The sequence below is a fragment of the Artemia sp. Qi Xiang Cuo genome, chromosome 9 (genome assembly GCF_049724085.1).
Source record: "Artemia sp. Qi Xiang Cuo chromosome 9, ASM4972408v1, whole genome shotgun sequence".
Taxonomy (NCBI): Eukaryota; Metazoa; Arthropoda; class Branchiopoda; order Anostraca; family Artemiidae; genus Artemia; species Artemia sp. Qi Xiang Cuo.
The window spans coordinates 8,888,597-9,105,861 of record NC_142802.1 but is presented as its reverse complement, the minus strand read 5'-3'; the positions used below and the strand labels follow the sequence as shown (position 1 = coordinate 9,105,861).

At 34.2% G+C, this 217,265-nt stretch overlaps 2 protein-coding genes across 4 annotated transcripts in view; one reads left to right on the top strand and one right to left on the bottom strand.

Moving 5' to 3' along the window:
• Moca-cyp (nuclear cyclophilin protein Moca-cyp) overlaps positions 1-77,638 on the top strand; it is a 100,988-nt gene extending 23,350 nt beyond the window's left edge. The window contains exons 2-13 of one of the 3 annotated variants that reach the window (XM_089094273.1): positions 7,145-7,306; positions 9,458-9,590; positions 20,046-20,133; positions 26,636-26,665; positions 31,315-31,466; positions 36,314-36,479; positions 49,284-49,569; positions 52,423-52,518; positions 56,636-56,787; positions 65,102-65,452; positions 69,049-70,038; positions 77,421-77,638. In XM_089094273.1, the coding sequence (XP_088950399.1) occupies positions 7,148-7,306; positions 9,458-9,590; positions 20,046-20,133; positions 26,636-26,665; positions 31,315-31,466; positions 36,314-36,479; positions 49,284-49,569; positions 52,423-52,518; positions 56,636-56,787; positions 65,102-65,452; positions 69,049-70,038; positions 77,421-77,541 (2,724 nt within the window). In that variant the 5' untranslated portion in view covers positions 7,145-7,147 and the 3' untranslated portion in view covers positions 77,542-77,638. Of the gene's footprint in view, positions 1-7,143; positions 7,307-9,457; positions 9,591-20,045; positions 20,134-26,552; positions 26,666-31,314; positions 31,467-36,313; positions 36,480-49,283; positions 49,570-52,422; positions 52,519-56,635; positions 56,788-65,101; positions 65,453-69,048; positions 70,039-77,420 lie in introns of those variants that run through there. The other 2 variants (XM_089094274.1, XM_089094276.1) reach the window with 2 other exon arrangements.
• A 17,289-nt stretch (positions 77,639-94,927) lies between these two features.
• On the bottom strand, positions 94,928-206,876 carry barr (non-SMC condensin I complex subunit H). The gene is made up of 13 exons (XM_089093873.1): positions 206,751-206,876; positions 204,090-204,275; positions 162,917-163,009; positions 158,999-159,190; positions 151,866-152,031; positions 148,890-148,988; positions 146,855-147,052; positions 139,670-139,867; positions 138,259-138,466; positions 136,510-136,648; positions 130,971-131,108; positions 104,646-104,741; positions 94,928-96,755 (listed from the first exon to the last, which is right to left on the bottom strand). Exons 1-13 carry the CDS (start codon positions 206,874-206,876, stop codon positions 96,528-96,530), a joined length of 2,067 nt encoding a protein of 688 aa, XP_088949999.1. The 3' UTR covers positions 94,928-96,527.
• Positions 206,877-217,265: the final 10,389 nt, after the last annotated feature.

Below are 217,265 nucleotides of genomic sequence, written 5' to 3'. Positions count from 1 at the left end.
TGAGAGGCAAATGTTTCAATGGCTGAGGCATGGGTAAATGGCAGGAGTTTGAATGACCAACAAATAGGTACTATTTGAAAGATAAAAATGGCTTTAAACTATTGTTTTGCCTGTTATTTCAAGCAAATTTATGGTCCTATGTCAATTTTAAATTCTTGGTCAACCTTCTTAAGACCATAGGTAGGTCTGCCTTGTTTGCCTCTTTTTTAAATTCTTGATCAGCATGCCTAAGACTCTATGCCTTTCCAAAATCTAACCTGACAAGTATGTGTCCAATAAGAGAGTCATTCAAACTCCTGCCATTTACCCATGCCTCAGCCTCTCAATTACTTTTGAAACATTTGCCTCTCAATTACTTGGACTTTCTGGTCTTGGCTTTTCTCTGTCTACAATTACCCAGCCCAGTCTTGATGCAACCTATTGCCCAAAATACTTGATAACTTCAATTGAAGTTATCAAGTTTTTTGGGCAATAGGTTGCATCAAGAATGGGCGGGGGAATGGTAGACAAAGAAAAAACACGACCAGATAGTGATATCTAAGCAACCAGGGAAACCAGCTTTGTCTTTGTATAAAAACTTTCTAAGCACATTAGCCTACAGCTAGGTTCCCTGTTAGTTACATTCTGTCCGAGAATAGGCAGGTGGCCGACTACTGGGTGTCTTACCCTAGTTAAGTTGTTGAAAAGTGGTTGAAAAGCCTATCACTAGTTTATAAACAATTTTTTCAAGAGTAACATATTCCAAAAATACTTATTTATAACAATTCTAACCTCATTTATTAGGCAACTCAAATATAAAACATTTTCCTACTGTTTCAAAGTTATTGAATGCTATCAACAAAATAGCCTAGTGCTAAATTTTGCTATTCAAATCTTTGCCATCAACAATTCATGGTATATTCCAATTCAAGGTAGATACTTGCACATTAGGAAGGTAGGCTATTTGAATTTGCAATAGGCCTAGAAGCAATTATTGTATTTGTTAAGAGCATAAAAAAAGGCATCGAGTGGTATGTTCACTTTATTTGTATATTAATAATATGAACTGCAAAAAAATTTACCAAAATCATATCAAAACTAAGATAAGCCTGCATAATTCAAACAGCCTATCCAGAGAAACAGGTCAGTTTTCTTTAGTAGCCTATATATTTGCCTTTATGGTAATATATGGATCATTTATCAGTTTTCACTTGATACAGGAAAATTGGCTCCAACTTTGCCCCCACCAGGATTTTGACAAAATTAGGATATGCCAATGTACTTACCTACTTCATAATATGCAGAATAGTCATATTTAAAACAGTTTGCATGCATCCTTGCAATCCTTTAACCCCAACCCTCTCTACTGTGCAAATATATAGCCCAAAATATGTGTTTTTTATACATAGGCCTGCTGCCTAGTGTTTTCCAGTTTTTGTTAAATCACAGTTGATTCAACTTACAGGTGCACAGGTTGAGGTAAATTTTTTGCAGTTCATATTATTGACTTACTAATAAAGTAAAAATACCACTTGATGCTTTTTTTTATGCTCTTTCCAAATATAATAATAATTTTTGTTGGAAATGAATTTTACCCCACCCCTATATATACCAATTCAGGGTATATATTTGCACATTAGGGGTGGGAGTGGGGTAAATTTGATTTCTGATGTAAGTTTAAACTTAAATAGTTTAAAACTAACCCCTTACCACTACCTCTATATATTAAATACTTATTAAAAATATGCATTCATCATAGTTTTCTCACTCAAAATAAGCAAATCATAACCAATCCAGGAAGGGAAACCTGTCTGTTAGTTCTTACACAGTGTAATTGTTGAGTGTGTTTGGTTTAACAGACAAATACCAAAAATGATTATAAAACAATACAGGTCAAGAAGAGGAAACTATCAGATGGCTAATACAAAACAACATAGTTTACATATAAAGAACCTTAGCCAAACTTATATGGAAAAAAATTCTAGCCAACTAGGTGGTTAATATGACTGACAGTGTATTTGTAAAATGTTTAGATTAGCCAACCAGTTGGCTACTAGACCTCACTTATATATACACTTCAATCTGATTATGCAAGTAGTCAGCTATCAATAAAGTTCTATATACACTGTAGAATTTGCTAACTAGCTGGCTTTTAGGGTTTTAGACACACTGAAGCTTGTAAAAGTGCATAAAAGTACATTGTAATAGTAGTAGCAGCAGTCTATGTTTAACATTCTTAGTAATCTGGTTAGTTTAACATGCCCCAAAAATTTCAATTTAACACTGTAAGCCATTTGAGAAATATTGCTGGTATGCCCTTTTGACAACCTCCATGTATATATGGCATTTTCAATTAGTTCAACATCCTCCTCAGCATTTTCTTAGAGTTTGACCTTAATACCCTTAGTTTTTTTGAAAACAGAGGATCAAACACGTCCCCCTATCTTAACAACAATACATATATTTCAACAGGGTTTCAATTATAAATAAAGCTAGGGTAATACCCCCAGTACTTGAATAGTGCTTAATTCCCAACAAATTATTTGGTTAAAATTCATCTTTCATATATTTGGAGAGTAGGTTCCAAATCTTTGATAAAATATAGATATTGTAGGATAGCTAGGATTGGCTGACTATTGGGACTAGGCTAGTTTGGATTGGCTGACAACAAGGTAGTTTTTTAGCATTTAAACATATGCTACCCTTACATCCTGATCTATTTAAATACAACTATTCTGCTTCATAACAGTTCCCTTAGGTTGAACTTACCCATTATAGAATTTGTGTATGGTTTAGATATTTTATTCTAACTTTAGGATCTTACACCCAAGATTGGTTCAGCATTAGACTCAAGCTTATAGTGTGTGTCCATGATTAGGCATTAAGATTGTTAGCATTGCATATGGTTAAGATATTCAAGTTGACTACATACTTATTAAACAAATCCAATAGAGAAACAGTCCACTTTCTAGGCATTATAGTAGAGATGTTACAGTGGTTTAGATGTTGAAATAGTGATTAACTTTCCAGCTACACACAATCACACTACTAAAGCTTAAGAAGTAAACACTGATATTAAGTAGACATGCTAAAAAATTTCCAAAATTCACAGTTTTTGTATGAAAAGTCTTTATATCTAATATTTATTTTCCTAAAACTAGATCAAACATTTTTTGGTAACAAACTGTATGTAAGGAGTGATTCCACTCAATAGTAGCCAAAACTTAATAATAAAAATTTTATACTTACAGGATCCTCAGTGCCTTTAGGGAAACATTCCTGTTATGGCTGTCAGTTGGTTTGTCAAGTCTTGTTTCTCTGATACTTGGCTTTTTGAAATTCTGCAATTTAAACCATGTGTAAGGGTCTTCCCAGAATGTAAGGCAAGCAGCCTCAGCACAACATCAACTTTGGAAAAGTATGTATAGATGGTAGTTTTAACAGTTTTAAGTCACTAAAGTCAGATGTTTTAAGAGTTGTGTGTGTACATTTGTTCTTCCCAGAATCAGTCGAGATCATTACTGAGTGTACTTTGGGTGTTTGCTTACACAATACTTTTTTGGAGATTGTTCCGGTTGTCTGCAGCTCTTACACTCCAGAAATTGGCTCTTGATTTTTTTGGGCATGGGATTTGAACACTTTTACCAAGTGACCTCATGTAGTCTTGGTTTTGGGGAGCTGAAAGTAACTTTCAAAGCTGAGTTTTTCCAGCTTGTTTTTCATTTTGTACATCTGGATTTGGTCTCCTCTTTTTCTTTTTTTACTTGAGTGTTGGAAGTTGAAGTTTCTGTAACCTCTCTTCATAACTCATCTCTTTGAAGCCTGGAAGAAGCTTGGTGGCTTGTCTTTGAACTTTTTCTATCTCGACTGTCTCTTTTATAATGAGACCCCCGTATGACATTACTGTACTCAATAGTAGGTCTTACTAACCCTTTGTACAGCTTTACAAAGGTCTGCTAGCCAAAATGCTGGGAGCTCTGCTTAATGAGAACAGTGATTTGAGAGTCCTTTGAAGCTATTTTATTTGTGTGGTTATGAAACTTAAGCTGAGAGTCAATAATAATTTCAAGGTCTCTTTCTTACTCCACTGTCTCTAATGGTACCCTTGCACCTGTTCTACTTTTTATAGTCAACTGTGGAGCTGTTTCTTTTCTCTTGCTGATCTGTATGTCTTCTGTTTTGCTTGTGTTGAAGTTTAGCCCAAGGTTTTTCAGGTTTTCTGTCAGTTTATTGATATCTTCTTGAATGATGACTTTGTCTATGTGTGATGCCATTTTTCTGTACAGTTTAGTGTCATCTGCAAAAGTTTTGGTAGAGCTTAAGATACTGCTGTTAATTTTGTTGATAAATAGTATGAACAGGAGGGGCCCAAGAAGACTACCTTGAATGACTCCGCTTGTCACTCTGGCTGGTTCAGAAAGGGTCTCACTGACCCTGACTCTTTGCATTTGGTTTTTCAGGTAAGACTCAACTCAGTTTAGTAGTTGTGGCTGGAGACCAAAATCCTGTAGCTGTTCAACAAGATGTGGATGGGAGATGCTCTCAAATGCTTTTTCAACATCAAATAATACTACCAGGATACTGTGGCCTTCTTCCAGAGCTTGGGTCCATTTGTTCATCGTGTCTAATAGTTGTGTCGTACAACTTTTGTTTGGAAGGAACCTGTACTGATCTTGGTTTTGCAGTTTGTTCTCTAAAAAATGGTGCAGTATGCGGTCTCTGATACACCCTTCCATTAGTTTACAGACCAGTGACGTGAGACATACTGGTTTGCAATTTTCTGCATTTACCCTTTCCCCTTTCTTATGGATGGGTACAATAATTGCTTTCAATTCAATTTATTAAATACTACAACAAATACATAAATACACTTAAGCACTAGAGGTCCCAAGAAGCATAGCTTGTAGAGGACCTCGTATCAATCACAAAATCCACACAAAACAAATCAGGGGAAGTAAAAAAAAAAAAAACTATATCTCAAAAATATAAACACAATGCGAGAAAAATCAACAAAAACAAACAACTGCTACACAATAACCTTTGACTTAATTTTATCTGAACTGAAAATGTCCTGTAATATATTAGAAATCCAAACCATTAATAATATTATTAAACAGCGGGGTTTGAATCAAATTCAACATAATGAGAGAGGAGAAAAGAAAAAAAAACTATATAAAGTAAAGCGGAATAAATATATAAAGCAAAATGAATAAAAAAAAAAAAAAAACGAAAATACTTCAAGCCTTAGAGAATATTTTTCTGAAAAGGGAAGAAGAGTTTTTGATAAGAGAAAGTTCACTGGGAATAGAGTTCCAAAGAGCAATTGCTCTATAAATTAGTGACCTCTGAGCTGCTGATTTTTGGCAGCTCCCCTTCGTCTATAGATCTCTGGACAATCTCCAGCAGTAGCTCAACAATGTACTCAGTATGTCCCTTTAGCCATACTGCCTCAATTGCATCTGGGCTTTTTGACTTGTCTGTCTGAATTTTCTTAAGTTGGTTTATTACTTCCTCTTTGGTGAGTCTAATTTCAGGGGTTAGTCTCTCCTCTGTGACATCTGGGTCGTCTTGTTTTGGTTTAAAAACTGAGTTGATGAAGGACATGAAGGCATTTGCCTTTTCTGACTGTGTTGTGGCCTTTGATCCGTCTTTGTTGACCTGGGTTGGTATTTGTCTCCTCAATGTGAGTCTGGAGTTAACATGTTTCCAGAACTTTTTAGGAGCTGTTTTTGCTTCACTTGCAATCTTTTTCTCTTGTTCTCTTTCAGCATATCTTGTTGCATTGGGGAGTTTGTTTCTGGCTCTGTTGTACTGCACCTTAATGCTTTGTCCAAGTCTAGAGATTCCAGTTTTGTGATATTCTTAAATTTTCAACTCTTAATGTTCATCAGCTGTTTCAGCTTAGGGTTAATATGTGGTAGTGTTCATGGCTGACAGATTTCCTTTGTTTTGGTTGAGCTTTTGGCACTACAAATCACGATGTCTTGGAATAGTTCAAATTTCTGATCATAGTTCTCTCCCGTCTGCAAGCAAGTCCAATCCACTTGGCTAACTGTTTCTTTAAGTCTTTCCTCTTCAATTATACTAGGAAACACAAATTTTATAACAATTAATAGATCAAAATAGTTGGCTTTTTATGCTGATTCTAAATATATAATATTGATTAAGTTTAATATTCCCCACCAGAAGCTACAAGCATGTGGAAATTTACCTGATTTTCAAAAAAAGGGGGGCACCAAAAAGGTCAGGCATTCTTCATCAAAAGCACACCTTCAGATTCAGCATATAAGGGAACCCTTCTGGACAAGTTTCAAGCTCCTATCTACAAAAATGTGGAATTCTGTATATGTTGCCAGAAGATACATCACAGATGTTTTTTTCCAGAGATGATAATTATCCAATAATTAGCACAATTTTTAAAAGTAGAAACACTGTATGTAGCAAAAATAAATTTCTTTATATTTTTTTTTTGTGGGGCTGTTTGAAAATTTTTGTTTCCTAGAATAATTGAAGAGGAATGACTTCTATGCCTTAAAGACCTGATTCTAAACTATTATGGTGAGTATATTAGCAAATGTGTCATATAACAAATAAATGAACTAAAACCGAGGGGGAGAGAGAAAACAAAAGAAAGCAATAAAAACTACCCCTCTTAAAGAAAAAGAAATTAATTAATTGTCTTGTGGTTTCTTTTGTATATTGTTCATCTTTCATTTAGGGAACAGTACTATTCAAATTTGGAGAACAGTACCAAAACAGTTTTTGTTCTTTCATAAACAATAGTAAATGAAAAAAAATATAATATAAGTTGTATTTCAAAGATAGGCTGTTTTTTTAATTGGAAAATTGCTGAAAACCTGGCTTCTACCCACCATATTGTCACATCCAGTTTCTTCTCAATATGTTTGATATTTTTCTATTACAGAGAATGGGAGATTCAGAAATCTCATTTTCTTCATTCTTATCAAACACCCCAAATCCATTCCAAAGATAGACTCCCACTCCTTGTATGGTCTCAATTCCATGGGGGCAAGGAGAGGGGCATTGCTCACTTTAAAAGCCCGGGACATCAATAATACTGCAGGATATACAGTACGGTAAGCTTGATGAATGATATACAATAACATATTTTTAAAATGTATTTGCTGATACTATTTTATTTTAGAGAATGGGAACTACAAAAACGTATCTACCTCGATGTTTCTTTGATGTTGAAATTGGGGGTGTGCCAGTTGGAAGGGTTACTTTGGAACTGTTTGCTGATAAGTGTCCATTGACTACTGAAAACTTCAGGGCTCTATGTACAGGAGAAGCTGGCATTGGAAAGGTAATCAATCTCTATGTCAATATTATCTATTGTGCTGGTATTCATTCCCCAGATTTATGTTTTGATTCTTATTTTGACTACTACTACTAACAACTCACTGGAGCACCAAACCACTTGAGGCAAATACAGCTATGCCTCCTCTTCCTTCATCTCAATCTATTCAAAGCCTCCCTCCCTTAGCTGTAATTATAACTAGAGCCTAATGATTATTGAATAATTTTCATTATCTTAAACTGACTGTGGAAAAAAAGGCTCTTGGCCAGACAAAAACAAATTGCTGTGGGGTGGCAATATTGGGTTTTCATTCCCCTTAAAAATAACCATTAATTTAACTTTAGCAGACATGAGGGTCGTTTGAGGACATTAAAATTACAAGAGAGCTTCTAAGTCTTAAATCTAAGCCTCTCTCCACTTATAAACCACTTCTATAAGTTTTAGCTTCTACTTTACTTTGTTTTATAAGTTTTTCATATCGGTGTCTGATATCTGCAAGTGTTGGATATGGTCCAGATGGTTTTATTTGTATTATATAAGGGTTAACTGTAATGTAAAATGCCAGTAGCGTAAACTTTTTTGACCAAATTTATTTTAAAAAGAAGCTGATGACCAAAAAGCTTGAAAATGAATTTGCTTTTGGTATTTCCCTTTTTTTTAGAACCTGTATTGTGTATCCCCCCTTAAGATGGGGGTCCCAAACTTAGCTGGTCTAATCTCTTTTTCAAGAAAAAACATCATTTAGCACCCCCTGGATATTAAGACTCTTTAAATTCTAATTATAATTAAATAGACATTTATAAAGGAAGGCGTAACTTAGAAACATTGATGTTTGAAATAATGAGACTCAAATCGAATCAATAAATGTTTACACAGTTGGGCGGATTCTTCATTTTTTTTTTTTTTTTTCATCAAGACAGTAGTGAATAATTCAATAAGTCTACATATATACAATGCAATTTTCACATTCATTGACATGGTCAAAACAAATACAATTTTCACAATGCTTACACGGTTTAGAAAATAAGAAAGACAAAAATTAAAATAACATACATCTGTATATAAAATTAGGCATCTAAGTTATAAAGGCGAATAGACAATTTATTGGACTCAGAATAGAAAGGTAATACAAAAAAAAAATTAAAGATAAATAACAAAAAATCAAAATCACTGAGAAGGATCAACTTGGTGGACTTTTACTAATTCAATAATCTTTGGCATCACCCTTAAATCACTATAATCACTATAAATCACTATAGTAATTTTTTAGCAGCACCCTTAATTACTATAAATCACTATAGCAATTTTTTAGCAGCACCCTTAAATCACTACATATAGTAATTTTTTAGAAGCACCCTTAAACCACTATAATCACTATAAATCACTTTAGTAATTTTTAGCAGCACCCTTAAATCACTAAATCACTATAATTCACTAGTAATTTTTTAACAATACCCTTAATTCACTATAAATACTCCACTTATAGCTATTACAACTTTCATGATCACTCTGATGCCTAGTTGGGAATAGCTGCCATTGATCCAGCACTGAACAGATTTAATTGCCTCTCCATTTTACTGCCCCTAATACTGTCACAATTTCCAAAATATTTTTTTGTTTTTTATAATTTTTATGGTTCAAACCATTTCTTTCATTTCTTCACTGTACAATAAGAGGGGAATGGTGAAGTGGGGGGAATCCCTGCGAGGGATTGTGCTTCTACCTTACTGTTACTCAAATAGTTTCTACCAAGTTGACCCTCTCTGCTATATGCTGCAGCATGCTGTTGTTTCATGAAATTTGTACAACTGTGGTACATACCTTGAAATTAAAAAAAAAGAAGCTGAATTATAGCACCCCCTCCTAAATAGTTAATTGTTCCTTTCAAAGTATAAAACTACTAGAATATGCTAGTAACCCCACCCTCCCCACAAATAAGCTTTTGGTTGCAGACTCCTATGGCTTTTGGGAGTGGTAATCACCCTTCTTGACATACACTGCCCTATTTCTAAACAATGAGCTTGCATTCATATAACCATAACTGGACAAATTTACCCTCCTATGAAAAACACATTTGATACATTTTTCGGTCCCATAAACATGTTTTATTTTATTTTGAGTTAAGCTTCTTATGTTTTTTTTTCGTTTTTTTTTTAGAGTACTGGTAAGCCATTGCACTACAAAAATGTCATCTTTCATCGAGTGGTTAAAGAATTCATGATTCAAGGGGGCGATTTCTCAGCTGGCAATGGAACTGGAGGTGAATCCATTTATGGTGGAACATTTGAAGGTAATGTAAAAACTGAAAGTTAAAAAAGAAGTTCTCCTTTTGCAGCCAGAGATTATAATTAGGGAACTCAGGAATTTTGGAACTTTAAAATAGCTTTTTTGTACATAAAAAACTCTAAGACAATCCAAAGAAGGAAAAGTTAAAAAAAACTGCCTCAAATGCACTATGTCAAACTTGTTTTTAATTTTGAACGTATTCCTTTGTTTTTTAAATTGCCTACAATTTTTTTTGTCATTAGGATGGGTTAGCATAAGAACAGTATCCAAGCTTTTTGTTCAGGGGGAGGGCTAAAAAAAAATAAATTAAAAACGCATGAAAAATTTGAGGACAAACGTTTCGAGGGGGGATTCAATCCCCCTAAACCCTCCCTTGGACACGGCCTTGGTTAGTATTGCTGACTTTTCAAAATGCTCTTCTCCAAGACAGATTAAGTGTAAAGGTTTTATTAAACGGGGTTAGATTTTGGTGGTTTCAAGTGACTTGGCATGTAATTTTTGGCTGGAACTGTAAGTGCTGGATTTTTGAATAAAGGAAAAAGATCTTCTAGAGCTATTGCTAGCACATACGGCATTGAAACAACATTTCAGCTCCTGTTTTACAGGGACAAGTAGCAAACCTGTCACCCAAACTTATCATAGTGGGGATCGATCCCTGGGCGCGTGATTGCCAAGAAGAGTATCAATCCACTGTGCTACCACAGGGTTCTGGACTTTTTACTGATGTATAAATCTTGATAGAATTAGATGATCTAAATCTAAATGTGGTACTTGTTTTTAACGTTTTTCAATGATGAGCTGTAAGTTCAGAATTATGGTTGATTCTTCATGTTCAAATGTAAAAGCAAGCATCCTTCTTTAAAAAAAAAAGTAACAGAAAAAGACTAAAAGTTACTAGCTATCTTTGATTAACAGATCCATTTTGATTACCTATGTTAGATTAAAAGGGGATGTGGAATCTTTCTGAAATTTAGGCAGGTTCGTTTAGCGAGTCCTCATCTGTCGGTCGTATTGGCAAAAGTATGGTTGCTGTGTAAGGGAGGTATGTAACACTGCGCTAAAACAAGGAAAAGAGCCTTTTGAGTGTTGGATAAATTTGCCTCTCGCCCCCTTCCCCCGACTAAAAAAAAATTGCGTTTATGCTGACCTATTTGAGTATGGAAAGGGCTTGGAAGTATATTTTAGCATGAAGTTAGATAGATTTTGCTTATAGCATGTTTTAAATCTTGTAAATGTCTTTTGTATATACCTTGTTAGTCTGCAAACTGTTTGGTCGTTCAGAATTTAATACTACGTATATTAATATCAATATATTAATACACTAATATACTGAAGTATATATATATTAATAGAGTCGACTATGGCATTCTGATACTTTTCTGCAGCTTTCTCAGACCCTTTGCAGAGGAAGGCTCTCAATTGCTGAGAAGCAGGTGCGTTTCTTAAGCCAAGTACATTTCTCAAAATGGACGTTCATCTTAATGCTTAATTTAACTGTGTTGTTTCAATTGATTTTTCATAATATTATGTTTAGTGATGTATAATTGTACATCACCTGTTATTAAGGAGGGGCAGTGGGCCATTGTCTAGGTGAGGAGGTGGGCAGATGCCTAAAAGAGTGCATTTCAATGTCAAAATGTCTTACTCTCCATGAACCTTCAACCAAATATAGAATGGGGTATGGGGGGGGGATAGGAATTAATCTCTCATCTCAATTCCTTTAGACCCCTAATTTTGATTAAGCTGTTATTCAGGTTTAAGCCTGAATAAGCGTGCTATAGAATGACGTCTCTCTTCTTCTTGCAGAAAAATGCTTTTTTCTATCAGAAATAGATATCCAATCTTTCTTGATTCCAGGGAATATTTTTGGTCTATTATTTTTTTTATTGGCGCTAGCAGGGAGGGAGTAATAGTTGCCCTACCATTGCAACATTCTTTTTCTATATAAAATAAAAGATTACATTCACATAACTAACAACACAGAGGTGGAAAAGGCAAGACTGACCTCATAAGCCTTGCCAAGATTTTTTTGATGGGGGGAGGGGGGTTGGCAAGTACTTCCAGGAATTTTGTCTTCAGCAATTTTAAATGGTAATATTCCTCTTTGAGGAAGGGGTTGATGCCAAAAATATGATCTTGTGATTTTAACCCCCTCCCTTGGAACCTCCGTCCATTGGGTCAAAGTTGAGGGGCGTGTATATTCTCTCTCCTATATTTATTTGGTGAATTAAAAAAGTATTTCATGCTGATTTAGTTGTTATTTTCCAAGAAGCTTGAAAATTTCTAGATCAAACGTGTTTCTGAAAAAAAGTACTTCCCAGGGCCATAAATACAGGTGGAGGAGGAAGAAGGCCTCTTAAATGTACTCCCAACAGGGCCCACTGGCGTGTCCACATGTCCCGTGAGTTATACACCTCCCAGTAATGGGTTAAATCGCATAATGACACAGAACGCCATCGTGGGAGGATCCTGTATGGGAGGACAACTGGGGCAGGGCGTAAGATCCAAATCTATAGACAACGGCATCTGCAAAGGGCTGCCTCTACCCTTTCGCGGTACTTGCAAGACTTGCAGACCCGCGGTACTGGGGACCTTGCGGTCAACTTTATTCCCACTTGAGGAGTAGTGCCCCTCGAGGAAATTGTAGCCTAGTAAACGACACAGCATTTGCACAGAATTGTGACTAATGGATAATTCTTCTGGGATTGGTCTGCTTTGACGGGTGTTTCGACTCTTGTTGATAGAAGAGCATCGCCAAGTGCTGAAAACCATGTTGTGACCAAGATGGGTCCAGGATTGCACAAAGCCTCCATTTATACTGGAGGTTCCAGGGACTTCTTGCTTTCCGATTCTAAGCCGGTTTAAGCGCTTCAGTGTAGAATTGAGAAGATATGTTGATCCCCGTCCTGAACTGGTATACAGGATCATTGCTCTTCCTAAGGCCAAAATATTTTCAATGATTTAAAGAACAGGAAAATCGGAACTTGGAATGTTACGATGTTAAAAAATGACTTTCGTATAGACATTTTGACTGAATAATGCAGACGATTCAAACTGGACTTCTTCGGAGTTTCAGAAACTCATATCCCAGGGGTAGGAAGCTTGAAATTAGGTGATATAGAATTTGTTTACTCTGGCAGGAATGGTGATGGGGTACATAGACAGGGAGTAGGGCTCATGATGAATAGAGAAGCTACCAAGTCTTGTTTAGGCTGGGAAGGTATTAATAATAGAATACTAATTGCTCATTTTATGACTAAAAAGTTCAAAGTATCAGTTATAGTAGTATATGCCCCTGTAGAACCGACTGACGGAGATACTAGTGACTCAGGTGAATGTTACTTACAGTTACAGGAGCAAATAGACAGGGTCCCAGGTAGAAATATGGTGTTTTACTAGGAGATTTTAGCGCCCAGGTCGGTAGAATTAGGGATAGATGGTATCCTGGCTTAGGTAAATTTGGTGTAGGAAAAGGAAACAGTAATGGATACAGACTTTTGTAATTTTGTAAGTATATCAATCTAGTTATAACCAATATGGTGTTTGGTCATAAAATGGCCCATAAGTTAACATGGTATTCATGTGATGGTAAGATAGCAAACCTTATTGATAATGTTATTGTAAACCGAAGACTGGCAGGATATAAGATACTAGGGTATATAAGAGTGCTGTTATTGATGTTAAAAGTAAAGATCACCATCTAGTAGTGTCTAGGGTTAACCTAAAGCTGAAATTTCGGAAGGGTAACTACCTCCCGGGAAGTTATGATGTTGGTAGACTCCAGGATGAAAATATGAGATAAACTTTCCAGGAACAGTTGAATACTAAACTTGAGAGTTCAAAATTTGAAAATGTGGAAGATGGTTGGAAAAATCTTAGAAAAAACAATTTTCAAGTTGCTGACGGTGTCTTAGGGAAGAAAGTTTGGACTGTAGGTAGGAATATTATTAAAAAAGCTTTATAATTAATCGAGAGGAGAGGGGGCTTCTGCAAGAACTATCTGAGTCATAGATCATATGAAAACAAAAGGAATGTAGAGAAAGTGGAGAAAGCATTAAAATATGAACTAAGGAGGTGTGAAGTGGAGGCCATTGATACAATTGCCGAGGATCTGTATGATGCAGCTAGACGGCATAATGTAAAATTTTGTACTGGCATGTTAATAAATTGAGAGGGAATAGGCAATAGGGACTTGTCCCAGTTAATGATAGGAACGGGGCTACAATTAGTGATAAGGAAAGAGTTAAGAGAGATGGACTGAGCATTTTGAGAATGTGCTAAGCCTAATAGAGTTGCAGGAAAAGATATAGAAGAAAATGAAAAAGTTTATGATACCTTGGATATAGGGGAAGATTTGTTTTGTGAGGAAGAATTAGCAACAGTACTAAAAGGATTGAAAATAATAAGTTTCAGGTGCTGATAGTGTTAGAAATAAGTTATTCAAGATTATGAATATGATTTTTGAAAAAGGAGAAGTATCTAACGAATTTAGGAAAACCCTAATTAAACCACTGTATAAGAAAGGTAATAAGAGTGAGAGTGGTAATTATCGAGGCATTAGTCTGGCCTCTGTAGGTAGCAAATTACTTAGTAATATCATACTTTTTAGACTGAGAGATGCTGTAGACAAAGTTTTAAGAGAAGATTGTCAACCAAAATTTCACTCTTAGGTTAACAATTGAGAAGTGCCTTAGTTGTAAAACACCTTTGGTCCTCAGTTTTATAGATTATGAGCAAGCGTTCGATTCTGTTGATAGAAGAGCTTTAGCGAAGGTTTTATCCTTGCATGGTATACCAGACAAGTCCATTAAAGTGATTAGTGCTATGTACGAGAATAACACTGCTGCGGTTAAAGTAGGAAATGAGGTTAGCAGCTGGTTTTGTATTAAATCAGGAGGTAAGCAGGGTTGTGTTTGAGAGATGCTGTAGACAAAGTTTTAAGAGAAGATGGTCAACCGAAATTTCAGTCTTAGGTTAATAATTGAGAAGTGCCATAGTTGTCAAACACCTTTGGTCCTCAGTTTTATAGATTATGAGCGAGCGTTCGATCTGTTGATAGAAGAGCTTTAGCAAAGGTTTTATCCTTGTATGGTATACCAGACATATACATTAAAGTTACTATGGACGAGAAACACTGCTGCGGTTTAGGTAGGAAATGAAGTTAGCAGCTGGTTTTGTATTAAATGAGGAATTAAGCAGGGTTGTGTTCTATCCCCCTTTATATGGATCATTTCGATAGACTTTGTCTTAAGTAGCGCCAGAAAAGTAATGGGAGACCAGGGAATCAAGTGGGGAGGAAAAACTCCTGGACTTAGATTATGCTGATGATTTAAGCATCCGACATGAAACTGTGAGCAAAATGTATGAACTTTTAGAGGTTCTGCGAGTTCAAGGGGTTAGAATAGGTTTGAAGATTAATATTAAGAAGACTAAGTCACTAAGGATAGGAATAAGTGAAGATGAAAAGGTGACGTTGGGTAACGAAAAGATTGATCAGGGGGGCAGCTTCACTTACCTTGGTAGTATTATTAGTAAAGACGGTGGGAGCAGTGAAGATATTACAAGTAGAATAGCCAAGGCTCAGGGTGTTTGTTCGCAGCTGAAAAAAGTTGAGAAGAATAGGAAGATAAGTCTGCAAGACAAGATTAGAATTTTGGAAGCTACAGTGATGACAGTGGTCAAATATGGCTCTGAAGCATGGGCGCCCCGAAAAGCGGATGAAAATTTGCTAGATGTTTTCCAGAGAAATTTTCTACGGATTGTTCTGGGTACTCGGTCGACAGACCATATTTCAAACAGTAAGCTGTACAAAAATGTGGTTCAATCTCGCTTTCTAGGGCTATAATGAAAGAAAGGTTGAGATGCATAGGGCACGTTCTGAAGATGAAGGATGAAAGATTGCCGAAGATTTTCTTTTTCAGCCAACCGTCTAGGGCTAAACGGAAAGCAGGTCGTCCTCGTCTGGGGTGGAAGGATGTCTTACAGAAAGATATAAAGGAAGTGGGAACTTCCTGGGAGGGTGTAAAGATTGCCGAAGATTTCCCTTTTCAGCCAAGCCAACTTTGAATAGATTCGGATGGAGGAGGAGCGTGCGTAGCTGTGCTGGCCTCAGGCGGCTTGATGCTGCGGTGAGTTGTTAGTAGTAGTAGTTTATATATTAATATACCCAAGATTGTATTCGAAGTTAAAAGAATAGACTTGGACTTTTTTCAGGACTAGGCCTTCAACATTGGAATGAGTGAAGTAGAGAGAAAAAACAGAATTTTATGAGTAGGTCTTCCACAGTATATCGATTGTTCTAACCCGTTTTCTTCTTTCTCAAAGGGTTCTAAAGATATTTTGATGTTTCTGTTTTCCCATAACGCGTCGTGTCTTCTTTTTTGACTCACAGAAACTACAGGAAATCGCATCTTTTGATAATTTTCTTGTCACCGCTAGATACCTAAAAAAAATATCCAATAATCACATGCAGTAAAAAAAAAAAAAAAAAAACTGAACACATTATCCCGTTTTTCAGCTTTACTTGGGAGCATTATTTAATTGTCAAGACTGACTAAAACAGTTTTAGCTGCTTTGATATGGTGTTTCTTAAGTTCAATGTATTCAAATTTTCATTTTTTCTAAACAGCTAAGGAAGCGAAAATCAAAATGTGAACATAGCATCGCTCAATGACACAAAATAAAAATATTGACCATACAAATTTAACAAATACAAATGGCATGTCACCTTTACATTACTATCACAGAGATGTTCAGAGGAGTAATATTCGGTTGTTATGGCAATTCACGTAATTTATTGAGCAAAAAATATTTTATTTTTTATTGGATTTTTTATATAAAACATATTTTATTTTTCTGGTAATTTTTGGGCACCAAAACAATAACCATTTTAAATATTAACAGTAACCATTTGAATTTGATAAATTAAATTTTTTGTTCTGAACAACAGCTATGAAAGGGAATATCCTATCTGACTTGACTAATAGCTCTTGCTGGAACGGCGCAGAGAACAATGAGACCAGGCGCCTACAGGTTGATTGATCGCTTGCCATGCTCGTTGCATCTTCCACAGGGATGTGGGCTTAGGCAAGAAGTTGTTGGCTTTCTCTTTCCTCCTAGTGGGGGGTCCTCTGGGACGTTGCCATGGATTGTCGCATAATTTTTTATTTTTTTTCTGTGGACCTAGAGGTATTTTGATTGACAATCCAGATTCTCTCTTGGATTGTGAAAAGGAAAGTCAATTTTCAATCCAAATTGAAAATAAAGTCTGCAACTAGATAGTGTACAGAAATTAAATTTTGGCGCAATACTTGAATAGTTGAAAATGTGGAAAATTGTTACCCATTTTTGTTTAGAAATTCATGATTTTTATTAAGTTGTTCATTTTTATAATTCTGCCTGACTTCTCTCCCCCCGCCCCACCTTACTCTCCCACAAAAATATCATACCATAAGAATTTTGGGACTTTATCAAAGAAAACAACATCAAATATTGAAGATAAAATTATAAAAAAAGAGAAAGAAACTAGTCATATAATATATTAGAAAAATAGATTTCTCTTTTCTAGAATAACACAAAATGTAAACATAATGCAAGAATTTGTATTTTTCTTAAAATATTAAAATTTAAAATCGATAATCCTAGATTGAAATAGGGTTGTCACTTTTACGATTCAAACCAAAATCTAATCCTCGGTTTGTGAATCGCAATCAAAATTCATGATTATATTATGAATAGAAATCGAATTGTCAAGGAGGATGAGCCTAGAGAATCAGCCAATCTGGATTGTCGAGACCTTAGATTCAGAGATATACCTTATCCTCTATAAGGCTGGAATTTGTCATCTTTCCTATAAGGCTGATAATAATAATGATAGTTTGTTTAAGACCCACACACTTAGGAGAAGCAAAGTGAAATTAAAATAGAAAAAAATAGCAACACTATGAATGAACAAACTTAGGTAGTAGGGCTTACTAACAGCCACTGTCATAAAGTGTTTTAGGCTTACTTTTAATATCTGATGCCTTATACTAAAGAAAACGGGGAACCTATAAAAGTTAGATATTCGAAGAATTAATATGGGGAGATATGAATTAAAAACTACTTTGCGCCACTTACAGCGCCGTATATGGCGACTTCGTTAAAAACAAAATCGAAGATAAATGGATAACTGATTTAATGAAATTGTAATTTTATAGGATAATTACTCTGTATCCTTTGAAATACTTTTTTAGAGTCAAAATCCAGTCTGCGTAAATTAGGCTTAGGTTAGCTTAAGAAAGTCTTGAGGGGTAAGTAAGCTAGTGGGTCTTCTGGCAACAAAATTCTGCTTTCTTTACTCTCATTTACGTTCAAAATGCCTGGAAAGGTCAGTATGCAAAAATTTAGGTTAGACTAAAAAGGAACAAACTGCCTAACGCTAGATGGCGTTTTTAATTTTGCTTTTCGACACTAGCGCCAGTTTCTACTCTTATAAGTTTCCCGTAGCCTACTATTTGCCTTATAATCAGTGGTGAGCTTTTTATTTTAGGTCGATAAAGCAAAAATCGTAAATAATGCCACGTGAGGCGTCTCAACGTCGTGAAATTTTAACAAAGGGAATAAACTGACCGGGGACAAAACAGCTTGATCACAGGCAGTTAAAAATTTTCCCATAAAATATTCTGATTATATTTATCTTGATATCCCTGTGGTAGAACAGTGGGAAGATGCTCTCTTGGCAATGCGGGGCTCAGGGATTGACCCCCCGCTCCACCAAGGATGGGAGGCAACTTTGCTACATGTCCCTGTAAAAAAACAGTAACTGAAACGTGGACTCATTGCTCTATGCGGCAGCAATGGCTCTAGAAGGTCTTTGTCCTTTTATATTTACCTTAATTGGTAAATATTTTTGAACAACTGACTTGGATCTTTTTTCGTGAATCATCTACAAGCTTATTACGCATACTTATCTTGCGTAAACAAATGGTGATCTTTCATTAGTTTAGGGTGGAATCTAAAATTAATATTTGCAAACATTCAGAAAGGCTACTGTATTGCAAAAGTTCGTTATAATTAATTCGCAAGTTTAGGAGAGTCTTGTTTAACTAAAAAGTTTGGAATTTGGTGTAAACTTTTGCTGTTGCAATTGTTTGTTAATATATGAATGATGAAAGTTAGGGAGATTTGGTTGGCACACAAAAGGTCGTACCCAGGATTTTTTTTCGGAGGGGGTTTTGCTCAAAGATTTGTTTCGGGGGGGGGGGGTTACACAAAAAAAACTCGAAAAACACATACAAAATTTCTTTATATCCATTTTTGTTTAGTTTTTACGAGTCAAACAAACATTTCGGGGGGGGGGGGTTGAAACCCCCTAACCCCTCCTCCGGGTACGGCGTTGGGCACACACAACAAAGACTGAAACTTAAAAGTTCATTTCTTAGGGTTTTATAACCTTTCCTATGGAACAGAATATGATTCTTAAAAATTTTTGTTTTAGCCCAAATGGTTTTACTAAGAATATCTTACATTTTCTATTTAAGTCGCCTGTTTTGTATTTGTTGAAGCCCCTCTCACCCCGAAAAATTATCGCGTTCGTACGCGCATGTGTTTTTGCTTGACGAAATTCTTTTCATTCCTCAAAATTTATACAATTTTGTTTTCGTTAGTGATTGTACTCTAAAAAAAAGAATAAGCTGCAGTTTCTTTTAATTTTTTGGAGTTCCTCGTATTTTGGAGAAAAAAAAACAAAAAAAAACTAAAAAGCCCAACAAATTATTACGCAGAAACCGTGTGTGCTAGGAAAAATCGAATGTTTTTTAAGATTTACATTGCTGTATTTAATTGCATTACTTGAATTTAGTATATTTTATTCAGTGCAAAATATGTATTTATAAGTCCCGAATATTCATGTTACGTAGGTAATTTCAAAGACCACACTGTCTTTCCATAACGATAACTGACAGTTCGAATAGGGATAAATCCTTTTAATAGACAGTGAAAAAACGGTCTAAAAAAATTCTAGATATATCGATTCCATGTACAGTAATCGTCATCAGTAGTATTTCTACTGATGACGACCACTGTACATGTGATCGAAACATGTAGAATTTTTTTCTGATCGTTTTTTTCACCGTCTATTAAAAGGATTTATCCCTATTTCGAACAGTTATTTAATATTCATATTTCGAAAAAAAAATTGAATTTTTTCAGTAGAATTATATGAACACTGAATATGTTTAAAAAAAATCTTAGGTAATTTCTAAATTCGAAAAAAAATGCATTTGAAGCACAGTGTAATTTCCTTGTGCCAAAAACCGTGTTTTCGGTGTTATTGAAAAAGACCCTGTAGTAAAAATCAAAATTTATGCTATTAAAGATTCATTAATAAATAAAATAAGAAGAATTCATTAATTAGTAATTTATACTAAACGTTTTTTTTACATAACTTGCCTGTATTGCTGTTTCTTTTTGTTTATAGACGAAAACTTAGAATTGATTCATGATCGACCATTTTTGTTGTCTATGGCAAATCGAGGGAAAGACTCAAATGGATCTCAATTTTTTGTGTAAGTGTTTTTTTTTTCTTAGTTTTCCATGTTACTGCCGCTAAATGTTACTAATCTCTTCAGTTTTTTTTTTTTTGCTTTTTGTAGGCTGCAAAAGGAATCGAACTTCGCTTTGGTAGCCGGATTTCATATCGCCTAATGAGTAAAATGTCTTCATGCAGCGAATTTTTCATTGCTTCTTTTTCGGATCAGAGTTATAAAAAAAATTTATGCCGGTAATATTGTATTTTCTAAAAAAAAAAAAAAAAATGTTTATGCACAGAAAAAAATATGTTATTGACATGCTTTTTTAGATAGTTATATAAATCAGTTTTTTTCAAGAATTCTAAGAAAACTTGAGAGATATTTCGCTGTCTCTTTCGCTGTAATTCTAAGAAAACTCTTCAAATCTCATCAATTTTTTGCTTTAATGTCAGGCTGTAATTGAATTTTGCTTTTGTAGCTGGATTTCATATCGTCTAATGAAGAAAAAGTCTTCATGTGGGTGACTTCTTCTTTGCTTCTTTTTCGGATCAGAGTTGTAAATAAATATTTTATGCCCGTATTATTGTATTTAAAATATTTGAAAACCCCCAATTGATTGTACTCTTAATTGTACTCTTGATGTACAACTTGATGTACATCAAAGGTAAGGCAGTTTAGAAGAATTCAAAGCTTAACTTATGCAAGAAAAAATGTAACAGGAATGGGAGTCACCAGTAGAAGAGGGAAAAGCCTCCTCCCTCCTAGGAAACATGAATATATTAAAAATTGTATAAAAAGAGGGAAATGAGAAACCCTCCCATTTCTATCCTATTAAGACATAGATCATGGTAGCATTCAACCCGTCTGCAGGGGCGGATCCAGGATTTTTTTAGGGGGGGGGGCGCCAAATAGGTTGGTAAAAAAATTTTTAGGGGGTGGAGCAAAATAGGTTGATCCGATAAACATGCGTTAGTAGCAAGTTTAATTAACGCAAAATTGACTTAATTAAGTAAATTACACTATGTTAGACTACGCTAGGGGGGGCCCCCTGTCCCCCCTCTGGATCCACCACTGCCCGTCTGGGAAATTCCTGGCGGTGCTCATTGTCACAAGTGAGCATCAATGGTTTTTCTTTTGTTTAGTTCAACAGTCAAGCCCACCTAGCTATATTTAGAACAATAGTGAGAAATCTTACAAGACTTAAGGCTCAAAGTCTTTTTCTTGTAGATATTTGTATCAAAATACATAAGCCCGCATGTTTATTCATATTAACCTGATGAGGGTCAGTAACCATAATACAGAGCTGGCCAATTGTACTTGATGTACTTGATGTACATTGATGTACAATTGATGTACTACTTAATTGTACTCTGCAATAACATTACCATTGATTTAGGACATATTTATAAGTAGCAAGATTTTTATTTTAATATAAACCATTGTTTCGATACGAGTTAAATCTCTATTATTTCAAGTCTCAATATCGTTCAATATTAATCTTTACTTCTTATCGAAAGATACTTGTCCTTAATTTAACAAAAGTCAATCCACAAGCGATGACTCAGTAAACAGCAAAATGCCTCCCATACACGGTTATCAAAATAAAAATTTGAATTGAATTTATCAAGTATTTTGGGCAATAGGTTGCATCAAGACTGGGCTGGGTAATTGTAGACAGAGAAAAGCCAAGACAGATAGTCCAAGTAACTTCTGCGGGAAAAAAGACCCTGTTGAGGGGGAACATGTTCGGCACGCTAGGTTGACGTGACATATCTCTAAATTAGAGATTTGTGTCTAAGTTAGAGATTTGTCACGAAATTAGAGATTTGTCTCTAATATGCCTTAGCGTTAGCTAAGGTGTAGGTACATGCTTGGAATACCTTTATAAGCACTAATATGCAATCCTATGATGTTCTGGGGTGTCTGAGATGCCCCCTGCCTAGAGCCTTAGGCATGCTGATCAAGAATTCAAAAAAGAGGCAAACAAGGCAGACCCGCCTATGGTCTTAAGAAGGTTGACCAAGAATTTAAAATTGACATAGGACCATGAATTTGCTTGAAATAACAGGCAAAACAATCGTTTAAAGCCATTTTTATCTTTCAAATAGTACCTATTCGTTGCCTAAGCTTAGCCCAACATTCTTGAAAAAAATTTGAATTTTTCACACATTTTTTAAATTTTTGGGTCACTTGCCCGAGACTCTGGGCAAGTGAGGTGGGCACCTTCAAAAATTTGTCCCAACTTCCACTCTCGCCTTGGAACTTATTCACGGATACCTAAAACCATCAACGGTTAGACTGTTGCCCTAGCGGTAACCCTGCCTTGCTCTACACACATACCAACAATATATTTTTATTTTTGTTTTCCCTTTTCACATGGGGTCCCAATCTAGCTCATGTCCATCGCTTAGCATTCAGGCCTTGACAAGTAAAGCCCAGATAGTCGGTCGACTGGCTGCCAGTGGAGATAGGCTGGTCGACTAAGACCCCAATTCTGAGCTAGGTGATTTCTACCATTCAGGCTGGAGGACTAAGACCCCACCTCTGAGCTCGTGGATTTCAACCATTCTGGCTGGTGGACTGAGACCCCAATACCAGGTTATACCTGGTTCGGCACGGGAATTTCTTCTGACATGTTCGAAAATTTCCGACATGTCAGAAACACTTTCTGACATTTAGTTTTTGGAAAGGCATGCCTGCCTAGAGTCTTAGGCATGATGATCAAGAATTTAAAAAAGAGGTAAACAAGGCACACCCGCCTCTAGCCTTAAGAAGGTTGACCAAGAATTTAAAATTGACATAGGACCATAAATTTGCTTGAAATAACAGGCAAAACAATCGTTTAAATCCATTTTTATCTTTCAAATAGTACCTATTCGTTGCCTAAGCTTAGCCCCAAATTCGGAAAAAATTGACATGATTTTTTAGATAGTTATTTAAATCATTTTTTTCAAAAATTCTAAGAGAAGTTGAGAGAAATTTCGCTGTCAATCACCCCTAACTCTTCAAATCCCTTATCAATTTTTTGCTTTAATGTCAAGCTGTAACAGAGTCGAATTTTTGTAGCCGGGTTTCATACCGTCTAATGAAGAAAAAGTCTTCATGCGGGTGACTTCTTCTTTGCTTCTTTTTCGGATCAGAGTTGTAAATAAATATTTTATGCCCGTATTATTGTATTTAAAATATTTGAAAACCCCCTGTTTGTGCACAGGAAAAAAAATATATTATTGACATGCTTTTTTAGATAGTTATTTAAATCATTGTTTTTTCAAGAATTCTAAGAAAACTTGAGATAAATTTCGCTTTCAATCACCTCTTTTTTTCAAAAATTCTAGGAAAACTTGAGAGAAATTTGGCTTTCGATCACCTGTAACACTTCAAATCTCTTATCAATTTTTTGCTTTGATGTCAGGCTGCAAAAGCGTCGAATTTCGCTTTGATGGCCGGATATTATATTGTCCGCATGAAGAAAAAGTCTTCATGCGGACGACTTTTTCTTTTACTTCTGTTCCGGATCAGAGTTGGGAAAAAAGTTTTTTTTGTTTTTTTTGTCGTTAATATTATATTTAAACAAAACCCTTCTGTTTATACTCAGGAAAAAATATTCTATTTACATGGTTTTTGAATAGTTATTCAAATGATTTTTATGTATATAAAGATTCTAGAAAAGCTTAAGAAATTTCGCTTTTAATCACCCATAATAGTTTGAGTCGCATATTCAATTTCTTCGGAGCATAAGTTTGTAAAACAAAGCTTTAATGCTTGACGTTCTTTAGATATATTCGTTTTATTCAGAAATTATCTGCTTCAGATTTATCAACAACTTTAAGTTTATTTTCTTTATTTAAAATTTCTGTTCTGAGATGATAGAGAAGTTTATAAAAGAATATTTTTCATTATTGGCCAGATGATATTTTTTTTAAAGCAATCATGGGGAATGATTCTGATGAAAAAACTGTGTTAGATCTGACTTTTGAATTTTTGGACTCTGAAGCTTAAGTATTATTTTTAATCCAACGTCGATGCATCTAGGCCTCATTTTATGTTTCAAAAGGGAAATGTTGTTTTTGAAATAGAACATGCTTTGTGATATTTCTCTCCTTTTTTTCATTGTTCCATGCCAAATAGTAGGATTTTGACTTCCTTTTATGTGGCCTTGTATTTGTTTTGAGACCATATTAGGTGATATTTTTCTCTTTTCTTTCACTTTTTGCATGTCAAAATGGAGTCTAACTTTGATTCCCATTTATGTGGAGTTGTATTTATAGACCACATTTTATGTTTCAAAAAGAAAGTGTTGCTTTTGGAACAAAACATATTGTCTGGTATTTTTCTCTCCTTTTTTTCACTTATTTCATGCCAAAAGGGAGTCAGACTTTGACTCCCTTTTTGAGGCCACATTTTATGTTTCAAAACGAAAGTTTTGTTTTTGAAACAGAATATGTTATGTGAATCTTTTTTCTCATTTTTCACTCATCCAATGCAAAAAGGGAGTCAGACTTTGACTCCTATTTGAATTTTTTGGGTAAGCATCATTTAAAGCTTTCTTTTAGAATACAAAGAGAATTTATTTGAACGGAAATTTGGAGACCTAGTGCCTTTTTGAGTAGAAAAAAGAGAGCTTGCTACAGCAAAAGGCTAATTTCGCCACAGCAAAGAGCTGATTTCTGGCATTTGCCCTGCTCAACAGCAATTTTGGCACGAATATTACCGAGATGCTCTTTCGCAGAAATTACGAGAAGTAACGACATGGTGTTTATAATTTCCCAATCTCAGAGGTCCAGCTTCTGGTTCCAATCTGGTGCGTGGTAAAAAATTCGTCCCTAATCCTACATACAGTATAAAAATTAAACTGATATTATGGACTGTTTTGTTGTTCACCAGCTATTAGGTTAGAAGCCAGATCACTTTGCATTTTTTTTTTTCATAATATCATAACGTGTTTAAAAACGCGTTGCCCCCTCATATGGCAACCATGATGAGGATACTTGAGGCTTAAAAACACATTTTTAGGACATATTTATTTATTTTTTTTAAAGACAATATACCATAATTCCCTCTTCTCTTTTCATGGCTCACAATTTTCAGAGTAGATTACCAAACATGTTCCAAGCTAAGAGTGCACTTGAGATCACGTTATTACAAATAATGAAAATAGACATGGATGCTTTTGTGTTTACTCTACGCCCAAGGCTCCCAATAATTTGTCAAAGTTTCAATTATGAGTTGTAACAGAATCTACCAGCCGCATCTTAAACTTTCCAATGAAAGGTGCTCTGGATGAATTGGATGAACATATGGATTCTACATCAAACCTCCGCACAACCAAACATCAAACCTCTTCTTATGGATGAATAAGGGATGCAACGTGCGTATGTCAGCTGATGGGTGGACAGCCCTCATCTTGCTACGAAAACGATACTTATAGGAAACTTGAATTTTATTTTTCAAAGCAAATGCATTAAATATGTTTTGTTAGTATTGTGATCCAAAAGTTGAACTTTAATGTAAAGACCGGGAATACAGGGAATAATAGTCCGCTTCATAGCTAAGATAACCCTGCGTACGGTGTTAAAAATGAAAAGAAATTAAATAGAAAAATTATTTTTTACAATTGAAGTAAAGAGCGACATTAAAACTTAGAATTAATAAAAATTATCATGTTAAAAGGGGTACTTACTCTCCTCAGCCCTCGTTCTTGACGCTAAAGTTTGAATTTTCCCGAGTACTTCAAAAACACATGCTCTAACACGGGTAATGGAAGTAGAATCGAAAGTTTTTTTTTGTTCACTTTTTAGTCTACAAATCTATCCTATTAGCTAGTTGGAATTTTTGTGGGCCAACAATATCGGTAGAATAATTCTATAGACGGTAGATTTTTTTTTTATGTTTTAATTTTCTTTTAGTGTAATCATTAACATTAACATCTAAAAGCCTTACCCTTTGCAAGACGTTTGTCCACTAGCCATGCTAATTTGTCGGCTGACTTTAATTTTTGGCAATCATAGCTGAGCCCAAAAAATAGCTGGAACTGTTTTTTTTTTACTTAACTGCCGACGTCATTGTTCGAAGCCCTTTCCCTTTTGTGAGACACTTATCTGTTAGTCAAGCTAACGTGTCGGCTAGCATCAATTTTCGACAAACATAAGTGTGCCGAAAATATAGTTAGAAAATAGGTCTATAGATTAAAGACTTTTTTGTATAAAAGAAAAAAAAATTATTGATAGCCTAAAGCCTAGAACTCTGTGAGACACCTGTCAGCAAGCTAATCCAAAAACTGACGAGCATGTAAAAAAAGAAATGTAGCTTTTATTTTACAACCAAGTAAATAATTAATTATTGACGTATAGGCTATACAAAAGTCTGTGTGTCGAAGGCTTGGAATACCGGGCGTTGTTATATGGGCCTCTTTTTGTGGGAAGGGGCTTGAGAAATCTCATAAATTCTACTTCTAGTTCATTGTCCTTCTATATTTCATTTGAAACATTCAAAGGGACTTTTCGTGATTTGAAGCAATTCTTATGTGTTCTCATTGTAGTACTACAGAAGTGGCACCACACCTTGACGGGTAAGTTTCTTTCTTCTTTATTTTTTTTTTTTTAATGTTATGGTTACTACATACATGCTACATACGTACAAAAAGATAATTACATCAAGAGATACACAAAAAGAATTGATAGCAATTAGTTTTGTGATATGTACTGTAGTGGTATATACTACAGCAATAATACTAGGCCTGCTACTACTAACAACTCACTGCAGCACTAAACCGCCTGAGGCTAAATCAGCTACGCACGCTCCTCCCCATTCCAATCTGTTCAAAGCTACCCTTCCAAGAAGTTCCCATTTCCCTTAAATCCTTCCTTACGACTTTCTCACACTCCATTGGGAGACGATCTGCTTTTTGTTTGGCTGAGGAGGGTTCACCAAAAAGGACAATCTTTGGCAATTTGTCATCCTTCATCCACTAGAACGTGTTCGTGTCATCTTAAATTTTTCCTCATTCTAATCCTAGATTGAACCCTGGGATTGAACCACATTGTTCGTACAGATTACTGTTTGAGATACGATCAATCAGTCGGGTACCCAAAACAATCCGTAGTTAATATCTCTAGTCAACATCTAGCAATTCCTTTTTCGTATTTTGAAGCGCCCACGCTTCATAACCAAACTTGGCTACTGTCATTACTGTAGCTTCCAATGTTCTCATTTTGGCCCGCAGACTTATCTTCTTATTCTTCAAAAATTTTTTTTTATTATGAAAAAAAAAAAAAACAGTTTGGAATGGACCTGTAAATATAGAATCTCTGCCTTTCTAGACTTTACAGAATATGAAAGGCTGTGTAAGTACTGCCTTTGATATTGCGGGTTCTATGTATTATTGTTTTTCAACAGGCCACTTTATATGGAAGGGGTTGTTGGAGAAACGTCTCCGCTCATCTACACTACTTCAAGATTTACATTGATTACAAGGTTAAAATGATTCAAGTGATTACATTGATACTTTACAATTTAGTACTTTTTCAAGAGGGAGTAAAAGAAACATGCCTCAAATGACTAAACGAAAATTGGGATTAAAAAAAAGTCAACCTAACTATAGTACATAAATCTAGAAGACGAGGAAGAATCCAATACAAGCTCTGATTTTAACTGAATAGATGGAGCTATTTTTATCAAAGCATAACAATTCTAAAAACTGTCGACCTGGCTGATGTATTTCAGTATATACCTTAGACCCAGTTTTTTAATTTCTATGAAAGGTCCTTCACATCAGTATAAAGGGAAATGAGTCTAGTTCCCATGTCTTAGGATAGGATTAGAACAGTGGGATGCTGGTAATAGGCTAATTTAGGTAATTTTAGCATAATTTTAGTAATTCTACAACAGTGCGATTTCTCTGTTAAGAAACAAATTGTGGATCTAGGATGTATTAATCTGCAAAATCATCTTTGTTTTTGTCATGAATCTGTATAATATTCTACAATCTATACACATGTATTTTTGTTTAGTTACTTTTTTAAAATTATTTACAATGCTTTTATTATAAATTTTCATTTATCAAATTGTTTTTGTAATATTCTTTATGTTTATATATATATATATATATATATATATATATATATATATATATATATATATATATATATATATATATATATATATATATATATAATGAATAAACTTTTAGTGGTTTTGCGAGTTCAGGGTGCTGAATTAAGTTTGAAAATTAATGTTAAAAAGACTAAGTCCCTAAGGCTAGGAATAAGTGAAGATAAACAGGTGACGATGAGTAACGAAAAGATTGATCAAGTGCAAAATCCAATAAATTGCAAAATTCTTACTTTATAACATGCAATAAATTTATATTAAACATATTTTATGGGTTATTTCCACTTTAATTCACGTTTTTCTCACTATATTTTTGCTTTATTCTTTGCATTTTGTAATATTTTCCGCATGTATTCGTATTTGAAATATTTTGAAAAATTTGACATATAGTTTCACAAATAATTAATTTAAGTAAAAAAAAAATATTGCCCCCTCCCCTTAATGGTGTTTATATGGTCTAATTGAATATATAACAAAAAACAGCTTTTTGAAACTTCTGGAATCTGTAAAACAAGTACTTAATAATCTTCCTTGACAAAGAAGTAGATGGTGCTCAGTATTGTAAATAAAACACCGGAACACAGGAAAAGTTAACATTTAAAACCATAAAAATTTCAAATAAAACAAAAATATATTGGAAAAACATGGATTAAGCGACTATAAAAAAGCTGTTTAGTATATATTTTCTGCTTATTATAAAGTACAAAATATAGAATTTCCTTCAGAAGAGAGCCATAGAACAGACTGTTACTATTTGTTTAAGCTGTTTTTTCCCTTTCATTGTTAAATGCTTCGTGCTTTAGAGATAGTAATGAGAACTTAAAGAAAAAGGAAAAATATAAAATACAGCTGGCGGTTAGGTGACTGTGCTGGAGTCAGGATTTCTGAAAGAAGCGTATGGTAATTTCATTATCTATGTATTCTAATAACTAACTCTCTATAATTTGTAGTTCTTAGAAATTTTTTAAATTCAGTTTTCCTTTGTTTTGAATTTTCAATATTGCTTAATTCTTAACATTTTCGACAATGTAGTTATTTTTATTAATTTGTATCCTCATCTCGTCACCTTCAAAACTGTTTCGCTTTTTCCCTCTTTTATTCTCTTTCTAATATATATTTTATTAAAGTATTTTTAGTATTCTATTAGTAAAGGAAATGAGCTATCTTAGTATCATCAATTAAAACTGATTTTCCATCTTAAGTAGGCTATAGGGATTTTCCACCTTAACTATATAAACTATAAATATATAAACTAAATCAACACTCATTCAGGGATTACAAAAAAGGTTACAAGAATCTCAGAATAGTTCAGCTTGAAGCTTTAGATAGACGTTGAAATAAGATGTCGGCATTGAATGTCGAATTCTAAGTGGACTAAGGAAATTAAAGTTAGGACGATCATTAAACAGGTTACAAAAAAGTCGGAATTCCTCGACTTGACGCTTTAAAAACATGTAAATATGTGAAAGAAATCGATATATAACTATCGATTTTTAAATACAGGAAAAAAAAATCAACAAACATTGAGGGATTTACAAATCAGACTACAGGTTTCTCAGAGTAATTTGTTTTGAAGCTTTAAATAACAGGCATTGAAATATATCAACGAAATTGACATATAAATGTCGGTTCTAGTATAAGAAATCGGTATATCGGCATATAAATAAAGGAAATTGGCATGTAAATATCGATTTCAAATATGTTAACAAATTGACACTCGTTAAAGGATTTAAAAAAGAGTTCGTAATAGTTCAGAATACATCAGTCTAAAGCATTAAAGAAAGATATATATATATGAAAAAAAACATCGACTCTGTGAGCTTAAGAATCAGCTCGAGAAGAACTTTCTGAAACAACTGTCAGTATGACAGATAACTGGCTGATATACCATCAATATAACTATGTCTACCATCAGAATCTAATAAGTTGTTAAACTGTTTTGTATACACAAGAGGAGGAATGGGGGCTTTAAGAATGTCGATTTCTAATATATAAAGAGACAATAACTCGACTTGACGGTTTAAGCCGAAAGAAATCGAAACATATAAAGAATTCGATTTATGTACGATTATTTATAAAAGGCTTTACGTTGGCTAGGTAAGCTTATCACGCTGGTTTACATAAGGTCCCTATGAATTTAACATAGTTTCTGATCGGTGGATTATGTTGAATGTAGCGTCATCTTTAGTCCAAATACGATACACATTTCATACTAGGTGTATTGGGTCTGAGCAAATACGTCACAACCTTTGTTCAGTTGCTAGCGGTTGAACCAAAAAAAAAAAGTTTTTTCATAGGCTTCTCGTGATGTGGCATCGCTAATGAAGAGAAGGCTAAAAATTTTCATGTATAACCATAAAATTCCAAACAAAGCAAAAGAAATCGAAACATATAAAGAATTCGGTTTATGTACAAATATTTATAAAAGTAGATACAAAATTGACCAATTCAGGTATTACAAAATCGATAACGGAAGTGTCAGTTCAGCTCGGTGGGAAGGCTTATCGTTAAATTCAGTACATTGTTAAATTTTTGCATCGGTTTTATTCTTTCCATAGTTTACTTACCCATAACCAAAGGAAACATGTATTCAAGCGAAGCACAAGAAAAATGGCTGTAAAAAGAAACAGAAAAGAATTGCAGGGCTGTATCCAGACTTTTGTCCGTGAGTAGGGTACCAAAATAATCTGTATCGTGGGAGGTTACCAAAAGAATGAGTTGTCTAACGGTCCCAAAAAGGGGTTTGGTATACATGCATTTGTATATTAACTTACGAGTCAGAGAAATATTTTGTAATTTTTGTTTTTTGCAACTCTACGAGCAATTTTCCGAGTCGAATAAATATTACCATGGCGGGGGTTGGATTCAAACCGAGTTCTCTTCCCCAGTGGGTACGGCCTTGGTTAATTGATCCCTTTTGCAAGGCAAACGATGTTTTAGTGTTTTGGCATGAATTATCAAAAACATGCAATAATATTTGGTGCAAAAGAAAAACTAAATCTGGATTAAAGCTTTTCTTCTGACGTATGACTAAATAACTTGAGAAAACTCGTTTTTATCATTGGAAGAAGCAAGTTAATATATTGCATTTCATTTGAACTCTTTTAGAAAGCATGTTGTATTTGGTCACGTTGTATCAGGTCAAGATGTGGTGCGTCTGGTAGAATCCCAGCCAGTTGATCGAAATAGTCGACCATTACAAGACTGCAAAATAGCTCATTGTGGAGAACTTGTTAAAAAGTCGAAACTCAAACAGCTTGGTGAGTTCTTTCATTAAATGAAAAAAAAGGAAATTAGTAAAGGACATTTAGTTACATTCATATTAGATAATATATCTATTAGAAGGTCCCTCTCCTTCTTAGTAGGAGGTTATATCGAGGTTTTTTAGACTTTGTTGGTCGATTAAACAGGTTTGAAAGTAATATTTTATCGAATTTTTTTATATTTGAAACACGGTTCTTCATGACGTAGATAATTTTTTTATATGACTTTCATGACTTAGGTTTTTCATGACTGTTTCTTGACACTTTCATGAACGTTTTCAGAGAAACAGTTTGAGCACAATTTGAAGAGTCGGTGAAAGATGTTTTGGGTCTAACAAAAAAAGCGTAAGTTTAAAATTATTTTTCGGTGGTAATACACATTCCGATCTTTAGCGTCTATTGAAAAAAGTCAAAAATATTTTTTTGTGACAGGATTTGTATCAAAAGATTTGACTTTTTGTGGAATTTAAGATAAATAAAATCTATAAAGTTTAAAATTATCCATCAAAAATTACGAGCCTGAGAAACTTTGTCTAATTTTTGAGTAAGGAAAAAAAAAGTCCCAAAAAGGGAAGAGATCTTGATGAAAAAATACACCTACGATTTCGATCGAAGAATCGGTGTCCAATACGAATAATCGGTGATAATATCGACCCTATGGTCCTAGATTTTCGGCAGAAGTCTCGGTAAATAAATGCGCGATTCCATCACTGAGAGTTTGATCTTTTGTCAGGGATAAGCTGAACACGCTACTCGAATTCATGTTTTATGCTATTTCCAACTACAATAATGAGTTCACTCACAAATGTACCCCCTCCCCCCCCCCCGATGGCCCCATATCAAAGAGGCACACTTGTGCCTCTTTAAAGAGGCGACCCACCACAATGTTAAGCGATATCCGGTCCTAGCGGTCGCAGAGAGACGGCGGTGATCGCATTTTGTAGCCTAAGCTCAAACTAAGAAACATGCAAAATTTCACCCCCCCTCCGACTTTATCTTCATGGGGGAAAGTGGGCCGGAAGTTTCGACCCTCCCATCACAGCCCCCCTTTAACGTTGTCCGATGGGGCTAAAAATTTAGAGGATAATCTTTCCTAGCGCCTGAGAGCTTATCCTCAAAATTTCAGCTCAATCCGATCACTCCTTCCCTGTTTTCCAAAAACCAAATACAGCCACTTAATGTTCATAAAAAAAAATTTTATCAGCCAAGCCTACAGGCCACAGTTGGCAACGGATCCGGGTGAATGAGGACTCATTCGAACCGGAATTTGACCTGTTAGGGGCTTTTGATATTTTCAGACCGAAAAAGTTATCCCCCGAATTTAGATTTACGAAAAACCTCGTTTTCCCTTAAAAGCCCATGTTAATTTTTGAAATTCCTAAAAGCATAGTATTTCATTATTAAATTAGATCAAAATAGTCCTCTTAACCTGACAAGACCGACTGCAAGCTTCCAAGAATTCCAGCTCTTTCCCAGAAGTTTTTTTTTTGTCGAAAAACGAAAATCTTGCTTTGTATTTGCTTGCGTCGAAAATAGATTGCAGAGACTTTGACAAAAAACCGTTGGGTTTTTTCTGTTGCCGAGCCAATAAAAATAACTAAACAAGAGTCTCTGATAGTACAGTGGTCACTATTCCTGTCTGTCTTGCGGAAGACCCGGGTTCGTTTCCCCGTCAGAGTAAATTTTTAATATATTGAATTTAAAGTAGTATCTCTTAAATTTAAAGTTTAAAAAAGAAATTCAGTTTCTTTTTTAAATCCAATCTATTAAATTCTTCGGCTCAACAGGCGTCTCCAGAAGAATATCACAGTCGGCCTTCAGCTTACAGGTAAGTCTCCACTGCTTTGATAACATGCCGTATACCCCCATGCTTGAAGAAAATTTGAAAAAAGAAAATCTTACTGTGCATTTGATTTGAGTATTCAGGAATTAAAAGTCTTAACACAAGAATCTTCAATAGCGGGGGGTTTGGGGGCGGCAGTCCCCCAACTTTAACACCTGACACGATCAGCTAACAGTTAGTCAAGCAATAATAAGTAATAAACTGTACAAAAACGTGCAGAAAATATTTGAAAAAAAACAACTACGTTTTCTAAAGAGCTAAAGAGGCTGAGTCACAAGTTCGAACCTTAAAACGTGCAGGGATTAGGAGGTACAGTTGGGGGGCTGCCACCCCCACCCCCCAACCCCCGCATTTGCAGCCTCTTTTGTTAAGGTTTTTTAAGTCCTGAACCCTGCAATCAGTTGGTCGTACCAACATGAATGAAACTGTTTCAATGGCATTTTTTTTTAATCTTCAGAGAATTTGGCAATGACAACTTAGTCTGTTACAGTTATAACTAAAAACTTGTCTCTGTTCCAGGTATAGTTATGTATTCAGTGTGATTATGTATGATGGAAAAATAGATGAACCTGAACCTACCTGAACCTAAACTGCTTGTATATGCTGAGCCCTTCTTCTTTTCCCTGTTTTTTTCTGTTCAAAATTGTTAAGTTTATCACATTATAGCTTGTTATTGGTAAGGGAAAATCTCCTGTAAAAAATCCAGCAAACAGGCTCAGTACTGTTTCTAATCAAAGAGATGCAATAGGATGTTCTTACGGTAAAAAATTCAAGCAGACTTCGTTCGTGTTGCAAAGCATTTCTTTGGAAGGGAAAAAGCTGGGGTTGAGGGGGGCTGTAGACCCCCAAAATAAAAATCTTAACAACAGAGGCTGAAAAAGCGGGGGGTTTGGGGGCGGCAGCCCCCCAACTTTACCTCCTAATCCCTGTACGTTTTAGGGTTTGAACTTGTGACTCAGCCTCTAACTCTTTAGAAAACGTTTTTTTTTTTTCAAATAATATATCCCAAGGAATGAAATTCTTTCTCTATGGTTTGCAGGATGTTTTTATTAATCAGAACATCATGTTTCCTTCCATTATTATACATTTTTTAAAATCTTTTCAAGTATTAGGTTGGTAAATTACGCACTCAATCACAGATGGAGATAAATTACAGACTAGTAAGATGACTGGTTTAATATAGGAGGTATAAAGTATGAGCACTTATGTCTTACAGCCACCACACCCAAGAAGTGAAATTAAGTTAATCCTAATGAAACAATTCTTACTTCATAATATGCAGAATAGTTGTATCTAACACATTTTGCACTTTACCCCCTCCCCCAATTTGTAAATATTTAGCCCACATTATATATTTTCAATACATTTTCCCACCCGTAACTTATTCCAGTTTTGTTTCGTCGCGGATGATTTAATTTACAGGTGTACAGGTTTAAACAAGAGAGATGCATTGCGAGAATAGCTGTAAAATATATAATTTGGGCTTTATATTTCAACATTTGTGGGTGAAGTATAGCGGGTCTGCATGCAAGATATGTTAGCTACAACTGTTTTGCATATTATGAAGTAAGAATTGTTTCATTAGAATTAACTTAACCTCACTTCTTGGGTGTGGTGGCTGTAAGACATAAGTACCAACGTATGACTACATTGAAGTAATGGAGAAATACATTAATAGAGCTATATTTGGGATAATCAGGAGGGGGGGGGCATTCTCAGGGGAATTGATTCGATATTTAATCACTTACCGAGTTCTAGCTTAAGGTGAAATTGTGCCGTATATGAGGATACTAACCCCATCTCAATATTCCTCTCATCACCCAAAAGTTTTTTTTTTTTTTTTTTTGAAATCTTCTGATTCTAATTAAACGGCCCTTGTGTTTCAGGAGTTGTTCTTAACGAAATGGGACAAAAGATTAAACTTTAGGGTAAAGAGAAGGGTATTGAGAAGGGGGCAGTCATTCATATACGGAATAATTGTTTTTATTTAATGATGTTTTGATGTTTAATTAATTTCATCATTAAATAAATTTAATGATGTAATGATGTTTTTATTTAATCTCTGACCGTTTGTATAATGCTGGAAAATCCACCTCCGTCCCCATTGAAAATCCCCCCTCGCCCCTCTCAAAAATATCTGTATGTTTCCCAATAACAAATTCTATATCAACAATTGGCAAATTTCATAACTTGCATGCTTTTCTTGGGGGACTGTTGGGGATCATTTTATCCCAAAGACATAGTTGTTGGACCTTTAAACAATTCAGAACATAATAGCTATCTCAAAATTTTGATCGTACGACATTGGGGAAAAAACGGCATGGATAGGGGGAGAGATTTTATACGGTCACTCCTGGAAGGAACAAAAAAAAAACTAATGAACACACATCCGTCATCTTTCTTCTGATAAAACACTCCAAAATTACCGATGGATAAAATTAAACCCTAATGAATCGTATTGTATGTTTGTAAGGATAGTTTATTTTGGGAAATTGGGTTTTATTTTGAAATGCAAATCCACAAAAGTTCGACTCATCCCCCCGATGCTTTAGTCGCGAACGCTCAGCATTCAAGGGCATTTGGAGAGATGTTAGGAATCTTTCAAGTTGCCTCATTCATGGAAGAGCCAATAAATGCGTATTTGCTTTAAACATTCATTTCAGTTCAAAAGTTTTAAAAGGCAGTTGTTTGCACATTTGTCGAACTCATAAATGCTTTCATTAAAGCATTATAAAACATTTGCGTAAAGAATGGAGAATTGAGCAAGCGGGCAGCCTTCCTCGTGTACGGAATAAATTCTGGGTTTGTTTTAAGTTTTATTGTCGCTCTTAACTTTCCTTTGGAATGATTTATTTTCTTAATTTGATCTCATTAAATATCGGCACCGGGGATTATTTTTTTCCAGTGTGGGTAACTTTGTACTTATAAATGGGGACTTCAAATTTTCGAACTTTTGCCCAGTTCCTAAATTCATCAAACAGAGCCATCTTTTTCTTTGTAGAAGCAAAAGAAGAGGGTGAACAGGAAACTACAGAATCCGAAGAAACTGAATCAGAATCTGAGGAAGAAAAGAAGAGACGCAAGAAGAAAAAGAAAGAAAAGAAAAAGGCCAAGAAACTAAAGAAACAGAAGAAAGAAATTGAACTATTTAAAGAGGAAAAAGACAAGTAATTTTTTATCTTTTTTTCATCTACTGCTAAATTTGCTTATTTCATTTAAATTACCTTAAAACATGGTTTTAAATCCAGTAATATTTTGTTGACTTTCGATTTTTCTGATCGTCCTAAGGTTCATTTGGTTACTTTTTTTGTTTAAGATATGGTTGTATTTATTTATGTTTTGTTTGGGGGTTCAGAATACAATTGATTTATTTGCGACAATAGTTTTAGCATGAAGATATCGATATGAAAATAACACAAAAAAAATCAACAAATATGAAAATGAAAACATAATAAAGCTACATAGAGCAGCAGCAGAAATATAAGAAGAGAGCTTCAGCATGAAGATATGAATTAAAAAAATGAAAACTAAGACAAAATAAAGCAGAGCTACAAAGAGAAGCAGCAGAAATGTAAGCAGTAAGCTTTAGCATGAAGATTCTGAGGAGGACACTCCCTCACAACTCTCGGGGCAAGGGTTTTAAGTTATGCCCTGAGGGCATATAAGGTTTTTATAGAAGGTGTTGCCGTAGAAACTTCAAAACAGGTTCATTCGATTGGAAATTCAAAGGGCTAGTGCTCTTTTTAATAGTCGAAAGTGATTGGGGGACAACTGGCCCCCCACGCCCATCAATCCCCCAAATACATCCAATCAAAATTTCGAGATAGCCATTTTGTTCCGCGTATTTGATTTTCAAATAGAAAATGTGATTTTGAGGAAGACACTCCCCCACAACCCTCAGGGCAAGGGTTTTAAGTTATGCCCTGGGGGCATATAAGGTTTTTATAGAAGGAGTTGCCGACTAAACTTCAAAACAGACTCATTCGATCCGAAATTCATCGGAAATTCAAAAGGCTCGTGCCATTTTCAATAGTCAAAAGTGATTGGAGGGTAACTAGCCCCCCTCCCCACGCCCTTCATTCCCCAAACACATCCAATCAAAATTGTGAGATAGCCATTTTGTTCAGTGTAGTTGATTTCCAGATAGAAAATACGTTTCTTAGGAGGAAACTTCCCCACAATCCTGAGGGCAAGGGTTTTAAGTTATGCCCTTGGGGCATATAAGGTTTTTATAGAAGGCGTTGTCGTATAAACTTCAAAAAAGGCTAATTTTATTGGAAATTCAAAGGGCTAGTGCACTTTTTAATAGTCGAAAGTGTTTGGAGGGCAACTGGCCCCCCCCCACGCCCATCATTCCCCCAAACACATCCAATAAAAATTTTGAGATAGCCATTTTGTTCAGCGTAGTTGATTTTCAAATAGAAAATGTGTTTTTGAGGAAGACACAACCCTCAGGGCAAGGGTTTTAAGTTATGCCCTGGTGGCATATAAGGTTTTTATAGAAGGCATTGTCGTAGAAACTTCAAAACAGGCTCATTCGATTGTAATTTACTGAGATAGTAGTCAATCTTATGGTCGAAAGTTATGTGAGGGTAAAGAGCCCCCCCCCCCCTACGCCCACTAGTTTCCAAAAAGAATCACAGAAAAATTTTGATAGTACTGTTTTGTTAGGCATCGTCAATTTCCAGATAGAATAAATGCTTTTTAGGACGACATTCCCTCCAATTCCTCGGGGTCAGGGTTTTAAGTTATTCCCTGGGGGCATCTAAGGATTTTATGGAAGGCGTTGTGGTAGAAACTTCTAAAAACCTCATTCGATTGGATATTCAAAGGCCTAGTGCCCTTTTTAATAGTCGAAAGTGATTGGACGGCAACTAGACCCCCACGCCCATCCTTCCTCCAAACACATTAAATTAAAATTGTGAGATAGCCATTTTGTTCAGCGCAGTTGATTTCCAGATAGAAAATATGTTTTTGAGGAGGACATTCCCCCACAACCCTCGGGGCAAGGGTTTTATGTTATGCCCAGGGGGCATATAAGGTTTTTAAAGAAGGCATTGTCTTAGAAACTTCAAAACAGGCTCCTTTGATTGGAAATTCAAATGGCTAGTGCCCTTTTTAATAATCGAAAGTGATTGGATGGCAACTAGCCCCCCGCAAGCCTATCATTCCCCAAAACACATCCAATAAAAATTTTAAGATAGCCATTTTGCTCAGCGTAGGGTAGTTGATTTCCAGATAGAAAATATGGTTTTGTAGAGGACACTCCCCCGCAACCCCCAGGGCAGAGGTTTTAAGTTATGCCCTGGGGGTATATAACGTTTTAATAGAAGGCGTTGTCGTAGAAACTTCTAAACAGGCTCATTCGATTAGAAATTCAAAGGGCTAGTGCCCTTTTTAAAAGTCGAAAATGATTGGAGAGCAACTAGCCCCCCCCCCCCCGCCACGCCTATCATTCCCCCAAACACATCGAATAAAAATTTTGAGATAACCATTTTGTTCAGCATAGTTGATTTCGAGATAGAAAATATGTTTTTGAGGAAGACACTCCCCCACAACCCTCAGGGCAAAGGTTTTAAGTTATGCCCTGGGGGCATATAAGGTTTTTATAGAAGGCGTTGTCGTAGAAACTTCAGAACAGGCTTATTCGATTGGGAATTCAAATGGCTAGTGCCCTTTATAATAGTTGAAAGTGATTGGAGGGGAACTAGCCCCTCCCCCACGCCCATCATTCCCCCAAACACATCCAATCAGAATTTTGTGATAGCCATTTTGTTCAGCGTAGTTGATTTACAGATAGAAAATATCTTTCTGAGGAGGACACTTCCCAACAACCCTCAGGGCAAGGGTTTTAAGTTATGTCCTGGGGTATATAAAGTTTTAATAGAAGGCGTTGTCATAGAAAGTTCAAAAGGGGCTCATTTGATTGGAAATTCAAAGGGCTAGTGCCCATTTTAATAGTCGAAAGTGATTGGAGGGCAACTAGCCCGCCCCCCGACGTCCATCATTCACCCAAACACATCCAATCAAAATTTTGAGATAGCCATTTTGTTTAGCGTAGGCTAGTTGATTTCCAGATAGAAAATATGTTTTTGAAAAGGACACTCCCCCACGACCCTCGGGGCAAGGGTTTTAAGTTTTGCCCTGGGGGCATATACTTTTTTTATTGAAGGCGTTGTCGTAGAAACTTCAAAAAAAGCTCATTCGATTGGAAATTAAAATGGCTAGTGCCCTTTTTAATAGTCAAAAGTGATTGGAGGGCAACTAGCCCCTTTCCCCACGCCCATCATTCCCCCAAACACATACAATGAAAATTTTGAGATAGCCATTTTGTTCAGCCTAGTGGATTTCCAGATAGAAAATGTGTTTTTGAGGAGGACACTCCCTCACAACCCTCAGGGCAAGGGTTTTAAGTTATGCCCTGGGGGCATATAAGGTTTTTATAGAAGGCATTGTCGTATAAATTTCAAAAAAAGCTCATTCAATTGGAAATTCAAAGGGCTAGTGCCCTTTTTCAAAGTCAAAAGTGATTGGAGGGCAACTAGCCCCCCCCCCCCAACGCCCATCATTCCCCCAAACACATCCAATAAAAATTTTGAGATAGTCATTTTGTTCAGCCTAGTTGATTTACAGATAGAAAATATTTTTTTGAGGAGGATACTCCGCCACAGCCCTCAGGGCAAGGGTTTTAAGTTATGCCCTGGGGGCATATACGGTTTTATAGAAGGCGTTGTCGTAGAAACTTCAGAAAGACGCTCATTTGATTTGAAATTCAAAGGGCTAGTGTCCTTTTTAATAGTCGAAAGTTATTAGTAATATTTTTTGTTGTTGTTGTTGTTTAGACCAGGGCACAATGTTGCCTTAAGATTAAATCAAAATGCACTGTGATAATAATAATTCCCAATAAGGCATCTCAGCAGTATCCCAAGAACGACTGTGGGTATTATGTTCAAACTTTCGAGGCTACGTCTACTCTTAAAATTTAACCAAATCAAAATAGTGTAAGTGTATTCAAGCTATCAAAGAAAGTAAACAGATTTTTTGCGAATGGTATCAAGTTTTCTATTTCAGGTCAACTAGAGGAGGTATGAAACTAAATTAAACAGTACTATTTATGTCCAGATTTTTAAAAGGGTGTATGCTGTTAAAAATTGCTGAAGATTTTTCTCCAGAATACAAATAGCAGGCAAAACTATATATTCTTAAAAAACGAAAAGATTTTAAATATTATTTTTTTCCCCTAAAAAAACTATATCAATATAAAACGCACAGAAAATAGTTTAAAAAAAATTTTCCTCAAAATGAGTTTTTTCAGAAAAACATAAAGAACTCCATTAAACAAAAAATGAGCAAAAATCAAATCAAATAATCTACCAAGCTTGAAATTACCACAAATCAGCATCGATAAATAACTGAAACCCAAAACGAACAGATATTACAATATAAAACCGCGTCAAACTCAAAACGGCCTTCCCAAGGCCAGAACAAAATTTGCATTTTACTGAAAAAATACAAATGAATGTGCATTGTCAGTTTAATATACCTATACTGATATTTAGTAATCAAAATGTTAAAATTATTTGATTTATTAAAGTTATAAAATTAAAAACATTTATATTTTTTTCAGTAAAGTGCAAATTTTGGTCTGACCTTGGGAAGGCATAGGGGTTTTGCGCCCAACTCGTGTTGATTTCTGCTCGTTTTGAGTTTGACTCGGTCAGATGGCTTCCAAACATCAGGATGGGGGAAGGGGAAAGCATGGTCTGGACAGGAAGACTGTCCCCCTCCAAAGCAACTATGGGCTCTGCTTAAACACTAATGACTTTGAGCTGACTGCGCAATTTGACAACGAAAATTATTTAATTTTCAAAATGTATCAAATAATTTGTATGCATTTCCGGGAAATTCGAGGAGATTCTGGATAAACATAAAAGCGCATTTTTGGAAAAAAGGAGCGGGAAAATGGAAGAAATTAACCATAAAAAAGGATGGCGATGTTGTGTGCATAGACAGTTTCTCGCCCCTTTATTGATTAAATAAAAAAAACAAGTTTTTTAAACTGAAAGTAAGGAGCGACATTAAAACTGAAAACGAACAGAAATTATTCCGTATATGGAAGGGGCTTTCCCCTCCTCAACGCCTCGCTCTTTACGCTAAAGTTTTTTATTGTTTTAAAAAATAAAGTTTTGAGACAGAGTCAAACTTCAGCGTAAAGAGCGAGGCGTTGAGGAGGGGAAAGCCCCTTCCATATACGGAATAATTTCTGTTCGTTTTAAGTTTTAATGTCGCTCCTTACTTTCAGTTTAAAAAACTTGTTTTTTTTATTTAATTTGTGAACGTTTTTTAATTAATGTAGGTTTTGATTTTGGCTCACCGTACATGAATAATTAAAATGAAATTCGCATATTAGTTTTACTTTTATTGCGTTAATTTGCTTTCTCGAAACTTACTTAGCTCAATTTATGAATGATTTCATAAATAACAAATATGTGTAACTTACGAATTAACTTACGGGGCAGACTTCATGCTTAACATATTTTTAATACATGTCCTAGGGGGTTTTCTTCTTTGTTACCACCTCCCTCTATACTCTTAAGCTCGAATTTTTTACTAATTCTTTAAAAATGACCTCTTAATAACAAAGGCCATTAATTAGAATAAATAGCTCTTTTGAAAGCACTAAAAAAAACTATAGCGTAAAGAGCGAGGTATTGACTCGGGGGAGAACCCCCTCATATACGTAATAATTTATGTTCATTTTAAGTTCTAATGTTGCTTCTTACTTTCAGTTGAAAAAACTTGTTTTTTTAAATTTAATTTCTGATCGTTTTTAAATAATGCTTGAAAATCTGGCGCCCCCTTCATAGAAATGTCCCTTACCCCAAAGAAACATCCTCCACGGAAAGATTCTCCCGAGTAACTCCCTCTTCCAGCCCCCCCCACCAGAAAAAAATTCTTCCTGAAAATGTCTGTATACTTTCCAATAACCAATCCACTATGTAAACAATGGGCAAAGTTCATAGCTTGCAGCCCTTCCCCTTAGGACTGTGTGGGATAAAGTCATCCTAAAAGATATTGTTATTACATTTTTCGACTATGATGAACAAAATGGTTATCTCAAAATTTTGATCGGGTGACTTTGGGAAAATATGAGCGTGGGAGGGAGCCAAGTTGCCCTCCATTTTTTTGGTGACTTAAAAAGACCACTAGAAATTTTAATTCCCATTCGAATGAGCCCTCCCACAATATTCTAGGACCACTGGGTCAATACAATTACCCCTGGGAAAAAAAACAAAAAAAAACAAACAAATAAACACGCATCCGTGATCTTTCTTCTTGCAAAAAATGCAAACTTCCACATTTTTGTAGATAGGGGCGTGAAACCTCTATAGTAGTGTTCTATGATACGCTGAATATGATGGTGTGATTTTCATTAAGTTTCTATAACTTTTAGGGGGTCTTTCCCCTTTTCTCGAAAATCAGCCAAATTTTCTCAGGCGCGTAACTTTTGATGGGTAATATTAAACTTGATGAAACTTATATATTTGAAATCAGAATAAAAATCTAATTCTTTTGATTATCTATTGGTATCAAAATTCCGTTTTTTAGAGTTTCGGTTACCATTGAGCCGGGTCGCTCCTTACTTACAGTTCGTTACCACGAACTGTTTGAAAAACTGTTCTTTTCGGCGGAAAATGCTGCAATAGTATTGATAATAAACCAAAACTTATCATTTACAAATTTTTTCTTCTTTAAGCTTTAGGTGTTCGAAAAACAGCTGTTTTCTCTTTTTACCAAAAAACAGAACAGAAACAGGTCTTCTGTTTTTTTGTTGACCTGTTCTGTTTCTGTTCTGTTTCATTCAAGCCCTGTTTATTTTTTTCCTGTTTCTTCAGAAAAACAGAACAGTGCCCATGCTTAATTACGAAATATCTAGCAGTAAAACTATTGGCTAAGATCGCATTCTTGGTGGCATTTTTTGAAATTAACGGTATAATGCTTATGCATCCTTGATTTTTTTTTTTTTTTTTTTTTTTTTTTTCTGGGAGTTGCTGCTACTTTTGTTGCAATCTCATGTAAGTTGGGATGTATATGTCTCTCGCTTTTGTATATGGATGTAAGTTACATATATAATAGGGAAGCTAAAAGGGATAAGGAATAAGAATCTCTTATTACATCAAATACTGTACAAAGGAAGTACAATATCTTTTCTGAAATTAAATTGTCTTGAAGCAAGTGTTGTTGGCAATCTCTCCACTCAGTCTAGCGTCTTATGTACTTACCAAGTTGAGTTGGTGCTGTGTGACAGTGTCACGGCAGAAGTTCGACTGTAGGCATTTAGTCCAAAGTGGATGGTAAATTCCTGTCACCTCGTTTCTAAGGAATTCAAATGAAGCTGACTTAAAGTATCTTCGTACGTGGTGAAACAAACATTTTAAAGTCCTCTTTTGTTTGTTCTCTATTTCAGATATAGGATCTCTGTTGAAATAAAATGGTTCCGTTTTCTTACTATAAGGTAATAAAATCTGAGTTGCTGCCATTTATTTACTTACTTGTACTTGAATCAGGACCAGCCCTATCTGACACTAGGAGGTGATAGACGGTCGCATTCCATTGTTTGGCTCAAGGGTCCTAGAGCCAACTGTTTCAAGCCAGGAAAGGTTCCCTCCGTGGCCATGTAGTCTGAACCTACCAACAGGTTTGATGTCAGATTTGATGGTGTTCGTCCAGGATTTTGACTGATATCCACGCCTTTTTTTCAGCTTGGGTGTTGTTTACACTGAAGTGCCATAGAACAAAGGGGGTGTGGCCCAAACTAGGAGAGGCTAAGGTTACGAGTGATCCTTTCCAGCTCAAACTTATGTCCGCCAAGTTCTTCTATCATTCCTTTCGGGACTCAGTTGCGTCGATTCAGTCCGATTATGTGCCTTGCGTACCTGTGTTTGAACGATTTAAGAGTCTGTATTTCGGATACTTTTGTTGGCCATGTTTCGCATTCATATAGTACGAAGCGAACAAGGGATTCATACACTTGGCTTATAGCCTCAATACTAATATCCCTCCTTTTCTAGAGTGGTCCATGTAGTTGTGAAGAGACCGTGGAGCCTACTGATAAGTGGGTGCTGATTTCAGAACTACATCCACTAGCGAATGTCTATGATTGAACCAAGGTATTTAAATTTGTCGGCTGACAGTGATTTAGTATTAGAAGCGAGTAAGACCCCTTGTTGGTCACCGTTTTCTCTTTTTAGTACTGATCTTCAATCCCATAGGAGCACCTGTTGTACTCTTTGGAGCATGTCCTGCGTTTCTAGGGAGGAACTGCCTAGAAGCAAGACATCGTCCGCATAGTTTAAATTGGAGACTTTGAAATCCAGGCTTGTGTTAACTCTAACGCAGCTTTGCATGGTTACGTTAAAAAATCCAGTTCGTTAGAAAGTTGAAAAGCTCTGGGAAGAGGATCCAACGTTGCCTCAAACCGAGTTCAATATGAAACCAAGATACACGAGCCTACAATTGAAGCGAATGAAAATATGTAAAAAAAAATAAAACGGGTATAATATTTTAATAAGTAGGAAAAACATAAAAAGTGAACTAACTTTTAATGAAGAGAAGGCTGTATGTTTCCACTTCACGTCCAGAAGTATTTATCAACGAAATAAATGGGAAAAAACAACTAATTTAACATATAAATAAGAGACAAAAAAAAACAAAATGAAATAGGACAGACGAAAAACAAAAAACGCACGTGTTGAAGTCAAATAATATTCACATTTTTTTTCTGTGTTTTTTTCCTTTTATTTATAGGTTTGTTTAATGTAGTTTAGTTTTTTTTGTCGTTGATAAAGGCTTCCGGACATGAAGTCGAAATGTTGGGACTTTCTCATTATCAAAGGTTTGCTTGTTTTTTTCTATTTTTATCCACTGTCTTATTTAGAATATTATATCGGTTTTTCCTATATTTTTATTTGCTTAATTTGTAAATGTAAAGACAGCCTGTGCCCTAAGAAATTATTTGTAGTATATTTGGATTAGTCAACTGATGACAGTCAACGGTAAATGACAGGGAGGGCGTGTGGAGAAGTGTTCTCGGCCCTGTGACTCCAGATTCACTGATTGACAACGGACAAAGACTCCTCCAGCTCTGCAATATGCATAATCTGGTTATTTCAAACAAGCTCTTTCAGAGACGAGATATACACAAATACACTTGGTATAGTAACGACAAGCAGACAAAGAAGATGATCGATTATGTTATGATCTCGGGTCGCTGGCGCTCGTCGATAACAAATTGACGGACTTATAGGTCGGCGAGCTTGGAAACACAGACCATAGGATGGTAGTCGCCACACTCAGGCTACGCCTGAGAGCACAAGGACAAGAAAGACGGCCTCCCAAGCTCGATCTGAGTAGTCTGGCTACATCTCAGATGCAACAGAAGTATGCTCTCGATATCTCTCACCGGTTGAGCTGCCTCCAAGTTCTGGACGACCCTGAAGTAGCCTGGAATTCGTTCAAATATAATTTACTCAATTCTGCTGGCAGCACCATTGGCTGCAGCAGACACAAGAATAAACCCTGAATATCCCAGGAGACTCTGTCTGTAATTGAGCTGCGCCGGAAGGCCCGTTTAGCAAAGAATATGCCAGAGTACAGACGACTCAATGGCCTGCGCAATAGCCTACTGCACAGTGATAGGAAGACTTTTGTCGACAAGAAAGCCAGCGCTCTTGAAGATGCCTCGAGAAAAGGAGACACCTGCTCCCTGTACAAAAACCTCCGCGAGCTGACGGAAGGGAAGACTTCCACCGTGAGGCGTGTTTTTTCTGCTGACGGAAGCATGCCGGATGACGATGCAGGCCAACTCTCTGCCTGGAGCAGTCACTTCTCAACGCTTCTGAATGCCGAGGCAGTTGCTCATCCCGACCCTGATCTGATTCAAGCAGCAATGACCACACCCGAGGGTACTTCCTACCTCGTCTCGCAACCGTTTACCACCTTTGAGATCCAAAATGCTGTAAAACGGTTAAATAATAATCGAGCCCCTGGCGTCTGTGGTATTTCTGCAGAACTCCTCAAGTACGGGGGGGCAGCGATGATTCTGTGGCTCCAGATAATCTTCTCAGCTGTATGGACGACGGAAAGCATACCGAATGACTGGCGTGCTGGCATCATAGTGCCGCTCTGGAAACGTAAGGGCAGCCAACAAATCTGCTCCAACTATCGTGGGATCACGCTTCTCTCCGTTCCTGGTAAACTCTTCGCCATGTCACTCCTGGACAGGTGTTCCACCTTTTTGCGTAGAAAGAGAAGAGTCAAGCAAGCCGGATTCATGCCCGGCAGGTCGACGACGGAGCAAATGTTTACTATGCGCCAGTCGATCGAGAAGACGCGAGAGATCCACCAAAAAGCATACATCGCATTCGTGGACTTTAAGGCTGCCTTCGATTCTGTTGATCACCGTTCACTTTGGCTGATACTAAGAACTACGGGCCTACCCAAGAAATATTGCTCACTTTTTGAAAAGCTGTATGAGGATACGGAAAGCTGCGTGCAACTCAATGGAAGACGGAGTCCCACATTCTCGGTGAAGACTGGCGTCTGGTAAGGTTATGCTGCCGCTCCCGAGCTTTTCAACTGCGTCATAGACCATGTTATGGCCAGCACGATGAATCGCCTTTAATTTGGTCTTCAGTTCGGAGACCGGGTACTCTCTGATGCTGACTTCGCCGACGACATAGCGCTAGTTGTGAGCACTGTCGATAAGATGACCAAAGCTCTCCAGGTGCTCTCAGAAGAAGCCTCGAAAGTTGGACTGAAGATCAACTGGCAGAAATTGAAAGTTATGCTCCTTGAGCCTCCCACGTCCCGTTCTACTGTAAAGGAAGTCAACATCGGAAGCAACCGAGTAGATGTGGTTGAAGACTTCACTTACCTGGGATCTATTCTGTCGAATGATCGCTTGATCACGAAAGAGCTTACATCTCGAATTGCCAAAGCTTCAGCACTTGTTGGGAGGCTTAGCAGCATCTGGCGAAAGCCAAACATAAGCCGCTTTGCCAAAATGCGCATCTACAATGCGTCAGTCAGCACCGTCCTGCTGTATTGAGCGGAGACGTGGCCAGCTGCCAAATCTATCCTCAGCGCCGTCGATGTCGCTCAGACGAAACATCTCCGAAGAATTGAAAGACTTAACTGGACTGACTTCGTTAGCAACCAGACTCTCCTATCACGTACGGCGCAAACTCCTTTCTCGATGCAGCTCGCCAGTGTACTGTTCGTTAGTACGGCCACCTCCTTCGCCTGCCACACGACGCCCCAGCACGGGTTGCATTTGACTTCGACCCCACCCTACACGGATGGAAACGACCCAGAGGACGCCCACCCACTAGGTGGAAAGACAAAGCCGATGAATTCCTCACCCAAGCCAACATCCCGATGGAAGAAGCTGCGATCCTGGCAAGTGATAGGTCAACCTGGAGGCGCCTAGTCTCATCGTTCTCTACGCCGAACCCTCGGCAGGAGCCTTAAGTCAAGTCAAGTCAACTGATCTTGTGTGGTACTCCATCTTCTAGCATTGCAATCCAAATCCAAGAAAGGACAGCCGGATCAAATGCGTTGACAAAATCGGTGAAAACCGCTGTTGTATTTGCTGATGTTGTTCCTATGTTTGCCGATCTGTCTCAGTGTGACAGTTGATCAATGCATCCCATGCCTGCTCTAAATCCAGCTTGATTGGGTCGGGTTGTCGAGTTTCTTCCAGATCATAAGCGATTCAGGAGAGCAATAGCAAAGATGTTTGGTAATCGATGATATACTGCGGTAGTTTTTGCATTCAGTTCTTTCACACTTCTCGAGTACAGGGATAATAAGTGAGTTTTGCCAATTCTCGGGGAAGGATTCTTCCGTGCAAACCGCAGTGAAAAGATCTTGAAGTCCTGGAGGTAAACTTGGAGCCGCTTTGAAGATATTCGCTGGGATCGACTTAATTCCTGGGGCTTTGTGATTCTTGAGTTTCTGATCGACATCATCATAGGGGCTATGCTGACTAGTTTCAACTTCACTAGCGGGGCGATTAGAAGAGCTGCTGCAATTTGTGTATATAATGTTCGAATAAGAGGGTCGGTGCAGATATCGCAGGATTAAGTAATATCGCAGGAGGCATCTTTGAGAAGCTGGTAGAGCTTCCTCGACTTCTGATTGGAAGTAATCAGATTGAGCCAATCAGGAAGCCAGTCAAGTTGATTCCTGATTGAGCTTCCTCGACTCTGATTGGTGTGCGACCTTCTCCATATCCGTTGCCATCTGATCCAAATGTCTCCGGCAGTCTTGGCGAGCTGATTTGTGGAATCGCTTCCTGATGCCCTTGAAGTCAGACGACGTCCTATTGTTGCCCAGTTACTGCTTCTTCGATGCCCGTTTGGTGGTCTGGTGCCACAATATTTGAGATTCCGATATGCAATTGAGTTTTAGTGAGGGTACCATGACGCGTGCTGCTCCCAATATTTTATTTTATGATTTTTATTATGGGTAAATAGTTTTTAGTCAAAATAGTTAGTTTTATTCAAAATTTCAAGCCCCTAGCTCCCGCCCCGACAAAATGACTCTAGATTTGAGTCAGCTCATTTGTGCTTTTCTTCTTACAAAAATAGGCATTCAATACGCTAGTGAAGTCGTATCAATAATGGGGGGGGGGGGAGATATATCCAAAAAAGTCTGAAGGGCCTTACTAATTCCTGGATTTATTTTTTCTTTCCCGATTCCTTGCCAATTACTGGAACTTTTAATTTACCGTCTGCCAATAATGTTGCTAAAACATGATGTCATATTTATAATTTGTATTTGACAGCTTGAAGTTTATGTTATTAAGTATGTCAATTTTAATAATTTTTATTAAGTTTCTTGTTTGTTTGTACTTGCTGGATAGGGCAAAGCATTTTTTCGGCTTATACATCTTTGTGTTATCTTAGGAAAGACTCGAAAAAAGTGGAAGCCGAGGATGAAATCTATTGCTCAGTTGATCCGACAGAGATTCCCGATGTTCCTCAACAGCGTTTTCTTGATCGAGCTTCGAAGCGTGAAGAAAGAGACAGGGAAGAGCGTAAAAGAGAGCGAAGCCCACGAGATGAGCGTAGAACGGATAGAAGAGATGGTAGAAGAAGAAATGATGTTTGGGGATATGACAAGGATAGGAGGGATAGGAAACCTCAAAGGTTTGATAAATCGGGAAGAAAAGTAAAAGGACGTGGGTTTTTGGTAAGGTTTTGTGTTTTTATTTCAGAGGAGTTCTGTTTTGTAAATTGAATTATTAGAAGAAGAAAAACATATAGTAAAAAAACCTGGAAGATCAATCATTTACAGGTTGTTTTTGTTAAATATTGTTTGATAATGTATAATTATAGTTAAATGTAATTTACTTATTATATTTTGTTATAATCTAAATGATTTAAACTATGTAATATAATTTATCGTATAATATAGCAATATTTATATTACTAATAAATTCAACTATAGATTGGTAAATATAAAACAATTCCCTCTGAAAAGGCTGGCGGAAAACCAATATTTTTAAGATAATAGTGAATATTCTGCTACAATGGATTGTTGTTGGGGGTAATCCCCACTCAATTGAGGTTGACTTATAGCTTCCTACCCTTAATAAGAACAATTGATTGGATTATACAACATTTTTAGTTAAAGACAAGTGAAAGAAATTTATAAATAAAATGGCTGAATCGTTTAATGAAGAGAGAAAAAAAAATCTAACATAGTTCAAAAATTTAGGTTTCTGTTATCAAATGTTTATCGTGGTCAAAGTAGGACATAAGAAAGAAAGCAATTCACTTTTTGAGCCCCCCCCCCCCCGCTCATATATGGCCGAACCTTTGTGAAACTTTAAAATTTTATTTGAAGAAACCGTGTCACATAAAAGAATTATATTTAGTGCATAATTCTGGCTGTTTTATGTTCGATTTGTAATTTTTGTGTATTGTTCGCCTTGTTTGCTTTTCATCATTTCTCCTATTATGTCGTCATTGCCGTCCAATATAAAAAATGAATGTTTACCTTTAGCTCATTTCCAAAAATAGCTCTCAGAATAAGTTTGGTTCTCAATAATGTCAGGCTCACAACCCGAAAGGCGTACCTGATAATTCCTGTACGCCATCGGTTCTTCATCTGGGCTGACAGGTCGACAGCCTCCGTGCTGTCGAATATTGAATTTGCTTAGATTCAAAGCTTGAAATTTTTTCTTCGCTGTCGAGCTCAGTAGTGTTATAAATGAATAAAAGCAGGCTGTTTTAGTATTTGCCCAAATATGAGCAAATTTGAGCTGAATGGTGGTATTTTGAGCTTAATAATATTGAAAATAACAGAAGCATTTTGTTTAAGCATATTGCTCAATTATGAGAAAAATTGGGCTAAATAGTTTGATTTTGAGATTCATTAACCTGAGTAATGTTTTAAAAGAACATAAGTAGGCTGCTTAAGCGTATTGCTGAATTATGAGAATATTTGAGCAATTTTAGCTGAGTGATGTTTATTTTGAGCTAAATAATGTTCTAAAAGAACAAAAGGAGGTCGTTCAAGCGTATTGCCCAATTATGAGAAAGTTTGAGTAATTTGAGCTGAATGGTGTTTAAAAGAATATAAGTAGGCTTCTTAAGGGTATTGCTCAATTATGAGGAAGTTTGAGCAGTTTGAGCTGAATGCTGTTATTTTGGGCTTAATAATGTTTTAAAAGAACAAAAGGAGGTTGTTTAAGCGTATAGCCCAATTATGAGAAAATTTGAGTAATTTCAGCTGAATAGTGTTCATCTTGAGCTAAATAATGTTTTAAAAGAATATAAGTAGGCTTCTTAAGGGTATTGCTCAATTATGAGGAAGTTGAGCAATTTGAGCTGAATGGTGTTATTTTAAGCTAAATAATGTTTTAAAAGAATATAAGTAGGCTTCTTAAACGTAATGCTCAATTATGAGGAAGTTTGAGCAATTTGAGCTGAATGGTGGTATTTTGCGATAAATAATATTTAAAAAGAACAGAAGCAGGTTGTTTAAGCATATTGCTCAATTATGAGAAAATTTGGGCTAAATAGTTTTATGTTGAGATACTTTATACCTGAGTAATGTTTTAAAAGAACATAAGTAGACTGCTTAAGCGTATTTCTGAATTATGAGCAAATTTGAGCAATTTGAGCTGAATGGTGTTAATCTTGAGCTAAATAATGTTTTAAAAGAATATAAATAGGCTTCTTAAGCGTATTGCTTAATTATGAGGAAGTTTGAGTGATTTGAGCTGAATGGTGTTATTTTTAGCTAAATAATGTTTAAAGTGCAAAAGGGGGCTGTTTAAGCGTATTGCTCAATTATGAGAAAATTTGTAATTGTTCCTGATAAAATTTAATAGAAATGTTTCATTTCGTGCTACCTCTCATTCTTCTCTAAATAACTGAGGAAGATGGAAAAAGGCTAATGGATAAATTATTTTCTTACGCAGCAGTTCGTCTTGAATTATTTCCAAACCCTCCAGTCCAATTCTGAAACGGATTAGTCAAACTGCAAGTATAATATATTATTAGTATAATATAGCAAATAAATATTTATCACTAAATTTTTACTGGCAGCTATATACCTTTCAGAAGTGTTTTTATAATTCTGAATTACTTCTTTTTTCATCTATGTTCCAGTTAATTCTATTCCTAGTTACTCCTTGTAGTAATCAAAATATTTGTTTACTGTACAATTTCTGACAATTAATCCTTTCGATAACACATCAACCAAAATAAATTTGGTTTTAATCAAATTGTAGTTGTAGTATTATAAATTTCTGCGTGTAATGCCCTTCTATGATTCAAATATGTATCATCTGGGTCTTTTCAATCTGGGTGGCCTAGACCTGGTTCGAAATGGGTCGTCTCCATGAAAAGTTCAAGGCTCTTAATAGGACTTTTCGACCTATTTTTGTGAACTTCTCGTGTTGACAGATATTTAAATAGTAGTTAATCAAGGCAATTCAATCAATAAATCCCTGGTTTATTGGGTTAAAAAAGATCTTTGCTACCCTGTTTTGGGGTATTTATTTCTATTTTATTTATTTGCATTATCTTCCAGAGGTACCGTAAGGATTCTCGAAGTAGGTCACGTAGTTTGACCCCTCCCCACTGGAAACGGGAGTTGAACAAAACTATTGGTCTCAAAGAATTTCAGGTAAGCTGAACTTGTCTGAACTAGTCCCTTTTTGAAAATCCCTTTCTTCTTTGATGCAGTGCCTTGTCTTAGATGGGGAATAACGGTAATAAATCAGGGAAGTAAATAACGGTAATAACAATTTACCTAAAGGCTATTCAAATCCTTAATCTTTGGGCTGTAGCGTAAATAAGGTGAATAACGGTAATAAATAACGGTAATAATCTTTGGGCTGTAGCGTGCATAAGGTGAATAATGGCAATAAATCAGGGTAATAAATAACGGTAATAACAATTTACCTAAAGGCTATTCAAATCCTTAATCTTTGGGCTGTGGCGTGAATAAGGTGAATAACGGTAATAATCTTTGGGCTGTAGCATGCATAAGGTGAATAATGGTAATAAATCAGGGTAATAAATAACGGTAATAACAATTTACCTAAAGGCTATTCAAATCCTTAATCTTTGGACAGTAGCGTAAATAAGGTGAATAACGGTAATAAATGAAGGTAATGAATAACGGTAATAACCTTTAAGCTGTAGCGTAAATAAGTTGAATAACGGTAATAAATCAGGGTAATAAATAACGGTAATAATCTTTAGGCTGTAGCGTGAATAAGGTGAATTACGGTAATAAGGATCCTTAGTCTTTGGGCAATTTAATTAATGTCCCGCTATGCGTTGGGATTATCTATTAATTTGAAAGGAGAGTAAGGCAAGGGATATCCTAGTCATCTTATAGTCATTTTTTATTATAAAAGCTATAAATTTATGGAATAATTTGGATAATGATATGAAGAAGGTAGAAAATTTTAGTGGTTTTAAAGGAAAATTGAAAGAAAAATTGTTAACTAAGTATGAATTCTAGTTTTGTTTTGGAGGTGACTTGATTCGATTTAATTTAAATTAAGTTGTAATTGCTTGTTGGTTTGTGAGTGCGACCCCACAACATGAATATGGTATGTAACTACTGTCCCTGTAGTAATATTATTATTCTTTATTTATTTTTTTTTCTTTCTTTTCTTTTCTCTCTTTTTTTTCTTTCTTTCTTATTATAGTGAATTTAAATGACGTTATATGTATGGTGTTTTTTTTTACCTGTTTCACCCCACGTCAACCGTTTGGTTTTGAGTGAATCATATTGATTTTTGTATTTAAATTTTTGTTAAAGTTAATTAAATATATCAATATCAATATATATATGAACCAAGACTGTGCGAGATCTAATCTCTGTAATTTGTGTGTAAGCTTCCTAAGATGTAAAATCCTTTTCACCTTTATCATGCCAATTAAGGTGGGGCTTAAAATACCGTGTTTATCTTTTAAGTGTTAGTATTTTTTTTTTTTCTACGTATTGTTCTCTAGTTCCAGTTTCTTAGAGGTTTAATATAAAAATGTATTTGAAAAACAGAAAAAAACAAGTTTCTGTTTGTTATTCTTTACTTCTCCCATAGCAAGACTCCTGGTGCCAGAAATGGTGACCGTATTACACTAGCATATAATGGTGGATTCAGTATCGTTGCAAAATTTATTAGATGAAACTCTTTGTATTATAAATATTCAGATTAAAAATTTATTTTGGATTATATATAATCAATTCGATTAGGGTTCAAAAATTCGGTTCTGACAGTAGCCAAATTTGGGCTTGGCAGGGAGAGTTGAATTTCGCCGGCCAGAAAAGGCTATATGGGTCGAGATTTGGTCTGGTTTCGCATGTGGTTGAAGCTGAAGAATACATGTCACCGGCCGAGAAAAGATTGTGCTTCGGATAGAAAAAGCTTCCAATTTATATTCTAGCAAAAATATACTATTGCTTTTCAAATTTAAACAAATGAAAAAATAGAAAAGTGGGTGTAATATTTTAAACAAGACAGTGGAAAAAACATAGATAATAAAAAAAATCCGAATATTTCTTAAACAAGGATAAAAAGAAAAGATAAGATAGACAAAGATAAATAAAAAAACAAGGATAACAACAACAAACGCTAGAAGAAAAGACGAAAAGAAAACTTTTTTATATTTACTTAAATTTGAGTTTTCTTTTCTTCTTTTCTTCTAGCGTTTGTGTTGTTATCTTTGTTTTTTTTTCATGTTTTGTTCAGGCTAGTCTCTTTATTTTTTTTTTTTTTTTTTTTTTTTTTTTTTTTTTTTTTTTTTTTTCGTTAATAAAGTCTTCCGGATGTGAAGCCGAAATATTTAGATTTTTTATTATTTAAATTTGTCCTGAGAACATTTTATAATGGCTGTAAATAAATAGGGGTTATTTTATTTAGATTAATAAGGTATGTGCAGAATGAATTTATTTTTCTGGGCCTGACAGCTCATATAGTACATGAAATCAGAAAAAATAGTTCGTTATATGAAGCAAATACGTAATTAAGGGAAATTCCCAAAATATTGCTCTTCAAAAAGTATGAGTTTGGTAACCCTGTTCAAAACTACTTTGATACCGCTTTCTAGTGAATTCGATAACTATTTCATTTTGTGATTTGGCTGGTTGCAGGGAAAAGCTGTTCAACATAAACCCGAAACGGAAGCAAATCGAATTTTGGTTCGGAAGTGAGCCTAAAGAAACTTTTTTTTTTCGAGTGACGGGAAATCTGGTTACTGAGGCGAATTGTGACTCCTGAAAGTTTTCTCAATGGGAATGCTAAGGCATATACTCGCAAACTACCCACATAGTTGCCACGTCTAAACGATCGGGGAATGATGAGGATAAAACCAAGGCTTTTTTTTCTTATTTTGTCACTGACTGTGGCAGGATGGATGTCTCAGCCTAAATATTTGCATCTTTTTCTTGTTTTCAAAGTCTAAAATTATCCTCCTTTATTCATTCATAAATAAACATGAAAATGTCTTCTTCTTTTTTTTACCCAAATGGAGGTATTTAATGTACAATTGAAACGTGAAAACCTTACGTATGGCAACGTGTAATATCTCCTAGCTTGCTATTACGGCACGATTTCGCTCTGCTTGAGCGAACTTACCGAGATACATCAACATACCTACAATTCTATCAGGTATATTTGGCCATACGGCCACAAACTCTACAATAACAATGTGTTCTTCACGTAAAGCAAAATTTGTGTAGTATCTGCCTTGTCTCAACGTATTTCCAAAAATAATAAATATTTGAGAAAGCTATTCATGCTGTGAAATATATTGAAATGAATAAAATTGAAATGAAATGCACGTAAAATTAAAAGAGAAAAGATAATTTGTTGGAATTTTGTGGTTCTTGAGCAAATCTTTTTTTGAATTTGTTGATATAGAGAAGATCTAGAAAACACTTTTTTATAGTAGTGGCTTCAAGTAGTATCAATATAGTAGTAGAATCAAGAATCTAATCTTTTGGGATAGATATACAGGCAGATGTAAAGGGATTGGATCATAAAAATCTCGGGCAATAATTGCATTGTTTATAATCTTTAGTATTTCAAGCAGTCTGTAGATTTGTATCTATATAATTCAACAGATATATAACTGTAGGACCAGGTTCGTATCCAGGATTTTTGTTCGGGGTGGGAGGGCAATTGTAAAAAAAAACCTTTAACAATGTATAAAAAAATTGTTAATATGTATTTTGTTATGTTTTTGCGAATCGGAGAAACATTTCGGGAAGGGGATTCACACCCCCTAAAATCTAAAATATTCTCAAATTAAAAATTAATTTTTAACTGGAATCAGGTGCCGGTCGAGACTCTTGGGAAATAATTGCAATGTTTATAATACATAGCATCAGCAGAAGATTTAAAAACGAAACAAAATCAAAACATTAAACTCAGAACAACAGACTCGGAAGATTCAACAAACCCCTCTTGAATACCTATTTATTTAAAGATTAAACTGCACTAAGACGAAAATGACAAGTAAAATATTTTTTTAGATATCCCCTTCTCCCCAGATAACCTTCCGTATATCCTTTCAAAAAAATTGAGAAATCACACTAATATAGGCACATACGCGCAGGGAAGAGGGAAAGGGGGTTCTATGCCTAAACCCACCAAACCTTTTTTTTTTCTTTTTTTTGTAATCTTAATATTTTTATTTTTTTTAATGAATTTTCTCCCTTTTCTTCCTTTGAAGAAATGCTTTCATCGATAAATCAACAACCTAATAATTAGAAACTTTAATATTAGAAAATGGAAGAAGATCGGAATAGGCGACAAGAAGAAAGGAAAAAGCGTGATGAAGCAAGACAGAAGAAAGAAGAGAAGCAAAAGAAAGAGGAGGAGAAAAGAAAAATGCTTGAGGATCTTCATTCTTTTGAAGACGAACTTCAAATCAGAAGGTATATACTACTTCAAACAGTGGTAAAATTTACAAAAAACGAAAAAAAAGGAAAACACAGCTGATTTATATTAATTTTTTGTAGAAATTAGTAAAACGAACGCAAATTAAACAAATAACCTAGATTTAGAAAATGTTAAGAGGGATGAAAATCTAACCATAAAAATTTTGTTTCAATACAGCGGTGCTATCACACCTTTAGCCCCCTCCCCCTGGTAAGTGTTGATAAATTACATGATGATTTTGCACCTTCGACTTAACTAAAAACTAAAACTGGTGTCAGAAGAAGGGGAAGCGGCAGTCACAAACTTTATATTGTACGACGGATGGTCAAAAGACCATCCTTTCTTCCATCCATCCATCCATCCATCCATCTTTGAGGATGACACCCCCCCCCCCAGCTCTCAGGGCATGGGTTGTAAGTTATGCCCTGGGGTCATATAAGGTTTTTATTGATAGCGTTGTCGTAGAAACTTCAAAAGGGCTCATTTGATTGAAAATTGAAATTGCTAGTGACTTTTTTAGTAGTTGAAAGTGACCATCCTAGTAATTTTTTTCTTCTTTTTTTTTGAAGATTGTTTACGAACAAAACTTTTCAAAAATGAGTTGACTTTTGGTTCGTTTGTACTTCGCACGTTACTTATTTAGGCAGTCAAAAGACAAAGTGGCTTTCACAGTAAGTACGTAGTTTTCTATCTTAAACGATTAGTTACATTGCGTTAAGTATAACCTTTCAGGCTAAAACATATCATTTCATATTAGGAGAACAAAAAATCCACAAAATCATCAGGATCGTCATCTAAATCATCTTAAGCAAACTACTCAAAAACTAAAAATATGGAATTGTGTATTAAAAATTAAAAATGTGGAAGGAGATACAAGCTCTGATCAAGCGTAAAAAACTTTTTAGTAAAAGTCTGTTAATTTATTTCACAATTTTTTTAATTGCTCGCCCTGAAAATCTATTGCAGTTTTACTGTTTTGACTTTTCCGTAACGTATAATTAAATGTAGAGCTTGAATCGACTAGGCACTGCTTACGTTACGGACAAAATTTGCTACGCAAGATCGTATAACGTAACGTATTTAGTTAGGTCAGTTTGATAGGCTCTACAGTGAAGTATAAAAGCACCCTGAAGGGTGTAAATTAAACTTGTTGATTTTTCTTGTGTTAGTGTTTACGTGCATTCAGATTTGCATCTTATTAGCATTTTATTTGTTTCCTTTTGTTGCTTCATAGTTTAGTGTTTATATTTTGTATTTGTGTCTTATGACTTCTACATTTTTAAATATTGATTTTTTTTTCTTTTGGATATATTTTGGCTCATTACGGCAAGCATTTGCTGGTTCTTTCCCACTTTTAGTTAATTTGTGGCTCTTTCGCCTTTTCTTGGCCCTTTATTTATTGTACTACGTTGCATCATTCGTTGGTGTTTACGTTTGTATGTGTTTTGTTTTTAGTTTAATTTTCTTTATTTGACAGTTTTGATGATATTGGCTTGCTAAAATGGAATTTTTTTCTGGTGAAATAGGTTATTTCTTTTTAAATATCATAGCTCATTTTACATTCTCATGAACAGATTCACATAAAAAAAGAAGATGTCATAAATAGGTTATTCACCAGTCTATTCAGCATGAAAATATAACCTAGAAAATATGTTAATATTTTAAAAATTAAATATTTTAAATATGAAAATATGATTTTTGGTTATTTGTCCGCTTATCAAAAGGAGGGGAAGATATTAGAAAGCTAACGCGTTATAATTTGGCTGTCCATTTTATGCGCTTTTAAATGATACAAAACTGTTGACACTATTCCGCGTCTTTCCTCCCTTTCAGATCTTATTGGAGGTGGTAATCCCCCTTTTCATAGTTCGAGTTCTTAAATCTTTGTATTTGAGGCTGAGAGTCGAAATTTTTTAATTCTAAAATCCTTTTCAAATCCGATTTTGTGTTTTAGTCCTGCAGTCCTTCCCTATATTCGTGACACATCCTTTATTTTCAAGATTTGCTATTTTAATCATTTCACTTTTGTTACTGTAAATGCTAGTAAATTATTAATGACGACTAGCTCGGATGGCTAGCCGTCCTAGCCAAGTGGTTAGCATGCTAGACTTCAAATCCTTTGTCCTTGAGGACAGGGGTTCGAGTCCTGGTGCCGCTGGTTGTTTGGTTTGAAACTGGGATGAATGGCGTGACTCTGTAACTTCATCCAGAGTCGATCCAGCTCTAAATGGGTGCCAGGAGGGATCGGAAAAGTAAACAGGAAGGGTGTGGGAAAGCACTAGATGGCTGGCTCCCCTCCCCCCTTGAACTTCATGGCTGAAGGACCATGAAACGGAGATCAGCGCTGCCAGTAAGGACCGTAAAGTTCAATGCCGCATTAATATCACTGAGCTTGTGGCATCTAAGATTAAAATGAATTAATATTTACCATAAATCTGAAAATATTCCCCTGTCTATATTCTTTTCCATCTTTTCCAAAATGTAATTAGTGTTTGGGATGTTTTCATTTTTCACCATTTTTAATTGATGCATTCTATTCATTTATTTTTCTAGACCTATTTTGTTGTTGTTTTTTTTCGTATATCGTTGCTTTGTTGTATTAGTCAGTATTTTTTCATTTTTATTTACTAGCTATTATTTACCAATAAATTGTGGGGAATTGAAATAAACAGTTGTCAATGTTGTGTGAAATAATTAGACAATACTATTAGAGTTTGTGACTTTCTGTCTTTCCAATATACAGATTAACTGTCAATAGAAAATCAGACGAACGAATTGCGTCTCTTTTTGCAATTTTATTTATTTTATGTTTCATAAATCTCGATCTTAAGGGAAATGAATAAATAATACAAATACAGTTGTGGCTTTCTTTCTTTTTGTGCTGCTTACAGAGTAACTTCTTATCAAAAACTTAACGAACGATTTGCATCTATCTCTGCCATTTTATTTATTTCATCTTTTGTTCGTAGTTACAGTTGTATAAAAAAAAAAAAAAGACCATGGATTGTCAGCTTAATTTACATGTACTGAAATTTATTCCTTTAAGTTTTAATAATTTATATTTATTCAAGTAAAAAAGTGAAATCATTTAAAATGTATTCTGTTTTCAGTAAAGCGCAAATTATTTTCTGGTCTTGAGGAGGCATGGGGGTTATCAGCCCTACTCATGTTAATTTTTGCTCGTTTTTTAGTTTGATGCGGCGATTTATTGTAATTTCTGTTCGTTTTGAGTTTCATTTATTTATTGACGGTGATTTGTGGTAGTTTTACGTTTGGAAAATTATTTGACTTTATTTCTGCCCATTTTTGGCTTTATCGAGCTCTTTACTTTTAAAAAAAAAACTTGTTTTGTGGAAAAAGTTTTTCAGATTAATTTCTGTTCGTTTTTTGTTGACAGTCTTTTTTATAAAATTCCGCAGTTTGGCTTGCTATTTGTATGTTGGAGGAACTTTTTTAAGAATTTTTAATCCTGACACAAATAGTCTTTTTAATTTTATACCTCCTCAAGTTGACCTGAAATATAAAACTTATTATCATTCCCAAAAGATTTTATCTATGCTCTTTGACAATCTGGATATACTTACTACGACTACTACTATTACTAACAAGTCACCGCAGCACCAAGCCGCCTGAGGCCAACACAGCTACGCACGCTCCTCCTCCGCCCCAATCTATTCAAAGCCTTCCTTTTTACACCCGCCCACGAAGTTCCGATTTCCTTTAAATCTTTCTTTATGACGTCCTCCCACCCCAGACGGGGATGACCTGCTTTCCGTTTAGCCCTGGACGGTTGGCCGAAAAGAACAATCTTCAGCAATCTGTCATCCTTCATCCGAACAACGTGCCCTAGCCACCTCACCCTTTCTTTCATTATAGCCCTAGAGAGCGGTATTAAACCACATTTTTCGTATAGCCTATTTTTTGAAATACGGTCAGTCAGCTGGGTACCCAGAACAATCCTTAAGCAATTTCTCTGGAAAACATCTAGCAAATCTTCATCCGCTTTTCGGAGCGTCCATGCATCAGAGCCCTATTTGACCACTGTCATCACTGTAGCTTCTAATATTCTAATCTTGGTTTGCAGACTTATCTTCCTATTCTTCCAGACTTTTTTTAACTGTGAAAAAACACCCTGAGCCTTGGCTACTCTACTTTTAATATCTTCACGGTTCCCACCATCATTACTAATAATACTACCAAGGTAATTGAAGCTGCCCACTTGATCAATCTTTTCATTACCCAATGTCACCTTTTCATCTTCATTTACTCCTAGCCTTAGTGACTTAGTCTTCCTAACATTAATTTTCAAACCAATTCTAGCACCCTGAACTCGCAAAACCTCTAAAACTCCATTCATTTTGCTCACACTTTCATCTAGGATGCTTAAATCATCAGCATAATCCAAGTCCAGGAGATATTTTCCTCCCCTTTTGATTCCGTGGTCTCCCATTGCCTTTGCAGAAGTAGTAATAGTAATACCCCCGAAAGTTTTGACCTTATACCCCCAGTCGTTTTCAATATATTGCTGAGGTAATTTATTTTCACCCATAAACACAGTACATTTTGATTTAGTTTTAAAGAAACGTTTATTTTTAATTCATAATTGGCCCATTGCATAATGGGGGGGGGCGGTGGATTGACATGCGCAATATCCCTAAGAACATAGTCGCTGGACCGTTCTAATATGCTGAACAAAATGGCTGTCTGTAAATCTTGACTGGATGTGTTAGGCAAATGAATAGGCTTGAGAGAAGGCCTGCTTGCCCTCCATTCTCTTTTTACTCTTAAAAAGGGCACCGGAACTTCTAATTTTGAGTCGAACCAGCTCCGTTTCAATAATATTTCTTGTAGTTATAGAGTGGTGCTGCCTGTACTTATATGCCCCTTTGAAAACCTGTATGCAAGCAGTTTTTTTGTTTAATTAAAACTCACCTTAAACGCTCCTTAAACGTTTCACCTTAATACCCTTATCGTCATTAGTTACAGTAACTGTAGTGGTAGTATTAAAAGTATACCCATAGTGCCTTCTGGCTAGTTCAAAATCCCCACAACTTACCCTTAAAGGTCAAACTTAATAATATAAGTTGTTTTTGAGATACTGGTTTGTCATTTTTTTGAAAGTCCATATGATCAAGGCTTGTTTTGATTAGTTCAACATACGCATAAATATTCCTTAAATGCTTCCCCTTAATACCCTTAGGTTGCGTCGTAGCAATAGTTGTAGCAGAATTAGTAGCAGTATGCGCATAGCACCTTTGGTTTCTTTCAACGTTCCCTTCAACACACGCTGAAATTTTCAACTTAATACCATCAGCTGTTCCTGAAGCATATCTGTTTCGTCCGCTCCTGTGTGGGCATAATGTGTTTCCATTTAGTTCCACATAGTTTCTATATATCGGAAATTTTTCGCCTTAATACCCTTAGTTCTAATAGCAGCAGTAGTAGTAGTAGCAGTAGTATTAATAGTAGCAGGCTAAGCTTTAGTGACATTAGTAGTAATAGAAGTAGTAATAATAGTAACAGAAGTAGTAGCATGAGTAGAAGCAATAGCATTAAGATGCACATATTTTCTTTTGGTTAGTTGAACATCCGTCACAACAAGCCGTGTTAGTTTCAACTTCGCTCACCAAACTGTTCATAAGATATTGCTGTTCCATCCTTTTGACAACCTGAAAACAGAACGCGTGTTGTGATTCAGTTCACCTTCCCCCCTCAAAATTTCTTAAAAATTTCACCTTTATACCCTTAGGCGTAGTAGTAATAGTAATCAGAGTAGTGGTACTGGTATTACTAGTAATAGTGTTAATAGTAATAGCGGCTGTACTAGTAGCAGCAATATTATTACCATTTTGCCTGTTGGTCAGTAGAACATCCCTCTCATCAAGTCCTGGAAGTTTCAACTTAAAGCAATTAACTATTGCTATGACATTGCTGATATGTCCTTTATTGCTGATATATATTTTTGAAATTTTCATCTCAATGCTCTTAGCCCTACAAGTAGTTGCAATAGAAGTATTAGTAATAGTAGTAGTAGTAAATGAAGCAGTAACAGTAGTATTAGCATTAGTATGCACATATTGCCTTTTGGTCAGATGATCTTCCCCTTTAAGTATTCTCTGAAAGTTCCAACTTAATATCCAAATCAATTCTTGAGATACGTACATGCAAGCACATAGTGTCTTTTGATTGAGTGCGAATTTTCCCACAATAATGTAAATAGAGTAGTAGTTGTAGTTGTAGTAGTATTGGTAGCATGCAAATAATTGCCTTTTTTGATCATCTCCCTTATCATTTCCTGAATTTTCCGAATATTTTTGATAGTCCGTATACACGTAAAATCTTTTGATTCAGTTCAATATTCCTCTCAAAATTCTCTGAAAAGCTCATCTGAATGTCTTTCGTCTTCTTGGAAAGGAAAGTTCAAACAAGCATACCTTTCTCAATAACATATGCCATATGTAAATAATGAACGAATTGCCTAACCTACAGCCCTTGCCCTGAGGACTGTGGGGAGGTTGACATCCCCTAAGAAAAAATTACTGGACCTTTTAATAATGCTGAAAAAAATAGCAATCTTAAATTTTGGATCGGATGTGTTTTGGGGAATGATAGGCTTGGGAGGGGATGGGTTGACTGTCCTCCATTCACTTTTTAGTCTTAAAAAGGGCTCTAAAACTTCCGACTTCCAATCACATGAGCTTCATCCGATTCAAAGTTTATACGACCACCCGTTCCATAAGAACCTTATATGCCCCGGGGCATAGTTTACAACCCTTGACCCTCGGCTTTGGGGGGTTGTGTCCACCCTATAGACGTTGTTGTATGATTTTTGGACTATGAGTAACAAAACGTCTATCTCAATTTCAATTGAATGTGTTTCGGGAAAAGAGGATGTTTGGGAGGGAGGGGGGGGGGCTAGTTGTTCTTCATCACCTTTCGCTCTTTAAAGGGAGCTAGAATTATACATTTCTAATCAAATGAGCCTCTTTTACAGTTCACATAACCACTCCTTCTGTAAACACCTTGTATGCCTCTGGGGCATAACTTACAACCATTACACCCAGGCTCTGGAGGATTCTGTCAACCCCAAAGGCCTTATTGTATGATCTTATGACTATTTTTGAACAAATGCATATCTTAAAATTTCCATCGGATGCATTTGGGGAAAGTACGACGTGGGGGGGGTTGTGGCTACCCTCTCATCACTTTGACTCTTAAAAAGGTGCTGGAACTTCTGATTTCCAACTCAATGATCCCCCTCCAAAGTTTATGCGACAACCCTTTCCATAAAAACCTTATATGCCCCCGGGGCATTACTTACAACCCTTTCGCTGAGGGCTGTGGGGGGTTGTCATCATCAAAAACATAACTTCTAGATCTTTCAACTACGTTGAACAAAATAGCTATCTCAAAATTTTGATAGGATGGGTTTGGAGAAATGATGGCTGCGCCGGGGGGGGGGGGGGCTTGTTGCCCTCCAATCACTTTTGAATATTAAAAAGGACATTATCCCTTTCAATTTACAATCGAATGAGGCCTTTCCAAAGTTTCTACAACAACAAATGGCCATCTGAAAATTTATGTTAGACCCATTCGGGGAAAATACGACCTGGCTGCCCTCCTACCACTTTGACTCTTGAAAAGAGCTCTAGAACTTCTGATTACCAATCCATTAAGCCCCTCTAAGCAATTACGACCACCCTTTCTATCAAAACCTTAAATGCCCCCAGGGCATAACTTATAACTCTTGCTCTGAGGGGGGGGGGTTGTCATCCTCAAAGACATACTTTCTTGACCTTTCAACTACGCTGAACAAAATGGCTATCTCAATTTTTGGTGTTGGAGGGGGGTTGGTTGCCGTCCAATCACTTTCGACTTAAAAAGGGCACTAGCCCTTTCAATTTCCAATCGAAACAATAAAAATATATTGTACCCACACCGCTCCTTACTTAGGCAGCGCTATTGCGCTACCTATGAAAAAAAAACATCTTGAAGCTGAGAAGTTAAGGGGTTGGGGTTGATTGGTAGATAGTCTTGGTCATACTTATAGATAATTTTAAACCACGATAATCGTTTGGTGTTGATCCTAACTTTTTTTTTTCTCTCAATCTTCTTTGATTGAGAAAATTAAAAGATTGAATACAAGCCAAGGGCTAATGTCAATAATGACATCTTGAATATCTTGAAAAAGATAACTTTTTACAATTATATTCTGTGTCCCTAAATATATCTCTTATCCCTCTTAATCTCGCGGGAAATCAATAGACAATACTGATAGAGATTATGACTTTCTGTCTTTCTAATTTACAGAGTAACTGTCAATCACAAACCTGACGAACGAACCGTATCTCTTCCATCACAAGAAAAAAATTCTAGTGAAGCACCTTCTGACGAAGAGACGGCTCAACAGCTTCATGCTGAAAAATTGCGACGCGCGCTTCAAATTGATGAATCCACTAAAGAAAAGAACTGGGATCACTTTCAGAAGCCAACTGAGGGCAACGGCAAGGCAGAGGGAGATAATTGGCGTAGGGGAAATGAGTTTCAGACAAGAAGGAGACGGGGACCTGAAGGAGGCGCTGTCATTGAAGAAATGGAAGAGGTGGAGAACAAAGAGCCAAGAAATTTTGAAGCAGATAACTTAATTACGAAAGGACGAAGGTGAGTTCGATTTTAATTAAATATATTCATATGGATGTCATAAATAAAATTATCTGTGCATATGGGGATGTATGTTCATATTGAAAATTTTACTGAAAAGAAAATGTAGCCTATACTCTTTTATGAGGATTATATCTTAATCAATGGTAGTTTAATTCCTTAATTAATCAGTATTTTGGTTAATTGAAGTGTAACAGCAACTATAAGTAAGAGAATGAAAAACAAAATGATCAAATGAATGGTCAAACTGGGCTTATCAGTGACTGCGGTTAAAATTTTTCTTTCGCAATACTGTACTGGTTTTTCATCTGGTTGTTAATTATTGCTAATTGTTGCGATAGGTTACTCATTACTCCTTGTGTCTTTCTTCTTCTCTTTCTTTCTTTCTTTCTTTTTCCTCTTTTTTCCCTTTTTTCCTCTTTTTTCCTCTTTTTTCCCCTTTTTTGAAGGGAAAAATTCGGGAAGGTTTGGTGTTAGGTGAATGAAACCGTTAGGAACGGATCTACGGTCGTAATTACGGAACAAAAGGTGTTTCCAAGCTCCCGCCTTTTCTTCTATAACTCTCGAAAGGTTCGGTGAAAACAGGAAGATACTTGTCTTGACTTAGAGTTTAGTTTTTCACGTTTGTCTTAGAGTCTGCCTGCATGGATTCTATCCCAATAAAATAAGCTGGTCAGGTTGTGATTAATGGTGGTATAGAAAAAAACGAACAATTTAGATAATTGCATTCTAGACAATATCTTAATTAATTGAAATATAAGAGAAACTATAAATAAAAGAGAATAAAAAACAAAATGAAACATATAATTGACTTGATATAGCTATCTATTCTATATATTGCTTATTTATATTTACCTATATATATTTTGCTGCAGAGAGCTAGTCATTCTTTGTGACAGGGATGATGAGATTTAAACCCTGATTGTGACTGGGCTGTTAAGTTTAACGGTGGAAAATTTCTCGATTAACGTATCATCGGCTGTAGATATCTTCCTACCAAATTTCAATAGAAAGTCGATAGTTTAGTGTGGAAGGTGGTAAAAGCCTTCCTTTTGCACTTCCTTCTCATTGGAGAAGTGGCGATTCTAAAGGTAAAAGCAGCCAAAAAACTAACATACCTTTGCGGTGTGGTCTCATTTGTTTTTGGCCTGTGGCAGGTTGTTAGCCTACCTACCTGTTAGCAGAAGTAGAAGGAGTAGAGTATACTTTTCGACACTTTGAATTTATTGCCCTGGCTCAGTAATGCGCCTACGGCAGTAATTTTGCAGCCCAAACAATTAATAACATTCTCTTTAATGGAAAAAATGGAAAGAAAAGTCATAGCATATTTATCAGTTTTATTGTAAAATTATTTGAAATTTAAAAATTAAATTTACTATGCCTAGTCTGGAAAGCAGGTCGTCCTCTTTTGGGGTGGGAGGATGTCATAAGGAAAGATTTAAGGGAAATGGGAACTTCCTGGGAGGGTGTAAAGAGGGAGGCTTTGAATAGTTTGGGATGGAGGAAGAGCGTGCGTAGCTGTGTTGGCCTCAGGCGTTGGTGCTGCGGTGAGTTGCTAGTAGTAGTATAGTACTAAGTATTTTATTGGCAATACTGTAATAGCAATCACGTATGCAAGTATTTTTTTCGGGGGGGGGGGGTAATAATAAAGAAGAAATTTTTACTTGTTAATTTCGCAAAAATTGTCCAGAAATTTGGAAAATCTCGGGTTTTCAGGGGGCCAGTGCCAGACCCTCCTCTATCCGACACATGTCCCTGCCTAATATTGCAGCAGTTCATTCAGCAGATTCCGTTTCATTGCAGCATCATTTTATTTTTTCTATTGCTAATTAGAGTATGAAAGTTTTAAATGACTCACATTATAACATCCAATATTGTTCTATAGTTTGGATGGCATTACGTTATAGACCATCTTGTACTGTTTTACAGTAAAACTCCCATCACCATTTAAGGTTAATTCAATTTAACTTCACAAGTCCGTGGTTTAAAAACAAGACCTTTATAACCCCAACAGCGACAGCTAGGTCAGATTTTTTTCCTAGAATTGCCTATGCTAGGAAGTGGAATGTACTTCCGAAAAGGCTGAAATATTGTAGGTCTCTCAGCTCCTTTAAAAAGAGAGTTAAAAGGTTTCTAGAGGATTAAACGTTTATTTTAAATATATATTTATTTTATTGTTATGCTTAGAATATTTCGATATTATTATTATTTATTATATTTTTGCTTGATACTTAAAGGGGTGCAAGCGGAGGAAGGGTCATATTAAATTTATATATTTATTTATTTATAAATTTATATATTTTTTATTTATATATTATTTTTTATTTAAATTTATAATATTAAATTTATTGTTATTTGATGGCGTTATTATATCATGTTATATTTAATACTGTTTGATGCTATATTATATTTGTTATAATATTATATTATATTTTATATATGTTATTACTATTAAATTATTGTAGGATCTTCACACACACACACACACAAGAATCTTTCAAGAAACAGGAAATAAAGAGACAGGCTATTTTACATTCTTTGCATAACCACATTCAATTGTTTCTACTAAAAAGTCTAAAGTACAATTTTTCCTCAGCTAGAGACTACGAATTTTAATGTGTCATTTGATTTCTTTTTGTTTTAGATTACAAAATGTATTCAAAATGGTTTAAAAATTATTTATTCTGATTCTTTTTTTTGTGCTGATAATTTACATTGAGTGTAAATTTGTTCCACGTTAGAGGAACCTAGCTATTACTATGGTTAGCTGTATAGTTTCAATTTTGCTTATACTGTACAGAACTTTGCTAATTCGTCATTCAGTTAGAAGTCTTGAAACATTTGGCGCCCCATAATACACCTCTTCAATAGAGTCTTATTATGCAATTGTTTTTTAGAAAAAAAAAATGTAAAAAAAGCGATGAGTTACTAATTACTTTGGTAAAAAGCTGTTTTTTTACATTAAAAATTAAAAATTGTTTCTTAAATAATGGCAATAAGAATTCATGAAAGTGACAACTTACAGCAGCAGGCTCTTCGCAAAAACGCTTGATTTATTTGTACGTGTTCTTTTAGCTTCCCTTATAAGGTTTTCATAATGCCGCCTGTGCACGTTTTGTCGTAACTGCAAGAACCGTTGCGCCGTTAACGGTTGCGTCGTTATAAAACATGAACAATGTGAATTAAAGAGTTCATATGAGTACATGTTCTGCATTTAGGGGGCGCCAGTTGGTTTTCGAATAAGAGCTTTCAGTAGATAGTCTTTTTCTTCGTTAAGTGCAATAGAAATAACTGCACTTTCAAGAATTTAGATGGCGCTAATGTTAAAATAACTTTTGACCATGCAAATGGGCTTTTTCGTGCATTACTTTCATATTAGCGCACTAATGAAAGCTGGGCAAGTCTAATTTTCGATGACTTACATCATCACAGTAGATAAGGCTGTGCGAAATCACGACTATTAATCACTGAACATGACTGTGGCTTTGGCAGCTATTAGAACGTTGGCAATGCCATTCATCAAAATTTCAATTTTCCATTCAGTTAAAGGGGTGGAAGTATTGTGCGTCCCAAAATCATTTTCTTTTCTTTTACAGGGGTGAGAGAAGAAGCCAAGAAAGGTATGAAGGTCGTCTAAAGAAAGACCTAAGCCCCAGTCGTCAAGCATTATCTAGTGCTGATCAAGATATATCACGAAGCAGAGACTCGAAAACAGACCGCTCCTCAGCACCACGAAAAATGAGAAGAACTCCTGATAAAAATAGAGAGAAACGACGCAGTCCAAAGGCTGGGTCTCCGTCTCAAAGGAGAGATGTAAAAGAGCCAAGACGCAGTCCAAAAATATTATCTCCTCGAAAAATAAAGGTGAAAGAATTGGGTAAATCAAGCCCTCCTCGTATTTCGAGACGCAGTCGCTCTCCTTTGAAAAGGCGTGATCAGAAAGAGGATAGAAGTAAAGAACGAAGGTCAGTTACTCCAAGAAGAGCTCATGGGCGCAAAAATGAAAGCAAATCTCGTTCTCCTGAAGTCAGGAAAGATCGCAACAGACTAGGTGATAACAAAAGACCTGAATCTGGAGGAAAACCATATCGTCGCCAAAAGCAGGATAGAAACTCTATTTCCCCAGAAAAAAGGGAGGAACGAAACCGTGATAGAAAAACCAAGAAATCTCCTTCTCCAATAAGAAAACGAAAAGAAAGAAGCAGGTCAAGATCGACTGTGAAGAATATGCAGAAGGAGCAGATCGACGAGAAATCTGAGTCTTCTGCGAGACCGTACCGTCGCCAAAATCAGGATAGAAACTCCCATTCCACAGAAGGAGCGGAGGAACGTACGTACGACAAGAAAAAAAGGAGATCCCCCTCTCTCGTAAGAAAACGAAAGGAAAAGAGCAGGTCACGTTCGCCTGTTAAGAACATTCGCAAGGAACTGATCGACGAAGAAAATAGAAAGAGATCTGGTATAACCAAAACTCCAAACAGAAAATATACGAAACAGTCACCAAGTCCAAAAAGGGAAATAACAAACCGCCGATCGAGGTCCTCGACAAGGGAATATAAATCATCTACTAAAGAACGTCTTTCCAGGTAATTTTCTTTTGTACTAAATTGGAAAGTTAGGGTCCTGAACGAAAGGGTGTGTTATATTGGTCACTGTCGTGTCTAAAGGTGGTATCTGACATTTTCAAACTTATAATTGCCATTGCCCCTGTCAGGTAGGATTAGCAGGGTGATGTATTTTTCAACTTAGGAAAACTTATTGAAGATATTTTGTATCTTCATCAATTTGTCCTGCTCTAAAAATAAAAATAATCATTATTTTACGATTTTCATAAAAATTGAAAAACCGTGATGCTAGGTTTTGGCAGAGGACAGCCAAGAATGCCAGCCAGGTTTATAATATACGAGACATGTACTTCGAAAATGGTTCTGGATGTCTTTTAACCTCTAGCGTGCTTTTCCTCCTAACTAGGGTGGCTAAAGGCATTTTTACTATTTGTAGTATACTTTTTTCGAAATTGGGAATTGCGGGTACGTCTAATATATAATAGTCATTCCTGTTAAGGGTAGTAAACATTTAAAAAATGCAAAATTTATACATATTTTTCACTTCTTGTACCTTTGTATAGCAAATCGTTTACTAATTTCTTCTCAAGGGGAGGAGACCATCAGGGCAATGTATGTTGAATTACCCTTTGATCCTCTTAATCCACGTTGCACTGATGATCCAGGGCAACGTGACAGTGAAAAAGGATCACCAGGGCCATGTTGCCCTGGTGATTTTTTAAGAATTAAATAAAAAACACGTTTTTTCAAATGAAAGTAAAGAGCGACAATAAAATTTCCAATAAATAGAAATTATTCGTTATACGAGAGGGGCTGCCTCCTCCTCAACTGGATGCCCTTTACGCTAAAAGTTTGACTTTAGTTCCCAGTTATTTCAAAACATTTTCTTAAACCCAAGGGCCATGAATTGAAATGAGATTTATTTTTAAAGCACAAATGAACCCAAGCGTAAAGCGTGGGGGATGAGGAGGGGGCAGGCTGCCTCATATATGGAAATTTTTGTTGGTTTTAAGTTTTAATTTCGCTCTTTGCTTTAATTTGAAAAAAAAAACGTTTCAGGTGCTGCGTTACTTCCTGGGAAGCTCAACTGTAGTTTTTCAAACAGTTTTGATCAATATTTTTGGTGGAATGGCAACTAAAAAGGGCATGAGAGGGGGCTGGTGGCCTCTAATCACTTTTGAACACACACACACCTCCGAAAATATCTTGTAAGTTTCAACTTAATACCCTCAGCTTTTCTTAAAATATTGTAGATACTCTTTTTGATAAACTTAATGCACATAGTGCTTTTTGATTTAGTATAGTAAACCCCTCAATATACTTTAAAGTTTCACCTTAATGCCCTTAGCCTTTTCAGGTACACCCAGAATCAAGTATTTCCCCTTTTCTTAATGGTAAACCCTGCATGAAACAATGGGCAAATTGCATAATTTACAATCCTTGCCCCAGGGCTGTGGATGGCGTGGCATCCCTGGAAGTATAGCTATTAGAGATATTGACTAGTTTGAGCAAAATTACAATTCCAAAATTTCAATCAGAGTTGAACAGAGAGGGCACCTTAAAAAGGCAAGGAGAAAGTTTCAGCTTAACACCCTGAGCCGTTCTTTAGATATTGCTGATATTCCCTTTTTCACAGCCAGCAAGCGCGTAGTGTTTTGAGTGTGCTTGGCATCCCTCTCAACATTTTCTTAAAGTTTCACCTTAATACCCTAAGCCTTTTTAGAGACCCAGGATCAAACATGTCCCCTTTCCCCCAAAATATCCTTATATGTTAACAAAAGGAAATTGAAAAACTTTATAGCCCTTGCCCCGAAGGATGGTAGTGTCAACCCCAGAGGCATACTTATTTGACCTTTGAACTATTTTGAACAAAACTACTACTACTAACAACTCACCGCAGTACCAAGCCGCCCGAGGTCAACACAGCTACGCACGCTCCTCCTCCATCCCAATCTATTCAAAGCTTCCCTTTTTACACCCGCCCACGAAGTTCCCATTTCCTCCAAATCTTTCTTTATGACGTCCTCCCACCCCGGACGAGGACAACCTGCTTTCCGTTTAGCCCTAGACGGTTGGCCGAAAAGAACAATCTTTGGCAATCTGTCATCCTTCATCTGCACAACGTGCCCTAGCCACCTCAACCTTTCTTTCATTATAGCCCTAGAGAGCGGTATTGAACCACAATTTTCGTATAGCCTACTGTTTGAAATACGGTCAGTCAGCCGGGTACCCAGAACAATCCGTAAGCAATTTCTCTGGAAAACATCTAGCAACTCTTAGTCCGATTTTCGGAGCGTCCGTGCTTTAGAGCCATATTTGACCACTGTCATCCCTGTAGCTTCTAATATTCTAATCTTGGTTTGCAGATTTATCTTCCTATTCTTCTAAACTTTTTAACTGTGAAAGAAAAAACACCCTGAGCCTTGGCTACTCTACTTTTAATATCTTCACGGTTCCCACCATCTTTACTAATAATACTACCAAGGTAAGTGAAGCTGCCCACCTGATCAATCTTTTCATTACCCAATGTCACCTTTTCATCTTCATTTACTCCTAGCCTTAGTGACTTAGTCTTCTTGACATTAATTTTTAAACCTATTCAAGCACCCTGAACTCGCAAAACCTCTAAAAGTTAATTCATTTTGCTCACACTTTCATCTAGGATGCTTAAATCATCAGCATAATCTAAGTCCAGGAGACTTTTTCCTCCCCATTTGATTCCATGGTCTCCCATTGCCTTTTCTGTGCTCCTTAAAACAAAGTCATTCGAAATAATCCATATAAAGGGGAATAGAACACAACCCTGCTTAACTCCTGATTTAATACAAAACCAGCTGCTAACCTCATTTCCTACCTTAACCGCAGCAGTGTTATTCTCGTACATAGCACTAATCACTTTAATGTGTTTGTCTGGTATACCATACAAGGATAAAAACTTTACTAAAGCTCTTCTATCAACAGAATCGAACGCTTGCTCATAATCTATAAAACTGAGGACCAAAGGTGTTTGACAACTCAGGCTCTTCTCAATTATTTTCACCTAAGAGTGAAAATTTGGTCGACACATCCTCTACCTTTTCTAAAACCGCACTGTTCTTCTATTAAAACCTTGTCTACAGTATCTATCAGTCTAAAAAGTAACATTACTAAGTAGTTTTCTACCTACGGAGACGAGACTAATGCCTGGATAATTACCACACTCACTTTTATCACCTTTCTTATAAAGTGGCTTAATTAAGGTTTTCCTAAAACCGGTAGGTACTTCCCCTTTTTCAAAAACCATATTCATAATCTTCAGTAACTTATTTCTAACCTCAGAGCCACCATATTTAAGAAACTCATTTGTCACCCTATCAGCACCTGGAGCCTTATTATTTTTTAATCCATTTAGTACTGTCGCTAATTCCTCCTCACGCAACAAATCTTCCTTCACATCCAAGGTATCACAAACTTTTTCATTTTCCTCTATATCTTTTCCTGCAACTCATCTCGGTTAAGCAAATTCTCAAAATGTTCGGCCCATTTCTCTTTAGTTTTTTCCTTATCGCTAATTGCGGCCCCATTCCTGTCTTTAACTGGGTCAAGTCCGGATTGACACCTCCCTCTCAATTTGTTAACATGCCAGTACAATATTTTACTATTATGCTGTCCAGCTGCATCTTCCAGATCCTCGGCAATTTTGTCCATGGTCTCCACTTCACACCTCCTTAGGTTATATTTTAATGCTTTCTTGACTGTCTTTACATTCCTTTTGTTTTCATATGATCTATCAATCAGATAATTCTTGTACAAGTCATGTCTCCTTTCTATTAAACATTTTTTTAAACAAAGCTTTTTAACTAATATTCTTAGCTGCAGTTCTAGCTTTTTTTCCCTAAGACACCTTCAGCAACTTCACAAATTATTTTTAAAATTATTCCAACCATCTTTCACATTATCAAATTTTAAACTCTTAAGTTTAGTATTCGACTGTTCCTGGAAAGTTTCTCTCAAATTCTCATCCTGGAGTCTACCAACATCATAACTTTCCGGGAATGGTAGTTACCCTTCCGATACTTCAGCTTTAAATTAACCCTTGACACTACTAGATGGTGATCATTACTTTTAACATCAATAACGGCACTCCTATATACCCTAGTATCTTATATTGATCCTGCCAGTCTTCGGTTTACTATAACATAATCAATAAGGTTTGCTGTCTTACCATCACCTGAATAACATGTTAACTTATGAGCCATTTTATGACCAAACACCATATTGGTTATAACTAGATTGTTGTACTTACAAAATTGCAGCCGTCTGTAGCCACTCTGTTTTCATTTCGTACACTAATTTTACCTAGGTTAGTATACCCTCTATACCTATTCCTACCGACCTGGGCGTTAAAATCTCCTAATAAAAGCTTCAAATTTCTACCTGGGACTCTGTCTATTTGCTCCTGTAACTGTAAGTAAAATTCATCTGAGTCACTAGTATCTTCGTCAGTCGGTTCTACAGGGCCATATACTACTATAACTGATACCCTGAACTTTTTAGTCATAAAATGAGCAATTAGTCTTTTATTATTAATACCTTCCCAGCCTAAACAAGACTTAGCAGCTTCCTTATTCATCATGAGCCCTACTCCCTGTCTATGTACCCTGTCCTTCCTGCCTGATTAAACAAATTCTATATCACCTAATTTCATGCCTCCTACCCTTGGGGTATGAGTTTCTGAAACTCCTAATAAATCCAGTTCGAATCGTCTGAATTCGTCAGTCAAAATGTCAATACGATAGTCATTGTTTAATGTCGTAACATTCCAAGTTCCAATTTTCATGTTCTTTAAATCATTGAAATTATTTTTGCCTCGGGAAGAGCAATGATCCCGGATACCAGTGCAGGACGGGGATCACATATCTTCTCAAGTCTACACCGAAGTGCTTAAGCCGGCTTAGAACCGGACAGCATGAAGTCCCTGGGACCTCCATGAATGGAGGCTTTATGCAATCCTGGGCCCATCTTGGTCACAACATGGTTTTCAGCACTTGGCGATGCTCTTCTACCAACAAGAGTCGAAATCCGCACAGACAGTCTCAAGCCTATTACCTCCGACTCATTATATATTCATGCCTACAAATATTATGCTACTACGGGGAGGCAGCCCATAATAGATAAAATTAGCTAGGAAGAGGTTTTTCAGCCCGATGACGTCCGTCAAAACATACCAAGCCCAGAAGAATTATCCATTGGTCAGAATCCCTTGCGAATGCTGTGTCGTTTACTAGGCTGTAATTTCTTCAAGGGGTGCCATTTCTCAAGTGGGATTAAAATTGACCGCAACGTCCCCAGTCTTGCAGGTACCCCGAAAGGGTCAAGGCATCCCTTCGCAGAGGCCGTTGTCCGTAGATCCGGATCTTACGCCCTGCGGCAGTTGTCCTCCTATAGAGGATCCTCCTGCGATGGTGTTCTGCATCACCATGCACTTTAACCCATTACGGGGAGAAGGTTTGTAACTCATGGGACTTGTGGACAAACCAGTGGCCCTTTTGAGTGTACATTTGAGGTGCCTTCTTCCTCCTCCGCCTGTATTTATGACCCCGGGCTAGGGTGCCCCTGTTTCTATACCTGGGGACACGCTGAATGACCTGGGGGAGGGCAGGAACATAAGAATGAAATTAATTAAAAATATTGTGTTTCCTGTCTTTAGAAACAGTCTAAACAAAACGGTTTCCTCAAAATATTATTTAGATGCATTTTGGGAAAAAAAGAACTGGTAGGGTGGAGCCTGGTCTCCTTATGATCATTTTTTAGTCTTGAAAAGGGCTCAAAACTTTCGATTTCGAGTTGAATGAGCCAAAGTTTATACGTTATTTCGTAAAACCTAATATGTTAACAAGAAGTAACTTACATAACTTACAACTGTTGCCCCAGGGGCTGGGGGGGGTTCAACCATGGAAGCATGGTTGTTTGACCTTCGGACTATTTTGAACAAAATGACTACCTCAAAGTTTAGATCTGATGTATTTGGGGAAAAGGGTGTGGTGTGTGTGGGGGGGGGGTGCTGGTTGCCCTCCGATTATTTGTCACTCTTAAAAGGGAACTAGAACTCTCGATCTCCAATTGAATGAGTCGCCTCCAAAGTCTATACGACCACCCCTTCCGTAAAAATCTTCTATCTTAAAAATGGGCTAGCTTAAAGCCCTTGCCCCGCGGGTTTAGGGGAGGGGGGATACGACTCGGAAACATAGTTTTTTTTACCTTTGCACTATTTCAAACAAAATAGCTATGTTGATATGATGCATTTGGAGAAAAGGGCGGGAGGGGGGCTGGTTTCCCTTCGATCAATGGAAACTCTTAAAAAAGGAACTACAACCTTCGATTTCCGATTGAATAAGCTCCCTCCAAAGATTATATGACCAACCTTTCCATAAAAACCCTATATCTTAACAGTGGGCAACTTGCATTACTTAAAGCCCTTGCCCTGTGGGTTGTAGGTTTTTTTCAACCCAGGAGGCATAGTTATCTTCCCTTTAGCTATTTTGAACAAAATGGCTAGCTCAAAATTTTGATCCGATTTATTAGCGGAAAATAGGATATGGGGAGAGCTGATTGCCCTCCAAGATGACTGTTGACTCTTAAAAAGGGCACTAAAACTTGTATCTTATATGTTAACAATGAGCAAATTGCATAATTTGGAGCCTTTGACCCGGGAACTGAGAGGGGGTTGGCAAACCCGGAAGCATAGTTATTTTACGTTTAGACTATTTTGAACAAAATGGCTATATCAAAATTTTGATCGGAAGCATTTGAGGAAAAAAGGACGTGGGAGGGAGGGGGCTGGTTACCCTCTAATCACGTTTACTTTTAAAAAGGGAACTAGAACTTGCGGTTTCAAATCGAATGAACTCCCTCCGAAGCTTTTACGGCCACCCTTTGTGTAAAAACATTCTATTTTAATAGTAGGCAACTTGCGTAAATTACAACCCTTGCCCCCAGGCTGGGGGGGGGGTCTTTTCAACCCCGAAGGCATAGTTATTTGACTTTTAGACTATTTTGAACAAAATGGTTGTATTTAATTTCGATCGGATGTATTTGGGTAAAAGAGGGGCTAGGGGAGGATAGTTATCTTCGATCACTTTCACTCTTAAAAAGGGCATTAGAATTTCCGGTTTCCAATTGAAGGAGCCCTGTCCGAAGTTTATACGATTACTCCTTCCATATGAAGTGCCTCTGGAAAAACAAAACAAACAATAAAGCATCGAAGCCTTATGCTCTTTTCTATAGACAACGCTATAGCGTTGCTCTGAGTGATGATATTCTTGTAGTGAAGTGAGGTTTTATGTTGTGTTATTTTTTCTACCCTTTTCTCTTTTTGTGCTCCCCTTTTTTTCTAAGACGAAATACATTTTTGTATCTTTTAGAGAAGAGAGAAACAAAAAAGTTTCGCCGGTTCTGAAGCGGAGATCTGGAGCTTGGAGCAGCTCTGATAGCGAACCAGAGAAACCAAGGACAAGAAACTTCTCAACCTCTTCCTCTGACTAAACCCCAAACATCATGTCAAAAATATTTCTGTCTTAATTTTTTTTTCCATATTTTGTTTGTCTTTTCTTAAAGAAAATTAAATCAACTTTATTTCACATGCAAATATTTTTCTTGTCATATTTAAACCTAGCTTATATATCAGTCTGATTAAATAGCTTGTGAAGCTTATTTTTATTTCAGACCTACACAGGCGCGGAGGTAGCGGTTATTTTCTTTTAATCTTAACAAATCGTTTTAGTGTCTGTTTTCTTAATGAAGGTGCAAAGAAAGTATGCTTGAAAATTAAAGAGGACTGAATATTTTTATTTCTAATCGATTTTTTATGAAAATAAATAAAAAGACTATTTTCCAAAGACTTGGGGAGGGGTTCATCCTCTTTCCCTCCAACTGGTGCCCCTGCAGCTGACGAAAAAGCTTCAGAGAATGTCTTATGATTGTATCATGTGCCAAATAACTCCATCCAAGTGATCTGTGATATGTAAGGGGACAATTGCGGTAAAGGTTGGTAGTGAGGCTAGTTGTTGGTTCGTTGTCGAATCGAGAGTTAAGTAGGGTTGTGTTCCATCCCTGTTGTATAGATTGTGTAGATATACTTTATCCTTGGGGCATAACCTATCTGTGTGTTCTAAAAAAACTAGAATAGCTTTAGACAAGTCTTTTCCCTAGTTTGAAACTGATCGGCCATCTCGTAATTATTTCTTGAGACTCAATCTCTTTGAATGTTCTCAGAGACTGGGCATTTTATATAAGTCTTTTCCCTAGTGTGAAACTGAGACTATCTTGTAAGTATTTTTGATAAAACTTGACTCAAGATAATTAGTTTTTAATGTGTCCCAACTTACACTCAGATAGTGAATATTTTATTATCTTGACATTTTAAAGAAATCCCAATAATAAAAAAAGTAACTGTTGTTTTCCCCTACCCTTTTTTATGTTTAGAATCTTTATTAATTGATATTTTAATATTTTTTTAAATAATGTTTTAGAGGAAGGATTCACATTTCAGGCCCCATGTGATAAAAAACAAAAAAAACAGGAGGATTATACAAAATATGGGATAAATCTAGACAGTTGGAGGAGGGGTTGCTGGGCTATAGCAGTGTACAAACATAGTTTCCCTTATTTGATTGTATATTAGACTCTTAACTTACCTTAATGCAATTATTATAAGGCTCATAGGGTGACCCCTCCACCACCATCCCCCCTCCCCCACGAATAAACAAAAACCACGGAAAAAGGAATATAAGGCGACCTCGAATGTTTAAAAGTTTGATTTGCTCTTTACTTGTTCAGAAAAAAAGCTTTTAACCTTTATTTTATATAATTTCTCAAATCAATTTTTAATATATTGAAGGAGGCAAGTGGCCAGTGACAAAGGCCCATGAAGTGTCTATAAGGGGGAGAATAACTAACTTTTTGAGAAAAAAATCATGCCATGCCACCCTGCAATTTTGGGTACAGTGATGTGTTAAGTATCGAAAATATTTCGGTACAAAATACATATTTCGTTTTTTTTTCAGTGTTATAAAAAAACAATAGTTTTTTCGTGGAAAGAAAACTATCCAACTTAAAACGAGCAATACTTCCCAAAAATAAGTGCAGTTTTGGACGTAATGATATGTTAAATATCGGACATATTCTGGTACAATGTACATATTTCAGTCTCTTATAAGGTTATATTTAAACAAGAGTTTTTGGTTAAAATTAAATTAAAAATATAAAACTTTAAACGAACAGTTGTTTCCAACTAAGTACGGTGTTGGCACGTTGATCAAAACATTTTAACCAAAACTGGTCAAAATTCAAACATCGTCCTGATTTTTCTAATTCTAAATTGGGCTCGTTCACTAAATGAAAAAAGCCGACGAACGCAAAATATACTCACAAGTTAACCTTCATTTGATTGGGTATTACACTCCCCAATTGGCGAAGGTTGTCGGCTTAGACATTGATATAGACATTCAGACGCATCTAAACGTAAATTATCCTGAACAAAGCTTATATATCAACTTAAACCATGCAAAGAACACACCATAAGGGATCAGGCAGTGAAATAACTCATAAATGACATCATATTATATATATCAGGCTATTTATGACGTATTGTCTCAAAAATAGTTTTTTTTTTAAATAAAGTCCAAAAGCAGGATTATAAAATAAAGTTTGCAAAATTTCGTTAAATTTTGGATTTCCCAGCATTATATAAATAACGATCAGAAATTAAATAAAAAAACAAGTTTTTTCAACTGAAAATAAGGAGCAACATTAAAACTCAAAACGAAAAGAAATTATTACGTATGTGAGGGGGTCCGCCCCCTAGTCAATAGTTAACCCTTTACGCTAAAGTTTTTTTAGTACTTTCAAAAGAGTACTATTCTAATTAACCGGTCTTTGTGATTCAGGGGTTTGTGATTCGAACAAAATTCGAACTTTCGCGTAAAGAGCGAGAAATTGACTAGAAGGCAAACTCCCTAATATTCGTAATAAAAATATACGAATATGGAAGTTCGTTGCTCAAGTTAATTTGTAAATTAGGTAGAATCCACCTTTCGAGAAAGCTATTTAGCCAAAAAAAAGTAAAATCAATATGTAAATTTTGTTTTGACTATTCATGTCCGGTGAGCCAAAATCAAAACTGCATTAATTCAAAAACGTTCAGAAATTAAATATAAAAAAAAACAATTTTTTTTTTTAATGAAAGTAAGGAGTGATATTAAAACTTAAAACGAACAGAAATTATTCCGTACATGAAAGGGGCTGCCCCCTTCTCAACGCCTCGCTCTTTACGCTAAAGATTGACTCTGTCACACAACTTTATTTTTTAAAACAATCAAAAATTTTAGCGTAAACGGAATAATTTCTGTTCGTTTTAAGTTTTAACGTCACTCCTTAGTTTCAGTTAAAAAAAACTTGTTTTTTTTTTATTTAATAGCCCTAGAGAGAGGTATTGAACCACATTTTTCGTACAGCCTATTGTCCCGTTCTTTTGATTAACTTTTGATTCCGTTCGAATGAGACTTTTCCCCGTCTTCTAGGACCATTGGTTCGATACAATCGTTCATGAAAAAAAAAACACGCATCCGGGATCTTTCATCTGGCAAATAATACGAAATTCAACATTTTTGCAGGTAGAATTTTGAAGCCCCTACAACAGGGTTCTCTGACACGCAGAATGTGATGGTTTTAATTTTCTCAGGCTCGTAGATTTTGATGGGTGATATTTAAGATAATGAATGTTATATAATTGAAATAAAAGTCAAAATCCAGTCCAATAATGTATCTTGTTATCGAAATTCCATTTTTAGAGTTTTGGTTATTATTAGGCCGAGTCTCTCCTTACTTATATTAATTAAAAAAAACTTTTCCCGTAAAATAGGTTTTTCAAAAGAAAGTAAAGAACTCCATTAAACCAAAAATGAACAAAAATAGAATAAAACACTCTACCAAGCACACAATTACCACAAATCAGTATCAATAAATAATTGAAACCCAAAACGAACAGAAATTAAAATAAATAACAGTCAAACTCAAAACGAACAGAAATTATTTCGTATATGAGGGGGGTTCCTCCTCTTCAACACCTCGCTCTTTACGCTAAAGTTTTAATTCTCCCAATTCTTTAAGAATGATTCCTGAAACACTATGTTCTTTTAATTAGAACAATGAGAAACTTTTTTTTAAAGTACTAAAAAACTTTAGCGTTAAGAGCGAGGTGTTGAGGAGGAGCAACCCCCCTTTTATACGTAATAATTTCTGTTTGTGTTTTAATGTTGTTTCTTACTTCCAGTTGAAAAAAACTTGTTTTTTTTATCTAATTTCCTTAAAAAGTCAGCTTTGGACCGTATGTTCGTTGTTTACTAGGTTGCAGATATCGCTGCAATTACGACTCTGTCAATGTTTGCTTCTCGATAGCACGATAGCTCGATTGAACTTGAACGGGTCTGTTAAAAAAGCTAGATTTTATAGTTTACAAAAAATCTTCATAAATTCAACAATGCTGAACAAAATAACTCTCTTAAAGTTTCGATCGGATATGTTTTGAGGAATGAATGGTTAGGGCTTACGTCCCTCACTTTTGGCTCTTAAAATCTGACTTAATTAGGTTTAAAATGTTTTAACTTTTTTAATTTAAATAAATGAAAAAATTATTAAAACTTTAAGGAATACAAATCAGTAGACCTATATGTATACTAAATTAATGCATTTTTTCTCAGTTTTCAGTCTTGCATAGAGCGCATATTTTTGTTACCAGATGTGCCTTTTATTCGTATTTTGGCTCCAACAATATCCCATAAAACAAAAAATAATCAATGTATTGTTATATATTACAAGTCAATATGTCAGGTTGGCACAGTGGTTATGGTGCCAGGCGACCAGGACAGGTCAGGACCTATGTCGTGGGATCATACCCACACCTGCCAATTTTTTTTCTTATATGTTTATGACGTCATCTCAGGCTATGAAAGATGACGATTAAATCTGAACAGCTAAAATGAAAAGGATGAACAAATATATGAAGTAATGAAAAATCTGCGGCTAGAGGACATGGAACAACGAGCGTAACGGTGAATTGAGCATGAAAAATAATTAATTTATTATTATATATTGCAACTCCTCATGTCAGGTTGGCAGAGTGGACGCCCCTCTCAAGCCCACCATTTCCCCAAACGCATCCAATCAAAATTTTGGGATATCCATTATATTCAACGTAGTTGAAAGTTCTGGAAATTAGGTCTTTGATGATGACAACCCTCCTCACAAATTACAAGGATTGTAATTTACGTCTTGGGGGCATATAAGGTGTTTATAGAAAGCATTGACGTAGAAACTCAAACAGGGCTCATTCGATAGGAAATTGAAAGGGCTAGTACCCTTTTTAATAGTCGAAATTGCATTGGAAGGCTTGACATTTATGTAGTAAAGAGCGATGTTGGTACAATGTATTGTTGTTGTTTTTTTTGTTTGTTTTTTTTTTCTTTAGACCAGGGCACTTCGTATCGAAGGAGTTGTCGTAGAAACTTCAAAAAGGGCACATTCAATTGGAAATTGAAATGGCTAGTGCCCTTTTTGATAGTCGAAAGGGATTGGAGAGCAACTGGTCCGCCTTCCAATCCCACCCTCTCATTTGTCCATTATGTGTGAAAACTAAATGTTGCCTTAAGATTCAACCAAAATGCACTGTGTTAATGCTAATTCTCAATAAGGGATCTCAGCAGTATCCCAAGAACGACAGAGGGTATTATGTTCAAACTTTCGGAACTACTACTTTGCTTAAAATTTAACTAAATCAAAATAGCGTAGGTGTATCCAAGCTATCAAAGAAAGTAAACAGATTTTTTTGCAAATGGTATCAAGTTTTCTATTAAAGGTCAACTAGAGGAGGTATGGAACTAAATGAAACACTACTATCTGTGTACAGATTTTTAAAAGGGTGTATGTTGTTAAAAATTGCTGAAAATTTTTCTCCAGCATACAAATAGCAGGTCATTCTTAAGAAAAACAAAAGATTTAAACTATTATTTTCTTTTTACCTGAAAAAACTATGTCAATATAATACGAACAGAAATTAATTAAAAAACTTTTTCCACAAAATAAGTTTTTCAAAGAAGAGTAAAGAACTCCATTAAGCCCAAATTGAGCAAAAATAAACTCAAATAATCTACCAAACGTGAAACTACCACAAATCAGCATCGATAAATAAATGAAACCCAAAACGACTAGAAATTACAATAAATAACCGAGTCAAACTCAAAACGAGCAGAAATTAACATGAGTAGGGCTCAAAAACCCTATGCCTTCCCAAGGCCAGAACATAATTTGCACTTTACTGAAAAAAATACAAATGAATATGCATTGTCAGTTTAATATACATATACTGATATTTATTAATCAAAATGTTAATATTATTTGATTTATTAAAGTTATAAAAGTAAAAATATAAGTAAAAAAAGTAAAAGGCAACGCTGGTTTCAGGCAAAATTACCAGAAATATAATAAACAGTAACATTTTTACTTATTATAAACCTGGTTACACTATTACCTTATCAAAATCTTTATAAGTTAGGTAATTTTTCAAAGTTTTTGGAATATTAAAAAACTTAACATTATCACATAGCTGTATGTAACTAGAATTTTCATTTATCACTTCCCGGCATATGATTTGTATATTTTTCCCCTTCACAAGTCTTTTCAGCAATAGAATATATTAATTTTTTGTATCTATGTTTCAATTCAGAAACAAAATTGCATTTCTCTCTAGATGATATTCAACTGAAGACCTTCGTGAAGTTATCCTCATCCTCTGCCTCTTAAAAAGGCCGCTAGAACTTCCGTTTAAAACCCAATGAGCTCCATCTGAAGTTATTACGACTACCCTTTCCATAAAAACCTTATATGCCCCAGGGCATAACTTGCAACCTTTGTCCTGAGGGCTGAACCATAAATGAAATGAAAACTTATATAAGGCAGCATCAAAAATCCAGACTACAATGCTAATTAATGTGCTAATTGTCGACGGTTCGTCAAAAGAACTAATTGATTATCATGAGAAAGTTAATCTATTAACTTAAACCATGCAAAGAACAAACTATAAGGGATCAGGCAGTGAAATAACTCATAAATGACATCATATTATATATATCAGGCTATTTATGACGTATTGTCTCAATAATAGTTTTTTTTTTAAAATAAAGTCCAAAAGCAGCATTTTAAAATAAAGTTTGCAAAATTTCGTTAGATGCAAAAATATTTTACATCAGAGTGAAAAAATATTTGACAACTGTAAGACTATTACAAACAATAACACACTTTGATTAGTTTGTTATCAATTTAGTACATAAAACATGAAAGTAATTAAAGTTGTTCTATATTATTTACTGATCATACAAATACAATGAATATTCAAAACAATATGAAAAACTACAATCATACACAGCCCAGAATACGAGAAAAGCGGATTAGCGAAGAGGACTTAGGTAAGGATGCTGTATCTACAAAACGTCGAAAAAATATTAGGATCTTTATATGCTTCCAATGTGGTCAATCACCTTATCACAATCCTTTGCTTATGGCTGTTTTAAGAAATCAAGTTAGTGAACTGAAACATTATTTAAGCAGCGGAGCAAACCCAAATACGAAGGGCTGTTGCAGACAAACCCTGTTACACTATGCAGCAGAACAAGGTAGATTAGATATGTGTTCAATACTACTTCTACATGGTGCTAATATCGATGCCGTAAACTCCCTGGATTTCACGCCTTTACATTATGCTTCTGAGAATGGCAACCTAGAGATTTGCCAGCTATTAATTTCAAGAAGAGGCAATATTAATGCCCTAAATTACAAGAAACACACGCCTTTGTATTATGCTGCAAAGAAAGGGATATTAGATGTGTGTCAGGTACTGATTTCAAATGGAGCAACTCTAGACGACCCCTTTTGGGATGAAACGCCTTTACATATTGCTGCGTCCAAAGGAAGATTAGATATTTGTCAGCTACTAATATCAAAGGGTGCTAAAATAGATGCCATAGACATTTGGAAAGCCACACCTTTACATAGTGCTGCTTCTTGTGAAAATCTAGATGTTGTTCAGCTACTTATTTCAAAGGGGGCTACAATAGATGCCATAGATTTTAGAAAGAAAACGCCTCTACATATAGCTGCCCTATCTGGGAAGCTACATACATGTAAGCTTCTGATTTCAGAGGGCGCTAAAATAAATGCAACAGATATGAAGGGTGATACGCCTTTACATGAAACGATATGGAATAAAAATCTACATGTCTTCCAGTTCCTAATGGCAAAGGGTGCTTCAATAAATGCCATAGGTCCTTGGCGAAAAACCGCCTTACATCATGCAGCTATGTCTGGAGAGGTAGATATGTGTCAGTTACTGATTTCAAAGGATGCTATAATAGACGCCATTGATAAGTGGGGTCGTACGCCTTTACATGAAGCCATTTGGCACAAAAATACAGATGTATGCCAATTATTGAAAAGAAAAGGCGCTGACATAAATGTCACAGGCCACAGGTCCTGGTAAATTAACAGCTCTACACCGTGCTACTATATCTGCAAAGGTATGTTTGTGTTTATAACTGATCTCAAATGGCACTGAAAAAGATGCTTTAGATTTAAGCAACACCACTCTTTACATTTGGCTGCAAAACATGGTTTCTTGGATGTTTGAAAGCAGCTAGTGTCAAAGGATGCACGCATAAATCGTTTAAGCTTTAACAATGAAACACCCTTAAGGGTAGCTTCTGGCCGCATTCTTTATGTACCTTTAGTTGAATATCTTCTAGAGAGAAATGCAATTTTTTATCCTAATTCAACCATAGATACAAAAAATGAATATATTCTATTGCTGAAAAGACTACTGAAGGGGAAAAAAATATAGAAATCGCAAAAACCAAGAAGTGGATCTATATTTAATATTCCACAAACTTTGAAAAATTACCTAACTTATAAAGATTTGGATAAGGTAATAGTGTAACCAGCTTTATAATAAGTAACAATGTTACTTTTTTTATTATATTTCTGGTCATTTTGTGCGAGGACAGCGTTGCCACCGAAGGCAAAAGAAAACCACCATTATTCTCTTAGAATAAACACCAAAGAGCCACCAAAAGACAAACAAGTGGTGAAAAACATTAATATACCGAATTCGGTTATATCTATCAAGTAAATATAATAAGGATATTGGTAGTTACGACCTGTAACAAATGACAAGTAGTTCTTTATCAGGCCCAATTTCCCTCATTATCTAGGCCTTATCTAGTAAGCTTCACTGGAATGAAAAGAGGATTTTCACTTGAAAATGCAAAAGATTGCATTTAAAAAAGGGTAGAACTTGCCAGTTCCTAACATCTACGCGAATGCCACATCAAACCAGTCATCTCACCATTCTCAAAACTCCTGAGTAAAAATGTTTCAACATGGCGTTGAGGATTGAGCGCCCAAAGACAATTTTTCTAAGATTAGTCAAATACAAGGGCGAAAATTCCAGGCCAAAGTCGGAAATGTTTGTGACACTTATGTTGTTAAACTTATTTTGTAGGTGAATTTATGCATGATATTGATTTCTAGATTTTTATGATCTCTACTAGTTTTCAGAGCAAAGAAAAGCGTTTTTCATATCAAAAGCTCTTAAGCACTTAGACATCAAAGACAAAGATGAAGTGGGGTGGTTTAAAAAAAAATTCCAAGTTTAAATAAATAATCTGCTGGCAATATACTCCGTAACCACGATGGCGCCCTCGACGTTTTCTCCATAAACAGAACAACACCTATTACCTGGTCTTTCAACTACTCCTACCCTCTTTTCGGGAAACCAATATTATTTTTGTATTATTATTATTTCAGATCCTCAATTTTCTTTATTTCCTTTGAATTTCTTTTGGTCAACACCTATCACTTGTTTTTTCTTTACCCCTAATCAAGCGCGAAAGATTTCCATGTCTTCGATTTTTCATTTTCTTGAATGTTGAGAATATGGATTGTGTGTTAAAATAAACATAAACCTTATTGACTCGGATATATTACTGTTATGCATTTCTTTTTAACAACATTGTAATTAAATAATTTAAATGGAGTTCAAAATAACAATGTAAAATATGATGTGCTACTATTCCTTTACCTCGTTCCGAACCTCGAGATTTTAAATGTCTGTTGAACCTTCTTTTGAAGGAGTTAACCGAGGAATTTGCAGCAATAATATTCCCAGGAAGATTGTTCCAGATAAAAGTGCAGAATTAAAAAAAAAAAACATCTTACACATGGTTATTCTGTGCAAAGATTCTCTTGCCTTTTGTTAATTGGTCATGGTACTGATGCTGATGGTATATATATACCATCTATATATATATATATATATATATATATATATATATATATATATATATATATATATATATATATATATATATAATTCAGCAACCGAAGAATTCTTTTATACGGTGGTTGAGTTGCACGAGAGTTCTGTTATACGAGGGTTTAGTTGCCCGGTGCTTCAGTTTTATGGTGGTTCAGCTGCACGGTGGTCCAGTTGCAGAGGGGTTAAGTTACACGGGGGTTTAGCTAAATGGGGCTGAGTTACAAGAGTGCTCAGTTAAATGGGGTTCAGTTACACGGGGGTTTAGATAAATGGGGTTAAGTTTGAGGTATGGGGGTTCAGTTGCACGGAGGTTCAGTTGCACGGGGGTTCAGTTGCTTGGGTTCCAGTTACACAGTGGTTCAGTTGCAATGAAACCATTGTTATTTATTAAAACGCTATCCTCAAAAAGGATGTGAAAACAAAATAAAAAAGGAATACTGATCACATCTAGATTCACCAGAACATACATCACGCGATGTGACGCAATACATGTTTAGGATGGGTGATAAAATAAGAACCAACCAAGCAATTAAGGATTCTGCAAAGTAAGGCCTTATAATTTCTGAGTCATAATTTTCTCAAAATTTTGCGTCCTGGCTGTACTCAGGGTTGCCAACCCTAGTGATTTATCCTTATTTCTAGAATTTTATATTGCCTAAAGAAAAAACAACACTAAATCGGCACATAAATCACTAGATTATTGAAGAAAATCACTAAATTAGCCAAAAATCACTAAATTCTAGTTATTTTTTCACCGGGTGGCAACTCTGGTTGTACTAGGTCAATGGATCTATGGCTAAAACTAGATCCTAGAAAGATCTTTCAAGTTTAAGCCTTGTTCGTCTGTTCTCAAATACAGATTGATAACTGTCTCCCTGCTTGTTGATTGCAAATATGAAGCTAATCTTATTATATACTATTACTACTAGCAAATCACCGCAGCGCCAAGCCGCCTGAAGCCAACACAACTATGCACGCTCCTCCTCCATCCTAATCCATTTTAAGCCTCCCTCTATACACCCCCCCCCCCAGGAAGTTTCCAATCTTATAATATAATCCAAATCAAATAGTAAACCGAATCCAAATAGTTATAGTAAACCGAAGACTGGCAGGATCAATACAAGATACTAGGGTATATCGGAGGGCTGGTATTGATGTTAAAAGTAAAGATCACTATCTAGTATTGTCTAGGGTTAATTTAAAGCTGAAATTTCGGAAGGGTAACTACCTCCCGGGAAACTACGATGTTAATAGACTCCAAGGTCAGAATATGAGAGATACTTTTCGTGAACAGTTGACTAATAAACTCGAGAATTTAAAGTTTGACAAAGTGGAAGATGGTTGGAATAATTTTAGGAAAACGATTCGTGAAGTTGCTGAAGATGTCTTAGGGAAGAATGCTAGGACTGCAGCTAAGAATATTAGTGAAAAAGCTTTATGTTTAATAGAGAGAAGAAGGGACTTGTACAAGAATTATCTGAGTTGTAGATCATATGAAAACAAAAGGAATGTAAAGAAAGAGGAGAAAGCGCTAAAATATGAACTAAGGAGGTGTGAAGTGGAGGCCATGGACAAAATTACCGAGGATGTGGAAGATGCAGCTAGACAGCATAATAGTAAAATATTGTAATGGAATGTTAACAAATTGAGAGGGAATAATCGATATGGACCTGTCCCAGTTAAAGATAGGAACGGGGCCACAATTAATTATAAGGAAAGAGTTAAAGAGAGATGGGCAGAACATTTTGAGAATTCAAAAGAACATTTCATTCAGCAGAACTTTCAATACCTCTTTCTAGGGCTATAATGAAAGAAAGGTTGAGGTGGCTAGGGCATGTTGTACGGATGAAGGATGACAAATTGCTGAAGATTGTCCTTTTCGGCCAGCCGTCAGAGGCTAAACGGAAAGCAGGTCGTCCTCGTCTGGGGTAGGAGGATTTCATAAAGAAAGATTTAAAGGAAATGGGAACTTCCTGGGAGGGTGTAAAAAGGGAGGCTTTGAATAGATTGGGATGGAGGCGGACCGTGCGTAGCTGTGTTGGTCTCAGGCGGCTTGGTGCTGCGGTGAGTTGCTAGTAGTAGTAGTAGTAATCCAAATCAAAACATATTAAGTACATAATTGAAAAATGGTGTCCGGTTTTCATATTTCAAAATTTCTAAGCTTGCTGATCATACATTTCAGGCTAATATTATAATGTAGACGTCTAGAATATGAACAAGCAAAGCACATATTTTGAAAATGGTAAGCGAGTTCCACCTTGTAGAAAATAAGGGACATGCAAGGAATTTCAATGGGTGTGGTTATAGACCTGTAGTCGAGTCTCAGCGTCGGCTGACAGTCTCAAAGACAAAGGGCCCATTAGCTAAATTTCTCAGCACCACTGGGAGCTGTCAAAACAATTTTGCTATAATTTGATAATGGATCTTAGATGTGTCAACAGTTCGAAAAGCTAACGAGAGGCTACTTTAAAACAAAGGAAACCTATAATCTCTTATGTTATTTATCAATTTATGTTACCTATAATCAAATATTAAGCGTAACGCTGTCTAATCAATGTACATAAAACACAAATAATGTACATCCTGTATCCGCAAAGATTTGAATCAAGACAGTTAGCACAACAGGAAACTTCAGACGTTGTCAAATTATTGAATGATGCTTCTTTTGAGCTGATTTTTAATGTTTTCTAAGCAGGCATGTTGGAATATTTTTCGGGACTGCCCGTTCTAGAACCTCAAAAAGAAAATTCTGCTCCGTTCAATAAAAAAAAAAAAAAAAAAAAAAAAAAAAAAAAAAATATACTTCCAATGATGTAAGTTTCATTAAATCTGGCAAAAAACTGGAGAATTTAAATAGTTTTTCTAATATTTCTGGGAAAGTAGATGTCGGCTTCTAGTTTTCTGTCATTCATTCAGATCTCTTATCTTAGCTATGCAAGTTACGGTAAGGCCGCCCACCTAATTCTGAATAGTTTGGTCACAAAACTAAAAAACTTGTAATGGACGAGATTGGGTGATTTTTTAAGTTATCGAACGACCTTAAGCTGCATGTGAACAATACTGCATGCAAAGGTCACTACTCAATCCAGAGTTTATCAAGAATGCACAGAATGGGCTTCCAAGATCGTCAACTCCTACTTGCGAATAAAACCTTTGTTAGACCCATCTTCGAGCACTGCTGTCCCATTTGGGGTCGCCAAGCTCAGACAACCACTTATTTTTTAGTGGAAATAGAAGATATTCAAATAGTGCAACTAAAATAATACTGAGATCCGGCTACAGCAGCAACGAAAGTGCCCTTGAGTTCTTGACTTGTTCCGTCGAAGACATGATCCAATAACGAAATTCAGAAAAGCGATATTAGTAAACGCTAGTCAGTGACGTATTCTCCCACCTTCAGAACAGATCAGCAGACTGAACAGGTATCAGAACAAAATACAACCCGTCAAGTGCCGCGCAAACAGACTTGCATACTCCTTCGTACCCTATTTCTTTATTACGTTTAACAACTGATCCTTTTTTTTATTTCTCTGTAATTTTAAAGTGGCACAAATTACCGTTGATTTTTTAAGTACTACAATAGCTATTTCAAAAAAGGAATACGAATAAATTTGGCTTGCAAAAAGCAATTAATTAACATCAATGAACGTATTCCCTTCAATAAGGAAATACTCAAATCTAAAACTGATTATACAAAAACTTTTATGAAATATTCGAGTTATAAAAAATTAGAAGTGGTACCTTTGTAAAATTACATTTTTCTTTTATTGGAATTGTAACTTTTGCCTCGGCTTGTCTTTTTTCATTATCAAAGACATATTGCCGAACCTTTGTTTCTTTCAATTGTTCAGACAGTGGGCCAAATACTTCTTTTTCTTCCAACGACTTATCTAGTCCAGGTTTTTCATTTACAAAGGTATAGCAGGTATTGACGACCACCTTTGTTTCTTTTAATTGTTCAGGTTGCATTGCATTGTATTGCGTCATTATGAAAGACATCGCCAAACCTTTGTTTCTTTTAATTGTTCAGGTGGTGGGACAAACACTTCTTTTTCTTCCAACAATTTATCTAGTCCATATTTTTTATTTTCAAAGGTACGGTAGGCATTGATTACCTTATTTATGTCGAAATCTCAACCCCAATCATCATCGCTATCATTTTCAATTTTGACACGTTTTGATTCTCGCTGTTCAGGTTGATTTTGATTGATTCGTTCACATGTTCGGTGTCACATGTCTTCTAACCGCATGTGTCTTGCTCTTCATTTTTATTTTTGACTTGCTCACATACTCGGTGTCACATATCTTCTAACTGCGTGTGTCTCTGTTCTTCATTTTTATTTTTGACACGCCGCCGCTTTTCTTCTAACCGTGTGTGTCTTTGCTCTTCATTTTCATTTTTGACTCGTCACTGGCTCGGTGTCGTATGTCTTCTAACCACATACGTCTTTGCTCTTCATTTTTATTTTTAACACGCTCTAATTGTCGTTTTCGCATATATTCTAACCACCCGTGTCTTTGCTCTTCCTTTTCATTTTTGACACGTTTTTGGATTTTGAATATTTCAGACAATTTAGCAATGGCCTTTGCTTTAGCTGCCCGTATTGATTTTATCGCAATTGATGGTTCAGGTTGTCAAATTTTATATCTTTGATAGTTCATAGTAACTGCAACTGCAAATTTTCGTTTTTTGGACCTTCCAACAGACATTATATTACATAAATAATTTATGCGCTGGAAACTCAACAATTTTATTTATGCTATGCACGACATCATACAAGAAAATGCTCATGTGTGTCATAAGAAATGCTTACATGATGTACTAACCTAGCACATCACTTCATTTGCATAAAACCAAAATTAAGGGCCTTAACGAATTTTCTCAGATTGTTGACCTATCTAGATCGTTTTTTTATGCGAGATATCCCAAGATACCAATTTTCCCGAAAAAGTATAGGGCTGTTTTCGAAAAATAGAATATATATATATATATATATATATATATATATATATATATATATATATATATATACCTCAGGGAGTACCCAAGTCTCGTGCCAGACAAAATACTCAAGAAATGGGATGATCTTCTAACCCTTTGTTACAACTAGCATGCGACTGAGCTACCATCTGGTGCAGGATATGGAAAGAGTTTTGAAGACCACGCTCAGGAGTAGTTAAAGAGATTAGACTTGCATCTAAGCATTGGTTTGGGAAGGAAGTTGCTCGTCACCGTGTGCAGTTGAAATCAGAGCTTTCTGAAAAAGTAATTAAAAATCCTAATCTTTTGTGGACAATGTTTGATAAGAAGGACTCAGCGGGTCCCGAGCCAGATATTTCTTATTGAACATGAATAAACTATTATCTCGGTGAGTTTTCAGCCCCAAAACATGATCTTAACATTTCTGTTCAAGAAAAGCTTTCATCCCTCCTCTCATCAATTCCAGATACAGATTTCACAGTTACCCAATCAAAGGTTGCGTCCGCGGTCCGACGGTTGAAAAAGAAGAAGTCGGCTGGCATTGACCGTGTATCCGCCCTTCACCTTAGCCATTGCAGCCCAACTTTCATGGGGCACCTAACTCTTCTCTTTCAGATGATCTTCACTACTGGACTCGTACCATCGGCATTCAGTACTGGGTCGCTTAGGCCAGTCCTGAAGAAACTAAAACGTGCTTCAGATTGTGCTTCTTTCAGACTGATCAAAGTAGCGCCAATACTTTGCAAAATCTTTAAACTTTTGGTCATTAATAAATTCCGGGGAACCTGCTGAATCTCCCCGTCCTATTTTACGCTCTAGAAGGGTTTTGGTTGTACCCATGCCATTTTTTCTTTGGATTCAGTCTTTGGTGAAGCTGATGAATCAAAAGAGTCCATTGTTATAGGTCTACATGACGTCTGCCGTGCCTACGACTCACTTCTCTTTGACCAACTCATTCTGGATATGGGAAAGAGAGGTGTACAGAAGGACATCCTACTACCCATTAAAGATATTTACGACCACCTACAGGCTGAACTCCTACTTCCTGGCCATGGTCGATCCCTCACTGAATATACACCAGACGTGATGCTGTCCTACCGAGGGAATCCTGTGATGCCAGTAAAAAAGGGTGCTCGACAAGGATCAGTCACATCTCCTTGTGCCTTTAATAATTGTATTATTGAACCACAGTCTACTATCGAGACAACATGTATAGCTCGTGGCACAGACGTTACAATGATAGCTTACTCCGACGACATTCTGAACCCCATCCGCACAGTCGCAGGTACAGAGACCACCTTCTCCACACTACAATCAAATTACAGTCGCATTGGTCTTGAATTTAACCCAGAGAAGTCGGATATTCTTCTGTTCAACTGGCACCAAGAAGAGGTCTCGTCTCTGAGGCTGGGAGAACTGTCTTTAGCCCCTATCTCAAAAATTATATACCTTGGTTTACCAATTGGAAAGGATCTAAGAACCACCCACTCCTTTCTTATTGTTCATCTCCGTAAACGTCTGGCTTTTACTTACAGTAGAGTAGTCTCATTTAAAATTCGTTTCAACCGTTTAATTCTGGCTCGACTTTATAACGCAGTGTCCCTTCCCCATTTCCTGTATATAAGCCCGTTTTGGAGAATTTTTCCCGAGCCAGAGAAAAGAAAGCTCAGATCCACGTTTTTTAAGTATGCGCAGTTCTTGTTGCGGCTCCCGCCGTGGACAAGAAATTCGCGCCTTGTTAAAAATTTTAAAATTGCGGACCCAGCGGTAGCTATAATTCAAAAAATTAAACGGTACAACGAGAAAGTCTCTTCCCACCCTTGGTACCGTTTGCTAAGGCACTAAATCCCTGTCCATTTAATTTTATTTGCACATCTCTTGTCATATTTAGTCTTTCTACCGCCTCGTATCATATTTAGACTAGTTGATTGAGTCCGTTGATTATGAATTGAAGTTATCAAGTATTTTGCTGTAGGTTAGGTAAGTTGAATTGAAGTTATCAATCATATTGTTTATGTTTCTTCAGTACTTGGGAGTTTAAAAATTAAAATTTTTTACGTACCTGCAGTGCAGTGTATAATTGAGTTTTTGTTTCTCGTCTTTGTGATCTGTTCGATTATGTGTAATGTGTTGTAATTTGTTTTGCGTGTATTTTTTTTCTTTTTTAGTGATACTCCGTCTTTTGTACCTTGACGGGTAATAAATAAATAATATATATATATATGTACGTGTGTATATATATATATATATATATATATATATATATATATATATATATATATATATATAAAGCTAATAACAGACGAAGCAATACAGCTGCTTTCCTTTGAAAGTGTTGTTGTCTTTGAAAAACAACAAATTATTGATGTTCGGATTTTTTCAGGGTTAAACGTGGCAATACTGAGGAAAGTGTGGTACTACCCTAAAAAGGTTAAAATTTTGAAACAACCAAAGGAAAGATAGCTATGTCCTTGGTACTTCAAAAAAAAAACATAAAAAATAACTAAGGTTTTGCGTCAAACGTTCATATAGCCTTTTAATTCGATATAAATATACACACAGATGTACATAATAAAGGCTTTTCATACCTGAACGTGAATCTTATGTCGAAAATCTGAAACTCAACATTCAAAAGATTGAAAGTAAAAAATGACACATTATTTTAAAATAATAGGAACAGCATAAAATATATTTTCTAAGAGTGACAACGTACAAGTTTATCAAAACAAATCTGAAATACGGTTCTTCAGAGGGCGTAACTGTTCCCAAAATAAGTTAAAAAAGAAATAAAAAAAAGGCAAGACAGAATCCCAAAAACTGGTTTAACGAAATCATAGGAATTTAAACTCGTCATTTGTTCAATTCTGATTTTTTCAGCAATTAAGTAATTTCCAAGCATTTTCAAGATTACAGGGTTACCGAGGTTACCTTTACGCAAGCCTTTTAATTTATTTAATCATGAATTATTTCGTTTCTACTTTATATTTTTTAATATAAAAAAACACATATATATATATATATATATATATATATATATATATATATATATATATATATATATATATATATATATATATATATATATATATATATATTTTCCAAATCGTGTTTTGAATATGCATCAAATTTTCTAGAATTCAAATGATAAAATAAGCAATTCCATTTTTTTTTTAAATTGTAAATTTTTTTGGCCTTTTCTTTTTTCAATGAAGGAGGACTTTTCAAGTACCAAATATTCACACACATTCAAGACAATAAGCTTTTAATGTGTCCCAAATTACACTGAGATAGTGAATATTTTATTATATTAACATTTTGAAGAAATCCCAATAATAAACAAGTAACAGTGTTCTCCCCCCCCCCTTCCTTTGAAGATTTTGATCTTTGTTAATTGAACAAAATATTTTCGAGGAGGGACTCGCATTTCACAACGGTCCCATCAGATAAAAAACCTACAAACGGAGGATTACATAAAAATATTGAATAAATCTATTGGAGGAGGAAGACAATTGGAGGAGGGGCGAAGGAACATGGCAATGTGCAGATAGTTTCCTTCATTTGATTGGATATTAGGCTTTTATTTTGTATAATTTCTCAAATCAATTTTTAATATATAAAATAAGGCAAGCGCCCAGTGAAAATGGCCCATTAAGTGTCTAATAGGAGGAGAATAACTCACATTTGGAGATAACTCACATTAACTCACATTAGGAGAATAACTCACATTTGGCCACGCCTCCGAGTATTTTTGGGCACAGCGATGCGTTAAGTATCGGAAATATTTCGGCACAAAATACATACTTCGTTTTTTTTTTTGGTGTTATAAAAAGTTTTTTGGTGGGAAAAAACTAGCAAACTTAAAACGAGAAGTACTTCCCAAAAATAAGTGCAGCTTTGGGCGTAATGACACATTAAATATCGGACATATTCTAGTACAATGTATAAGAACAAAAGTTTTTGGCGAGAAGTAAATAGATAATAGAAAACTTAAAACGAACAGCAGTTCCAAATTAATTGCAGGGTTGAAACGTTGGCAAAAAAATTTTAACCAAAGTTGGTCAAAAGCTCCAAAAAGAGACACAAAATATGAAATAAATTTGGACAATTGAGGAAGAATTTCCTAGATCGTCACATTGTGATCCCTTGCGTGATTCGAACATCGTCCTGAGATTTTTCTAATTCCAAATTATGTTCGTTCACTAAATGAAGAAAGCCGACGAACGCTAAATGTACTGACAAGTTTTCCTTCATTTGATTGGGTATTACACTCCTAACTTCTTTGTATAATGAGGCGAAGGTTGTTGGCTTAGACATTGATATAGGCAGTAATTCAGGCGCATCTAAACGTAAATTATCCTGAAAAAGACGAAATAAAGTAATTACTTAACCGAGGCTTTTTTTCAAACTAAATTATCATTAATGACCATTTTCTTTCTTATTACCTTCAGCCTAAAATGGTGCAGAACAACATATTTTAGCCCTTAAAATTCTTGACACACAAAAGCCAGCATTGTGATCGGTTCTGCACTTATAATAATACAAATTAGACATTACTTTGTGCTAGCCCTTGTCTCGAAACAACAAACTAATAAATTATCTTTAGTCATTTTTTACAACCTTCAGCCTAAAATGATTCAGAACAATACATTTTAGCCCTTAAAATTTTTGACACACAAAAGCCAGCATTGTGATCGGTTCTGCACTTATAATAATACAAATTTTGTGCTACTCGGGAGAATCTTTCCGTGGAAGATGTTTCTTTGGGGTAAGGGACATTTTTATGAAGAGGGCGCCGGATTTCCAAGCATTATTTAAAAAAGGATCAGAAATTAAATTTTAAAAAAAAAAGTTTTTTCAACTGAAAGTAAGAAGCAGCATTAAAACTTAAAACGAACAGAATTTATTACGTATTTGAGGGTGTTTTCTCCCAAGTCAATATCTCGCTCTTTACGCTACAGTTTTTTTTTTTTTAGTACTTTAAAAAGGGCTATCTATTCTAATTAAACGGCCTTTGTGATTCAGGGGGTAGTGAATTAAATTTTTTTTTTAATTTTAACTTAAAGAGCGTGGTATTGACTAAGGGGAGAACCCCATCATATACGTAATGACATATACGTAATAAAAAAAAACAATAAAAAAAAACAAGCGATACGGCTCAATAGTAATAACTTTGTGCTAGCCCTTGTCTCGAAACAACTAACTAATAAATTATCTTTAGTCATTTCTTACAACCTTCAGCCTAAAATGATTCAGAACAATATATTTTAGCCCTTAAAATTCTTGACACACAAAAGCCAGCATTGTGATCGGTTCTGCGCTTATAATAATATAAATTAGACATAACTTTGTGCTAGCCCTTGTCTCGAAACAACTAACTAATAAATTATCTTTAGTCATTTCTTACAACCTTCAGCCTAAAATGATTCAGAACAATATATTTTAGCCCTTAAAATTCTTGACACACAAAAGCCAGCATTGTGATCGGTTCTGCGCTTATAATAATATAAATTAGACATAACTTTGTGCTAGCCCTTGTCTCGAAACAACAAACTAATAAATTATCTTTAGTCATTTCTTACAACCTTCAGCCTAAAATGATTCAGAACAACATATTTTAGCCCTTAAAATTCTTGACACACAAAAGCCAGCATTGTGATCGGTTCTGCACTTATAATAATACAAATTAGACATAACTTTGTGCTAGCCCTTGTCTCGAAACAACAAACTAATAAATTATCTTTAGTCATTTCTTACAACCTTCAGCCTTTAGCGCTTAAAATTCTTGACACGCAAAAGCCAGCATTGTGATCGGTTCTGCACTTATAATAATACAAATTTGACATAACTTTGTGCTAGCCCTTGTCTCGAAACAAAAATCTAATAAATTATCTTCAGTCATGTCTTACAACCTTCAGCCTAAAATGATTCAGAACAACATATTTTAGCCCTTAAAATTCTTGACACACAAAAGCCAGCATTGTGATCGGTTCTGCACTTATAATAATACAAATTAGACATAACTTTGTGCTAGCCCTTGTCTCAAAACAACAAACTAATCTTTATTCATTTCTTACAACCTTCAGCCTCAAATGATTCAGAACAACATCTTTTAGCCCTTAAAATTCTTAACACACAAAAGCCAGCATTGTGATCTGCACTTATAATAATACAAATTAGACATAACTTTGTGCTAGCCCTTGTCTCGAAACAACAAACTAATAAATTATCTTTAGTCATTTCTTACAACCTTCAGCCTAAAATGATTCAGAACAACATGTTTTAGCCCTTAAAATTCTCGACACACAAAAGCCAACATTGTGATCGGTTCCGCACTTATAATAATACAAATTAGACATAAATTTGTGCTAGCCCTTGTCTAGAAACAACAAACTAATAAATTATCTTTAGTCATTTCTTACAATCTTCAGCCTAAAACGATTCAGAACAACATATTTTAGCCCTTAAAATTCTTGACACACAAAAGCGAGCATTGTGATCGGTTCTGCACTTATAATAATACAAATTAGACATAACTTTGCGCTAGACCTTGTCTCGAAACAACAAACTAATAAATTACCTTTAGTCATTTCTTACAACCTTCAGCCCATAATGATTCAGAACAACATATTTTAGCCCTTAAAATTCTTGACGCACAAAAGCCAGCATTGTGATCCGTTCTGCACTTGTAATAATACAAATTGGACATAACTTTGTGCTATCCCTTGTCTCGAAAAAAAAACTAATAAATTATCTTTAGTCATTTCTTACAACCTTCAGCCTAAAATGGCAGAAAGCATCAGATTTAGTCCTTTAAATGCTTATAATACATAAACGGGGCTAACGTTGAAGTCTGTTTTACACTCACAGTAAAATAAATTGCTTATAGTTTGATTATCGTTCGTTTTGGAGTCAAATAAACAATAATAATTTATGATCACTCATTAGCCTAAAATGGCATATAACAACGAGCTTAGCGCCTAAAAGTCCTATAATACACAAGAGGGGCTAACATTGTAGTGCGTTTTGCACTTATAGCAATACAAATTTATTATAATTAGGCATTTTCAATTGTCTTGGAACCAAAAATAACAACTAATTAATTATCATTAATCATAATAATTATTCTTTATAGCCTTTAGCCTAAAATGCCTATGATCTAAATTCCCAAAAGGCAGTCAAGAGGATAACATTGCAGTCTGTTCTTATAGTAAATTGCTTATAGTTGTGAGTTATTCGTTATTCTCGAATGGGAATAATAATAAATAATTAATTATCAATAAGTGTAACTGAGTTTAAGAACACGCCCTGGTTCTTAGTCACTTACAAAATTAAATGATTCTTGAATTACCTTACTTAAACCAAACAGTTCGTGGTAAATCAAACGAAATCAAACGAACTGTAAGTAAGGAGTGACCCGGCTCAATAGTAACCGAAACTCTAAAAAACGGAATTTTGTTACCAATAGATATATCAAAAGAATCAAATTTTTATGCTGATTTCAAATATATGAGCTTCATTAAAATAAGTCTTAAACATCAAAGGTTACGAACATGAGAAAATTTACCTTATTTTCGAAAAAAGGGGAAACACCCCTTAAAAGTCACAGAATCTTAATGAAAATCACATCGTTAGATTCAGCGTATCAGAGAACCCTATTATAGAAGTTTTAAGCTCGTATCTGCAAAAATGTGGAATTTTGCTATTTTTGCCAGAAGACAGATCATGGATGCGTGTTTTTTTTCAGGGGTAATCGTATTGAAATAATAGTCCTAGAAGATCAGAAGATGGTGCGTTCGAACGGAACTTAAAAGCTTTAGTTCTCTTTTATTGTGTCAAAAAAGATTGGAGGGCAACTGGACCCCTTCCCACACCTATTTTTCCCCAAAATGATCTGACCAAAATTTTGAGGTAACCATTTTGTTCAGTATAGTTGAAAGACGAAATACTTGTGTCTTTAGGTGTAAAATAGACCCCCACAGTCCGTGGGGAGAGGCCAGTAAGTTTTGAAATTCGCCCATTGTTTGCGTATAGAATTTGTTATTGGGAAGTATACAGACATTTTTTTGGGTGGGGGGGGGTTGTGCTTGGGCTGAATTTCTAAGAAAAAAATCTTCCTTGGCGAGGGAAATTCCTAGGGAGTGAATATTCCAGGGTAAACGTTACACTGGGGAGGGGGTGACAGAATTGCTATAGGAAATTCTTTTTAATTGTCTTATATTCTCTTTGACAAATTTTTTATGTGGAGATGTTCCGGGGGAATTATCCAGGGGCTTTTTTCCACGTGTTTTGTTTCCTGGGAAATAATTTCTACGGAAAGGGGTATTTCTGGAGTGATCGAAAAACCGATTAGAGATTAAAGTCTTATTCAAATGAAAGAGTGCCAAGGAGGATTTTTCAGGGTCAATCGTCCGCAAGCAATTTTACATGGAGGGGGGATTCTCAGCGAGGATGGAACTATCTGGAGGAAAATTGACGGTGGGGGGGGGCACTTTACGTTGGATGAAATTTCCCCAGAGGATTTTTCCGTGAGGGGGAGGGGTATATTTCACAGAGGGTGAGCCAGATTTACCGGCATTATTTGAAAAACACAGAAATTATTCCATATATACAGGGTTGCCCCCTCCTCAATATCTTATTCTTTACGCTAAAGATTGACTGTTTACTACAATTGAAAAACGGGGGGGGGGCGTTTAATTAGAATTTGAATCTTTTTTAAAAGTACTAACATCTTTAGCGTAAATAGCAAGGTATTGCTAGGTAGGAGGGGACAACCCTTCTTATCCGGAATAAATCTGCCAAAATTAATATGCAAATTTTGTTTTAATTGTTCATGTACGGTGAGCCAAATTCGAATCTGCATTAGCTGAAAAACATTCAGAAATTAAATAAAAAACAAGTTTTTTTTAACTGAAAGCAAGCAGCGACTTAAAAACTTAGAACGAAACGAAATTATTCCGTATATCTGAGGGTTTGCCCCCTCCTCAACGCTTCACTCTTTACGCTGAAGTTTTTATTGTTTTAAAAAGTAGAGTTGTGACACAGAGTCAAACTTTAGCGTAAAGAGCGAGGCGGTGAGGAGAGGACAGCCCTTTTCATATACGGAATAATTTCTGTTCGTTTCAAGTTTTAATGTCGCTCCTTAGTTTCAGTTGAAAAAAAAAATATTTAATTATCTTGAGAATACATATATCCTTGGTGATACTAGAACATTTTTGTTGATTTAAGCTTTAGTAGAACAATTTTACTAATGGAGAACATAATTTATGGAACAACTTAATATAGAGAATTCTTTATATAGGCCTAATGTGATGTTAATTTGTATTATGAACTATATTTGATAATTTATTATTTGTTTCAATCCAATTTGAAGTTTACATCATATTTATGAAATATTATTTTATAGAGCAACTTCACTAATGGAATGTGCAAACAATAACCTTTCCATAAAAACCAAATACAGCTTTGGAATATGCTGTATGTGATTAATTCAATTATCAAATTAATTAATCAATAAATATTGATTAATATTCATCAATGGAATTCATCAATAGAATACGCAAACAATAAACTTTCCATAAAGTCAAATACAGCTTTCAAAGACATTCTGCTATTTCGCAAGATACGCAGCTTATTTAAAGGTCATATAACGATAAAATGATTTCTAAGAATTGGAATCAAAAATAAATATGTTCCAGAATAAGGGATGCGTTCCAGAACTCAATTAACGTTATTGATAGTTAGTTATTTCTTTTACCTTCAGCCTAAAATGACAGATAACTATCAATTTAACCACTAAAATACTTATCATACATAAAGAGATAATATTTTAGTCCATTTTGCATTTATATTAATGCAAGTTACTCTAAGTTTTGTGTTAGACACTCTTAATTTGCTACTAAATTAGTAGCTATTAATTAATGCTACTAATTAGTAGTAATACTAATTTAGTGTTATCCATTGTCTTAAAACAAAAATAATAAAAATTAATTATTGTTAATGATATTTAAGCTGTAGAACACACCAAAAGAATGTAGAAGAGTGAAAAGAGAAGAAACAATTTGAAAAAGCAACCAACGCCATCTAGCGTTACCCGGTAAAACGAGTAAAACTTTCAACAAGACGGCCAACTTTGAAAAAAAAAATGAAATCTTTTTTGAGCGATTTTGAGAGAGATTGAGAAAGGTTGAGAGAAATTGAGCCCTTTTTGAAGTTTCTGCGACAACGCTATCCATAAAAAACCTTATATGTCCCAAGGGCATAACTTACAACCCTTGCGCTGAGGGGTGTGGGGGGTTTATCATCATGGCTAAGATTTCAGCACTGCAAGGTTTTTTCCAAGACACTTCATGACTGCTGTTTAACAAAATAGTCTAAACATCACATAAAAAGGCTTTAGGAGGTTGGAAAAGTCCCTCAGAACTTATGGTTTAGGGTTACAAGTTACGCCCTGAAAGCATAGTTAAGTACAAAAACATAAACACAAATGTTAGTTTCTTTTTACTTCGCTCTTTTACTTTTGCTTTACACCATTTTTTGCTTTACACCACTTTTGCCAAAAGAGTACTAGTTTTAACTAGCCTTTTTCTTAACACTTTTGCTTTACTTTGCTTTTTTGTACTTTTGCTTTACACCACTTTTTTTGCACCACTTTTGCCAAAAGAGTACTAGTTTAACTAGCCTATGTTCTGCAGATTAGCCTAGACTGTTATATAATTCAGAACAGTTTAGAATGCGTTTAACTATGATCGAGGAGAGACAGCTCTCTGAAGGTCTGAATTTGGAGGGACTGGTATTCAGATGAATGTATTCCAGATAAGTTCCAGCGTTCCAGAATAAGGGATGTGTTCCAGAATTCAATCATATGTAACAACCATTAATTATTCCTAGTTACCTTCCACCTAAATTGGCAGTTAACAACCAATTTAGACCCTAAAATGGTTATAATTCATAAAAGGGGCTAACATTGTAATCTGTTCTGCCCTTATTGTAATACAATTACTTTTAGTTTTGTAATATCCGTTGTCTTAGAAAAAAAAATAATAATGCTGGTAACTCAGTTTTGGAACATACCTTAGTTCTTTTGCCATTAGCAAAAAATTAAGCAACTAAAATTCGTATAACACACTAAAGGGGCAAATATTATGCTGTAATCCGTTTTGCAGTTATTGTAATATGATTTGCTTATGCTTATAAGTTATTCGTTTAGAACAAAAATATTAACAAATAATTAGTTCTTATTAATGATAATTGAGTTCGAGATGATACCTTAAGAGAGAAAAGGGAAAAAAATTCCTGAAAAAGAAACCAACACCATCTAGAGAAACCCAGTAAAATTTAAGACTTAAGTATAAAAATATTATATTTTTCTTTATATATGCCTTTTTACTTTTGCTTTACATTGGACTGATGATAAAAGAACCACTTTTGCCAAAAGGTAGTAGGTTTACCTAGCCCATGTTCAGAAGACTAACCTAGTCCCACTACTACTTTATAATCCAGAACAGAGTTTCAAATCATCAATCTTCATAGTTGCAAAAAATCCAGAGCTCTATCAAAATATTTCTAGCTCTGCTGAGTAATCCTTTACTGTCAGTGACAATAATATTTTACAATTTTATTAGACTCTTGTCACAGCGTCAAAGATTCCTGTCTCGTGAGCTTTCCATCCTCTTCGGGGCAAACAAAAGCCAACAAAATATACGCAACTGTTGTTTTAAACTAAATGTTTTAATTATGTTGTGACAATATTGCAAGTTAATTAAAATAGATTTGGTTTTAAAAAAAATATATTATTTGGTTAGCTCAACATTAATTCAGAGGATAAAGCAAGCCAGTCAACTCAGCCAAAACGAACCGGCCAAAAAGCTTAGTCATTCAACCATGCTAATAAGCCTTTTAATTTGTCAAAAAAAAGATCATGCCCCTCTAAAGTACAAAATACCACCAAAAAAGTCGATGTGTTAAAAACCAAAATTTTTGACCAAAATTTTCCTCGAGAGAGGAGGGCCAAATCCGTTCATAAGTACTTAAAGCCTTACTGTTTTTTACTGCAGTCACGATTCCGTTCCAAATGCTTTCATTTCAATGCCGAACCAATTCAGCCATTTAGTACTAAAATACTAAAAGTTAAAGCACTGCATCCAAACTAACTTAGCCAATTAAATCTAGCCAATTGCATCCAAATTGCAACTTAGCCAATTGCATCCAAACTAACTTAGCCAATCAATTAAATGCAAAGAAACTTACTGTTTGGTTTGTGAGAATGGCCCACATGGCGGTTTTCAACTTCTTCATATTCATTTTTTTGGCAGTTCTTGCGTAGCCAACTTCTATAGCTTGTACCTAAAACAGCAATTACATAGCGTTATTATTTTCTCAACAAGACAATAGAAGCAGCATTTAACCCTCAATATTGAGCAGGCTTCAATGTTAATTTAAGTTGAAGCTACCCCACAGTTCTATGTTGCGTCAGCTTCTAGAGGGGACGAAAGTACAACTTTATGGTTCTAATATTACTAGTGTCAAAAGTCGTGATTTACAACTATATAGTTATAAGTGGTAAGTTTCCGTAACTGCTCTGACGTCTACATAATGCAGCGGGTGGCAAACGCCTAAAGGGAAGTGTTTCTCCGGAGTACATTTACAATCATTCATTTGTTTTCCCATACCTAGAGGAAATATGCAATTTTATGCCTGAAGGCAAGTGTCGATGATTTTCCCGCAACCGCGCATAGCACTTCCGGCCGAGGGCAGAGTATGAGGAGATCCTCACCTGCGCAACTCGGACCTCATTGATCCGTATACGAAATCATGTTGTTTTATGTTTTTTGAAGATAAGTGAGCTTTAAATAGAGTTTAAAGAATTTGTACACACTCAATAGCTTTCATTAAAAAATTAGCTTTATGGGTTTTTTGGTAAGAATACCCTCTTTTTCTCACAGATGGCGATCAAGTCAAACTTAAATTATTTTTGGGGGGGAGGGGGACAATGGCATCTGTAATTTTGGTTTCAGGGAACGGGGTAAAACAATTTTGCTCCACTCCTCACAAGAGTATGCACTACTTTTTTTTATATGTGTCGTTGAATAAATTTTTCTCTAGTTACTTTAAAATTATATATAACTTAAAGCATCAACGTATACTTAAATCACCAAACTTAAATAAATAACCAAATAAACAAAAAGTAACAAAAAAAAACTCTTAAATTGGTTGAGTTAAATCTTACATAACCATATACGTTTTAAAAAATTAGGAAAAATCGAGAGTTCAATTTTTACTGAAGAAGATACGTACAGAGAAGGCCCACATATCCAAGCAAAAATTTGGCTTTTAGGAGGTTGACCACACCCAGTTTCTAAATATAATCCAATTTAGGCTAGTTCAAAACAATATACATACAAGAAGCTTTGTTCCAATTTAAGCCATGTTGGAATTAGCATCTCTGTCGACACGACAAGAAATATTACGTTCTCATTTGATTCTCCGTCGGCACGGAAAGAGTTCGATTTGTAAATATCGACTTGATATAGACTTTTTGTCGTCTATTGAGGACAGAAAGGTCCTTTGACTCCCTTGTCAATACAGGAAATATAAATTTAAGCGGCAAAGTCATAATGATATATGTGTTTTAACAGTGTTTTAACAGTGGTTTTAACAGTGTTTTAACAGTGGTTTTAACAGTGTTTTAACAGTGGTTTCAACAGTGTTTGAACAGTGTGTTTTAACAGTGGTTTTAAAAGTGTTTTAACAGTGGTTTTAACAGTGGTTTTAACAGTGTTTTAACAGTTTTTTTAACATTGTTTTAAAAGTGGTTTCAACAGTGTTTTAACAGTGGTTTTAACAGTGTTTTAACAGTGGTTTTAACAGTGTTTTTAACAGTGGTTTTAACAGTGGTTTTAACAGTTTTAACAGTGTTTTAACAGTGTGTTTTAACAGTGGTTTGTTTGTGTTAAACGATAGTAAGGAGCATTAGAATCAACTGATCAACAGAGTTAAACCTGATAGTTGATTAATGTAGTATTCAATAGCATTAAAGTATTAAACTTTAAACAGCCGGAAAAAAAATCGGTCAGTTTACTATTCCCAGTTGACATAGACAGGCACAAAACAAACTCTAGCGAGGAAAATACATGTTATCAACCTTGCAATGCAAATTCAAACCCGGTTCTATGCTGAAAGCATAAATGATGCCGAATGATCACATTCCCTTTGTCCTGTGACTCATGTTCCCTATCAAACTTTTGCGTTTTTCACAGTTTTACAATTTATTTATTAATAGCAAATGCGGTAAGCTTTACAAATACTGTTGCAATAAACGTTATAACAATTAAAGAAATGCTAAAACACACTTTCCGACAACACACAGGTCACAAGAACAGTTAATATAACAAAAAATATTCCCTAAACGAATTATAATAAGACCTAGAATGGGACTTTATAGAGGCTAATCAAAATTTTAAAGACTGGGTTCTGATAGCCGCCGCTGTTTCCGGCGGTCGTTATGAGTCTTCCAAACACGGCTGAACAAAGAAACCTAATATTTTCTATGGACATGGTGGGTATGTGCTGTGTTGTTGCTGACGGACACTACTATATTTAGTAAAAGTTGAGGAGTGAGTTAAAGTGGTATTACCAAATACCACAATACCACAGTGGTGTTCCCTGGTATTTATTAGACCATCTGTGACATCACAACTGAAAACTAGGCAATTATAGTCTCCACATTCTGTAGTCGTATGGTAAATATCTCAGCTAAGGTAAGATTTTGACAGCTTTCTGTTGCACTTGTTTTTACTCTTGTTCAATCTCTCTTATTAAGAAGATACTATACTGATGAGCAACTTATTAAGCAGCGTATTATGAGGATACGGCTTATTAAGCTTATTCAATTTACTAAGAGGATGAACAGCATATTAAGAGGATACCATGCTGATGAGCAATACTCAAGTATTGGTCGTTCACCAGACGCAAAAAGTGCCATCAATGAACAACTGTTGAACTGAAATAATGGTTGGAAAATCTATTTAACTTGTTCTGCAACGACGTTTCTTGCGACATAATTTTACAGATTTAACCTTAAGGCTTTTATTCGATTATTTTCTACGGTAGTCCGCTACTTTAGTGTTTTTTTTTGGGTCTAAAACAAATTTTGGTACCGCTAGTATTGTAAAAATCCTTTTTGAGAATAAATCTTTATTTGATCTTTTAAAAATTTTTTTTTTTTTTTTTTAAATTTAGAAAGACCAAGTAGGTGACACAGCCAACAAGAGCAGCGATGAGCCCAGGGGCACAATCGATTCCCAGGTCCCTTTGCACCATTTTTAAACCCGAAGATTAAACCGTTACGTTCAAAAGAAATAAAATTACAATAACTTTAAAAACTGTTTTAAGCTTCTTGAAATAAGCAGGACCTCTACTCCCGAAATGGTTGAATTATACTACCTACTGCAAGAGACCCGTTCATCCCGAATAGTCTTTAACTATTCGGGAGCCTTAACTATTAATTATGCAAGAACTTTCAATCTGTATGATTAGATAACCAAAGCGGGCCAATGGCCCCTCCAACACCCTAATCCCATCTACTGCCAGTTTATTAGCAGATCGGTAGGCATGTTGCACCTTGTTTGCACCAGACAACTAAATATGCATTCTAAATGACTTTATGACTCAAGTCGGTCCGTGTCCTCTCTAGCACCCATCCAACCCCAACGGTTTAGGAAAAACATAGGTAAATGGCACCTACTTTACCTGGAATCATACAGAGATTTTTAATCAGTAAGACAAAAATCATAAAATGGGCACATGGAGCTTTATACATCCCCCTCCCCTCTAACATTTTTTCAGTCTATATAATTGGAGGATCAAAGTGGGGACTATCCCCTCTGGAAAATTTCCCAAGATTCTCTATTTCCGATTACAGGTTTTTTTTATTCAAAACCGGCTAATTTAACTGCATTTTCTATTCCATTGCATACAATACGAGAGTAGTGTGATCAATCCCAAATGAGTTGAAGCAGCAATTAGACGAAAGACGAAATCCATTTTATGCATCTCAGAATGGGGTACTTACTTTATTTGGTTTAGCCATAAGTTTATAACCAAAGGTTCTCAATTTTAAACTACAGCTTTTCCAGTTTCAAAAATAACTAATTTAATTTTTAAAATGAGTTTTTCTTTGAACTGAAGCAAACTATAGTATTGAGCTTGTGCAGCTAATTCCACAGTATTGGGTGAGCCAAGAACAACAGGAGTCTTATTTGCTTAAATCTGAAATTAAGACCAAAGAGTATGGTTAACTCGCAAGAGTGGAATCTGGCGCTATTGTAGGCAAAAGCAATTAATGACATCTAGCGTTTGGCGACACACATCATTTTTTTTAGTTTAATAATAAGAATTATCAATTTGATTTTGTGTACTGGTAATATTAGTGTAGTAATAAGTGTCTGATCTCAGTTCTTGACAAAAAAAACGATTACGAGGCTTGGAAAGCTGTCAAGTGTCACCAAACACTAGATGGTGTTGATGTTTTGTCGACATTGGCACCAGTTTCCACTCTTATAAGTTACCCATACTCTTTGATTCTGACTATTAGGTTGCCCGTTCGTTGTCCCTATCTCCAAGTGTTTAATTTGCTTTGTTTAGTGCAGTAAAGAGTTCATCTCCCAAGGTTCACGTTTCAAATTACGACTCTTTCAATCTACAAAAAATAACTAATTCAATTTTAAAGGAGAATTTTTTACTTCAAATTGTAGCTATAGTATAGCTATAGTATAGTATAGCTAACTATAGACTATGGTATTAAGCTTACACAGCAACTTTCGCTGTATTGAATGCGTAGAGAACAACATGAAATTTTAGACTATTAAGTTACTCATTCGTTGTCCCTATCTCTGAGTGTTTAACTTACTTTCTTTGGTGCAGCCACAAGATTATCTCCAAAGAAACCAGGTACTTCTCCATTATTATGGAGAAGCTACTCATTCTTTGTCCATATCTCCGAGTGTTTAACTTACTTTATTTGGTGCAGCCACAAGATTATCTCCAAATAAATCAGGTACTTGCCCATTATTATGGAGAAGTTACACATTCTTTGTCCCTATCTCCGAGTGTTTAACTTACTTTATTTGGTGCAGCCACAAGATTATCTCCAAAGAATTCCGTTACTTGTCCATTATTATGGAGAAGTTACTCATTCTTTGTCCCTATCTCCGAGTGTTTTACTTACTTTATTTGGTGCAGCCACAAGATTATCTCCAAAGAAATCAGGTGCTTTTCCATTATTATGGAGAAGTTACTCATTCTTTGTCCCTATCTCCGAGTGTTTAACTTACTTTATTTGGTGCAGCCACATGATTATCTCCAAAGAAATCAGGTACTTGTCCATTATTATGGAGAAGTTACTCATTCCTTGTCCCTAACTTCAAGCGTTTAACTTACTTTATTTGGTGCATCCACAAGATTATCTCCAAAGAAATCAGGTACTTGTCCATTATTATGGAGAAGTTACTCATTCTTTGTCCCTCTCTCCGAGTGTTTAACTTACTTTATTTGGTGCAGCCACAAGATTATCTCCAAAGAAATCAGGTACTTGTCCAGTATTATGGAGAAGTTACTCATTCTTTGTCCCTATCTCCGAGTGTTTAACTTACTTTATTTGGTGCAGCCACAAATTATCTCCAAAAAAATCAGGTACTTCTCCATTATTATGGAGAAGTTACTCATTCTTTGTCCCTATCTCCGAGAGTTTAACTTACTTTATTTGGTGCAGCCACAAGATTATCTCCAATGAAATCAGATACTTGTCCATTATTATGGAGAAGTTACTCATTCTTTGTCCCTATCTCCAAGTGTTTAACTTACTTTATTTGGTGCAGCCACAAGATTATCTCCAAAGAAATCAGGTACTTCTCCATTATTATGGAGAAGTTACTCAGTCTTTGTCCCTATCTCCAAGTGTTTAACTTACTTTATTTGGTGCAGCCACAAGATTATCTCCAAAGAAATCAGGTACTTGTCCATTATTCTGGAGAAGTTACTCATTCTTTGTCCCTATCTCCGAGTGTTTTACTTACTTTATTTGGTGCAGCCACAAGATTATCTCCAAAGAAATCAGGTGCTTGTCCGGTATTACGGAGAAGTTACTCATTCTTTGTCCCTATCTCCGAGTGTTTAACTTACTTTATTTGGTGCAGCCACATGATTATCTCCAAAGAAATCAGGTACTTGTCCATTATTATGGAGAAGTTACTCATTCTTTGTCCCTATCTCCGAGTGTTTAACTTACTTTATTTGGTGCAGCCACAAGATTATCTCCAAAGAAATTAGGTACTTGTCCATTATTATGGAGAAGTTACTCATTCTTTGTCCCTATCTCCGAGTGTTTAACTTACTTTATTTGGTGCAGCCACAAGATTATCTCCAAAGAAATCAGGTACTTCTCCATTATTATGGAGAAGTTACTCATTCTTTGTCCCTATCTCCGAGAGTTTTACTTACTTTATTTTGTGCAGCCACAAGATTATCTCCAAAGAAATCAGGTACTTGTCCAGTATTATGGAGAAGTTACTAATTCTTTGTCCCTATCTCCGAGTGTTTAACTTACTTTATTTGGTGCAGCCACAAGATTATCTCCAAAGAAATCAGGTACTTCTCCATTATTATGGAGAAGTTACTCAGTCTTTGTCCCTATCTCCCAGTGTTTAACTTACTTTATTTGGTGCAGCCAGAAGATTATCTCCAAAGAAATCAGGTACTTGTCCATTATTCTGGAGAAGTTACTCATTCTTTGTCCCTATCTCCGAGTGTTTTACTTACTTTATTTGGTGCAGCCACAAGATTATCTCCAAAGAAATCAGGTTCTTTTCCGTTATTATGGAGAAGCTACTCATTCTTTGTCCCTATCTCCGAGAGTTTAACTTACTTTATTTGGTGCAGCCACAAGATTATCTCCAATGAAATCAGATACTTGTCCATTATTATGGAGAAGTTACTCATTCTTTGTCCCTATCTCCAAGTGTTTAACTTACTTTATTTGGTGCAGCCACAAGATTATCTCCAAAGAAATCAGGTACTTCTCCATTATTATGGAGAAGTTACTCATTCTTTGTCCCTATCTCCAAGTGTTTAACTTACTTTATTTGGTGCAGCCAGAAGATTATCTCCAAAGAAATCAGGTACTTGTCCATTATTCTGGAGAAGTTACTCATTCTTTGTCCCTATCTCCGAGTGTTTTACTTACTTTATTTGGTGCAGCCACAAGATTATCTCCAAAGAAATCAGGTGCTTTTCCGTTATTATGGAGAAGTTACTCATTCTTTGTCCCTATCTCCGAGTGTTTAACTGACTTTATTTGGTGCAGCCACATGATTATCTCCAAAGAAATCAGGTACTTGTCCATTATTATGGAGAAGTTACTCATTCTTTGTCCCTATCTCCGAGTGTTTAACTTACTTTATTTGGTGCAGCCACAAGATTATCTCCAAAGAAATAAGGTACTTGTCCATTATTATGGAGAAGTTACTCATTCTTTGTCCCTATCTCCGAGTGTTTAACTTACTTTATTTGGTGCAGCCACAAGATTATCTCCAAAGAAATCAGGTACTTCTCCATTATTATGGAGAAGTTACTCAGTCTTTGTCCCTATCTCAGAGAGTTTAACTTACTTTATGTTGTGCAGCCACAAGATTATCTCCAATGAAATCAGGTATTTGTCCATTATTATGGAGAAGTTACTAATTCTTTGTCCCTATCTCCGAGTGTTTAACTTACTTTATTTGGTGCAGCCACAAGATTATCTCCAAAGAAATCAGGTACTTCTCCATTATTATGGAGAAGTTACTCAGTCTTTGTCCCTATCTCCTAGTGTTTAACTTACTTTATTTGGTGCAGCCAGAAGATTATCTCCAAAGAAATCAGGTACTTGTCCATTATTCTGGAGAAGTTACTCATTCTTTGTCCCTATCTCCGAGTGTTTTACTTACTTTATTTGGTGCAGCCACAAGATTATCTCCAAAGAAATCAGGTGCTTTTCCGTTATTATGGAGAAGTTACTCATTCTTTGTCCCTATCTCCGAGAGTTTAACTTACTTTATTTGGTGCAGCCACATGATTAATCAAATTACGACTCTTTCAATCTACAAAAAATAACTAATTTAATTTTAAAGCTGAATTTGTTACTTCAAATTGTAGCAGACTATAGTATTAAGCTTACACAGCAACTTTCGCTATATTGAATGCGTAGAGAACAACATGAAATTTTAGACTATTAAGTTACTCATTCTTTGTCCCTATCTCCGAGTGTTTAACTTACTTTATTTGGTGCAGCCACAAGATTATCTCCAAAGAAATCAGGTACTTCTCCATTATTATGGAGAAGTTACTCATTCTTTGTCCCTATCTCCGAGTGTTTAACTTACTTTATTTGGTGCAGCCACAAGATTATCTCCAAAGAAATCAGGTCCTTGTCCATTATTATAGAGAAGTTACTCATTCTTTGTCCCTATCTCCGAGTGTTTAACTTACTTTATTTGGTGCCGCCACAAGATTATCTCCAAAGAAATCCGGTACTTGTCCATTATTATGGAGAAGTTACTCATTCTTTGTCCCTATCTCCGAGTGTTTTACTTACTTTATTTGGTGCAGCCACAAGATTGTCTCCAAAGAAATCAGGTACTTCTCCCTTATTATGGAGAAGTTACTCATTCTTTGTCCCTATCTCCGAGTGTTTAACTTACTTTATTTGGTGCAGCCACAAGATTATCTCCAAAGAAATCAGGTACTTGTCCATTATTATGGAGAAGTTACTCATTCTTTGTCCCTAACTCCAAGTGTTTAACTTACTTTATTAGTAGATACCTATATATAACTCCGAACAGGACCACGTGGTTTATGGTTTTCTCACTGAGAATGAAAAAACAGGAATTTTCTCACTTGAAAAAACAGGAATTTTCTCACATTTATGGCTTTTTTCTTGGATGGTTATGTGTGTTGGTCAATTTATTTGATGTTTTTCTCGGATGTCAACATCAAATTATGGATGTTTTATGGTTTTTGTCAGTGAGAATTTGAAAAACAGGAACTTTCTCACATTTATGTCTGTTTTCATGGATGGTTATGTGTGTTGTTCGATTTATTTGATGTTTTTCATGTCTGTTTTATGGATGATTTATGTCTGTTCGTTGTCAGTGAGAATGGACATGCTCGACGCGAATGCTATGAGATTGTTTGGCTAATCTAACCTGAGAACTTGATTTACATAACTGTTAGGGGAAATTATTTATTCATGAAGAGGAAATTATGAAACAAACAGGGCTTCTTTAATCTTTAGGCCTGAGGGATTTATTTATTATTGTTGTTTTTGGACAAGTACATGCTATGGGGTGAATGTCAAGGTGTCCTGGAATAGGAAACCGGAAGTACATGCATCCTTCTCAGCCAATCAGCGAGTCGGATACATCCTCCTTCTCAGCCAATCAGAGGGCTGGTTACATATGATTTCCCCGTTACATAACAATTCACCCTTGAGATTTCGTATATAACGGGCATGCAATGTGATTAAATTATCAGAAAGTTCCAGAACACAATGGATAGAACACATGAAATTATTGATGAACTTGAAGCCTTGGCAGCCACAATTAGCAATGTGTGTACATTTTCATTTTTTATTTTCAAAATAAAATTGTTTTCCGTGGTTACCCTCTACTATATTCGGGTAAACCCCCCCCCCACATACAATACAAACATCACTTTACAATCTTTATACTCACTAGGAAAACATAAAATATATTCTTTTACCCTCAAAACCTAGCCCCATCCCCCATTGTTTTACAACCAAAATTCAAGCAAAAAGAAATAATTTTTTTCCGACAAATTATATCCTTTCTCTATTGTGATTTAAAGTGTCTACTGATTTCCGTCACTGTTGTTATCAACCCGCTCTGTTTTTGACACAAAGCTCCAGCGCGAAGCATATAATTAGCTCTTACCCTTTTTTGAAGCATTTATCCTGGTCATTACCAGTTTAGTTTCCTTAGATATCACAGATTTAAAAGGACGCGACTAAAAATATGTTTTTTATTTATTGGATAACTGAAAAAGAACCATAGCTCAGATCACTGCTTCGATGTTTGACTAAATATTCACATTTTCAACGTTTAGTATTAGGGGGGATTTTCTTCAAACAAACTAGGTCGGCTTTTGAACGACTCAGTGAGCCGTAATTCTCAGATTCAAAGGGATGAAATCTCTGGCGGGGGGGGGAGGGGATATTTTTTTCATGTCTTTTCTCAAGGATATTGCCCGTGGGGGTTATTTTCTGTGGGCTGTTTTTGCTGGGGGTGTGATAAATACCAGCTATCGAAAAAGGATATGGAAAGATAAAAAAAAAATACCGTTAATACTTTAAATGCATCAAACAAGGCATGCTCAATGCAGATTAAAACCAGAAAAGAACAGAAACGCCTAAAAATAAGAAATTAGGTTGACCTTTATAGACTGAATTTTGAACGACTCAGTGAGCCCTAATTCTTCTTTCTCAGATTCAAAAAAGGATGCAATTAGTATATTTCACGAAATTTTTTTACGTTGTGCTTTCTTAGTGATAAATGTCTTTTCTAGACAAATTACATGGATGATGATATTAACTTTCTTTCTGTAAAAAAGGGGCAAATTATTTCAATACTAACTTTTTTCTCTTCTTTTTAAGGCAAATTACGAAGAATGCCCATTGCCACCAGCCGCTCAGAAAGCGAGGGTTAATAATGCCGGCCCTGCGAGGGCTACTGTCAGGCAATATGGTAGCATGCCGAAGCCTCCTAAACAAGTGGTGCCTACCCAAGCCGTATTAGAATGTGACAATGCTTGCTGTCTCACTCTCCATGGACCTATACGAACTGCCCCATCTTCGACAGGTCAGGAGGTTACTATCTAGCATGCACGACCCATACCTTTGGGCACCCAACCTCGGACAAATTATGTAAATGTAAGCATTATATTCCTAACTTTCATAAAGAAATATCCATCAATTTCTTCCAAATTTTCTAGGACTGTTCTGCATGCAACATTTTTGAACACTGCGTAAAAGAATATCTCAGCAGGAATAATGAAAAATTTTTTCTCCCCAAATGACATATAGTGTCCTCCCTTTTGAATCATGTCAAGTGCATGCAGTCACCCTATTGCTAAATTAGATTAATTAAGCCAAAAAAGGCACTATATTCTGGTCATAGTAAGGTTATATAATATCTATTGCGATATAAACGAAAGGTTCGCATTGCCTCTAAAAATATTATAAAGAAAAAAAAATTTATATCTGATTGAGTTGTGTATCATGACAGGAGAAGGCTATCCTTTTCAAATCATGTTTTTTTTACAAAGCAGATAAATAGTATTAATATGAAATTTTATTTTGAGGAAATGTTTGAACAAAATCAAAACATATTATGTAATGTTTTAGACTTTAAATATCTTATATTAAGGTGGGGCCAGCGCAGATTCCTGGAAGGGCCGGTGGGCCCGAGACGCATTGCAGGAAGCACCACGGAGAAGCGCCGTGATGACCGGCGCGGGGGGGGGGGGGGTTTAATAGGGGACCTTTGGAAGGGGGGGAGTTGTTTTAACAATATAAAATTTTTAATTCTATGTAAAGCGGCGTTTTAGATTGTAAATATCTTATATTAAGTTGGAAATTTGGAACTTTCAGAATATCGATAGTTGTGGGGGGGACAGTGAATTAACTAAATGCTACTATGTGCATACTGCTACTACTACTACTACTAATAAGTACGTTTTAAAAAATATGTCAATAATAATCCAAATTTTAAATAGCGGGGGGTGATTTAAATACTTTGAAAATAAGCTATTTTTTCATTTAAAGTTTTCCCTGGGTCCTTGCTTGACATCTAACATCTGCGCTTCAGTGGGACTCGAAGAGGCTGTGCATATTCGGATCTTCAACAGTAAGGCATTTGCCATCAAAGGCTAATCTGCTCATTCTATCGAAATACTCGTTAATATGGATGTCCATTTAAGTGATTTTTTTTAAATGTGGATAATAGCACAGCTGAGCAGGGTAATATAGATAATTCAGATTCGGACTAAGCAGTGCTAAGTCTAAATACTATGCAGCTTTTGAACGTTTTTGTCGGCGAATTGAGGGCGACCCCTTCCCCCTCAGATTCAATGAGCATTACACCTCTACAACTTACTGAAGTGGCGTCTCATCCCCATTTTATTGACAACCGGGTTGGAGGGGGTAATATCCCCGAGGTGGATGGGGATACAACTCTCTCAGACTTTCAATTAACCAACAGAATTTTAAATGCACTAGTTGTTTACACTGCGACGATTGGAGACCCTTTTAATTCAATAATGGGGGGGAAATTTGTTTTTGACCCTGTAGAAATTGTACACAACTATGTAGATAAAATTCGTGCACTTCTGGAGAATCAAATTCAATTGTGGGGGAGGGAATCAATTAAGGTCTCCATTGTTTTAAAAGTGTTCTATTTAAATGAGGGGAAAAGTGAAGTTTATTATCATTATGTACATTCCGAGATGCGTTTGGTTTATTCGAATTTGGAAAATTTTGAGGGTGCTTTCACGGATTGGGTAGATCAAATTATAACGCATCTCGAGAACTATAACATAAACGGTAGTGGATCTCTAGTTCTTTTCGTTGAAAATTTAAGTATAAATATTTGTAAATGTAAGAAAGATTTTATTTTAAGAGGGGATGGGGAAAGGGATACAGTTTTAAATTATAATTCAGATCTAGTGGATTATAAAGGTGTCCAGTGGATTCGTTTTGAAACAGATCAAAAGTGTTTCCGATATGCATTCCTCATATCAGCATTCGAGCCTTTTGCTCGGGACGCTACCAAGACAAATTTAGACAATTGGGCTGTACATGGGAAGGAAGGGTCCGATTTCCCCATTGTATATTTCTCATGCTTTGAAGGAAAATACCCAATAACGCTTCCATCTATTGACATATTTGAAATGGCTAATGCCAACTTAAATATCGGCGTTACTGTGGTACAATACGAAACTGACTTTGAAAATGGAACTCGTTCAAAAAAGAAGGGGGTGGTCTTCCCCGTAAGGGGTCCGTCAGTTGATTTGGTTAAACACTGGGTTTGGTTGCTTTAAACCCCGCCTAGTGAACCAAACGCAATCGGTCATTATAACCCTATCACTTAAATGCTGAGAGGTCTAGGTAAGTGTAAAAAGGGACGGGGAGTACGGTTCTCCAGCTCAATATCTCTGTCCATATATTGGACTTAATTTGAGTTAAAAGCTGACATCAAATAGTGTAACCGGCATGGGTCTCAGACATTAAATACGGATTCACGATATAGGGCCATTTTACGTTTCAAAAATTTCCAGAATACACTTCTCCAATGCAACAAAATCTCTTTGGATTGTGAAGCTAAGCTGGTGCAGGTAAATGACCCCCAATTTCCAAACCGAGTCAAAGAACGCAAGGCCATTGCAGTGTCCTAGGCCCACGCACAAATAGACAGTTCTAACACCATGCAGTTGTTAGAAATAGTTGAAACATTGGATGAGGGACCCGAGTGCATGGTCAAGGCACTGACTAAACTAATTGGCACGGCTAATGGTGCTATTTCTCGTTTGAGAAATACCCATTATCCAATGGTGTTGTCTGCAGAGGATTGTCTCGCGATTAAAAATCAAAAAATATGTCGGGTTTGTAAGGGGGAGTTTGCAGAGGAGGAGGATATGGGGGCTAAAGGGAAACGTGGGGGGAGGGGGAAAGTCAGAGACCATGAACACTTGTGGCAGGAAATAGCCTCGGGAGGTCGTACTGTTAGAGGGGTTGCGCCTCCAGCGTGTAATTTAAATATTAGCCAGCAGTTTTTTATTACTGTTTTTATCCACAACTCTAATTATGACTTAAAATTTATTTTACCGGCACTGGCACGTATGCATAGGGAGGAAGGGGGAGTAGATTGTCCATGGGTAAATAGTTCATTTACCTATAACATAATTCCCAAATCGGCCGAGAAGTTACTGCTTCTCGAGCTTAAAGGGCTGGCAGTGGATAATGGGCATAAGTGCTGGAATAATATCAGGTTTTTAGATTCCTTTAGTTTTTTCCCCAAGGCATTGAGTCAATTGATTCAAGTACAAAAAAGCGACAATTTCGATAGCTTTCCCTTGCTTAAAGAGCACTTTCCAGACAGTAAAATGTATGACCTGTTGACATGCAAAGGTATATATGCACGTGACTATTACTGCTCCGGCGCATGCTTAAGTGAGGTGAAACTATCTCCAATTGAAACTTTTGACAATTCACTGACCAACAGTGAATGCACAGCCGAGGAGTATGAGTTTGCCAAGAAGGTGTGGTCCAAGGGGGATTGTAAAAATGGGTGGGATTATTGTAGAATGTACTTGGCCAGTGACGTTCTAACTCTGTTGGATATAGTCTGTAAGAACACAGACCAAATCTATACAGAATTTGGGTTAGATATAGGCTATTATTTTTCCAAACCCCATTTAGTGATGGATTTAATTTGAAAAATTAGCAGGGAGGAAATAGGCCTAATCAGCGACGTAGATCAGCACCTTTTTGTAGAGCGTTCAATGAGGGGTGGGTATGTTTTTCATGGGGACCGCATCTTATCAACCGATCCGAGCGGACAAAACAGCAGCACCGGTGCAAAGTCAAATGCAGTGTTCTTGGACATGAACTCATTGTATCCCTCGGCAATGTCTCACTACTCTTGGCTGTGGGGAAACTATCAAAGGCTTGAAAATCCTTGTGAGTTCCCTGACATTACCACCGTCGAGGACAACGGGTCACAAGGATGGTTATTGGAAGTTGACGGGCACAGTCCGCTGGTGCTTCACGACTCAGTCAAAGATTTTGTCTTTCCCTGTATCAATCGGCCGGTGAGCAGGGACTCTCTGAGCCCCTACAATCGATCATTGGTTGAGGGTATGGGGATGCAATGGACCCCCAATAAACAGAAACTGATTGCTTATTTGGACCCTAAAGATAATATTGTTGTTCACCATGTGCTTTTGCATTGGTGGGTGAGCAATGGTTTCAAGATCACCAAAATACATAGGGTCCTACAGTTCAATCAGCGACCCTACTTGAAAACGTTTATCGACACTTTTTTCAATAAACGCTCTAGAGCAAATTCAAAGGTGGAGAAGGAATTGTACAAGCTCATTCTAAATTCAGCGTTTGGCAAAATTTGTGAGCGCGTACGTAATAGATCTCGCTGCGACGCCGTGACTGACCCTCTAGAGTGTGCACGAATCATTGCCGACCCCAATTTTACATCGTTCACGAGCATAGAGACTGGCATGGTTCTTCTACACAGGCGAAAGCGAAATGTGGTACTGAACAAGAATATAGCAGGCGGCAGTTCAGTACTGGAAATTTCCAAAAAGCTCATGTTGTCGTTCTTTTACAATGTGTGCAAGGTGCAATGGCCACGGGAGGGGGAGGTTCAAGTTTACTATGGAGATACAGATTCTCTGCTCTTGAAGGTAAATGGGACTTAATTGGATTTATTGGGTGATTTAGAAAAGGGGGAATACATCAGCTCACGGATGGATTTCACAAACCGGAATCCATCTCTCTACCCTGGGCTGTTAAAACGTCAAGCCCCCAGCCAACTCTTAATGTTAAAATCAGAGACGGGGAGTGATTTGATATCCCGGGGGGTGGTCCCGGGACCCGAAGTCTAGTGCCTTGAAACTCATTGTGGTGATGAAAAGAAGACGTGTCAAGGGATGCCTAAACACTTTTTAAAGATGAATTTCAACATGAGCGTGTACAGAGACTGTGTAGAAAGTAGCCTAGTGCCGAGAGCACAAGTGCTTGCAATTTGCTCTCTACAGTATAAAAATTATACTGTGAGAGTGGAAAAGAAAGCAATGTCGTGTATATCTGACAAAGTCTATGTGCTCGAGAATGGTGTGACTGTCCTACCTCACGGTCACTACCTTATTTCAGATAGGGTTGAATGCATAGACTATCGCAATCAACTTGGTCTGGATAAATTAACCTAATCTGAACTAACCACTAACCACCACCACCAACCTGTACATAAATTAAATGCTCCAACCTGTACATAATTAAACTAATCTGACAATCTAACCACCTTAACTCAACCTCATCTAACCCAAGCACTAACCACCACTAACCCAACCTCAACTAACCTATAGCAGTGACCGGACAACTATTCTTTTTCCACCGCGGCCCCCGGGGGGAGGGGGGGGTCCCTTCCCGCGGCCGCCCAGGGGGGGGGGGGGGCCCAGCCCTTGGCCGCCCAGCCTTCGGCCCCGTGGCCCTGGGGGGGGGGGGTCCCATCTTTAAATTCACTGTAATGTTCAACTGTGCTACTAGTTCCCTGAGTGTCTCTGTTTTCAAGTATGTTTTCTGTTTTCTGTTTTTTTTTGCATAGAAAAGTGTTTTTTTTTTTTTTGTACAGAAATGTGTTTAAGTTGACAATAAGTGGTGCTGTTGTTGATGTACAGAAAAGTGTTTTTAAAAGAAAATAAGTGCTGATGATGGACAAAAGTGTTTTTTTTTATTGTAGTGATATCATTGCCCTGTGATTCATGTTGGACAAATAGAGTTTTAATGTTGACCACTATGAAATATTGTCCACTGTTCTTGTTGAACAAGCGTTATTATTTTTATCGTTGTGCAGTTCACGTTAATTGCAAATATTTGTTTTCATACAGTGTCGAAATAAATTGTGCCATGAAATATTGTTTTTTTTATTGTTGTTGTTCTTGAATAGATAGATCCATGGGGAAATTACTACTTATTCATTGAGCACAAATGATTTACAATTAGTTGCAGTTCGACTGTTGTCCCCAACAGTAGCAGCATGTATAAATTTAAAACGCCCTTCGGATTATGTTTGTGCGGACCCTCAATGTCGGTGAAAACAACGCTTAGCTGAAATAATTCTAAAGTGCTATAACATATTTTTGGAAAGCCGAAAAAAATCTACTAGTAGTAGAGTATTTGGCGGGAATCCTATGATCAAATAAAAGCTATTTACACATCCATAACAATACAATTCATACGGGGACTAGATGTTTTCAATAGTATTGAACCGAACTCGCGGTTGATAATTGACGATTTGGCTGCATTCATTGCACAGTGCTCAGAGGAAAATGCGACAACTGTTCACTGTTTGCTCGAATTGTGAACACATTTCTATTACTCTGTTTCTACACAATATGTTTCATAAGAGCAAATGTCTGCGAATACTTGCTTTGAATTGCACTCTCTATATTATCTATCGAGTTGTTCGTGATTCTAGCTCACTCATAACTCTCAATAAGCAGATATACCGCGGCGCCTCAAAATCTCTCTTGTCAGCGTACACTCAGGTGACCAGCAAGCCCTACGGTTACATTTTGCTGGATCTTAATCAGAGCACGCCCGAGGATCTAAGTGTAGTCACCGACATTTTCAATAATGAAATTACAGTATATCGTCCAGTGAACAGTAGAAGAAACTATTAGTCGTCATTATGACACTGAAGGAACTAGATAAACACCGGCATTTATTTTCCGTTTTAAGCACTTCAAAACCTCTGCTTAGGAAGGCTATACTCAAACATGGGGTTGACAATGATTTTATTAATCCAATATCTGAACTTTGTTTAAATTTAACTGAGGGCAATGTTCAACTGTCATATGGTTTTAGACAACATAAAAACAAAAATCGTTCCTCTGTCAGTGACAGGGATTTTAAAAACAAGTGAACAAAATTTTAACGGCAGAGGCTCCTTCAGGCGGTTTGTAGATTCAACCCACTTTTACGGAAATAAAGGGATGGGATTTTAAGCTTTCTCTACTAGTGAGAATGGCTAAGCCCTGTAAATTGACACAATTAGAACTTGTTCTTATGCCCGTTGAGCATTTTTTGGACAATATAAGCAAATTCTTTAATGACGTATACATTGAAAACCACAAAAACTGCACATACAAAAAGATGCATTGCGACGTGTGGACAAACATAAACCTTATCGTGAGAGACCTGCCACCGTCACCGCCGCCACTGATCCCTCTAAACAGAAAACATCTCCTCAAGATTCTGCAGCAGCATCAAAGGAGAAGGAATTGAATTCAATTTTATTAAAAATTGGAAACCTAGTGCCATTCACCTATTGAGAACAAAGTAAAAGAGTATTATCTTATCTCATTTTGGAAACTGGGAATCAATTTCAAGTCGAAAGCATGTGGAAACGAATGTGTAGCCTGTGGCAATTTTATAATCTAACCTATTCAGTGCACTATAGGGGATCGTGCCGTAGGTGATTTATATCCAATGATGCACATCTTTACACACTTCTCTAAGTATATATCTGCCACAAAGGTATTAAAGGCCCAAGGCACGCTATGAAGAAACTAAGAGAATATAGTCCTCCTCCTCCAACACCATTTAAGAAAGAAGAAGATTCAATATTTGAAGATACTAGCAGCGCCATTGCTTTTAAAACACCTGTGGCTGCTAGTCAAAAGTGAAGACGAATTGATTCACCCGCCAGTATGCAAAAGGGGGGTGGACATTATACTACGCGTGGACGCACAAAATGGATGAAACTTTGACAGGTTTCAATGAAAATGTTGGCGAAGCGGGGAGTTTAAGTTCTCCCAAAACACTTTTCAAAGCTGTCTCCGGCACCCTCACACTGAAAAAATCAAAAGATTATCTAGAGAATTAGCCTAGTTACACACTACGTTTGAATCACAGGCTTCGCAGTAACCAATATCGACAAACTAAAGCCCTTTTCCCTCTGTATATAATGCAAATGGATCTTTTAACTCTAGATGCACTTCAACAACGCTACAATGTGCCCTACAAATATATTCTAATGACAATCAGTATCTTTAGTTGCTATGCATATACCATCCCACTGCGATCAAAGAAGGGTATAGAAGTTGCTCCTGCCAATGAAAGTATTCTAGAACTGGATTCATATAGAAAAAATCAATCGGATCATGGTAGTGAATTTGTTAATCCCCATATGCAAAAGGTTCTTTTGAAATGTAATACAATCCTTTATCATAGTCACAGCCCGATAAAGGCTGCATTGGCTGAACGATTAATAAGAACTATTCGTCTATTAATTTCAAGGCATTGTACACTAAAAAATACATTGGCTTTTATTCATGATTTAGATAAGATCATGCAGATATACAACCATCAACCCCATCGATCTCTGTCCAACTCAATCTCTCTTTATTTTTACTACAATGAAAATACATTTGATATCTTTCTAAAGAAATATTCCAAGGGTAAAAAAGAGAAAAAAAATGTGAAGATTAAATACGTATTGTTTGATAGTTGTCTAATTAATATACACCGTAATATTTTTGAAAAAGGGAATTATTTATTGAGCACTTAACTTTTTAAAGTTTCCAATATCCTAGACACAAAACCCACGAAATATTGACTGCGAGACTCCAAAGATGACTAGATTTTTGATGGTTCTTATGAATATGAACTGCAAAAAGTTAGAAACACTAGTGAAATTTATCAAATTGAAAAGATATTAAACAGTCGTACACGCCATGGCAAGAGACAGTTGATTGTTCGCTGGCTAGGATACAACTCAGATTTTGATTCTTGGGTCGGTGCTGAAGATATTGACACTGCTCAATAATTTCTATGTGACTTTTATGTCCAATGTTTCTGATCCTCTTTACAATGACTTGAATAGAACAAGTGATTTTTGGATGAAACTCTCCCCCACAATCAAATTCGACGACGGAAAGTATGAAGTAGCTCTAGTCGACTGTATTCTGAAAAATACCTACGACATCCTGGGAAAGGATCGTAGATAGGATATTAAAATTAGACCATATTATTGGCTGCCACCACCAACAGGTGATCAAGAACAAATTCAAAAGATCAATTGGTCGGATTATCCATATATTGAATTACACTCCGAGGAATTCACCTGTATGAATGATTTATGTCGTACTATTTATAAAATAATGTCCACTCGTAAAAATGGCGCTTTTCATTTAAACTATTCGACTGAGGAGGGCCAGATCTACATTAGTTCACCTATTGCCAGTGAAAAGGTTATTCTCAACGATAAACTAAGGGAGTTTCTTGGCTTAAATCTCAATATAATCAAAGGCAAAAGTGCCGGAAACACTAATTTCATTTTTGCTTACTATCTACCTGCCTTCTCCATGAACACTTTTATATTTATATATGATTCAGTTGTGGACATATTACGGGTTATTAATTCAAATGTCCCCCTCCGACGAGTTCTTGAACTAAAAACCAATCAAGAACATATTCACTACTACAATATAAAGCATCTTCAGTATAGTCCCGTAAACACTTCCTATTTGGAACTCTGTCAGTTAGCACTAAGAACCAAATTGGGTGATCCCCTAGCAATGTCAAAAGGTTTGGTTGTGATTAAATGCCGTTTTGGACCCATCGTTCAAAAGCACGATGTCTAAAAAAAAAGTGGTATGCACTTGTCCTGATATTGACTGCTATGCTAATACTCTTGGATCGAGACAGCAGGGCAATGGACTGAACTACTACAAGGGTCATTCGTCAATGTCTGGCTACGGTCTTGGTAGTTGGTTTGCTAAGCTGTTTCGCTCTTGACTACCACTGGCCAGAAAATATCTTGTACCAGCTGCGACAGATTTTGCATCCTCTACACTATACGATTGGGGCTCTGGTAAGGAGTTAAAAAAAAGTGCTTCGGAAAATCTTAAGTCCAGTGCGCAAACCCTTGGCGAGAGAATAAAACAAAATGGTAAAGGCTTAAAAAGGTCAAGAAACAACGCATCGCACATCAGTCTCCACACAGTTCGGAAACGAAAGAAATCATCCCTTTTGTCAAAGAAAAGAAGGAAAAAGATGACGAGTGTTGTAAACAGAAGTCCCAGGAAGGGAATTGTCAGATTAAAATTAGATTTCTTCTCCCAAAATTTTCTGTCTACCGAATAAGGATTCTCAACCTTCAATCACCGCCTCGTTTAAACTATTCAATGCTGAAAATGTCGATGCGAGTGTCAAGCACGGATACTATGAACAATTTTATCCTCAACAACCCCTCTCCGATAATATCCACTTTTAAATTTATTCCAATGAAGACTACTTTATGGACATGTCGTCAACATTCATAGATTTGCAAATGAAAGTTCGGAAATCTGACAATACAATGCCAATTCGGGGCGATGGAATATCCTATGAAAATTGTATATTACATAATACATTTCATCAAGTTAGTGTCTACATCAATGGCACGCTGGTGAGCACAAGCAACGATCTCTCAAATTAGACAAGCTATATGCAATTCATGATGATGACACCCAACTCATACAAGGAATTGAGAGGCGCCTCCAATGGATATGAATATATTACTAATACTGAAAGTACGGATGCACTTAAAAATAATGAAACTAGTCAAGTACATCTAATCGGAAAAACTTGTAATGATATATATAATGTACCCTAATGGCTGATACCCACTGTTAAAATGGATAGAAAACTGACGCTTGCATCATCCAGTTTCATTTTAAGAGAGGAAATTGCCGGCCATCCCGATATAAGTCTCCCCTCACATTAGCAAAACTTCATGAACGCAAACAACAGGTCATGAGTTCTGTTACTTTGGCCGTTGAAAAACTGAGAGCCAATGGCAACAATATTAAACTGCTTGTTCCTCATACAGTCAACAATCAGCGTCATATTGCAATGGCCTCACGCACCTTCACTGATTCATCCTTTATCAATGGTGAAATTCCGTCAAAACTTGCTTTGGCATTTGTAAAAAGCGCCAGTGCAATAGGATCATGGACTGAATGCCCACATAAATTCGAGATGTTTGGACTTTCATCTCTTGTGTGCAAAGTAAACGGTATCCCACTCTACAATCTATCTTTTGATAAATCCTATAGAACATTGTACGAGTTAACCATGCAAACCCTAGATCATGACTCTCAACTATTTGAAAATGGTATAACCGAAGATATGTTTGCTAAAACACATGGTATCATCGTACTGGATTTGTCTGGCACACAGGATATGAGTATAGTACGTACGGGGAGTGTGCGTTTAGAGTGTACATTTGGCGAGCCATTGGCTGAGAGTATTGCACTAATCTCACTAAATCAATATGAAACCTATTGGGAAATCACTCCCGAAGGCAGTGTTCTACTAGACTTGGCGCCATGAACACCAGTCAAATAATCAATGTATTTAATATGGAACCCTACATGTCTCAGTACAAATCCTATTGTCTACCCTCGGACATTCTTGGAAAAATTCAACATGTCAACAATACCTTGATTATTGTTAATAGCAGCCCGTTGACTGTGTTGACGGGTCATTGGCTGTGCATCTTTCAAACAATGAAAACGATTGAATTTTTTGATCCTCTTGGTCTACCCTATACATTCTACACACCTCACATCAGCAACTATATAGAGAACAGTGGGAAAACTGTTATCCAAAATCGGAAGAGGGTGCAGTATCTAACGACTAAAAGCTTCGGCTTCCATGCACTACTATATTTTGTGTTCCGATGTCGCGGCTATACTTACAAGCAGTTTCTCCACATTTATAGTGACAATCCACGTCTGAACGACTTTCTAGTGGAAAATATCCTCCCAGACCTATATAGTATTGATTTTAGTGCCCTAAGAGTAAAGTGCTCAAAAAATGTTTGTGAATTTGTTTATTAATAAAATGCATATATATATACAACAATGTCTTTAAATCTTCACTTTAGATTTCTTCATTTTCGATGTATAGGCAACTGTCGTGAACCACTAATGCTGGTAAATCATTTGGATTCACTGTATATTGATATTGATTGACTGCAAAGTCAGGGTCACATTTTCTAAAGTACAATCTAACTTCACTCTTGTCATATCTCTTTGTATAGTCAATGATACTATTTGAATTCATATTATGAAATTCAAAAGTTTCAATCTGTCGATTTGAAGCAATATCACATACAATGTTTTCAAATGGTGAATCACATTCGGTAACTGCCAAATAAAAATCACTTGTTTTATAGTCATAGTAGGTGTTGTCATCACAACGATGACTTAGAAACAAGATTGTATTTTTACCCCAACAGTTTAATCTTAGACCAGATTCATCTTCACATAATAATTTAAATCCGCGAAGATACAAATCTTTTAGAAATAAACTGAAATCTCGTTTGGGATTCTTCCCAATCATATCAGGGTAAGTATTCACCCACGGATCATATTTATCAAAATGGCAATTGGAACGCAGGTGTCATCTAAGGTGCGAGTCACACACCTCCTCAAGACATGATTCACATCCTTTAATTTGTACTGCATAGCCTCTATGTAATTTACAAGGATTTCATAATTTACACTTTTCACTATAGTCATCAATAATTGTACAATTCTCAGATTGATTCCAACTGCCAAGAGTGTACATGCATAATGGACATATATAGAACATTTTTCGGTTTCCGATGTCAACTCACTCACAGCTAAAACGAAACTGATCCTCATCGTTCAATAAATTCAACGTGAGGGAAATTGGGGGGAGGAGTAGCTCTGTGTTGTTACCTCCTTCGAATGATGGGGGGAGCCATTTAAATTGAATCCCTTGTCAGTGTTTCCAAAAGTATATTAACAGTATTATTCTGCTTTGTTCCAATCAATATATCAATAAAATGACTATATGCATTTGAACAAAGTTTCAATAGTTTCATGCAATATTCCAAAGTAGGAGAATCCCTTCTCATAATATTTTCAAGTGTTCCCTGACAAGAGAATATCCTGCGTTGAAGAGATAACTCGAGAAAATCATCATCCAAAATCAAATGTTTTTCCATAAACACTAGATTTGATCTAATTCTCTCTTTCTCAAATTTATTAATTTTTTCAGTCCTTTTACTCCCACTGCTGACTCTAGACTGACCCTGATTCGTTAGCCCTAACCAGAAAATAAAGTGAACATTTTTGATTTCTAAAGGATTTTATTGAATAATTACAACAACATCAATAATACAGCGCATGTAAAATTAGCGATACTGTTTACTGTCTTCAATATGTTTCACCAATGCACTTAAAGCACATTGAAGTCTATTTACATGTGCTATATCAACTTTAGAGGCAAAACATAATTGATCCTCCATTTTAAATTTGCTCAAGGATATCACATATCTTGCATATACTGCATCCCATTCCAGACAAAGACGTGATCCTTTCGTGATTTCCACCGCAATGTTTGGTGCTCTTGTACAATTATCATCAACTCCACTATCAACTTCTAATAGGGTAAACATTCCACTCATCGTCATCACAAATATATATCCAAATGAGTAAAGTCAAACTGTTCTTCTTCTCACTCCTTGAATTCTATTCACAGACTAATAAAACTATAGCAAAAATCCTTTCTTTATATTCACTCCGCCGTTACTATGTAAACAAGCCCTCTGATTGGCTGAGAAGGAAACATGTGATCTAACTGTTTCCAGGAAACTCATAACATTTGGCTTGAACAACAACATCAAATACTATTTCTGGATCATCCATAAAACAGACATGAAAAACATCAAATAAATCGAACAACACACATAACCATCCATTAAAACAGACATAAATGTGAAAAAGTTTCTGTTTTTCAAATTCTCACTGACAAAAACCATAAAACATCCATAATTTGATGTTTACAACCGAGAAAAATATCAAATAAATTGACCAACACACATAACCATCCATGAAAATAACCATAAATGTGAGAAAATTCCTGTTTTTTCAAGTGAGAAAATTCCTGTTTTTTCATTCTCAGTGAGAAAACCATAAACCACGTGGTCCTGTTCGGAGTTATATATAGGTATCTACTTTTATTTGGTGCAGCCACAAGATTATCTCTAAAGAAATTAGGTACTTGTACATTATTATGGAGAATTTACTCATTCTTTGTCCCTATCTCCGAGTGTTTAACTTACTTTATTTGGTGCAGCCACAAGATTATCTCCAAAGAAATCAGGTACTTGTCCATTATTATGGAGAATTTACTCATTCTTTGTCCCTATCTCCGAGTGTTTAACTTACTTTATTTGGTGCAGCCACAAGATTATCTCCAAAGAAATCAGGTCCTTGTCCATTATTATGGAGAAGTCACTCATTCTTTGTCCCTATCTCCGAGTGTTTAACTTACTTTATTTGGTGCAGCCACATGATTATCTCCAAAGAAATCCGGTACTTGTCCATTATTATGGAGAAGTTACTCATTCTTTGTCCCTATCTCCGAGTGTTTAACTTACTTTATTTGGTGCAGCCACAAGATTGTCTCCAAAGAAATCAGGTGCTTCTCCGTTATTATGGAGAAGTTACTCATTCTTTGTCCCTATCTCCGAGTGTTTAACTTACTTTATTTGGTGCAGCCACATGATTATCTCCAAAGAAATCAGGTACTTGTCCATTATTATGGAGAAGTTACTCATTCTTTGTCCCTAACTCCAAGTGTTTAACTTACTTTATTTGGTGCATCCACAAGATTATCTCCAAAGAAATCAGGTATTTGTCCATTATTATGGAGAAGTCACTCATTCTTTGTCTCTGTCTCCGAGTGTTTAACTTACTTTATTTGGTGCAGCCACAAGATTATCTCTAAAGAAATTAGGTACTTGTACATTATTATGGAGAATTTACTCATTCTTTGTCCCTATCTCCGAGTGTTTAACTTACTTTATTTGGTGCAGCCACAAGATTATCTCCAAAGAAATCAGGTACTTGTCCATTATTATGGAGAAGTTACTCATTCTTTGTCCCTATCTCCGAGTGTGAACTTACTTTATTTGGTGCAGCCACAAGATTATCTCCAAAGAAATCAGGTACTTCTCCATTATTATGGAGAAGTTACTCATTCTTTGTCCCTATCTCTGAGTGTTTAACTTACTTTATTTGGTGCAGCCACAAGATTATCTCCAAAGAAATCAGGTACTTATCCATTATTATGGAGAAGTTATCATTCTTTGTCCATATCTCCGAGTGTTTAACTTACTTTATTTGGTGCATCCACAAGATTATCTCCAAAGAAATCAGGTACTTGTCCATTATTATGGAGAAGTTACTCATTCTTTGTCCCTATCTCCGAGTGTTTAACTTACTTTATTAGGTGCAGCCACAAGATTATCTCCAAAAAAATCAGGTACTTGTCCATTATTATGGAGAAGTTACTCATTCTTTGTCCCTATCTCCGAGTGTTTAACTTACTTAATTTGGTGCATCCAAAAGATTATCTCCCATGAAATCAGGTACTTGTCCATTATTATGGAGAAGTTACTCATTCTTTGTCCCTATCTCCAAGTGTTTTACTTACTTTATTTGGTGCAGCCACAAGATTATCTCCAAAGAAATCAGGTACTTCTCCATTATTATGGAGAAGTTACTCAGTCTTTGTCCCTATCTCCAAGTGTTTAACTTACTTTATTTGGTGCAGCCACACGATTATCTCCAAAAAAATCAGGTACTTGTCCATTATTATGGAGAAGTTATTCATTCTTTGTCCCTATCTCCGAGTCTTTAACTTACTTTATTTGGTGCAGCCACAAGATTATCTCCAAAGAAATCATGTACTTCTCCATTATTATGTGGCTGTGGTGTTTGTGAAGACGGTTCATCAGGGAAGTGACATGAATCCCCCTCAAATGGGTTCACATCGTCATCATCCTGCAAATGAAATAAAATATAGTCTGTAAACAAATTAGTATCAAGAAAAGTTTTCTTGTATTCATCTAAGAAAAAGCAAAGAAAAGGGAATACAATTGAATGCCATTTCTTGTATTCAACCTTTTATCCTTTGAAAATTTATTTCATCTAGTCCAAAGTGAAGCAACTACGGCCTATACTATAGTCACTACAGAATATTGATATTTACTATGATATAAAGTTTAGATGTAAAAAGCAATTTATGACGTATCCAGCGATAGGAAGGCTGCCCCCCCCCATTACACTTCCTGGCTGAAATGCCATGAAACGGAGATCAGCATCGCCGGTTTGGACTGCAAAGTCCGGTGCTACATCCTTTATCTATGGGCCATAATAGGGATGTAGGAATTCGCAAATTCTGATATAAGATAGCATTCGGTTATCAAAATAAAATCAGACATAAAGTTGTATTTTTATAACATTTTTTTCACTGCAGAAATAAAAAAAGACAACGGTTTGTCAAAAATTCTTTATGATTTATTAAAACGCATATGTCAATTAGTACTTATTAATAAATACTATTAATAAATACTTATAAATAATACATATTAATAAATAACTTTTAAAGCAACAAATCAGATTCTCGATTAAGTTTAAAATTGAAATTTTTTTATTAGATTAATTTACTGAAAAAATATTAGATTTCAGAAATAATTCTGCCATTATAAGAAGAAACAAATGTTTTTTTTAAGGTTCATAGGAAAATGAAGCTACATTTTTGAAGTGCCTTTTTATGGTCTCAAGCAAGATGTCTTGACATTATCCACCGCCACCGTCACCTTCTAACATATGACAATTTGAGCCTAACTATTTGATTTATCAGTAGAGCCAAAACTATCACATTAGTTATTGATTTTGATGATTATTAATTTTCCAAGTTTTCATTTTTACCCTTGTCTTAACATAAAACAGAATTCTATAAATTCTAAAAATGTAATTCTACAATTGTTTATAATTATAAATTATAAAAAAAAAAAACACAAGTTTATTCGACTGAAAGTAACGAGCAACATTAAAACTTAAAACGAACAGAAACTATTAAGTATATGAGGGGGCACGCCCCCTCGTCAATACCTCTCCCTTTATGCTAAGGTTCGAATTTTGTTCCAATTCTTTAAGAATGCCCCCTGAATCACAAAACCCGTATAATTAGAATAAATAGCTCTTTTGATATTACTAAAACGACTTTACCGTAAAAAGCGAGGTATTGAAAAGGGGGCGAACCCCCTCATATACGTAATCATTTCTGCTCGATTTAAGTTTAAATGTTGCTCTTTATTTTCAGTTGCAAAACTTGTTTTTATTTTATTTAATTTCTTATTGTTTTTTAAATAATGCTGGGAAATCCAGCACCCCCTTCATGGAAATTCTCTTCCCCCATGAAAAATTCCTCCATGGAAAGAATTCCGTTTTTTAGAGTTTTGGTTACTTTTGAGCCGGGTCGCTCCTTACTTACAGTTAGTTTCCACGAACTGTTTGATAATATAAAAACTAATGACAATTTTTACTGACCGACTGTTATTCCCCTTCCTAAGGGATTACCCCCCTCCAGGTTGAAAAACATTGGTCTACTGTATCTAATTATTTGCTTAGGCATTTATATTCAATGTATATATGTATATAATTGTATAATGTATATAATTCTTAGAGCTTTATATTCAATGTATCAGTATGTTTGTAGAGCTTTATAGCAAAATTACAGATTGCAGTAACCCTTGGGTTTTCTTTTAAGGAGATTTTACCTTATAAATATTTGCTCTGATAATCATACTCTGATTCACTTGAGGAAAGTCACATAAGCAAATTTTTGTTTCAGGTGGGGCAGGGGGCAAACACTGCTGAAGTGCATTTAATGAGTGATTTATACTAAAAGCAGAAGATATTAAGGGATTTTTTTAATCAAGACATTACAGGGACATCATAGGTCAAAAGAGCCCCCCCCCCCCCCTCCTTCCTCCTCTGCGTACTTGCTTACTTGCAGTTCTTCACCCAGTGGTGATTTGCCAATACGCTAGATAACCCATCCACTGCACAGTGCATGTCTTCAAATAGAGTAAACATAATCATATAAACAAAAAGGGACGTTTTGCATAATCTAAAAAGAAGAAAAATAAAAAGCTGTTATATTTACAGGTTTAAAAACGAATAAGCACTGACTGCTTTTTTAATAAATAAATACATTTGAAGGGTCTCCTGAAGGCTTTCCACACACACCAAATTAGGTTTAAGCTGTGAATATATGCTTACCTCGTCAAGTAATGAAAGCAACATTAAGATGTGCCACAAATAGCCAGCAAAATAGCCAGCATTATACAATCGTGATGAGCCCTTTTTTATTAGTTGGTATCATCTAGTAAAATTAGGTATCAAAATCAGAACCTAAATCAAAAATATTGCGCCATGCAAATTATCATATCCCAATCAAATAGTGGAAATTCACTCAAAATCTAAAAACTTCACTCAGTTTTTATAAATCTTAAGACGCGTACCATGAATGTTTCTTTTATAACAAGCTTAACAGCATATGGAAATAAAGTTAGCCAAATGTTGCTGTTAGCCAATGTATACGATATAAAAAGGGATACTAAAGTGTATGATGACACTTTATTATGTAGGTATTTTCGAAGACCACACTGCCTTTCCATGACCTACAAATAACAGTTCAATAGGGATAAATGGTTTTATTAGACAGTGAAAACCCTGACAAAAAGCCTCTGGATATTCCCGTCACCAACAAAGTGGTCGTCCTCAGCAGATAAACTAAAATAATACAAATAAAACATCGATATTTAAACAAAACAAAAATAATTGCATATTATTTAGTCTTATTTTTCTCAACACAGTTAGAGAAGCAATTCTTTATCTTATTTATTTTTGTTTTTATCTATTTTTTAATTTTTTTACAGATTGTTAGACATAATTTTTACAGATAGTCTTATTTTTTACTTTGACTCTGTTTGTGATATTTCCGAGTCAACATATAAATTTTATGAGTGTGGCTATGGCTATGATTTTTCTATGTTTAGTACCTTATCTTGTATTATGACAAGAACTGCCACTGATCGGCATGACCGTCTAAGGCGTTTGACAACAAAATCATTTGACTTTGAGTTTCAAGTCTCTTTGATCTCTTAGTTTCCAGTTCATTGACTTTATTTGAATGAGAACCTTCATTATCAGCACTAAATAATATGTGATTATTTTGTTTTGTATAAATGTCGATATTTTATATGTATTATTATAATGTATCTGCTGAGGACGGCTACTGTGTATGTGACCAAAATATCCAGTCAGGAGGTGCCGATTCACGTAAATGTAGGGAGGAGGGTAAGGATTTTTCTGATTTCTTCAAATGAAGATACAAAAAAAAAGGTGTTTTCAAATTGTAGGAGGGGCAATTTTACTCTTTTTTCGATGAAAATACCCAAAAAAGTATTTTTTCAAAATCTAGAGGGGAGGCAATTGTCCCCCTCCCCCTTCTCCATTCCCTGGGGTGCATAATTATCAGTGACAAGATAGAATTATAAAAAAAAAACAAATAATCAAAATCGTAATCATGGACATTTTTGTGTCTCCATTTTGCATAGAGATGAATAATTTTTTACTTGGTTCAAATGTTTAATGCCAGATTAAGATAAAAAATTTCAGATGTTAAGATAAAAATCACTTCCGAGAATAACCTTCTTTAATATTTTAAACAAAGTAGTAGTCAAGTAAATTATACTTTTTGAGATGAAATCTTTTTGAAATAATAACTCCAGGAAATCACTGAACAGTTTAGTCACCTAACTCAATTATTTTCCTTAAAATGTCAAAAAATATTTGTCCAGACTTTCACCCCACTTCTCCAGAAGCAGAGGAGTTCGGCCGCTTCACTCACCCACATCCCACAGTCCAGAACTTGCAGTTTGTTCAGAAAGCAGCTGTTTATCCTGTTCACCCACTTCTCTAGAAGAGGAGGAGTTCCCCCGTTTCACTTACCCGCAGCCCACAGTCCAGACTCACAGTTTGTCCCGACATCAGCTGTCGGCAAAAGCAATTAATTCCATCTAGCGTCTGGCGACACCCATCATTTTTTTTTTAGTTTTATAATAAGAATGATCAATTTGATTTTGTGTACTGGTAATATTAGTATAGCAATAAGTGTCTGATCTCAGTTCTTGAGAGAAAAACGATTACGAGGCTTGGAAAACTGTCAAGTGTCACCAAACACTAGATGGCGTTGACGTTTTGTCGACATTGGCGCCAGTTTCCACTCTTATAAGTTACGCATACTCTTTGATTCTGACTATTAGGTTACCCGTTTGTTGTTCCTATCTCCAAGTGTTTAATTTGCTTTGTTTGGTGCAGCAGAGAGTTCATCTTCCAAGGTTCACGTTTCAAATTACGGCTCTTTGTATATAACTCCAGGAAATCACTGAACAGTTTAGTCACCTAACTCAATTATTTTCCTTAAAATGTCAAAAAATATTTGTCCAGACTTTCACCCCACTTCTCCAGAAGCAGAGGAGTTCGGCCGCTTCACTCACCCGCAACCCACAGTCCAGAACTTGTAGTTTGTTCAGAAAGCAGCTGTTTATCCTGTTCACCCACTTCTCTAGAAGCGGAGGAGTTCCCCCGTTTCACTTACCCGCATCCCACAGTCCAGACTCACAGTTTGTCCAGAAAGCAGCTGTCTATCCTGTTCACCCACTTCTCCAGAAGCGAAGGAGTTCACGCACTTCACTCACCCGCTTCCCACAGTTCAGAACTCGCAGTTTGTCCAGAAAGCAGTTGTTTATTCTATTCACCAACTTCTACAGAAGCAGAGTTCACTCACTCGCATCCCACAGTTCAGACTCGCAGTTTGTCCAGAAAGCAATTGTTTATCCCACTTCTTCATAAGCGGAGGAGTTCACCTGCTTCATTCACCCGCATCCCAACAGTCCAGAACTCGCTGTCTGTCCAAACAGCAGCTGTTTATCCAGTTCACCCACTAAATCAGAAGCAGAGAAGTTCACCCGCTTCATTCACCCACTTCCCACAGTCCAGAACTCGGAGCTTATCCAGAGAGCAATGGTTTACCTGATGCACCCACTCCTCAAACCTTGTCTAAAAATATTGTGCAGATGGGAATAAAAATATTCATAATACCCATCTTTCTGTCTAGATGTAAATGTTTTAGACATCAATAATTGTCATTAAGAAAACAAGCTTACCTGAAATTGCTAAGAAAGCAATGGTTTGTCCGATGTACCCACTCCTCAAACCCTGTATAAATAATATTATGCAGATGGGAATAAAAATATTTCTAACACCCATCTTTCTGTCTAGATGTAAATGTTTTAGACATCAATCATTGTCATTAAGAAAACAAGCTTACCTGTAGATCAGGACAAAAGTTGGCCAAATCATTCTGGTTGTCGTAGTTATACACTTGCAATTTGCTGTCGTCCAAATTTGGATTAGATGAACAATCCGGCTGTGATTTCACCAGCGACACTTCCGGTCGCATAAATAGTCTAAATTGAAAAAGATATACTTTACATAAGCAAATCACATTGACGTATATTTATTTTTTGTATTATATAAAACACACACTAAGCTTTAATACACACAAAATATTCTAAGAAACTAATACTTCACTGAAAGCTTAGCTTGCTTGACTTTTTTTTAGAGAATTTAAACTTTGTACTAAAAGTTACCAATACCATGGCCAGTGAGAGACTATGGAGAACCTTGCGAACCAGTCTCAAATTTTCAACAGGCTATTCAAGACCTTTTCGACTCCTAAGAGTATATCCTGTTTTTTGGGGTAGGTTTTGTGCTTTCAGGAAAATATTAGTTTTCAGAATTCTACAAATATAGAGAAATTTTAGGAGTCAGTTTATTCGAGCTGGCTTTGTACATGGATGTTCCATAAACTGCGGAGCAATAGTTTTTGCTGATTTTAGTTTCAACTTCCCACTTTACTTCCATCAGAGAAAATTTGTTCTTTCTAGATTGATCTTGTGCAAAACACAAAAATCTAAACATATACAACCTTGTCAATATTATAAAATGGAATAAGAAATACAGTCAAGCTGCCCCTTATTAAATACCAACTGAAATATTTTGATCATTGACTTTTTTAAGCCAATTTTATTTGAAAAATTGTGAGATCTATCTACGCACCCCATTATCAAGCATCATTAATATTTTATAGTCAAAACATATTATCTGTTAAAACGGCCCAGCTGAATTGATTGTTGAAGTCCTTGAAACGATTGACTCAAAGCATAATGTATAGCTAATTCTCACTCTAACACAGTGCCCTTTTAAAAAGTAAGAAAAAATTTAGGCCACATCAGGAATTAGGAATGGCCACATCGTTTTATCTTTATTTAAAAAATTCAATGCTGAAACCTATTTCAGGTATGAATGTATGATAGTTCCAGGGAGCGAAAAATGTTTTCAGTTTGACTTCCTTACTGTTTTTACGTAATTTATCAACTCTTAAGTATTTTCACTGAAATTGTTAATACAAGCTATATGGTTAGGTTAAAAAAAGAAACAGGATGGAGACTTTTAATGAGCTGAAGCGGCAGCAGTACGCTCGTAGAACATAAAAGCAGTAAGAGCTTTCTGAAATGCTCAGAAGTCCTCACGTTTAATTTAGCAAACATTTTTAAACTGTCAAAATGTGTAGTCAGTGGCATCAATTCATAAAATTAGGCGGAGGGACGAAAAATATATTTTTTCTAAAAATCTAGGGGTACATTTTTTTTTTTTTTAATGAAAACACCAAAAAAGGCATTTCTAATGAAAATACAAAAACAGTGTTTTTCAATATCTAGATGGGAAAGGGCTAGAATCCAGGGAGACATGTCCCCCTACGCCCTCCTTTGATTGATGCCACTGTGTATCATATCATTTTTTTTGCATCATGTTTATGGGACCAGAAACTTAGTTGTATATTCTATTGTGTGCTGTAATAAATCTGGCACCGTGTAAAAATCCTTTATTACAAAAGTCCACTTCCTCTCTAGTAATTGAGAGGAAGTACTGACACTATTACTCTAACCTATACTATAGCCTACACTATTATAGTGCCAGGAGATCCTTTGATTGAACAAAAACGAAACATTCTTACTTGTATAAGTTAAACACTTCGTAATGCATGTCTTCAGGTGTTGTAGTTTTATCGGTAGACCAAGCCCTGATCGAACTTTTTGAAAGTCGGATCACTACACGGCTACTAGCCAGGTGTTTCGTAAAATCTACATCGTCTTCATATGTTATTCTAGTTACCTCTTTTAGCCTTTTCTTTTTTTCCGTCCCAGGTGGTTGTAGTTGTAGCCCTGAAAGAGAAAAATTATAATAAATAAACAAAATATATCAGAGAAAAGAAATTCAGTTTTAAAGCAAGACCCAAGGCACAAGCAATAACACCGGTATGATATTTTTGTTAAATAAAATCATCGCGTATAAAACAAGCGGCTACTGTCTACCTAAATTACCATCAAACCATCATCCAGACAATCCTAATTCAGTAGCTTTGATAGTGTGTTAGGATACATCCAGCGTGAGTACCCAGCTCAATTTTCAAAAATAGCCTTCAAAGGGAGAATCAATGCCTCTTCCCCGAGAGGAAAACCTCCGAAACGCAGGCGGGGAAACTTTTCTAACCACCCCAAGGACTGCATGAAATAGAAAGGCATACCGGCAATACGGTCATGATGATATCTGAGGAGAAGCCTCCCCCTCCCCCCGAGTCGGTTAACCCAGACAGATGGGAGCTGAGTAAGTAAGTAAAGCCACCGCGTCACAGAGGCCAAAAGAATACAAAAAAAAAATCAATTACTGTAACTAAAACGATTTTTAAATATTTTTGCAGCCCTGTGTTATGCCACTGACCGAATATAGTCGGTTAGTGGGGTCGGTCAGAATATAGCCACTACACCAAACTATTTTGGTGTCATAAACTTCGCCAATGTCTCAATCTGAACAGAAAATACATTGAAATCTAATTGAAGAGTGTAGCGTCAAAACGATTATAATTAAAAAACAAATACCTTTGATTTTTCCTTTCTTTTCTTAGTTCCAAAAACGTAAGTTATTCTCTGAAGTCACTCACGTCCCATCTTATCTACATATCTACTTTTTTATCTACATATACTACTTTTTTATCTATATTTTTATCTACATATTTGTTATCCTTAAGCAAGTTATATTAAAATAACAACTACACAACGACTAAGTACATTTTCAAAAACTGACAAAACACTTAATTGTACACCTGCATACTTAAGAGCATATAATATTTAAAGTACTCAACTTAAGAGTACAGATAATCCTTAAGACCACATATGCAACAACGGAGAAAAATACTTAAGTGCAATTTTCTTTTGAAAATTACACCTGTTTTTCTATATTTTCATCCCGTTTAACTTGTACATCTACACATTTAACAGCATATTTTGAATACATATTACTCAAAGCATTCTACTTCAGTTAGGAGTATCCTACCTAAGCGTATACTAATACTTAAGAGTAAATCTTACCTTTTTGCGGTCGAAATCTGAGGTGCATTGGCCCCGCCCAGCCCAGATTTTTATTTTTGATGAAATATGAGTATTCTAGAGGAATTGTACTCAGTTGTTCAATAGTTGGTTCCTTTAAATATCGATTCGTAAGAGCAGGGGTTGCGAGATTAGTTGGTAACATATCTTCCCTGTCATCCTCTTCTATTACATCTAGTCCTGAAATAGTCACATGTTGTTAATCGAATTAGCATATTTGTCATGTTATTGTAGCACTAATAAATACTAAGAGTAAAACAAAAATGCTAGAAAAAATTCGTCACTAGTGGGAGTCGAGCCTACGACCCCTCCAGCAACAAACAAAAATTTTTACTGGTAGACTAAGACACAACAACACATTTTTTTAAAATAGAGTTTTAATGTAGACTTTGACTCTCAATAGAAACAAGTCGACAAACTGCAATTTATAATTATTCAGCTAATTGATTTCTATTTTATAGGTGTGTGCAATTTGAAACTTTATAAGAAGATTTTAACTGACAGAGGGACTTGACATGACTAAAGATCTGCTATTTTTTTTTCCTTCGCCAAACATATTTTTAATAAAATTAAAAAGTACTATTTACATAAATATATTATACATAATATATGGTTGTTACCATGAATGTCCGAAATCTGGTTAATGTCATTATTCACTGGTGAATGTCCGAAATTCCCTTTTCTCTGCTTAAATTCAATTAGCTTTGCGAATCAGATTTTTCAGTCTAATGCAAGCTATGATAGTAAAAGTTAATTAGGTTAGATTATGTCAGTTTAGGTTGTTAGATTAGATTAAGTTTGGTTATAAATATCAGAAATGGGTTAAAAACCTAATCTAAGCTAGGTTAATCCAACCTAACTTAACCTGTCATCTTCAAACCTTGCACTAAATTGAAAAAGTTGACTGCCAACGCTGACTAAATCACACCGGTGAATGCCGACATTCACGAATTTCCAACATTCACGATAACAAAGGCATAATACATATCCCACCTTCTAGGGCTATAACGTGACAAAGGTTGAGATGACTCGGACACGTTTTGTGGACGAAGGATGACAAATTGCCAAAGATCGTCTTTTTCGGCAATCCATCTACGGCCAAACGAAAAGCAGGTCGTCCCCGAATGGGGTGGAAAGAGGTGGTAAGAAAGGACTTAAATGAAATTGGAACTTCTTGGGAGGGTGTAAAGAGGGAAGCTTTGGATAGATTGGGTGGAAGAGGAGCGTGCGCAGCTTTGTTGACTTCAGGTGGCTTGGTGCTGCAGTGATTTGTAAGTAGTAGTATTAGCTTTATTTGCCGTAATATATTATGCACAGAAATTTAAACAATGTGCACAAAAAATTGTCATCTAGATATTTTTCTACTAAAAACAAAAAGTCGATTAAACTCCAATTCCACTGGTGACAGAACAAAAGTTTTGTAATGAAATTGTACTAGTGACGTGCAGAAAGTTAACAGAATATAATCATAAGGGGAATTTTTATTCTAAGCAATGTAAGGTATAATAACAAATCAACGGAATCAACATGAGGTTTGCAGTACATGCTGGTACATCTTGCAGATGAGAAATTTCTTGGGGAAAGATTGCTTCTCTTAATATTTTGTTCAACAACAAAAATGTTTTAATTGATTTATGATGCATTATTTACACAAATATCTAATATTATATAGCCAGACTATTTTTCCACTAATTCTGAAAGCTACAAAATGAGGAAATTTTAGAATATAATTATCGCACCTCAAGTTCAGGATTTCGCATCGAGCTTAACACGTTTAAGTGTATATGAAAATACATACATCCGAATGATGTACGTTGTCACGTTTGATTAGAAAATATAAATAATCCATCGTTTTGCTTCATTGCTCAAAGAAACTTTATCAATATTTTTTTTCCCGAAAATTTATACTTTCGGTTCAGAATTTAAATCGATACTCATAACTAAATAAAGATATACGAAATACATAAAAATGGCAGAAAACAGGTTTTCATTATCTTCAAATAATTGAAATCTTCTGTGATGTGCAAGTCTTACGTTACTGATCACAGCCTAGGTATATATAAAGTCAGGTACGTTTGTTTCAGAAATGGGACAAATCCCAGCGCCACAAACGAACGTGGTCAGCGGAGTAAACAATTGATTAATTCCCTAATAACGTCATTCACTACTTGGTCTCCTACATTCCAACCGCATGTATGACCAGCTGTCATACATGCGGCTGGTCAGACAAATTCGTAACTTGCGCATGCGCGAAGGAGGGGCCAAGGAAAAATGTAGAACACATGGTGTGCCCCAAAACGCTTCAATAGAGAAGCTAGGAACGTGCATGACCATATATATTACCTAGATTGTGGTTACTGATATTCAGAACCACAACCTTCGGCATACTAGGTCAATACCTAATTATTTAGTTCCTTATGGCATAATAGAGTTGTGTCAACCTGAGGGTTCCGTATCAAACCTATCAAATCCGTTTTTATATATATTTTCGAAGTACAGACTCTCTAGCATTGTATTTCTAGCATTTTCCAATGTTTTCTTCGTCTTTCATAATTTTTTGTTTGTTTTGTATATTTTATATATAAACATATATGGTATATACGTTTATATGTTCTATATTTATGCGTTTTATTTGTTATTTTTGTCGCTTTTTTTACTTTTTTTGTTCTTTTTTACAACGTGATGTTTTATATTCGTCTTTAATTTTGCATAATTACCGTGGATGAATCTCTTAGAAATTCACCCCTCTGTATGTTTCATGGCATGCGATTCACGCCAGATTAAGTGCGTTCCCTATAATTTTGAAGAATGCATTGAATTCAATCAGAAGTCTTTTAAGAGAATCATAGGATTTAAATATTTTTAGTAAAAATTGACTTTCTAAAAAAGACCTTTTCACTGACAAACCAACTTTTAATTCATAATCTAAATTGCAAAGATATCATTTAACCGAGAATCTAGATTATGAAAAATACTGTTCCAATGACAGTTGAGATCATGAGTTCACACTTCAGATTGTAAGTTCGACGATATGCTAAAAAAAAAAAAGATTGCGGGTTTGGACCGTTGAAGTTGCCGGGTTATTTAAAAAGATGGTAGCAATGCGTCGGCAACAGATACAGAAAAATCAACTATCAGAAATTCATTATTTGTTAAAATATAACAAAAATATATTATGATCAATATATTAAAATGTATTATTTGCTACATTAGTTAGTAGCACCCTAACCACTGGAGTTGCCAAAAGAAGTTTTGAAATAGTACCAAGAGTTATGATGAAAACTTTTTTTAATATGCCATACATATTCGGGTTTTCAACCGTCAAATTAATTAGTTAAAATTCATTCATTAGAATTACTTTATCATAGAATTGATTATTAATTAATTTATTATAAACTAATGATTATATTTTAATAAACCACACATACCAAGGTGTTCAACCGTTGATATTAATTAATTAAAATGAATCAATTAAAAATCAACTAGAATTTATTAAGCTAATTAAATAAACTAACTAAGGCCAACTATAACTAATGCATTTTAATATACCTTGGTTTATTATACCCTAGAGTCTAATATACATTTTAATTATTTTTTATATTTGTTACTAGCGCCCTAACCACTGGAGTTGCCAAAAAAGGTTTTTGAAATAACGTAGAGCTATAAAAAAAATTCTTTTTCAATACACCACACATACCCGGGTTCTCAGGCACTGATATTAATTAATTAAAATTAATTAATTAAATGGAATAATTAAAACTAATTAATATAATTAGTACATTTTAATATATAGCACATGCCCAGATTTTCAACCACTGATACAGCTTGTAAAGCCCGAACTACTTTTTAAAAGAGTATACACTGTCGGCAAAGTCGTTTGAGGTGCAAAAGTGCATTTGTTTGATATAATATTTATATTATTGATATTATATTAAGCTTTCTTCCAACAAAAAACTGACAACCCAGACTAAGAGAACAATTTCTCCATGTAAAGTCTTTTACACTGACGAGCACGATAGTAAAATTATAGTCAGGATTATAAATTTGCCGTTCCACTGATAATTTCATGAATATACTGTTCCACAGGCAATCGAGAGTTCATAATCTATATTATTAACTTGAAAACTGCATTTGAAAAAGAGATAGTTGATTCGGGTTTTGCCAGGTCGTGTGTTGGGTTTATAAGTTCTAAAGTTCCACAATATAAAATTCCATATTCAAGCTTCATAAAACGGTTCAATAAACTTCTTTGCACCATTAACAATCCTCAATCTTGATTCAAAACTATTGTTTGTTAGTGGAAAACTCTTAAGATTGGGCATTGAGCCTTAGATCGATCATAGAGCACTAGAGGATGTACCCTTGTTTGAACATTGAGCAATAGAGGTTGTAACCTTGCTTGAGTATAAGATCAGCATTAAGCACTAAAGGTTGCAACCTTGCTTGAGCACGGCATTGAGCAGTGAGCATTAAAGGATCCAACCTTGCTTGAGCATAAGATTTAGCATGAGATTAAGCAATGAGCACTAGAGGTTGCAATCTTGCTTGAGCATAGGATTAAACATTAAGCACCAGAGGTTGGAACCTTACTTGAGCATGAAATTGAGGATGAGATTCAGCACTGAGCACTACAGGTTGCAATCTTGCTTGAGCATAGGATTAAACATTAAGCACCAGAGGTTGGAACCTTACTTGAGCATGAAATTGAGGATGAGATTCAGCACTGAGCACTAGAGGTTGCAACCTTGCTTGAGCATAGGATTGAGCATTGAACATCAAAGGATCCAACCTTGCTTGAGCATAAGAATTAGCATGAGATTAAGCAATGAGCACTAGAGGTTGCAATCTTGCTTGAGCATAGGATTAAACATTAAGCACTAGAGGTTGGAACCTTACTTGAGCATGAAATTGAGGATGAGATTCAGCACTGAGCACTAGAGGTTGCAACCTTGTTTGAGCATAGGATTGAGCATTGAACATTAAAGGATCCAACCTTGCTTGAGCATAAGAATTAGCATGAGATTAAGCAATGAGCACTAGAGGTTGCAATCTTGCTTGAGCATAGGATTAAACATTAAGCACTAGAGGTTGGAACCTTACTTGAGTATGAAAGTGAGGATGAGATTCAGCACTGAGCACTAGAGGTTGCAATCTTGCTGGAATGGACAACGATGGAAAACATCAGAGGCAACGCTATAGCGTTGCCTATACTAAAGGCCATACGGCTCCAATGTTTTATTATTATTAGTTTTTTTTTTCCAGAAGCAGTCCATATGGAGAGGGTCATCGCATAAACTTCAAAGGGGGCTCATTCGGTTGGAAATCGAGAATTCTAGTGCCCTTTTGAAAGTCAAAAGTGATCGGAGGGCAACTAGCCCCCCACCTCCCACGTTCTTTGTTTCCCAAATTCATCCGATAAACATTTTGAAATAGCCATTTTGTTAAAAATAGTTCAATGATCACATAACAAAAACTCTGGTGATAACCTAACCCCGAAGGGCCCAGGAACAAACGTTGCAAGCTATACCATGGGGGCATACATAGGTCTTTTGGAAGGAATGCGCGTGTAAATTTTAAACAGGGTCCATTTAATTGGAAATTGAAATTTCTAGCTCACTTTTTAAGATTCAAAAGAGATCCGAGTGCAACTACCCCCACCCCCCACCCCCCAACCCTTCTTTTTCAAAACCCATCTGATCAAAATTTTGACATAGACATTTTGTTAAAAATTGTTCAAAAGTCAGATAAAAAAAAATTCAGGTGTCGACACAACCCCCCAGGGCCCGGGGGCGGTCGTTGTAAGTTATGCCCTGGGGCATATAGCAAAAAACATACAAGTAATAACATAAATAAATAAATAAATCTTAAAGCGAGTAATGCTTAAATTGAATATGCCAATCAAGCTTAAAACGAAAAGAAATATTTTGCTATTGAACTATAAATAAAACCAAAATCAAAGAGAAATTAAATAAAGAATCAATATCAAACAAACATACAATAGATACAATAGAAAATAGGTAAATGAATAAATAAATCTTAAAACGAGTGAAACTTAAATTGAATATCCAAATCAAGCTTGAAACGAACAAAAATCACTACAAACAAGAGTTTTTATATCGCCTCCTTCTCTCACTATAAAAGCCTAAAACCTACTGCGTCACGGCGCTTTACTGAAGACTATATGTGTCTTCAACAGTCTTGGAAAGTATAAACAAAATCAAATTGAATATTTGATATATAATGATATTAACTGTTTAAAGATCCATCAGTTCAAGATTTTATTTCAATTTATTTTCATTTTCAATGCTGTAAGAACTGGAAAAGACAATATTTGCAATATAATTCGTTTTCAGTGAAGCGCCAATGACGAAGTAGACCTTAGGTTTTTACAGTTAAGGAAGGGGACAATTTTAGGGGTCTCGAACAGTTTTAGAAAGAACTAATAAATTAAACTGAATATTCGATGTATAATAGTATTAATTGCTGAAAGCTCATCAGTTCAAAGTTTTACTGTAATTTTAATGTTTATTTTCAGTAGTGAGTACAGAAGAAACTATTTGTTATGCAATTCGTTTTCAGTAAAGCGTCAATGACGCAGTAGGTTTTAGAATTTATAGTGAGAGAAGGAGACGATACCCAAACTCTTGTTTTTAGGGATTTTTGTTCTTTTCAAGCTTGATTTCCATATTCAATTTAAGTTTCGCTCGTTTTAAGATTTATTTATTCTTTTACATTAGTATCTATTGTATGTTTGTTTGAATTGATTCTTTGTTTAATTTCTGTTCGTTTTGGGTTTCATTTATGCTTCAATAGCAAAATATTTTTTTTTCATTTTAAGCTTAATTTACATATTCAATTTAATCATTACTCGCTTTAAGATCTATTTATTCATTTATATTATTACTTGTTGCATGTTTTTGCTATGATGGTTTATTTAATTTCTGTTCGTTTTGGGTTTCATTTATTCTTTAATAGTAATTTCTGGTCGTTTTGAATTTGAATTTTAACGGGTATCTGTATCTGCTGATCTTAAGTTTAAAATGGCCTTTAATTTTCTTTTAAAACCTTCTTTTTCGGAATTTTTTTTTTGTATTGATTGCGGGAAAAGGAAGACTCTAATATTTAGTAGACTAATCTATATTTTAATAAACTGATCTATAAATTTACCGCTAAAATCATCAGCAGGGTAATTAATATCATCGGCCTCAGGTACAGGTTCAACAGGTGCATCCAGGTCAAAGGCATATGAATCGTTCATCTCCTTTGACTTTCTTTTCTTGTCCTCTGACTTCTCATCTCCCGTAGGATCCCAGTGGAGGAAAGAAAATCCGTTCAGCGATGGACAGATTACTCGATCTTCAAAACCTTAAGACAAAAGATAAATAATGATGAATACGAAAAGTAAAACAAAAAATAACATTAGCACTTTATGCCTATATTTGGTAAGTGGCCATGATTCCCTACCATTAAAAAATATTCAGCCCCGAAAACAACCGTGAGATGTTATGCAACAGATGCCTGAAGTCAAACGAGTATTTTTCAGCATGCATACTCATTATGCAGCAGTAGTTTTAATTAAAATGGTAAAGAATTAATGAATTTTATACGTAGTTTTATAAGTCTACCAGATTTTGTCTCATGGCAAGGGACTCAAGATGGAGCGAAAAGGGTAAGGAGACTTCGAACAGGGACGGGCTAGCTGCGTGCCCCTGTAAAACAGACGCAACTAAAACATCGATTTGACACCCTATGCACCATCAATGGTCCTGGAGTATCTTTATCGTTTCTTTTATTACGTCGTAATTTTATTCATTTTATTATTCATTTTATTGTTCATTTTATTGTTCATTTTATTCATTTGTATCTATTTCATTTTTATTCATCTTAGTCTTACAAGCAAACACCTTTATTTACTTTAAATTAACTTAATCTTTATTTGTTTAATTTATTAAGAAGAATAAATCAGTTATGTTACACAAAAACCATGAGACATTTTTTTTTTTTTTCAGAAAATTTTCTATTGACACATAAAACTATGAAATTTCAAGGCAAATTGGTAGCTGGAGTAAAATTTTTCTTACTGTAAAAATACGGTTACAATCCAAATCCGAAAATTACGAAAGTCACTTTCGAAGAATTTTTAGAAAGAAAAAAATTATTTGCCTTTCGAAAAGTTTCTGAGTCACCTTTCAGATTTCTTGCTGAAAAGTAGATTCTTTCAACTGTAAAACAAGGAAAATGTGAATCCTTTGATTTCTGCTTAGTGCTACTAAAGTAAAGAATTCTTTTCAATTTCTTAGGTTAAAAAAATCAAAACACCTGTTCCTTTGTTGTTTCTTGGGGAAATTTCAGAATCGTCTCGATAGAATACCCGATTCTCTGATTTTCCGAAAATTTCAGATGGCAGAGAAACCCCCAATTGGGTCAGATACCGGCTAGAGACATTCCATAAGTTAGATTTGAAACTGGAAAATGTTTTTGTTGAGGGGTCCCATAGCTGGTAAGGTATATGATAAGGACTGAGAAATTTTGCCCTTAGTCCCCAAACCGTTGATTAGTTTGTTATTGTTGTTTTTTCTTTCTTTTTTTTGGGGGGGGGGAGGGGGAACATTAGTCCTTGTGGTTAAAATTCGCTGAGCCACAATTGGCCAAGGAGCTTCGGCTTAGTTAATCAGTCCGTCCATATTAATCATAACTATAATAAACTGCTGTTTCGAGTCGATCGGTGAATCGAGCAGTAATATGCGTGAGGAATAATAATTCAGAGAAACTTTTACATCATTGTACCTGGACTTCTTGGTATCTTATGATACTCTGCAAAGCTCTTAAAGAGCAGAATTTTTTTTCTTTCTTTTTTTTGCAGGATCAGATTCAATTCACTTACTGATTGAAATAATCGAAACTTATTTTGGTTAAAAAAATGATTGATTAGCCATCTAATATCAAGGGTCTATTCCTGGAAGAGATAAAAGAAAAAACACTATTAGTAAACACTTGAATAACAAAGAAAATGGAAGGGGAAAATGAAAAAAAAGAGCAAAACCTTAAAGTTTTCTTGTGTTTACTACAGAAAACATTTTCATTAAAGAACAAGGATAAAATTTTATTAAATAAATAGATGAATAGAATTCAAAATTGTTGATTTTATACCCCCCCCCTCCCCACTGCTAAAGAAATATTCAATTCTTGATGATTGCCTCACCTGTGATTTTGGGTATTGATACAAAACTGTCGCTGGCAATGCTGCTTTTTGATGACTCCAAGTTGAAGACAAATTCGCTGTCCAAAAGAAGTTGGCATCCTAAAATAAAAATGTGAATTTACATTGTGAGATCTGCAAACTGGTAGAGAGCACGATGCAAGGTAGAATTTCCCGTAGAATCCGCTATAGACTCTCACAGAAGTTTCTAAGAGCCTTTTAAATTTAAAAAAAATCTAGATATTCTCTCTCTCTCACTCTCTTTCCATAAGCATTCCATGAAACTAGGCAGATGACGGAGCGTAAACAGCCTTGTATTGTCTAATGAAATTTCCGAAAGCCTTTGCAAAAATTGGAGGTTCAGAAATCGGACTGACATAGCCAGTTCCTTAGGGGATATACAAAAAATTGATTATATTTATTTCATGCAAATTTTCAACTTGACTCCACCCACTTTTTTTTCAAAACGCTAATCAAAGCTGTAACAAAATGAACGAAAAAAAAAATAACAGCAGTTGGATAGTAGTTTCTGTAAGAGGCACTAAATATAGAGATTGGACAAAGAGGAATTTACTCAAAACAACTTTAAGAAATTAAAAATAATAAAGGACAAAAAAAGAAAAAAGAAACCCTTAAAAGTTGGTACGAATGTAAATTCTTTTGTTTTCAGAACTGGGGTGGAAAAGTGTCGTCATGGCAACAAAATAATGCATGAACTATGTTCGAAATTGTGACTTTTCTAACAAAACACGAGGCTAAAAATTACTGTTTTTATTAGGTGGGGGCGAGGGGGGCTTTAGAATGCATTTTCCTGGCTTGTTGCTAGTATTAAAGATTGTCCGTTTGGGATGGTAGAGAAAAAACCCTTGATGGGGAAAAGGGTACTTTTCTTGTTGCCTTTTTTTTGTCATTAACTTGAATACTCCTGTCATTAACTGTAAATAACAGGACATTTTCTGGAATGCAGCAGCCAACGCAAAATAAAACAAAACAGCAGTCGCATAGAGATTTCTGCAAGAGGCATTAATTATAAAGATTAGATAATTACAAATTTATTGAAAATACCGTTTGAAAAGATTGACACAAGCTCCTGAAGGCTTAATAGACTGTGTAATCGGGAAGCATTTAATTGTTTAGCAATAACATCAAACAATGAACTTGGTCTAGGGAGCACTTTTAAAAAAGTACACAATTATATAATAAACACTGGATTAAACTGTTGACCTACAGAAGAAAAAAAACATTCGTTTAGAGGTACTACATGAACGAAGTTTTCAATCCGGTTCAAGCAGGCTATTCTAAACAATATGACACGCGGTTAAGGGGTTAAAGTATGGCCTTTATGGGAAATTGAATTAAAAAAAACAAGTTTTTTCAACTGAAAGTAAGGAGCAACATTAAAACTTAAAACGAACAGAGATTATTAAGTATATGAATGTTCGTCCCCTCGTCAATACCTTGCTCTTTACGCTAAAGTACGAATTTTGTTCCAATGCTTTAAGAATGAGCCCCGGACCACAAAGGCCGTTTAATTAGAATAAATAGCTCTTTTGAAAGTACTAAAAAAAACTTTTGCATAAAGAGATAGGTATAAACGCAATAATTTCTGTTCGTTTTAAGTTCTAATGTTGCTCCTTACTTTCAGTTTAAAAAACTTGTTTTTTTTAATTTAGTTTCTGATCGTTTTTTAAATAATGCTAGAAAATCCGACGCCCCCTTCATGGAAAATTCTCTTCCCCCATAAAAAATTCTTTCGGAAATGTCCTCCCACGCAACCTCCTGCCCCCCAACCCTCCCCCACCAGAAAAAATCCCACCTGAAAATTTCTGTATGCTTCCCAATAGCCAATACTATATGTTAACAATGGGAAAAGTTCATAACTTGCAGCCCTTCCCTCGGGGACTGTGGGGGATTAAGTCGTCCTGAAAGACACAGTTATTAGATTTTTCGACTATGCTAAACAAAATGGCTATCTCAAAATTTTGATCCGGTGACTTTGGGAAAAATGAGCGTGGGTGGGGGCTTAGTTGCCCTCCATTTTTTGGTCACTTAAAAAGGGCACTAGAACTTTTAAATTCCATTCGAATGAGCCTACTCACGACATTCTAGGACCAATTGCTCGATAAGATCACCCCTGAAAAAAAAAAAAAAAAAAAAAAAAAAAAAAAAAAAACGTTATCTTTCTTCTCGCAAAAATACAAAATTCCACATTTTTGCAGATAGGAGCTTGAAACCTCTACAGTAGGGTTCTCTGATACGCTGAACCTGATGGTTGTTTTTCATTAAGAGTCTATGACTTTTAGGGGGTGTTTCCCCTTTTTTCGAAAATAAGGCAAATTTTCTCAGGCTTGTAACTTTTGAAGGGTACGACTACACTTAATGTCACTTATATATTTAAAATCAGCATAAAAAATCAAAATTTTTAATGTATTTATTGGTATCAAAATTCCAGGGGGGGGGTTACCCGGTTTGACCCCCCCCCCCTCCCGAAATTTTTGACCGAGTCGAAAATAAGTCGAAAATTAGTAAAACCTAGGTAAAAATCAGTAAAATTAGTCGAAAACTGAGTCAAAAATTAGTAAACCCCCCCCCCCCCCGGAAAAAAATCCTGGATCCGCCCTTGATCACCACGGAGGTAGAGAAAATTGAAAGATGTATAAGAAGGATTATAAAGCTTAATCAAGTAATGGACAACACACTAAATAGTAAGGATTCTAATCACTGAACCAAGGAAAACAAATTTTTGCCAAATTGTATAAGGGCCGTTTTAGGGACATCAGGGACATATATAGGGGACATTAAAAGAGGGCAGTAATTATTCACATTCTCACAAATCATTATGTATATATATGACCAGGTCAAGGTCTAAAATAAAATATTCAGACCTCAAGAACTTAGAATGCAGGCAATGAAAGATTGAGAACCGGAGAAAAAAGTGAAAGAGAAGGGGAGAAGATGATTGTTTGATAAAGACCTTACCATCATCTTTCATCGCCAACGTTGTCACAAAATGGCTTCCACCTGACCGACCTTCATTAATTAAGGCTGATGACTTTTTGAAAAACGGATCGACATCGAAGTCAAGGTCTAATTTATTCAAATTGATGTTTTTCAAGTTGGTTTCAACCGTTTTACTCTTTCGAACCTGAAATACGAGGAAATGCGAGTAATGTTTAGTTTAAGAAACATGTCATTAGAACAGATACTTCGTACGGTCGGTTTGAATCGTGTAGACGACACAGACATCCGATATATGTATGTAGACAATATGTTGACATTTATATAGCCTTCCGGAAAAATGTTCCCTTCCGGTAGTTATCGACATAGGAAGGTCACATTTGAGTACATAATTCAATAACTAATATAAAAATAGCGAGATATATGGGATATTCCGCTTAACCTTAAAGTTAAAAGAATTTCATCAAGCTTTCCTAAAGATTTTGAAATATAAATAATTTGAGGGATGAACAATGCACCTAAATTAGAATAAAACAACAATATCATTTTATTTCCAAAAATAAATCTACAGCGAAAATCATCATTTGATGCCAAAAGGTTTAACTAAATCGGGTTAAATTGTACCGCGTGATGAGCAATTTGAAATTGTCTAAAATACTGATTAGATTTGTGTTTTTCTGAAAAACACATACAAACAAAACACTAGTTGTTTCTTTTTTCAAACAGTGATAAATTGAACGAGACTATGAACACTTTGAATTTCAAAATCAGTCTCAGGGATAGAAAAGGCACATTTACTAGGCTGCTAATGTTTTCAAACTGTTATTTGTGAAATTACGCTTTGAAAAAAACCACTGCAACCCAAGGAGATTTCATGTTTAAGAAAGGTAAATATTTTCAAATTTGTATTTATAAAAAGATTTTGTTATTCACCAAACTTCTGAAATTATATTACAATGGCTGAAATATATCAATTAACTAGTTTGAAAACAGTTTGGAAACTTTTAACTTATTAGACTACAAAAATGTTCAAATCAATTAACATAAAAGTCACTGAGGGACTTAGAATATATTCACGGTTAAGTAGCGAGATGAACCGAAAGACACTACTAGGTTATCAAAACAATGTATCAACAATCTCGTTAATGACTTAGGTGATCAAGATGAAACTTCAAGAGAATGTCAAAAGGGGAGGAGGAGCAAGTATACGTTTAATTTCAAATTAAAGGTGAGGGTAGGGGGACGACTTGGGGGATAATATCCAAATTTGTGCATGGCTGTCAAAATATATAGTTGATATCAAAATATACCAACCAATTAATTTCATATATTTTCCTTAAACCCCATTCATATATTTTTTTTTCTTTACGGCAAAAAGGCTTACGAACGCGTTATCTATCACCAGTACACAAAGTTTTTTTAAGCAAAAGACCGAAGTTTCAGCAATTTTATGGAGTTTCCGGTAGATGATTCATTAATAACATCTACTTTGGGACAATTAAATATTAGAGAATGATCTTGTTCATACAGTAGTTAGAAATCCAGTCAGTATGTGGACTAAACAATGACACAAACTTCTTAAATTTTAACAGACTGTAAGTTAGCCTATTTTTATTTAAAGTCAAAATCATGTTTTTATCCATTGGTGGCTGTTACATTACCTTACTTTGAAATGTGTATATTTTCTCCTGAGTTGCCGCAACTTATCTCAAATTGGGGTCAATTTGCTGGAGATTTTGAGGAGCTACCTCTTGGCATCCTAAGATCAATGACTCCCCAAACGATTTTTATGGTGGGAATTTTTTTGTTTAAGGCGACCGAGGTGAGGCAGAGACGTTGCAATTCGAAGTGCATAGTGTTTAGTATCGATTTTAAGGCTTTTGTGGTTGGATGGATGTAATCACAAATTGTGTATATGACCCTCGGGCCTTCCAATACAATTTATATTATATTATAAGATTAGCTGCAACAAGAGCTAATAAAGTGTATTGACAATTGAGCGTATGAAAGGGATTTGTTCTTCGGTCATCATTTTTAACTGTTGGAGTGCAAAGGTGGCTCTTTCGATTCTCAGTTTTTTAGTTCACGTCTATTAAGTTTAGTTTTTAATCTGAGTTTTCGCTATCTGGGGCTATCCAAGGTTTTTCTTTCCAATCATTCTTTCTTTCATTTTTTCAAAGCTTTTATTTACCACTCGAGATAACGGATGGGAAGTTTGTGAAGGAATATTTGTTTTTATTCTTTAGACGTCTATTCAATGGCTGAAAGTGTTTCCTGGGTTCCTTCATCGCTGTTGTTGGTCGTTGTTTTATCTATCCAGTTTAGAGCAAATTTACAGAAACGACATTATTTATTAACAAAACAACAATCAAAGTAATGGCTGATGCCACACTAAATCCTTTACAAGTAAAATAAACAAAGACATGATCATTATTGAATAGGAACACGGAGCATAAAAGGCACAAAAGAATTCATATGAAGGCTGCTCCTGCGTATGAAAGACGTCAGCCAAAAGACTTTGGTTTGCGTTCAAACTTCACAACAAACATAGCCAATCGCTAATTCCCCTTATCACCTTTTTCTACTGTGTGCCTCCGCTTGAATTTCCTTTAGCTTTGAAGAAGGTAGATGGCACTAATATCAAACATAATGAATTAGGTTGAAGCTTCTCCATAAAAAAAAAGTTCTCCATAATTGGAGAACTTTCTTTCAAATGAGGTTAAATCATCATACATCTTAATTAGATATTTGATGTTTAATATTTTCGCTCAGTTTTTCAGTATCTTTTCTAATTTACAAGAGCTTATAGGTTGTTTTTTTTTTCTAGTTTGTCCACATGCCTTCTTTACTTTCCAATTTTTACTAAAGTTTCAACTTTAAGAGGCCATAAATGACCCTTTTTATTAACAACCGACCAATTATAATTTAGGTTTCAACTTCAAGAGATCATCCGAGACCACAAATGTCCACTTTACTAACAGCTAACCGATTTTCTCTGAAGTTTCAACTTTAAGAAGCCATAAATTACCATTTTTGTTAACAACCGACCAATTATCGTTGAAGTTTCAACTTTAAGAGGCCACCAGAGACCACAAATGTCCACTTTACTAACAGCTAACCGATTTTCTTTGAAGTTTCAACTTTAAGAGGCCATACATTACCATTGTTGTTAACAACCGACCAATTATCGTTGAACTTTCAACTTTAAGAGGCCATCAGAGACCAAAAATGTCCACTTAACTAACAGCTAACAGATTTTCCTTTAAGTTTCAACTTTAAGTGGCCATAAATTACCATTTTTGTTAACAAACGACCAATTATCGTTGAAGTTTCAACTTTAAGAGGCCATCAGAGATCACAAAAGTCCACTTTACTAACAGCTAACCGATTTTCTTTGAAGTTTCAACTTTAAGAGGCCATACATTACCATTTTTGTAAACAACCGACCAATTATCGTTGAAGTTTCAACTTTAAGAGGCCATAATAGACCACAAATCTCCACTTTACTAACAGCTAACCGATTTTCTTTGACCACTTTAAGAGGCCATAAATATCCGCTTACAGGATCACATAACTGGGCTGACTTGAATATGATTCTCATTATATGACGTCTGATGAAAACATTGGTCCAAGTTTTGATTATTTACAGCATCATAGCAGAAAAACTGCGTCTCAGTTAAGCTAAAATGGGAGGGGCTTTGGCAGTTACTTTAGCGCCATCAACGCCATCTCAAGTATTTTAGCGCTATTAAAGGCCATCTTAGGTATTTCAAAAAAGTTAAACTCCTTACCAAAGAATCATTAGATTTGGTGATTCTCCCATGGAAACCAATTAATACACTATAGAACTAAGGGTCATTTCATGAGGCAAAGACGGTGTTATACTATTAAGTCATTGAAAGTGCCAAGAAACAAAGCACCCTCCAAAAATTGAAATCATTACACCATAAATGTACGCCATTGTACATGACAGAAATACAGTTATCAAGGCTACTGCAATAATATCAAGTTATTCATAGATTCCAGAACCACCCATACCTAAAAATGTTGCACCATATACGGATTATACCATAAAGACCATAAATCTAAATAGCAAAACCCCATAGCTGCAGGGCAGGAAGCCAATTTTCAAAACTAATAATACATTATCAAGTTATCCATAACGCCCTAAAAGAAAAACCCAGCAAAAAAAAAAAAAAAAAAAAAAAAAAAAAAAAAAAAAAAAAAAAACTGTCAAAGCTAGGGTTATAGTTTCAAGTTATTAATAGCACTACGAAAATGATTCACCAAACATGAAAATACCATACATTTACGTAAACAATTTCTTAGGCCACACTGTTTTTTTCATTTACAAATATAAGAGAGAAAAAGCGGGTATCATTTAAATAAAAGAGTGGAAAAAGAACTAAAAAAAGAACATAAACAAAAATTTTAAAAATCCACATATTTCGAGTTCACGCCCGGGAGCCTTTTTCAACTGGGAAAAGAAAGAAGGAAAGAAAACGATAATGAATATATAGATATTATTATTTAAAGTTTTGTTGTTGTTTTCTTTCTTTTATTTTGTTCCACATTTTTATTTAAATTATACCCATTTTTTCTCTCTTAAATTTGTACCATATATTTACACCAATCCATAGGGACATTATCGCAACATCAACCCAAATGAGGCCCCATCCTTAGCCCTGGACAGGGCTCCTTGGAGAAGACTGACAGCGCTGTCAACCAGTTCCCTCTACGCTGGCGACCTTGCTGGGCAAGAGCTTTAAGTCAAGTAAGTCATAGGGCAAAAAGACAATTGTCAAGGCTAGTTCCAATTTATAAAATTATTGATTATGGCCCAGAAGAAAGCCACACTAAAAAATATTACACCATTTACGCAAATCACACACATGTGCACAATAAATTTGCCACACTTTCAAGAGCAGAGAGCTAATTTTCAAGTCCAATGTTATATTACTGAGCTACTGATAGTGAACCGATGGGAAAAACCACCAACAAAATATACACCATTACACCATGTACACCGAACACTAATACCGTTCCACAGGGCAAAAAGACAATGGTCAAGACTAGCGTTGCATTATTGAGCTTACATTATTGAGAATAGCGGCATTATTACCATAAATACTGTATACACCTCAACTTTGCACCATTTTATAGGACAGAAAGACAATTTCCAAAACTGTTATTTTATTATCAAGTAGTTGATAGCACCCTGAGACGCCCACCCCACAAAAAAAAATGTCGCCATTTACGTCTTTTAATATTGAAGACTACTTACTGATAAAGAAACAAAAACTAAATGTTTTTCCTGCAGATGCATATATCCTTTCCCATTTCCTTAGTCACAGATGTTCAATTAAATTGATTTACCTGAAAAGTACCTAAAGTAATATGAATCACTTTGTAAAACATCTTTTTTTAAGTACCAAGGACATCGAAAATGATATCCGATTGTTTGAATTTGATAAAATGAAAACCTACACAGCCATATATATCTTGAGAAATTAAAAAACTCGGGAATTCGGTATTTAATGAAAAAGACCTCTATTTGCACTTATGTAGTTTAATTCAAAAAAGTGGGTGCTAAATTAAAAAAAAAAGAAACTTGGGTGAACAATCATAAGAAGATAAAATACAAGCAAATGATACAACACAGCTTAAGAAAGTGTAGCTTTCCTTTGAAGGACGTGCTCGAATAAAGCGGGAAGCAGTCATAAGAAAAGATTTAAAGGAAGTGGAAACGTAATGAGAAGGAACAAACAACGAAGTTCTAGATATACTAGGATGATTAAGGAGCGTTTGTAGCTGTATTAGCGTCATGTGGCTTTCGTGGATGACGCCACTGCTTCCTGGGATCCAGTTAGAGCTATTCTGGAAGGTTGATTTCGGCTTTCTTTTGAAGGCTGGATTGTCTTTGTGAATCAACATATCGTTAACGTTTGAATTTTTAAGGATGAAAAGCGTTGCCTAATTTTACTATTCAGTTTTGTCTGTTTATTTTCACGATTCAACATGGCAACACTGATGAAAAGTTGGTACAGGTTGTCTTTGGGAATCAGCATATTGTTAATGTTTGAACTTTTAAAGAAGAGAACCGTGGTCAGGCTTAACTAATTGGTTTAGTGTCTGAGTTGCGAGTGTATGAGTGCTGAGTATCTAGTGCAGATATTCCCAACCTATTTTGGCTCATGTCCAACCTAGGCATTTCTAAACTCCTATTACCTCCCCCGTTATATTTAACTTCTGTTGTTCGAACAGAAGAACGATGTGAACATTTCGAACAATTTACGTGTACCTGAAAGAAGATTAAAAGACCATTAATGTTTTATCTGTTTTTGGGTCGTACTCTATGCATATTGTATACTAAATGAAAAATATTGTCTGAATGCAACATCTTTTATACAATATATAACGTCATTGCAATACAACCAATTATCCCTTTCCTCTTCAGATACATTTGAATGAGCCGCCATTCACATGAAAAATGTTTCTTTTTCAAATTTAAGGCTCAAAAGTATAGTCAGAAAAGGGGTACATGTCCTAACCATAACCCACCAAAACATTACCATGCCCCAACTGGTGGTGCCAGCGCCCCAAGTTTGAGATATCAGGTCTAGTGTATTAGTTAGTAACTAATAGGTTTATTTTAATGTGAGTTGCCACTGTCAACTAAACTCAATCAATTAAACCTAAGTTTAATGAGTCTCAAAGTAAATGAGCCTTAAGGTTCAACGTGGCAACACTAGCGAAATATGATATTAACCTTATAACTCCATAATTTGGAAAAACCAAAAGAAAAATCTAAGAAAATTGCAGTTTTCGGGTATTACCTAAGATGGTAATACCTTAGTTAACCTAAGATGGACCAAGAGAGCAAAAAAAGCTTTTATTTTGATGTTCTTGGTATCTAAAAAAAAGGAAACTTATTTGAAATTTTAGTTTATAACTAATGCCATTATTGACCTACTAAGGCTATTAAATTGTATATAGTAGGCAAATTAAGCATTAAATCAGGTCTAGTTTATTTTAATCCATTTCTAAGACATTATAACCCAGCATAAGTACCCAGTATTTTTCAGTGAAATAACAGACGACTAGAACAAATAAAGTTTGTTAGCATTATCAGCTATTTTACAAAGATACCTTACCTTTTTCTTTTTTACTTCTTCTGAGGTTCCTTGCTCTCTCATTTCTTCTCTTTCATTATCTACATTCCTTTCTTCATTGCCCATTTGCTTAGATCTTCCTAGGCCTCCCGCCATTTTTAAGGTATCACTATGAACACAATCTACCCGATAGGCATAGATCTTTGCACTCGCATCCAATGTACAACTTGCCACCTGAAACATACAAGCAGGATTTAGCTTTTCTAAAGGGTAGGCTACTATAGAAGACACACATATATGCAGGGTGGTTCAGAGACACTGTTTTGCTTTATTAAAGTACCATGGTCAGTGAAAATGAGATCTGACTATTTGAACTGGTAAAGTAGAAACTTGCTCAGTCATGTAGATGTAAAAACTTAGGTCAGAATTCAACTTTTAACGAAAAACTTCTATATGCAGTTTTTGGCAGTAGTGGGCGCTAAATTCAAAAAAATGAAACGCGGGTGAACAATCAGCCAAAAAAAGCTAAAAACTGCGCTTGAACGTACAGATGTCTTTAAGAAGCAACAGATTGTTGATGCTTGAATTTTTAGGGAAGAAAAGGTTTGTCCAACTCAACTTGCTTATTTATTTTCACGGTTCAACGTGGCAACGCCGAAGAAAATATATTACTGCCATAAAAAACTCCATAATTTTGAAACAATCAAAAGAAAAATCTTAGAAAATTAAGGGTTTTCGGACATAAATAGATCTAAGACGGGTCCAGGGGGTAAAAATGTTTTTATTTTAATGTCTTCAACACTCCAAGCTACCTTGTGACAGCAAAGTTGATAGCGCTGCGCCTAGAAACTTTTAGTGTATGTGCGGTCCTACAGGGTCACTAAGGAAGGAATTTTTGATATAAAATTGATTTATGGTAACATAAATCTTAGGTATCTTAGAAAGGAAAAGGTATCTTTAGGTAAGCAGTACAATTATAAGCTTGTTCTAAAACAATAGGCGAGTCGTAAAACGGTAGGCCTGTTTCAGTCATCCTAGTTGCTACTAACAGTTTTTTGTTAGTTCATGGAAAAAAAACTGACAATTGACCAAAATTTGTAGCAAACAATTCATGGGGGAATACTGACTGAACGGAACATTTGAAAATGTGATCTATATATAATATATAGATTTAAAACATCATTTCAAGCTTCATAGCAAGCATAAAAATACAATACAAAGGTGTAAAGCACAGACGTTGGTTTCTTCAGTTGTTTCTTAAATGGTGAAATTTACAATTTTCATTTTCTTTCTAATTTTTTTTTTTTATTTCGCGCTCAAAATCCATAAACTGTTTCTCCAACAACATTTTCAATTGTTTTCTCTTGGCTAGTGGAAACATAATTGTAAGTAAAATTGTTACAAACAATTTTTGTTAGGAAGGCCAAAACAAACAAAGAATATATCATGCAGTCTTTTAATTACAAGTTCTGAAATAACTTTTGTTCCAATGATGACTGGCCACCCCATCTTCCCCAAAATAAATGATTATTAGATCGGACAAAGTACAAGATTGTTGTATAAGACTGTTAGTACAGTTTTCTGTTAGCTCGTAAAGACATTTATCCAAAAAAGAGCCTGCAAATAGCTGCTTGACCTCAAGATGCTAAAAAACGGTTTTTCCTTTATATAACGGAAAAAATTAACAAAACAGCTAACTAGTTTACTGCTTGTTATTTGTTTCATGTTCATTCTTGTCCTCTTTTGTATGCTTTTAATGACTTTCTAATTTTCTTCTTTTATTTGTTTTAATTTTTTTACATATTGTTTACATAAATGTATACAAATAGTTTTTTTATGATTTTATTGATTTTCTTTGTTGTTGTTTTTTTTGACAATTTTGATAAAATAACGGTGCATTCTTTTGCCAGCCATGATTGATTTCAAGACCTTTTTAATATTATTCTGTTTTTTGTTCGGACTCCGATGTACGAATCCAGCCCAGCCAGGCTTGAGATACTTATTTTTTGGCATAAATTTTATCTTGTCTCCTACAAAAGTACTCGTAAAATTGTTATAAACACATTTTTTTAGAAAGGTCCAAAAAGGCTTTATGTCAGTTTGTCTTTGAGTAAAATTAGTAGAATATATGTCGTCCCAATCATGGCTAGTCTTTTGATTTTTTTTTATTAAAAAAAAATGGTCTTTTTTCATTTTCTCTCCTTTCCCGTCTGTTCTTTTTGTGGTAGGGGGGTGTAGCTTTTCCCTCTTTAAGTGAATTAGATGCGAACTCAATTTATCTTTAGCTACAGATGTATATTTCTAAATAAAATCGTCCATCCTAGCACTAGGATAGTGTCAGTAGCTAAATATGGACTAAAATATTTCGACTAAAATTTATCTCTATCATGAACATGGACTGCAGGTTCCTATTCTTAGACATGATGTAGATAGTTGTGATTTGTATGATAGTTGTGATTGGCTCATGGCTGTGACTGGACTAGTGATGATTGGCTGACTACTATCTATTAAACTTTTTTTAATCATTTAAACTTGAACAAAAGTTACACTTACATCCTAGCCAACATAAATACAATTATTCTGCTTCACAACACAACAATCACAACAATCTGCAATCTGCTTCACAACAATCTGCTTCACAAGATTGAATTTAACCACAACTAAACAGTCTGTCTATGATTTAGATGTTGTGATCAAACTTTAATATCAAATGTCCATGATTGGGCAGGATTTTCCAAGATTAGAATCAAGCTTAAAATGGGTCCATGATGACAATCCATGATGACTTTTAGTGTATTTAAAATTGGCATCGTTGCATATGGCCAAATTATTCAAGCTGATAACAAATTTATTAACACAATTTAGATAAATCCAACGGTCAAGCTATCCACTTTCTAAGTAGTATAACACAGATTTTACAGTGATTTAACTGTTTCCAAGCTATATGTGATTAGCTATATGATCCTGGATATCTTCATCCTAACACATTGTCTTCGCAACACCTTTACGCATTGTGATACATGAAAATCCTATATTTGTATATGTTAGTATATTTGTATATTATTTGTGTATTTTAGTGTGTTCTAATCATCGTCTAGCCCAGGAAATAGCTTTTTCCCATATTTTCAATATGTGATTTTTATTTTGTCGCTCTTGTTTGTAAAGCAGTCGAGCTTGAAATGTTGAATGGCTTATGTGGACATAATAATGACCTGAGTTGAAATTAATACCAGTGTGAACAATGATGGCAATTTATTTGCCGTTTCTGGGATGGATGCTGATTTAATAATCTCAAATCGATATTATATTTTTATATATTGAATTATTATATTTTTATATATTTTAAATATCACCTCATATCTATTTTTATTGAAGTGATGATGACTTGATAGTTTGAAATTGACAAGTGTTTCCGTACTTGCTTTTAAATAATATATACAAAATTTTTCACTTTTTCATAATCAGTTCAAGTGTCATTCCTTGCCCGTGATCTGCAGAAAAATCCATAACTGGGCTGACTTCATTTGACTGGAATCTTCTAGAAACGTCTCCCTTTACATCAACATCCTGGCCTCGAGAAAAGCAGTGGGTCTTGCAAAATAAGTTTTTAAACGTAATCTCCCGGCAAAAATAGATAACTTTAAAGTAATAGAAAAAAGGAAAGTATGGCCAGGGTGTGCAAGGTTGTTTCCATTTCCTTTCGAAAAAAGGAGGAATCACCCTTGCTTTTAAATATTCCTGAAGCAGATACGACAGTAGAAGTCCAACACTCTTCGTCATTGGTACATGTTTTTAAAACTTGTACATACTTTAAAACAAAGGTCCCATCCTGTTTTCGTCTGTTTTTTTAATGCTTATTTCGACAGCGTCCTTGTTTTTTCATAGCGCTCTTTTTGTTATCTACTTGTTTAGCTCGAATTTCTTATCTGTTTTCGTTGAGAGGAGGCTCATAATACTAACCTGAAAGTTGCTCATTTCGGAGTCCTTCGCTCTCATCATGTCCGTCATGTAGTCAATCAAATGCAGCTGAAATGCATTCTTTGCGTTGATTTTCTGCAGGAAAAAAAAAAACAACAAAAAATGAGACAGAATAATACAACGACTTACTCAATTAAAAGTAAAGAGCAATGTTAAAACTAAAAATAACCTTATGTAAGGAGTGAGAACAGATGTGAATCAACCTCTTCCTCCCCTCCCCCAAAAATTTGAAAATGAGACTATATCAGGGAAGTTACAAAAATATTTTAAATGTCATTTTTTAAATGTCAATTTTTTTAAATTTCGTGAAGTTGCACAAATTTTTTAAATTTCAAATTTTACAAATTTTTTAAATTCACTTAAGAAAAAAACTTTTGAAGTTTTTCCTGTTATGGACAAAGATTATTCTTTAATTAATATTGATAGCACAGAACAGCTTAAAAGTCCTATATAGTTCTCAAATTTTCAAATGACCTACCTTCAATAAGTAGGAATAACTTTCAATGATGATTACAAAGCCCTTTTTTCTTCATCTTTATTTTCTCTGGTATTTATATCTTAACCATCATTCATCATAACCATCTTAAAAATCATTCATCATGATTTTTATTTAAGTCCCAAGAACAGCAAATATGAGTTCCAAGAAAAACAAAAGCTCTGTTTGCCAAATATGCAGCGCTAGGTTCTGATTGAATACTTACTTCTATATGATAAATTACCACTAAAATATACCATGTTCGAAAAACTATTGATTCGCTTGTTTCCAATGGTAAAATAGAATACTATGAAGAATTTCCCTAGTGTCTCTCAAAGTCAATGAATGGAAGCTCCTGCTGAGCACCTAGCTCATGGGATCGAAACCCACCGATGGCATTTTTTCCTTTTATTTTTTTTTTTTTTTACTATTTTCCTTTTATTTATAATGAAATAGGTAGACACTGTCCAATCTGTAAGCATTTGACAAATACTTCTACCTTTGCCTTTTAACAGAGGGTTCATGTTCCTAAGGAGCTTTTCAGCGTGTTTGAATTTCGGGGGAAAAAATTTCCACGGAAGGGGGGATTTCCAGGAAAATTTCCACGAAAGGGGGATTACCGGAGTGATCAGAAAAACGATTAGAGGTTAAAGTCTTTTTCAAATGATTAGAGTCTTTTTCAAACGATCAGATATTTAAAGAAATTTTCAACTGAAAGTAGGGAAGAACATTAAAACTCAAAACTAACAGAAATTATTCGACAATGTAGATAGAGCTCTCCTTGAAAAGTGTTTAAGAGATGTAGGTCTACCTTTAAGTTTTATTCGTTTATTTGTTGGTATGTATTCTGGGACTAAGTCTACGGTCAGGGTTGCAGGTTTGAGATTTTCCATGTTATTTGACCATAAAACAGGAGTGAAGCAGGGCAGTACCATGTCCCCGAGACTGTTCGGTTTGTTTTTTAATGATATGGTGGAGTTTTTGGGAGAAAACTTGGCTTCAAAGCAATGTCTTCGAAAAATTAATTTTTCGGTGTTATTATATGCGGATGACACTGCATTGGTGGCGAAGTCGGCAAGGGAGCTTCAGATGTTACTGGATTTAATTGAGGAATACTTACAAATGAAAAAGTTACAGCTGAACGTTATGAAAACTAAAGTGGTTGTTTTCAGTAAAAAGATGAAAAAATATTTCTATTTGGAGGACAACAATTAGAAGTAGTTGAAAAAATAAAGTATCTTGGTTATATCTTCCAAAGTAATGGTGGATGGAGCTCTCATATTAAAGAAGTGTTAAACAGGGGAAGAGCTGCAACATTTTCACGTTTCAGGAATAAAAATAGTGGAATAGAGAATTTCTCTATGCATAAGAGGGTTTTTTTATCTAAGATTATGCCGATTCTCTATTACGGGGCAGAAATCTGGGAACATGAGAACGCTGCCTAGTTAGAAAGCCTTCAGCTAGGCTATTTTAAGAGATTGTACGGGTTGCATAGAATGGTCCATTCCCAGTTTCTTAAAGGAGACCTTGGACTTTGGTCTCTTAAAAGTTATAGGACAGTCCAAATGACAAAATTTTGGCTAAGGGTTGAACAGTTACCCAGTGATAGGTTACTGAAGGCTGCAAATGATGAGTTACTTCAGCTACATAGGAAAAGATCTTGGCCTTTTAAAGTTAAAGAGGTATTGGATAAGACAGGTTTTTCTTTCGCATGGAATGATGGCCTTGGACCAACTAGTCAACAATTACAGTTGGACAAAGAAATTAAGCGGGTGCTGGAGGACCAGACGACACAGAAATGGGGTGAGGAGATTAAGAATTCGGAAACTTTAAGATATTATAATGAGGTTAAGATAATTTATGGTCAGGAATTTTACGTTAAGTTAAATTTACCGTCTAGATACCTTACATATTGGATGCTACGATCTAATTGCCTTCCGATTCGTTCGAGATTGAAAGTTTTTGAGAGGAGTAAAAGTGTCCCAAACGGCAGGTTTGCTTGCCCTCTTTGCCAAGAAGAGGCAGGAGAATTTGGAGCATTGTCTGAGTCGTTGTCGAGGTCTTTTGGCGGTAAGGGAAAATTTATTTAGGAATGATGGAGTGCTGCTTCCTGATGCCTTGAAAAGTACATCGTCACAATTTATTTGTCTAGTGGGAAGATATCTTGATGAGTATTTTGCAAAAAGAAGAGAGTAATTTTTATTTTATTTTTTTTTCTTTATTATTGTGACAAGTGCTGTAATTTGTTAATCGTGTATGTTATTTGTGTAGATGGCCACATTTTGGCTTGAAATACACGTTATCTTATGAAGGGATTACCACCTCTTCAATACTTTGCTCTTTACGCTAAAATTGACTGTTTTCCCCATTTTTTTAGAACGACTCTTCAAACACAAGTGCCGTTTAAATAGAATAGGAAGCTTTTTTTTTTTAAAGTGCTAGAAACTTCAGCGTAAAGAGCAAGGTATTGAGGAGGAGTCAACCCCTTCATATACGGAATAAAGCCGATAAGTTGTGAAATTTGCCCATTGTTTGCACATAGTATTTGTTGTTGGGAAGTATACATGCATTTTTCCGGCGGGGGGGGGTGCTTGGGGGGTCCATAGGGAGAATTTTCGTGGGAAGGGATACTTCCGGGTGTGAACTTTCCGGGGGGAATTTCACACTGGTGGGATTTGGCAGAATCCCCATACGAAATTCTTTTTATCGGTGTTACCTTCTCTTCGCCAACTCGATTTTGCATGTGGAGATAATTCAAGGGTATTGTTTCAGCAGGTTTAGATATCTGACAAAAAATTTTCACGGAAGGAGGGACTTCCGGAGTGCTCGGAAAAACGATTAGAAATTAAAGTCTTTTTCAAATGAAAGTATGCTAAGGAGAAGTTTTCAGGGTGAATCGTCCAAAAGAAATTTAAAATGGCCTCAATACCTTGCTATTTACGCTAAAGCTATTAACGCCCCTGCGTATACGGAATAATTTCCCTTTGCTTTGAGTTTTACCATTGCTCCTTACTTTCAGTTGAAATTTTTTCTCTTTTTTTATTTATTTCATAAGAAATCTAGTAAAAGTAGGAGCAACTGCTAATACGGCAAAAATGATGGTCCATAGAATTGAATTTAGCTTTAAAATAAATTAAATTAAAAAAAAAGTTTTTACAACTGAAAGTAAGAAGCAACATCAAAACTTAAAACGAATAGAAGTTTTTTAGTACTTTTAAAAAAGTTTAGTATTGTTCTAATTAAGCGACCCTTGTGCTTCAAGAGTCGTTCTTAAAGAATTGGGACAAAATTTAAACTTTTGCGTAAAGGGGGAGGTGTTGAGGAGGGGGCAGTCCCTTTCATATGCGTTATAATTTCTGTTCATTTTAAATTTTAATGTTTCTCTTTACTTTCAGTTGAAAAACTTATTTTTTTAAATTTAATTTCTGATCGTTTTTAAGGAATGCCAGGAAATCTGGCCCCACCTCCATAGAGAAATCCCCCTCCCCACGGAAATAACCTCTAGAAAATCCAATGCTGGTGAAAATTTACCCCGGACAATTATCCTTAACAACTCCACGCGTAAAATTGAGACGGAAGAAAGAAAGCAAGACATATAAGAAGAATTTTGTATAGGAATTCTGTCAAATTTCCCAAGTGTATAATTTCCCCTGAAAAGTTCCCTCCCTATAAAAAATTCCCCCATGGAAAACCCCCAGCAAAAATTTCGCCCCTCCACCCGAACATGTATACATACTTCATAATAACAAATACTGTGTGTAAAAAATGGGTACATTTTATGACTTAAAGACCTTTCCTCCGGGGCTGTGGGGGGGGGGGGTCATACTATATCCAAAGGAATAGTTATTGCGCCTTTCAACTATGATGTGCAAAATAGCTATCTCAAAATTTTGATCGGACGACTTTGGGAAAAAAGGGGCGGGGAGGAGGGCCAGGTTGCCCTCCAATCTTTTCGTTCACTTAAAAAGGGTACTAAAACTTTTAATTTCCGTTCAAATGAGTCCTCTCACGACAATCTAGGACCGCAGGGTCGATACAATCACCCCTGGAAAAAAAAATATAAAAAAAATAAACACGCACCCGTAATCTTTCTTTTGGCAAAAAATACATAATTCCGCATTTTTGCAGATAGGAGCTTGAAACCACTACAGTAGGGTTTTCTGTTACGCTGAATCTGAAGGTGTGATTTTCATTAAGATCATAATACTTTTAGGGGGTGTTCCTCCCTTCTGTTCGAAAATCAGGCAAATTTTATCAGACTCGTACTCTTTAGTCGGTAAGACTAAACTTAATGAAACTTATATATTTAATATCAGCGTAAAAAGCTGATTCTTTTGCTATAACAATTGGTATCGAAACTCCGTATTTTAGAGCTTCGGCTGCTATTGAACCGGGTCGCCCCATACTTACAGTACATGTTCACAATCTGTTTGATTACATAAAATTACAAAACAAGTTAGACAATGGAAAAACATTAGTAAATAAAAATCCTATGAAAGAGTTGTATCTAAGAAATTGGAAAATAGCTTTTGAGTACTCAAGCAAGAATATATATATATATATATATATATATATATATATATATATATATATATATATATATATATATATATATATATATATATATATATATATATATATATATATATATATATATATATATATATATATATATATATATATATATATATATATATATATATATATATATATATATATATATATATATATATATATATATATATATATATATATATATATATATATACATATTATAATATGCTATTTATACTTGTAAGTATAACGAAGTATCTACAAGTACACCAACTTGCATAAATGGCTATTAATCGGAACACCGTGCTCATTGGGCCACCGGGTTCCTTCATTCAATACTTTAGCATTTGAAATATTCAGTCAGTCGATAGTTCGTATAATCACTTGTTTAACTTCAATTATTACTACGTAACAATTATATAGGTGCTAGAAAAAAATCTGATTAAGTTTGGATTTTGGAATAAAAAAATAAAAATGAACTTCAGATTTTCATCTTTTTCGGAATCCAAAAGAGTCTTTTTACAGACAAGCTTTTAAATTTGTTGTAAGGAATTTCTTTTTCAGGGTTTAAATACGAAAATCTGTAAAAATTAAAGTATGCACCAAAAAGACACACCCGGGGGGGGGGGGTCAAATAAGTTTCCAGCAAGTAAGTTCTAAACTCTTTGAAAAACATATTGTATTTTTGAGCAGATAGATACAGATAGATAGGTAGATTTATTTTCCATATAAATAAAAAAAAACAAGTTTTTTAAACTGAAAGTAAGGAGCGACATTAAAACTTAAAACGAACAGAAATTATTCCGTATATGAAAGGGGCTGTCCCCTCCTCAACGCCTCGCTCTTTACGTGAAAGTTTTTTATTGTTTTAAAAAATAAAGTTGTGAGACAGAGTCAAACTTTAGCGTAAAAGAGCGAGGCGTTGAGGAGGGACAGCCCCTTTCATATACGGAATAATTTCTGTTCGTTTTAAGTTTTAATGTCGCTCCTTACTTTCAGTTTAAAAAACTTGTTTTTTTTATTTAATTTCTGATCGTTTTTTAGTTAATGCAGCTTTTATTTTGGCTCACCGTCATTGAATAAGTAAAAAACATTTGCATAAAAATTTCACTTTTCCTTTGCTAAATGGCTGTCTCTAAATTTGGTTCTGACGTAATATACAAATTAACTTACGTAACGAATTTCTATATTCGTATATTTTTCTTCTGTCGAAAGATATAAAGTTGCAGATTTTTCGCAGATATGAGCCTGAAACATATGTTATAGAATTTTCTAATACGCTGAATCTGGTGGTGTGACTTTAATAAGATTCTTTTACTTTTAGGGGGTTTTTTCCCCTTCTTTAAAAAATCAGGTAAGTTTTCTCAGGCTTGTAGCCTTTGATGGGTAATACTAAACTTAATAAAATTCATATATTTAGAATCAGCCTTATAAGCCCATTCTTTTGATAAATTTATTGAAATCAAAGTTCCATTTTTAAAAGTTTCGCTTTATTTTGAGCCTTATCCCTTGTTTTTTTTTTTTTTTTTTTTATTACGTATATGCTATTGCGCATATTAGGGGAATGTCCCCGTAGGAAATAACCCGCTCGGCCCATTAAAAGTTAAAAAAAAATTTTAATTCACAAACCACGGAAACACAACGTCCATTTAATTAGAATAGATAAGCTGTTTAGAAAGCACTAAAAAAAAACTGTAGCGTAAAGAGCGAGGTATTTACTTGGGCGAGAACCCCCTCATATACGTAATAATTTCTGTTCATTTTAAGTTCTAATGTTGCTTCTTACTTTCAGTTGAAAAAACTTGTTTTTTTTTTTATTTAGTTTCTGATCGTTTTTTAAATAATGCTTGGAAATCCGGCGCCCCCTTCATAGAAATGTCCCTTACCCCAAAGAAACATCCTCCACGGAAAGATTCTCCCGAGTAACCCCCTCCTCCAGCCCCCCCACCAGAAGAAAATTCTTCCTGAAAATGTCTGTATACTTCCCAATAACCAAAACAATATGTAACAAATGGGCAAAGTTCATAAATTTCAGCCCATCCCCTGGGACCTGTGGGGGATTAATTCATCGTAAAAGACATATTTATTAGATTTTCGACTATGCTGAACATAATGGCTATCTCAAAATTTTAATTGGGTGACTTTGAGAAAAAATTAGCGTGGGAGGGGGCCTAGTTGCCCTCCATTTTTTTTCACTTCAAAAGGGCACTAGAACTTTTAATTTCTGTTCCCATGAGCCCTCCTACAATATTCTAGGACCACTGGGTCAATACTATTACCCCAGGGGAAAAGAAAAAAAAAACAAATAAACACGCACCCGTGATCTTTCTTCTGGAAAAGATGCAAAATTCCACATTTATGAAGATAAGAGCTTGAAACCTCTACAGTAGGGTTTATGATACGCTGAATATGATGATGTGATTGTCATTAAGGTTCTATAACTTTTAGGGGGTCTTTACCCCTTTTTTTGAAAATCAGCCAAATTTTCCCAGGCGCGTAACTTTTGATGGGTAAGACTAAACTTATGAAATTTATATATTCGAAATAATAATTAAAATCTGATTCTTTTAATTTATCTATTGGTACCAAAATTCCGTTTTTTAGAGTTTCGGTTACCATTGAGCCGGGTCGCTCCTTACTTACAGTTCGTTACCACGAACTGTTTGATACCAGTAAAATAATTATACAACAATCTACAAATCCCCACAAAGGCTCCATGGCCTGTAGGAGTAAAACCAATAGCTGATATTTCTTAAAAAATATTAAAACTATTAAAAAACTAACTGAAAAAATACGTTTTGCTTTAGCTTAAGAATAATGTTTGATACTTGTCGGAGAAAGAAACTTCAGTTTCGAGTACGAAATAAAATAAATAAATTACTTGTAAAAACCAATTGCGTATGAGCATATGAGTAACATCTGAAATATCTCTTGTTCAGTTTCCTTTTTGGTTAACATACAGGAAGAAATTTCCGTTTCGAATGAAACGTTATAGGTTAATTAAAAAAAATATTGTGGTGACAAAAATTGTGAGATATTTGACTTTTTTTTAGATTTCAGTTATTATGGAGTAAAGATAGTTTCAAGCAAATAAGCTCTAGGCTATTCGATGAACCTAGTACATTTTACAGTAAAAGTAACATGATATTTTTTTTTTTCAATTTTTCTTTTGTACCGACATTGAGGAGGAAACTTTTGTTTTAAGCAAAAACAAGAGAGCACAGTTATTTCTAGTCACATAGGCCTACTATCCATATGATGAATTAACAAAATTAGATGACGTCATATTCAAAGAAAGATATCGCAAAGTAATTACAACCACTATTTGACAGAAAACATGACGTCACATTCTATCTACAAGATGCACTCATAAGATAGGATGACGCCATATTACAAAGAAAGCTATACCCATAGAAGTAATGTTCGCGTCACTTCAGTTTTTTGCGATCCGTAGAAGAGAAAGGTACTAGTCGGATAGAAGTACAACACATTCAACACTAATATTTTATACATCCTTTTTGAGGTCCTCTTTTGAGTCAACATTGAGGAAGTAACTTCCGTTTCAAGTAAGTAAGTTATGAATCATTTGAAAAAAAATCAGGGTTTTAGAAAATATTTAAAATTTCCTCTTCAGATTCTCTTTTAATTCAACGTAGAGGAAGAAACTTTCGATTCGAATATGTAAGCAATAAATTATTTGAAAAATAACTTTAGGTTTAGCATATAGCTAATATTGAAATTTCCCTTTCCATTGGGCGCATTCCGCGCCACGATCATAATTATTGACTATTGATTTTTTGGACTGAAAGTCGTTCCACGCCGCCGAAATAAAAAGGAGGAGGGCTCCAACAATTCTGCCATAGGGCACCCCTTTCACCGTGGGAATACATTAATAATACACAAATATTTTTCATAAAACCTTGTTCTCAATCAACTATACAACATCCTCCATCCTCCCAACCTTCCCTCAATCCGAAAACAAACCTAGGAGGAGTAGAAAGCTGTGCCCTTACAATATCTTTAGGCACGCCATTCTAATCATTCTTTAATAACACACAAATAAACTACTAAAATCTTTTTAATACCCATTTGGCTACTCAAAAATCAAACAAAAACCAATAAAAAATAAATTAAAACAATTATCTTGATACTAACATCATTTCCTCAATTTTTTTTTTATTATTTTTTTTTGTAAATACAATTTAAAACATAATAACTTGTTTAACTTCAAAAATCACTAAAAATACCAATTATATGGGTGCTAGGAAAAACTCTGATTATGCTTGGATTTGGAATAAAAAACTAAAAAAGTACTTCAGAATTTCCTCTTTTTTGAAATCCAAAAGAAAAGCTTTTAATTTTTTTTGTAAGAATTTTTTTCAGGGTTTAAATACACGAAAATCTGTAAAAATTACAGTATGCAGCACAAAGAAACATCCGGGGGAAGGGGGTGTCACATAAGATTCCAGCAAATAAGTTCTAAGCTGTTTGAAAAGCTTATTATATTTTCGAGTAAAACCAATATCTGTTATTTCTTTAAAAAAAATACTAAAATTATTAAAAAAATTAATTGAAAAAACACGTTTTACTCTAGATTATGACCAATATTTGATATTTGTCGAAGGAAGAAACTTCAGTTTCAATTACGAAATAAAATATGACATTAAGGAATCTGGCTAAGCATGTTAATGAAGGGTTCTCTCTTTATAAATAATTTCGTGAAGATTCCCATATAAGTAGATTTTTCTTTTTAATTTATCTGTGTTTTTTGTTGGTTTTGTTATTTTTATGTTCTGTTTTTTTTGTTTGTTTTTTTATGATCCGATGGCTTTTTTCGAAGATACATACATACATACAAGGAAGAAAAGAACTTCGGTTTCATTCAAGTAAGTTATAAATTATTTTAAAAAAAATATTCCTAAGCACATGACTAATATTTGATATTTTTTCTTATTCAGGTCCCTTTGAGTCAACATGGAAAGAAAAAACTTCAGTTTCACGTAAGTAAGTTATAAATGCTTTGAAAAAAATTGTTCTGAAGCATATGACTAATATTTGATATTTTTCTTTTTCAGGGTCGCTTTGAGTCAACACGGAAGTAAACAACTTAAGTTTCACGTAACTAAGTTATAAATTATTTGAAAAAGATTTTTCTTGAGGATATGAATAATATTTTAATTTTATTATTTAATATTTTTAATATTTGTTTTTCTTTTACAGGTTCCCTTTGATTCAACATGGAAAAGAACAACTTCAGTATCACATTAGTAACTTATAAATTATTTGAAAAAAAATGTCCTTAGGCATATGAATAATACTTGATATTTTCTTTTTCAGGTTCCCCTTGAGTCAATATGGAAGAAAACAACTTCAGAATCACGTAAATAAGTTATAAATCATTTGAAAAAGATTGATCTTAAACATATGAATAACAGTTAACATTTTTTTTTCAGGTTCCCTTTGAGTCAACATAGAAGGAAACAAATTCAGTTTTTTACGTAAGTAAGTTAGACAGTATTTGAAAATTTTGTTCTTAAGCATATGAATGATTTCAGTTTCACCTAAGTAAGTTATAAACTATTTTTAAAAAAATGTTGATAAGTATATGATTAATGTTTTTTTTTTTTTTTTTTTCAGGTTCCCTCTGAGCCAACACGGAAGAAAACAACTTCAGTTTCACGTAAGTAACTTGTAAATTATAAAAAAAGGAACTTTTACGCACAAGACTAATGTTTGATATATTTTCTTATTCAGGTCCCTTTTGAGTCAACATGAAAGAAAATAACTTCAGTTACACGTAAGTAAGTTATAAATTATTTAAAAAAGATCGTTTTTAAGCATGTGACTAATATTTGTTTTTTTTTTTCAGGTTCCCTTTGAGTCGACATGGAGAAGAACAATTTCAGTTTCACGTAAGTAAGTTATAAATTAGTCGAAAAAAATTGTTATTAAGCACTTGATTCATATTTGATATTTTTCTTATTCAGGTTCCCTTTGAGTCCACATGGAAGAAAACAACTTCAATTTCACGTAAGTAATACATTATTTGAAAAAAAATGTTCTTAAACATATGACTAGTATTTGATATTTTTCTTTTTCCGGTTACCTTTGTTAACACACAAGAAAACCAGTTCAATTTCACGTATGTAAGTTATAAATTATTTGAAAAAGATTGTTATTAAGCATATGACTAATATTTTATATTTTTATTCTTTAGGTTCTCTTTGAGTCAACATGGAAGGAAACAACTTCAGTTTCACGTAAGCAAGGCATAAATTATTTGATTTTTCTTAAGCATATGACTGAAGAAAACAACTTCAGTTTCACGTTAACTTCAAAAACATTAGTTTCACGTAAGTAAGTTATAAATTAGTTGAAAAAGATTGTTCTTAAGCATATTACTAATATTTGATATTTTTCTTTTTCGGGTTACCTTTGAGTCAGCACAGAAGAAAACAAGTTCAATTTCACGTAATTAAGTTATAAATTATTCGAAAAAGATTGTTCTTAAGCAGGTTACTAATATTTGATTTTATTTTTTCAGGTTCTTTTTCTGTCAACAAAAAAAACGCCTTTAATTTAAAGTAAGTAAGCTATAAATAATTTCAAAAAGACTGTACTTAAATATATAAATAATAGTTGATATTTTTTTTTCAGGTTCCCTTTGAGTTAACATGAGATAAAACAACTTCACGTTCACGTAAGTAAGTAATATTTTATTTGAAAATATTTTTCTTTTTCAGGTTCCCTTTGAGTCATAACGGAAGAAAAAAACACCAGTTTCACGTAAGTAAGTCATAAATTATTTGAAGATGATTTTTCTTAAGCATGTGACCAATATTTAACATTTCTCTTTTTCAGGTTCCCTTTGATTCAACATGGAAGAAAACAACTTCAGTTTCACGTAAAAAAGCTATAAATTATTTGAAAAAGATTGTTCTTAAGCATATGACTAATATTTGATATATTCTTTCCCAAGTTCCCTTTGCCTCAAAACGGAAGAAAACAACTTCCCGTTCGTGTACGTAAGTTATAAATTATTTGAAAATACTTTTCTTTCTAAGGTCCCCTTTGAGTCATAACGGAAGAAAAAAAAACATCAGTTTCCCGTAAGTAAGTTATAAATTATTTGAAAAAGATTGTTATTAAGCATATGACTAATATTTGATGTTTTTATTTTTCAGGTTACCTTTGATTCAACACAGAAGGAAACAAGTACAAATACACGTAAGTAAGTTATAAATTATTTCAAAAAGATTATTCTTGAGCATATGTCTAGTAATCGATATTTTCTTTTTCTTGTTCCTTTTCAGTCAACAAGGAAGAGAACAACTTAAATTTTACCTAAGTAAGTTATAAATTATTTTAATAAGTTTGTTCTTGAACATATGACTAATATTTGATATTTTTATTTTTCAAGTTACCCTTGAATCAACACTGGAAAAAGACAAGTTCAATTTCACGTAAGTAAGCTATAAATTATTTCAAAGACATTGTTCTTAAGCATGTGACTAATATTTGATTTTTCTTTTTTTTCAGGATCTCTCTCAGTCAAAATGAAACAAAATAACTTTAATTTGACGTAAGCGAGTTATAAGTTTTTTGATAAAGTCTATACTTAAGAATGTGATCAAGATCTAATACTTTTCCTTTTCAAGTTTCATCTGAGTCAACAAGGGAGGAATCAATTTAACGTTCACGTAAATAAGTAATACATTATTTCAAAATATTATTCTTTTTTCAGGTTCCCTTTGATTCATAACGGAAGAAAAAACACCAGTTTCACGTAAGTAAGTTATACATTATTTGAAATAGATTGTTATTAAGTATATAACTAATGGTTGATATATTTCTTTTTCAGGTTCCCTTTGAGTCAACAAGGAAGAAAACCAACTCAGTTTCATGTAAGAAAGCTATAAATTATTTGAAAAAGATTGTTCTTGAACATATAACTAATATTTGATATATTCTTTCCCAAGTTCCCTTTGCCTCAAAACGGAAGAAAACAACTTCCCGTTCGTGTACGTAAGTTATAAATTATTTGAAAATACTTTTCTTTCTAAGGTCCCCTTTGAGTCATAACGGAAGAAAAAAAAACATCAGTTTCCCGTAAGTAAGTTATAAATTATTTGAAAAAGATTGTTATTAAGCATATGACTAATATTTGATATTTTTCTTTTACAGGTTACCTTTGATTCAACACAGAAGGAAACAAGTACAAATAAACGTAAGTAAATTATAAATTATTTGAAAAAGATTATTCTTAAGCATATGACTAATAATTGATTTTTTTTTTTTTCAGGTTCCCTCTCAGTCAACATGGGAGAAAAAAACTTTAGTTTTACATAAGTAAGTTATAAGTTATTTGAAAAAGTTTGTTCTTACGTATATGACTAATATTTGATATTTTTCTTTTTCAAGTTACCCTTGAATCAACACAGGAAAAAAACAACTTCAATTTTACGTAGTAAGTTATAAATTATTTCAAAAAGATTGTAGCCAAGCATATGAATAATATTTGATTATTTTCTTTTTCAGGTTCGCTGTGAGTCAACATGGAAGAAAACAACTTGAATTTCACGTAAGTAATTTATAAGTTATTTCAAAAAGTTTTTTCTTAAGCATATGTCTAATATCTGATATTTTCTTTTTCAGGTCCCCTTTGAGTCAACATAGAAGAAATCAATTTAAATTTCACGTAAGTAAGCTATAAATTATTTGAAAAAGGTAAGTAAGTTATGAATTATTTGAAAATATTTTTTTCATGTTCCCTTTGAGTCATAACGGAAGAAAAAACATCAGTATCACGTAAGTAAGTTAAAAATTTTTGAAAATGATTGTTCTTAAGCATTTGACCAATATTTGATATTTTCTTTTTTAGGTTCCGTTTGAGTCAACACGGAAGAAAATACCTTCAGTTTCACGTAAGTAAGCTATAAATTATTTGAAAAAGATTTTCCTTAAGCATGTGACTAATAGTTGTCTTTTTTTTCTTTTTCGGGTTTCCTTTGAGTCAACATGGTAGAAAAAACCTCAGTTTCTCGTAAGTAAGTTATAAATCATTTAAAAAAAAAATATTCCTAAGCGCAAGACTAATATTAGACATTATTTCTTTTTCAGTCCCCTTTGAGTAATTACGGAAGAAAATAAATTCAGTTTCATATAAGTAAGTTAAAATTATTTGAAATAGATTGTTCTTCCGCATATGAATAATATTGAACATTTTTCTTTTTTAGGTTCCCTTTGAGTCAACATGGAAGAAAACAACTTCAGTTTTTTAAGTAATTAAGTTATATTTTATTTGAAAAAGATTTTTCTTAAGCATATGAAAAATATTTTCTAGAGATACTTTTCTTTTTTAGGTTCCTTTTGATTCAACATGGAAGAAAACATTCAGTCTCACTAAGGTAAGTTATAAATTATTTAAAATGATTGTCCTAAAGCATATAACCAATATTTGATATTTTTCTCTTTCAGGTTCCCTTTAAGTCTATACGGAAGAAAACAACTTCAGTTTCGTGTAAGAAAGCTATAAATTATTTGAAAAAGATTGTTCTTGAACATATGACTAATATTTGATATTTTCTTTTTCAGGTTCCCTTTGCGTCAACATGGAAGAAAACAACTTCACGTTAACGTAAGTAAGTTATAAATTATTTGAAAATATTTTTCTTTTACAGGTTCCCTTTGAGTCATAACAGAGGAAAAAAACATCAGTTTCACGTAAGTAAGTTATAAATTATTTGAAAAAGATTTTTCTTAAGCATATGACTAATATTTGATATTTTTTTTTTTTTTTCAGGCTCACTTTGATTAAACATGGAAGAAAACAACTTCAGATTCAAATAAGTAAGTTACCAATCATTTGAAAAAGATTGTTCTTAAACATATTTTCAAGTTCCCTTTTAGTCATAACAGAAGAAAAAAACATCAGTTTAACGTAAGTAAGTTATAACTATTTGAAAATGATTGTTCTTAAGCATATGACCCATATTTGATATTTTCTTTTTTCAGGTTATCTTTGAGTCAACATGGAAGAAAACAACATCAGCTTCAAGTAAGTAAGTTGTAAATTATTTGAAAAAGATTGTTCTTAAAACCGTGACTAATATTCGATATCTTTCTTTTTCAGGCACCCTTTGAGTCAACATAAAAGAAAACAACGTTAGTTTGATGTAAATAACTTATAAACTATTTGGAAAATATTGTTCTTAAGCTTATGACTAACATTTGATATTTTTCTTTTTCAGGTTCAATTTGCGTCAACATGGAAGAAAACGAATTCGCGTTCACGTAAGTAAGTTATAAATTATTTGAAAATATTTTTCTTTTTCAGGTTCCCTTTGAGTCAACATGGAAGGGAACAACTTCAATTTCACTTAAGTCATAAATTATTTGAAAACGATTGTTCTTAAACATATGACTAATATTCAATATTTTTCTTTTACAGGCTCCCTTCGAGTCAACATAAATAAAACCAACTTCAATTTCACATAAGTAAGTTATAAATTATTTGAAAAAGATTGTTCTTAAGCATATGACTAAGATTTGATGCTTTTCTTTTTCAGGTTCCCTGTGAGTCAAGTAAATTACAAATTATTTGAAACAGATTGTTCTTAAGCATATGATTAATATTTGATGTTTTTCTTTTTCAGGTTCACTTTGATTCAACATTGAAGAAAACAACTTCAGTTTCACATAAGTATGTTACACATTATTTGATTCAATATGGAATACAAAAAACTTCAGTTTCACGTAGGTATGTTACACATTATTCGAAAAAGATTGTTCTTAAGCATGTGACTAATATTTGATTTTATATTTTCAGGTTCCCTTTGAGGCACCATAGGAGAAAACAACTTCAGTCTCACGTAAGTAAGTTATAAATTATCTGAAAAAAAAAACGTCCTTAAAAATATGACTAGTATTTGATGTTGTTCTTTCCAACTTACTTTTGAGCCAATACAGAAGAAAACAAGTTCAATATAACGTAAGTAAGTTATAAATTAGCTAAAAGAGATTATTCTTAAGCATATGACTAATATTTGATATTTTTCTTATTCAGCTTCCCTTTGAGTCAACAAGGAAGGAAACAACTTCAGTTTCACGAAAGTAATTCATAAATTATTTGATTTTTATAAGCATACGACTGAAGAAAACAACTTCAGTTTCACGTAAGTAAGTTATAAATTATTCGAAAAAGATTGTTCTTAAGCATGTAACTAATTTTAGTTTTATTTTTTTTCATTTTCCCTTTGAGTGAAAATGGAAGAAAACAACTTCAGTTTCACGTAAGTAAGTTAGGAATTATTAGAAAAAGGTTGTTCCGTAATATATGGCTAGTATTTGGTATTTTCTTTTTTCAATTTCCGTTTGCGTCAACATGGAAGAAAACAACTTCACGTTCACGTAAGTAAGTTATAAATTATTTGAAGAAGATATTAGACTTAAGTATATCACTAATATTTGATATTTTTCTGATTCTCTTTGAGTCAACATGGAAGTAAGCAACTTCAGTTTCACGTTAACTTCAAAAACATTAGTTTCACGTAAGTTATAAATTATTTGAATATGATTGTTCTTAAGCATATGACCAATATTTTTTTTTTCAGCTTTCCTTTAAGTCAACATGCAACAAAACAACTTCAATTTCACGAAAGTAAGTTACAAATTATTTAAAAAAGATTTTTCTTAAGCATGTGACTAAAATATGATATTTTTATTTTCAGATTCCCTCTGAGTCAACACCGAAGAAAACAACGTTATTTTGATATAAATAACTTATAAACTATTTGGAAACGATTGTTCATATTCTTAAGATTCATGTTAGACATTTCTCTACTCAAGGTTCCCTCTGAGTCAACACAGAAGAAAACAAATTTAGTTTCACGTAAGTAAGTTATAAATTATTTGAAAAAGATTGTTATTAAGCATATGACTAATATTTGATATTTTTCTTTTTTACGTTCCCTTTGAGTCAACATGGAAGGAAACAGATTTATTATCACGCAAGTAAGGTATAGATTATTTGATTTTTCTTAAGAATGTGACTGAAGAAAACAGCTTCAGTTTCACGTAATTACGTTATAAATTATTCGAAAAGATTGTTCTTAAGCATGTGCCTAATATTTGATTTTTTTTTCAGGTTCCCTTTGAGTAAACATGGAAGGAATCAACTTCAGTTTCACGGAAGTAAGGCAAAAATTATTTGATTTTTCTTATTCATATGACATTCATCATCAGCCAAAAAAGTGAAATTTCCCGGGCAGAAATTGTTTGCTTAAATTTCACTTTTTTGGGTGATGATGAATGTCGCCATTCCATGGATTGTTGTTTTGATTCTCACCCATATCCTTACCATTCCATCACTCATAATGTTTTGTCCGTAAACTTCACAGATCTCACGATGAATATCGATCGGTTTTACGCCTTTAGCACTAAGAAATCGTATAACCGCCCGTACTTCCTACTCGGTGGGACTCACAATTTTTGGAAGCATCTGAAAGGCTTAATAACCAACGTATACAACTAAAAATCAGACTGTAATAGCGTCACTGCGTAGACAAAAGATGTAGGTAGCCAGTATGCGTCCATCGAACGGTAACCATAGTACTGTGGCGGCGTAATCGTAAAACGGTACTTACTTAAAAAACATGCCTCGTATTTGATTTAATTTTTTTTAGGTTTCCCTTTCAGTCAACATAGAAGAAAACAACTTCTTAAGCATATTACTAATATTTGATATTTTTCATTTTCAGGTTCCCTTTGAGTCAACATGGAAGGAAACAACTTCAGTTTCACGTAAGTAAGGCATAAATTACTTGATTTTTCTAAAGCACATGACTGAAGTAAACAACTTCAGTTTCACGTTAACTTCAAAAACATTAGTTTCACGTAAGTAAGTTATAAATTATTTCGAAGATTGTTCTTAAGTATATGACTAATATTTTATATTTTTCTTTTTCGGGTTACCTTTTGAGTCAACATGGAAGGAAACAAATTCAGTTTCATGTTAGTAAGGCATAAATTATTTGATTTTTCTTAAGCATATGACTAAAGTAAACAAATTCAGTTTCACGTTAATTTCAAAAACATTAGTTTCACGTAAGTAAGTTATAAATTATTTGCAAAATAGTTTCCTTAAGAACTCGACTAATATTTGAATTTTTATTTTTCAGGTTACCTCTGAGTCAACACACAAGAGAACAAGTTCAATTTCACGTAAGTTATAAATTATTCGAAAAATATTGTTCTTAAGCATGTAACTAATATTTCATTTGGTTTTTTTCAGGTTTCCTTTCAGTCAACATGGAAGAAAACAACTTAAGTTTCACGTAAGTAAGTTATAAATTATTTTAAAAAGATTGATCTTGAACATATGACTAATATCTGATATTTTCTTTTTCAGGTTCCCTTTCAGTTATAAATTATTTGAAAATGTTTTTCTTCAGGTTCCCTTTGAGTCAAAACGGAAGAAAAAACATCAGTATCACGTAAGTAAGTTACAAATTATTTGAAAATGATTGTTCTTAGGCATATGACCAATATTTGATATTTTCCTTTTTAGGTTCCCTTCGAGTCAACACGGAAGAAAATACCTTGAGTTTCACGTAATTAAGTTATAAATTATTTGAAAAAGATTGTTCTTGAACATATGACTAATATTTGATATTTCCTTTTTCAGGTTCCCTTTGAGTCAACATGGAAGAAAACAACTTTAAGTTCACGTAAGTAAGTTATAAATTATTTGAAACTATTTTTCTTTTTCAGGTTCCGTTCGAGTCATAACGGAAGAAAAAAACATTAGTTTCACGTTAGTAAGTTATAAATCATTTGAAAATGATTGTTCTTAAGCATATGACCAATATTTGATATTTTTCTTTTTCAGGTTCCCTTTTAGTCAACACGGAAGAAAATTATTTCAGTTTCACTTAAGTAAGCCATAAATTATTTGAAAAAGATTGTTCTTGAACATATGACTAATATGTGATATTTTCTTTTTCTGGTTCCCTTTACGTCAACATGGAAGAAAACCATTTCACGTTCATGTAAGTAAGTTACGAATTATTTGAAAATACATTTTATTTTCAGGTCTCCTTTGAGTCATAACGGAAGAAAAAACAATAGTTTCACGTAAGTAAGTTATAAATTATTTGAAAAAGATTGTTCTTAAGCATTTGACTAATATTTGATATTTTTCTTTTTCAGGTTCCCTTTGATTCCACAAAGAAGAAAACAACTTCAATTTCACGTAAGTTATAAATTATTTGAAAAAAAAATTTCTTAAACATATGACTAGTATTTGATATTTTTCTTTTTCCGGTTACCTTTGTTAACACACAAGAAAACCAGTTCAATTTCACGTATGCAAGTTATAAATTATTTGAATAAGCATATGACTAATATTTGATATTTTTCTTCTTTAGGTTCTCTTTGAGTCAACATGGAAGGAAACAACTTCAGTTTCACGTAAGCAAGGCATAAATTATTTGATTTTTCTTAAGCATATGACTGAAGAAAACAACTTCAGTTTCACGTTAACTTCAAAAACATTAGTTTCACGTAAGTAAGTTATAAATTATTTGAAAAAGATTGTTCTTAAGCATATTACTAATATTTGATATTTTTATTTTTCGGGTTACCTTTGAGTCAACACAGAAGAAAGCAAGTTCAATTTCACGTAAGTAAGTTATAAATTATTCGAAAAAGATTGTTCTTAAGCAGGTTACTAATATTTGATTTTATTTTTTCAGGTTCCCTTTGAGTCAACATGGAAGAAAACAACTTTAGTTTCACGTAAGTAAGTTATAAATTATTTGAAAAAGATTGTTCTTAAACATATGAATAATACCTTTTATTTTTCTTTTTCAGGTTCCCTTTGCGTCAATATGGAAGGAAACAACTTCACTTACACGCAAATAAACTATACGTTATTTGAAAATATTTTTCTTTTTCAGGTTCCCTTTGAGTCATAACGGAAGAAAAAAACACCAGTTTCACGTAAGTAATTTATAAATTATTTGAAAATGATTGTTCTAAAGTATATGACCAATATTTGACATTTTCTTTTTCAGGTTCCTTTTGAGTCAACATGGCAGAAAACAACTTCGGTTTCACGTAAGTTATAAATTATTTAAAAATAATTGTTCTTGAACATATAACTAATATTTGATATATTCTTTCCCAGGTTCCCTTTGCCTCAAAACGGAAGAAAACAACTTCCCGTTCGTGTACGTAAGTTATAAATTATTTGAAAATACTTTTCTTTCTAAGGTCCCCTTTGAGTCATAACGGAAGAAAAAAAAACATCAGTTTCCCGTAAGTAAGTTATAAATTATTTGAAAAAGATTGTTATTAAGCATATGACTAATATTTGATATTTTTCTTTTACAGGTTACCTTTGATTCAACACAGAAGGAAACAAGTACAAATACACGTAAGTAAGTTAATAAATTATTTCAAAGACATTGTTCTTAAGCACATGAATAATATTTGATTTTTTTTTTTTTCAGGATCCCTCTCAGTCAACATGGAAGAAAAAAAATTGAGTTTAACGTAAGTAAGTGATATATTATTTGAAAAAGATTTTTCTTAAGCAAATAATAATATTTGATATTTTTCTTTTTCAAGTTACCCTTGAATCAACACTGGAAAAAGACAAGTTCAATTTCACGTAAGTAAGATATAAATTATTTGAAAAAGATTGTTATTAACCATGTGAATAATATTTGATTTTGTTTTTTTTCAGGCTCCCTTTCAGTCAACATGGAAGAAAACTACTTGAGTGTTACATAAATAAGTTATTAATTATTTGAAAAACATTGTTCTTGAGCATATGACTAATATTTGATATTTTCTTTTTCAGGTTCCCTTTGTGTCAACATGGAAGAAAACAATCTCAGTTTCGCGTAAGTAAGTTATAAATTATTTGAAAAAGGTAAGTAAGTTATGAATTATTTGAAAATATTTTTTTCATGTTCCCTTTGAGTCATAACGGAAGAAAAAACATCAGTATCACGTAAGTAAGTTAAAAATTTTTGAAAATGATTGTTCTTAAGCATTTGACCAATATTTGATATTTTCTTTTTCAGGTTCCGTTTGAGTCAACACGGAAGAAAATACCTTCAGTTTCACGTAAGTAAGCTATAAATTATTTGAAAAAGATTTTTCTTAAGCATATGACTAATAGTTGTCTTTTTTTTTCTTTTTCGGGTTTCCTTTGAGTCAACATGGTAGAAAAAACCTCAGTTTCTCGTAAGTAAGTTATAAATCATTTAAAAAAAAATATTCCTAAGCGCAAGACTAATATTAGACATTATTTCTTTTTCAGTCCCCTTTGAGTAATTATGGAAGAAAATAAATTCAGTTTCACATAAGTAAGTTAAAATTATTTGAAATAGATTGTTCTTCCGCATATGAATAATATTGAACATTTTTCTTTTTTAGGTTCCCTTTGAGTCAACATGGAAGAAAACAACTTCAGTTTTTTAAGTAATTAAGTTATATTTTATTTGAAAAAGATTTTTCTTAAGCATATGAAAAATATTTTCTAGAGATACTTTTCTTTTTTAGGTTCCTTTTGATTCAACATGGAAGAAAACATTCAGTCTCACTAAGGTAAGTTTAAATTATTTCAAAAAGATTGTTCTTGAGCATATGACTGATATTTGATATGATTCTTTTTCAGGTTCCCTTTGTGTCAAAATGGAAGAAAACAACTTCAGTTTAACGTAAGTAAGTTATAAATTATTTGAAAAAGGTAAGTAAGTTATGAATTATTTTAAAATATTTTTTTCAGGTTCCCTTTCAGTCATAATGGAAGAAAAAAACATCAGTTTCACGTAAGTAAGTTATAAATTATTTAAAATGATTGTTCTAAAGCAAATAACCAATATTTGATATTTTTCTCTTTCAGGTTCCCTTTAAGTCTATACGGAAGAAAACAACTTCAGTTTCGTGTAAGAAAGCTATAAATTATTTGAAAACGATTGTTCTTGAACATATGACTAATATTTGATATTTTCTTTGTCAGGTTCCCTTTGCGTCAACATGGAAGAAAACAACTTCACGTTAACGTAAGTAAGTTATAAATTATTTGAAAATATTTTTCTTTTACAGGTTCCCTTTGAGTCATAACAGAAGAAAAAAACATCAGTTTCACGTAAGTAAGTTATAAATTATTTAAAAAATATTGTTCTTAAGCATATGACTATTGTTTGATATATTTCTTTTTCAGGTTCCCTTTGATTCAACATGGAAGAAAACAACTTCAGTTTCAAAAAAGTAAGTTAACAATCATTTGAAAAAGATTACTTTTATACATAAAACAAATATTTGATATTTTTGCTTTTTCAGGTTCCCTTCTCGTCAAAATAGAAGAAAACAACTTCACGTTCACGTAAGTAAGTTATAAATTATTTGAAATATTTTTCTTTTTCAGGTTCCCCTTTAGTCAAAACGGAAGAAAATAACATCAGTTCCGCGTAAGTAAGTTATAGTTATTTGAAAATGATTGTTCTTAAGCATATGGAAGAAAACAACATCAGTTTCAAGTAAGTAAGTTGTAAAATATTTGAAAAAGATTGTTCTTAAACATATGACTAACATTCGAATTATTTTTTCAGGCTCCCATTCAGTCAACATAAAAGAAAAAGAAAAGTTTTTCTTTTTCAAGTTCCCCTTTAGTCATAACAGAAGAAAAAAACATCAGTTTAACGTAAGTAAGTTATAACTATTTGAAAATGATTGTTCTTAAGCATATGACCCATATTTGATATTTTTCTTTTTTCAGGTTATCTTTGAGTCAACATGGAAGAAAACAACATCAGTTTCAAGTAATTAAGTTGTAAATTATTTGAAAAAGATTGTTCTTAAAACCGTGACTAATATTCGATATCTTTCTTTTTCAGGCACCCTTTTAGTCAAAATAAAAGAAAACGACTTCAGTTTTACGTAAGTAAGTTACAAATTATTTGAAAAATATTGTTCTTAAGCTTATGATTAACATTTGATATTTTTCTTTTTCAGGTTCAATTTGCGTCAACATGGAAGAAAATGAATTCGCGTTCACGTAAGTAAGTTATAAATTATTTGAAAATATTTTTCTTTTTCAGGTTCCCTTTGAGTCAACATGGAAGGGAACAACTTCAATTTCACTTAAGTCATAAATTATTTGAAAACGATTGTTCTTAAACATATGACTAATATTCGATATTTTTCTTTTACAGGCTCCCTTCGAGTCAACATAAAAGAAACCAACTTCAATTTCACATAAGTAAGTTATAAATTACTTGAAAAAGATTGTCCTTAATCATATGACTAAGATTTGATATTTTTCTTTTTCAGGTTCCCTGTGAGTCAACATAAAAGAAACGAACTTCAATTGCACGTAAGTAAGTTATAAATTATTTGAAAAAGATTGTTTTTAAGCATATGATTAATATTTGATATTTTTCTTTTTCAGGTTCCCTTTGAGTCAACATGGAAGAAAACAACTTTAGTTTCACATAAGTAAGTTACAAATTATTTGATTCAATATGGAATAAAAAAAACTTCAGTTTCACGTAGGTATGTTACACATTATTCGAAAAAGATTGTTCTTAAGCATGTGACTAATATTTGATTTTATATTTTCAGGTTCCCTTTGAGGCACCATAGGAGAAAACAACTTCAGTCTCACGTAAGTAAGTTATAAATTATCTGAAAAAAAACGTCCTTAAAAATATGACTAGTATTTGATGTTGTTCTTTCCAAGTTACTTTTGAGCCAACACAGAAGAAAACAAGTTCAATATAACGTAAATAAGTTATAAATTAGCTAAAAGAGATTATTCTTAAGCATATGACTAATATTTGATATTTTTCTTATTCAGCTTCCCTTTGAGTCAACAAGGAAGGAAACAACTTCAGTTTCACGAAAGTAATTCATAAATTATTTGATTTTTATAAGCATACGACTGAAGAAAACAACTTCAGTTTCACGTAAGTAAGTTATAAATTATTCGAAAAAGATTGTTCTTAAGCATGTAACTAATTTTAGTTTTATTTTTTTTCATTTTCCCTTTGAGTGAAAATGGAAGAAAACAACTTCAGTTTCACGTAAGTAAGTTAGGAATTATTAGAAAAAGGTTGTTCCGTAATATATGGCTAGTATTTGGTATTTTCTTTTTCATGTTCCGTTTGCGTCAACATGGAAGAAAACAACTTCACGTTCACGTAAGTATGTTATAAATTATTTGAAGAAGATATTAGACATAAGTATATCACTAATATTTGATATTTTTCTGATTCTCTTTGAGTCAACATGGAAGTAAGCAACTTCAGTTTCACGTTAACTTCAAAAACACTAGTTTCACGTAAGTTATAAATTATTTGAATATGATTGTTCTTAAGCATATGACCAATATTTTTTTTTCGGCTTTCCTTTGAGTCGACATGCAACAAAACAACTTCAGTTTCTCGTAAGTAAGCTACAAATTATTTAAAAAAGATTTTTCTTAAGCATATGACTAAAATATGATTTTATATTTTCGGGTTCCCTGTGAGTCAACACGGAAGAAAAAAACATCAGTTTCACGACAGTAAGCTATAAATAATTTGAAAAAGATTGTTCTTAAGCATATGACTAATGTCTTATATTTTTCTTTTTCAGATTACCTATGAGTTTACACAGAAAAAACAAATTCCAGTTTCACGCATGTAGGCTAATTTATATATTATTTGAAAAAGATCGTTTTAAACCATAAGACTAATATTTGATATTTTTCGTTTTCAGATTCCCTTTGAGTAAATATGGAAGGAAACAGATTTATTTTCACGCAAGTAAGGCATAGGTTATTTGATTTTTCTTAAGAATGTGACTGAAGAAAACAGCTTCAGTTTCACGTAATTACGTTATAAATTATTCGAAAAGATTGTTCTTAAGCATGTGCCTAATATTTAATTTTTTTTCAGGTTCCCTTTGAGTAAACATGGAAGGAATCAACTTTAGTTTCACGGAAGTAAGGCAAAAATTATTTGATTTTTCTTATGCATATGACTGAAGAAAACAACTTCAGTTTCACGTTAACTACAAAAACATTAGTTTCACGTAAGTACGATATAAATTAGTTGAAAAAGATAGTTCTTAAGCATATGACTAATATTTGATATTTTTCTTTTTCAGGTTACCTTTGAGTCAACACAGAAGAAAACAAGTTCAATTTCATGTAAGTAAGTTATAAATTATTCGAGAAAAATTGTTCTTAAGCATGTAACTAATATTTGATTTTATTTTTTTCAGGTTCCCTTTCGGTCAACATAAAAGAAAACAACTTAAGTTTCACGTAAGTAAGTTATAAATTATTTGAAAAAGATTATTCTTGAACATATGACTCATATCTGATATTTTCTTTTTCTGGTTCCCTTTGCGTCAACATGGAAGAAAACAACTTCAAGTTCACGAAAGTAAGTTCTAAATTATTCGAAAAGGATTGTTCTTAAGCATGTGACTAATATTTGATTTAATTTTTTCATGTTCCCTTTGAGTCAACATGGGAGAAAACATCTTCAATTTAACGTAAGTAAGTTACAAATTATTCGAAAATGATTTTTCTTGAACATATGACTAATATTTGATATTTTTTTAGGTTTCCTTTGCGTCAACATGGAAGAAACCAACTTCACGTTCATGTAAGTAAGAGTCATAACGGAAGAATAAACATCAGTTTCACGTAAGTAAGTTATAAATTATTTGAAAATGATTGTTCTTTAGAGCATGACCAATATATGATATTTTCTTTTTCAAGTTCCCTTTGAGTCAACACGGAAGATAACAACTTCAGTTTCACGTAAGTAAGTTATAACTTATTTGAAAAAGATTGTTCTTGAACATATGAACAATATTTGATATTTCTCTTTTTCAGGTTCCCTCTGTGTCAACACGGAAGAAAACAAATTCCTGTTCATGTAAGTAAGTTATAAATTATTTGAATATGCTTTTCTTTTTACAAAATATTTTTCTATTTTTAAATATTTTTTTTTTCAAAAACATCAATTTAACGTAAGTAAACTATAAATTATTTGAAATAGATTGTTCTTAAGCATATGAATAATATTTGATATTTTTCTTTTTCAGGTTACCTTTGAGTCCACATGGAAGAAAACAACTTCCTGATCGTGTAAGTTATAAATCATTTGAATATATTTTTCTTTTTAAGGTCCCCTTTGAGTCATAACGGAAGAAAAAGCACCAGTTTCACGTATGTAAGTTATAAATTATTTGAAAAAGATTGTTCTTAAGCATATGACTAATATTTGATTTCATTTTGTTTTAGGTTTCCCTTTCAGTCAACATAGAAGAAAACAACTTCTTAAGCATATGACTAATATTTGATATTTTTAATTTTCAGGTTCCCTTTGAGTCAACATGGAAGGAAAAAACTACAGTTTCACATAAGTAAGGCATAAATTACTTGATTTTTCTAAAGCACATGACTGAAGTAAACAACTTCAGTTTCACGTTAACTTCAAAAACATTAGTTTCACGTAAGTAAGTTATAAATTATTTCGAAAAGATTGTACTTAAGCATATGACTAATATTTGATATTTTTCTTTTTCAGGTTCCCTTTGAGTCAACAAGGAAGAAAACAAATTTAGTTTCATGTAAGTAAGGCATAAATTATTTGATTTTTCTTAAGCATATGACTAAAGTAAACAAATTCAGTTTCACGTTAATTTCAAAAACATTAATTTCACGTAAGTAAGTTATAAATTATTTGGAAAAGGTTGTTCTTAAGCATATGACTAATATTTTATATATTTTGTTTTTCAGGTTACCTTTGAGTCAACACACAAGAGAACAAGTTCAATTTCACGTAAGTAAGTTATAAATTATTCGAAAAAGATTGTTCTTAAGCATGTAACTAATATTTGATTTATTTTTTTCAGGTTCCCTTTCAGTCAACATGGAAGAAAACAATTTGAGTTTCACGTAAGTAAGTTATAAATTATTTTAAAAAGATTGTTCTTGAACATTAGACTAATATCTGAAATTTTCTTTTTCAGGTACCCTTTCAGTTATAAATTATTTGAAAATGTTTTTCTTCAGGTTCCCTTTGAGTCAAAACGGAAGAAAAAGACATCAGTATCACGTAAGTAAGTTACAAATTATTTGAAAATGATTGTTCTTAGGCATATGACCAATATTTGATATTTTCCTTTTTAGATTCCCTTCGAGTCAACACGGAAGAAAATACCTTCAGTTTCACGTAAGTAAGCTGTATATTATTTGAAAAAGATTGTTCTTGAACATATGACTAACATTTGATATTTCCTTTTTCAGGTTCCCTTTGCGTCAACATGGAAGAAAACAACTTTACGTTCACGTAAGTAAGTTATAAATTATTTGGAACTATTTTTCTTTTTCAGGTTCCGTTCGAGTCATAACGGAAGAAAAAAAACATTAGTTTCACGTAAGTAAGTTATAAATCATTTGAAAATGATTGTTCTTAAGCATATGACCAATATTTGATATTTTTCTTTTTCAGGTTCCCTTTTAGTCAACACGGAAGAAAATTATTTCAGTTTCACTTAAGTAAGCCATAAATTATTTGAAAAAGATTGTTCTTGAACATATGACTAATATGTGATATTTTCTTTTTCTGGTTCCCTTTACGTCAACATGGAAGAAAACCATTTCACGTTCACGTAAGTAAGTTACGAATTATTTGAAAATACATTTATTTTTCAGGTTCCCTTTGAGTCAAAACAGAAGAAAAACCTAAGTTTTACGAAAGTAAATCAAAACTTTTTGGAAAAAGATTGTTTTTACGGAAACAGATAATGGTTGCCATTGTTCTAGTCCGTGTTCCCTGTGAGTAACTACCAAATAAAACAACTTTAGTTTCACACAAGTAAGTTAACAATCATTTGAAAAAGATTGCTTTTATACATATAACAAATATTTGATATTTTTCTTTTTCAGGTTCCCTTTGCGTCATCAAGGAAGAAAACAACTTCACGTTTACGTAAGTAAGTTCTTAATTATTTGAAAATATTTTTCTTTTTCAGGTTCCCCTTCGATCTTAACGGAAGAAAAAAATCATTTTCACGTAAGTAAGTTATAATCATTTGAAACAGATTGTTCTTAAACATATGACTAATATTTGATATTTTTCTTTTTCGGGCTCCCTTTGAGTCAACATAAAAGAAAACAACTTCAATTTCACGTAAGTGAGTTATAAATATTTGAAAAAGAATGTTCTTAAGTATATGATTAACATGTGATATATTTCTTTTTTAGGTTCCTTTTGATTCAACACGGAAGAAAACAACTTCAGTTTCACATAAGTAAGTTACAAATCATTTTAATAAGATTGTTCTTAAACATATGACTAATATTCAAAATTTTTCTTTTTCAGGCTCCCTTTGAGTCAAAATAAAAGAAAACAACATCGGTTATACGTAAGTAAGTTATAAATTATTTCAAAAAGATTGTTTTTCAACATATGACTAATATTTGATATTTTTCTTTTCAAGGTTCCCTTTGCAGAAACATGGAAGAAAACGACGTCAACATGGAAGAAAACAACTTCACGTTCACGTAAGTAAGTTATAAATTATTTGAAGAAGATATTAGACTTAAGTATATCACTAATATTTGATATTTTTCTGATTCTCTTGGAGTCAACATGGAAGTAAGCAACTTCAGTTTCACGTTAACTTCAAAAACATTAGTTTCACGTAAGTTATAAATTATTTGAATATGATTGTTCTTAAGCATATGACCAATATTTTTTTTTTCAGCTTTCCTTTGAGTCAACATGCAACAAAACAACTTCAATTTCACGAAAGTAAGTTACAAATTATTTAAAAAAGATTTTTCTTAAGCATGTGACTAAAATATGATTTTATATTTTCGGGTTCCCTTTGAGTCAACACGGAAGAAAAAAACATCAGTTTCACGTAAGTAAGTTATAAATTATTTGAAAACGATTGTTCTTAAGCATATGACTAATATTTGATATTTGTCTTTTTCAGGTTACCTTTGAGTCAACACAGAAGAAAACAAGTTCAATCTCACGTAAGTATGTTATAAGTTATTTGAAAAAGACTGTTCTTAAGCATATGACTAATATTTGATATTTTTCTTTTTCAGGTTCCCTTTGAGTAAATATGGAATGAAACAGATTTATTATCACGCAAGTAAGGTATAAATTATTTGATTTTTCTTAAGAATGTGACTGAAGAAAACAGCTTCAGTTTCACGTAATTACGTTATAAATTATTCGAAAAGATTGCTCTTAAGCATGTGCCTAATATTTGATTTTTTTTCAGGTTCCCTTTGAGTAAACATGGAAGGAATCAACTTCAGTTTCACGGAAGTGAGTCAACAAGGAAGGAAACAACTTCAGTTTCACGTAAGTAAGGCATAAATTACTTGATTTTTCTAAAGCACATGACTGAAGTAAACAACTTCAGTTTCACGTTAACTTCAAAAACATTAGTTTTACTTAAGTAATGTACGAGTTACTTTGAGCCAAATTGTCTTATTACTTTGAATAATGTGTTATAGTTTTATTTCAATATTCCTTCTGAGTAAACATACAAGAAAACAACTTAAGTTTGATGTAAGTAAGGCATAAATTATTTGATTTTTCTTAAGCATATGACTAAAGTAAACAAATTCAGTTTCACGTTAATTTCAAAAACTTTAGTTTCAAATAATTAAGTTATAAGTTATTTGAAGAAAATTTTTTTTATGCATACGATTAATGTTTGATATTTTTATTTTCAGGTTCCCTTTGAGTCAAAACACAAGAGAACAAGTTCAATTTCACGTAAGTTATAAATTATTCGAAAAAGATTGTTCTTAAGCATGTAATTAATATTTGATTTTATTTTTTTCAGGTTCCCTTTCAGTCAACATGGAAGAGAACAACTTAAATTTTACCTAGGTAAGTTATAAATTATTTTAAAAAGATTGATCTTGAACATAAGACTAATATCTGAAATTTTCTTTTTCAGGTACCCTTTCAGTTATAAATTATTTGAAAATGTTTTTCTTCAGGTTCCCTTTGAGTCAAAACGGAAGAAAAAGACATCAGTATCACGTAAGTAAGTTACAAATTATTTGAAAATGATTGTTCTTAGGCATATGACCAATATTTGATATTTTCCTTTTTAGGTTCCCTTCGAGTCAACACGGAAGAAAATACCTTGAGTTTCACGCAAATAAGTTATTAATTATTTCAAAAAGATTGTTCTTGAACATATGACTAATATCTGATATTTCCTTTTTCAGGTTCCTTTTGCGTCAACATGGAAGAAAACAACTTCAAGTTAACGTAAGTAAGTTATACATTATTTGAAACTATTTTTCTTTTTCAGGTTCCGTTCGAGTCATAACGGAAGAAAAAAAAACATTAGTTTCACGAGAGTAAGTTATAAATCATTTGAAAATGATTGTTCTTAAGCATATGACCAATATTTGATATTTTTCTTTTTCAGGTTCCCTTTTAGTCAACACGGAAGAAAATTATTTCAGTTTCACTTAAGTAAGCCATAAATTATTTGAAAAAGATTGTTCTTGAACATATGACTAATATGTGATATTTTCTTTTTCTGGTTCCCTTTACGTCAACATGGAAGAAAACCATTTCACGTTCATGTAAGTAAGTTACGAATTATTTGAAAATACATTTTTTTTTCAGGTTCCCCTTGAGTAAAAACAGAAGAAAAAACAATAGTTTTTCGAAAGTAAATCAAAACTTATTGGATAGATTTTCTTTACGGAAACAGATATTGTTTGACATTGTTCTTGTCCGTGTTCCCTGTGAGTCAATATCAAATAAAACAACTTCAGTTTCAAAAAAGTAAGTTAACAATCATTTGAAAAAGATTGTTTTTATACATATAACAAATATTTGATATTTTTCTTTTTCAGGTTCCCTTTGCGTCATCAAGGAAGAAAACAACTTCACGTTTACGTAAGTAAGTTCTTAATTATTTGAAAATATTTTTCTTTTTCAGGTTCCCCTTCGATCTTAACGGAAGAAAAAAATCATTTTCACGTAAGTAAGTTATAATCATTTGAAACAGATTGTTCTTAAACATATGACTAATATTTGATATTTTTCTTTTTCGGGCTCCCTTTGAGTCAACATAAAAGAAAAACAACTTCAATTTCACGTAAGTGAGTTATAAATATTTGAAAAAGAATGTTCTTAAGTATATGATTAACATGTGATATATTTCTTTTTTAGGTTCCTTTTGATTCAACACGGAAGAAAACAACTTCAGTTTCACATAAGTAAGTTACAAATCATTTGAATAAGATTGTTCTTAAACATATGACTAATATTCAAAATTTTTCTTTTTCAGGCTCCCTTTGAGTCAAAATAAAAGAAAACAACATCGGTTATACGTAAGTAAGTTATAAATTATTTCAAAAAGATTGTTTTTCAACATATGACTAATATTTGATATTTTTCTTTTCAAGGTTCCCTTTGCAGAAACATGGAAGAAAACGACTTCACGTGCACGTAAGTAAATTATAAATTATATTAACATATTTTCCTTATTCGGGTTTCCTTTGAATCATAACGGAAGAAAAACATCAGCTTCACGTAAGTAAGTTATAAATTATTTGAAAATGATTGTTCTTAAGCATATGAATAATATTTTATTTTATTTTTTCAGGTTCCCTTTGATTCAACATGAAAAAAACAACTTTAGTTTCACGTAAGTTATTAATTATTTGAAAAAGATTGTTCTCAAACATATGACTAAAATTCGACATTTTTCGTTTTCAGGCTCCCTTTCAGTCAACATAAAAGAAAACAACTTCAGTTTCACGTAAGTAAGTTATAAATTATTTAAAAAGATTGTAGTTAAGCATATAGCTAATATTTGATATTTTTCTTTTTCAGGTTCCCTTTGATTCAACATGGAAGAAAACAAGTGCAGTTTGAAATAAGTAAGTTACAAATTATTTGAAAAAGATTGTTCTTAAACATATGACTAGTATTCGATATTTTTCTTTTTCAGACTCCCTTTGAGTCAACATGGAAGAAAATAACTTCAGTTTCACGTAAGTAAGGTATAAACTATTTGATTGTTCTTGAGCATATGACTAACATTTGATATTTTTTCTTTTTCAAGTTTCCTTTAATTCAATATGGAAGAAAACAACTTCAGTTTCACATAAGAGAGTTATAAATTATTCGAAAAAGACTGTTCTTAGGCATATGACCAGTATTCGTTATTTTTCTTTTTCATGTTCCCTTTGAGTCAACATGGAAGAACTTAACTTCAGTTTCACGTAAGTAAGTTATAAATTATTTGAAAAAGATTGTTCATAGGCATACGACTAATGTTTGATAGGTTTCTTTTTCATATGAATAATATCTGATTTTTTTTTTTTCAGGTTCCCTTTGCGTCAACATGGAAGAAAACAACTTTAGTTTCACGTAAGTCAGTTCAACATATTTTTCTTTTATATATTATTTGAAAAGATTGCTCTTAAGCATATTAATAGCTTTTTCGGGTTCACTTTGAGTGAACATGCAAGAAAACAACTTCAGTTTCAGGTAAATAAGTTATAAATTATTTGAAAAAGATTGTTCTTAAGCATATGAATAACGTTTGAGATTTTTCTTTTATATGTTCCTTTTGAGTCAACATGGAAAAAACTCAGTTTCGCGTAAGTAAGTTATAAATTATTTGAAAAAGATTGTTCTTAAGCATATGATTTATTTTTTTTCAGGTTCCCTTTGAGTCAACATGGAAGAAAACAACTTCAGTTTCATGTAAGTTAGTTATATTTGAAATTATTTGAAAAAGATTGTTCTTAAGCATATGACTAATGTTTAATATTTTTCTTTTATATGTTCCTTTTGAGTCAACATGGAAAAAGAACTCAGTTTCAGGAAAGTAAGTTATAAATTATTTTAAAAATAATATTCCTAAGTGCATGACTAATATTTGATTTTTTTTCTGTTTCAGCTTCCCTTTGATTCAACATGGAAGAAAACAACTTCAGTTTCACGTAAGTAAGTTATAAATTATTTGAAAAAGATTGTTCTTAGACATATGAATAATACTTGATATTTTCTTTTTCAGGTTCCCCTTGACTCAATATGGAAGAAAGCAACTTCAGTTTCACGTAAGTAAGTTATAAATCATTTCAAAAAGATTAATTTTAAGCATATGAATAATATTTAACATTTTTCTTTTATATGTTCCCTTTGAGTCAACACGGGAAAAAAAACTCAGTTTCACCTAAAATAATAATCCTAAGCGCATGACTAATATTTGATGTGTTTTTCAGCTTCCGTTTGAGTTAAAATGGAAGAAAGCAACTTCAGTTTCACGTCAGAACATTAAAAATTATTTGAAAAAGATTGTTCTTAAGCATGTGAAAAATATTTAATATTTTTCTTTTTAGGTTCCCTTTGAGTCAACATGGAAGAGATAAACTTCAGTTTCAAGTATGTAAGTTACAAATTGTTTAAAAAAGATTGTTCTTGAGCATGTGACTAACTTTCTTTTATAGGATTTTGTTTTCTTCTTCCTTTTTCCCTTCATTTACTTAATATTAAGTGTTAATACATGTTGTCAACTTATCGTTTTTCCTTGTTTCTTCATGGTGTTTAGTATTTTGCTTGTGTTTTTCAGTTTTTGATAGGTTATGCTGTATTTTGTAGACTAGATAGTGAAATACTCTGTACGGGTTTAATCACTGAATTGAATCATTCAATCATTCATATGACTAATTTTTTTCAGTTTCTCTTTGAGTCAACATGGAAGAAAACAACTTCAGTTTCACGTAAGTAAGTTATAAATTATTCCAAAAAGATTGTTCTTAAGCATATGAATAATGTTTGATGTTTTTCTTTTTATGTTCACTTTGAGTCAACATGGAAGAAAAACCTCAGTTTCAGGTAAGTAAATTATAAATTATTTTAAAAAAAATTCCTAAGCGCATGACTAATATTTGTTATATTTTCTTTTTTAGGTTCCCTCTGAGTCAACATGGAATAAAACAACTATAGTTTGACGAAAGTAAATTATAAATTATTTGAAAAAAAAATATTCTTAAGCATATAACTAATATTTGATATTTTTCTTTTTTAGGTTCCCTTTGAGTCAACATGGAAGAAAATAACTTTCGATTCACGAAAGTAAATTATAAATTATTTGAAAAAAATTGTTCTTATGTGTATGAATAATATTTGATATTTTTCTTTTTCAGGTTCCCTTTGAGTCAACATGGAAGAAAATAACTTTCGATTCACGAAAGAAAGTTATAAATTATTTGAAAAAAATTATTCTTAAGCATATAACTAATATTTGATATTTTTCTTTTTCAGGTTCCCTTTGAGTTCATGGAAGAAAACGACTTCAGTTTCACGTCAGTAAGTTATGAATTATTTGAAAAAGATTGTTCTTAAGCATGTGAATAAAATTTGATATTTTTCCATTTTAGGGTTCCCTTTGAGTCAACATGGAAGAGAACAACTTCAGTTTCAAGTAAGTAAGTTATAAATTATTTGAAAAAGATTGCTCTTAAGCATATGCCTAAATTTTTTTCAGGTTCCCTTTGAGTCAACATGGAAGAAAACAACTTCATTTTCGCGTAAGTAAGTAATAAATTATTTCAAAAATAAGCACATGAATAATGTCTGATATTTTTCTCTTTTATGTTCCCTTTGACTCAACATGGAATAAAAACCTCAGTTTCACGTAAGTAAGTTATAATTTATTCCAAAAAAAATCCTAAGGGCATAACTAACATTTGATAATTTTTTTTCAGGTCCCCTTTGAGTCAAAATGGATGAAACAACTTCAGTTTCACCTGAGGAAGTTATAAATATGCTTTCTTAAGCAAGTGTTTGATATTTTTCTTTTTTATGTTCCCTTTGACTCAACATGGAATAAAAACTTCAGTTTCACGTGAGTAAGTTATAGATTATTCAAAAAAAATTCCTAAGCACATGACTAATATTGGATTTTTTTCAGGTCCCCTTAGAGTCAAAATGGAAGAAAACAACTTCAGTTTCACGTATAGTAAGTTATAAATTATTTTAAAAAAATTGTTCTTAAGCATATGAATAACATTTGATATTTTTCTTTTTTAGGTTCGCTTTGAGTCAACACAGAAGAAAAGAACTTCAGTTTCACGTAAGTAAGGTATAAATTATTCGAAAAAGATTGTTCTTAAGCATATGAATAATATTTAATATTTTTCTTTTTTTGGTTCTCTGTGAGACAACATGAAAGAAAAAACATCAGTTTCACGTAAGTACGTTATAAATTATAAAAAAAAATTCCTAAGCGCAATACTAATATTTGATATTTTTCTTTTTGAGGTCCTGTTTGAGTCAACATGAAAGAAAACAACTTTAGTTTGACGAAAGTGAGTTATAAATTATTTGAAAAAGATTGTTCTTAAGCCTGTGAACAATATTTTATATTTTCTTTTTTCACGTCCTCTTAGAGTTAAAATGGTAGAAAACAACTACAGTTTCACGCAAGTTAATTATAACTTATATCAAAAAGATTGTTCTTAAGCATATGACTAGTATATGATATATTTCTTTTTCAGGTTCCCTTTGAGTTAACATGGAAGAAAAACAACTTCAGTTTCACGTAAGTAAGGTATAAATTATTTGAAAAAGGTAGTTCTTAAGCATATGAATTTCAGTTTTTTACGTAAGTTATACTTTATTTGAAAAAGGTTGGTCTTAAGCATATGAATAATATTTAATATTTTTCTTTTTTAGGTTCCCTTTTGCGTCAACATGGAAGAAAAAAAACTTCACGTTCTCATAAGTAAGATAAAAACTATTTTTTTTTAAATTATTCTTAAGCATATGAGTAATATTTGAAATTTGTTTTTTCATGTTTCCTTTGAGTCAACATGGAAGAAAACAACTTCAGTTTTTTACGTAAGTAAGTAATACTTTATTTGAAAAAGGTTGTTCTTAAGCTGGAAACAAGGTTTTACAACACCTGTCCATAAAAAAATTCACCAGTCTGACTTTCGCCAACATTCGCCGCATTACACTCACTTCAGTTTTTTCCAAACTTTATGAAAGTTTCCTCTGTGACTGGCTTAGGGATATAATTTGTCCGCGTTGACACCCGGCAGTTTGGTAACTTAAGCAAAACTTCCACCAACGATTACCTTATGCACTTAATGCATACCATCGTAAGTGACCTTGATAAACCAAATGTTTGGCTGAACCTTGTCTTAGTTTATTTCCAAAAAGCTTTGGACCTGGTTGACCATTCCATCCTAATTCGTTCACTACTGGTTAACTTTGAACTTGATCCTCTGTTAGTAAATATTGTTATATCGTTTCTTTCGAATAGATATCAAGTTGTTACCACTTTTATTTCTGGTCATAATTAACGATATTGGTAGGGATTTTCCCCAAAGGTGGAAATACATGGATGACTTGTCGATCCTTGAGGTATGTCACAGGAATACTAAAGGTGACCCCCTCGGAATCCTAACCCACATTTCAGATGAAGTTAAGAACCTAAATATGAAAGTAAATTCCACCAAATTAAATATAATGACGATAAATTTTTTGAAATCCACTCCCGCTTTCCTTTGCCATATCCCACCCGAAATGCTTGTGAAACATGTTAAACTCCTTGATGTCACGATTTCAAATAATCTTAAATGGAACATGCATGTTTCTAATATTGTTAAACAAGCAAACGTTTCATTATCTATTTCGAAAATTTCAAACAGAATTAATTGTCTTAAAACTCAGTCCCTCCTTGTTCATTAATCATTTATCAGGCCGCTATTAGAACATGTATGCCTAATCTGGCATTTGCATCTTTTAAGCGAACCTAGCGACAAAATTGAGTCGGTCCAGAAGCGTTCGATAAGGCTCATCTACAAAGAGAGCCAAATTCCATACTCATTTCTTCTTAAATCCGCAGGTATTACCACGTTAAGAGAAAGGAGAGTAAAAATTTGTTTGTGTTTTGCTAAATCCGCAAAATCTAATCCTCGCACAGAGGACATCTTTCCTGATTTACATGACCCCATTAGACCCCGTCTCCCTCGCTTAGCTTCCTTGGCAATTCCATCATATTCGCCTATCCATACCGTAACTGAGAGGTTCCGGAAAAGTTTTAACCCCTTTATTTTGGCGCACCTAAATAATCCCTGAAATATGCTCTGTACCAAAACTAAGTCCTCCGTCCCTTATTTTAGTTGTTGTGTATGTTCACAGTAATGATGCGTCATTTTTTTCTGTTTATCTTTGTCCCTTTTATTTTCCCTTTTGTTGATACTTATTTATGTTAAATTTCTTTTCTGACCTTTAATTTTATTTTTTTTTTTTCCCTTTAATTGTATTACTTTCTTTAATTGTAAATATTTATTTTTACAACTAATTTGGCTTGATTTTAAGTGTTTTTTTTTATTTTATTTATTTGACCTTGAACACAATTTTGGCAATATTTTCTTCTTGACTGTGATTTTCTTTTATCCCCCGCCCCTTCTTCTTCTATTTTTCTGTTTCTATTCTAGCCATTTGTTAAATTCTTTTCGAACATTATTATGCTTGATTGGTGTTTCTTTTCTTGTTGTATTACTTGTTTCTTCGTTTTGCTTTGTCTATTTCTTTTCGACATATGAAGCGAATTCAGCTCTATTAGAGCTTGTGACAGACTTTGAAAAATAATTATTATCTTATCTTAAGCATATGAATAATATTTGATAATTTTCTTTTTTGGGTGTCCTTTGCGCCAACATGGAAGAAAACAAATTCACGTTCACATAAGTAAGATATAAACTATTTTTAAAAAAATTATTCTTAAGCATATGAGTAATATTTGATATTTGTTTTTTCAGGTTTGCTTTGAGTAAACATGGAAGAAAACAACTTCAGTTTTTTACGTAAGTAAGTTATACTTTATTTGAAAAAGGTTGTTCTTAAGCACATGAATAATATTTGATATTTTTCTTTTTTAGGTTCCCTTTACGTCAACATGGAAGAAAACAAATTCACGTTCACATAAGTAAGATATAAACTATTTTTAAAAAAAATTATTCTTAAGCATATGAGTAATATTTGATATTTGTTTTTTCAGGTTTGCTTTGAGTAAACATGGAAGAAAACAACTTCAGTTTTTTACGTAAGTAAGTTGTACTTTATTTGAAAAAGGTTGTTCTTAAGCATATGAATAATATTTGATATTTTTCTTTTTTAGGTTCCCTTTACGTCAACATGGAAGAAAACAAATTCACGTTCGCATAAGTAAGATATAAACTATTTTTTTTTTTAAATTATTCTTAAGCATATGAGTAATATTTGATATTTGTTTTTTACCCGGTTACCTTTGAGTCAACATAGTAGAAAAAACCTCAGTTTCTCGTAAGTAAGTTATAAATCATTTTAAAAATATATTCCTAAGCGCATGAATAATATTTGATATTATTTCTTTTTCAGTTCCCTTTGAATAAATATGAAAGAAAACAAATTCAGTTTCACATAAGTAGGTTTAAATTATTTGAAATAGATTGTTCTTCCGCATATGAATAGTATTTAATATTTTTCTTTTTTAGGTTCCCTTTGAGTCAACATGGAAGAAAAAAACTTCAGTTTTTTACGTTTCCTTTGAGTCAACATGGAAGAAAACAACTTCAGTTTTTTACGTAAGTAAGTTATACTTTATTTGAAAAAGATTGGTCTTAAGAAAATGAAAAATATTTGATATTTTTCTTTTTCAGGTTCCTTTTGTAACAACATGGAAGAAAACATTCAGTCTCACCGAGGTAAGTTTAAATTATTTCAAAAGGATTGCTCTTAAGCATATGAATAATATTTGATATGATTCTTTTTCAGGTTTTATTTGAGTCGACATGGAAGAAAAAGGCATCAGTTTCAAGAAAGTAAGTAACAAATTTTTTGAAAAAGATAGTTCTTAAGCATATGACTAATATTTGGTATTTGTCTTTTTCAGGTTCCTTTTGAGTCAAAATGGAAGAAAACAACTCCAGTTTGGTGTAAGTAAGTTAATAATTATTTGAAAAAAAAATTATTCTTAAGTATATGACTAATATTTGATATTTATCTTTTTAGGTTCTCTTTTGAGTCAACATGATAGAAAACAACTTTAGTTTCACGTAAGTAACTCACAAATTATTTGAAAGATTGTTATTAAGCATATGACTAATATTTGATATTTTTATTTTTCAGGTTCTCTTTGAGTTAACATTGAAGAAAGCAACTTCAGTTTCACGTAAATAAGTTATAAATTGTTTGAAAAAGATCGTTCTTAATGGGAGAAAATGGAAGAAAAAACCTCAAGTTTCACATAAGTAAATTATTACTGATTTGAAAAAAAATGTTCTTAAGCATATAATTAATATTTGATATTTGTCTTTTTCAGGTTCCGTTCGTCCACATGGAAGAGAACAAGTTCAGTTTCACGTAATAAGTAAGTAATTTATAAATTTTTTTTAATTGTTCTTAAGCATATGACTAATATTTGATATTTGTCTTTTTAAGGTTCATTTTTTAGTCAATATGGTAGAAAATCAGTTTCAAGTAAGTAAATATTAAATTATTTGAAAAAGAATGTTCTTAAGCATATGACTAATATTTGACATTTGTCTTTTTCAGATCCCTTTTGATTCAACATGGAAGAAAACCACTCCAGTTTCGTGTAAGTTATAAATTATTTGAAAAGATTGTACTTAAGCATATGAATAATATTTGATGTTTCTTTTTCAGGTTTTCAAATCATACCAAAAACCTCCCTTCCGTGGAAATTTTGTCTCGCAAATCCTTCTCTCCCCTGGTAGGAAGTTGCTCCCGTAGAATATTCATCCTGGAGAATTTATCCCGCGAAAACTTCCCCAAGGAGTATTTCTCCGGTGGACCCCCCTCCCTCTCCATTACAGAAAGATCCTCTAAACCACTCCAATCCAGGGAAAATTTTCCCCGGACAATTCCCCTTAACATCTCCACATGTAAAGTTTAGTCGGCAAAGAAAAAGTAAGACAAGTAAAAATAATTTACTATATGAATTCTGGCAGGTTCCTTTAGTGTAAAACTTTCCCTGGAAAGTCCACCTTCCAGAAACTTCCCTCCCCACGAAAAATTCACCTCCCGCTCCAAAAAAAAACGAAACAAAACAACGTCTGTATACTGCCCAATAACAATGTGTCAACAATGGGCAAATTTCATTACTTACAGAACTTTGCCCTAGATCAATGGGAGGGATGGGTATTTTTATCAAAGACATAATTACTGGACTTTTCAACTATGTTGAACAAAATGGCTATCTCGAAATTTTGATTGAACGACTTTGGGGTAAAAGGGAGCGTGGGAGGGGGGCTAGTTACCCTCTAATATTTTTAGTCACTTAAAATAGAGCATTAGAACTTTAAATTTCTGTTCCAATGGACCATCTCCCGATATTCTAGGATTATTAGCTCAATACAATCACTCCTGGGAAAAAAAACAAATAAACATGGATTGGTGATATTTCTTCTGGCAAAAAATATTAAATTCTACATTTTAGCAGATGAGAATTTGAAACCTCTACAGTAGGGTTCTCTGAACACTGAATCTGATGGTGCCATTTTCTTTAAGATTCCTTGATTTTTAGGGGGTGTTTCCCCTTTTTTCAAAAATAGGGCAAATTTTCTCAGGCTGGTATATTTTGACGGGTAACACTAAACTTAATGATCCTTATATATTTAGAATATGCATAATAAGGCAATTCTCTTTACGCATCTATTGGTATCAAAATTCCGTTTTTTACAGTTTCGGTAACTATTGAGCCGCATAGCTCCTTACTTACAGCTTATTGCCACGAACTGGTATATCCTCTAAAGTTCTTAGATTACTAGATCCCAAACGTAGGTAAAACTAGATTGAAAAATCCAAGATCCTTTAGATTGTCTATGGGTAGAATATACCTTATTGACTATACAAGTAATAGCTATAAGTTATTACTTGTATACCGTTACCTTACGCAAAAGATATATAAAGCTCAATTCAATTAGCATTAAGTGTTGTTGGTAGTTTTCTGAGGTCTCTGAAACCCTCTAAGATGTTAATAAAAAAAAACTTATATATTAATAGAGATTTGAAGGCATGAACTCACATTTTCTGCAGACAACTTTATACAGTTTGAATAATGTTCAGTTACAGCAGCATTGGCAACTTCTAAGTCCTTTCCCAATTGCGTTCGTCTTCTCCCTAAAGGTGCTCCTGGCGATTGTAAAGTTTGTTGTTGTATTTCTGCATAGCGTATTTTATGTCTTTCACGTAATTCTGCTTCGTCGTCATTCTAAGAAAAAAGAAGAAAAAATGATTGTCCTCCGAGTTCTAAGAAGATAAACAGATCAGCAGAGCAAAACTTTTGGGATAGGGCAATGCCGGAAGCTTTAAGTTGGATGGGAGAGAGTAGTTTTGTGAAAATAACAGCTTAGCCTAGCAACAAGTTTGAATCTTTATTGCAAAGGGGTATGTAAGGATTAAGTAATCTTGGTCATAATAAGCATAGCCACGTGTAGCAGGATATAAATTGAAAGGTATATCTCCTCCTCTTACATAATATACTAGTACCAAGGGATCAGGCTTTGCTTGGTGAAAAGAGACTTTTTTAATCTCTTTTGCACAACAACTTTAGTTTTATTTTATCTTATTCGGCAAATTTGTTTGCACATTTATACCAAAAATTGTTCTTTAATATCGACAATTAAATTAAATTGTTTTGTGCTTTTTTAAGTAATTAGCACAAACACTCATTATCAGCAAAATTTATTTTAACTATTTACAGCGTTTGTGATGTCATTCATATGAAAATTATTTTTCTAAAGTTAAGGCACTAAACGACTTTTTAAAAGTCGTGACTTAACTAGACCATTTTTGTTTGTTTTTTGTTTTGTTATTGTTTTTTCGATCAAAAAACAATAGTATGACAATTTTCAGATAAAATTAACTGGCTGTATTCGAAAAAAAATATTACTGATAAATAAATAAATATACATATATACAACTATTGTTCGTTTAATAATAGGCTATAATATTACGCTTGTAGGTGAAACCAATATGTTTTCATTATGAAATCTTTTTCTGACAGATTCATATAGATGTAAGCGAAAACTACACACAAGTCAAGAAGAAGAAGAATTGCTCACCCTCTTAATCAACTAAAAGGGGCATGGTTGTAGTAGTAGATAAAAAGTACATAATAATAAAAAAGAAATGATATTATGTCTTATGTAGCAGACAATGTACATGACTACTAAGCTTAGAAAAGAACTTTGCTCAACAAAGAAAAAAAAGGAGATCAACAAAATAAATGACACATAAATCGCTTCAATAGTATACATTCATTGTGTGCAACAAATTTGACAAGATTAAAATTTACCAATTTGAACTAAAATTATTATCTGTCTCTTTTATTATTTGCACTCAAGCCCGAATACATTAAATTTTTCCAAGCAATTCTACCTTAAATATCTCTGTACTGAGATGCTCGATCTTTTTTTGGTTTTGTCGGATATTATCCTTACATCTGATGAACCGTTAATGTGTAAGGGGTGCATATTGCTGCCTTTTGGTCTTAAACTTTATCCTGCTTATAGGAAAGTAAATTTCAATCCATTACCAATGTATTTCCTTGCATCATTTCTTCATCATGGTATAGAACCCGTAAAAGATAAAACCACAGAGAAACAGATAGCCTACAGCAATTGTAATAAAGTGATTCAAAAACCTTTCCTTTTTTTCACTTGCTCAAAATTTCCCACAAAAGAACCGATTCGGGTTTATATTCTCTTATAACATAATCTATTTGAAAGAATTTACTGTATTAAAAGAAAGTCTTAGATGTAAGTAGCATTCACCTTTCCTAGTGGGAGGAAAGGAAAAGCCATGGTAATCATCAAACTCTTGGCCAAATTTAGTTTCTAGATTTGGGATCAGGAGCAAAAAATTGGATCCAAAGTGAGGAAACCACTCATCTGCAGCACAAAGAGAAGAGGTAATTTTAGGAGAAAACTCAATATGATTTCAAAACATGGGTCCAAATGTCTCTCCAGAAATAAGGAATGGTGTGATTGGCTTATGAAATACATTGAAAAATACATCAATGAAAATAAAGCACACATTTTAGCATGGGAACATGAGACAGTAATTCATATTTTTCTTTTTGCAAAACCTGTGCAGTATATAGCCTAGTTTTAGAGGAAGAAATTTATTTTCCAACCATATGTAATGATGCTGCTCATGACAAGAAGTTTTAAATTTGTTTGCTTGTTTTGTCCCCCACCCCTTCCTTTTTTAATGTCCCTTTTAAATTTTCTTTTTATATGGGTATTTTTGTGTAGTCTAGATTGACCTCTTTTTAATGATTTTAACTGACATTTCCAATTTAAGTATTGACTAACAAATGATTTTTTTAATTCTAATTTTTGTTGTTTTTGTTTTGGCATCCTTTTCCAGTTTTTGTGTGTTTTTATGATATTTTGACCCCAAACTTCAAATTCGGCCCTTTGCGGCTTGTGATAGTAACATGTTGAAATAAATATAATATATCTCTTTCTCACATAATTGCCAGATGGTAGGATAGTTACTTGCAAAACCTGGTACAATAGTGAAAATAAAGTGAATAATATAAAGAGTAACAAGGTGGAAAAAATTTTTCTCACATGCATCTTTTTGTTTCTTCATTTATCTTCCTAGAATACCAATATTAGCATACTGTCTCCTAGATTTTAGTCAACAGGAACAATAATAATAAGAATTAAATACTTACATCAGGAATGAATGATTCTGACTCTGCAACCAGGATGCTCTTTCTTGTTTTGTATCCAGGGCTTAACACATGCCGCTTTCCTCTATTAGACTTTTGATCAGGAGTACAGTTGCTTGAACCTGACATCCTTAACTACAACAGAAATATAAAACCATACATTTTTGCAACTAGGAACAACATCAAATAAGGGAGAGAAAAAGAAATAATGTTCTTTAATTAAACACTGTGAGTTGGCCATTGGGTTTGTGACTTCTAAAAATATGTTTTAAAGCATTCTAAAAATGAGTAGCAAATAAATATAAATAAATATAAATATCCAAATAAAATAAATAAAATAAATAAAAATCAAAATAAATATAAAAAAACAACCTTTGTTTATCCCCTTTTTCTGATGCTAATACCCAACCTCCCTCATTAAAGGCAATTCCCAGAGAATCAAATCATCTTATTTAAGAGTCATTCCTTGGGCTATGGATCAAAACTAAAAGTCCTAAATATTAGGATAAAAAATAAGCTAGGAGCACCTTGCACTTCCCAATCAAGGCAGGTAGGCCATACGTCATTAAATGTCTAACAATCAAAGGTGGTTGCAGTAAATTTAGAAGGTGTATTTTAAGTAAATTCTTGTACACAGGATCCCCCCCCAATGTTAGTCTAAAAGACCCTCTATCAAAAGAAATAATGGCAAAAAACAACTTTACATAATTTTGGTACCCTTATGTTCAAAGGTGGACGTGTATGGTTTAAAAAATTGTTAAATCATGATTTGACTCTATACTGGCAATGTTAGAACTAACATCCATTCTATTTCCTAGCATCTTCTTTGTTTTCTAAGGCCCTTGGAGGGTCCTATTTTTCAAAATACTTTCTGCAATTAAAAGGAAACTTCCTTATTTAATTTTACAAAGCGATTTAAGATCACTTAAGATCGTGAAGGTAGATGGTCTATTAGTGTTCTATAGTAACACAGATTGCATCGCAATCAAGATGGATGAAACAGAAGCTGTAGTGTCTACAAGACTTGAAATAAGTGTATTTGCCTTTATTGAAATAAAACCAAAGCACTCCTCAGTACGACCAATCTAGCTTTCAGTTGGCAGGAAGAAGAATGGTCTTGTACATGAAATCTTAACTGAAGGCAAGAGATCAGGGTCATGATTTCAGGTATGAGGAGGAATCCAAAGCCATGGCGAAAACCGGAGGCGCGCCACTGCTGCCAAGTCTTCATTAAACGTCCGAAAATTTATACCGTCAAATTATTTTCTGAGATTACTGAGAAGCAAATATAAAACAAATTTCACTATTCAATGGCACATGCATAAATTTTGGATTTCCCTCAAAGTGTTTCTGAATTTAATTCATTAAATTCATTTAATTATGAATTTAATTCTGAATTGTTTCTGAATTTGAAAACCGGAGGCGCGCCACTGCTGCCAAGTCTTCATTAAACGTCCGAAAATTTATACCGTCAAATTATTTTCTGAGATTATTGAGAAGCAAATATAAAACAAATTTCACTATTCAATGGCACAACCATAAATTTTGGATTTCCCTCAAAGTGTTTCTGAATTTAATTCATTAAATTCATTTAATTATGAATTGTTTCTGAATTTGAAAACCGGCGGCGCGCCACTGCTGCCAAGTCTTCATTAAAGAAAATTTATACCGTCAAATTATTTTCTGAGATTACTGAGAAGCAAATATACAACAAATTTCACTATTCAATGGCACATGCATAAATTTTGGATTTCCCTCAAAGTGTTTCTGAATTTACTCGTCTGCTATTATATGGGCTTTAGATTATCTTTCACTTATTTCTGTCCTCTTCACTAAAATGTAATAATTTCTAACTAAAATGAGTTTTGACTAGCCCTGATATTCTTTGAATACCTTCTTAATAAATATTTTCTTCTTTTTGTTGAACAAATGTATGTAAAATCTTCACCAAACTTCTATGGTCAATAGGATTAAACCTGTCAGCCCATATACTATAGCTAACATCAGCTAATGGACTAAGAAACACTTTGTTTCAGAGCTCTTATTACATTACTCCTAATTGAGAGGGTTCAATCAAGAAGCATATGAGAAATTGTAGCATACAGTGTGAGATGCTGGGAAGTCTCAGCCCCCTTATTATGTAGATTAATTACTAATTACTTAAGTTCTAGTGTTGTTCTCTATTTTCACATATTTTTTTTATATTTGATTTTGATTTATTTTCACTATCATAATAATTTTAATCCACCCTTATATTTTACACCAAAGTTTAACTTCTGCATTTACAATGCTTCAAAACTGAAAAAAATTAATGAAAAAACTGTCCTCTGGATATTTTTTAAAAGGGGTCTTAAATGCCAACATCATCGTTTTTGCCCTGTTCTGCATCCTCACCGCCCTGACATTGTCTGATCAAGCAACTTCCCTTTCTTTGCTGTATGATCATGAATCATGAGGAAATTTAGGGTTGCTACTCTTTTGAGAAAAGCAACATTCACACAACTGATTGGGGTATCTGATTCACTGACAGCACCTGACATTACAGCCTTCTGTTCAGCCTCAGGTTGTTATGTCTATATTTTTAGAGGCTTCACTGGAAAACATTATTCCTGGCAAATCCCCTGTATTATATAGTGCCAGAACACACTGGGCCGGGGAAAAAAATTAAAAAATTGTATGGAAATACAACCTTTTACTTCACTATAAAATACTTCGAAATAGTTGGGGAGTTAAATTCCATTTTACAGCCTAATCACATGCATAAGTCCAAATATATTCCTCCAGCTTAAGAGATACTAGAAGTTAAATCCTCTCTCCATATTGATAGGAGGAACTGCTCACAAGAACTTGGACCCAAAAACTACATCTTTGAGTTTCCAGTACCCCTTCCCCAAGGAAGGGGTACTCTACTAATTGTAAAAAAAAAACTTGAAAAAATGAAAGTTAGCTTGAGTGACTTAATTCTTACAAAATCTTTGGTTGATAAGTTAATCAAAGCTATTAGGCGGTGGGCAATGGTTTAGTAATTATATTCTGTTGAAATCATTATATTTGGAGTACCATGGTGGTCTTTGCATTCTGTTATGTTGTTTTTGTATTTTCACTGCTGTAGTTATTTATTACCATTACAGTGGATATAATACTGGTGTTAGCTCTAGAGCTTGGAGGTCTAAATGCAGATTTCATATACTTTCTGTGTTTTCTGAAGAGTACACATTTTACTATAATATACTAGAAAAATTTTATAGAAAACATCCCACTATTTACCTTGGACAATTTATTTGCATTTTAATTTTAAATTTTGTACTTACTTCATCAAAAAAGATAGTTTGTTATTAACTCCTTAACTTTTATAAGGTTTGATTGTAAAATGTGACAGCTAGTTTTCACTGTTGAAAGAAACATAAATTTTACTTGTCTTAAACAATTTCTGAGAGCTATCGAGATATTGGTAATTCATACTTCTTTTAAGTGGATCTCTGAAATGCAAAAAGATAGTTTAATACAACTTTGAGCCATCCTAGCTGAGTGGTTAGTATGCTAGACATTAAATCCAGTGTCCATGAGGATGCTAGACCCAAACACCACTCTAATGGCACACGCACTTGTGTGAAGAAAAATCTTGGTGGTGTGCAGCCAGTATGTCTGTATTCAGCCTTGTGTTTTTGCAGTGTCAATTTTGGTGTGCTAAGCAAGGTAATGTGCTAAGTAACTTTGTAAAAGTCTATTAATGATCATTTCCAACCATAAAATGAGAATAAGAGCTGGCAGAAAAAGTAGGCAGTGGTATATTTAAGAGAAGGACAGGGACCTCAGCCCCTTAGAAGTGTCTCAAGTTTTTTTTTAAAGAGCTTATTATTTTATTGGCAGCAGTCCTCTTGGTTTTTTGCAGCATAATTTGATAATTTATTTGAAGATGCTCACAGCAATAAAAATTTTCTCCTTTAAAGATCCTATTTTGCTTTTACATATCTATTAAGATTATCAAACAGTTTGTGGTAACAAACTGTAAGTAAGGAGTGACTCAGCCAAATAGTAACCAAAACTCTAAAAGACTGAATTTTGATAACAATAGTTATATCAAAAAGAATTTGCTTTTCATCTTGATTTTAAATATATAAAATTCATTAAGTTTATTGTTTCCCATCAAAAATTATGAGCCTGAGAAAACTTTTGTGCTTTTAAAAAAATGGAGGAAATATCCTTAATAAGTCACAGTACCTCAATGAAAATTACAACATCAAAGTTTAGCATATCATTGAACTGTACTGTAAAGGTTTCAAGATCTGGAATTTTGTATTCTCATTTTTTTGCCAGAAGAATGATCATGGACGGCTGTTTATTTGTTCTTTTTTTTCCAAGGGGTGGCCTTCAAGATTGGGAGAGGCCTCATTCAAACAGATATTAAAAGTTCTAATGCTCTTCTGAAGTGGCCAAAACGAATGAGGGGAACAAGCCCCCCTCATATGCCCCTTTTCCCCCAATGTCATTCCATCAAAATTTTGAGATAGTCATTTTATTCAACAGAGTTGAAAGATTCAACAACTATACTATAAGAAGGATATGACCCCCCAGCCTATGGGGAAAGGGATGTAAGCTATTGAGTTTGTCCATTATTTACAATTTGCCACACGGGATATTTTACATGGGAGATTTCCAGGAAAAATTTTCACAGCGGGGGGTGGGGAGTGAGACATCTAGCACAACTTAAAAAATAATCTGAAATTAAATAAAATAAGTCTTTTTTCAGACGAAAGTAGGCTAAGGAGAATTGTCTGATAAAATTTCCCAGGGGTAATTCTAAGGGGGATGCAATTGTCCAAAGGAATTTCCCAGGGGGTTTTACATGGGAAGACTCTCCATGAAGAACTTTTTGCAGGGGGGGGGGGATTTTCCATAGAGGAGAGGCAGATTTCTCATCATTATTTGAAGAACCATTAGAAATTAGATTAATTCTTTTCAATGGAAGGTAAGGAGCAACTCTAAAATTTGAAAAAAACAGAAATTATTTTGTATATGAGGGGGCTGCTTCCTCCTCAATACCTTGCTCTTTATGCTAAAGGGTTACTTTGTTGTTGCAATTCTATATGAATGACTCCTAAAACACAAGGGTCATTTAATTAGAATAAGAAGCTTGTTTATTAAAAACGTTAGCATGAAGAGCAAGAGACTGAGGAGGGGGCAGCCCCCCTCATATATGGAATAATTTCTGTTTGTTTTAAATTATAATCTTACTCTTTACTTCAGTTGAAAATACTTGTTTTTTCTTTTATTTGCTTTTAAGATCCATCTTATGTCACTAGCTGTAATTTGTCATTCCCTCAGTCCTTCCATCCCTGTGCTCTAGTTTCCAGTGTATTTCACTGTAAAATTTTCTTTTTTTTAAATTTTAATCTTGAATTAGGAATTATAACTTCCCATCTTTCAAGTGACTCAGTATGTCATGAAGTGGCAAACTATTTAGAATTCAGGGGATTTACATTTGTTTATTCCATGCAAAAACTGGGGGGAAAATACCTTCAATCATCATATTTTAATCAAGGTGGAAAATTTAGCTCAAATAAATAATTATAAGTTAATGCAATCCTTGTCAATCTAACTGTCTCTCAGGTCACCCACTTTCCTCTGTAAATATGTGAGCAAGATCTTGGAATCACTATTGATGATGAATTAAAATTCAGCACTCATGCTAAGAAGTCTGCTGCTGGTGCTAATTCAACCATGGGGCCGATTAAACATACTCTTTCCACCCATTCCCCTAAAGTCATCAGTCTTCTGTATGAGGGACTTGTTTTCCTGAAGCTTGAAGTTGGAATGTCTCTAGTCTCCCCTTATTTTAAAAAAGACATAAAGTCTTGGAAGATGTGCAGAGACATGCTACCAAAGTGACATCTGCCATGCAGGAACTTTCCTATCCTGGAAGACTAGGAAAGCTGAAACTACCAACTCTTGTCTACAGGAGAAATAGAGGTGATGCCATTTTAGCCTATAAGTTAATGAGGGTTAATACACTCCCAGCATTATTTTCCACTGTTGGTCCTAACTCAAGGACACCAGTTAAAACTTGTTTAGCAGCCTACCCTATCCAGAGTCCATGCTAAATTATTTTCTTCAAGAATCATAAACACTTGGAATAAACTCTTTGAAAAAAACTCTTACTGCTGAATCTGTGGACATCTTCAAACAAAGACTGGATGCTCTACAGAGTGGTACTCCACAGAGTGTAAACTCAACTGGGAAGCTATAGATCAGCACAGTGCACCTGGTCACTAAAGAATCCTGAATTCAACTCAAATTGTCAACTCTGGAGCTCTACAAGGAGGAATCCTTAGATTGCTCCAATCTGCAATTTAAGGTAATTTAAGATAAGTTAAGAATGTTCCTAAGAAGCCATGAGTTGGAAGTGTATTCTTGAACTCTTGCAACCCAGGCCATATTCTGCTTATTTTATTGCTAAGTGTTCACCTTTGGTAAAAAAAAGATGAAAAATAAAAAAAGTCAAACCAATGCAAAAGCAGTAAATCCAAAAAGCAAATAACTTATTTAAGGTTAGGAACAGATTTTACTTTCTAAGTTTAAACTGGGCCAGTTTGATGAAAGTATGAAAATGCAAAGTTAATGAACTTTGCATTTTACCATATCTGTTCCAGAAAATTCACTTGGATTTAGGAAACAAGAGAGGAATAAGATTAAAATTTTTGCAAAATTCAGCCATATCCTGAACTTTTGTTAATTTGTGGTATGACTTTAATGGTATGACTGTGGTATGATTCTGATTTATCTATATTTAATAACTAGACATGTCACTATAAGACTTGCTTTGCAGAACTTATAAATTGTAGGCTACTACTGAATTTTAGTCCTTCACTAACAGATCTTAAAATTGTTGTTGTAATTTTGGACTCTTGCTGTCCCTGTGCAAAGACCATGTCTGTTAAAATGGAGATAGAAAGCCAAATCAACTCCCATTTACATAAACTGCAGCTTGCATGGTTCAAATCATGTCCTAGTTAAGGCCCCTGAACCGGGTCTAATTTAAATGCTATATGGTGTTTGCAAGAAGTAGTTATCTATTATTTTTCTTCCTCTTAAAAAAAAAAACTGAGTCTGAACTTCATCTGTATTTTGCTGCACACAAAAAATAAAAGCTGGTTTACTATTGTGATGCACACTGGTTTAAAAGGTATGATGCTGTGATTTCTGGGTTTTATTGAGTACAACACCAGGTATCATAAAACACAGAGTGAATACCACTGTTTATTGAAAACAAAAACATTATAAAGTCTGAAAAGACTCTTGATCCTACAGGTTTTTGAGTATTGTTACATTTTCTTGAATTTACAAGTGTCATTATGTAGTAAATGACCTTATAGTTCTAAAGGGCTTCAACAGACTTGTCTATTTATTTGAATTTGAACAATATGTAACTCAGGGTGTTTTGAATGGATTTGAAACTCTTTCCTAATAAGAAAAATTGGCATCAGCTGTTAGCATGCTGCCAGAGAAAAATTGGCAGTACACTTTCACTTGTCCTAAAAATCAGCTATTCACTACTGAAAAGAAAACTGACAGGGCATTGGGGTTTATCATATACACACTTATATCATATACTTTTTGTCTGTGTCCTGTTATGTAGAATTGCTTAATTTTCTAGTTTATGCACAGAAAATAAACAATTTTCAGATAGACACCAGTAAAACATTTGACATTTTGATAAATCAAATTCTTGTGGAATTGTATTGTTATAAATATGTGTCTTTGAAGTATATTAGCCTACTTTTGAGTAGCAAAATTGTTTTATAAGCTAACAATATGTTCTAACAACTTTTCAAACCTATTACTAGTGTTGAAAACTTTTTGCAAGGTTAAAAAAATAAGATACCTTTAGAGCCCTTTTAAGGGCTCAAAATAAAATTTCCCTAGACAAAATTATGGAACTTGGAAAGAGCATAAAGAAGGTATCAAGCAATGTTTTAATTTTTATCCTAACTAAATTATGTAGAAATATAAATATTTACCAGCAAGGCTAATAATGCTTCACAATATTTAACTTAGAATGGCTAGAATTCTAGACAAGGTACTTTTTGCTGTCTTGGGAAGGGGTTAGGTTAGGAAAACAAAACTTTCAGTAATGAATCCAGGGCTAAAAACTTACTGGGAAGGTATTGCAAAGCTACTATGTTCACCCTTTTCTGATTTCTAAGTCTTAGAAATTTGCCTATATGAAAGGTCTATACATATTGGAATTTTGATAAAACCATACTATAGGGTAAAAGGACTCTTTTTGCAAAAGACCACTTTTTTGGCATTCCAGAAAATTAGTGATAAGTTTTTGGACTGCCCCTATTTTACTCTTATTGTGCAAATATATACCAATTCAGGGTATATATTTGCACATTAGGGGGGTGGGCTAAATTTTATTTCTGATGTAAATGAGAGGTAAGTTTAAACATTCCCCCACCCCCCTAATGTGCAAATATATACCATGAAATGGTATATATAGAGGTAGGGGGTAAAATTCATTTCTGACAAAAATGATTATTATATTTGGAAAGAGCATAAAAAAGGCATTGAGTGGTATGTTTAATTTATTCATAATTCAATAATATGAATAACAAAAAATTTACATTGAATTGTTATAAATAAGTATTTTGGAATAGGCTATATTACTCTTGAACAAATTATTTGTAAACTAGTGATATGTTTTTAACCACTTTTTAATAACTTAACTAGTGTTGAAAACTTCTTTGTGTGGTTACAAAAATGAAATACCTTTGGGGCGCCTTTAAGGGCTTAAGATACATTTTGCATTTGCAATAGAAGTGATTATTGAATTACAAAAGAGCATACAAAAAGGCATCAAATAATGTTTTCACTTTCATCCTAGCTAGCCTAAATTATAGTGCCACCTAGAAATTTACCAGAGAGGTCCTTGTAGGTAAGCCAATAAACTTATAATTTTAAGTGTTTGACCTTAAATAATTTTAATACTAATCATACTGATGCATAGCTTAGATTTTTATCTATTCATTGATATATACAATTCTGCTGAATTTGTCTTTGGTAACAAGGTGTGAGATTTTTAGTTTTACATAATTTTGCTCAATTGGATAGGCTAGACCTAATGGCTACTGATTTTTTATCCTAAGAAAATCAAGACAATATCAGTGGTCCCAATTTCTAAGTGGTACAATAGAGAAAGTACAATGAATTAAAAGTTATAGTCAATATTAAATGTCCAACTACTGGGTATCTTAACCTATGGCCTACTATTAAGGGCTAGGCAAACATAGCTGATTTTGGGAACCAATTTCAGCAAGGGTGTATTCCACATTGAGTGATTATAATTAATGATGCTGAGAGGAAGGGCTTAGTGATGTTTTTTGGTGATTAATCATCATTAATTGCTATTAATTTATGATTAATTTACAATAATCATTCAATACAATTAATTACATGCCTAAAGCTCCAAAGCCCTAGTACATTCCTTGTCTAGAATGTAATTAATGATGATTAACCACTGAAAAATGTCACTAAGCCCTACCTCTTAGCTTCATTAATTATAATCACCCAAGCTGGAATACACACTTACTGAAATTGGTTCCCAAAATCAGCTATGGGTGCCAAGCTCTTTAGTGTAGCAGATAATTTTGGAGACCACACTGAGGCTAGGCCTATGCCAAATAGGCCTTGTATATTCTCATTGTTTATATGCAGCCAGGTCCCCTAAACAGAATAAATATAATGATTTTTTCTTAAACAAAAGTTTAATTTACACAACCGATGACAATGAAAAAGCCCCAACATACATCTTGATTCCAGAAGATTGTCTAGCAGTCGGATTTTTGTATTTTCATTTTAAATTTATTTGCTAAACATACCTTGTTGCCAATGAAATAAATGACAAGATTATACAGTACGCTTAGCCCGAAGGAGCCCGAAAACGTGTATCTTTCGTGTTTCGTGTAACGTGTATCAATCTTTTTTCTGTACTACCTTACTTCTTTCTTTTGTTCAAGAATGAAGCAAAACGAAACTTTAAGGAATCAAATACGTCCATATTATTTTTCAATTTTTATAACACTGACATTGCTAGGGACCTTCTCTGAGCCGTGACCCAAAAACAAGGCGACCCAAAGCCATGACCAAAAAACATTGTACGAAAAATGTAGTAAAATCTCGATATTTTTGAAGAGATTGATTGTTATAAGGCCCCCTCCTCTTTTAGCACTAATTGAATAAAAATATATGTATTTTTCTAACAGAAAAGCTTTTTTGAAGCTCTCATGTTATTAAGAAAAAATATAAAGCTAACCCCGACAAAACCAAAGAAGACAAATTTGAAAAACAATTGGTCTATGGCCAGTAGGACCAAAAACAAGAACAATCACACACATATTTCTCACATATACAACAATCAACAAGATACCCTCATCTTTAAGAAATAAGGAACCTATACCATGATCAACTTAAAAAATATAAACTTAAATAGAAAATAAAAATGGGATCCCCCCACGA

Coding starts and splice junctions, on each gene's coding strand:
- barr (XM_089093873.1), bottom strand. CDS start 206,876: ATGTCAGGTTCAAGCAACTGTACTCCTGATCAAAAGTCTAATAGAGGA. Junction 139,868..146,854: donor CCCTGCTGATGATTTTAGCG/GTAAATTTATAG, acceptor TGACTATTTCAG/GACTAGATGTAATAGAAGAG. Junction 104,742..130,970: donor TTGTGGCTGCACCAAATAAA/GTAAGTTAAAGA, acceptor TTGCTGTTTTAG/GTACAAGCTATAGAAGTTGG.